Raw genomic sequence first — 243,793 nt, forward strand, 5'->3', positions numbered from 1 at the left:
CCAGTAGTCTGAAATGGGTCTTGCAGGGCTAAAATCAAGGTGTCTGTAGGGCTGGATTCCTTTCTGGAACTTTTAGGAGACACTCTGTTCCTTGTCTTTTCCAATTCATGGAATATTGTCACCACTGGTTCATGCAAGTATCCCTCTTATTGATTTATTCTCTTTTATCTCAATTCCAACTCTCATCCCTTTCTCTGTCCCCTGTATAAACATTCTAATATGTTTAATGTGGATCTTTTTGTGGTCTCACTTTTTTTTTTTTTTAAAGAGACGAGGTCTCATATCACCCAGGCTGGTCTTGAATTCCTGGGCTCAAGCTATTCTCTCATCTCAGCCTCCCAAAGTGCTGGGATTACAGACATGAGCCATCACACCTGGCCATGTTGTTATATATATATATATAACATATATGTATAATCCATATATATATATATGGATTAATTACATAAATCATAGTACAGCTTATATCTTATATCTTACTTTATAAACTCAGCACTTTATTTCTATGATCCATGCATACAGCTAACCTTTTGGTTCTAACCACTGCATAGCATTTCAAGGTGTGAATATACCATGACTTATTTTTCCATTATTTCAGTGATAAAAATCCAGATTTCCTCCAACTCCACCAACAACACAGCAATGAATATCCTCTTACATGACCCCTTGGACATTTATGGAATTTTTAAATTTTTTTTAATTTTTTTTTTGGAGACGGAGTTTCGCTCTCATTACCCAGGCTGGAGTGCAATGGCGCGATCTCGGCTCACCGCAACCTCCACCTCCTGGGTTCAAGCAATTCTCCTGCCTCAGCCTCCTGAGTAGCTGGGATTGCAGGCACGTGCCACCATGCCCAGCTAATTTTTTGTATTTTTAGTAGAGACGGGGTTTCACCATGTTGACCAGGATGGTATCGATCTCTCGACCTCGTGATCCACCCGCCTTGGCCTCCCAAAGTGCTGGGATTACAGGCTTGAGCCACCGCGCCCGGCCTACATTTATGGAATTTTATTTGAGACATACCCAGAGAGGAATTGCTGGATCGCAGCATACATGTGATTTGACTAAGTCATGATTCTCTCCAGAATGGCTGCACTAGTGCCTCAGCCCACCAGCAATTCTAGAGGGTTTCTACAACCCATAGCCCCACAATGCTTGGCATTATTCTACCTTCTAACATCTGCCAATCCATTAGATATAATGTGATATCTTTTTGTTATTTTAATTTGCACTGCTCTGACGACTGAGTTAAGTCCATTTGACTCTTATCTAAGTAACTCAGTTTTTCTGTGTGTCCTCAATTGAAAATGTTTCCCAGGCCCTCTCAGAGCTTCCCACAAGTATCAGTTGGTCTTTTTGCCTTATGTCATCATGATGACAATCAGAGGCAAACTAATTCTTTCCGCCAGTGATTGGCTTACATGGGGAGTGGTATTATGACCATGCTGATGCTGGAATTTCAGACTGAAGCTGCCATCAGCACAATTTGTTATCATGGTGTTTGTTTTCTTTCTAATTGCCATAAATAATTACATAATAATATTTTCAACTGCCATATTTGGGGCTCTGTACTCAAGAGGGAAAACCATTTCTCTCTTAAGGTGTTTGCTGCTAATAAGAGCCTTTGAAACTCACCATTATTCATCTTTCCTACAGAAGGAAGACAGACATGGGTGCATGAATTATCTGTGTTTGTGTCCAAGGCTGTGGCTATGAATGTGTGTAATTGTGTGAGGAGAGTCAGACTTATGCTGTGGAAAAAGTTGGCTCAAAAGTAGAGTTTGGAGGGTGGGCATGGTAGCTCACACCTATAATCTCAGCACTTTGGGAGGCTGAGGCGAGAAATTTGCTTGGGCCCAGGGGCTGGAGACCAGCCTGGGTAACATAGTGAGACTTTGTCTCTACAAATTTAAAAAAAAAAATGTTACCCAGGTGCAGTGGCACACACCTGTGGTTCCAGCTACTTGGGAGGCTGAGGCAGGAGGACCGGCTGAGCCTGGGAGGTTGAGGATGCAGTGAGCTGTAATCGCATCACTGCACTCCATCTTGGTGGACAGAAGAGACCCTGTCTCAAAAGAAAAGTATAATTTGGAAAACAAATAAATAATACCCTCTCCAAATGCTCTGTCAGTAATAAACCAAATAAAAATGATATAAGCTTTCTCTAATTCCTTTAACATGTATATACAATACTTTCAGTGTTATACTTAAATGTCCATGCTTACATCACCTGCACAAGTTAAGTGGGGTCATCATCATACTACGTAAACCCTCTAGGGGTGAATTCTTATAAGGCCAGATGTATGCTAGATATCCCTTTAAGAATTCCTAGTGCTCTTTTTACACAAAGTTCTAGAAACTGCTTTTGCAAGTGTGCATTTTCATCCTGAATGTTTTCTGAGTTCCACCTAGATTTTCACAACAATATCGTCTCCTTTCCTTCTAATCTAGTTTGATCTTTGCACAGGCGTCCAGGTTTGCTACGCAATGAACTATATTTGCATTAAGAAGGGAGAAATATGCCTCCCCATCTCTTATCCGCAGCGATGCATATACCTCAGCTATGGACATGCAGAGAAGAACAGGGCTGTGGTGATTGTTGAAGAACAACTCATTGGTAGCAGCTCCACTGTTTATTGACAGAGGGAGGATTGTGTCCAGGACCGTGGTATGCAGTGATGCAGTTCATGCAATGCACAGAAAGGCCCAGCAGAGCCAGCGAATGGGCCTGAAATGCAAGCTCTGTGTCCTGACCTGGAGATGGGTCTTTACAGAAGAAGGAACAGCAGGAGGTGCCCTGTGAGCTCCCAGAGTTCCCACAGGGCCATGGTTGGCTCTAAAAGGGCCAGACCCAGGGTGTGGGTGAGGATGGGGATGGGCTGTTGCTGGTCTGTCCTCAACCCAGACACACTATTCTCTGATGTGCCCTGTAGAAATTTTATGCTTTGAAAGCTGCTAAAAATTGCAGATGAGTATCTTTAGATCCTGGGAGAAACGGGCTACATTAGTGTTGGAGAGAGGGAGGATTCTGCCCCCAAGGGACATTTGGCAATGTCTGGAGGCATTTTTTTATGTCTTGACTGGGGACTGCTATAGACATCCCTGGCCTCTTGCTGCTCAGCATCTTACAATGCATAGGACATTCTCCCACAATGGAATGATCTAATCTGAAATATCGTTAGTGCCCCTGTTGAGAAACCTTGAGCCACATAAAGGTAAGAAGAATGAGTTTTTTTCATTGGTGGACGTGTGGATAATACTGTGGTTGTTATGTTCATCTTGCATTTATAAGAAAATAGCTGGCTGGGCTCAGTGGCTCATGCCTATAATCCCAGCACTTTGAGAGGCTGAGGCGGGTGGATCACAAGGTCAAGAGATCAAGACCATCCTGGTCAACATGGTGAAACCCCGTCTCTACTAAAATACAAAAAAATTAGCTGGGCATGGTGGTGCGCGCCTGTAGTCCCAGCTACTCAGGAGGCTGAGGCAGGAGAATTGCTTGAACCCAGGAGGCGGAGTTTGCGGCGAGCCAAGATCACGCCATTGCACTCCAGCCCAGGTAACAAGAGTAAAACTCAAAAAAAAAAAAAAAAAAAAAAAAGGAAAGAAAACAGCTACATATTTTTTTTATACTTTAATAAAAGATTTGCCCTCATAGCTCATGATCTTTGCTCCAGCTGTATATTTTAGATTTTCCCTTGAAGTAAAGCCTCCCCCTCCACCCTCATCCCCTTCCCAACTTCTCCCCTCCACCACCATTGCTCTGGGAGATGCTCAGAAGAAATGTTTACATATATTTGTGTTACTTTCCATGTATGTGTCTGTGTGAGAGAGAGAGAGAGAGAGAAAGAAATAGAGACAGAAACAGAAAAAAATGCTCAAAGAGGAGAGAGATCCAAGATGGCTGATCACTAGCAGCTCGGGATTGTAGCTCCCACTGAAAACGCAAAGAACGAGAGGACACCACACCTTCACATGAATTCTTGTTGCTCACGCACCAGGAGATTCCCAGCGGAGGAGCCCCACGGGTCGCCAGCGCGACTCTTGTGACCGGCGAGGCGGTTTTGCCGGCGCCTCGGAGCGTCGGTTCTCGGTGCAGAGTCGGAAAAGCACCATCAATCTTAACGCCGCTGATTTGGTCGGCGCAGTGGGTTGCTCAGATTTCGGCGCTGAGAATCAATAAGTTGGACGTCCACTCAGAAACCTAATTACAAAGACGGTAATTATAAAGACCACAGATGGATAAATCTACAACGAAGGGAAGAAAACAGCCAAAAAAGGCTGAGAATACCCAAGATCAGAATGCCTCTCCCTTAGCAGGGGATCACAGTTCCTCATCAGCAACGGAACAAGGCTTGATGGAGAACGAGTGTGTTCCAATTACAGAAGCAGGCTTCAAAACGTGGATAATAAGAAACTTCTGTGAATTAAAAGAACTTGTTCTAACACAATCTAAAGAAACTAAGAACTTTGAAAAAAGGTTTGACGAAATGTCAACAAGAATACAAAATTTAGAGAGGAAAATAAGTGGATTGATGGAACTGAAAAACACAATACGAGAACTACGTGAAGTATGCACAAGTTTTAACAGCCGAATTGATCAAGCAGAAGAAAGGATATCAGAGGTCGAAGACCAACTCAATGAAATAAAACAAGAAGACAAGATTAGAGAAAAAAGGATAAAAAGGAATGAGCAAAGTCTCCAAGAAATATGGGACTATGTGAAAAGACCTAATCTACGCTTGATAGGTGTACCTGAATGTGACGAAGAGAATGAATCCAAGCTGGAAAATATGCTTCAGGATATTATTCAGGAAAATTTTCCCAACTTAGTAAGGCAGGATAATATTCAACTCCAGGTAATACAGAGAACGCCACAAAGATATTCCTCAAGAAGAGCAACTCCAAGGCACATAATCGTCAGATTCACCAGGGTTGAAATGAAGGAGAAAATACTAAGGGCAGCCAGAGAGAAAGGTCAGGTTACCCACAAAGGGAAGCCTATCAGACTCACAGCAGATCTCTCAGCAGAAACCCTACAAGCCAGAAGAGAGTGGGGACCAATATTCAACATCCTTAAAGAAAAGAACTTTCAACCAAGAATTTCACATCCAGCCAAACTAAGCTTCATAAGTGAAGGAAAAATAACGTTTTTTGTGAACAAGCAAGCACTCAGAGAATTCATCACCACCAGGGCTGCTTTACAAGAGCTTCTGAAAGAACCACTACACATAGAAAGGAACAAACAGTATCAGCCTTTCTAAAAAATACCAAAAAGTAAAGAACATCAATATAATGAAGAATTTACATCAACTAATGGGCAAAAAAGCCAGCTAATATTAAATGACAGTATTAAACTCACATATATCATTATTAATTCTAAATTTAAATTGACTAAATTCCTCAATTCAAAGACAGGCAATTTGGACAAAAAACTAAAACTGTATGCTGCATCCAGACCCATCTCACATTCAAGGATACACAAAGACTCAAAACAAGGGATGGAGAGAGACTTACCAACCAACCAGAGAGCAAAAATAAATAAATAAAAAGCAGAAGTTACAATTTTTGCCTCTGATAAAATAGTATTTAAAGCAACAAAGATCAAAAGAAGCAAAGAAGGACATTATATAATGATAAAAGAATCAATGCAACAACAAGAAGAGTTAAAGGTCCTAAATATACACGCACCCAATACAGGAATACCCAGACATACAAGACTTATAAAGAGACTTAGACTCCCACACAATAATAGTGGGAGACTTCAACATTAATATTAGACAGATCAATGAGACAGAAAATTAACAACGATATCCAGGACTTGAACTCAGATCTGGAACAAGTAAACGTAATTAACATTTATAGAACGCTCCACTTTACACAAAATATACACTCTTATCAGTACCACATCATATTAACTTAGAAGTTCAAACGAAATGTTGGTTGGCTCCTTGTTTGTTACTCTCTTCCCTCATTTTCTTTCATGTTTCCATTATTAAGGACAATTATAGGCATACCCATATTTAGACTGCATTCTAGCCTGGGCAGCAAAGCAATAGCCCCATTCTCTCTCCCTCTTTCTCTTTCTTCCTCTTCTTTATTCTTTTTCTTATTATTCTTTTAAAAAAATTATAGAAATAATTACCATTTTTCTTCTCTGTTAATAATGTATTTTTGAAGACTAAATTTTTTTTTTTTTTTTTTTTTTTTTTTTGAGACGGAGTTTTGCTCTTGTTGCCCGGGCTGGAGTGCGGTGGTGCGATCTCGGCTCACCGCAACCGCAGCCTCCGCCTCCTGGGTTCGGGCGGTTCTCCTGCCTCAGCCTCCTGAGTGGCTGGGATTGCAGGCGTGCGCCACCATGCCCAGCTAATGTTTTGTGTTTTTGGTGGAGACGGGGTTTCGCCATGTTGGCCAGGATGGTCTCGATCTCTTGACCTCGTGGTCCGCCCGCCTCGGCCTCCCAGGGTGCTGGAATTGCAGGTGTGAGCCACCATGCCCAGCCTTGAAGACTAAATTTTTAAAAATAACTAATACTTTATATGAATTAATCCTGATTCTCCCATCACAACATAAGAATTCTAAGAGGAATCAAAAAGTTATGTCAAATTTTTGACCTGGGTCATAGTGAAATATATATCTACAATGCTGAACATACAATGTCCAAACCCAAGTATAAAATATTTCATAGTTCATAATATCTAATTTCTTTTCTTATGCATAGAATTATGACAATCTGTATGCACATAAAAAAGTTTGTGCAAAAAAAAAAATGCTCAAAGATGCAGAAAGAGGTATGCAGAAAAGGGAGGGGCAGAGTGGACAAACAGAAGGAAAGAGAAATACAACCCACAAAGAACTGACATCCAATTAAAACTTTTTGTTTAATGCCACCTTTGATATGCTGGAGTCTGAAAATTCAGCCATAAACAAGCCAAGGACCCTGCCCCCAGTGAGCCCACAATCTCTCCACTAGAGAGACAAAGACAACCAGCATGTCTGGAAAGTGGAAAGCTCGAAGTAAATTCACAATCAAAGCGGGAGGGAACATGGAGGAGGAGGACCAGTGGGGAGGCTTCAGGGGAGGTGTCCATTGAGACAAATGGGGAGGAGAAGCATTTTGTCAGGTGATCAAAATGAGGAAGGCTATTGAGAGGAGTGAGGATGCTTGGTAGGTGGTTTTGGAAAATGGTCTAATGGTGGGAGGTGGGATGCAGGGAAGATGTGGGCTGTGGAGGGGTCACAACGAATGATAAAGTTGAAAAGGACAATTAACCCTTGCCTCCCCCTTCCCCTACTCCTTGAAGTTGTGCTTGAAACTGTATATGTGGACAATGACTGGAGATTCTTGTGTAAAACTTTCCCACCTTCTTCAAGTCTTGCTCACATTTCTTTCTCAGTGATGCCTGCTATGTTTTGTGTCTCCCCTCTAAAATTCTTTTTTTTTTTTTTTTTTTTTTTTTTTGAGACAAGGTCTCTCTCTGTTGTGCAGGCTGGAGTGCACTGGTGCAATCTCTGCTCACTGCAACCTCTACCTCCTGCGTAGATTAAGATAGGAGTAGGAGCCGGACACGTTGGCTCATGCCTGTAATCCCAGCCCTTTGGGAGACTGAGGTGGGTGGATCACCTGAGGTCAGGAGTTCAAGACCAGCCTGGCCAACATGGTGAAACCCCATGCCTACATGGTGGGCACATGGTGGTGAACACCTGTAATCCCAGCTACTTGGGAGCCTGAGGCAGGAGAATCGCTTGAATTCGGGAGGTGGAAGTTGCAGTGAGCCGAGATCACATCACTGCACTCCAGCCTGGGCGACAAAGCAAGACTCCATCTCAACAAAAACACACAAAAAATAGGAGTAGGGTAAAGGGATGGAATGCAGGATGGACCCTGAAAGAGAATACGCCGGATGTGCTTAGGACAAATGACTCAGGTGCGTGTGGGAGTGTGCATGGATGCGAGGATCTGAATGTACATGGTGCAGACTTTTCCCTACACAGAAGACCTACTAGTCTTGCCCGTCCTGGTCGTGTCTCTTACAATATCCTCAACTGCTTGGCCCCAGTCATCTATATGTAGGCAGCAGTGGGTTAGATTGAATTTTTCACAGACGCCTCCTTCAGCCGCTAGCCTATAATCTAAGGCCAACCAGTTCTGATAAATCGCATTTCTCATTTGAGTTTCTTGTTGGACCAAAATGGACAGAGCTTTGCCAGGTTTATTTGTTTACTTTTAATTTAATTTAATCTTTTTTTTTTTTCAAGATGGAGTCTCACCATATTGGTCAGGCTGGTCTCAAACTCCTAACCTCAGGTGATCCACCCGCCTCAGCCTCCCAAAGTGCTGGGATTATAGGCGTGAGCCACCACGCCAGGCTGCCCGTTTTATTAATGAGTATTTCCACAGCAGCCTGCAACTGGATGATCCCATTGAACATTTAGGTAGGAGTCTGGTGTTCCCAGGAGCCATCTTCCGCCCATGTGACCAGCCCATAACACTTAATAATTATTTCCGGTTGCCACTCATTCTCTTCCCATTTACCTGTTTTTAGACTTCTTTTCTCCCAGACAGAACAAACTGTATGTTCTAACAGCCCACCTGTCTCTGGAAGACAATAGGAAAAGGGAAGGCTTAATGGTGCCTACGACACAGCTACCTGTCCATCTTTTAGGCGGTTGTACATATGCTCTTTTGCATAACTTTGTTCCCATCCGAGGGAACCACAGCCCCTCTCCCCCGACTGGAATGATAGGCATTTATGGCTGTACAGACATCATCAAACCTTAGGGTGACCCGTTCTGGGCTGCCCTTCTCCTCTGTTTTAGCTATTAACTTAGTAGGGCTGCTCCATCGTCCTGGATTACACACATTATACTGAGTACCATTATATAAACAGGTTCCCTTTTGTGTCCCTGTGCGTTCATAATAACTGTAGAACAGAAGAATGGCAGTAACTTTATGTCCTACCTCAGTCACTTGGTGCACACACTGACAGCATTCTCTAAAATCAGTTAATGTCCCTACAGTACAAGTCCAAATATGAAGAAGAATAAGTCCCAGGATGAACTTCCTCATGCTTCTGCCATGCGTGGACCAGCCAGCTTCTGGGATGTGGCTGGGGCAGGGCCTGTTGTCCTTCTTAAGGTGATTCTGCAGTTGTGTCTGGGTCTGGGCTAGCTTCCCAAGTTTCAGCTGCTGCTGGTTTCACACAGCTGTGGTGGATCCAGGCTGCGATTCCCTGTACCTTTACAGCTGTAGGAGTGGTCAGGATCATGGTCTGGGGTACTTTCTATCATGGCTTCAGAGGGACTGCATTCCAGTCCTTTATTTATATGTGATTACCTGGTGAGAAAGGGTGAACTGGGGAAAATAAATTTACAGGGAATCTTTTATTTACCCAGGTTGAAATATCCCGAGTGATTTTTCCCCTAGAACTTGTAGCTATGGTCCTAGCTCAATTTCTCTCCACTCCCGAGGAGTTCCCGGGAGTGCCCGCAGTATGGGAGGGGGCTATGACATAAGACTTCATAGGGGGAATATCGGGAGTACATTTAATGTTGAATAACATCAAGGAAAGTGCCTGCACCCACTTTAATTCTGTTTCCTAACACGTTTTCCTTAAGCTCCACCATTTGCTTGGAGAAAGTTCTTTTCCTCCTGAATTTTACAGTCCTTTTTCTTTGTACAGGGCTCCATGTACTTGAAGAGTTAGAAAGGCCTATCAGGAATTAGTATAAAAGTTCACAGTCTTATCTTCACTCAGTTCTAGGGCCCAGGTCAGATCAGTAAGTTCAGCCCTCCGAGCTGAAGTACCCTGAGGCAGCAGCACGGTCCCGATGCTGTGTCCAGAGTTACTACTGCATGGCTTGCACACTTTCTCCTTGTGGATTAACGAAAGTGCCTCCGTTCACACACAACTCCAGTCTACTGCTGCTCATGGTTAATCCTGAAGATCGGGCCTGCTGTAATCAACTGAGTCCAATAATTCAACACACACGTGTTGAATTGGGCTTTATAACACGGGGGGGGGGGGCGGGGGGGGGCAAAGTGTCACAAACCTTAACAGTGCAGGCTCAGGTATTTGATTAACCTAGCATTTGTTAACCAATGATGTCCTTTGGTATTCATTAGAGTTACTACTGCGTGGGGTGCTTTGATATTTAAATTTTGCCCCAGAGTTGATGTTAGAACTTCAACTGTCATTTTTTTCTCTTTCTGACACATACAGTGTGAGAGGCTTTGTTAAGTCAGGTAGCCTCAAAGCCGGGCTGGCAAAAGTTTCGCTTTCAGTTCCTGCTGCTGCTGGGATCCTCGTTCAAAGGGTTCCTTGTCTCCCCCCACCAGCCCCCACTGCCCTTTGTCTCTTTGTGTAGAGGTTTGGCCAGTACTGCAAAGTTTGAAATCCACAGTTTACAAAGACCCACGGCTCCCAGGAACTCTCTTGCCTGCCTTTTAGTTTCAGGCTCTGGCAGGTTGCAAATGACTTGTTTCCTCCCTGCTCCTAGGCTGTGCTCTCCCTGCTGGATGGTGAACCCCAGGTATCACACTTGCTGTTGGCAAATCTGGGCTTTCTTTTTAGACACTTTATACCCACAGTTCTCCAGGTGCCAAAGTAAGGCATCTGTTTCTTTAGCACACCCGACTGCTGTGGGGTATCCCAATAAAAGGTCACCAGCATATTGGAGCAGCATGCAGCCTAAGTCCTTAGCAAGAAACTTCTGGGGGGGTCATAGGTTAGTGCCTCCCCAAAGATGGTGGAGAGTTCTTGAACCCCTGGTGTGAGGAACACTCCCGTGTGAGACCCCTAAAAGGCGTGAGTCTCACTATACGGTGAGTTTGATCCCAAACACTGTTTCCTACTGGAGGCAGTCGAGCTATCCGGAAATATAGGAATTGAAAGATGAATGATCAGTTTCTAATATCAACCACAATATCGTTTGGGTCTAAAACTATGCGTTGCTGCTAGACCGAGTAACCCCCTACCGGCAACCAGTTCCTGCTTTTAACCTTTTTATGACTTTAAGAATAATCCTTAAACCTTACCAGACTGCCTTGTACCCTAGATAATGGTTTAACTGTCAATATTTGCAAAGCAAAATGCCACCATAAGGGATGGCTTTGATTTCTGACTCAGAGATTCCTGAATGGGGAAGTTGAGTTAAGTTGAGTTAGGAGTAGACAAAGGAGAATCTGGTTAAGAGATATTCTGATGAGCAAAACCAGAAAACCTTTTCACATCTCAGTTCTAAAACAAGATCAAACCGGAGATACCTGCAGCCAGGAGGAATGTCTGGATGTAAACAAGCTTTGTGATTACAGGAAATTCTGTTACTTTTTACAACCACTGATTGCATATCTGACTTCTCTATTGTATAGGCCATGTAAGGTATACATTTGCATTTCCTCTTGCAACCATTGTGTATCTGATTTCTCTCTTGTATAGGCCATGTGAGGTGTACAGTTGCATTTCCACTTGCTATGACGTAAACCAGAGCCAAGAAAGTGTGTTTATTCCTGGCCTTTGAAAAATAAAATTTGCTGTTTATGCACAGCCTATCAGCCCTCCAGACGCCTCGCTTTCTCTCTCTCTGTCTTTATTAATTTTCCAGGCGCACTCCCTCTTCCAGGTATTGGGACCCTCTTGCAGGTCGAGAGACCCCCGGGCAGACGTGCCTACCCGTCCCGGATGGTCCACGACACCCTGGGAAGCTGGGTCCAGGGGTACTGGCTGGTCACACCTGTTCCTGGATTTTCCCATTGAAATGCAAATAGTTTCTGACCCTCTGAGGCCAGTTCAATGTTAAAGAAAGCATTATTAGGCCAGGCACAGTGGTTCACGCCTGTAATCCCAAAACTTTGGGAGGCCGAGGCGGGCGGATCATGAGGTCAAGAGATTTAGACCATCCCAGCCAACATGGTGAAAACCCATCTCTACTAAAAATACAAAAATTAGCTGGGTATGGTGGTGGGTGCCTGAAGTCCCAGCTACGAGGGATGCTGAGGCAGGAGAATTGCTTGAACCCAGGAGGCGGAGGTTGCGGTGAGCCGAGATCGTGCCACTGCACTTCAGCCTGGTGCCTGGCAATGGAACGAAACTCTCTCTGAAAAAATTAAAAAAAAAAAAAAAATCTGCTGGCAATAATCCCAACCACGTGCATGTGTTGGGTGCAAGTTGGTGGAAAGTCACTGCTGTCTGATTAACAAAATGCAAGTCCTGCACTGGCCGTCAGTCTTCAGTCCCTGGTTTAGTTAGGAAGAGTCTCCACCCCTCCTCCCAAGGGACTGTGAGAACCTTGATAATCCCTGCCAGAGGCAGTTGTAGCTGCAGCGAACCCTTATCAGTGAAAGTGACAGCAGTAGCTCTTTTGCATAGCAAGTCTCTCACCAAGGGGGTAGGGGCAGTCCAGCAAGTACAGGAACTGATGTATAACTTCATGGCCACTCACCCAACAGGTCCGAGACAAACAGAAAGACTGTTTCTCTAATACCCCAATAGCTCCAACAATATTGGTTGTTTCCTTTGATTGGGGGTTACAGGACTGTCATCTGGACCATGGGCTCTTTGGGGGCAATGAGCCCCGCCCTCCTCCTTCAGTCCAGTGGCCCTTCTTTAGACTAAACAGAGCCCCTTCACTTTCATCTGAAGCTTAAGGTCTCCCTGTTTTCCTGTTGGCTGGGGGCACTTGTCATTCCAGTGTCCCACTTCCCTACAGTGAGCACGTCACGCTGCAGGCACGGGTGAGCAGACTAGGTGGCTTTCCAGGAGTCCCCCTTTCACCGTCATCTTGGGGGCACTCCTTTAATAGCAGCAGCTATCAAGTCGGCATTTCTTCGAGCCTGATGCTGGTTTTCTCTCTTTTTTTTTTTTTTTTTTTTTGAGATGGAGTTTCACTCTTGTTACCCAGGCTGGAGTGCAATGGCGCAATCTCGGCTCACCGCAACCTCGGTCTCCTGGGCTCAGGCAATTCTCCTGCCTCAGCCTCCTGAGTAGCTGGGATTACAGGCACGTGCCACCATGCCCAGCTAATTTTTTGTATTTTTAGTAGAGACGGGGTTTCACCATGTTGACCAGGATGGTCTCGATCTCTCAACCTCGTGATCCACCCGCCTCGGCCTCCCAAAGTGCTGGGATTACAGGCTTGAGCCACCGCGCCCGGCAATGCTGGTTTTCTCTACGACTTTTTCTACGGCTTTCCGCTTCTCAGTTCACGAACGCCTGGTTAGCTATTTCCAATAACTGTGAAGTGTTCGTGCCTGCAAATCCTGCCTGCTTCTGCAATTTTCTCCTAATGTCTTGTGGACACTGACTGACCAATGCCATGTTTACCATGCGTTGGCTTTCGGGACTCTCAGGATGGAAAGGAGCATACATGCGACAGGCCACGTACAGCCTTTCATAGAACTGCGTGGGGCTTTCCTCCTTTCCTTGAGTAACCTCAGAGATGTCACTGATGTTTGTAGCCTTCGGGGCTGCCTTTTTCAACCCTTCCAGTAAGGCCTCCCTGTAGCCGATTAGCCTCTGCATGCCCTCCGGGGTATCCCACTGGGAGTCAGTCTGCGGGAAGTGGACCCTGACATACTCTTGGGGGTTCTGGTAATCTGCAGGAACATACTCCTCCAACCATTTAGAATTGGCTTGGAGTACTCCTCGCCTTTCGTCTGTGTTAAAAAGATACATAAGCAGCTGGTGGCAATCAGCCCAACTGGGTTTATGAGTCTGAATAATAGTTTGCAGTAGGACGGTGAGAACTTACGGCTTCTTGTTGTAAGACAGGTTGTTATTTTTCCAGTTGATAAGATCAGCTGAGGTGAACGGCAGGTTCATGAAAACACGCCTTTCTACCATGTGGCCCTCCTCATCCACTCTGGTATATCTCTGCTCTCTTAAAGGCATCTGCACCCCTGCCTTGGGTCGCAGAGGGGCTGCTAGGGCTGGGGTCAGAGTTCCTACTGGGAATCAAGCAGCTATGGGAGGAGTCTCTCTGCCTTTTCTTTTTTCTACTCTGGGTGATTTAGGGGTGTGCAGTTCTGGTGGAGGTGCTGAGGCTTCAGACCCAGGGCCAGAGAGTCCTTGAGGAGGAGGAGTCATTATTGGCAAAAATTCCTCTGCCAGCGAATCTGCCAGGACCTTAGGAGTCTGTGTCTTAGCCAACTTAATCTACCAGGACCTTGGGAGTCGATGTCTCTCAGTGGGTGGAGCGGGGTTTTTTCCTAGCTGCCTGTCCCTTTGCCATTTGCACAGTTGCTGCACCAACCGAAACTCGAAACTCACTTCCCGGTCAGCAAGGTGGCATAGTTGCCTAACCCCCAAGCTCGTCCAACAAAGGAAACCTCTGCCTTTATATAGGCTTACAGCTCTAAATATTACATGTGAAAGGGTCTTGGGTTTACAGTTTTACAGTTTACATGTGAAAGGGTCTCGGTCGTAGAAGTAGGCATGGGGTATAGTGACTTAGGTGGGGGTTTGATCGTGTTTAAGTAAAAACAGTGCCTTCCAGAAAGATTCCTCCACACTATGGCTGCAATCTATAGAAGGGCAATTAGGGTGGTGCCCGGTCTGCCAGCCTTTACTTCTATTGAAACACAGTGTGGAAGTCAAGGGGGGAATGGTCTTAGATGCTTAAGGGTGATGAAGGGTCTCCCCTCTCAATCCTAGCCAAGGTTATGGTTTGTAAAGCTGCTGGCGTAGGCACTCAGTACTTACTGAATGAATGTTTACATGAATGAATGAATGCACTGAGCCAGCAGCAAGGAGCACTGAGCAATCTGGTCCCACTAGGATGGAAGCTTTGGGAGGGATGGCATTGTTATCTCTTTCATTCACTGCTGGATGGGGATGACCCCATCCCCAACACTGAGAATTATGCATGCGGGTGCTCAATAAGATTTTGGTGGAATTAATTTTGAATGGATCTAGTCTAAGGTCGAAGAAGCCTATGTGGAGTGACTACACGACACAGCTACATGAACATTTTCTTTTGTGCAGTGTCTGGGGAAATGCAGTAAGGAGCCATTTTACACATTTAGCGTTAACAGGGCATAAAACAGAACAAAGGTAAAACGATATTTCCATCTCTCACAACATACCTCAAGGAAACAAGCATGAAACTGTAATAATGGCAGCAGAGCAAATGTCATAAATAAGTCACTCACAGAGAAGCTTGGCTACTGAGAGCCAAGAATCCTGGTAAGGGGAAACAAATGGGGAGAGGAAAAATTACTTAGAAGCGTTTTATTCATGACCTTCCTCAGTGTCCATGTGGAGAGATATGCAGCAGAGGAAACCCTAGAGGAGCTTTGTGACACTAGACAGGCCATGGGTACTCCAGGATCAGAATATCATTAAATGAAAGCCAGGCTGCTTCCTCTAAGATATGCAATAAGACAAGGATGCCCATATTTTTTCTTTTCTTTCTTTTTTTTTTGAGACGGAGTTTCGCTCTTGTTACCCAGGCTGGAGTGCAATGGCGCGATCTCGGCTCACCGCAACCTCCACCTCCTGGGTTCAGGCAATTCTCCTGCCTCAGCCTCCTGAGTAGCTGGGACTACAGGCACGCGCCACCATGCCCAGCTAATGTTTTGTATTTTTAGTAGAGACGGGGTTTCACCAGGATGACCAGGATGGTCTCGATCTCTTGACCTGGTGATCCACCCGCCTCGGCCTCCCAAAGTGCTGGGATTACAGGCGTGAGCCACCGCGCCCGGCCTCTTTTCTTTTTTATTATTTATTTATTTATTTATTTATTTATTTATTTAGACAGAGTCTCACTGTGTTGCCTAGGCTGGAGTGCAGTGGCGTGATCTCAGCTCACTGCAAGCTCCGCCTCCCGGATTCAAGTGATTCTCCTGCCTCAGCCTCCTGAGTAGCTGGGATTATAGGTGTGTGCCACTATGCCTGGCTAATTTTTGTATTTTTAGTAGAGATAGGGCTTCACCATGTTGACCAGGCTGGTCTCAAACTCCTGATCTCAGGCGACCTGCCCACCTTGACCTCCCAAAGTGCTGGGATCCTTGCCCAGCTAAGGATGCCTATTTCCACCACTGTTATTCAATATAGTACTGGAAGTCCTAGCCAGAGCAATCAGATAAGAGAAGGCAGTAAACAGAAGCCACGTTAGAAAGGAAACAGTCACATTATTCTTGTTTGCAGATGATATGATCTTATATTTGAAAAAAGCTCAAGACTACCAAAAAACTATTAGAGTAAACAAATTCAGCAAAGTTGCAGGATACAGAATCAACATGCAAAAATCTCTAGCATTTCTATGTCAACAGCAAAAAATCTGAAAAAGAAATTTAAAAAGTCATCCCGTTTACAATAGCTACAAGTAAAATAAAATACCTAGGATTTTATTTCATCTTTTATTACTTTAAGTTTATCAACAAAAGAAATGAAAGATCTCTATAATTAAAACTATAAAACATTGATGAAAAAGGTTGAAAACCACCCCCCCGACACACACACACACACACACACACACACACACACACTGTAATTAGTTTTGGAATTTGGTGGAAGAATCAATCAGACCATTTGAGTCATGGCATAAATTATTCTGTAGAATCATGGAATGTTCCATGAAATAATGTCGCAGTTATTTCGTGCTAGGGAGGCAGACATTTACATTCAACAAATGTCCTCTAGATTGAGTGCTGAACAAGCTTGTCCGGGTAAGACTGAGAACAATACACAGATGAAATTCTTCTCATGCCAAAACAAACTCTATGAAGACAAGATGCACTTGGAGTTTGACTTCATCTCTTCTGCCCTGTGGTAGGTTACTCCAGTTCATCTGCAAAATGGTTTGGAATTTGCAAAACCTCCAAATCCTGCCTTTGGGACGTCTGTGCCTCTTGGCTTCCTTACAGCTCCTTTGTGACCGTTAAGACAGGTTTAATAATCACATTCTAGGTTACACAACTATTATTATTCCCATCAGAAACACATAGTGCAGAAAAATACAATCTGTGTTTTGCATTTTCTGTCTCAGATAAACAATTTCATCTGAGGAAAATAGCAGATGCTATTTACCCAGGAATGCAGTCTTCCCGGGGTACTAAGGCTAGGGGGCCTGCAGCAGTTTCAAAATAGAATCATCTTCCCCAGCTGCACTCTGCACATGTCCTCCTGCCTCACCCCATGCTCTGTCTCTCTGGCTCTGCTTCCCTGTGGTGGGTACATATGCGGAAAATAAATGGGGACCTGGTCAGTCCTGGTGCTTCCGGGAGGCCCACCGGCCCTGGTGAGAGCTGATGGTTTGGAAGATGGCAAGCAGCCAGTGGACATCAAACATTCGAAGACACAGCAGACTCATCAGGGGGCCCAAGGGCTTTAATGTTTCCCAGGTTAATATGACCCTCCCCATTCTGACTCCATCTCTTCCTTGACCTTGCTAGGGCCCTGTCTTCCTCCTATTCTAGGTACTGCAACGCAGTCACAGGACGTGAAAGTGGCAAGAAAGAGATAAAGCTTGGATCCTGGGAAAATTGCATTACCAAGGCCAGAGGCAAGTTGCTGAGTAAGCTGGGCCTAGAACCCTCGTGTCTCGGTTCACAGACCTGTATTCTTTCCATAAGCCCTGACTTGCAAAGATTCAATCTCTTGGTGTAAATAATGACCTATCAAGATACTGAAAGTGAAATAAGACAAAATAGGCTATATCTTAATTGATTATAACATCAAGAGAAGCCTGCGACCTGCCTCACCCCCAAGAGTCTCAGTGGGATGGGTAGGGTCTCACAACACAGTCCGTGGGTTCTTCCTTCCCCTGCTATCCACCCAGTAACATTCACATCATGATTTGTCTCCCATAGTGTTTAGCTCTGGATCTCTATTAAATCACAGAGGCTCGGAAATGTAAAGGGCCTTAAAGAGCATGTAGTCTACCCAACTATCTGGGTGCAAGTGAGATCCTGTATGTTAGAAGTAGACGCAGACCTCAGGCAGCCTCCTGATATTGAAACCTAAAGCTGCGTCCATGATCCCAGTGAGACCTGGAGATGTGGCAGTTGTCCAGTTGGTGGCTAGGGTTAGAAATTAAGCTGTATGATGTAAGCTGGAGTGTTCACTATGCCGCTTGGGTTAGTCTGCTTATCAGGCAGCATGGCAGGGCTCCTCTATAGAAGTGGAAACCACCCTCTGCTCCTCTGATTTCCAGATCTAAATGCTGTAGTAAACCCTCTGCTCTGCAGGATGTCCTAATGGGGTCATTTATCCCCTGGACCTCTTCCTAGTCCCATGCTGCCCCTGGACCGGAGACCTGTTTCCTCCCACCCCTTTACGAATGCTTTGGGAGGCCTGGTACGGTGACCTGGGTTGGGCTGACCCCACCAGTCCAACTGCTCCCAGGGACAGTGCTTCCTTTGTACCATTGTTTGGGTGTTTCTTTTGTGTGTGTGTATTTTTGGTGGGGTTTGTTTATTTTTTACTTTTCCTCTCCCCTATGTCAAACCCAGTCCCTCAGAGCCTCAGTTGAAGCCAGCCCACCCAAGCACATCCCTGAAACAGAACTTGTAATAATTCCCTAAGCAGCCCACGGATGTCTTCCCAAACAGCCCTCCTACAGCGCAGGGTTCTGGGAAATCTAGTCACTTCCTCTCATATGGATGCACCCACCTCTGGGGACTTCCAATGCCCTGATCCTTGGACAGGAGAATGAAGGCACAGGGCGGGGGTTGGGGAGTGGGTTATGCTGATGCTTAAATCTTCAGGCCACACATCAGCTGGGTCCTTTTGAGTGAGTTAGGGTAACTCTCAAGGAAGTGAAATTCTCAGCCCAGAATTTATAAAAATAGCACCCTCTCCGACCAAATTATAGAGGAAAAGAGTCAAAGTGTGTGTTCACTCCTTAGGGCTGTGAAGGGCCCAGGAGCTGTTCTGCGGATGAAACCCTTGGCCCTTATAATAAAATCATAAGCCTTCTATTCAGGATTGAATTTTTCTTATTTGAAGCACATTCACTGAGCCAAACCTTTCTGTCACGTAGTTTCCTTTTAAAAGTTGAGTTTGTGGCCGGGCGCTGTGGCTCATGCCTGTAATCCTAGCACTTTGGGAGGCCAAGGTGGGTGGATCACAAGGTCAGGAGATCGAGATGATCCTGGCCAAGATGGTGAAACCTCATCTCTACTTTAAACACAAAAAAATTAGCTGGGCATAGTGGTGCATGCCTGTAATCCCAGCTTCTTGTGAGGCTGAGGGAATAGCTTGAACCCAGGATGCGGAGGCTGCAGTGAGCCGAGATCCCGCCACTGCACTCCAGCCCCAGCCTGGTGGAAGAGTGAGACTCTGTCTCCAAAAAAAAAAAAAAAAGGTTAAGTTTGTTTGATTTCCTAATATTTGTTATTTCTAACTATATCAAAGCAGCCCAGTTCGAAGAAATAGAATGTACCAGGGAAGCAGACATGTGATCATTAAAGGCAAAATGAATCTAAGTCACGTGTACTGGAGTGCTCATGACACCAAAAACAAAAAGATCCTGGCCTACCTCCAGTCCGTAGGATCTCTGTCCTGGAGACCAGGGCCCCTCTGTGGTCTCACAGTACCCAGGATGGCACGCTGCATGGCTGAACTGGGCACCTAAGATGCCAAGAGTCCATAAGCTTTGTCCTTTCCTTGAGTGGAGGTGGTTAAATGAGGGGGTACATAAGAGACCACTTACTGCCCCTGGATGGGCAGAACAGAGTTGCTCAGTGCCTGTCAGGACAGGATGCAGAATTCCTGACTCTTACGGGAGTTTGTCTGGTTATGGCCAGTCCAGCTTCTCATATAAAGGCCACTTGGCAATCCCCCCTGCTCCAGGAGAGAGAGGGATCATGACTTAGGCTACAAGCAGGAGACTGGAGTGACTATTCAGAGGGAAAAGGTGCTGGAATAGCAAACGCCACAAGGGCAAGGTGTTATTTTGTACCTCACGTCTTCTGGGTATCTAGCAAAATGCCTGGTCCTTAGGAAGTACTCAGTAAATGTTAAACTAATAAAAGATTAATTTCTACCGGCCGGGCGCTGTGGCTCAAGCCTGTAATCCCAGCACTTTGGGAGGCCGAGGCGGGTAGATTACGAGGTCAAGAGATCGAGACCATCCCAGTCAACATAGTGAAACCCCGTCTCTACTAAAAATACAAAAAATTAGTTGGGCGTGGTGGCACGTGCCTGTAATCCCAGCTACTCAGGAGGCTGAGGCAGGAGAATTGCCTGAACCCAGGAGGCGGAGGTTGCGGTGAGCCAAGATCGCGCCATTGCACTCCAGCCTGGGTAACAAGAGCGAAACTCTGTCTCAAAAAAAAAAAAAAAAAGATTGATTTCTGAGAACAGGTCAAAGGTTTAGGCCTGGGGGTGGGGGATACAGAAAGAAGTCTCCAGAGACTCTCAGTCAGTCTCAAAATCATGGCTCAACAGGGAAATTCCCTTCAAGCCAAGACTCAAGTCCAAATGCAGCTCCCTCAAAGGCTGTGACATGCTTGGTGAGCTTAGTGGTTCTCATACCTGCTCATGTCAAAGTAGATGGTGGCCTGAGCTCAGGCATTACCACTGGGGCAGGAGAGAGGGGACAGAGTAGAAATATTGGGGTCTGGATGGACAGAATGTGGGAACTGACTGTATGTGGGTACTGCAGGAAGTGAATCAGAGGTGAACATAATAGAGGGGTGAGACCTACTTCCCAGGGCTGCTGTATTAAATGAACACACAAAGCCTGGACAGTGCGTCAGTGCCATTCGGCAGGTTCTTTTTTGGGGGGAGAGGGGAGGAGTCTCATTCTGTCACCCAGGCTGGAGTACAATAGAACCATCTCGGCTCACTGCAAACTCTTCCTCCTGGGTCCAAGTGATTCTCCTGTCTTGACCTTCCAAGCAGCTGAGATTACAAGTGCCCACCACCACACCCAGCTAATTTGTGTGTGTGTGTGTGTGAGAGAGAGAGAGAGAGAGAGAGAGAGAAAGAGAGAGAGAGAGAGAGAGAGAGAGAGAGAGATAAAGTCTTACTCTGTTGGCAGGCTGAAGTGCAATGGCACAATCTCGGCTCACTGCAACCTCTGACTCTCTGGTTCAAACGATTCTCCTGCCTTAGCCTCCCGAGTAGCTGGGATTACAGGCATGCACCACCACACCCAGCTTTTTTTTTTCATATGTTTAGTAGAGATGGGGTTTCACCATGTTGGCCAGGATGGTCTCTATCTCCTGATGTCATGATCTGCCCACCTCGGCCTCCCAAAGTGCTAGGATTTCAGGCATGAGCCAGCATGCCCAGCTTGTAGGTTCTTAATGGAAGCTGCTTTCCTTCTCCTCCTCTTCCCTTTCCATTTTTATTAAAGGTCAAACTCTCCCAGATGGAAACCTTAGAGTGCCCATCCAAAGAGACTGTGCCACTGGTGTCTTCATATGACCCTCACCCTTGAAGACTGTGGACATCCCCCTACCTCTCCTGGCCCCCACCAAGCAGATAGAGATCAAAGTGTCTTCTCTCTAGTGCTGCATCCTGAAAACTGTTCTCTCATAGCCAGAATGTTTTCTTTGTCTATCTGAGACAAAATCAACATCTCTCTGGGGGGACAAAGAGGCAGCCTGACTCATAAGCTGAGCAGACACTATGGGCTGGGCCACGTGATGGCTGCACAATGCTAGCTGGGGCTGCAGCCCATGAGGCTTTGATGCTTGTAGCATAGACTGTGACAACACACAAGAGATATTTTTAAAGACCCTCAACAAGGACTGTGACCCAGGGTGCACTGCTCTATTCTAGGGTCTGTAGTGGGTCCACTGTATTTCTTAGCTCTCATCCAAATCTGGAAAACAATGAAATCTGTGGTTCTTAGTCACCTCCTCTCCCTTGTACCCACCCACCTGCCCCTCCAGGAGACGCAGCCCATGAAAAACACTAGCCATTCTTTTTTTTTTTTTTTTTTTTTGAGATGGAGTTTCGCTCTTGTTACCCAGGCTGGAGTGCAATGGCGCGATCTCGGCTCACCGCAACCTCCGCCTCCTGGGTTCAGGCAATTCTCCTGCCTCAGCCTCCTGAGTAGCTGGGATTACAGGCATGTGCCACCATGCCCAGCCAATTTTTTGTATTTTTAGTGGAGACGGGGTTTCACCATGTTGACCAGGATGGTCTCGATCTCTTGACCTCGTGATCCACTCACCTCGGCCTCCCAAAGTGCTGGGATTACAGGCTTGAGCCACCGTGCCCGGCCAACACTAGCCATTCTTAACAGAGTGTGCTGTGATGCTCCAACCCAGTCAGTCATACACTTTATCTAGCGCGGATGAGGATCCACTTGTAAATACTAATTTCAGGGAAACTTAAAAGAAGCCTTCCAGGCCAAACACAAACTCTATACACAGTACAATACCACTTTTGACAAAGTAAATAATGAATACATACATACATACATGCAACATGGTCATTTCCTTTTTTTCTTTTTAAGACAACGTCTCATTCTGTCACCCAGGCTGGAGTGCAGTGGTACGATCTCAGCTCACTGCAACCTCTGCCTCCCAGGTTCAAGCAATTCTTCTGCCTCCTACCTCTCAGGTAGCTGGGATTACAAGTGCTTGCCACCATGCCCAGATAATTTTTGAATTTTTAGTAGAGGCAGGGTTTCACCATGTTGACCACAAGCTGGTCTCAAACTCTTGATCTCAGGTGATCCACCCACCTTGGCCTCCCAAAGTGCTGAGATTACCCCCCCCCAAAAAAGTTAATGTGCCTAAGTTTATCATTTAATGTAATGGGCCACCATGCCCGGGCGATTTTCTTTTTCTTTTTTTTTTTTTTTTTTTTTTTTTGAGACAGAGTTTCCCTCTTGTTACCCAGGCTGGAGTGCAATGGCGCGATCTCGGCTCACCGCAACCTCCGCCTCCTGGGTCCAGGCAATCTCCTGCCTCAGCCTCCTGAGTGGGTGGGATTACAGGCACGCGCCACCATGCCCAGCTAATTTTTTTTTAGTATTTTTAGTAGAGACGGGTTTCACTATGTTGACCAGGACGGTCTCGATCTCTCGACCTCGTGATCCACCCGCCTCGGCCTCCCAAAGTGCTGGGATTACAGGCTTGAGCCACCGCGCCCGGCCTTTTTTTTTTTTTTTTTTTTTTTTAACTAATTTAATACTTCAGGAAACTAAGGAAAACAAAACCGAAATCTTGCTACCTCTGCTTCGAAAAATCCTGAATTTTGTCTATGTGGGAAGGTGTGGAGGAAGGCCCGCTGTCCTCAGTGTATTCATAAGAACTGACCTTGCTTTATCCAGGATTGCGACACCGGACAAAGATTATTTCCTGGTAAACATCTGAAAAAGCTTAAGGTCACAGTAACTTGACCGAGGATTCAGCCAGGGTACCAGTAACTGGTTGCAGATGTCCCACTCCTAAATGTGAGGGACAGCGCTGTTGGATTATGGACTGAATGGATGGGTCAGTTCCTCTGATTTCAGGTGTCAGGGAGTCTGGAACATGGGCCTTTGAGCCTGCTACCGACATCTCGGCCCTCAACCCTTGTTAGAAATTAGTGAGCAGTTGGTACCCCCTTGCTCTGCTAGGAAGACTGGCAGGTTTTTTTTTTTTTTTTTTTTTTTTTTTTTTTTTTTTTGAGGTGGAGTTTCGCTCTTGTTACCCAGGCTGGAGTGCAATGGCGCGATCTCGGCTCACCGCAACCTCCGCCTCCTGGGTTCAGGCAATTCTCCTGCCTCAGCCTCCTGAGTAGCTGGGATTACAGGCACGTGCCACCATGCCCAGCTAATTTTTTGTATTTTTAGTAGAGACAGGGTTTCACCATGTTGACCAGGATGGTCTCGATCTGTTGACCTCGTGATCCACCCGCCTCGGCCTCTCAAAGTGCTGGGATTACAGGCTTGAGCCACCGTGCCCGGCCTGACTGGCAGGTATTTAACCTGAAAGCATTAACCCCTGGCCCATCTCCTAGCCGAGCCCTTTCACTCCTTTGTCTCCCTGCTGGGGTCAGAGAGCATAATGGTTAAAAGCATGAGTTTGGGTCAGGGTTATAAAAATCACACTATCATTTCAGAAAAGTTGCATGGCCATCTCCCTCTCTCCTCTGTGTGTTTTTTCAGGTGGAGTCTTGCTCTGTCACCCAGGCTGGAGCGCAGTGGCACCATTTCAGCTCACTGCAAACTCCACCTCCTGAGTTCAAGCGATTCTCCTGCTTCAGCCTCCTGGGTAGCTGGGATTACAGGCGCCTGCCACCACCCCCAGCTAAGTTTTATATTTTTAGTAAAGACAGGGTTTCACCATGTTGGCCAGCCTGGTCTTGAACTCCTGACCTCAAATGATCTGCCTGCCTTGGTCTCCCAATGTGCTGGGATTACCGGCGTAAGCCACTGTGCCTGGCTTCCTCTGTTTTCATTCCTCTAATGGGAATAGTAGTCATACCTTCCCTTCAGGTTGTGGCGATGATTAGAGCTAAGGTACAGAAAGCACCTACGCAGGACCTGATGTGTACTGTTCTGTGGTTAGAAGCCATTATTCTAGTGAGCTCTGGGTTGAGCTCTGCACCTGCCACACTGTGTCCCTTATGAATAGAGCAGGTCTAAGGCAAGTATTGTTAGCCAAGAAGATGTGTTCAGAGAAGCCCCTCCACGACTATGAGAGCAGGCCTATTTCTCCCACACATCTCAGCAAAGTACGTGACTCGACCACAGTCACACGAAGAGAAAATCCTGCCTCAGCTTCTTCCCGATCTACATGGCTCCTTGCGTCTGGGTGCCTACTCTCTTCTTTCTACAGACATAAAACCTTTGTTTCTCTCAAAAGCTAGCACCTCCACCTGCGCTCTGGATCCCTCCTTTCTCTCCTGCCAGGGCTGCCCTTGCTTCCTCTCCTGCAGATGTCTCCTCTACTATACCACCCCTCTATGCATGCTCTCAGCATCTCCCTTAACCTCCAGGTCTCTGTTCAATTACTATTACTATTTCTTCACTTTCTTTTTTTTTTTCTTTTTTTTTTTTTTTTTTTGAGACGGAGTTTCGCTCTTGTTACCCAGGCTGGAGTGCAATGGCGCGATCTCGGCTCACCGCAACCTCCGCCTCCTGAGTTCAGGCAATTCTCCTGCCTCAGCCTCCTGAGTAGCTGGCATTATAGGCACGCGCCACCATGCCCAGCTAATTTTTTGTATTTTTAGTAGAGACGGGGTTTCACCATGTTGACCAGGTTGGTCTCGATCTCTCGACCTTGTGATCCACCCGCCTCGGCCTCCCAAAGTGCTGGGATTACAGGCTTGAGCCACCGTGCCCGGCCTTCTTCACTTTCTTTCACATGCAAAGAGCATTGCTGCCTCCTCTTTCCCTCCTTCTCCTCTGCTCAGTCTCCGAAGGTTAGAGGGTACCAGGGATCTATCCTGGGCATGCTTTTCTTCCATTTCTGAATGTTCTCCCTTAGGGATCCCATCCAATTTCATGGCTTTGAGACCATCTGTGTTCTGATGACTTCCCAGTCTTTATCTCCAGCCCCGATTTTCCCCCAACTTCACTTGAATATCTAATTGCTTTCTCAACATTTTCACTTAGATGTCTAATGGGGCAACTCAAAACATAGCTTATCCATAAAAAGCTTGAGTTTGGCTGGGTGCAGTGGCTCACACCTGTACTCCTAGCACTTTGGGAGGCCAAGGCTGATGGATTGCCTGCGTTCAGAGGTTTGAGACCAGCCTGGGCAACATGGTGAAACCCCGTCTCTACTAAAATACAAAAAATTAGCCAGGCATGGCAGCATGCACCTGTAATCCCAGCTACCTAGGAGGCTAAGACCGGAGAATTGCTTGAACCTAGGAGGCGGAGTTTGCAGTGAGCTGAGATCACGCCACTGCACTCCAGCCTGGGCAACAGAGCATGATTCCACCTCAAATAAAAAAAAGAGCTTGAGTTCTTTTCTCAGACTTGTCCTCCAGGCTTCCTATTTTTACTAGCTGGCAGGCACATTCACCCATCTGTTCAACCTGTAAATCCAGGAGCCAGTCCCTGCTCGCCTTGTCTTCCACAAGCAACCATCAGCAAATCTTGTCCACTTGATCTCCAAAGCACATTCCATATTTCTCCACCTCTCTCCATTTGCATTCTAATCACTCTAGCCCAAACCACCATTAAACTATTTCCCGGATGACTGCAATGGCTCTTCAGCTGATCCATCTGTAACCATTTTATCATCCATTCTTAACAGGGAAGCCCAAATTACTATGTCATGCTCTTGCCTAAAACTCTCGGATGGCTCCCATTGTACTTGAAATAAAATTCAAACTCCTCGAAGCCGGATATATTCTGGTTTCTGCCTACCTCTCCAAACTCATTTCCTGCTCACCTCTGCTCCAGTCACACTGGTCTCTTCATCCCTTAAAAAACTTAAAGTCTGGGCCAGGCACAGTGGCTCACGCCCGTAATCCCAGCACTTTGGGAGGCCAAGGCAGGTGGATCATGAGGTTAAGAGATTGGGACCATCCTGGTGAACATGGTGAAAACTCATCTCTACTAAAAACACAAAAGTTAGCCGGGCATGGTGGCGGGCGCCTATTGTCCCAGCTACTTGGGAGGCTGAGGCAGGAGAATCGCTTGAACCCGAAAGGCGGAGGGTTGCATTGAACCCACATCGCACCACTACACTCCAGCCTGGTGACAGAGTGAGACTCCATCTCAAAAAAATAAATAAATAAAAACTTAAAGTCTGTTCCCACCTTCAGACTTTTGCAACTGGCTGTTCTTCCTGAAACACTCTTCTCTTTGATCCTTGAATGACTGGTTCCCTGTCATCACTCTCATCTCAGCTGAAATGTCAGTACTCAAAGAGGCTCTTCCTGACCACCAGACTGAAGTAGGCACCCTTCGCTTCCCATCACGTCATCCTATTTTCTTTCCTTACCTCCCAGAGATAAGTCATATAGACAGGAAAAAAGATATTTTCCTTCCTCAACCCACTCAAAGTAGGTCTTTTTCCTGTCTGGCTGGCTCTCCTCTGAGAGGTAAGAGCCATAAGAACTGAGACGCTGTCTTTCTTTACCACTGTATCTGCCGGACTCAGAGCAGGGTCCAGCCCTACAGGGTCCTCCGAGCCTCTCTCTGCTGGTATGGAGACGAGGAACTGTAGAAATAAAAGACACAAGATACAGAGATAGAGAAAAGAGAGTCTGGGCCCAGGGGTCCCCTGCTTCCCAAAGCGCGGAGACCAGCAGTGGCCCCGGGTGCCTGGACACTCTGACGTTTACTGAGTACAAAGCAGGGGGAAGGGCAGGTAGGATGAGGTCATGGTGGTCAGGGATAGGGTCAGATAAGTCACGGGTCTTGGAGATGGGGGGCTCAGGATTTCCAAGAAGGCAAGGCAGAGAGAAAACCTAAGGCGTCAGCACTTATTTCCTATTTGTCAAGAATAGCAAGGACATTAAAATTTAGGGTACTATTACTAATTCTTATCTTAGAAGAAAGAGAGGAACCAGATGCAGAAGTGGAACATTAAAGTAGCCATGGAACGTGACTGCCGAATACTGCACCACATAGAGACAGTTAAGTCCCCGGACGTCTGTGGGCCTCCCTGATGGCCATCAGGCCCACCACAAGAGCTTGGAGAAGTGGAGTTTTCTCCTAACTCCTCCGGGAAGGAGACATCTCCGCCATCTTGGACATCTCCTTCCCTCGCTGGCTAAACAGCGGGCACTTTGACAGCGCTGGCACTGCCACACAGCCAAGGCGCCCTCCGGCAGCCCTTATGTGGGCATGACAGAGGGCTCAGAGCACCTTACCTTAGGGTCACCCCTTTCCCAGTGCCACTTTAGTCTCATACTTCATGACCTGAGACTTATTAGTAAAATTAAAGATGATATGATTGTATATATGTAGATATTTATGATTACATATGAATCGCTATGTGATTATTTATGATTATATATAGGAATAACTATGTAACTATGTCTCTAAGTCTCTTTTAATTCAGTATTTACATGAGAACAGACTGAGGCCTCAGACTCTTGCCTCGGCTCTTGTGGGCTTTCCCCCCACACTGTGCCCTGTGTGTGTGCGTGTATGAGTGTGTGTGTGTGTGTGTGTGTGTGCGTGTGTGTGTGTGTGTGTGTATACATACAGGCACATAGTGTTGCTATATGTTGTTGAATGTGTGAATGAATGGATACATGAATTAGTAACAGAGCTAGGACCAGAACCCAGGCTGTCGTGGACCGTCCGGGACGGGTAGGCACGTCTGCCCGGGGGTCTCTCGACCTGCAAGAGGGTCCCAATACCTGGAAGCGGGAGTGCGCCTGGGAAAATAATAAAGACAGAGAGAAAAAGCAAGGCGTCTGGAGGGCTGATAGGCTGTGCCTAAACAGCAAATTTTATTTTTCTTTTTTTTTTTTTTTTTTTTTTTTTGAGACGGAGTTTCGCTCTTGTTACCCAGGCTGGAGTGCAATGGCGCGATCTCGGCTCACCACAACCTCCGCCTCCTGGGTTCAAGCAATTCTCCTGCCTCAGCCTCCAGAGTAGCTGGGATTACAGGCACGTGCCACCATGCCCAGCTAATTTTTTTTTGTATTTTTAATAGAGACGGGGTTTCACCATGTTGACCAGGATGGTCTCGATCTCTCGACCTCGTGATCCACCCACCTCGGCCTCCCAAAGTGCTGGGATTACAGGCTTGAGCCACCGCGCCCGGCCTCCAAATTTTATTTTTCAAAGGCCAGGAATAAATACACTTTCTTGGCTTTGGTTTACGTCATAGTAAGAGAAATGTAAATGTATGCCTCACATGGCCTATACAATAGAGAAGTCAAATACACAATCAGTGGTTGTAAAAAGTAACAGAATTTCCTGTGATCACAAAGCTTGTTTACATCCAGACATTATTCCTCCTGGCTGCAGGTATCTCTGGTTTGATCTTGTTTTAGAACTGAGATGTGAAAAGGTTTTCTGGTTTTGCTTATCAGAATATCTTTTAACCGGATTCTCCTTTGTCTACTCCTAACTCAACTTAACTCAACTTCCCCATTCAGGAATCTCTGAGTCAGAAATCAAAGCCATCCCTTATGGTGGCATTTTGCTTTGCAAATATTGACAGTTAAACCATTATCTAGGGTACAAGGCAGTCTGGTAAGTAAGGTTTAAGGATTATTCTTAAAGTCATAAAAAGGTTAAAAGCAGGAAGTGGTTGCCAGTAGGGGGTCACTCGGTCTAGCAGCAACGCATAGTTTTAGGCCCAAATGATATTGTGGTTGATATTAGAAACTGATCATTCATCTTTCAGTTCCTATATTTCCGGATAGCTCGACTGCCTCCAGTAGGAAACTGTGTTTGGGATCAAACTCACCGTATAGTGAGACTCACGCCTTTTAGGGGTCTCACACGGGAATGTTCCCCACACCAGGCCTCTGTCCCTGGTTCAGGGTTCTCTCCTGCATGCCATATCAAGCTGCTGTTTTCATCAGTTTGATTGCTTTCTTCCTGTTCACCAGATGCTTGGCACCATATAACTTTCAAATGGTTCCAGTGTCCAGTGAGAAAGGAAATGGCCACAAGGGGGCAGGAGGGAGAGGAAACAGGGCCTCTGAATGAATAATGAGGTCTCCAAAAAGCCCAGCGAGTACTGAGAATCTAACATTCTCTTACTCATTCGATCAGTCACAGAAGGATATTTAGTCAACACTTATGTGTCAGGCATCATGTAGGGTACCAGGGATAAAAAGACAAAGCTACTTGGATGGATCTGACAGTCTCCAGAAGGAGATGGGTCATAAGCACTGTGTGATGAGTGAGGATATGGTGACACGTCCCGTGAAAACACAAAGCAGACTGGAAAGCCCTGCGTGGGGTGGGTCGGAACCGGAAAGATGGCCCAGAGAGGCGGACATTTGAGTCGAGTCTTAAAGAGTGAAGGTGCATTATTGAAACCTCTCACTCTGCATTTTCACATGAAAAGTACATTTGTGGGTCCCCTTTATTCCAACTGACAAAAGAAAAATCACTTTAGAAAGGCATGCAGAACAAACAGTCTCTCAGACCACAGTGCAATCGAGTTAGAACTCAGAATGCAGAAACTAACTCAGAACCGCACAGCTTCATGGAAACTGAACAACTTGCTCTTGAATGTTGACTGGATAAACAATGAAATGAAGGCAGAAATAAAGATGTTCTTCGAAACCAATGAGAACGAAGACACAACATACCAGAATCTCTGGGACACATTTAAAGCAGTCTCTAGAGGAAAATATATAGCAATGAGTGCCCACATGAGAAGAAAGGAGAGATCTAAAATTGACACCCTATCATCAAAATTGAAAGAGCTAGAGGAGCAAGATCAAAAAAACTCAAAACCTAGCAGAAGACAGGAAATAACTAAGATCAGAGCAGAACTGAAGGAAATAGAGACACAAAAAACTCTTCAAAAAATCAATAAATCCAGGAGCTGGTTTTTTGAAAAGATCAACAAAATAGACAGACCACTAGCCAGATTAATAAAAAAGAAAAGAGAGAATAACCAAATTGATGCAATAAAAAACGATAAAGGGGATATCACCACAGATTCCACAGAAATCCAAACTATCATCAGAGATTATTACAAACAACTCTATGCACATAAACTAGTAAACCTGGAAGAAATGGATAAATTCCTGGACACCTGCAACCTCCCAAGCCTAAACCTGGAAGAAGCCGAAACCCTGAATAGACCAATAACATGGTCTGAAGTTGAGGCAGCAATAAAGAGCCTACCACCCAAAAAAAGCCCAGGTCCAGATGGGTTCACAGCTGAATTCTACCAGACATACAAGGAGGAGCTGATACCATTCCTTCTGAAACTATTCCAGACAATCCAAAAAGAGGGAATCCTTCCCAAATCATTTTACGAGACAAACATCATCCTGATACCAAAACCCGGCAGAGACTCAACAAGAAAAGAAAATTTCAGGCCAATATCCATGATGAACATAGATGCAAAAATCTTCAATAAAATACTGGCAAACCGATTGCAACAGCATATCAAAAAGCTCATCCACCATGATCAAGTAGGATTCATCCCGGGGATGCAAGGCTGGTTCAACATACGCAAGTCCATAAACGTAATTCACCACATAAACAGAACCAAAGACAAAAACCACATGATTATCTCGATTGATGCAGAGAAGGCTTTTGACAAAATTCAACAACCCTTTATGCTAAAAACCCTCAATAAACTAGGTATTGACGGAACGTATCTCAAAACAATAAAAGCTATTTATGACAAACCAACAGCCAATATCATACTGAATGGGCAAAAACTGGAAGCATTCCCTTTGAAATCTGGCACTAGACAAGGATGCCCTCTCTCACCACTCCTATTCAATATAGTACTGGAAGTTCTAGCCAGAGCAATCAGGCAAGAAAAAGAAATAAAGGGTATCCAAATTGGAAAGGAGGAAATCAAATTGTCTCTATTTGCAGATGACATGATTGTATATCTGGAAGACCCCATCATCTCAGCCCAAAATCTCCTGAAACTGATAAACAACTTCAGCAAAGTCTCAGGATACAAAATCAACGTGCAAAAATCACAAGCATTCCTATACACCAGTAATAGACTTCAAGAGAGCCAAATCAAGAACGAACTGCCATTCACAATTGCTACAAAGAGAATAAAGTACCTAGGAATACAACTAACAAGGAACGTAAAGGACCTCTTCAAGGAGAACTACAAGCCATTGCTCAACGAAATAAGAGAGGATACAAACAGATGGAGAAACATTCCATGTTCATGGTTAGGAAGAATCAACATCGTGAAAATGGCCATACTGCCCAAAGTAATTTACAGATTCAATGCTATTCCCATTAAGCTACCAATGACCTTCTTCACAGAACTGGAAAAAAACACCTTAAACTTCATATGGAACCAAAAGAGAGCCCGCATAGCCAAGTCAATTCTAAGCAAAAAGAACAAAGCGGGAGGCATCACACTACCGGACTTCAAACTATACTACAAGGCTACAGTAATCAAAACAGCATGGTACTGGTACCAAAACAGAGATATAGACCAATGGAACAGAACAGAGGCCTCACAGGAAATACAACATACCCACAACCATCTGATCTTCGACAAACCTGACAAAAACAAGCAATGGGGAAAGGACTCCCTGTTTAATAAATGGTGTTGGGAAAACTGGCTAGCCATGTGCAGAAAGCAGAAACAGGACCCCTTCCTGACACCTTACACCAAAATTAACTCCAGATGGATTAAAGACTTAAACATCAGACCTAATACCATAAAAACCTTAGAAGAAAATCTAGGCAAAACCATTCAGGACATAGGTGTAGGCAAGGACTTCATGACCAAAACGCCAAAAGCAATGGCAACAAAAGCCAAAATAGACAAATGGGACCTAATCAAACTCCACAGCTTCTGCACGGCAAAAGAAACAGTCAGTAGAGTGAATCGGCAACCAACAGAATGGGAAAAAATTTTTGCAGTCTACCCATCTGACAAGGGGCTGATATCCAGAATTTACAAAGAACTAAAGCAGATCTACAAGAAAAAAACAAACAAGCCCATTCAAAAATGGGCAAAGGATATGAACAGATACTTTACAAAAGAAGACATACAGGAGGCCAACAAACATATGAAAAAATGCTCATCATCACTGGTCATCAGAGAAATGCAAATCAAAACCACATTGAGATACCATCTCACACCAGTTAGAATGGCGATCATTAAAAAATCGGGAAACAACAGATGCTGGAGAGGATGTGGAGAAATAGGAACACTTTTACACTGTTGGTGGGAATGTAAATTAATTCAACCATTGTGGAAGACAGTGTGGCGATTCCTCAAGGACTTAAAAATAGAAATCCCATTTGACCCAGCAATCCCATTACTGGGTATATATCCAAAGGATTATAAATCATTCTACTACAAGGACACGTGCACACGAATGTTCATTGCAGCACTGTTTACAATAGCAAAGACCTGGAACCAACCCAAATGCCCAACGATGATAGACTGGATAGGGAAAATGTGGTACATATACACCATGGAATATTATGCAGCCATCAAAAACGATGAGTTCACGTCCTTTATAGGGACATGGATGAACCTGGAAACCATCATTCTCAGCAAACTGACACAAGAGCAGAAAATCAAACACCGTATATTCTCGCTCATAGGCGGGTGTTGAACAATGAGAACACATGGACACAGGGAGGGGAGCACTACACACTGGGGTCTGTTGGGGGGAAATGGGGGAGGGGCGGGGGGTGGGGAGGTGGGAAGAGATAGCATGGGGAGAAATGACAGATACAGGTGAGGGGACGGAAGGCAGCAAATCACACTGCCATGTGTGTACCTATGCAACAATCTTGCATGTTCATCACATGTACCCCAAAACCTAAAATGCAATAAAAAAAAAAAAAGAAAAAAAAAAAAAAAAAAAGAAAGGCATGCAGGATGACTCTGGTAGTTGAAAGAACCACTTATTAAGAAATAAAGAATTCTTCATCAGGAAACATTTTTTTTTCAGAGATGAGGTAATTCTCTATTTCTTGCCACAAAGAGTCCACTCAAATAACTGCATCTTCCCTGTGGGTCTTAGAGAGAAACCACTGAGACTATCACCTACATGATGAAAATCACCCAGCCAAAGGACTGCTTTCCGGAAAAACCACAGACCACAAACTATCTCCTTAAGAAATGTGCTCTCAGGTAAAAGCAAGATTTTGCAGCTGGTGAAAGAATGAGGTAGATCCATGTGTATTGATATAGAGAGATAGACACATTGTTACATTAAAAAACAAGTTTCACCACTCACGCCTGTAACCTCAGCACTTTGGGAGGCTTAGGTATCTCAGCACTTTAGGAGGCTGAGGCGGATGGATTATCTGAGGTCAGGAGTTCGAGACCAGCCTGACCAACATGGTGAAACCCTGTCTCTACTAAAAATACAAAAAAAAAAAAAAAAGCTTCTTGGCCAGGGGCAGTGGTTCACACCTGTAATCCCAGCACTTTGGAAGGCTGAGGTGGGTGGATCACCTGAGGTCAGAAGTTCAAGACCAGCCTGGCCAATATGGCAAAACCCCATCTTTAGTAAAAATATAAAAATCAGTCGGGTATGGTGGTGTGCACCTGTAATCCCAGCTACTCTGGAGGCAGAGGCAGGAGAATCACTTGAACCTGGAAGGCAGAGGTTGCGGTGAACCGAGATTGCACCACTGCACTCCAACCTGAGCAATGGAGTGAGTGAGAGTCAGTCTCAAAACAAACAAACAAAAATTTAGAGCATTGAATACTGTTATTATTAGCTAGGGATCTGTATAGAAAGACCTAGAGGAATAATGACAAAGAAAACAATGCTTATTCTGAGGTGTGGGACTATGAGGTGCTTAGTCCTGAGTCCTGAGTCCTACATTTCAGTACTATTTTAATTGTTTTGAACAAATGTGTGTTTATTTTTGGACTTAAAAGTAAAGACTTGTTGGCCAGGCGCGGTGGCTCAAGCCTGTAATCCCAGCACTTTGGGAGGCCGAGGTGGGTGGATCACGAGGTCAACAGATCGAGACCATCCTGGTCAACATGGTGAAACCCTGTCTCTACTAAAAATACAAAAAATTAGCTGGGCATGGTGGCACGTGCCTGTAATCCCAGCTACTCAGGAGGCTGAGGCAGGAGAATTGCCTGAACCCAGGAGGCGGAGGTTGCGGTGAGCCGAGATCGTGCCATTGCACTCCAGCCTGGGTAACAAGAGCGAAACACCGTCTCAAAAAAATAAAAAATAATAATAATAAATAAAGACCTGTTTAGAATGTAGGTCTGATTTGTTTTATGATGCTTAAGAATTTGTTACTGGCTATGCATTCCAGAAACATGTGCAGAGAGGATTTCCCTAAGGTATATCACTTACCAATATTTAAGGAAAAAATAAACTGAGACCTGGGAAGATAATGTGGCTTTTCTCCCACTGTGACTGCTAGACCCGGACCTTCAGCTCCGTGTTTATCGACTTCAGTGCTGAGGGCTAAAATACATAGTTATCTCCAACTCCGGCATACACATTTGGAAACGTACGCAAAATTGCTTTGTGGAAAACTTGCAACTGCTTAGAGGAAAGATAATTTTTTGTATTAAGTTGAAAAGAGGCTAATGGTGTATTTCTTCAATGACAGGCAATTCTTGGTAGCAAACGTGACACAGGTGAAAAAGACAGAAACATACAGGCTAGGGCTTTTCCAGAAATACAATTAAAATCAAAATTTCATGAATATTACTTCTGGTGCCTTTTGTATATCTTAGAAACTCATTAAGTTCTTTGGATAGTATCCATTCACATTATAAATATTTACTGAGCACCTAGTATGTGTTTAGCCGCTGGGGTACAACACAGAGTCAATGAGACAAATTCCGGCACTCCTGGAGCTTCTATCCTCCTGGGAAAACATAATAAGCAAAATAATATATAAATAAAGGACAGCATTTAGGGTAAAGATATAATGAAGCAGGGAAAGGGACGGTGACAAAAGTGCTTTTTTTTTTTTTTTTTTTTTGAGACAGAGTCTCACTCTGTCGCCCAGGCTGGAGTGCAGTGGGCGATCTCAGCTCACTGCAACCTCCGCCTCCCAGTTCAAGTGATTCTCCTGCCTCAGCCTCCCGAGCAGCTGGGATTACAAGTACGTGCAACCATGCCCCTTTTTTTTTTTTCAGTAGGGACGGGGTTTCACTGTGTTAGCCAGGATCTTCTGACCTTGTGATCTGCCTGCCTCAGCCTCCCAAAGTGCTGGGATTCCAGGCGTGAGCCACCGTGCCCGGCCAAGTGCTATTTTTGAAAGGTCAGGAAGCCTTTTAGGGAAAAGTGCCATTTGAACAGGGACCTGGAGAGAGGAAGGGAGCTATGCAGAGTTCTGAGGGGAAGGCATTCCATGAGGACAGCAAGAGGCAGGCCCTGGGAAGGAATAAGAATTTCTTGTTGGCTGGGCGCGGTGGCTCACACCTGTAATCCCAGCACTTTGGGAGGCCGAGGCGGGTGGATCACGAGGTCAAGAGATCGAGACCATCCTGGTCAACATGGTGAAACCCCGTCTCTACTACAAATACAAAAATTAGCTGGGCATGGTGGTGCACGCCTGTAGTCCCAGCTACTAGGGAGGCTGAGGCAGGAGAATTGCTTGAACCCAGGAGGCGGAGGTTGCGGTGAGCCGAGATCGCGCCATTGCACTCCAGCCTGGGTAACGAGCAAAACTCTGTCTCAAAAAAAAAAAAAAGAAAGAAAGAAAGAAAGAAAGAAACAAGAAAGGTAATTATGGGCCGGGCGCGGTGGCTCAAGCCTGTAATCCCAGCACTTTGGGAGGCCGAGGCGGGTGGATCACAAGGTCGAGAGATCGAGACCATCCTGGTCAACATGGTGAAACCCCGTCTCTACTAAAAATACAAAAAATCAGCTGGGCATGGTGGTGCGTGCCTGTAATCCCAGCTACTCAGGAGGCTGAGGCAGGAGAATTGCCTGAACCCAGGAGGCGGAGGTTGCGGTGAGCCGAGATCCTGCCATTGCACTCCAGCCTGGGTAACAAGAGCGAAACTCCGTCTCAAAAAAAAAAAAAAAAAAAGAATTTCTTATGTTTCCGAAAAGGTAAAGAACATCTCAAAGCGCTCACAATGTTTGGGATGTCAGGGACCTGCTGCTGCTGTTTGCCTGTATGTAGGCTCAGTGCTGTACATTCATCTCTGCTGCTTACATATTTTAGAATGAATTTTATGTAGGAGTCTAAATCTACTACAAAGGTACTGCCTTATCTAAATGTCTCTAAAAATACCTCCTGCCTATCACAAAGACATAGAATCTCGTTCACAAGAGTCAAAGTTGTTCGTTCCACAAGGAGAGATAAGGCTGGACCAAAAGCATTCCTGGGTTGAAGTTCACACTCCCCACCCCACCCCGACCCCCACTCCCAAGCAGTGACAGACTGCCTTGAACAGGTGGCTGGAAGGGTCCTAAAGGGACAGAGAACAGAGCTGCCGAAGACGTCTTCTGCATTCTCAACTTTTAGCCCCAGTTGTTAGACAACTGGCGTCTCCCCTACACATCCAGCTCTAGTGGAGACAGAAGTGACAGCCCCTGCTTACAACGAGGAGACTATGGCTCAGAGAAGTCAGGGGGCCAACCAGGACCCTGGAGAGAGCCGGCTCTGACTCGTAAGTCATGCTCCATTCCCTGAGCCACATCCGTGTTCCACTTCAGGAAATGAGCTTGTTGATATTTCATTTAAGCAAAAATGAAAAATGAATACCAGATGTTTGAAAACATTGCAACATGTCCTGCTGGAACTTCAAAGTGCATTCTGCACCCAAATAAATAAATAAGTAAATTAGAAAATCCACACAGCAAAAAAGAAATGTTTTGAATGAAAACACACTGTCTCTCACACACATACTCTCTCTCTTTCTCAAACACACACACACACACACAGACACACACGAAAACAATATCTCATTTCTTCTTCAGGGAGCAGCTGTGAAGGAAATTGGGGGAGGAGGATGGACACAAGATCCCATCTTTGTGTTTGTGTTTTATACAGACTAAGCTTTTAGGCCAGCCCTCCAGGCTGTAGGAGGCGTGGCACCCGTGAAAAGTAAACATCAAAGACCCAATGAAGCTTATAAAATAGCTTGGGAGAGGCCAGTCATCAAGACAGGCATCTCAAATCGGATGATTTTGCACGTGGATACTGCCTTCATCTTGATAGAAAAGGTATGTACTGTAGTTTTAACCGTTTCAATTATGATAATAGTGTCTAAAATAGAAACTTCTGTAGGCCCTTTTCAGCTACATATAATTGCCACGGATTGAGGGCTTGTGTCGGTAGCTTTAGACTTGTTCTCATTTTTCCTCCAACAAATGTCCAAGGTAGGTATCATTAGAGCCATTTTTCAGGGGATAAAGCTGAGGTTCAGATATACTAAGCAACAGGCCTAAGATAAAAACGTGGGCGCGGTGGCTCACGCCTGTAATCCCAGCACTTTGGGGGACTGAGGCGGGCGGATCACAAATTCAGGAGATCAAGACCATCCTGGCTAACACAGTGAAACCCTGTCTCTACTAAAAATACAAACCAAACCTCGTTGGACAACAAGGAATTTTTCCATACATAAACACTGTGCTAGGTGAATTCTCAGTGAGTTATCCAACTGTGCATCACAGTAGAATAATCTGGAAACTGGAATTAATTGTTTTACTAGAAAATGCATTTAACAATATGGCATACGATATTGTGTTTGGGAGATATGTTTCTTGTTCTATTTAATGGCTAAATGAGTCTTTGAGACCTAATTACTTATCGGAACATATTTTATCTTATGAGGTGAAATTTCGCAATCTAGTCCTTCATGTTCTGCAGATCTTTGAGATCAGGGGCTCTGTCCACAGTAATACATGGGCACTAAGAACATGGGCTCTTGGGAGACCTAGGCTCACACTCTGGCTTGGGAGTTTATCAGGAAGTAACCAGGACAAATTCATCTCATTGGTACAAAGAGTGTCAGCAGAGGTCACTTGTATAAGGTTAACCGAGAGAAAGGAGAGTAGACCCAATATCAGGCAAGCAAGTTTTATTAACCTGCCGGGCTGTTCCGTAGCAATCAGAAGAGGCAGCCCCGAGCCTACAAGGAGTTTGTATGGGGTGAGAGGGGCATAAGGGAGTTTCAGGACCAAGGTAACTTAACAGCTTGTAACAAACACAAATATAGTTTTTTAGCTTGTGACAGACTTACAATACACCATCCTGTGACTTCTGTGGCGGCAGTTTTTTTAAAAACAGGATTTGCCGGGCACGGTGGCTCAAGCCTGTAATCCCAGCACTTTGGGAGGCCGAGGCGGGTGGATCACGAGGTCAAGAGATCGAGACCATCCTGGTCAACATGGTGAAACCCCGTCTCTACTAAAAATACAAAAAAATTAGCTGGGCATGGTGGCACGTGCCTGTAATCCCAGCTACTCAGGAGGCTGAGGCAGGAGAATTGCCTGAACCCAGGAGGTGGAGGTTGCGGTGAGCCAAGATCGCACCATTGCACTCCAGCCTGGGTAACGAGTGAAACTCCGTCTCAAAAAAAAAAAAAAAAAAAAAAAAAAAAAAAAAAAAAAAAAACCCCAGGATTTTACAGGTATGTGTAAAACAGGAATTTAAACAAAGGTTTGTTTTCCATGACCTCCTCCACACACCCTGCGCTGTCCAGGTGGCTGTAATCACGTGTTGCTCTGTCTTAATCGTAGTATGTCTGGCAGCCTTGCTGTGGCACCAGATAGGAATGCAGCTGCTGAGCAGTCAGAGTGGGAGGTCAGCAGCGTGGAGGGCGTTTTCAGGGGCAGCTTGTCCCTAATAGCTTCCAGAGGAGATGCTGTGGAGACTGAGGGCATAGCGCACTTAACGTCCTGAGACCAGGACTTCTCTGATGGGAAACGTAATGCATGCAGAGCAGTGATTTGCAGTTAGTGCCAGGCCCAAAGTGGATGCCCTGTAACCTTGGTAGGATTGCTTTGAAATTACCTCATATTCAGTTAAAAATTATATTTATTTATTTTATTTTATTTTTTGAGACGGAGTCTTGCTCTGTCACCCAGGCTAGAGTGCAGTGGCACGATCTCAGCTCACTGCAACCTCTGACTCCCAAGTTCAAGCCATTCTCATCCCTCAGCCTCCTGAGAGGCTGGGATTACAGGCCCGCACCACCACACCGGGCTGATTTTTGTGTTTTTTTGTTTGTTTTTGTTTTGTTTTTTGACACGGAGTTTTGCTCTGTTGCCCAGGCTGAGTGCAATGGTGTGATCTCGGCTCACTGCAACCTCCGTCTCCCGGGTTCAAGTGATTCTCCTACTTCAGTCTCCTGAGTAGCTGGGATTACAGGCGTCCACCACCATGCCCAGATAATTTTTTGTATTTTTAATAGAGATCGGGTTTCACCATGTTGGCCGGGCTAGTCTCGAACTCTTGACCTCAGGTGATCCACCCACCTCGGCCTTCCAAAGTGCTAGGATTACAGACATGAGCCACTGTTCCAGGCATAATTTTTGTATTTTTAATAGAGACAGGGTTTTACCATGTTGGCCAGGCTGGTCTCAAACTCCTGACCTCAAGTGATCCACCCGTCTTGGCTTCCCAAAGTGCTGGGATTACAGGCATGAGTCATGCCTGGCCAAAAATAATATTTAACCTGGCGCGGTGGCTCATGCCTGTAATCCCAGCACTTTGGAAGGCTGAGGTGGGTGGATCATGAGATCAGGAAATAGAGACCATCCTGGCTAACATGACGAAACCCTGTCTCTACTAAAAATACAAAAAAAAATAGTTGGGAGTGGTGGCACATGCCTGTAGTCCCAGCTACTCAGGAGGCTGAGACAGGAGAATCCCTTGGACCCGGAAGGTGGAGGTTGCAGTGAGCTGAGATCACGCCACTGCACTCCAGCATGGGCAACAGAGCGAGACTCCTTCTCAAACATAGTAATAATAATAATATTTAAATATGCTTGTTTTGTAAAGTATTTAAACTCCTAATTAGAACAATCTTCCTATTGATAGCAGAAGAAGGAAGATAGCAAAAATATATATCATATGTAATCCATATGTTACCCAAAGTCTTAAGTGTACATTAATAAAATGCCCAATAAGTAATGAGTAAGTTAAAATGAAAGGGCAAGTTAAATTGAAAAATATAATGGATGCCGTCCGCCCTTCTCTCACAAAGAGTTTTAACCACAGGAATAAAACTACCGCAACAAAGAGGCTTCTTTGGAAGAGAGGCAATCAAGGGGGTTTGTTCTGACATCCTCCTACAGAGGTAAAGAATATGTTTCAGCCCACGAGAGAACATTTTGTTAGAGTAAAAGGTAGAAGTGACTTTTGTTATAAGTGTCATGTGGTGGTGAGGCTCATCAGGTCACAGAGGCAGGGGTTTATTGAAAGGCCCCGACAGTGCCCGGGAGAAGCAGGTTCAGGGTGTTGCGGATCAGAGACGGGGAGACAGGACCCAAGTCCCAGCTCTCTGCCCCTTCCAGGCCCCAGCTTCCCCGTCTGTACACCTTGGGAGTAGGGCTAGATAGATGACCTCTAAGGTCCTGTCCGGGGTGGGGGACCTTGTAGAATGTGCATGACGTGTGGCCAGGCCTTTAGCTTGGGCCTACTGAGTAGAACTCAAGATCTCTTGAGAATGGACGCAAATGTGTGGGGGTTTAAGCTGCATTGCTATAAATTTGTTATCCCCCAAAAGGTTAAAAGACAGGTGTTACTTACCCGGTGGTGGAGCTGATGGGAAATGGAGCCTCAAAGACCAGGGAAAGCGGCCCTGCTGCAGACTCGCTCGAAGGGGCCTCAGCAACCCTCTCCCCACCTCTGCAGCCCCAGCTGGCAAGCTGCTGTCATTACATAACTGTTATTTTGAAAACTAGGCAACAAAACCTCCAGGAAAAAAAAAAAAAAAAAAAAAAACTATTGATTATTAAAGGGTATTTGGAGGTTTCAAGACTCATAATAAAGCAGTTATAATTATTCTTGTAATGACACATCCTTTGAAATGCTCAGATCTGAGAACATTCTGCTTGCATTGCATCAGCCATCATCATTACAGGCAGAAATGCAGAGAGCTGGAAATAGCTCATGTGCAAGCTACAGGCAAGGAGTCACCAGAAAAGGAACAAACTGAAACCAAGTCAGTGAAGGAAACAGGGAGGAGCGTCAAATGCCCAGAACCTGCAGAGAGTTCTGCAGCCTCTGTCTCCCTGCCCCGCTGCCCCACTTCAAAGCCAGCTTCTGCTGCTAAAGGACTCGTGGGGTTGAAATGCTTGTTGCACAATTACATACCAGCTGACAGTCCTTCTGTGATTTGATGCACTTCATCTGTGAAAAGTACCCTCAACAGGCCAGGCGCAGTGGCCCATGCTTATAATCTCAGCACTTTGGGAGGTTGAGGTAGGTGGATCATCTGAGGTCAGGAGTTTGAGACCAGCATGGTCAACATGGTGAAACCCCATCTCTACTAAAAATACAAAAATTAGCCAGGAGTTGTGGCAGGCGCCTGTAATCCCAGCTACTTGGGAGGCTGAGGCAGAAGAATTGCTTGAACCAGGGAGACAGAGGTTGCAGTGAGTTGAGATTGTGCCACCACACTCCAGCCTGGGTGACAGAGTGAGACTCCATCTCAAAAACAAAACAAAACCCTCAACAGGATGTCAAAAAAAAAAAAAAAAAAAAAAAAGAAGGAAAGAAAAAAGGAAGGAAGGAAGGAAAAGAAAGAGAGAAAGAAAAGAATTCTAGAAAGTACCATCATTTTTCTGCTTTTCATAGTAACGATAACCAGCATTTACTGCACATTTACTCTGTCAGACACTCCTCGAAGTACCCTTTCTATATTATCTCATTTAATGATCACAAAATTTCATGAGATAAGAATGATTATTATTCCCACTTACTAGTCAAAGAAGCTAAGGCATAAATGAACACAGTTATACCTAGTATGGGGCAGAGTCAGAGTTTGAACCCAGCTAGTGTGACCCAGCACACCACTCCCTTTAAGGTTTCCAAGCGCACTCTTGGTCTGGTACAGCGCCCAGCAAAATGAGGGCAGGGGAAGGGGTGGTGTCAGGGTGGCATCTCCTTGATGAATCTCAGAGGACACTAGGTGCTGGGCAACGTTTGGTTTGGTTTTGTATCTTTCCCAGTTCTTGGAGGTTTTAATCCCCAACTTCGCATAGCCCCTCCACGTTATTTCTGTTCATTCGCTACTTTGAGGTATCGACTTTGATTCTTTGAGCTGACACTTTGAGGCCCATGGGTGATTCTAAGGAGAACCAGACACGGTGCCCATCCTGGGAGATGCACAATTCGGTGAGAGTGGGGTGCAAAATCAATCCAACAAACTGTAATACCAGGCAGAGAGCGCCCTGGTAAAAGTGCAGAGGTTCTGATGAAGGCCTCACAGCAACACGGACAAGCAGGTGACCCTGCAAGATGAGGGGTCCCATGAGCCGAGGAGAGAAGAGGAGGAACCACCTGCAGAGGGACCCTCGGCCACAGGAATCTTGCTTCATGATTGTGTGGCCTTAGAAAGCTCAGAACGGCCAGGCACAGTGGCTCATGCCTGTAATCCCAGCACTTTGGGAGGCTAAGGCAGGCAGATCGCCTGAGGTCTGGAGTTCGACGTCAGCCTGGCCGACATGGTGAAACTCTGTCTCTACTAAAAATACAAAAAAAATTAGCCAGGCGTGGTGGTGCACGCCTGCAATCCCAGCTACTTGGGAGGCTGAGGAAAGGGAATCACTTGAACCTGGGAGGCAGAGGTTGCAGTAAGCTGAGATCGCACCACTGTACTCCAGCCTGGGCAACAAGAGCAAAACTCCGACTCGAAAAAAAAAAAAAGAAGAATGCTCAGCATGGGCCGGGCGCGGTGGCTCAAGCCTGTAATCCCAGCACTTTGGGAGGCCGAGGCGGGTGGATCACAAGGTCGAGAGATCGAGACCAACCTGGTCAACATGGTGAAACCCCGTCTCTACTAAAAATACAAAAAAATCAGCTGGGCATGGTGGCACGTGCCTGTAATCCCAGCTACTCCGGAGGCTGAGGCAGGAGAATTGCCTGAGCCCAGGAGGCGGAGGTTGCGGTGAGCCGAGATCGCGCCATTGCACTCCAGCCTGGGCAACAAGAGCGAAACTCCGTCTCAAAAAAAAAACAAAAAAAAAGAATGCTCAGAATGACAACACCAGCTGCTTTGTGTTCCCCCAACTCCAGGTCCCTTCTCCAGCCACCCAGCCCCAAGATGATGATGCCACTGCTGCTGCTTTTTGCACTGGCTGGCCTCTTCGGTGCCGCGGAGGGACAAACGTTTCATCTTGGGAAATGCCCCATGCCTCCGGTGCAGGAGAATTTTGACGTAAATAAGGTGTGGTAAAAGGCGAACCTCGCTTTGTTTTGCTGCCTCTGATGTAAATAAGCATTCTACAAGGTTCAGTTTAATTATGCTGCTTTAATTTCTACTGCGTACCTTGGGACAGGGATTTCCCTTATTTGAGGTTTCCCCAAAGCAGACGCCTGCTGAGAAAAAGACCGCGGGCAGAGAGGCTTGGGATGATCCCAGGACGCAGGACAGTGGGTGGGAAAGCAGGTCGGTGACAGCACAGAGCAATAAAGAGTGTGTTCCTGAGACGTCACCCTGGACAGTCAGGGTCAGTCACACCGGGCACCTGCTGAGGACAGGTGGAGGATGCCCCTCCGATTGTCCGGCGGCTGCTACCAGCAGGCCATGGGAGCATCCTTGGCTCTAGCTAAGCCCCCTGGCAGAGGAGAGACACAGGGTCTCAGGTGGGAGGCTGGTAGTGTCTGGGAATTGCCTGCCATGGCTGCAGTGAACTCAGAGGTGGGCTGAGGGGACACAGGACCTGAGAACAACAAGAACTGCTACAGACCTGTTATCCCTGCTCTACAGATGGAGCAGCGGAAGCTCCCTCCCCAGCTCACATAGCTGGTAAATGCAAATAGGATTCAAAACCAGGTTTCCCAGCAGCGCAGGGCACCCAAAGGTCACTCAAACGGGGCCCGGGAAAAGCCAGGATTCCCCAGGGGGCTTTCTTGTTACCTGAGCTAAAATGTCATCAATGCAAGCAGCTCCTCCATGGACGGTCTTTCTTCCTGGGGTTTAGGGGGAGGGGGAAAGAAGTGGGCGGCAGAAAGAGGCAGCTACTGGTGGACATGACTCACAGGCTCCCACTGTTGCTACTCAAGCCTAGAATCTCACCCTTAAGACGTCCTCTCCCCAGGAGAAGGTCTGGATCTCCTTTAAGAATGGTGACAGTAAGGCTGGGCGTGGTGGCTCACGCCTGTATTCCCAGCACTTTAGGAGGCCAAGGCAGTTGGATCACGAGGTCAAGAGATCAAGACCATCCTGGCCAACATGGCCCTGTCTCTACTAAAAATACAAAAATTAGCTGGGCGTGGTGGCACATGCCTGTAGTCTCAGCTGCTCAGGAGGCTGAGACATGAGAATCACTTGAACCTGGGAGATGGAGGTTGCAGTGAGCCAAGATCACACCACTGCACTGCAGCCTGTCAACAGAGTGAGACTCCATCTCAGAAAAACCAAAACAACAATAAAAAAAACAACTGGTCAGGCACGGTAGCTCATGCTTCGGAGGCCGAGGCAGGTGGATCATAAGGTCAGGAGTTCAAGACTAGCCTAGCCAAGACAGTGAAATGCTGTCTCTACTAAAAATACAAAAATTAGGCCGGGCGCGGTGGCTCAAGCCTGTAATCCCAGCACTTTGGGAGGCCGAGGCGGGTGGATCACGAGGTCAAGAGATCGAGACCATCCTGGTCAACATGGTGAAACCCCGTCTCTACTAAAAATACAAAAAATTAGCTGGGCATGGTGGCATGTGCCTGTAATCCCAGCTACTCAGGAGGCTGAGGCAGGAGAATTGCCTGAACCCAGGAGGCGGAGGTTGCGGTGAGCCGAGATTGCGCCATTGCACTCCAGCCTGGGCAACCAGAGCGAAACTCGGTCTCAAAAAAAAAAAAAAAAAAAATTAGCCAGGCATGGTGGCAGGCACCTATAATCCCAGCTAGTGGGAGGCTGAGGCAGAGGTTTGCTTGAATCTGTGAGGCAGAGATTGCAGTGAGCCAAAATTGCACCACTGTATTCCAGCCTGGGTGACAGAGCGAGAGTCCGTCGCAAAAAAAAAAAAAAAAAAAAAAAAAGAATGGTAACACTGAAGTTGTTATCATACAGTTGCACCTCAGTGTGAATGAGTGTTGGGACCTCTGAGGGGATGCTGGTGGGGAAGGAGCACAGGTGTGGTAGGAAAAGGTTATCACAGAGCAGACTGGTCTACATTGACTTAAGGGCTGATCCCTTTATTCAGGTAACTCTGATAGACCACAGGGAGGCTTTAAAGAAAAGATCCAAGGAATCTGAGTTATAGTTTAGCTTTTGGATACAAATCCCAAAGCACTTTGGAAATGATAACTGATCTGTATTTATAAAGTCCTTTGAGAATTAAAGCAGGATTTTAAAAAATAGCAGCTTCCTTGAGATGTAATTTGTATACCATGTATTCCCTTGTTTAAAGTAGCTTTTCACTTTCTTTTTTTTTTTTTTTTTTTCTTTTTTGAGACGGAGTTTCGCCCTTGTTACCCAGGCTGGAGTGCAATGGCGCGATCTCGGCTCACCTCAACCTCCGCCTCCTGGGTTCAGGCAATTCTCCTGCCTCAGCCTCCGGAGTAGCTGGGATTACAGGCACGTGCCACCATGCTCAGCTAATTTTTTGCACCATTAGTAGAGACGGGGTTTCACCATGTTGACCAGGATGGTCTCGATCTCTTGACCTCGTGATCCACCGGCCTCGGCCTCCCAAAGTGCTGGGATTACAGGCTTGAGCCACCGAGCCCGGCCTGCTTTTCACTTTCAATTGTTAGCATGTTCACAGAGTTATACAACCATCACCACCACAATCAATTTTAGAACATTTTCAGTGTTCCAAAGAGAAACCCCATACCCTTTCACAGAGGCTCCATCGCCCCTCCAACCCTTACAGCCCCAGGCAACCAATAATCTACTTTTTGTCTCCGAATTTGCCCATTCTGCACATTTGATAAAAATGAAATCATACTATATGTGGTCTTTTGTGACTGATTTACTGAACATTTTCAAGATTCATGCATGTTGTAGCATGTATCAATGCTATATCCCTTTTATGACCAAATAATATTTTTGTAGGAAATCCATATAGGAAATCAATTGACTGTATACGTGAGAGTTTATTTCTGCACTCTCAATTCTATTGATCTATTTGTCTATACTTATGCCAGTACCATCCAATCTTGATTACTATAGCTCTGTAGTAACCGAAGATTTGAGGTAAGTTTTGAAATAAGAGCATATGAGTCCTCCAACTTTGTTCTTCTGGCTATTCTGTGTCCCTTACATTTTCATATGAACTTTAGGATCAGCTTGTCAATTTCTGCAAAGAAACCAGTTGGAATTTGATACAGATTACATTAAATCTGAAGTTCAATTTGGGAAGTATTGCCATCTTAACAATATTCAGTCTTCTCACTTGTGAACATAGTGTATCTTTCCATTGAATTAGTCATTAATTTCTCTCAACAATATTCTGTGGTTTTCAGAGTATAAGTTTTACATTTCTTTGGTTAAATTTATTCGCAAATATTCAATTCCTTATTGTAGATGGAATTTTTAAAATTTCATCTGCAAATTGTTCATTGCAAGTATACATATACACATATACGTATATTTATACATATGCATATATATTCATGTGTGTGTGTGACAAAGTGTCACTGTGTCATCCAGGCTGGAGTGTAGTGACACCATCTCAGCTCGTTCCAACCTCTGCCTCCCAGGTTCAAGAGATTATCTGCCTTAGCCTCCTGAGTAGCTGGGATTAGAGGCACCTGCCACCATGCCTGGGTAATTTTTGTATTTTTTGTGGAGATGGGGTCTCGCCATGTTGGCCAGGTTGGTCTCAAACTCCTGATCCCAAGTGATCCACCCACCTTGGCCTCCCAAAGTGCTGAGATTACACACACGAGCCACTGTGCCAGGCTGAAAAATAGATTAGATTTTTGAATATTAACCTTGTGGCCGGGCGCGGTGGCTCAAGCCTGTAATCCCAGCACTTTGGGAGGCCGAGGCGGGTGGATCACGAGGTCCAGAGATCGAGACCATCCTGGTCAACATGGTGAAACCCCGTCTCTACTAAAAAACACAAAAAACTAGCTGGGCGTGGTGGCGCGTGCCTGTAATCCTGGCTACTTAGGAGGCTGAGGCAGGAGAATTGCCTGAGCCCAGGAGGCGGAGGTTGCGGTGAGCCGAGATCGCGCCATTGCACTCCAGCCTGGGTAACAAGAGCGAAACTCCGTCTCAAAAAAAAAAAAAAAAAAAAAAAAAAAATTAACCTTGTATCTTGTAACCTTGCTAAACTCATTAGATCTAATCGTTTTGGGGTTTGTTTCTGTTTTAGATTTCTTAGGATATTTTATATATTATCAGCAAATAGATAGAGTTTTACCTCTTCTTGTTGGATTCTTTTGAAATACTGACCAGAGATCTGAGAAGATTAAGAAGCCTTTGCAAAAATAATCTGAGATCATGAGGAAGCTCTGAGTTTTCTTTTTCTGAAAAATCATGCTCCCTTGGTTTTTACTGTGGGACGCTAAAGTCACTTTAAGAGTAATATAACACATTTAAATGCACTGTATAAAATGGAGCTTCTTCTGAGAATGTCTATGAAACCAGTTAACCTCTAACCCTATTCTTTGATGCTTTAAATGAATGTTAAGTTCAGCGGCTTTAATTGAAAGCTGTGCTTTAATAAGAGAGTAGAAATTTATGGTCATGAATGTGGTATGTATTTGAGCAGAAAGCATATATCCTAAGAAATCTAAAACAGAAACAAACCCCAAACCCCACGTGGCTGAAGCAATACTGCCACCTGTTTGCAGCATGCTCTCTTTTCAAGTATGCTCTTCAAAGGTGAGCACATCTCTTTTTGCTTTTAAATTTCTAAAATACTTTCCATTCGTATTTTGACTAGGTAAACATATTTACATTGTTCAAAATCCTAAAGGTGTAAAAGAATACACCACATAAAGTTTCCCTTTCACTTCTGTACCTCCGTTTCCCTCCCCAGGAGCAACTAGCAAAAACCATTTATTGTGTAACTTTTACAGATAGTATATACCTATGCAAACAAATATGCAGGCCAGGGCTGTGGAGGGCTGACCGGTTATTACCACATAATAACTGTGGTAAGAATACTGGCTTCCTAAGGTGTCCACGCCCTAACCTTGTAAGTGTTGCTTTTCATGGGAAAAGGGCTTTTGCAAATGTGATCAAAGTTATGATCCTTGAGATGTCCAGATTAGCCTTGATTATCCAGGGGGTTGGGGGGAGGGGAATCAATCTAATCACATAAACCCTTAAAAGCCGAGAATCTTTCCCAGCTGTGGTCAGAGAGAGAGAGGTTTGATGATGGCGTAAGAGTCAGAGGGATGCAATATGAGAAGCATCTGTCTTGCTTTTGCTGGCTTTGAAAATAAAGGAAGGGAGTCCCAAGCCAAGGAATGTAAGCAGCCTGTAGAACTTGGAAAGCCAAGAAAACTGATCCTCCCTTAGAGCTCTCAGAGGGAAATGCAGCCAACATTTTGAGTTCAGCCCAATGAGACCCGTGTCAGCCTTCTGACTTACAGAGCTGCAAAGCAATAAGTCTGTACTGTTTTAAGCTTGTAGTAATTTATTATAGCAGCAACAGAAAACCAACATAACCATTTTTTCCATTTTTAGATAAAAGGTAGCTTAATATATACACTATTTTGTACCTGACTCTTTTGTCATTAAATATTGGAAATCACTGCATACCACTCTTTTGAAAGAGAGGAAATAAAATTCCATTGTCTAGATATGCCATCATTTACTTACCCAGCCCCCTACCAAGGCTCACATAGGCTGTTTCCTATCTTATATCATTACAAACGGTACTGTTATGAATACTTTTTTTTTTTTTTTTTGAGACGGAGTTTCGCTCTTGTTACCCAGGCTGGAGTGCAATGGCGCGATCTCGGCTCACCGCAACCTCCGCCTCCTGGGTTCAGGCAATTCTCCTGCCTCAGCCTCCTGAGTAGCTGGGATTACAGGCACGTGCCACCACGCCCAGCTAATTTTTTGTATTTTTAGTAGAGACGGGGTTTCACCATGTTGACCAGGATGGTCTCGATATCTCGACCTCGTGATCCACCCGCCTCGGCCTCCCAAAGTGCTGGGATTACAGGCTTGAGCCACCGCGCCCGGCCGCATACATCATTTCTTATATCAGGAGGATGCATTCCCAGAAGTGAAATGGCTGGGGCAAAGAGTATAATATGCATTTCTAGCTTTACTAGATACTGCCCTCCGCAGAGGTTGTAAACTGGGATGGTCTTCCTGCAACTGGTGCCAGGCAGCCTGGGAGGGCCTGGTTCCCTCGACCTTCCCCACACATAGGCAGCTTCCTTTCAAGGTGACTCTATCCACCAACGTCTGGATGGAGCACAAGCCCCTAGAGAAAGCATGATACAGGTCTTTCAAATCCCCATCACCTTCCGAAGCCTTGGTGACCAACTCCCTACTCAGGGTCAAATGAGGAAACTTCAATGCACTCTGGTGTCCTAAGCTCCCCACAGCCAACACATCTGACTGCACAAGATTCAAAGATGACTTGTAGAATCATGCACTGTTTCAGATGAAAGGTACCTCCCATCAGCCCCTTTTTTTACAGAGTCTAGATTTTCACAGAGGTTTTGGCTGAAGGGGACACTGAGAAGAGCCATCAGCATTCACCCTGCGCCCGCACATCCTATCCTAGTCACGGATTCTTATTGCAATCAATCTCTTGCCCAGTTGCCACTGGGCACAATGAGGCCCATTTTGTCTGGCTTCCCCAGGACAGGGCTCTGCTTCTGCACGACAGCAATGGGGAAGAGGTTGCAGGTCCCCAGAGAACCACAGGGTTTTGCTCTGCTTCTTGTCTCTGCAGTATCTCGGAAGATGGTACGAAATTGAGAAGATCCCAACGACCTTTGAGAAAGGAAGGTGCATCCAGGCCAACTACTCCCTAATGGACAACGGAAACATCAAAGTGTTAAACCGGGAGTTGAGGTGAGTGGCTGTGGCCTTGCTGACCTGGAGTGACTGGGCGTCCGGCAGCCTGGGTCAGGGACGATGGGGACCTTGCCGAGTCTAGACTGCCTGCTCCTAGCAGGAATTGAGAGGAAAGCTTTCGGCAGGCAAGGATGGCAAGAACAAGGAGCCACTCACGAGTTTCCACAACCACCTGCTGTGTGAGCGGCACAAACTGACAGGGTGTCTGTTCTCACTGCAAAATAGATACTCTGGTAGCAAAGAACATCGAGACCATCTCCTCTGACCTCCAGTCCAGGACAGAAGCCCCTTTGATACCATCTTCTGACAGAGCATCCAGCTTTGTTCGAATACTTCCAGGAACAGGGAGCTCATCACCTTTCAGGACAGTTCATCCCATCTCTAGGCAGCTTAGTCTATTGAAAGCTCCTTTTATTATTAAGCAAGAATCATATACATACATATTGACACTCTATGTTATATAAACAGGATATCCTTTAGAAGTGTACATTTCTATTACCGAGAGCTTCTAACATGTTAAATTTGATTAAACATATCAAATTTAATCCCAAAAGTTATACTTTGGAAAGCAAACATAAACTTAAAAAGAACCCCAGGAAGAAGTCCTTCCTACCCACCCTCCACTCTTGAAAATACAAATGCGGTTTTTTCATGAACATGTTGTGAGTTCATGGTCAGAGACTTGTGTTCTGAAAACGGTTCTGGAGCAAAATGCAATTGACATGAAAAGGGCAGAGTCTGGTGGGAGGAGACTGGTTTGTTGCTAAGTGAGTATATGCAGATAGAAGCAGACCGTCTTGCCCAGCTGTCTGAAATCCAGATGAGAGAGTAAAGGACAGTCTCCAGCCTTACATGGTGATAAACAAAGAACGTAGTTGGGAACATCAGAGTTCATTTCCTAAACTCCCTGGCCTGTTGCTCACTGTCTGGTTTCTAGGACATTCCACCACTAACCATAGCATCAACCTACTGACTTTCTGACACGTATGACTGCTCTAATTTCAGTTGGCCTCCCTGCACTGCCTTGAAGATTGATGAACAGACATTATCTCCTCTGTTGGCTTCCTAGGAAGAGCACCGATGCCTTAGCACCCTCCCTTTGCTAACTCCATCTCCACACCTCTCCCGTTCTCCTAAGTTCATGGGGCCATTAGGAGTCATCTAGAAATGGGGGCAGGCCCATTCAAAGAGGTGAAAGTATCGCATCCACTCTAAGTCCACAGCTTTTAAGACACACCACTGTGTTATATATCACTAAGAAAAACATGACACTGCTAATTATTATTGTCAGGTGGCATTAATTGTAAGATATATATTTATTTACATTTAATGTCTCTGCCAGCTGGGCATACCTGAGAATCACTGAGATAAAGTAAACGTTTCTTCACTGTCTCCTTTTACTTGGCCTACGTCGAAAACCCCACACTCACTTAAAGACCTGCTAAACTAAATGGGGTCTTGGGACTCACGCCTTGATGGGACAGGTGATGTCACATGATATCACTGAGGCCCAAAGAAGGGAAATGCTTTTGTGTCTCCCGGTTTTGCATTATTTTCAGTGATTGAGTCCATCCTCTTCTGTTCCTTCGGTCCTTCTCATTTTAAAAGAAGTGAATCTGGGCCGGGCGCGGTGGCTCAGGCCTGTAATCCCAGCACTTTGGGAGGCCGAGGCGGGTGGATCACGAGGTCAGGAGATCGAGACCATCCTGGCCAACATGGTGAAACCCCGTCTCTACTAAAAATACAAAACATTAGCTGGGCATGGTGGCGCGTGCCTGTAATCCCAGCTACTCAGGAGGCTGAGGCAGGAGAATTGCCTGAACCCAGGAGGCGGAGGTTGCGGTGAGCCGAGATCGCGCCATTGCACTCCAGCCTGGGTAACAAGAGCGAAACTCCGTCTCAAAAAAAAAAAAAAAAAAAATCTACCGGGCATGGTGGCCCACGCCTATGATCCCAGAACTTTAGGAGGCCCAGGCGGGCGGATTGCCTGAGGTCAGGCGTTTGAGACCAGCCTGGCTAATATAGCAAAACCCCATCTCTACTAAAAATACAAAAATTAGCTGGGCATGGTGGCAGGCACCTGTAGTCCCAGCTACTCGGGAGGCTGAGGCAAGATAATTGCTTGAACCTGGGAGGCAAAGGTTGCAGTGAGCTGAGATTTCGCTATTGCACTCCAGCCCGGGCAACAGAAGAGTCTGTCTCAAAAAAAAAAAAAATCTTCCTTGTGCATTGGGTTGTTTTGTTCGTTTTTCCATTCTCTTTTACTCCCTCTCTTTGGAGGCTGGGAGCAGAAAGTTGTCTTTGGGGCCATTGCAGATAATCCAAAAGACAGTGTTGAGGTGCAGGGGCCTAACATACTATCCCATCCTGGAGCATGTCAATTGCTGCTTCTTATCACCCCACTGCTCTCTTCCCCTGCTTGGCCACAGAGACAGTCACAAAGGAAAGAGCAGGGTATAGAGCTGGGGTCTAGCCTGCCTTTGAGAGTCTCTTTTACCAGAAATCACAGTGTTGGCTGCCATGGTCCTTAGTGGCACAAATCTTGCCTTTTTTTGCTTTTTGGCTTTCAATGAGTTGTTTTTCTTTTCTCTTTTCTTTCTTTTTATTTTAATCATTGCAGATACGATGGAACTGTGAATCAAATTGAAGGTGAAGCCACCCAGGTTAACCTCACAGAGCCTGCCAAGCTGGCAGTTAAGTTTTTCTGGTGTAAGTATCCACTTTTCCCAGGAGGATTCAGGGACAGGAAATATGCAAATGAAGGCTAGCACCCTGGCTTGGAGAATTCCTGAGACATCTGAGTGTCATAATTATCTGTTGTGCACTTACTACATGCCATGCGCTAGGGTCGCCATGATGAGCCAGACAGATTTGGCCTTGGTGCTTATGGAACCTCCATCCCAGTGTGGATACTGACACGTGCTCCTGCAATTTACTGTAACTAGCCAGTGTTTCAACAGGTGAAACACAAATGGGTCCACACAGGGATCAGCTGTAGAAGACCCAATCCAGCCTTGTTTCCCAGAGAAAAACTGGACCCGAAAAATTAGCAGGTGTTAGTAGAACAATCTGCACTGTGCAAAATCTTGGAGGCAAGAGATGACAGGAGTGACGGCAAATTTGAATCCTGCTTCTGACACTTTCCAGTCACGTTGTTGGGGAGCCTGTGTGCTATGTAATGACAGGCATCTGGGTTCTGAGCTAACTGAGGAATGGACACAGGCAACAGAGAAAGCCCCAAATATTAGTTTTATTGCCAATGTAGATACACTAGAGAGTTCAACCCAGAACCCGCGAGGCTTTCTAACATGCAGAGTGCTTGAGAGTCCCTTTCCCACCTGCAGGGCAGACACTAACGTCATTAGCGACAAAAACGTCCCCACTTCCCACTTCTCACCCCTGCCACTCCTCCAACCCACATCAGTCAAGTTCCTAGAGTGGGGCAGAGAGAAAGGGTTTTGTTTTGTTTTTTAGACAGTCTCACTCTTATCTCCAGGCTGGAATGCAGTGGTGAAATCTCAGCTCACTGCAACCTCCACCTCCTGGGTTCAAGCAGTTTTCCTGCCTCAGCCTCCCAAGTAGCTGGGACTACAGGCGCGCACCACCACTCGCGGCTAATTTTTGTATTTTAGTAGAGACGGCGTTTCACCATGTTGGCCAGGATGGTCTCGATCTCCTCTCCTGCTGGGCACTTTGAGAGGCCGAGGAGGGAGGATCACAAAGTCAGGAGATCAAGACCATCCTGGCCAACACGATGAAACCTTGTCTCTACTAAAAATACAAAAATTAGCTGGGTGTGGTGGCTGTGCCTGTAGTCCTAGCTACTCAGGAGGCCGAGGCAGGAGAATTGCTTGAACCCAGGAGGCAGAGGTTGCAGTGGGCTGAGGTCGCGCCACTGCACTCCAGCCTGGGCAATAGAGCGAGACTCCATCTTGGGGTAAAAAAAAAAAAAAAAAAAAAAAAGAAGGCCTGAATAAAAAGTCCTAGAACCTGAGAGGGTACATGGAGTGGGGGATGAGGTTAGGAAGGGCCTTGAATGCCACATTAGATGGCTCTAAGTTTCTTCCATAAACAATAGGAGATTGTCAAAGTTTTCAAATCAAGAGAGACACGTGGAATTTTTCCGTATTGTATCTGTGTATATTTATTCTTGAGAGCTGGACCATGAGAGGAAGATAGTACGTGCACACCTGGGTGTGTGCAGGTGGGACATGATGCCGCTGCTCGCAGAGGCTGAAGATATATTTTTCCAAAATCACTCAGTGCTTAAGAGTTCTCAGTCCAGCTGGGAATACACAGAGCAGCTGAAATGTGCAGATAGCAGATGGGTGATGACTATACCACACACACACACACACACACACACACACACACACACACACACACTCTCACTCTCTCTCTCTCTCTCTCTCTCTCTCTCTGGGTGAGGCAGGCAGGCAGGGCACCAACAGTGTAGCAAGGTAAGTTAGAAACACTCAGCCCAGGCTTTCTTCCTAACTTCTTTCACGGGTCTTTCTGTTTCTGGATTGACAAAGTCAGAGGTGGAGGGGCTTGGTGGGTGGTTTTCTGAGGTTTCTCTTGCCTCTCCCTCCTATAACGCTGCCTCCCTCGGGCCCTCAGTGATGCCGTCTGCACCGTACTGGGTCCTGGCCACCGACTATGAGAACTATGCCCTCGTGTACTCCTGTACCGACTTCATCCAGCTTTTTCACGTGGATTTTGCTTGGATCTTGGGAAGAAACTCTTATCTCCCTCCAGAAACAGTGGACTCTCTGAAAAATATCCTGACTTCTAATAACATTCCTGTTGACAAAATGACAGTCACAGATCAGATGAACTGCCCTGAGTTCCCATAACCAGGATCTACAGGGAGGCTGCGTCCACTCCATGTTACTTCTGCTTTGCTTTCGCCCACCCTTGACCAGAAAGACAAACCAGTCAGCCATGACAAGCCTGAACACTTAGCCATGCCCTACCCTGCTACCCAGCTAGCTGCAAAATAAACGTGTTGCTGACCTGCTGTGCTCACAGTAGATTCCAAGTTGTATTACTTATTGTGGGTTTTTCATTATAAGCTTATGCTTAGACATTCTTAAACAGGCTGGTCATGGTGGCTCACGCCTGTAATCCCAGCACTTTGAGAGGCTGAGGCAGGAGGATCACCTGAGGCCAGGAGTTCAAGACCAGTCTGGGCAACATAGCAAGACCTCATAAAAATTAGCTGGGCATGGTGGATCACACCTGTGCTAGCTACTCAGGATGTGGTGGCAGGAGGATCACTTGAACCCAAGAGTTCAAGGGTACAGTGAGCTATGATGGTACCACTGCACTCCAGCCTGGGCAACAGAGCAAGACCTTGCCTCTAAAAAAGAAAAACAAAATCCTTAAGCAGTTATGTTGAAAAAAAACAAGCACTGAATGGTCTTAGTTTAAAGGTAACAATCCTGTTTCTGGAAGGGGAAAGCTGATGGCAAAGGCATATTCTGGGTGGCCTGAATCCAGGTGCCCCCATTCTAGAGTGGATACTCCTTTCAAGAGAAATTATTTGGGGGTTCTGAGTCTCTGCCGGGCAGTTTCCTTGAAAGGTTTACTTTCTCCTCAGGTCTTCAGAGTCAGGCTGAAGAATGAGCCCATTTTGGGCTTTCTGTAAGGAAGAGGAGAATCTATAAGGAAGAAGAGATGGAGTTTTTTTTTAAGGAAAGAAAAGACATATATATGTGTTGTTGTTCATTCAACTGACATTTACAGAAGCCCAATCGCATTCCAGGCGTTGAAAAATACAGAATCTCAGCCAGGCACAGTGGCTCATGCCTGTAATCCCAGCACTTTGGGAGGCCAAAGTGGGCAGATCATGAGGTCAAGAGATTGAGACCATCCTGGCCAACACTGTGAAACCCCGTCTGTACTAAACATACAAAAATTAGCTGGGCATGGTAGTATGTACCTGTAGTCCCAGCTACTCAGGAGGCTGAGGCAGGAGAATTGCTGGAACCTGGGAGGTGGAGGCTGCAGTGAGCTGAGATCGAGCCACTGTACTCCAGCCTGGCAACAGAGTGAGAGTCTGTCTCAAAAAAAGAAAACTACGGAATCCCTGTCCTCCCATAGAACCGTCACAGTCTAGTGAGAGAGAAACAAATAAAGATGCAATTATAATCCAAGGTGAGGAGTGCAAAGGTAGAGGCACACAGAGGGTGCCAGGGAGCCCCAGGAAAGTCCCGACCCCTGCCAGACAGGCAAGCAGTAACGTTGTGCAGCTACGCCTATGAGCATTCCAACTTCCCAATACCAACAGGTCTCAAGAGCCTCATTGTGGCCAGGCACAAGTGGCTCATGTCTATAATCCCAGTACTTTGGGAGGCCAAGGTGGTAGATCACCTGAGGCCAGGAGTTCAAGACCAGCCTGGCCAACACGGTGAAAGCCTGTCTCTACTAAAAATTCAAATATTAGCCAGGTATGGTGGCAGGCACCTGTAAACCCAGCTACTCGGGAGGCTGAGGCAGTAGAATCACTTGAACCCAGAAGGTGGAGGTTGCAGTGAGCCAAGATTGCACCATTGCACTCCAACCTGGGTGACAGAGCAAGACTTCCTCTCAAAAACAAAACAAAACAAAAAAACCTCGCTGAGTTTGTTTTTTTACATCGTGACTTTTAAAACCAGGAAGACCTCAAAATAATAGCCCATTAATTTAACTCAGCTCACATAACATTGATAATTTACTAATGTTTTGGAAAAAGAAAAGAAAATTAAGCCATTTGATTAGATTTTTGCTTTTTGAGGATGAATATGAAATATTAATTTCCTCGACCACTTGAGACTCTTTGATGCTTTAATGATTACAAAAATCCCAAGGATTTTAATATATATCATTTTCATTTAACTAGATAAAAACAGCCTCAAAATGTAGCTTCGAATTTGAAATCCCAAAAGGCTGAAAGCCATTAGCAAAAGGAGGAGGTGGGCATGAAGGGAGGGGGGCCTCTCCCCGTTCTGCCTGCAGCTGCACCCTATACCCTGTCACACTGCCCACCCCCTGCCAGAGGGCATTTGTCTTCTCTGCTGAAAGACAGTTACTCCTGAGTGTTACACTGGAGAGCTGGCTTTTATCTCAGGGTACAAAATAAGTTATGATTTAAAGCTGGCTTTTATATCAGGGTACAAAAGAAGTTATGATTTCGTTCCTCTTTTTTTTTTTTTTTTTTTTTTTTTTGAGACAGTCTCACTCTGTCACCGGGCTGGAGTGCAATGGCACAATCTCAGCTAACTGCAACCTCCAACTCCCTGGTTCAAGCGATTCTCCTGCCTCAGCCTCCAGAGTAGCTGGGATTACAGGCACGCGTGCCACCATGCCCAGCTAATTTTTGTATTTTTAGTAGAGGCAGAGTTTCATGTTGGCCAGGATGGTCTCGATCTCCTAACCTCATGATCCACTTGCCTTGGCCATCCAAAGTGCTGGGATTACAGGTGTGAGCCACCACACCCAGCTGATTTTGTTCATCTTTTTTTTTTTTTTTTTTTTTTTTTTTTTTTGAGAGGGAGTTTCGCTCTTGTTGCCCAGGCTGGAGTGCAATGGCGCGATCTCGGCTCACCGCAACCTCCGCCTCCTGGGTTCAGGCAATTCTCCCGCCTCAGCCTCCTGAGTAGCTGGGACTACAGGCACACGCCACTACGCCCAGCTAATTTTTTTGTATTTTTAGTAGAGACGGGGTTTCATCATGTTGACCAGGATGGTCTCGATCTCTTGACCTCGTGATCCACCCGCCTCGGCCTTCCAAAGTGCTGGGATTACAGGCTTGAGCCACCGCGCCCGGCAATTTTGTTCCTCTTAATACCTGTCTAGTAACATCTAAAACGAAGAAAGTCACTATATTTTGCAACATTTTTCATGTCTTGACCAATATGTAGGCTCACTTTTTTAATGTGAATGAATTACTGAGTAGGTAGATAGATGGACTTGTGTTATTAGGTGAGGAAGGAAACGGAAGCTAGGAGGCAGGAGGCAGGGGTAACTGAACGTGAGAAAAATTTGAGGGAATCATAGGGCTGCATGTGAGTACCAAATGTCTGGAGGAAACATGGGGGCTAACAACCAAAAAATCCAGAGGGGAGAGAAAGAGAAAGGAAGTGGGACAGGAACCACAAACAGAGGCAATAGTATATAATAAATCTCGATGTATCCATCATTAACTCCAGCAGTGATCATCGTTTCATCAATCTTGCTTCAGCTATCATCACCTCCCAGTTTTTTTGTTCCTTGAGTGCTTTGAAGCAGATACCAGATATCACATCCTACTATTTTGCCCATAGCTACTTAAGTAGAAATCTCTAGCAAATACAGACACTTTTTAAACAACAACAAAAAATAGCGAGGTTATATTTTCTGTTCTGGAGGTGCTCAGAGAATGTAATCTCTATGTAATTTAAAAATTATTGGGCCGGGCGCGGTGGCTCAAGCCTGTAATCCCAGCACTTTGGGAGGCCGAGGCGGGTGGATCACGAGGTCAAGAGATCGAGACCATCCTGGTCAACATGGTGAAACCCCGTCTCTACTAAAAATACAAAAAATTAGCTGGGCGTGGTGGCGCGTGCCTGTAATCCCAGCTACTCAGGAGGCTGAGGCAGGAGAATTGCCTGAACCCAGGAGGCGGAGGTTGCGGTGAGCCGAGATCGCGCCATTGCACTCCAGCCTGGGTGACAAGAGCGAAACTCCGTCTCAAAAAAAAAAAAAAAAAAAAAATTATTTTATATCATCTGGAAGATGAAAAGGAAGATGTATCCACAAAAATGTTCATAGTTTTACTTGCAGCAGTCCCCACACTGAAAGGGGCTGTAAACCAAAGCTAACAGCAGAGGAAGGGTCATAAATTATGGAATAGCCACTTTATGGGATGTCAGGCATTCATGAACGTTTTTAGTTGTAAGAACTACAAAGCCGTGGCTGGGCACGGTGGTTCACGCCTGTAATCCCAGCACTTTGGGAGGCCGAGGCAGGCAGATCATGAGGTCACGAGTTCGAGAGCAGCCTGGACAACATGGTGAAACACTGTGTCTACCAAAGATACCAAAAATTAGTTGTGGGTGGTGGTGTGCACTTGGAATTCCAGCTACTCAGGAGGCTGAGGCAGGAGAATCACTTGAACCCCAGAGGAAGAGGTTGCAGTGAGCCGAGATTGTGCCATTGCACTCCAGCCTGGGGGACAGGGTGAGACTCTGTCTCAAAAAAAAAAAAAAAAAAAAAAAAGAACTGTGAAGCTACACCCACTGCTTGCTGGGGGAGTCCCAGCCGATGCCCTTGCTGCCCTGAAGAGCTAGAGTCTAAAACATGTGACTCCACCTCCCCACCCACACCTGATTGGACCAATGTCGGTCCACCTGTGCTGGTGACAGCCAATCCCCAGGCCGAACAGAAACCTCTGACTTTTATGGCCTCACTGGATGGAAAAGATAAATTAGGACAATCAAATCCGGGTTTGACTTTAAGCAGTCTGGAAAGAGGATCATTGAAAGCTCTGGTACTGCAAGGCCATGTAGTTTGTAGTGGCCACTACTGGCCATGCACATCTGAACTGATATGCACAGAGCGGAAGCGCAGGAGAAGCAGAGATTCCCCCTGCCCAACCAAGGCCCCTGACATAGCAGCTTCAATAGCTGTTGGCTTGCCGTGTCCTAGCACCAGTTCCTGGGGAGCTTAGCCATCTTAGGCGCCTGTCCTTGGTTTCTGTAAGATTAGGCACGGACACTATTTTCTGAGATGATTTAACTTCTGAGTAAATGTTCCTTGCAACCAAAATCGTCCTCAAACAAAAGCGTTGACAATATAATGTTGGGTGAAAGAGAGAACGCAGCATTTTAACTACGCTGTATTTATAGCTGCATGAAACGATGGCACAAAATCAAGAACTAAAAGTGAACACAGAAAATGAAGGCAATTAATGAGTTAGAGTGGTGGAATTATGGGTAATTTTTCCCCTTTTATAGTTTTGCTGCTGCTACTTATAGTGGAGGCCCTAAAAATTCAGACCCTAAAATCTCCTTCTAGTTCAGCCTGACGCTCTGGTAAGTCAAGTGTCCAAAGACATAGGCTTCTTCCAGCAACTACCTCAGACTTTGAGACCTTTCTGGACTATTATCCTATCCCACCACATCCACAGGACATCTGAGATGTACTAGTTTGTGAATATAGGATGTGTTGTAGTTTAAAATTTCTCTATTAAAGCAATCTTTATTTACTACCAAAAAGGTTCTCTATACACTTTTCTAGGAGACATTAAGAAAGATATCAAGTCATTTAGAAAGTTCTCATTTTTATTTTTTTTTTTTTTTTAATTTTTATTTTTTTTGAGACGGAGTTTCGCTCTTGTTACCCAGGCTGCTGGAGTGCAATGGCGCGATCTCGGCTCACCTCAACCTCCGCCTCCTGGGTTCAGGCAATTCTCCTGCCTCAGCCTCCTGAGTAGCTGGGATTACAGGCACGCGCCACTATGCCCAGCTAATTTTTTTATTTTTTGTAGAGACAGGGTTTCACCATGTCGACCAGGATGGTCTCGATCTCTTGACCTTGTGATCCACCCGCCTCAGCCTCCCAAAGTGCTGGGATTACAGGCGTGAGCCACCGCGCCCGGCCCTCATTTTTATTTTTTTTTTTTTTTATTTTTTTTTTTTTTTTTTTTTATTTTATTTTTTTTATTTTTTTTTTTTTTGAGACGGAGTTTCGCTCTTGTTACCCAGGCTGGAGTGCAATGGCGCGATCTCGGCTCACCGCAACCTCCGCCTCCTGGGTTCAGGCAATTCTCCTGCCTCAGCCTCCTGAGTAGCTGGGATTACAGGCACGCACCACCATGCTCAGCTATTTTTTTGTATTTTTAGTAGAGACGGGGTTTCACCATGTTGACCAGGATGGTCTCGATCTCTTGACCTTGTGATCCACCCGCCTCGGCCTCCCAAAGTGCTGGGATTACAGGCTTGAGCCACCGCGCCCGGCCCTCATTTTTATTTTTATTCATTTTATTTATTTATTTATTTATTGGAGATGGAGTTTCACTCTTGTTGCCCAGGCTGGAGTACAGTGGCACAATTTTGGCTCACTGCAACCTCTGCCTCCTGGGTTCAAGCAATTCTTCTGCATCAGACTCCCCATTAGCTGGGATTACAGGCACCCACTACCACGCCCAGCTAAGTTTTGTATTTTTAGTAAAGATGGGGTTTCACTATACTGGCCAGGTTGGTCTCGAACTCCTGCCCTCAGGTGATCCACGTGCCTCGGCTTCCCAATGTGCTAAGATTACAAGTATGAGCCACTGCGCCTGGCCAAAAGTTTGTGTTTTTACAGTTGTCTAAACATTGTTTTATTTTATAACAGATTTCTACCCCAAAAGCAATCGTTTTCACCTTGGTATAGTGGGAAACTATTACGATTTTTGATATTTGTTAAATATGGTTAAGCCGGGCGCGGTGGCTCAAGCCTGTAATCCCAGCACTTTGGGAGGCCGAGGCGGGTGGATCACGAGGTCGAGAGATCGAGACCATCCTGGTCAACATGGTGAAACCCCGTGTCTACTAGAAGTGCAAAAAATTAGCTGGACATGGTGGCACGTGCCTGTAATCCCAGCTACTCAGGAGGCTGAGGCAGGAGAATTGCCTGAGCCCGGGAGGCGGAGGTTGCGGTGAGCCGAGATCGCGCCATTGCACTCCAGCCTGGGTAACAAGGACGAAACTCCGTCTCAAAAAAAAAAAAAAATATGGTCAACTTTCCTGCTACAGCCAATGGGTCAAGTAAATATGACATTCAAATAGACTCAAGAGTTTCCTAACATTTTCCAGCAGAGTTAGGCGATCTGAACTAATCAGTGGAAGTGCTAAGGAGCAGTATGGTGGGAGACACTGGCAGTGGGCCCAGCGCTAGTCCTGACCTTATGCATTAACCACTCACTCCAGCAGATCTCTCTAAGAACTCTTCCAGGTCAAACGTATATAGTCTTATGGTTTTCTACATGACAAATAAGGTGAGATTTTGCTGACAAAGAGGGAGTCCTGTACCTTTTCTAGGGACAATAAGCCACAGACTTATCTATAAGACCAACCCTTTAGATTGTTTTGTGTCTTTCTAAACCTGACCAATGTATATGTTATTTTGCAGTCAAATGCTCTATCCCCCAAGCTATGTCCCCACTTAATTATTTTGATGTATATCTAGCTCCTTGGGGATACGTATATTTTACTCATATTCCCTGTTCCAGTCTATAAATACACTGGAAGTACTGTATTTTATTCTCCAGAGTTTTCCTAGTATGCTAATTATAATTAAAATAGAAAAAAGCCTTCAGCATCTTCAGGACACCCAGAGATCCAGGAGGAACAACAGCTCATTGAATTATAAAGTGACTCAGTGAACAAGGTTAAAAGACTTGAGAAAAGAGCTATCAAAGCTAGAGCGTAATACATGTGGTTAAACTCTATCCCAAAGCTCTTAGTCTAAGGATGTGGTAGCCCTAGTGATGCCTCTGAATATCTGTAGAGGGAAGGTGCTCGGCTCCTGCTCAGAGACCTGTGACCCCTGATTGACAGGCACCCACCTGGCCAGGCGTTGCAGCCCTCCCCACCCATCTTGCCTGCCTCTTCTCCCGTGGCTCCTTCTCAGGCAGCCATTTTTGATTCTCAACCAAAGCGTGTTGCAATTACGTGGGGAGATTCCAATCTGCTTCCATGACCTGACTGAGAACCAGCGCTTTTTCAGAGAAAACTAATGACCACTCCCATGTCTCCCATTTCTGTACCTTTAGCACATATCACACATATCACTCCTCTTGTTGAAATGTCCTGCTGCCAAAATCCAGCCCAACCTCTGTTCTTTCGCACAGCAAGTTGGCAAAAACTAGTAAAGCCGAGGATGACCTAGTAATTCTCTTCTCTGGTAAATATCCTAGAAACACTTCTGCACATAAGCACAGGAAGACACATACAAAAATGTTCATTGCAGCAGCCACCAGCACTGTCTGAAAGACAGAAAAAACGAAAACAACCTAAATGTCTATGAACAGAAGAACTGATTTAAAAACTGTGGGCTAGGCATGGCGGTTGATGCCTGTAATCCCAAGCACTTTGGGAGGTTGAGGCGGGTGGATCATGAGGTCAGGAGTTCGAGACTAGCCTGGCCAACATGGTGAAACCCCTTCTCTACTTAAAAAATACAAAAATTAGCCAGATGTGGTGGTGCGCACCTGTAATCCCAGCTACTAGGGAGGCTGAGGCAGGAGAACTGCTTGAACCCGGGAGGTGGAGGTTGCAGTGAGCAGAGAGTGCACCTTTGCACTCCAGCCTGGGTGACAGATCGAGACTCCATCTCAAAAAAATAAATAAATAAATAAGAATCAGTCATAAATGTGAAAATAGGACCCAGATATAAATGTCTTCTATTCGTGTGCCTCCATATATTTGGCTACAATTGCTTCCCAGTTTTCTATATATGGTGTGTCCCCACAACTTACACTGGAATATCATAGGCACATTCCTTCATTTTCCAAATGGGAAACTGAAGCCCACCGAAGTGAAATGACTTAAGTGAATCTATGTGGCCAGTTACACTTATAACTTGGACCCTGATTTCCATCAGAAAAATAACTTACTCACAGGATGATTTGGGTTTTTTTACGTCATTTTGTTCATTTGCCCACAAACAAAACATACTATGAGAAAAATGTTTTTGTCTCCATGAGACGAAAAAACCATGGTATAAAGTCAGTGTTGTATTTTGCAGATCAATAACCACTACCAAAGGGATTCTATTCAAGGACAAATTTTTTTTTTTTTTTGAGACGGAGTTTCGCTCTCGTTACCCAGGCTGGAGTGCAGTGGCGCGATCTCGGCTCACCGCAACCTCCGCCTCCTGGGTTCAGGCAATTCTCCTGCCTCAGCCTCCGGAGTAGCTGGGATTACAGGCACGTGCCACCATGCCCAGCTAATTTTTTGTATTTTTAGTAGAGACGGGGTTTCACCATGTTCATCAGTATGGTCTCGATCTCTTGACCTCGTGATCCACCCACCTTAGCCTCCCAAAGTGCTGGGATTACAGGCTTGAGCCACCGCGCCCGGCTCAAGGACAAATTTTTAAGGAGGCAACTTTGGCCAGGCCTGGTAGGACTCTACGTTATCGGAGATGAGTGAGGTGAGGACATCGTGCTCCCAGGGCTACCAGGTACACGAGACAGTCAGCACACAAGTCCTGGACTCAGACCCTGGCTATTTTTAGCATTAGGGAGATATTGTTTCATATGATTAAGGGGCAGCTCTACCAGGAAGCAGGGAACTGAGTGACTCCATGAGACAACTCCCAGCTCCGAGGGCCCTTCTAGACAAGCACAGCACAGGCAGCAGGAAGAATAGGTGCTCTGAATACCCACATCCCCTCCTCCCATGAGACTATGCTGCCTCCTTGTGATTTAAGAAGCAAATGCTGACTACAAGTACGTCATACATCAATTGGGAAATACTGAAATTTTCTTAATAAGTATTAATAATTTATCTACGTCCAGTTCCCATTTTCCCTTTATATGTTATAGAAAGTGTACTCCAGCTCATTCATTCATTCTCCCTGAAAATGTCATGTGTTCTAAAATCTGTTTTGGCTAGCCAGTAGAGCCAATAATTCAGAGGACGAAGGCATTGATGAGGGTCCTGATTTGGGGTCGAGGATCGGTGTGCATTTATGCCAAGGAAGCCGATTCGGCCAGGTGGCTTCCCGAGAGACTTGTAAAGCAAGTAGATACCAAAAAATCTGAAAAACCAACTCCACCCAGGGACGACATCGAGCCCTGAGGGTCTTCTATCTTTTCCCTTTTTAGGAGTCAACAACATGGTATCATTTATCCTGATTGCTTTCCCTCCTTGTCTTATTGTCTAATCGGTCCTGTTATACTCAGCAAACTCAGGAGCTTCTCAGGATCACAAATTGAGGCCATGAAGATGCAGCCCATTCAGGTCCATTACCACAAGCAGGAGATGGTAGACCTAGAGATGGAGCTTGATACCTTTCCTCTCAGGTCACCCGGCGAGCTGAACCGGTTAGCCAATGACGGGCAACTGAGGAGCATGAGTAAGGACACTCTGCCTAAGATAGGGAGGAAAACGTTTTTCCCCTCCCCATGATGAATAAGGAGTCAATGTTCTCTCATGTGGGGTCCTCTGACCTAAGACAGGCGCGGTTCCCGCGGGCATAACTACCACTCAGCCTAATTCTTTTTTTTTTTTTTTTTTTTTTTTTTTTGAGACAGAGTGTCGCTCTTGTTACCCAGGCTGGAGTGCAATGGCGCGATCTCGGCTCACCGCAACCTCCGCCTCCTGGGTTCAAGCAATTCTCCTGCCTCAGCCTCCTGAGTAGCTGGGACTACAGGCACGTGCCACCATGCCCAGCTAATTTTTTGTATTTTTAGTAGAGACGGGGTTTCACCACATTGACCAGGATGGTCTCGATCTCTCGACCTCGTGATCCACCCGCCTCGGCCTCCCAAAGTGCTGGGATTACAGGCTTGAGCCACCGCGCCCGGCCACTCAGCCTAATTCTAAATAAAATAAAAAAGGGGGAACTGTGGGCAGCAGCACAGGCCAAATCCTGGGGCCAAGAGAGCCCAGGTGCCACTTGTGGGAGGCTTAAGTCCTGATGATTCAGGTCCAGCCCGTGGACGGCACGAGGCGGCACGAGGCTGGTAGCGGCACGAGGCACACCAGGCCGGAATTTTCCAACTGCAAGCTTCCTTTGCCCCGCCTCCTTGCCTGGCCGATTTAAGCTGTGAGCTCAGCAACAATAAACGGGACTTGATCAGAAAAAAAAAAAAAAAATTATAGCAGATAAGTACCACTGTCTGCTATTGAAAGGAGAAAGAATTTTTTTCATTTCAAACAAGTGAAAGGCCTGAAGGATCATATCTTCTCATAAGGTTTATTGTCAACCAACGGCAGATTACCCACAGTAAGCGGTGAGTGTGAAAATGAGTGATTTATTAAAGAATAACCTTGGAGAATCTTTCCTACTTCTCAAACCTCTTTATTAACTAATATTATTCATTAACTATGTCTAGTATTGTAGCAACCACTTCCACCACCATCTTATAGAAAGGCATGTCCTCCAAAATCATAGCAAGAAAATGATAGATGGCTTCCTAAGGAACAATTTTCAATATAGATAATTAAAAAAAAAAAAACTGAAATAAAAGGACAAAGCAAAGCAATTTATAATGAAGAATAATTACTTTAGAATAATAAAAGAAAATTCAAAGGAAACTGCTCAGGTAGTAGAGCAAGTCTCTAGAAACAGAATTCATAGGACACCCCAGAAAATATTGCATGAAAGCCACTAGCAAGAAACAGTGTGGGAGACTTCTGCCTGCAGGACAGTGATTGACAACCTATGCAAACCTATGTCTTCAGTTATCTGCTCTGAGGACTGGTCTGACTCACTGTTTGAATTATGCCTGAGAAGTCCAACCCTCACACGTGAGCTCTGGCAGGAAGGCAGCCAGTTCTTGTTCTTAGGATTACTGCTTCCAAAGATAAATTCGATGTGTCAACTCTAAATCATTTACCTAAATTACCTCCTTCATTAACTGTTGGTTTGCCAGCCTGCCTCTCCCACTAGATGGTGACAGGAACCCTATCTCTTTCATTTTTGTATTCCTCACTTCTAGTACAGAGAAATGAAGTTAACACAACATTGATGTGGAGCCAGGCTTAAAAATCAATTCTTTTTTGAGTATTTCATTGTTCCTACCTTTTCAGCATTTTAAGGAAATTTAAACATATTTTTAAGGCCAGGTGCAGTGGCTCACGTCTGTAATCCCAGTACTTTGGATCACTTGAGGCCAGGTGTTTGAGACCAGCCTGAGCAACATAAGGAGAGCAACCATGTCTACAAAAAATAAAATGAGCCAGGTGTGGTGGTGTGTGCTTACAGTCCCAGGTACTCAGGAGGCTGAGGTGGGAGAATCTCTTGAGCCTGGGGACTTCAGGCTGCAAGGAGCCATGATTGCACCCTGCACTCCAGCCTGGGCAACAGAGCGAGGCTCCTTCCCAAAAAAAAAAAAAAAAAATTTTTTCCAAAAACACCTTAGGCTCCATATTTCAAATTGGCTGATAACACATTCACAACATTTTATTAATAATGGGACTGTTTAGTTCCCTTGGTGTTGTTACTATTCTGCTATTATTAATCAAGATCTCAAAAAGCACAAAATAATATACTGAATTCTGAAATATTAATTATAAAACCTATAAGTTACAAATCCTAATTTGTATCAAATATTACAGATGACTTTAAGCAACTTATTTCAAGTATTTACAACAGGGATCCACCCAGAAACAGTAATCTTTAGAGTCTCCATGTAATCTCAACATCTCATCCTCAGCAACGCTCCCGGCTGCCTGCTAACTGCTCCGCATCCATCCTAGGTACAAACACTATGCCTTTGGAGGGGAGTGCCTTAGAGTCCACAGCTAATGTCTGTAGAAATCCAGCAATTCTATCAAGAAAAAGGAAAATTAAAATACCAAAAATTTACTCCCAAAAAGTGCCAAAAAGAGCAACGATTTAGGCAGTGTTTTTGGGAGAACTGTCCTGGAGCCTGCTGGAGTTGTTCAGAGTCTAGCGGGAAAGATAAAAAAGAAAACCAACCATGTAGATTTAGAGATCACATAAGATTAGAGGCTGTGGGCCGGGCACAGTGGCTCATGCCTATAATCCCAGCACTTTGGGTGGCCAAGGTGGGTGGATCACAAGGTCAGGAGACTGAGACCATCCTGGCCAACATGGTGAAGTCCCGTCTCTACTAAATACAAACAAAATTAACTGGGCATGGTGGTGCGTTCCTATAGTCCCAGCTATGCGGGAGACTGAGGCAGGAGAATCACTTGAACCTGGGAGGCAGAGATGCAGTGAGCTGAGATTGTGCCATTGCACTCGAGCCTGGGCGACAGAGCGAAACTTTGTCTCAAAAAAAAAAAAAAAAAAAAAAGATTAGAGGCCGTAATGGAAGGGAGAATGAGGGATTATGGGACCACCTGATGCTGCCCTGGAAGAGGTAAGGAAAGCTTCATCCAAGAGCAAATCCTGAGCTACATTTGGAAGAACAAACTGGATGTAGTCAGAAACAGAAAGCGAAGAAGGCAGTATCCCAGGCAAAAGAAAGACTGCCACCCAGTAGGAACTCAAATAATTCCGTAGCACCTAGGGTCCAGGATCCTGTAGAGGAGAAGCAATATGGGTGGCCAAGGGTCAGATCACTGACAGCTTTGTAAACCACCACATGGAGCTCAGATTTCAATCTGAAGGTGAAGGGGAGTAATTCAAAGACTGAATTCTAGGAAATAATTTAACTTGCATCTTAAAAATGAAATCAGAATACCAATTTATTAATTCACTGTAGGAAAAAAGTCACTGAAGAGCAAATTGAGGCTGGAGTTCCCTGAAAGCAAACGCTCTATCTTGGCTACAGAGAATGCCAGAGTCTGATGAGGAAGGGGCTGGTGAAGCTCAGGCAGCTGACTAAAGCAGCTTCATTCATGAGACTATGGAGATCCGCTTACCTCCTGCCCTGGGAGGGGTACCGTCCAGAGCATTGAGCAATGGCTCCAGCAGCAGAGGAGAAAGGAGAGGGAATTCGAGGACCTGACAGCAGGAGGACCCATGAGATGACCAGTGCTCCCCTGTGTAATGACGAGGGCCTGAACTAGAAAGCGGGAGCAGGAAGGAGAAGACAGATTTAGGAGATTTTTATTTTAATTATTATTATTATTATTTTTTTTTTAATTGAGACGGAGTTTCGCTCTTGTTACCCAGGCTGGAGTGCAATGGCGCGATCTCGGCTCACCGCAACCTCCGCCTCCTGGGTTCAGGCAATTCTCCTGCCTCAGCCTCCTGAGTAGCTGGGATTACAGGCACGCACCACCATGCCCAGCTAATTTTTTGTATTTTTAGTAGAGACGGGGTTTCACCATGTTGACCAGGTTGGTCTCGATCTCTCGACCTCGTGATCCACCCGCCTCAGCCTCCCAAAGTGCTGGGATTACAGGCTTGAGCCACCGCGCCCGGCTATTTTAATTATTATTACTTTTTTGAGATGGAGTTTAGTTTCACTCTTGTCCAGGCTGGAGTGCAGAGGTGTGATCTCGGCTCACTGCAACCTCTACTGAGTGGTTCAAGCGATTTTCCCTGCCTCAGTCTCTAGAGTAGCTGGGATGACAGGTGGCCACCACCATGCCCGGCTAACTTTTGTTTCTTTTGTTGTTGCTGTTTTTGAGATGGAATCTCTCTCTGTTACCAGGCTAGAGTACAGTGGCACGATCTCGGCTCACTGCAACCTCCACCTCCTGGGTTCAAGCAATTTTCCTGTCTCAGAATCCAAGTAGCTGGGACTACAGGCATGTGCCACCACACCCAAAATATTATTATTATTATTTTGTAATAAAGATTATTACAAAATAATTTTTGTATTTTTTAGTAGAGACAAGGTTTTACCATGTTGGCCAGGATGGTCTCCATCTCTTGACTTCATAATTTGCCTGCCTTGGCCTCCCAAAGTGCTAGGATTATAGGCATGAGCCACCGCGCCCAGCCTAATTTTTGTATTTTTAGTATAGATGGGGTTTCACCACATTGGCCAGGCTGGTCTTGAACTCCTGACCTCAGCTTTGGCTTCCCAAAGTGCTGGGATTACAGGTGTGAGCCACCCACCATGACTGGCCTGACTGAGGAGATTTTTAGGAGGCAGAATCAGGTGGACTGAGGGATAACTGTGCGTGGGAAGTGATGGGGAAGCAGGGGTGTAAGATAACTGGTTGCTGCCTGCCAGAAACGGGGAGTAAAGGAGTCCAGGCACGTTTGTGTGGGGAGACCATGAGATTCGTTACTTGGCTCCTGCCAACTTATAGGATTTTCTTTTGCCACTACCGACCGTAGATCCTTTATGCCTGTCAGGCTTAACAACTTGCAGTTTCCAAAGCTGTCACCCTCTCTGACCCCAGTCTGTTTATGAAAGTTACCCAGACGACACAACTCCCTTCTCCCTCGCCTGCTGACTCCAGATGACCAGCTCACCGAGCCCGTGTAGCCAGCTTCCTCTGGTCTTTCCTCTGCTTTCTTGACTATCCAACTGTTATGGGTTGAATTGTGTCCCCCAAAAAGATACGTTGAGATCCTAATTCCCAGTACCTGGGAATGTGACGTTATTTGGAAATCGGGTATTTTGCATATTGAATTAAGATGAGGTCATTAGGGTAGGCCTTAACACGACTAATGTCCTTGTAAGAAAAGGAAAATGCCAGGTGAAGACAGAAACACATGAGGAGAACGCAGGATGACAGCAGAGACCAGAGTGATGAGGCCGCTGGTTGAGGCATGCCGAAGATCACTGTCCAGCACCAGAAGCTGGGAGAAGGCAGGAAAATATTCTGCCCAGAAGTCTCAGAGGGAGGATGGCCCTGCTGTCACCTTGATTTCAGACGTCTGGCCTCCAGAACTATGGAAGAATACGTTTCTGTTATTTTAAGTCACAGGAAGCTAGGATATCAGCATTTCCATGTGTCCACGTTTCTATGTTTGTGCACACTGTATGTCAGTAAACATACAGTGGCATTTACCACCTAGTCTGGTAACTCTTTGTTTTACATTTCTTTATTAAACTATGGGCTTATGGCCCGGCACGGTAGCTCATGCTTGTAATCCCAGCACTTTGGGAGGCCGAGACAGATGGATCACCTGAGGTCAGGAGTTCAAGACCAGCCTGACCAACATGGTGAAACCCCGTCTCTACTAAAAATACAAATATTAGCCCCGGCATGGTGATGTGTGCCTGTGATCCCAGCTACTCGGGAGGCTGAGGCAGGAGAATTGCTTGAAACAGGGAGTCAGAGGTTGCAGTGAGCTGAGATGCACCAATACACTCCAGCCTGGTGACAGAGCGAGACCCTTCTCAAAAAAAAAAAAAAAAAAAAAAAAAAATTGAGCAGCAGCAGCCTTGGGAGTCAAGGAGAAAACCTAACTCCTGCTGAGCCCTGTGCTCCATAGCACAGAACTGCCAGCCACTGTTTGTGAGTTGCATAGGACAGAAAACCCAGACTTCTGTAAAGGCAAGGAGTACAGACAACATTCTGGGAAGGCATCTGGGGTCTCTGACAGGCTGACGTGACAGGCGGATGTGTACCAACACACAACAGTTCTACTCTGTGCACAGCCACTCTTTTGAGCCTCCAGAATGTTCCCCATTTCGTGACCAACTCTGGGGCTCCCCAGTGAGCCTAGAAACTAAAGAGGTTAACACCTGGTAGCAGACGCCTCTCTGAATGGCATGGAGCCTTGCCTGCCTGATAGCCATTTTCCTTCCTGCTGGGTTGGGGCCTGCCCACGTCATTTCAGTTCTCAAATATCCTGAGTATCACCCTGCGGATAAGCAGTTTGTGAGGAATGGAGGCTGGTGCGCCCAGCGGGGGAGGGCTGCCGAAGAGAAGCTACACTGAAAGGCCTGACGATGGCAGTGGAGGAGGAGGCTGCACTTTCAGGGGCCCAAAGGGTGACCGCGATGGGAGGCCAGGTGAGCAGATTGGCCTTGGGTGTGAAAGGACTTGCCCACCATGCCATTTGACTCCCCGAGAACTGGCTGGGCTCAGTTGGTTGGCTCCTGAAAGCAGCTGTCCCAGGAGGAAAGGGCTTGGCCAAGTCCCAGAGCTGAAAAGACTGAAAGAAGAGTTCAGTACTTGTGAGGGGGAGGAAGAGACATTGTGCTTGGTTCTGCTGAGAGCTATTATAGCATTGACTTAATTGCATTATACTCTAATCCTTCAAGAAGTATACTGTCACATTTAATAAGCCTGCAGACTTGATTCACCGGAAGATTTTGTTCTTGCCCACTCTGTATAAATTTTCTTAATTTCTTTTCTTTCTTTCTTTTTTTTTTTTTTTTTTTTTTTTTGAGATCAAGCCTCACTCTATTGCCAAGGCTAGAGTGCAGAGGCTTGATTTCGGCTCACTGAAACCTCTGTCTCCTGGGTTCAAGCAATTCCCCTCCGTCAGCCTCCCAAGTAGCTGGGGTTACAGGGTCCTCCCACCAGGCCCAGCTAATTTTTGTATTTTCATAGAGACAGGGTTTCACCCTGTTGGCCAGGCTGGTCTTGAACTCTTGACCTCAGGTGATCCACCCGGCTCGGCCTCCCAAAGTGCTGGGATTACAAGTGTGAGCAACCACGCTCGGCAATTTTCTTAAATTTCTGTGTCCCTCTATGGAGGGAGAGTGAACAGGAAACAAAAGCAGTTAATGCTTTTTTTTTTTTTTTTTTTTTGAGACGGAGTTTCGCTCTTGTTACCCAGGCTGGAGTGCAATGGCGCGATCTCAGCTCACCGCAACCTCCGCCTCCTGGGCTCAGGCAATTCTCCTGCCTCGGCCTCCTAAGTAGCTGGGATTACAGGCACGCGCCACCATGCCCAGCTAGTTTTTTGTATTTTTAGTAGAGACAGGGTTTCACCTTTTTGACCAGGATGGTCTCGATCTCTTGACCTTGTGATCCACCCGCCTCGGCCTCCCAAAGTGCTGGGATTACAGGCTTGAGCCACCGCGCCCGGCCAGAACAGGCAGAGAGGTTAAGAGAAGAACCAAGAAAGCTCTCTTTGATCCTTCACTCTTAATTATTTCTGACTTGGCAGCATCTAGCAAGATCAAAGTGAGTTTCAGCTGTGGTCAGTCACAGAGCTCCAGTCTTGTGCTGCAGCCATTCCTAGCACAGAATCAAATGGGCTCTGTCTGGACTCTCTTTGGAATGTGGCAAACGGAACTGCCTTTGACAAGCCCAGCTGAGCAGCATATTTAAAAATGTCAAAATATTAGGGGTGGAATAGATCTTCATAAAATTCAGCTACAATTTGTGTCAGCTAGGGTCCATTTTTGGACAGGGTTGAGCTTCCATGTAGGTAAACCATGAATGACAGGCAGTTAAAAAGAACATTCTAGGCCGGGCACAGTGGCTCAAGCCTGTAATCCCAGCACTTTGGGAGGCAGAGGCGGGTGGATCACGAGGTCGAGAGATCGAGACCATCCTGGTCAACATGGTGAAACCCCGTCTCTACTAAAAATACAAAAAATTAGCTGGGCATGGTGGCGCGTGCCTGTAATCCCAGCTACTCAGGAGGCTGAGGCAGGAGAATTGCCGGAACCCGGGAGGCAGAGGTTGTGGTGAGCCAAGATCGCGCCATTGCACTCCAGCCTGGGTAACAAGAGCAAAACTCCGTCTCAAAGAAAAAAAAAAAAAAAAGAACATTCTAGTTGGTACCTACAAGGTAACAGTATAGGTGGTGCCACCATAAAAAAATGAAAATTTAAAAATCTAGAGACAAAGCTAGTTCTGACTTTCGTTTTATTTTTAATTCAATTCTGTTCAGGATGCTGGTTAGAAAACCTCCATATATGAGAAACAGTGAGAGGCAAATTCTTTTGTGCCCTAGAACGTTCTTGATATCAAAAAAGAGCACTAGAGGCCTTCAGCATTTCCTGTTTATGTGTCACAGATCAGAGGTTCACACAGAAACCGCCGGCCCGCATGGCCCCTCATGCTGGTTTCCTGAGCCCCAGCTTTTCTCCGCAGTTCCTCTTGCACTGCTTTCTTCTGATGAAGTCTGGTGAAGTCCTTGGGGGAGAAATCAGCTAGACTGCAGTTTCTCCCGTGAGAGCCTTGTGCTTCCTACTGAGGGATTCTCCCCACCTGCCTCAGCCACAGGAGAGTGCAGAGAGTCTGGAGTTCTATCAAGAGCACGATTTGATAAGAATACCTGACGATGGCCGGGCACGGTGGCTCAAGCCTGTAATCCCAGCACTTTGGGAGGCCGAGGCGGGTGGATCACAAGGTCGAGAGATCGAGACCATCCTGGTCAACATGGTGAAACCCCGTCTCTACTAAAAATACAAAAAATTAGCTGGGCATGGTGGCACGTGCCTGTAATCCCAGCTACTCAGGAGGCTGAGGCAGGAGAATTGCCTGAACCCAGGAGGCGGAGGTTGCGGTGAGCCGAGATCGCGCCATTGCACTCCAGCCTGGGTAACAAGAACGAAACTCCATCTCAAAAAAAACAAAAAAACAAAAAAACAAAAAAAAAACAAGAATACCTGACGAACACAGGTGCACCTGATGAACACAGGAAGCTATGCCTTTGTGAAAACAGCAATAGCATTCTCCTAGAGCCCAGAGCCAGAGCTAGGAGAGACACACGAAACGAGGGGTGGGCATGTGTGCGTGCATGCATGTGTGTGTTGTGCATGCACATGTGTATGTGTGCATCTAATAACATCATTTTTTTTTTTTTTGAGACGGAGTTTCATTCTTGTTGCCCAGGCTGGAGTGCAATGGCACAATCTCAGCTCACTACAACCTCTACCTCCCAAGTTCAAACAATTCTCCCGCCTCAGCTTCCCGAGTAGCCAGGATTACAGGTGCCTGCCACCACGCCCAGCTAATTTTGGTATTTTTTGTAGAGATGGGGTTTCCACCATGTTGGCCAGGCTGGTCTTGAACTCCTGACCTCAGGTGACGCACCCGCCTCAGCCTCTCAAAGTGCTGGGATTACAGGCGTGAGCCACCGTGCCTGGCCTAATAGCAAATTTCTTAAAGAAAGGGTTCTGAACCTAAAATGAAAAGAGGAGACTGGGCATGGTGGCTCACGCCTGTAATCCCAGCACCTTGGGAGGCCAAGGCTGGTGGGTCACCTGAGGTTAGGAGTTTGAGATGAGCCTGGCCAACATGGCAAAACTTCGTCTACCAAAAATGTAAAAATTGGTCGGGCATGGTGGCAAGTGCCTGTAATCCCAGCTATTCCAGAAGCTGAGGCAAGAAAATCTCTTGAATCCAGGAGGCAGGGATTGCAATGAGCCAAGATCATGCCACTGCACTCTAGCCTGGGCAATAGAGCGAGACTGCAACTCAAAAAAAAAAAAAAAAAAGGAAATAAAAATAAAATGAAAAGAGGAAATAGAGTACCTGCTCTGGTTTATTTATATAATAAACCAAGCAATCGATGATACCTAGAAAAGGGCGTGGCATATAATAGACCTCAATAAAGATTTCTGACTGGTGACAGGACAGTGTCCTCTTTATGATGCATTCCCTACCTACTCTGTAGTCTTTCTTATTTCTATTACTTCCTTTCCAGCATTACAGCTGCTAATACTTCCCTTAGCCATGCAGAACAAGATAGATAGTCAGATTGCTTTCCAAGGAATTGATGTTTTTATGGGCACCATTACTGGGGAAGTAGAATTTAGGAACAGTTTATTCATTTATTCCCTGATTGAACTGTGAAAGGAAAATAAATCTTGAGACTCTAAACTCACAAAGCCAAAACAGAAAAGTCCAGCTGGGAACTGGGCCTTGCAAATCTGTCTCCCATTTTGTTCCTAAATAGATAACTACAAGACAAAAAAGGTACAGACCTCCCTCACAATTTCCCAACAAGGAAATTCTTTGTGGGCTCCCAGATCTTTGCTCTAGAACAGTTCTGTTGAATTTTGCCATGGCAATGTACATTGATAGCCTATCTTTACAGGTATGGGGCCAAGGATGGAACTCAAAGTCACCCCTCTAATATCCTAGGCAATGAGCAGCCGCTGCAGACTGACTGCCTTGAGCAAGAAACAAAAAGTCCGACAACTTTTCTTTGCCCCAAGCCTAACACTGTGTGTGCCAAAGTGGAGTTGAATTTATAAACTAAGGATTATTGCATAGCCCAATTAAAAACGAACAAACAAACACAAGAGCAGTATGAAGATGAATGGACTGTAAGAAAGTGGAGGCCCCCATCTGGAGACAACAGTCAAATAAAATAATAAAATTTCATACTTGAGAAATTTCGAACTAAGGGCTAACTAGCATAAATACATTATTAAAGTAAAAAAAGTCTTCCAGTGGCGACTTCCGACTATGCAGGCTTTAAAAGAGATTTAGGGTTTTCCTTGAAGCATTTATACCAACATCACATATGTTTTGAATCAAAGTCTATACTATACCGCTTATCCCATTATGAGTTCATAGAATAACAAAATGCAAGAGAATTTGGCAAAATTGACACACTGAAATTATAATACATGACAGTGCTCCCTTACTTCTTGCTGTAATTTACAAACCAAGCCAGTTAACACAGAAAATTTATAGTCACAAAAAACTGAGTAATTTCTGGCAGGCACAAGGTAAATTCATACCTTAGCCAAGAAACTAACTCATATTTCCTACTTACCATTCCAAGGTTTGTCGCACTGCATGTCCTGACTTCTTTCGTTTTTGTCTCACAGGTTTTGAAAGAAGTATTTGCCTAGAGTCTCTGAATTTAACCAGTTTTTAAAAGGATCAGAAAATATCTAGGGACTACTGAAGTCTTTGTGTACCCTAGGGAGCCTATGCTCTGAGTTATCTCAGAAAAGTATTTTGGCCACTTAGTAAGGTTAAGACATCCTTTCAGTAGATGTCTTTGAAGGGAAGAGAAATGGTGGAGCATTCCATGATTGCAAATCAAAGTCTTTTTTTTTTCATTTTTTTTTTTGAGATGGAGTTTTGTTCTTGTTGCCCAGGCTGGAGTGTAATGATGCAACCTCGGCTCATCACAACCTCCATCTCCCGGTTCACGCGATTCTTCTGCCTCATCCTCCCGAGTAGCTGGGATTACAGGGGCCTGCCACCATGTCCAGCTAATTTTTTGCATTTTTAGTAGAGAATGGTTTCTACACGTTGATCACACTGGTCTCGAACTCCCGACCTCAGGTGATCTGCCCACCTCGGCCTTCCAAGATGCTGGGATTACAGGCATGAGCCACTGTGCCCAGCCTCAAAGCCATTTTTTTTAAGCAGAAAAGGATTAATCTTTGTCCTTGGCTTTTCCTCTCTATGAGACTTTCTATATTTTGTTTAAATAATCTTGTCCATGCTACCATGAATTTCTACAATGTATTTAATACTACAAAATCAGTGATCTCTTTCCGGGGAGGGATTACCTGAAAAGGAAAATAACAATGTGGTATTCTTGGCAAGAAAAGAGTTGCTGCTGACTCAGTGGTCATGAAGTCACAAGCTTTGAGCATTTTTCCAGATGTCAGGCAGGGGCACTACCTACTTCTCTACTCTGTGGACCTAGTTGATGGCTCAGGCAGGCGGGGTGAGCCAACCATGGAAGCCATTGTTGCTTTGGGATTCTGTTCTTGGTGGGAAACCCCATGGTGTTGGCCATAGTCATCTGTTCCAATGAATGGAGAGCCAAATGACTCAGCCATGTGATAGGGTACAATAAAAGTGTCCCCTCTCCTCCTCCAAATGTGTTGTGTTGGGTCAGTCAACCATGAAAATGAAGTCTTCAAAAAGAGAGCAGAGATAAATGCCAGATTATCCTTGAATCATGTATGTATTTTTAAATATATGATTTGCCTTGAGCTCAATAGCTACTTCCAGAAACTGGAACCAGAATGAAAGATTCCATCTATAATTCACCTCTTGGTAGCCAAACCTTCAACACACAGGAAATGTAAAACAAATACAGCTAAACTCAGGGCCGTGCACGGTGGCTCAAGCCTGTAATCCCAGCACTTTGGGAGGCCGAGGCGGGTGGATCACGAGGTCGAGAGATCGAGACCATCCTGGTCAACATGGTGAAACCCCGTCTCTACTAAAAATACAAAAAATCAGCTGGGCATGGTGGCGCGTGCCTGTAATCCCAGCTACTCAGGAGGCTGAGGCAGGAGAATTGCCTGAACCCAGGAGGCGGAGGTTGCGGTGAGCCGAGATCGCGCCATTGCACTCTAGCCTGGGTAACGAGAGCGAAACTCCGTCTCAAAAAAAAAAAAAAAAACAAATACAGCTAAACTCAGCGCTCCAGCCCTTTGGTCCAGGTAACTTCCTACAGGAGCAAACCTCAGCAGAGGCATGTAAGGAGAGCTCTGTTTAGAGGCATTTGAAAACCTTATTTGGGCCACACTGAGGAATAAGGTGGTTCAACTATTCTGAAATATGAGGAAAAGCAGGCTGGGTGCAGGTGGCTCATGCCTATAATCCCAGCACTTTGGGAGGCCAAGGCGGGTGGATCACCTGAGGTTAGGAGCTCAAGACCAGCTTGGCCAACATGAGGAGACCCCGTCTCTACTAAAAACGCAAAAATTAGCTGAGTGTGGTGGCAGGCACCTGTAATCCCAGCCACTCGGGAGGCTGAGGCAGGAGAATTGCTGGAAAGTGGAGGCTGCAGTGAGCAGAGATCTCACCATTGCACTCCAGTCTGAGCGACAGAGCAAGGCTCTGTCTCAAAAAAGAAAAAAATAATAACAAAATATCTTAGACTACATAGCTTTAGAAAAAGAAAAGAAAAGCAGTACTGGCTCTCATAATTTTACAAACTATTTTCTTTTTTGTCACAATTTTACAAACTATTTTTTTTTTTAAGTGCTATCCAAGTCATCCTCATCTGCATCCTTTTGTTGTGGGTTTGGGAGCGGAAGAACTAGTACAAGAGACAAAAGTTTAACTCTGGATGAGGGAAACATGTTTGCAAGGTTCTTCAGAGAACTCATCACCTCCTGTTCCAATGTTTGTTAGTTTATTAACTGTAATAAAATACATTATGTCATACTACATACTGCAGTAGTCCCTGTCATTAGAGGGCCTGAAAGCAAGCCATTGCTTAATTAAGGGCTCAGTCACTGCTGAGCTCAGGGTGATGCTTCCCAGCCCAAGCAGGAACAAAGCTAATCTGCTCAATACTTTAAAACATACAGGGAAGTTTTGTGTATTTTCTTGAAAACAGGATTGCCACCAGTGACCCAGGCTCCTGCTAGGTCAGGAGACGCACCACAGTTGCGTCTGTGCATATAATGTGCATATATAATATTTTTATATGTAAATATATTATTTTTATATGCACATGTGCAGATATACTACTTTTTTTTTTTTTTTTTTTGAGACGGAGTTTCGCTCTTGTTACCCAGGCTGGAGTGCAATGGCGGGATCTTGGCTCACCGCAACCTCCGCCTCCTGGGTTCAGGCAATTCTCCTGCCTCAGCCTCCGGAGTAGCTGGGATTACAGGCACGTGCCACCATGCCCAGCTAATTTTTTGTATTTGTAGTAGAGACGGGGTTTCACCATTTTGACCGGGATGGTCTCGATCTCTTGACCTTGTGATCCACCCGCCTCAGCCTCCCAAAGTGCTGGGATTACAGGCTTGAGCCACCGCGCCCGGCCTTATACTACTTTTAAACAACCATCATCTTTGAACCTTCTGTAATTGGGAACATCAGATCATGAAATTGAAGCTTCAGATCTTCAACTGTTAAGCTTTTACTATTTCCTTTTTTTTTTTTTTTTTTTTTTTTTTTTTTTTTTTTTTTTTTTGAGACGGAGTTTCACTCTTGTTACCCAGGCTGGAGTGCAATGGCGCGATCTTGGCTCACAGCAACCTCCGCCTCCTGGGTTCAAGCAATTCTCCTGCCTCAGCCTCCTGAGTAGCTGGGATTACAGGCACGCGCCACCATGCCCAGCTACTTTTTTGTGTTTTTAGTAGAGACGGGGTTTCACCATGTTGACCAGGATGGTCTCGATCTGTTGACCTCGTGATCCACCCGCCTCGGCCTCCCAAAGTGCTGGGATTACAGGCTTGAGCCACCGTGCCCGGCCCTAGCTTTTACTATTTCTTAACCTCAACTCTGAGTTATCTAAAATTCCTCAAGAATTACAGTGTATTTTCTTGCCTTGAGGACCCTTGGGAAGATCTAGACTCAAGCTAATAGGCGATCCCTCAAAAAAGAGACCATTTCTCCCATTAGCATCGTGCCACACTCTATTTCTGCACCTGCAACCAGAGTTTTGGGTGTTTTCTAGTTTTTGTTTCTGTTCAAAGATAGAACAGAATGCTGGAGCAGAAAGGACTCAGGAAGGGAAGGGAGGTGGCCATCCTGCTTCCCCTCACTGAGAACCCTCTCTCTGCCCTGCGGGCTGGACAGGACTGTCAGGGTGTAATGTCAGATCCATTGAGCAGTTCTGGCCTGGGAGGGAGAGGGAGAGCACCAGTGCATATTTGACTGAGAACAAAGGTGGGGCCAGTGCCAAGATCGACTGTGCAGGCCCTTGGCTGAGGGGAAATCCCTGGGGAACACATTCCACTCTGCGACCAGCAACCCTGTTTCCCTTCTCCTCTTCTAGCTCACTTCCCCTCCATTATCTCCATTCCACATCCATTCCCTTACTGAGGCCCTGTTCTGTGCCAAGAATTCAGCTAGGAGCTAGGGACCAGACAATAAAAACAGACCAGTTTTCAGAACCCTACAGTCATCCCTGGGGAGCACAGTCCTAAGGACACAGAACAGGGTCGTCCTCAAAAGGCACAGAGCCTGTGTTAAAGGAGATGAGACTGTGGCCCAGAGATGAGCCGTGTAAGTGAGACTGCTGTGATAGGGGTTAGATGGGGGGAAACTCTTGGGTAGATCCGTCTGCTGTGCTTTGACCTGTGGTGAGGATGGTAAAAAGGCCTGATCAAGAAAGAGTGATGGAAAAGAGCCTGGTTATGAGCGAACTGCCGAATGGAGATGGGGGAGGGAAGGGAGGGAGTGTACAGGGGCCATCACAAATACCACAGGCTGGGCGCCATGGCTCACACACTTTGGGAGGCCGAGGTGGGCGGATCACCTGAGGTCAGGAGTTCGAAACCAGCCTGACCAACATGGAGAAACCCCGTCTCTACTAAACATACAAAATTAACCGAGTGTGGTGACGCTTGCCTTTAATCCCAGTACTCAGGAGGCTGAAGCAGGAGAATCGCTTGAACCCGGGAGTTGGAGGTTACAGTGAGCCGAGATCACGCCATTGCACTCCAGCCTGGGTAACAAGAGCGAAACTCCATCTCAAAACAACAACAAATATATATGTATATAATATATATAACCAAATACCACAAACGGGGTGGCTTTAAACAATGGAAATGGGCTGTCTCGGTTCTAGAGACTTTAAGTCCACATCGACGTGCGGCACAGCTGGTTCTCTCTCTGGAGGGAACCTGGCACAGCCTCTGCGGGCCCAGGGGGTCCTTGGCTGGGGGATGCGTCTCTGCCGCCTTCCTGTCTCCTGCGCTCTAGGCCAGGCGGGTTGTGCGACGGCGGGGGTCGCTGCCCTTCTGTCCGTAGGCTTCTCCAACGGTAAAAGGAGGTGAGGCGATGCCAATGCAGACATTCCATGATTTCATAACAGGCCTCCCAAGGACCACTCCAATGTCGGCGGTCCATGCTTTTATAATAGGCACCTCGGCTTTTCACGCGGGCGAAAGGGAAAGAGGAGACATCACTTTTCTTCAAGTCAGCTAACCTCTCTGCGGAGTGACGTCACCTCGAGCCTCAATTTGCTGATCTAAAAAATAAAAATTTTAATAAATTGATTATCAGTTGTTAAAAATAAAAATAACACTATGGCCTCACAAGGTGGTGGGACGAGGGTGATCGAGAGATGCACAGGTCTGGGCAGAAGCAAGCCCGAATGCTCTCCTGCAGGTTCTCGGAAACAGCCACCGCCTCCCAGCGCCGCGCGGGGGCGGGGCGAGCAGCGCGAGCGGGCAGGAGGGGGCGGGGCGAGGAGGTAGTCTTTGTTCTTGTCCCGCCCTCGCCCCGCCTCCGCCGCGCCCCGCCCCCGCACTAGATATCGCGAGAGGGCGGGCCCGCTTGGCTTTGGCTTCGGCTTCGGCGTCGGCGTCGCTCGCGCCTTGTAGCACTAGGCCGGAGTCTGCCCGCGAGTCGCGGGGTCAAGTGCTGGCTTCTAAGGGTGCGCGAGGAACCGCCACCCGTTCGGCGTTGGCTCTGGCGTCGGGGTCGTTGTGTCGTGACAACCGCTCCGGCAGCCGTTTCCGAGGCAGCAGGTGCGGCCGCTTGAGCCCTCAGCGGACCCCGCGGCTGCCTGCGGGTCTCTGCTAGTGCCGACCCTTCTCTTCGCGGATCCCAAGACAACCAGCGACCCTGAGCCGACAGCCGAAGCGCCCGGCAATGGCGGCCTCGACGGCCTCGCACCGGCCCATCAAGGGGATCCTAAAGAACAAGACCTCCACGACTTCCTCTATGGTGGCGTCGGCCGAACAGCCCCGCGGGAGTATAGACGAGGAGCTGAGGTGAGAGCTGGGAGGGACGGCCTGAGAGCCCCTCCTTCCCGCTGGGCGGCCTGGCGCGCCGCCGCCGTTACCCACCCAGACCCCAGGCGCAGGCGGGCGGCGTGGATGTGGCTCGGGTGCCGCTCGGGTCTCTCCACCTGCCCGGCTAGCCGCGGGTGGGACCATCTTTAAGAAGGCTGGGCGATGACGTTTATTATGTTTTCTTACTTTTTTTTTTTTAAAGCATACGTGCATGTATAATTTTTTTAAACATCATCTTTGAACTTTCTGTAATCGGGAACATCAGATCATGAAATTGAAGCTTCCTATCTTCGACTGTTAAGCTTTTACTATTTCTTAACCTCATCTCTGAGTTATCTAAAATTCCTCAAGAATTACAGTGTATTTTCTTGCCTTGAGGACCCTTGGGAAGATCTAGTCTCAAGCTAATAGGCGATCCCTCAAAAAAAGAGACCATTTCTCCCATTAGCATCGTGCCACACTCTATTTCTGTATCTGCAACCAGAGTTTTGGGTGCTTTCTAGTTTTTGTTTCTGTTCAAAGATAGATCTAAGCTCAAAACAGTTCAAAGAGGAGCAACTTGAAATGACCCAGTGGTATTTTAGTTGCTCTTGCATACGCTAAAGATAAACGTATAAAAAGTTGTTGACCTGAGCATTGTACGTATATAACATTGGAAACGACCCAAAGTCCATTAGTAGGAACTGGTGAAATATTAATTACGGTACGTTTGTATAATGGAACAATATACCAGCTTTTAAAAAAAGAAAGAGGTAGGTGTTTATGCACAGGAAATGTTGCAGTACAGTATCTGTAGTGTAAAACACCACTGGGTTAGAGGTGCAAGGGGGCTTGGGCGTTATAAGATAATAAAAATATAAGGACTCTACATTCTGAAAATAAGGCTTAAGAAAAGTTACCTGTGAAATTTGTAGTCATGAAGCTAAAATGAGGATGTTTGTGAAATCTCAGAATATAGGAACTAGGGCATTCCTATATAAAGGATCTTATTTAGGACCATAAAAGGAACTACTGCTTGGTGCTAGTAAATTCATAGGTGATTTGTGTTACCTTGAAGAAAATATTGGGTAGGACCACAACTTAGAATCGTGACCTTTTGGGGTTGGAAAGGATCTTAGTTTTGTCTGGTAACTCCCACGCTCATGGATGCTTGAATCTTTTTTTTTTTTTTTTTTTTTTTGAGACGGAGTTTCACTCTTGTTACCCAGGCTGGAGTGCAATGGCAGGATCTTGGCTCACCGCAACCTCCGCCTCCTGGGTTCAGGCAATTCCCCTGCCTCAACCTCCTGAGTAGCTGGGATTACAGGCACGCGCCACCATGCCCAGCTAATGTTTTTTGTATTTTTAGTAGAGACGGGGTTTCACCGTGTTGACCAGGATGGTCTCGATCTGTTGACCTCGTGATCCACCCGCCTCGGCCTCCCAAAAGTGCTGGGATTACAGGCTTGAGCCACCGGGCCCGGCCCCAATGCTTGACTCTTACATTCCCTCACACACAATTTTCCAACCTCTATTTGGGCTAAGCCACGCTAAATGGAGTGCTGGGGGAGTTTGATGGTTATAGGTCATGCAATTAAGAAAACAGAGTTTGACCAGAACATAACTGAAGCCTGAGAACCAAGTCAGTTAAAAGATAAATAATGGCAAGGCGTGGTGGTCCACGCCTGTAATTCCAGCACTTGGGGAGGCCAAGGTGGGAGGATTGTTTGATCCCAGGAGTTTGAGACCAGCCTGGGCAACATAGTGAAACCTCATCTCTTTGAAAAAAAAAAAAAGAAGAAGAATTAAAAGATAAGTAACACAAGTACAGAAGGCTCGAATGTAGCTTCAGGGTTTTCAGCAGCAGGAATGTGATCCTCACTGGCATTTATGTTATTTAACCATTCTCCAGTATGAGCTTCTTTTGGTAATTTAACCAAGTGACTTATTCTTTATCTCTGCTTCTTTAGTTTCTGTTTATTCTTTTTTTTTTGAGACGGAGTTTCGCCCTTGTTACCCAGGCTGGAGTGCAATGGCGCGATCTCGGCTCACCGCAACCTCCGCCTCCTGGGCTCAGGCAATTCTCCTGCCTCAGCCTCCTGAGTAGCTGGGATTACAGGCACGTGCCACCATGCCCAGCTAATTTTTTGCACTTTTAGTAGAGACGGGGTTTCACCATGTTCACCAGGATGGTCTCGATCTCTCGACCTCGTGATCCACCCGCCTCGGCCTCCCAAAGTGCTGGGATTACAGGCTTGAGCCACCGCGCCCGGCAGTTTCTGTTTATTCTTAACTTGGATCTACCATCATTTCCCTTGGTGCCAATCTATGGATTGGCCTCTCTGTAATTTGTTGGGATTTACATTCAGGTCTTTCTGCCTGAAAAGCCACTATACTAGACTGACTCAGTTACATAGGGCTGACTCTTCTGTAGGAGCTGTGGCAGGATAGATTCACTTAAAAGGGACTGACTTGTGTAGTTAGAGTTACAGTCTTGTCTTTGCAGAGTACTACCAAACCCTAATTCATTGAAGTTCATGATGTTTGGTTCCAAGCGGTAAAAGGGATGGGTTTTTTTAATGATCATTGTTATGTGACTATAAAGCAAATAAACTAATTCTACTAGTAATACAGTACTGTCTTAGTTCACTTTTTGTTGATAGTAACAGATGCCTGAAATGATAATTTATAAGAAACAAAATTTACTTCTTACAGTTCTGGTGGCTTGGAAGTCCAAGGTTGAAAGGGTATATCTGGTGAGAACCTTCTTGCTGGTGGGGACTCTATGCAGTTCCAAGATGATACAGGGCATCACATGGCAAGGGGGCTGAGCGTGGCAGCTCAGGTCTCCCTTCCTCTTATAAAGCACCAGAACCACTCACTTGATAACTAACCATTAATCCAGTCATCAGAGCAGAGCCCTTATGACCCAGTCACCTCTTAAAAGCTTCACCTGTCAACACTGCTACATTGGCGATCAAGTTTCAGCGTGGCTTTAGAGAGGACAGATGTTCAAACCATAGCAAATATACGTTATTATTTATGTCACAACTCCTGCAATATCAGTAACTTTATGAGACCCTCTTTGAACAGAAACAATAAAAGTATACAGTTGGCCCACTGTATCCCTGTATCCATGGGTTTCACACCCATGAATTCAGCCAACACCAGATAGCCCTTTACATTTGGCAGTCGTTTTACACCCCAAATTCACCAACAGAAATGCAAGAAAGTTAGCACAAAATAGACCACGAAAAGGATACTTTTTATGGCACAAGAGCAGAAACAAGAAAGCATAGCATTGCCTTGTTTGACCCCATTGGGGAACATGCTCCCTCTGTTGTGAAGCTGTGAACGTGTGCAATGGGCAACTCAAAATTTGCTCTGCTCTGTGTCTGTCTGTGAGCAACTGCTAAAAGACCTCAAAAGCTGGTTTTGTCATTACAAATTTTGCAAGTAGGTAAACTTAGAAAGAATCAGAGAATAATGAGGATGAACTCTACCTTTTATCAGTGTCTTTGTTGTGCAAAATGCAATGATAGTTTGACCACTATCCACCCCTCAGTTGTGAGAGGATGTTATTTTACATAAATATCACCAAGGAATTTTTAAAAATAAAATTCAAACATATTTCAAATGTATGTTTATAATTCATGTATGTATGTACTACATATGAATTATATATATCAGATGATTCTCAAAACTCAGTGTACACTTAAAGTGACATTTATATAAAACCATATTCAAATAGTATTTAACATTTCTATTTTTTTTTTTTTTTTTTTGAGACGGAGTTTCGCCCTTGTTACCCAGGCTGGAGTGCAATGGCGCGATCTCGGCTCACCGCAACCTCCGCCTCCTGGGCTCAGGCAATTCTCCTGCCTCAGCCTCCTGAGTAGCTGGGATTACAGGCACGCGCCACCATGCCCAGCTAATTTTTTGCACTTTTAGTAGAGACGGGGTTTCACCATGTTGACCAGGATGGTCTCGATCTCTCGACCTCGTGATCCACCCGCCTCGGCCTCCCAAAGTGCTGGGATTACAGGCTTGAGCCACCGCGCCCGGCGCAACATTTCTATTTTTTTATCCATTTGTCAGGACTGATCAAACCATAATTGAGGGAGGTGGTTATTTTTTTAGACGACTCAGTGCTGTTATTATTGTTTATACTTTGCAGTAGTGCATATATATATATATATATATATATATATATATATATATATCTTTTTTTTTTTTTTTGTCTGTTTTTGAGACAAGATCTCACACTGTCACCCAGGCTGGAGTGCAGTGGCGTGATCACAGCTCACTGTAGCCTCTACCTCCTGGGCTCAAATGATCCTCCCACCTTAGCCCACCACACCCAGCTAACTTTTGTATTTTTTGTAGAGATGGGGTTTTACGATATTGCCCAGGCTGGTCTCAAACTGCTGGGCTCAAGTCATCTGCCTGCCTCCCAGAGTACTGGGGTTATTGGTGGGAGCCACCATGCCCCACCAATACATACGTCTTTAATGAGTGGTTTCTACAGGTACCATTTGTCAGATACCAATTTTTGAAGGTTAAATTAAAACTGGATAGAATCCATAAATCCACGTAACTAAGTATAGGTAAATCTCAGCACATTGCAACACAGCATTCAACTAGTTTAAACACCACTGTTACCTTCTATGATTGTGGGATTCCCATACTTTCAGGATACCTTGAATATAGAATACAACTTATTATGAAGGAGTAATTTTCCAGGCCTAGTGAATACATATGTGTATCTTATTGAAAACAAGACACTGGTTTCTTTTTTTTTTTTTTGAGACAGAGTTTCACTCTTGTTACCCAGGCTGGAGTACAATGGCACAATCTCGGCTCATTGCAACCTCCGCCTCCTGGGTTCAGGCAATTCTCCTGCCTCAGCCTCCTGAGTAGCTGGGATTACAGGCACGCGCCACCATGCCCAGCTGATTTTTTTGTATTTTTAGTAGAGACGGGGTTTCACCATGTTCACCAGGATGGTCTCGATCTCTTGACCTCGTGATCCACCCGCCTCGGCCTCCCAAGTGCTGGGATTACAGGCTTGAGCCACCGCGCCCGGCCTGACACTGGTTTCTAAGACGTACCATCAAGAAAGAAAAAATACTGACAATTGTGATTATAAGATGCCATCCTTGGCTGGGCACGGTGGCCCACGCCTGTAATCCCAGCACTTTGGGAGGCCTAGGCAGGTGAATTGCTTGAGGTCAGGAGTTTAAGACGAGTCTGGCCAACATGGTGAAACCCTGTCTTTACTAAAAATACAAAAAACAAACAAACAAACAAACAATCAATTAATCAGGCATGGTAGCACATGCCTGTAATCCCAGCTACTTGGGATAATGAGGCAGGGGAATTGCTTGAAGGGAGGTGGAGGTTGCAGTGAACCGAGATCATGCTACTGCACTCCAGCCTGGGCGACAGAACAAGACTCTGCCTCAAAAAAAGAAAATTAAAAAGATGCCATTCTCGTAAGACATACTCCTTTTCAGAGATACGAAAATGTAAAAAATGTCTTTTGGGAATTATTGAAAATATGATAGTAAATACTGCTAAAGCCTATCATTTGAGAAGGATTATAGTTTAGCAGTTAATCTGGTGCCAGATTGCCTGGGTTTGGATCTTGTCTGCTGCTTGTTAACAAACTTCGTGATATTTCAGTGAATTATTTATTATGTCTGTGCCTTAGTTTAAATATTAAATGAATTAATAAATGTAAAATGTTTAACCTAGTGCCTCACCCTTAAATGTTAGTCTTATTGTAATAGAAATAAATATAGAAATTCATTTTTTCTACATCTCAGTGGGTTTTTTTTACACAATCTGCTTTCAAGTTCACTATTATGTTCAATTCAAATTATATAGTAGTCTTAGATACTGCAGGCAAATTCTGCTTGAAAAAAATATGCTTTAATTAATTTCCTTTGATATAATTTAAGATATACACATGCTTCAACTTTGTCTTTTTCTGCCTGTAAAGGGATGTGGAATATTATCGTCAAAGGTTTGCTGAGTAAAATAAAAAGTTTGTTTTCTGAAAGTTACTTTTTGAATGCTTCTAATTGCTTTTATTGTTAAGTCTTACTTTTATTGTTCAGTGATGATACCAGGCTTCCAGGTCTTATATTTTGTCAATCTATATAAGTTGAATCTTCATTTAAAGAAAGGACCATTTCTTGAAACGTGCAATTAAAGTTAAAACACCTGCCGGGCGCGGTGGCTCACGCCTGTAATCCCAGCACTTTCGGAGGCTGAGGCGGCTGGATCACGAGGTCAAGAGATCAAGACCATCCTGGTCAACATGGTGAAACCCCGCCTCTACTACAAATACAAAAAAAATAGCTGGGCATGGTGGCGCGTGCCTGTAATCCCAGCTACTCAGGAGGCTGAGGCAGGAGAATTGCCTGAACCCAGGAGGCGGAGGTTGCGGTGAGCTGAGATCGCGCCATTGCACTCCAGCCTGGGTAACAAGAGCGAAACTCCGTCTCAAAAAAAAAAAAAAAAAAAGTTAAAACACCTTGAAGCAAAATCTTGCCTCCCATTCCAGACACAGTCAGAACTATCAAATGAGCAAATCACAAGCAACAAGAAGTACCAGTAGGTCTTTGAGGTGGCACCATATGAGCTAGCAACGTAAAAGTGAGAAGTGGTGACTCTTTCAGCACCAAATTTAGGCTGTAGGAAAACCAGTCACCACAAGGGAGGGGAAAACTGAAACCAGCAGGTGCTTTCACCATCATGGCAGATCTGCCATGTAAATGGTGGTACCCCATTTTTGTCTGCAGAGATACTGATCCCACGTGAGGTCATATAGTTCATGATGGTATTGGGATTAAGCTTAGGCTCTCTCCTTGGGTTTTGTTCTTTCACAACTAATGTTAATTCTGCCATAACTTTAGAGATGCCAACTTTCATACCCAGTGTCCTCTACTGACAGTTTCTTCTACTTCACTAACTTTCTAAGATTTCCTAGCATTTTTGGGGAGTCTGCTTTGTAATACCCTTATTTAAATGCTTGTTTTGTAAGATATTTTTATCTTTTGTTTTATCTGAATAATTGTACTAATCTCTTTTTCTCTTAGTATTGTGTTGAGGAAACAAGTGAGGCTTTGAATATGTAGGACTTAATTTTATTTACAATAGAAAGTAAACTAAATGGCAAACACTGGGAAAATTGAAGTTATATAAAATGTTTATATACATCTAAAGAGCTCAAATTTGTGAGAAGATTTCTTTTCTTTCTTTTTTTTTTTTTTTTTTTTTTTTTTTTTTTTTTGAGATGGAGTTTCGCTCTTGTTACCCAGGCTGGAGTGCAATGGTGAGATCTCAGCTCACCGCAACCTCCGCCTCCTGGGTTCAGGCAATTCTCCTGCATCAGCCTCCTGAGTAGCTGGGATTACAGCCACACGCCACCATGCCCGGCTAATGTTTTTTGTATTTTTAGTAGAGACGGGGTTTCCCCATGTTGACCAGGATGGTCTCTATCTCTTGACCTCGTGATCTACCCACCTCAGCCTCCCAAAGTGCTGGGATTACAGGCGTGAGCCACTGCGCCCGGCGAGAAGATTTCTAATAGGCAAAGGACATAAACGTAATGCACAACGAGGAAAGTAAAATACTATTAGCCAAAGAAACGCAACAGTTTTTTGTTTTTTGGTTTTTTTTTTTTGAGACGGAGTTTCGCTCTGGTTACCCAGGCTGGAGTGCAATGGCGCGATCTCGGCTCACCGCAACCTCCGCCTCCTGGGTTCAGGCAATTCTCCTGCCTCAGCCTCCTGAGTAGCTGGGATTACAGGCACGCGCCACTACGCCCAGCTAATGTTTTGTATTTTTAGTAGAGACGGGGTTTCACCATGTTGACCAGGATGGTCTCGATCTCTTGACCTAGTGATCCACCTGCCTCGGCCTCCCAAAGTGCTGGGATTAGAGGCTTGAGCCACCGCGCCTGGCCAACAGTTTTTAAATACAATTTTACACCTGCCGAAATGGAAAAACAATCCCCAATCCTAGCAATAGTTTGTTAATTTGCTAGGGGCATTACAAACAGTCTTCTTTTTTAATTTTTTTATTTAATTTTTATTTTTTTTTAGAGATGGGGTTTCACCATGATGGCCAGGCTGGTCTTGAACTCCTGACCTCAGGTGATCCACCCACCTTGGCCTCCCAAAGTGCTAGGATTACAGGCATGAGCCACTGTACCCGGCCTCGGTCTTCTTTTTTTAAAAAGAAATTGGGCTGGGTGCGGTGGCTTATGCATGTAATCGCAACACTTTGGGAGGCCAAGGCAGGCAGATCACAAGGTCAGGAGTTTGAGATGGTGAAACTCTGTCTCTACTAAAAATACAAAAATTAGTCAGTCATGGTGGCGCATGCCTGTGATACCAGCTACTTGGAACCCTGGAGGCAGAGGTTGCAGTGAACTGAGATCATGCCACTGCACTCCAGCCTGGGTGATAGAACAAGACTGTCTCAAAAAAAAAAAAAAAAAAAAACCAAAAACTATATGGCAACATGGAGTGAACTATGAAGTTCATTTTTTTTTTTTTTTTTTGAGACGGAGGAGTTTTCGCTGTTGTTACCCAGGCTGGAGTGCAATGGCACGATCTCGGCACACCGCAACCTCCGCCTCCTGGGTTCAGGCAATTCTGCCTCAGCCTCCTGAGTAGCTGGGATTACAGGCATGCGCCACCATGCCCAGCTAATGTTTTGGTATTTTTAGTAGAGGTGGGGTTTCACCATGTTGACCAGGATGGTCTCGATCTCCTGACCTCGTGATCCATCCACCTCGGCCTCCCAAAGTGCTGGGATTACAGGCGAGCCACCGCGCCCGGCTAACTATGGAGTTCTTAAAGTTTAATTCAGACACTTAGACTAGCAAATTTTCTTTAAAACATAACTGAGAATAGCATATGTACAAATATGTTCATGTCTGCCTTATTTTAAGTAGGATTTAGGTTATCAATCTAAATGAATCTTATACAGTTATTAAAAAAGTAAAAAGAAAACACAAGCAACTTACACTACATATACTTACAACTTATATATCAGTATGTGTATTTTATATGTACTGTAGGTACTGTTTTATGTGTATAGTTTTACATATATATATATATATATTTTTTTTTTTTTTTTTTTTTTTCTTCTTTTTTTTTTGAGACGGAGTCTTGCTCTGTCACCAGGCTGGAGTGTAGTGGTGAAATATCAGCTCACTGCAACCTCCACCTCCTGGGTTCAAGCGATTCTTCTGCTTCAGCCTCCCAAGTAGCTGAGACCACAGGCACGTACCACCACGGCGCCCAGCTAATTTTTTGTATTTTCAGTAGAGGCGGGGTTTCACAATGTTAGCCAGGGTGGTCTCAATTTCTTGACCTCGTGATCCGCCCACCTCGGCCTCCTAAAGTGCTGGGATTACATATATATATATTTTAATGTTTTGATAGCTTATATATATTTATATGTATTATACAAAGAAAAGAATATGCAGAAATCAAAATTATGAATGGTTGAGGGTGTTGGGATTATATTCAATTTTATTTTTAATTTCAAGAAAACATAATTTTTCCTTGTGTTCTGTAGTTCTTTTTCTTCTATTCTGTCTTGCAAAAAATATTTACAGGGTGTGGAGTTCTCTTCCCCATAGAGATACTTTTCACACTCCAAAAGTCTGCCCTCATTCTTTTTTTATCCTAAGCCAGGATGATCAATTGTCTTTTTTTTTTTTGAAACTGAGTTTTGCTCTTGTCACCCAAGCTGGGGAGCAGTGGTGTGATCTCAGCTCACCACTGCAACCTCTGCCTCCTGGGTGCAAGTGATTCTCCAGCCTCAACCTCCCAAGTAGGTGGGATTACAGGCACAGGCCACCACACCCAGCTAATTTTTATTTTATTTTATTTTATTTTATTTTTGAGATGGAATTTCGCTCTTGTTATCCAAGCTGGAGTGCAATAGCACGATCTCGGTTCACCGCAACCTCCGCCTCCTGGGTTCAGGCAATTTTCCTGCCTCAGCCTCCTGAGTAGCTGGGATTACAGGCATACACCACCATGCCCAGCTAATTTTTTGTATTTTTAGTTGAGACGGGTTTCACCATGTTGACCAGGATGGTCTCGATCTCTTGACCTCGTAATCCACCCGCCTTGGCCTCCCAAAGTGCTGGGATTACAGGCGTGAGCCACCGCGCCTGGCCAGTTTTTATATTTTATTAGAAGGGAGGTTTCATGGTGTTGGCTGGGCTGGTCTCGAACTCTTGACCTCAGGTGATCTGCCCACCTCCTAAATTGTCCTTTTTAATTCAATATTGTTAACATTGTTTAGGAAATAACTTGTTTTACTCTGCGATTAGGATGCATGCAGAAACAACATTATTAATATGTGTTTATTTCGAAAATATTTAATTATAATGTAATACAGAAAAGCATATTAAGTATAAATTTAAAGTGTTAGAAATTATTACTAAAGCAGACACTGGCTGGGTGGTGTCTCACACCTATAATCCCCAAACTTTTGTATTTTTTTATTTTTTTTAAGAGATAAGGTCTCCCTGTGTTGCCCAGGTCGATCTCAAACTCCTGGGCTCAAGTGGTCCTCCCATCTTGGCCTCCCAAAGTGTTGGGATTTATAGGTATGAGCCACTGTGCCCAGCCTCCTCAAAGCTTAACTACTAGTAGCCTCCTGTTGACTGGAAACCTTACAGATAACATAAACAATTGATTAAGAACAATGTTTTGTATTATGTGCTGTGCTACTGTATTCTTAGAATACAGTAAGCTAGAGAAAATAAAATGTCAAGAAAATCATAAGGAAAATACATTTACTGTTCAGTAAGTGGAAGTGTATCATCATAAAGATCTTTATCCTGGTGGTCTTCACAATGAGTAGTAGGCTGAGGAGGAAGAAGAGGGATTGGTTGCATTGTCTCAGGGGTGCTAGAGGAGATCGAAGTAGAGGCAGCCTCACTTGGTGTAGCTTTACGAAAATGTATCATAATTTCTGCATAACTTTTGTGCTTTTCATTTCTCTTAAAATGTTGCTATGTGGTACTAATAATCTTCCTTCTACTGTTTAGTTTCAGTGTCTATATCGTAAAAGGGTCCCTGTGTAAAATAAGTAAAGCATTCTCAAATAGTCAGAACTCTTTGTCAGACTGTCTAATGTCAATTTGTTTCCTGGTTTTGCTTCTTCTACATATTATTCCTTATCATCTGGTACTGATTCAGAACACTCATCTCTATCAAGTCATCTGTCAATTCCTCTGGTGTAATGTCAGTTAGCTCTTGAATTTCAAGATCCATATCTAGAAACCCTTTACCCCACCAAATAATTCACAATCTCATGATTTCCTTAATCGGCCCTGTCTTAAATCTTGTGGAGTCATGCATAATATCTGGATACAGTTTTCTCCAACAGGAATTCATTGTTTCAGGCTTGACAGCTTTCATAGCTTTTTCTGTAACAACAATGGCATATGCGGTGGTGTAATCGTTCCAGACTTTCATGGTGTTCTTTGTGAGAGTTGGCAGTCTTTTCCATAGAGCAGGGATCCCCAAACCTCAGGCCATGTGGCAGGTGCCTGAGCTCCGCCTCCTGTCAGATCAGTGGTGGCATTAGATTCTCATAGGAGTGCAAACCCTATTGTGAACTGTGCATGTAAGGGATCTAGGCTGCCCACTCCTTATGAAAATCTAATGCCTGATGATCTGAGGTGGAACAGTTTCAACCTGAAACCACCCTGCCATGCAAAAATTGTCTTCCACGAAACTGCTCCTTAGTGCCGAAAAGTTTGGATACCACTGAATAGACTACCGTGTGTACTGAGCCTTAAAGGTCCTCTGTGACCTCCTGATCTAGAAGTTAAATTAGAGATGTTGTGTTTGGGGACAAGTAAACCACCTTGACACCTTGTGTGTTGAAATCATAGGGTTCATAGGGTTCTGGGTGACCAGAGAGAGACATTGTCCAGAATCAAAACAGCTTTAAAAGACAGTTTACTGCCAAGCACGTGGCTTGTGCCTACAGCACTAGCTGCTCAGGTGAGCTCAGATGCAGCCAGATCACTTAAGCCCAGGAGATCGAGGCTGCATTGAGCTATGATTATGCCACTTTACCCCAGCTTGGGGTGACAGAGTTGAGACCCAGTCTATTAAAAAAAAGAGGGAGAGAAATTCTGACACATGCTACAACATGAATAAACGTTGAAGACATTATGCTTAGTGAAATAAGCCAGTTACAAAAGGACAAATACTTTGATTTTGTTTATGTGAGGTATCTGGAGTAGTCACATTTAGAGAGACAGGAAGTAGAATGGTGGTTGCCAGGTCTGGGGGCTGGGGACAGTGGGGAGTTAGTACTTAATGAGTATAGTTGCAGTTGAGGAAGATGGAAAAAGTTCTGGAGGTGGATGGTGGTGATGCTTGCACAATGATGTGAATGTTCTTAACTCCATAGCATTGTACACTTCATAATGACTAGTGCTTCAGCAGCATATACACTAAAATTGGAATGATACAGAAAAGATTGACATAAAAGCAAAAAGGTTTTAAGGTGAATTTTATGTATAACCACAATTTTTTTTTTTTTTTTTTTTTTTTTGAGACAGAGTTTCTCTCTTGTTACCCAGGCTGGAGTGCAATGGCGTGATCTCGGCTCACTGCAACCTGCGCCTCCTGGGTTCAGGTAATTCTCCTGCCTCAGCCTCCTGAGTAGCTGGGATTACAAGCACGCGCCACCATGCCCAGCTAATGTTTTGTATTTTTAGTAGAGACGGGGTTTCACCATGTTGGCCAGGATGGTCTCGATCTCTGGACCTCGTGATCCACCCGCCTCGGCCTCCCAAAGTGCTGAGATTACAGGCGTGAGCCACAGCACCCGGCCACCACAATTTTTAAAAATAAAATAAATTTAAAAATGCTTAATCTGAAATGGGGACACTGTGGGTATGTTAGGGTAGAAAGCAAAAGAATATGAAGTCACCTGCCCGGAGTAGGCCTGTGGTTTTTTGTTTGTTTGTTTGTTTGAGACGGAGTTTCGCTCTTGTTACCCAGGCTGGAGTGCAATGGCGCGATCTCGGCTCACTGCAACCTCCGCCTCCTGGGTTTAGGCAATTCTCCTGCCTCAGCCTCCTGAGTAGCTGGGATTACAGGCACATGCCACCATGCCCAGCTAATTTTTTGTATTTTTAGTAGAGATGGGGTTTCACCATGTTGACCAGGATGGTCTCGATCTCTTGACCTCGTGATCCACCTGCCTCAGCCTCCCAAAGTGCTGGGATTACAGGCCTGAGCCACCGCGCCCAGCCTGTCCTGTGTAATTTTTAAGGTAACTCATCAAACTTTTTTAGAGAATATAGAGAAGGGAATATGATACTGAAATGTTAAGTATGTTATTCTTAAAGGATATTTCAGGATCTGAGAAATTGAAAATATCTACAGTGAAACCACCAGTTTAGACCAAATGTAGAAAGGATGATTTAAATCAGTGTAACATTTACATTGATTCTTTTTAAAGCAGGTTTTTCCAAGTATATACTAAATCACAAACTGTACAGGTAACAAAATAATGTTGGCTTATGGAAGGGTCTTTGAGATCTTTTTTAATGAGTATATAAGAATTATTTAATTATTGAGCCCTTAATAGTTGTGCAAATACTTCATGGAATGAAATTTAACAGATGTTTCCAAAGTACTTATAGGGCAGGCACGGTAGCTCACGCCTGTAGTCCCAGCATTTTGGGAGACCGACATGGGCAGATCACATAAGGTCAGGAGTTTGAGACTAGCCTTACCAACATGGTGAAACCCCCGTCTCTACTAAAATTACAAAAATGAGCAGGGCGTGGTGTCAGGCGCCTGTAATCCCAGCTACCAGGGAGTCTGAGGCAAGAGAACTGCTTGAATCCAGGGGTCGGAGGTTGCGGGTGAGCCAAGATTGCACCGTTGCAGTCCAGCCTGGGTGACAAGAGCAAAACTCTGTCTCAGAAAACAAAAATAATGGCCATGCCTGGTGGCTCATATCTGTAATCTCAGCACTTTGGGAGGCCAAGGTGGGCGGATGACGAGGTCAGGAGTTCGAGACCAGCTTGGCCAACATGAAGAAACCCCATCTCTACTAAAAATACAAAAATTAGCTAGATGTGGTAGTATGCGCCTGTAATCCCAGCTACTCAGGAGCTGAGGCAGAAGAATTACTTGAACCCAGGAAGTGGAGGTTGCAGTGAGCCGAGACCATGCCACTGCACTCCAGCCTGGGCAACACAGTGAAAAATAGTAATAATAAAGTGAGACTCTATCCTAAAAATAATAATAGAGTGAGACTCTGTCTCAAAATAATAATGAATAAATAAAATACTTATAGAGAACTTCTATTGCTTTGCAAGTAAATCTGAGTACACTATTTCTGAGCAAACCTTTATTTTTCTAGATCAGAAATAAACAGTTGTAATTTATTTGCAATCTAATGATTTAGTGGTATCTGAATTTGATGAAGTTTTCTCTGTAGTTTTATGCTTTGAATCTTTTTTTTTTTTGAGACGGAGTTTTGCTCTTGTTACCCAGGCTGGAGTGCAATGGCGCGATCTCGGCTCACCGCAACCTCCGCCTCCTGGGTTCAGGCAATTCTCCTGCCTCAGCCTCCTGAGAGGCTGGGATTACAGGCATGCGCCACCATGCCCAGCTAATTTTTTGTATTTTGAGTAGAGACGGGGTTTCACCACGTTGACCAGGATGGTCTCGATCTCTTGACCTCGTGATCCACCTGCCTCGGCCTCCCAAAGTGTTGGGATTACAGGCGTGAGTCACCGCGCCCGGCCTATGCTTTGAATCTTTATGTTTTAATTAACATATCCCAAAAACAAATTATTCCAAGGAAATTTTACTGTTGTGTTTTTTACCAGTTACTGGTATATAGATGAAAAATGCCTGTTGACATCAGGGAATGTATGGATTTTGATTTGTTTTGTTTTGTTTTGTTTTGTTTTTTGAGATGGAGTTTCACTTTTGTTACCCAGGCTAGAGTGCAACAGCGTGATCTCAGCTCACCGCAACCTCTGCTTCCCGGGTTCAGGCAATTCTCCTGTCTCAGCCTCCTGAGTAGCTGGGATTTACAGGCACGCATCACCATGCCTAGCTAATTTTTTTTTTTTTTTTGTATTTTTAGTAGAGACGGGGTTTCACCTTGTTTACCAGGATGTTCTCGATCTCTTGACCTTGTGATCCACCCGCCTCGGCCTCCCAAAGTGCTGGGATTACAGGCTTGAGCCACCGTGCCCGGCATTGATTTGTATTAATTCTATAGGCCAAGTATAGTAATGTTTTGAATGCCTGATATAGATACTAAATACTGTGTTTCAAATATGTGGTCATTAATTGTTGTGCATTTACTGACATTTTATTGTAGTTTCTTAATGGTTTTTACCCTGAGTCAGCTTCTATTCCAAGAAATTACATGTGAAAATAGAGGTTAGCCATCAAATAGAAGTTGAAATGTGAAATTTGGACATTTGTGAATTTTGATGTTCAAGTTTTCTTTTTTCCACATTGGGAAAAATGTTTTTTCTTTTTAATTTTAGCAAAAAATCCCAGAAGTGGGATGAAATGAACATCTTGGCAACGTATCATCCAGCAGACAAAGACTATGGTTTAATGAAAATAGATGAACCAAGCACTCCTTACCATAGGTAATGTTGCATAGGCATCATTCCTCTTGTGACTTACTTCCATTTCGCATTTAATACGAGCTTCTGTGTAACGGCCTATTTGAAATTGCTTTATTCTAGATTTGTTACTAGAGCACTAGTCAATTCAATAACCTAACTGCAGTTTTTTTAGTAATAGTATAAGTGATGTGTAACTATGTAACCCATTTCATATAATTATAGTAGTAAATGTTTATTTGTTGCACCTCAGTGGTTGCTAGTTACTAATGGTGCACATAGACTAGTTTAACTTCCTTGAAATGCCGATGAGATAGGGGCTTGTTTGCTTCCCAAATGGAAATCTGGGGTTTACCCAGTCTCTTTGCAGAGAAGCATAACTGCGTGGATGGTAACTCTTTTGTAACCCACTGAAAGATAGGTGTTTATGTCTTTATTTTTTAACTTAATGTAATATTGTTGTTCAGATAATTATGTGTAATTTTTGGCTATTTCAAATCTCAGAATTTTCCAAATGAATTGTGAAATTACATTATGCAGCAGTAACCAGTATGAAGACAAAAACAATGTAGTAAGCATTATGAGAAGATGAAGATTCTAAATAAGTATAGATATCTAATTAAGATAATACCTTGGGCTGGGTGCTGTGGCTCACGCCTCTAATCCCAGCACTTTGGGAGGCCAAGGCAGGCAGATCACCTGAGGTCAGGAGTTCAAGACCAGCCTGGCCAACATGGTGAAACTAAAAAAAAAGAAAAAAAAAAAATTAGCTGGGCATGGTGGCAGCACCTGTAATCCCAGCTACTCAGGAGACTGAGGTAGGAGAATGTCTTGAACCCAGGAGGCGGAAGTTGTAGTGAGCCAAGATCGCACCATTTTACTCCAGCCTGGGCAACAAGAACAAAACTCTGCCTCAAAAAGAAAAAATAAAAGAACATACCTTGGCTGGGCATGGTGGCGCATGCCTGTAATCTCAGCACTTTGAGGTTACAGAGGCAGAAGTGGGAGAATTGCTGCAGGCCAGGAAATCAAGACCGGCCTAAGCAACATAGCAAAACTCTCTCTCTACCAAAAATAAAATAAAATAAGTTATTCCTTACCTAATTTGCATTGAAAAAATAAAACATTTCCAGGATTAAAATATTTTGTTATTGAAATAAGATAACATAAATTCAGAAGTTACTGTTAAAATAGAGTTAACTGCAGTTTCCATTTGTTCTGTAATGAAAGAATAAAGAGTTAAGAACTATATTTTAAATCAGTGGGTGAAAAATTTAGAAGATAATTTGAAACAATTTGTTACTAACAAAAATAAAGAGTAAAAATAAACATGAAAATATTAAAGATTATGACGAGGGTAACAAAAAAATAATGAAATAGGTACAGATGCTAAAACTCAATACTAATGATATTTGAGTGAAGAAATACACATTTTTTGTGGTATATTTGTATATACCATGGAATAATATATATAAAAAGGAACAAAATAATGGCATTCACAACAACCTGGTTGGAGTTGGAGACCATTATTCTAAGTGAAGTAACCCAGGAATGGAAAACCAGACATCATATTTTTTCACTTATTAGCGGGAGCTAAGCTATGAGGACACAAAGGCATTAGAATGATATGGTGGAGTTTGGGGCTAGGGGTAGGAGGGTGGAGAGGGCTAAAAGACTATACATTGGGTATAGTGTACACTGCTCTGGTGATGGGTGCACCAAAACCTCAGAAATTAGCACTAAAGAGCTTATCCATGTAATCAGACATCACTTGTTCCCCCAAAAAACTATTGAAATAAAAATAAATAAGTCGAGGGGAAGAAAAACAATAAAATTACAATCAGTTAAAATAAATACACATGTTAAAAACAGGTTTATATTCTTATTTTTCTCCTAAATTGCAGGTATATACTTTAAGACATATCTTTTTTTTTTTTTTTTTTTTTTTTTGAGACGGAGTTTCGCTCTTGTTACCCAGGCTGGAGTGCAATGGCGTGATCTCGGCTCACCGCAACCTCCGCCTCCTGGGTTCAGGCAATTCTCCTGCCTCAGCCTCCTGAGTAGCTGGGATTACAGGCACGCACCACCATGCCTAGCTAATTTTTTGTATTTTTAGTAGAGACGGGGTTTCACCATGTTGACCAGGATGGTCTCAATCTCTTGACCTCGTGATCCACCCGCCTCGGCCTCCCAAAGTGCTGGGATTACAGGCTTGAGCCACCGCGCCCGGCCAGAGCTTTTTTTTTTTTTTTTTTTTTTGAGACAGAGTCTCACTGTGTCACCCAGGCTGTAGTACAGAGTAGCATGACCTTGGCTTACTGCAATCTCCACCTCCCAGGCTCAAGAGATTCTTGTGCCTCAGCCTCCTGAGTAGCTGGGATTATAGGCACCCACTACCACGCCTGGCTAAATTTTGTATTTTTAGTAGAGATGGTTTTGCTGCGATAGCCAAGCTGGTCTGGAACTCCTGACCCCAAGTCAACCACCCACCTCAGCCTTCCAATGTGCTGGGATTACAGGCAAGAGCCATCATGCCCATCCCCTAAGAACTCTTGCCTGGGAGTTCAAGACCAGTCTGGACAGCAGAGTGGGACTCCATCTCTACAAAAAAAAATTAAAACAAAAACAAAACTGGCCAGGCACAGTGGCTCATGCCAGTAATCCCAGCGCTTAGAGATGCTGAGGTGGGCTGTTCAACTGAGGTCAGGAGTTCAAGACCAGCCTGGCCAACATGGTGAAACCCCATCTCTACTGAAAATACAAAAATATATTCAGGCATGGTGGTGGGAACCTGTAATCCCAGCTGCTCGAGAGGCTGACGCAGGAGAATCGCTTGAACCTGGTAGGTGGAGGTTGCAGTGAGCCGAGATCACACCATTGCACTCCAGCCTGGGCAACCAGAGTAAAACTCTGTCTCAGAAAAAAAAAATTATCCAGAGGTGGTGGTGTGTACTTGTAGTCCCAGCTCCCTAGGAGCCTGAGGCAGGAGGTTGTTTGAGCCCAGGAAGTTGAAGCTGCAGTTAGCCATGATCACAGCATTGCACTCAAGCCTGGTTGACAGAGGGAGACTTGTCTCTAAAGAAAAAGAAAAAAAAAAGATTTTTCTTTTTCTTTTTTTTTTTTTTTTTTTTTTTTTTGAGACGGAGTTTCGCTCTTGTTACCCAGGCTGGAGTGCAATGGCACGATCTCGGCTCACTGCAACCTCCGCCTCCTGGCAATTCTCCTGCCTCAGCCTCCTCAGTAGCTGGGATTACAGGCACGTGCCACCATGCCCAGCTAATTTTTTTTGTATTTTTTAGTAGAGACGGGGTTTCACCATGTTGACGAGGATGGTCTCGATCTCTCTTTTTTTTTTTTTTTTTTTTTTTTGAGACTGAGTTTCGCCCTTGTTACCCAGGCTGGAGTGCAATGGCGCGATCTTGGCTCACCGCAACCTCCGCCTCCTGGGCTCAGGCAATTCTCCTGCCTCAGCCTCCTGAGTAGCTGGGATTACAGGCACGTGCCACCATGCCCAGCTAATTTTTTGCACTTTTAGTAGAGACGGGGTTTCACCATGTTGACCAGGATGGTCTCGATCTCTTGACCTTGTGATCCACCCGCCTCGGCCTCCCAAAGTGCTGGGATTACAGGCTTGAGCCACCGCGCCCGGCTCTTTTTCTTTTTTTTTGAAATGGAATCTTGCTCTGTTGCCCAGGCTGGAGTGCAGTGGCACAATCTCCACCCTAGGGGTTTACCCTCTGCCCCAGGGGTTCTCCTGCCTCAGCCTCCGAGTAGCTGGGATTACAGGTGCCCACCACCACATCCAGCTAATTTTTGTATTTTTAGTAGAGACAGGATTTCACCATGTTGGTCAGGCTGGTCTCGAACTCCTGACCTTGTGATTTGCCTGCCTGGGCCTCCCAAAGTGCCGGGATTACAGGCATGAGCCACCGTGCCTGGCCAGAAAAAAAGATTTTCAAAATAGCAATAGTCATTATTTTTTGACTTTTTTTTTTTTGAGACGGAGTTTTGCTCTTGTTACCCAGGCCGGAGTGCAATAGCGCGATCTCGGCTCACCGCAACCTCCGCCTCCTGGGTTCAGGCAATTCTCCTGCCTCAGCCTCCTGAGTAGCTGGGATTACAGGCACGTGCCACCATGCCCAGCTAATTTTTTGTATTTTTAGAAGAGACGGGGTTTCACTATGTTGACCAGGATGGTCTCGATCTCTTGACCTCGTGATCCACCCGCCTCGGCCTCCCAAAGTGCTGGGATTACAGGCTTGAGCCACCGCGCCCGGCGTATTTTTTGACTTTTATAAATATAATTTGAATGGTAGATGTTTGCCATTCGAACAACCAGAAAAGTTATTTGGTCCCTAAGTAACTGAGGCTATGTGTATGCAGAGATACATGTGCTCTGCTTTTATCAATTTGGTGCTTGGTTTTATCATTTCCTTCCATGACTTTTTTTTTTCTTTTTCTTTTGGAGAGTTTTATTTGGCCAGGCACAGTGACTCATACTTGTAATCCCAGCACGTTAGGAGGCTGAGGCAGGAGGATTGCTTGAGCTCAGGAATTGGAGACAAGCCTGGGAAACATAAAGAGTCCCCTTCTCTGTGAAAAATAAAAAGAGTTAAGCCAGCAATGGTAACACATGCCTGTATTCCCAGCTACGCAAGAGGCTTAGGTGGGAGTATCACTTGAGTCTGGGAAACTGAGACTGTAGTTAGCCATGATGGTGCCACTGCACTGCTGGGTGACAGAGTAAGACCCTATCTCAAAGAAAAAAAAAGTTTTATTTAGCTGAAGATGCTTTTTATAGAAACACGTCTTATTACCTAAGAATCTCACAGTTAGTATATAAGAAATTATTGTTTTAGATACATGTACATATATAAACATAATTCATCAGTAAATTTTATAACTAGAATTTTCTGTAGAACAGTTCCATAAATTAACAAAAGGTTTATTTTACCCTTCTCTGCTTAATTAAACTCAATAACATAGATCAGTTTATTTCAACTTCCCTTAGAAAAAAGAACATCATCTAAACTGTAGGACTTAATTTATCACCTTAATTAACCAGGAAATGTATAAACTGGCAGTATTTTATAAGTAGCTGAGTTCTGCTTTACATACTTTGGCTAAGAGTTAAGGATGCCCATTTTTGCACAGAAGTGGGGAGCAAATGTTCATTAGAGGGTAGAGTGAGAAAGCTAAATAGCTTTTAAACTTCTGAATTAGGTCCTTAGGATCTAATTTTGTTATTTTACCCAGTCTCGTATCTGCATAGATCATCTGTCTGTATCTTAAGACTGATGTAGAAATGCATGTTCTAAAACCAGACAGAATTTACTTTGCATTACTTGTTCCCTCCCACTGGATGGAATAATTGGAACTTTGAAATTTTCCCCCCAGGTCATTTGTATTTTCAATACAGTTGTTCCTCATTATCCATGGAGGTTTCAGGACCTCCCTCAGATACCAAAATCCTCAGATACTCAAGTCTCTCTGATATAAAATGGCATTATAGATGTATATCATCTATGCACATCCTTCTGTATACTTTAAATCATCTCTACGTTACTTATATTACCTAATAAAATGTAAATACTATGCAAACAGGTATTACACACTGTATTGTTTAGGGAATAATGATAAGAAAAAAGTCCGGCCGGGCGCGGTGGCTCAAGCCTGTAATCCTAGCACTTTGGGAGGCTGAGGCGGGTGGATCACAAGGTCAAGAGATCGAGACCAACTTTGGTCAACAAGGTGAAACCCCGTCTCTACTAAAAATACAAAAAATTAGCTGGGCATGGTGGTGCATGCCTGTAATCCCAGCTACTCAGAAGGCTGAGACAGGAGAATTGCCTGAACCCAGGAGGCGGAGCTTGCTGTGAGCCGAGATCGTGCCATTGCACTCCAGCCTGGGTAACAAGAGCGAAACTCCGTCTCAAAAAAAAAAAAAAAAAAAAGTCTACATGTTTAGTATGGATGAAATTTTTCTTTTCTCCAGCTATTTTATTTTCTTTTTCTTTTTCTTTTTTTTTTTGAGACGAGTTTCGCTCTTGTTACCCAGGCTGGAGTGCAATGGTGAGATCTCGGCTCACCGTAACCCCTGCCTCCTGGGTTCAAGCAATTCTCCTGCCTCAGCCTCCTAAGTAGCTGGGACTACAGGCGTGTGCCACAATGCCCAGCTAATTTTTTGTATTTTTAGTAGAGACAGGGTTTTACCATGTTGACCAGGATGGTCTCGTTCTCTTGACCTCGTGATCCACCCGCCTCAGCCTCCCAAAGTGCTAGGATTATAGGCGTGAGCCACTGTGCCCAGCCCTCTCTGGCTATTTTCAATCCACAATTGGTTGAATTCATGAATGTGGATCCCATGGATATGGCAGGCAGACTGTATGTTTTTCTCTTAATCATTTGGAGTCTTTTCTTGATTGGGTGCTGTCTTTTTTTTTTTTTTTTTTTTTTTTTGAGATGGAGTTTCACTCTTGTTACCCAGGTTGGAGTGCAATGGCGCGATCTCAGCTCACTGTAACCTCTGCCTCCTGGGTTCAGGCAATTCTGCCTCAGCCTCCTGAGTAGCTGGAACTACAGGCACGCGCCACCATGCCCAGCTAATTTTTTGTATTTTTAGTAGAGACGGGGTTTCACCATGTTGACCAGGATGGTCTCGATCTCTTGACCTTGTGATCCACCTGCCTCGGCCTCCCAAAGTGCTGGGATTATAGGCTTGAGCCACTGCACCCCACGTGGGTGCTGTACTTTTAAGTATTTGTATTGAATAGGAATGATTTAAGTTTAAACCTCAAAGATTTAATAACAGAGCTGTAAATATACTGATATGTTAAGTAGGTTGATAGAATTGTTTTTCTACCTTGTTTTTGTGGCTGAAAATTTATGTTTCAGGTATTAATTACAATGTGCTTGTCATACTAGTATGATGGGTGATGATGAAGATGCATGTAGTGATACAGAGACCACTGAAGCCATGGCACCAGATGTCTTAGCCAAGAAGTAAGTGCTAATGACTGTAACACATTTCACTTATGCGTTTTTTAATTGTGCAGAGTTAGAAGCATTTTACATCGCTTTCCCTATGTAAGTGTAAATAAAAGGCTGTTTATCAAAATGTTTTATGCCAACTTCTTTTCCTTTTTTTCCCCTTTTTTCACCCTCTGAGTCTCCAACTTTTTTATACTCTTGTCTCTTAATTAAAATAAAGGTATGTAGGTGGCAAGAACACCAGAGTACATGAACACAGGATTCCCTGTGGGTATTTTTCTTTGTTTTTTGAGACAGAGTCTCATGCTGTCATTCAGGCTGGAGTTCAGTGGTATGATCTTGACTCACTGCAACCTTCACTTCCCAGGCTGAAGCAATTCTCATGCCTCAGCCTCCCCAGTAGTAGCTGGGATTACAGGTGCATGCCACCATGCCTGGCTAATTTTTGTCTTTTTAGTAGAGATGACGTTTTGCCATATTGGCCACGCTGGTCTCGAACTCCTGACCTCAAGAGGTCCGCTGGCCTCAGTTTCCCAAAGTTCTGAGATTACAGGTGTGGACCACTGAGGCTGGCCCCTGCCTTCTGTTTTTAAAGGTAGCAGTGAGAAAGGCAAAAATAAGTTAATTCATAAAAGCTCTCTTCCTTTGCTACTTACTGACTTCTAGCACCCATTCCACTGTTCTTTTTTTTTTTTTTTTTTTTTTTTTTTGAGACGGAGTTTCGCTCTTGTTACCCAGGCTGGAGTACAATGGCGCGATCTCGGCTCACCGCAACCTCCGCCTCTTGGGTTCAGGCAATTCTCCTGCCTCAGCCTCCTGCGTAGCTGGGATTACAGGCACGCGCCACCATGCCCAGCTAATTTTTTGTATTTTTAGTAGAGACGGGGTTTCACTATGTTGACCAGGATGGTCTCGATCTCTTGACCTCGTGATCCACCCGCCTCGGCCTCCCAAAGTGCTGGGATTACAGGCTTGAGCCACTGCGCCTGACCTATTCCACTGTTCTTGTTGCTTACTGGTTTCTATGCCCATTTCTACTTTTTTTGTTGTTGAGATGGTCTTGTTCTGTCACTCAGATTGGAGTGTGGAGGCACAATTACAACCTCAAACTACTGGGCTTAACCAGTCCTCCCACCTCGGCCTTCTGAGTATCTAGGACTACAGGTGTGCACTACCATGCCCAGCCCATTGCTGCTCTCTTGCTTTTGATTTTCCTCATCAGGTTATAGCTAGCACATAAATGATCTTTAAATGTTCAATAATATCAGAACATCACTTAATTTATTTGTACATGATTGTTGCATAGATTAGCTGCTGCTGAAGGCTTGGAGCCTAAGTATCGGATTCAGGAACAAGAAAGCAGTGGAGACGAGGATAGTGACCTCTCACCTGAAGAACAAGGTCCGTTGATTTCCTTTACTGCTTTCAGTGGGATGCTAATAGTTTTTGCTAAGATAAATCTGTTATTTGGAAGATTGGCAAATGGTTTTCATTTTGGGGTCACAGAGGGGAGGAAAATGAAAGCAATCTTTATAATTCAGATACTGCTTGTGTGTTTTGTTGTATAGTAGTTTCTTACCCGATTTCGAGAATGTGGGGAAGTATTACCATCTTTAAAGTAATTATAAGTATTATTTTCTTTGTCCTTTTTAGTGCAGAGTAGATAGTAAATACTTTTTAAATCAGTGCTTTTTAAGTCATTGAGTGTTTGGATGGTCTTAAAGTACGTAGCTGAAAGAGCTAATTTCCCAATTGCTTATACTTTTTCTGTTGTTAGATGGTGGTGCAACATACCAAATGAACCAAGATGATCAGATGCAGAGTGAAGGTCTTTATTAGGTCTTATCAATGAAAAGGAGCAGTAGTGTCCTAGGAAAGAAGATGGAGACAGCCCTCCCCTTAACAGTGATGGAAGAGGGTCTTTTAGGCCATTCAGCACATACACATTTAAGGCATTGCTGCCTACTCTTGTTTTCTGTTTTCACAAGTAAAGGTACTTATTTATGGAGGCTGGAAGAGAAGGAATGTATCTTATCTTGTTGCCTTTTAATACTTTTTGATTCATGTGAATGTAGAATGTAACTTTTTGTTTTTGTTTTTGAGATGGAATCTTGCTGTGTTGTCCAGGCCAGAATGCAGTGGCCCCATCTTGGGTCACTGCAGCCTCTGCCTCCTGGGTTCAAGTGATTCTCCTGCCTTAGCCTCCCAAGTAGCTGGGATTACAGGTGCCCGCTACCGTGCCCAGCTATTTTTTTTGTAGTTTTAGTGGAGGTGGGGTTTCACCATCTTGACCAGGCTGGTCTCGAACTCCTGACCTCGTGCTCCACCCGCCTCCAGCTTCCCAAGTGTTAGGATTACAGGCGTGAGCCAGCACTCCCAGCATGTATAATCTTTTTAAGAATTTAAAAATTGTGTATAGCTTATTTGCAACTATTTTTAAAGGAAAGATATAAGAAAAGCACATATAAAAAAGGAAGAAGGAAAATACAGTAGAAACCTACTTGAAGTTTTGCAGTGTGGGGACTACCTATACTATACCTATACAGTGAAGAAGTTGAGAAACTTTAGAATGAAGGCTCCAGGATCTTTGTCATGTGTAGCTGCTAAGGTATCATTTGCTAGTCTTTCCTATTATTTTCAAAATATAGCCAGTTAACAGAACATTGATGATCTGAGCCTAACACTTATACGAGAGAAATTTTACTTGCAGCATATTCTCAAGTTGTATTGTATTTCTTCTACTTTCAGAGACTTCCAGTTGATTTTTCCAAAATATATTCCAAAAGATCCTTGAAAAGTATTTCAAATAGAAATAGTTTCTGCAGTTTGTTTCCTTGTTACTCAAAAAACATGATCTATTGAGAATAAGGAATTTTTCATTAATATATACTGTCAGTTTTAACTGAGGGATGTTTCTCAAGTTGTAATTCCATGAGTCAACCAGCAGGGGGAGCCATTTGACTAATTATAATTTCATTAATTTCCATTGGTGGGGTTGTTATTGAATTATATAGATATTACATGGCTGGAAATTTGTTGTCTATTGACATTGGACAGCTTAGGGAGAAAAATTGTAACTCACAGCATAGCAATTAAGATTATTGTCTATGGAGACAGGCAAACCTAAGTTTGTGCTCCAGGTATGCCACTTGGCTAATTTGCTTAATTTCTCTGAGACTCAGTTTTCTGATTTCTAAATTGGGAGCCGTAAAAATATTTTGGTGACTATTAAATGAGTTAAAGCATTTAAAGCACTTAGCACTGATCTTGGTATATTGTGAGCACTCACTAAATATTAACTTTTAACAACTTAAGATATTCCCCCATAAAAAGTAAAAGTAGGTATAAAAAGTAATTCACTTGTGTTCACGTAAATAGTCTACCTTAACCTTTTTTTTTTTAAGATGGAGTTTTGCTCTTGTTACCCAGGCTGGAGTGCAATGGCGCGATCTCGGCTCACCGCAACCTCCACCTCCTGGGTTCAAGCAATTCTCCTGCCTCAGCCTCCTGAGTAGCTGGGATTACAGGCACGCACCACCATGCCCAGCTAATTTTTTGTATTTTTAGTAGAGATGGGGTTTCACCATGTTGACCAGGATGGTCTCTATCTCTTGACCTCATGATCCACCCACCTTGGCCTCCCAAAGTGCTGGGATTACAGGCTTGAGCCACCGCACCCGGCCTTACCTTAACCTTTTTGAATGTTAGTTGTAACTTAATAAAGAATCCTGTTGGTTGGATGGTTGGGTGTGGTGGCTGACACCTGTAATCCCAGCACTTTCGGATGCTGATGTGGGAGGATCGCTTGGGATCTCTTGGGGCCAGTAGTTTGAACCACTTAGTAGAGATGGCAAAACCCTGTCTCTACTAAAAATACAAAAATCAACCAGGTGTGGTGGTGCACGCCTGTAATCCCAGCTAGTCAGGAGGTTGGGGCACAAGAATTGTTTGAACCTGGGAGGTGAAGGTTGCAGTGAGCTGGCATCACACCACTGTACTCCAGCCTGGGTGACAGAGGGAGACTTTGTCTCAAAAAAAAAAAAAAAGAAAGTATCATGATGCATAGTTTGAAAAACACCGTCTGATACTGAGAAAATAATAGAACAAATGTGCAATATCTTACATGTCTTAAAAACGTTGAAAGTTGCTGGTGTGCCTTCAGAAAATAAAAACAAACCACAAAGAAATATTGAAAACATAAAGGAGGAAAATCAGAAATTTTTAACCAGGAACAGGAAATTCAGTTATAACTCAATTCCTTGTAACCATTTAAAAATGATATAAATAGGCTGGGCGTGGTGGATCATGCCTGTAATTCAAGCACTTTGGAGGCCAAGGCGGGCGGATCACCTGAGATCGGGAGTTCAAGACCAACCTGACCAACATGGTGAAACCCCGTCTTTAAAAAAAAAAAAAAATGATATAAATAGTTGTGTACATAGCAGAATGTTTCCTGGATGTTCATAGACTTTACTTTTTAAACTGTGTAATTATAATTGTAGTTCTGTCAAACAATAGACATAAACTGAGACTGTTGCCCTGGGTAAAATGGGATATATAATCATCCTAACAACATCTTAAGTGAAAAAAACAGCCTGTACTTCAATGTGTGATTCATTTTTAGGAAATACATTTTTTAGAAAAAGTCTAGAGTTAATCTGGTTTTCAAAATCTAAAATTTGTTTAATTCGCCGGGCGCGGTGGCTCACGCCTGTCATCCCAGCACTTTGGGAGGCTGAGGTGGGCGGATCACCTGAGGTCAGGAGTTTGAGACCAGCCTGACCAATATGGTGAAACCCCATCTTTAAAAAAAAAAAATAAAATGTATTTAATTCAACAGGTATTACACACCCATTTTACGTTAAAATATTGGAATTGTGATTTCCAAATGAGGAAATTGAGTGCTTTTTTTTTTTAAGTTTCTGCTATGAATATGTATTATTTTGTAATGAGGAAAAGTGTTACCTTCTTTGTAAATTTACCTGTGGTAGTCAAGGCAATTAGAATCTGTTTTTTGTTTTTTGTATTTTTTTGAGACAGTTTTGCTCTCGTTTCCCGAGAAACAGCTCATTGCAACCTCCGCCTCCCAGGTTCAAGCGATTCTGCTGCCTCAGCCTCCAAAGTAGTTGGGATTACAGGCACCTGCCACCATGCCCAGCTAATGTTTTATATTTTTAGTAAAGACAGGGTTTCACCATGTCGGCCAGGCTGGTCTCGAACTCTTGACCTCAGGTGATCCACCCGCCTTGGCCTCCCAAAGTGCTGGGATTACAGGGGTGAGCAACTGCACCCAGCCTCATTTTTATTTTTTTTTTATTTTTTATTTTTTATTTTTTATTTTTTGAGACGGAGTTTCGCTCTTGTTACCCAGGCTGGAGTGCAATGGCGCGATCTCGGCTCACCGCAACCTCCGCCTCCTGGGTTCAGGCAATTCTCCTGCCTCAGCCTCCTGAGTAGCTGGGATTACAGGCACGCGCCACCACGCCCAGCTAGTTTTTTTTTTTTTTTTTTTTGTATTTTTAGTAGAGACGGGGTTTCACCATGTTGACCAGGATGGTCTCGATCTCTCGACCTCGTGATCCACCCGCCTCGGCCTCCCAAAGTGCTGGGATTACAGGCTTGAGCCACCGCGCCCGGCTCATTTTTATTTTTTAATATTGCTTTTACATTATCTGAATACTTGAACTGTATCACTGAAAATGAGTCATGATCATGATGGCTGGTTCAAGTATGACAGTGTTTACAACTAATTGATCACAGCTAGTTACAGATTTCTTTGTTCCTTTTCCACTCCCCCTACTTTACTTGACTAGCCTAAAGATATATATATATATATATATTTTTTTTTTTTTTTTTCTTTAGAGACGGGGTTTCACCGTATTGGCCAAGCTGATCTGGAACTCCTGACCTTGTGATCCGCCCGCCTCGGCCTCCCAAAGTGCTGGGATTACAGGCGTGAGCCACCACACCCGGCTAAGATATTTTTTTTAGTTAGTAGAATTTGGTCTTTTTTTTGGTCTCTCTCCCCCTCCCTGCCCACCCCCCCAGTTTTACTTCTCTCTGTAACATGTCATCCCTCAAGAGCAAAACAAATCACAGAAGTTATTTATAAGTAGGAAAGAGAGATGCCTGGCAAGACCCTGGTAATTTGAAAGAAGTGTTTATAGATTAACGAAATGGATGTTAGTTTCACAACTCTCTCTCTCTCAACCTAAGTAGAGGATGTAAAATAATCAATGAGTCATGACACAAACTTTTTTTTTTAAATGTAAGTTTTAAAAATATAAGTACAGCCGGGCGCGGTGGCTCAAGCCTGTAATCCCAGCACTTTGGGAGGCCAAGGCGGGTGGATCACGAGGTCAAGACATCGAGACCATCCTGGTCAACATGGTGAAACCCTGTCTCTACTAAAAATACAAAAAATTAGCTGGGCATGGTGGCACGTGCCTGTAATCCCAGCTACTCAGGAGGCTGAGGCAGTAGAATTGCCTGAACCCAGGAGACGGAGGTTGCGGTGAGCCAAGATTGCACTGTTGCACTCTAGCCTGGGTAACAAGAGTGAAACTCCGTCTCAAAAATATATATATATATATAAGTATAAATGTTGTTTAAAACTTTTATGGAATTAGAGGACATTAAGAAAGTACTGGCCAGGTGCAGTGGCTCACATCTGTAACCCTAGCACTTTGGGAGACCAAGGCAGGCCAACTCCTGACTTGAGGTCAGGAGGTCAAGACCAGCCTGACCAACATGGTGAAACCCCATCTCTACTAAAAAACAAAAAAGAAAGTACTTTGGAGGCCAGGTGTGGTGGCACACACCTGTAGTTCCAGCTACTTGGGAGGCTAAGGCAGGGGGATTGCTTTTTTTTTTTGAGGAGGAGTTTCACTCTTGTTACCCAGGCTGGAGTGCAGTGGCGCGATCTCGGCTCACCACAACCTCCGCCTCCTGGGTTCAGGCAATTCTCCTGCCTCAGCCTCCTGAGTAGCTGGGATTACAGGCACGTGCCACCATGCCCAGCTAATTTTTTGTATTTTTAGTAGCGACGGGGTTTCACCATGTTGACCAGGATGGTCTCTATCTCTTGACCTCGCGATCCACCCGCCTCGGCCTCCCAAAGTGCTGGGATTACAGGCTTGAGCCACTGCACCCGGCCAGGAGGATTGCTTAAGCCCAGAAGTTGGAAGTGAGCCCGGGAAACGGTGAGATCTCATCTCTAAAAATTAAAATTAAAATAAAAGAAGAAAGTCCTTTAAATAGCCTTATGGAGTGATATCTCTGCTTTTTAAAACAATAAATAAATACATTTTTGAGATAGGATCTCGCTGTGTCAACCCGGGCTGGAGTGCAGTGGCAGAATCTTTGCTCACTGCAGCCTCAGTATTCTAAGCTCAGCCAATCCTTCCATCTCAGCCTCCCCAGTAACCAGGACCGCAGTCGCATACCACCATGCCCAGCTAATTTTTAAAATTTTTTGAAGAGATAGGGTCTTGCCATGTTGCCCGGGCTGTTCTTGAACTCCTGAGATTAGAGGCATGAGCCCCAGCATCCAACCTCTGTGCTTTTTTGTCATTGAAATATTTTAATGAAATTTTTAATTAAACAGTGGTGAAGCCAGGCACAGTTGCTTACGCCTGTAATCCCAGCTCTTTTGGAGGCCTCGGTGGGCTGTTCAGCTGAGGTCAGGAGTTCAAGACCAGCCTGGCCAACGTGGTGAAACCCCATCTCTACTAAAAATACAAAAATTAGCTGGGAGTGGTGGCACACGCCTATAATCCCAGCTACTCAGGAGGCTGAGGCAGGAGAATCGCTTGAACCCAGGAGGCTAAGTTTTCAGTGAGCCAAGATTGTGATATTGTACTCCAGTCTGAGCAACAAGAGTAAAACTCCATCTCAAAAAGAAAAAAAAGATATATATATAAAACAATGGTGAATGATTTCAATGCTGTTCATTGATTAAATAGCTGGCAATTTTATATTGATCCCCTCCCCCCCCCATTTTTTTTTTTTTAATTTTCTGGTCTAAGAAAGTTAAAAACCTTCAAATTATTTATTCATAAGTAGTTACTCTTTAAGGAGCAACTACTAATCAAATGTGATCAGTTTTGTTGAGTTGCTGCCAGCCTTAATGTTTCTATGGTAAAGACTAAAATGAAAGAATAATTTGGAGTCACTTCACCATTCCTTTATAATAGTTTTTCTTAAAATTACTGTGAAAATTAGGTTTTGTTTTTAGCCAGCAGTGTCTTAAATCCTGGCAGTTTCTTAACAGATAAGAATTGTTTTAAAGGAATTTTTTCTTAATTATAAAAATAGAAAATAATAAAACTACTTCATCGTTCTTGACTCAGAATTAACCACTGTTAATTGCTGAGTCTTATTTTTCTGTGTGTGTGTGTGTGTATGTGACAGGCATTGTACATAATAAATATAGTATATTTATTATGTTGTAACTCACTTTTTTTTCACCATTCAACTATTTCTGGATAATTTTCCCATATCTTTAAACTTTTTTCACAAATATAATTTCTAATGGCTGCATGTATTTCTGTTCTTCCATCGAGATGACCTTGAGATGAATGCCAAATAGTAAATATTTTAAATTCTACAGGCCCAGTGGTCTCTATTACAAACTACTCAACTCTGCCATTGAACACAGAAGCAGCCTTAAGCATGACAAAAACAAATGAGCATGACTGTTTTAATAAAATTTTATTTATAAAATGGGCATGGGCCAATCCTTGACATAAAACTTCCTAAGCTTATGTTTTGCATCTTATAGAAAAAAAGCGACAATTTGAAATGAAAAGGAAGCTTCACTACAATGAAGGACTTAATATCAAACTAGCTAGACAATTAATTTCAAAAGACCTACATGATGATGATGAAGATGAAGAAATGTTAGAGACTGCAGATGGAGAAAGCATGAATACGGAAGAATCAAATCAAGGTTAGATGTTTTCAAAATGTCACTGAGACTTTTGTAATGCTGTGCCTAGGATCATATACTTTATTTTGCTTTAAACTTGTTAAAAAAAAAAAAAAAGCAGAAAATTTTGCTGAGGTTCACTTTGTAATATCAAATGTTTCTAAAATGTTAACCCCCATGGCCAATTTCAGAATAATAAAGTTGTTACACCCAGAGTTGATTTGATTTTAGACCTTACGTTTTGTTATATGGCTTTTTTTTTATGGTTTACTTGCCTTTAGGTAAGGATGTTTGTCTTCATATTAAGCTATATTTTGTTTTGAATGTTTCAGGTCCTGTTGTATTTGTCATAACGATCTAAAGTTTAAAAAGTTTTAAAGGAAACACATTTTTAGTATGGAAGATTTGTTTTTACATCCCTTTAGTTACAAAATATGTCATATCTTTCCAATGCTGTTTCTTTTGACTGTTGGAATAACAAGTTGTTTGGCTGTTTTTATTTTGTTTTGTTTTAAAGTCTTGGACACCCAGTCCCTGCAGCCTAGCAACTCCTGATCTGTCACAGGAGATAGGTTTTATTTTTTAGGAACTGTTACTCTGGTATCTATTGAAGGTGAATCTTCTGCACCACTAATGAAGATTTTTTTTGTGCCCACTACCTACTCCTTGCACTTACAAACTTCATGCTTTTTAATGGAGGTGTAACTATTTTATTTATGGTGCCTAGAATGGTTAAGTGTTAGGAAAGTATATAATTATTACGATTTTGGTAAGCATAGGATGAAACATGAATAATTCTATGATACAGCTTGATGAATCACTGTCTCATAGTGTCAGGATTACAATACTTTGTTATTCTATAATATGTTTTAGCCTTTTAGTCTATTTCGTATAGCCTTTCATTTCCATTATATATTCTACTGTCTTTTGAACTTATGTTTAACTTGAGCAAACTTCATCTTAAGTAGTAGTGGTTACATGTTTCTCTTCTTTATTTAAAATCTGTTACCTACTTTTATTTTTATTTTTTATTTGTTAAAGAGGCAGAGTGTCACTGTGTTGGCCAGGCTGGTCTTGAACTCCTGGCCTCAAGCATTTCTCCTGCCTCAGTCTCCCAAAGTTCTGATATTACAGCTGTGAGCCACCATGCCCAGCCTGGTTCACCATTTGTAGATTACCTAGCTCCTAATTGCCCTGAGGTCTATGTTTCCCATTTCAGCTATATGTTGATGGTTTCTTTAGTATTGAACTAAATGATTCTTTGATTATAGCTTTTCAGCAACTTTAACTCAAATTTTCAGTATCAGCTCTTTGGAACTAGGAATGCATTTCATTTGCTGCTGGAAATTTGCACCAGTACTGCTATCACTATGCCAGTTTAAAGGTTTTTCGTTGTTGTTGTTTTTTTCTTTTTTTTAAAATAACTAGCATTTTGACCATCTCTGCTTATAAGGTATTACATTTCACACATTTAGTACATAAATATATTTCTTTGTTTAATAGAAAATTAAAATTTTATATTCACTCAGTGCCTGATTTTTCTTCATTGGAGATGAAGTACACCTTTCAAAGGAGTATATCCTGCTTAGCATTATAAAACCCAGAAGAATAGGATAAGACTTAGGGAAATGAGCACCTTATTTATCCCCTACCCTTTTTGGGCCCTTAACATTTTAACAGCTTTTAAAATCTGCAAGTTCTGTAGAACCCATTTGTTTTTGGGCAATCTCAGCCTCTTCCCTTCCCCCTTTTCCCCCCCATTTACACATTTCATTGGAGAAAAATGACATGATGGACTCTGAGGTAATATTTTATAGCTTTGAGGTAATAAATGTAAATCTTTTTATAGCTCTGGATATTTGAGTTGTCATAAACAATTACCTTTCCACTTGTGACTTATAGACATGCTCAGTCTAAAACCTGTTTGTTTTATCAGCAAGTAGACACTTCTGTTCTTTAGAATATTTAGGGGAGTATACAGATTCTTCCATTTCGGTCTAAATCGGCCTACATGAAATATACCTTATTTGTTTTAAATTTTTATATTTGCTTATCATCCATGCTAGTAGAAGAGAACTTCAGCCAGGGTTGACGATATATGACAAATTATGTTGACTTTTCTTTTATCTTTGCAGGGTCTACTGCAGGTGACCAACAGCAAAACAAATCACAAAGTTCATAGAAGAGATCATTCAACACTGCAATTGTTTGTTAGATATAAACCCTGTGACTATAATACATTGCTTCTTGTTCTCCACAATTCATGACCTTAAGTACCAAAATGCATACCAGTTATTATATATTGCCAAGAATTAAATGATAACCCTAGAGACTGATTAGACTGAAAATGCCTAATTGATATATATATTCTTGTGCCTAGTACTTTACCACAAATACAGTGTAATATCGTCAGTCCAAAACTGCATTACTTTTGTAAAAACACTGGTTAATTTGTAAAAGATATTATATAGCTTTTTATGCTTTAGAGGTTAAACAATATCTTTTGGGGGGGAACTAATTTATTTTCATCATTCTTAATGTGGTGGTAGCTCTTAGAAAGTTTGATGATTTGTTGGTTTGGGTTTTTTTTTTTTTTTTTTTTTAATCAAAAGCCAGTTGAACAACAGGATATATAGACTGATAAATATTCAGGCTGAATAATATTTTAACACTTGTCTTCAACTTGATTTGTCTGTTGAAAAGGATTATAAGAGTTACTGTTGCATTTTCTGACCTAATACCTTTAAAATTCCTGTTGCGTTTCTTTGTATTTATAGGGAAAGGACTGAACTTTTTCTCATTGAAACTAGCTTTTTTCCCCCACAAATAAATTATCAGGTTAAACTTGCACTAATGTCTGCTCTGTTTTTTGTTTTTTTTAATGTTTTTGGTACAGTGGGCAGACTTCAGAGCAGTTTTTTTTAAATAAATATTCTAGTAGCTGTCTTAGCATTCCCTTTTTATACCTGTCTTAACCTCCTGTTTTTATTTCCTACTCCCTTCCACGCGTACACACACAATCCTTTACCTGTTAAAGGATCATTAAGGTTGTCAACGCCATTAGGAACCCTTTCTCTTACTCTTCTGTCATTTGCTGCAATGTTGAAATTCTTATTTTGACCATCAATGCCTATTAATTATTTAATACATGAACAAAATAGATTGAGGAGCAGCAGTACTGTAGGTGGGAAATGCAGTTTGATGAATTCCTAACCTCTCTGATTTGCAGCTTGCTAATTAAATTGCTATTTGTTTGGCTTAATTAGACTTAAGAAAACAACTAACTGAGGGGTGTTTTTGTTTTTTGAGGGTTTTTTTTTTTTTTTTTTTTTTTGCATGAGGAGAGAATTATATGTAACCAGTGATATGTTTATTCCTGAATGTACAGACAGAAGTAAGCCTGGACATTTTTAATTAAAAAAACTTCAGTCCCTGCTTTAAGGGAATATGATAATGTATGCTCTGACAAATGTACTTTATTCTTCTAACACAGTAAGAATTACTTGGAATTTTTTTCTGAAACGAAGTTCAGGAAAGCCTGTGTTTCTTGTTTTAGTGATGGTTTCATTTCTAGCCATACAATTCATGGATTGTATACAATTTTTGTTAGTACCAAAATAATCTGTTATATGAACAGACTTCTAAAATAATTTCTGTATATTGTATATATAAGAAGGCTTTTATCGAACAGCTTATCTTCCACTTGCGAGTTTATGGAAATATCAATATGTCAAAATAAATAAAAAGTGGGAGAATTCTTTGCTGTTAGAAGAATGTGCTTATATTTTGATTTTTTAAAATGGGATATAATCAGAGTACTGCTGAACTATAGGTGCAGTATTCTAAACATTTCAGCTAGTATACCACTGATTTAGAAACAAAACTGTTTATCTCTGCTTTCTGAATTTAGAATGTTGGGATTGCCTGTTTAAATCTGTTTTGGGGGATGTAGAGATTGTCTATACATATATGTGCACATGTATTCATACACCCTCTGATTTTGGCTTTCTTGATTTTGAGTTCTTAGAAAGCATCCACATACTCTTTTTTTTTTTTTTTTTTTTTTTTTTTGGTAGAAGTGGCTGTTGTAGAGTGAAGAAAAGGATAAGACTTTAAACAGTTGATTCTTTTTGTGTTTTCTACAAACTATTTTTTGAAATTTAAATCACAAGCAAACTCACTTTGTGGTTTTTAGAAAGTAGATGATAATTTCAGAGGAGTAAGCCATGCCGTTTGCCAAACAGCATGCTCAGTGGGATTTTACGTAGTCAAATGCAGCTGAGAAAAGGAATTTTTAAGTAGTAAGTTGCTAATTGACATGGTATGAACTAGTCAAAATATGAACCATTATGATTCAAGTTAGATATTCTTCTAGAGAGATGGAACTGAATGTTCAGTTCTAGCCAAGGTGGATTTTACTTTCAACTTTTTTGTTTTTATTTTTTGGGGGGGAGGAGGTTTGTTTATTTTGAGATGAAGTTTCACTTTGTCATGCAGGCTGGAGTGCAGTGGTTTGATCTCGGGCTCACTGCAACCTCTGCCGCCCTGGTTCAAGTGATTCTCCTGCCTTAGCTTCCCACATAGCTGGGATTACAGGCTCCTGCCACCATGCCCAGGTAATTTTTGTATTTTTAGTAGAGATGGGGTTTCACCATCTTGGCCAGGCTGGTCTTGAACTCCTGACCTTGTGATCCACCCACCTTGGCCTTCCAAAGTGCTGGGATTCTGAGCCACTGCACCCGGCTTACTTTCAACTTTTTAATCAATATCACTTTCTGTGCTTAACTCTTTGGTGTTAACTTGTCCGTTTTCATTTGTCTAAAATTCTGCAGGGATGACTAAAATTTGACATAATGATATAAATGGATTGTTAAGAGTAACTTTAAGTTGAAGGTTAAAACAAGATCCCGTTTTCCCCATGACTTTCATTTTGTTTACATTTTTCCCTTTAAGTTAGTATACACTACACATACTATAATAAAATGTAATATGACAATTGCCTATGTGTGGATTTTATTTTATTGCTACTCAGCTATCTCAAGACCATAATCCATTGACCAAGTGTTCCGGATACCAGGAGTGGATCTTGGATTACGTTGTGGCAGAGCAATTTGTTTAGTCATAGTAGAAATGATAAGAGCTACCATTTATTGAGGACTTATTACTTGCTGTTGCCCAGCTCTGTGCTCAGTCCCTTACATCTAATCCCCAAAACTGCCTCACAAAGCAAACATTCGTATCTACACTTTATAAGTGAGGAAAATGCTCTTAGCCAACTTACTTATTAATAGTTTTAGTGCCTCACACTTGCTAAATGACAGAATTCAAATCCAAATCTAACAAAATTTCATGGTCTTTATTCATGCTTTTTTAAATGTAGAAAACATTTTAGAAATTGTACCTTGCAAATAAGCTTATATGAATTATTGATACATAACTATGCTTTAGGAATATCATTTTTCAGGTGTTTGAGTTTCTGGGTTTTTTTTTTTTTTAATCTGAAAAATCGGAACTAATTTTGTTTGCCGTTTGTGTGCCTTCTAGGAAAATTGCTCAAAAGCACAAATAGTGGCTGGAGATGAATGCGTGTCATTTGGTTGTGCTCTGCAAGTTTGTTAGCAGGCTGTCAAGCCCAGAAAACTATTTTTTTCATAGAATCCATGTTAGCAAGTCAAGGACCATGCCAGCCTATAAAAACCAACATGAACCTAAACAAGAATTTCCCAGTGTGTTCCATGAAACCCTTATCACTCAAGATGTTCCATGAAAATGATACGATAAATAAGCTTTGCACATACTGTGTACTTTATTCCCCAACCCCCTTGGAGACTTATATACATTATTATCATAATAAAGAGTCTGAGCAGTCCTGCTTATAGGCACCTATTTAAAACTTAGCTTTACCTTTTTCAAACATATTTCACTATAACCACCCCACTTTGTCCCTCAAATAACATCTCAAGTAGGGCAATAGGCTAGGGTCTCTAATATATCAAACTTGGACTTGTTTTTTAAAAAGGAAGAGAATGGTTTATCAGTGAAAGAAGGAAGATGGTAGCAGTAACTGCAGAGTACTGATGGTCTCTATACAGTTTGCCAAACATAAGATTTTAGTTTTTGTAACTTATGCAAGAAACTGCAAAACATATATTTAGGACAGATGAAGGTGTAGTTGTGGTTGGTTACAAGTTGCAGTGGTTTGTACTGATAGAACTATTATTCCAAATACTTGCTGCTCTAAGCCCTTTTCTGGAATGTCTTGTACTCACTATCAACTCTGCATAGCTGGTTGGCAAGAGCACATCCGCTACTCATTAGGAAAATAGAAGAGCAGAAAACACGTGTCTCTGGTCTATGGCTCATACCCACAAACTTGGTTACTCCAGCAAAGTGGTTTTGGGATTTGACTCATCTGGTTTTTTATTTGAGGAATTATTTGGAGGAGGTAATGCTGAGAGTAGGTAAGTGAGGGTGGATTTGGCAAGTGTTTAGTCATGATTTTATCTCAACTGCCCAACCTGAAATTTTCAGTAAAGTCTGCCAAGTGTTTAGCATTTCAGTTCTATTTCCAATGAAAATTGTTGCAATTGGAAGATGACTCCTGTGAATTGTTTCTATCTGTTTAATTGTGTGTGGATTGTGGATTGATGACAGTGTTGACTAGAAATAGAAGAGGAAAGTGCAGGCTGAAACCTTAATATTTGACCTAACTTCTTAAGCAAAGAGGGTTATAAGCAGTTTTTCAGTATGCCTTGTTCTAATAAAATGGTTCAGTCTGAAAAAGTGTTACCGATAGTAGAGCTAGTGAATGTAGGAAGAAAAGTTTAGTTACATTCTTGTTTAGTTAGACTCCTTGGTCTCAGAAGTATCCCTACATGAGCAATTACATGGAGTCAGAATACTATATTTTTATCTCCATATGTAAAAGACACTCCCAATTGAAAAATAAGCAGGCACTTTATTGTAGGGGACTGTGCCAAGCTAAATTGGGAAATATTAACATAAGATTCTTTCCCTGCCTTTAAAGAGTTTCAAGCTTAGGTGTGTAGAGCAGAGAGGGAGAGCGCTGCTTTGCAAGAACAAGGAAGGAATAAGAATACACCCATCCTGGCTGGGCACAGTGGCTAATTCCTGTAATCCCAGCACTTTGGGAGGCCAAAGCCGGTGGATCACGAGGTCAGGAGTTTGAAACCAGCCTGGCCAAGATGGTGAAATCCCGTCTCTACTACAAATACAAAAAAAAAAAAAAAAAAAAATTAGGCACAGTGGCAGGTACCTGTAGTACCAACTACTTGGGAGGGGAGAATCCCTCAAACCCGGGAGGCGGAGTTTGCAGTGAGTCAAGATCACGCCACTGCACTCTAGTCTGGGTGACAGAGCAAGACTCCATCTCAAAAAAAAAAAAAAAAAGAACACACTCATCCTCTGCAGCCATTCTCAGGAGGCCTTTCTGGTAGGTGAGACTGAGAAAAGTAGGTCAGCAAGACATTGCTATTAAGAGTTTTATATGGATTTTTTTAATACCAAATTAAGATCTCTGATATGGTTTGGCTCTGTCCCCACCGAAATCTCACACTGTATTGTAATCCCACGTTGGGGGAGGGACCCAATGGGAGGTGATTGGATCATGGGGGTGGATTTACCCTTGCTGTTGTTGTGATAATGAGTGAGTTCTCAGGAGAGTTGGTTCAAAAGTGTGTAGCACTTAACCCTTTTCTCTCTCTCCAGCCACCATGTGAAGAAGGTGTTTGCTTTCCCTTTGCCTTCCACCATGATTGTAAGTCTCCTGAGGCCGCCCAGTCATGCATGTTAAGCCTGTGGAAATGTGAGTCAATTCAACCTCTTTTCTTCATAAATTGCCCAGTCTCTGATAGTTCTTTATAGCAGTGTGAGAACAGACCAATACAATCTCTATAGTCACCTACCTCAAAATTTTTTCTAAGCAAGATAGAAAGATCTCATGAAAACCAGAAATGTCAGATGATTTTTTTTTAACACCAAAAGATTACTACAAATGTTAGATTTCAGAAGTTAAAGCAGATTTGTGGATTGTTGCCGTCTAAGCTGCTACTGTTTGAATAATCCCTAAATCGATTTACTGGGGGACAAGGGACTGGAGAAGGAAGGGCTGGGTCAAAATCACAATACGGGAGTCCTGCTTTAGCTTGAAACTATCTTAGGAAATGTGCTTTGCTTCACTGATAACATTGAAAAGCAAACTGGTCTGTGCTTCCCCAAATAGGAATGTCTGAGTCTTTGGGTGTATTTTAGAGACAAAGGCTCAGCGTGTTGCCCCAGTTGGACTCAAATCCTGGTTTCAAGTGATCCTCCCACCTCAAGCCTCCCAAGGAGCTGGGACTACAACTACACACAGCTATGCCTAGCTTTTCTTTTTTTTTTTTTTTTTTTTTTTTAGAACAGAGTCTTGCTCTGTTGCCCAGGCTGGAATGCAGTGGTGTGATCTTGGCTCACTGAAACCTCTGCCTCCCACGTTCAAGTGATCCTTCAACCTCAAGCCTCCTGAGTAGCTGGGACTACAGGCACACACAACCACCGTGCCCAGCTAAATTTTTGTATTCTTAGTAGAGATGGAATTTCACCATGTTGGCCAGGCTGGTCTTGAACTCCTGGCCTCAAGTGATCAGCCCACCTCAGCCTCCCAAAGTGCTGGGACTACAGGCATGAACCATTGCACCTGGCCAATGCCCAGCTTTTGAGTGTTAAGTTTCTCGTGGTATATCACAAACTATATAATCCAATTCAGGAACCCAGAATAATATTCTCTATTATTCTAAGCTTCAAGCATTGTTCTGTAGACCTAGAATTTGATATTGTGTAGACTGGATGATTTCTGGATGTATCATAGTTTATCCATTAATCCACTGGAGGACATCTTGTTTGCTTACAAGTTTTGGAATTATGAATAAAGCTGCTATAAACATCTGTGTACAAGTTTTAATGTGTACAGCTTCTTTGGATAAATACCAAGGAGTGCAATTGCTAGATCATATGGTAAGAGTACATTTAGTTTTGTAAGAATCAGCCTGGCGCAGTGGCTCATGCCTATAATCCCAACACTTTTGGAGGCCTAGGTGGGTGGATCGCGAGGTCAAGAGATGGACACCATCCTGGCCAACATGGTTAAACCCCGTCTCTACTAAAAATACAAAAAAACAATTAAGGGGGCGTGCTAGCATGTGGCTGTAGTCCCAGCTACTCGGGAGGCTGAGGTAGGAGAATCTCTTGAACCCAGGAGGCAGAGGTTGCAGTGAGCCAAGATCCCACCACTGCATTCCAGCCTGGAGACAGAATGAGACTCTGTCTCAAAAAAAAGAACCTGGGCCGGGCGCGGTGACTCAAGCCTGTAATCCCAGCACTTTGGGAGGCCGAGGCGGGTGGATCACCTGAGGTCAGGAGTTCAAGACCAGCCTGGCCAACATGGAGAAACCCCGTCTCTACGAAAATACAAAATTAGCCAGGCGTGGTGGTGCGTGCCTGTAATCCCAGCAACTCGGGAGGCTGAGAAAGGAGAATCACTTGAACTCAGGAGGCAGAGGTGGTGGTGAGCTGAGATTGTGCCATTCCACTCCAGCCTGGACAACAAGAGCAAAACTGTCTCAAAAAAAAAAAAAAAGAGTTCTTTGGATAACAGTCCTTTATCACATAAATCTTTTGCAAATATATTCTCCCAGTCTGTGGCTTGTTTTCTTTCTCTTGAATGAATTTTGAGAAACATACTTTGAACACAGCTTTCTTTGTTGCCCAGATACCAGAAAAATAATATTACATATGTTGATGAGATTTTTCTGAAGATTTAAAAATAAGAGAGAAATGTTGATGAGGATGTGGAGAAAAGAAAACCCTTGTAAACTGTTTTTGGGACTATAAATTGGTACAACCATTATGAGAAACCATGTGAAGGTTCTTCAAATAATTAAAAATAGAACTACTATATGATCCAGCAGTTCCATTGCTGGGTATATCCAAAGCAAATGAAACTGGTACGTGGAGGAGATGTAAGTCTCCATCAACAGTCAAATGTATAAAGAAAATGTGGTATATATACACAATTGAATATTATATTCAGCCTTAAAAAGGAAATGCCGTCATTTGCAAGAACATGGGTGAACCTGGAGGACATTATGTTAAGTGAAATAAGTCAGGCACAGAAATACAAATACTCCATGACCTCACTTATGTGTGGAATCTAAAAAAGCCTAACTCAGAAGTAAAGAGTAGAATGGTGGTTACCAGTGGCTGGGGTTTGGGGTTGGAAAGATGTTGATCAAAGGACATAAAATTTCAGTTAGATGAAGGAATAACTTGAGGCAATCCATTGTTAAACATGTTGACTATAGTTAATAATAGTGTTTTGACTGGAGGCAGTGGCTCACCCCTATAATCCCAGTACTCTGGGAGGCTGAGGCAGGAGGATCACTTGAGGCCAGGAGTTCAAGACCAGCCTACGTAACACGGCAAGACCCAGTCTCTAAAACAAAAAATAAAATGAGCTGGGTATGGTGGTTCATGCCTGTAGTTCCAGCTACCCGGGAGGCTGAAGCAGGAGGATTACTTGAGCCTAGGAGGTCAGAGCTGAAGTGGGCTATGATCACGCCACTGCACTGCAGCCTGGGAGACAAAGTGAGACCCTGTCCCTGAAAAAAATAATAATTACTAACAGTGTTTTGTATATTTGAAAATTGCTGAAAAATCAGGTTTTAAATGTTCTTAGGACAAAAAAATAAGTATATGAGGTGATGAATAGTTTGATTTAACTATTCCACAATGTATACACATAAATCAAGAACATGTTATACACCATAAATATATAATTTTTATTTGTTAATTTAAAAAATTAAAATAGAAGGTATACTCTTCTTTTAGATATCTTCTGCATTTTTTATATAAATGCAAGTGAGTAAAAATATAATGACTTTTCTTTCTTTCTTTGTTTTTTTGAGATGGAGTCTTACTCTGTTGCCCAGCATGGAGTGTGGTGGCACAATCTCGGTTCAGTGCAACTTGCACCTCCTGGGTTCAAGTAATTCTCCTGCCTCAGCCTCCCAAGTAGCTGGGATTACAGGCATGCACCACGATGCCTGGCTAATTTTTGTATTTTTAGTAGAGACGGGGTTTCGCCATGTTGATCGAACTCCTGACCTTAAGTGATCCACCCACCTCTGCCTTACAAAGTGTTGGGATTACAGACGTGCGCCACTACACCCAGCTAACTTTTCTTTTTTCTTTTTTTTGAAATGGGCTCACTCTATTACCCAGTCTAGAATGCAGTGGCGCAATCATGGCTCATTGTAGCCTTAATCTCCCAGGCTCAAGTGATCCTCCTGCCTCAATCTCCAGAGTAGCTGGGACCACATGTGCATGCCTAGCTAATTTCTAAAATTTTTTGTAGAGAACTCCTGGCCTCAAGTGATCCTCCTGCCTCAACCTCCCAAAATGCTGATATTATAGGTATGAACTACCATGGTCAACCTACTTCAGTTCTTTTAAATGAAAAGATTCACTTGCTGGATTTACCTATAGTCAGAAGATGTGAATCAACCAATACAAGATATAAGTTTAGAAAATATCTTGAACATTTCAGATACTCTACTAAGTGTATTACATGAATTAGCTCATTTAATCCCCAAAACAATCGGGCTAACATGACAAAGACTTGGTTATATTTAGGGTCCTCTAGATCATTGGTGATCATAGTGAGAGTGTCTTTATTGGCCTTGTGAGGGTGGAAAGCCACATTGCAAGGGCTGAGGAATGAATGGAAGGTGTGGAAAGGGATACTGAATGTATAGGTAGCTTCTTTAAAAAGTTTGGTTGTGAAAGTGAAGACTGAGGCTGGGCACTGTGGCTCATGCCTGTAATCGCAGCACTTTGGAAGGCTGAGGGGGGCAGATCACATGAGGCCAGGAGTTCAAGACTAGCTACTCGGGAAGCTAAGCCGCAAGAATTGCTTGAACCCAGGAGGCGGAGGTTGCAGTGAGCCGACATTGTGCCACTGCACTCCAGCCTGGGTGAAAGAGTGAGACTCTATCACAATTAAAAGTAATAATAATAAATAAAAGGAAAAAATAGAATGAAGACAGAGATAAAATAGACAAGATAGGGCAGGGATTTATATGTTTATAATTGTATTTCAGAAATTCTTTAGTATCAGATATTGGAAGAGAAGGTCCATCTCTTCTATGGAGGACGAGTGCTCCATAGATGATGTTTAAAAATTAATCACCAGTAATGGTTTGAAAAAAGAACCATGAAAGTACCTAACCAATAATCCTGCCTTCTTATTCTTTGAATCAGCTACCTTCTTTTCTGTGCGTTATTCTTTTTCCTATGCTTCTGTAGGCACTAAAGCTCTGCATCTTATACTATGCACATATTAAGTATTTCTTTTTCTTTTTCTTTTTCTTTTTTTTCCAAGATGGAGTCTTGCTCTGTTGCACAGGCTAGAGTGTAGTGGCGTGATCTCAGCTCACTGCAACCTCTGCCTCCCAGGTACAAGCAATTCTCCTGCCTCAGCCTCCCAAGTTGCTGGAATTACAGGTGTGTGCCACCACACCCAGCTAATTTTTGTATTTTTGTAGAGACAGGGTTTCTCCATGTTAGCCAGGCTGGTCTTGAACTCCTGACCTCGTGATCTGTCTGCCTCTGCCTCCCAAAGTGCTGGGATTACAGGTGTGAGCCACCAAGCCTGGCCCTAATGTTAAGTATTTCATAGTGGCATCTTCTCAGCCTGTTTTTTTCCTTAATCCAATGCCTAAAACACATCACTGGTTTATATACTGTAGGTTTAAGAGATCTATATTAATATTTTCCATTATTTTCATGTTATTTGCCTTCAAAAGTTCATCTATTTTTAAACCATTAATTCGTTTCCAAGCAGGTGGCACAACAACTGAAATCTTTTTCAGAGTCAGAGGCTTTGGTATATATTGTTAGAACCGCAAAGTTAATGGTTCTTTGTTCAGACACCTTATTAGCAACAGGCATCGCATCCAAATTTTAGTTATAATACAAATTAAAATAACTACTGATGGCAAAAAAAAAAAAAAAAAGAGCTACTAAAACATTTTAAATCACCACCTCCTATTTTTTGTTAAATGAAATTTTGGACAGTAAAATGGCAGGTCTTGTAGGAAGGTGATATTCCAACGCCCCATTAACAAAACACTTGAGCTCAGAGCTAGACAGCTCAGAGCTAATTTTGGAGCTCAGCAGTCAAAGCAAAAATTTTCAAAGGGATATCTGAGAAAAGGCAAGTCTTAAGTTTATATTATTTTGTTTAAACTCCATGTGTACAAAACTAAACTTAAACTTTTCCCACCTCATTATGCCAGAATTGCAGAGGGGTATCTTTTGTCACCCACACTGTGCACCAAGTCATCTTTGCTGTTCTTCTTGCCCTCATGCCTACCTCTTATAGGCTACTAAGCTCTGTCAATATTACCGTCAAAATGACCCTTGAATCTGTCCTTTGCTAGTCTCTCAGTATCTGCTCTTTCTTTGATCCTTTATTACCTACCCCTCAATTTGTGTTTTTCAGTTCCTTCTCTGTCACCCTTGCTAATCTATATCCAGCCCATTCCTGGATATTATTATCCTTTTAAAGCAAATGTAGGGCCGGGCACAGTGGCTCACGCCTATAATCCCAGCACTTTGGGAGGCTGAGGCGGCTGGATCACGAGGTCAAGAGATCAAGACCATCCTGGTCAACATGGTGAAACCCCGTCTTTACTAAAAATACAAAAAATTAGCTGGGCATGGTGGCGCATGCCTGTAATCCCAGCTACTCAGGAGATTGAGGCAGGAGAATCGCCTGAACCCAGGAGGCGGAGGTTGCGGTGAGCCGAGATCGCGCCATTGCACTCCAGCCTGGGTAACAAGAGTGAAAGTCTGTCTCAAAAAAAAAAAAAAAAAAAAATGTAATCATACACTAAAATATTCCCAGTTTTACCACTTGTGGCTCCTTATAGCTCGCAGGATAAAAATCAAAACTTCATCTACCCTTAGGTCCTTTACGCTGTGGCTCTGGTCCACCTTCCAAGTCATACTCTTTCTGCCCTCTATATGCCCCCTGGGTTTGAGTGAAGCTCAGCTGTTTTTTTTGTCTAATACAGCTCTTGCTTTCTTTCTTTTTCTTTACTCTGAATGCCAACTCTCTAACATTCTGGTACTTTCTGCCTTGCCTTGTAGGTCAAATTCCACCTCCTGCATTATTTTTCACAAGCGATTTTTTCCTTAGAATCACTATTATTTTATGCTTATTCCTCCTGTATCGCATCTGCCACTCTGTGTTGTAATTATGTATACCTGTCCTCTCTTTCCCTGGACTAATCACATCTTGCTCATATATTTTCTAACTCACAGGAAGGTACATGATGAATGTTTAATTATTCTCGGGTCTTGAGATTTAGTAACTAGTGAAGCATTCGTATGTGATTCCAGTCTGTAATGACGGAGCCCTATTGCTCCTCTACCCGGATAATTTTTGTATTTTTGGTAGAGACAGGCTTTGCCGTGTTGCCCAGGCTGGTCTCAAGCTCCTGAGCTCAAGCAATCCACCACCTTGGCCTTCCAAAGTGCTGGAATTACAGGTGTGAGCCACCGCACCCAGCCCCCATTTTTCTACATCTTGTTGACTCTGCCCGCCTGACCCTAAGAGGATTTGTGTTCCTGTCTGATGTAATAATGCCCATTGATTGAGCATCACCTCTGTACCAGAGTCTGTGCATAAGACTTTATTATCTCATGCAATTCTCAACATAACACTGTGAGGTGGGCACTGTTATGCTCCCATTGTACAGATGAGGACACTGAGCCTGGGAGAGGGGAGGACTTGACCAAAACCACAGCCAGTGCTGGGTGCAGTGACTCAAGCCTGTAATACCAGCACTTTGGGAGGCCGAGGCAGGTGGATCACCTGAGGTTAGGAGTTTGAGACCAGCCTGGTCAACATAGTGAAAACCCGTCTCTACTGAAAATACAAAAATTAGCCGGGCATGGTGGTGGGCACCTATAGTTCCAGCTACTTAGGAGGCTGAGGCAGGAGAATCACTTGAACGTGGGAGGTGGAGGTTGCAGTAAGCCAAGATCTCACCACTTTACTCCAGCCTGGGCGAAACAGGAAAACTCTTCAAAAAAAAAAAAGTTACAGCCAGGCAGTGGCAGAGCTGGCCACAGGGACCCATCATTCCCGTAAAATGAGGCTAACCACATTGTTCTCAAGTCAGGGAGTTCATACTTCTATTGTGAAAACTGTTTTATTTATACATTTAATAAATATTTGATCTGTGTACTCTGGGCTCCCTTTAAAGTAGGTTACAAACAAGAACTTGAAATCAAAACCTCAAAAGTTACCTTTCTGAGTTTTGAGGACAGCACAGCTGTGACCATCAAATACTCAGTCCAAGTTCAGGAGATCTGTCGTATAGCATGGTGACCATAATTAATAACAATGTATTGTACACTTGCAAAACAGTAAAAACAAGTGGGTTTTTATACTTGCAAGTATCTAATACATTGCAAATATACAGAAGATCATAAAAAGGATATGTGAGGTGATACATATGTTAATTAGCTTGATTTAGCCATTCCACATACTTCAAAACATGTACACTCTAAGTATACACAATTTTTATTTGTCAATTTTTTTTTTGAGGTGGAGTTTCACTCCTGTTGCCCAGGCTGGAGTGCAATAGTTCAATCTTGGCTCACCGCAATCTCTGCCTCCTGGGTTCAAGCGATTCTCCTGCCTCAGCCTCCAGAGTAGCTGGGATTATAGGCATGCACCACCACACCTATTTTGTATTTGTAGTAGAGATGAGGGTTCTCCATGTTGGTCAGGCTGTTCTTAAACTCCTGACCTCAGGTGATCTGCCCACCTCAGCCTCCCAAAGTACTGGGATTACAGGCATGAGCCACCACACCCGGCCAGCCTGGCCCTTTTATAAACAAATTTATTTTAGAGAGAAAGGGTCTTGCTCTGTCACCCAGGCTGGAGTGCAGTGGCTTGATCATACCTCACTGCAGCCCTGAACTCCTGGGCTCAAGCAGTCCTCCTGCCTCAGCCTCTTGAGTAGCTGGAACTACAGGTATGTACAGGTATGTGCCACCACATCTGGTCATTAAAAAAAAATTGTAAAGCCGGGCGCGGTGGCTCAAGCCTGTAATCCCAGCACTTTGGGAGGCCGAGGCGGGTGGATCACGAGGTCAAGAGATCGAGACCATCCTGGTCAACATGGTGAAACCCCATCTCTACTAAAAATACAAAAATTAGCTGGGCATGGTGGCGCGTGCCTGTAATCCCAGCTACTCAGGAAGCTGAGGCAGGAGAATTGCCTGAACCCAGGAGACGGAGGTTGCGGTGAGCCGAGATCGCGCCATTGCACTCCAGCCTGGGTAACAAGAGCGAAATTCCGTCTCAAAAAAAAAAAAAAAAAATTGTAAAGATTGTGGGGGGAGCGGGGGAGTCTCACTATGTTGCCCAGGCTGGTCTTGAACTCAGCTTCAAGTGACCCTTTGCCTGAGCCTTCCAAAGTGCTAGGATAACAGGTGTGAGCCCCCATGCCTGGCTGCCATTTTGTTTATGATGATCATTTTCCTGCCTTTTTATTGGGTGCAAAAAAAAAATGGTTTTAGTCCCCAGCATCTTACCTGCATCAGGTTCACCAGGGGGCCCCAGCCTGGTGGCTCCCTGCCTCAGGGCAGTGGACTATTCGTCCCTCCCAGATTTCTCTGTAGCACCTGAGAGCACACCCGTATAGTCTGGGATTTCAGAAAAACCATGAGCCCAGGGCTGGGTGTGGTGGCTCATGCCTATAATACCAGCACTTTGGGAGGCTGAGGTGGGTGGATCACGAGATCAAGAGATCAAGATCATCCTGCCAACATGGTAAAACCCCATCTCTACTAAAAATGCAAACATTAGCCAGGCGTGGTGGTGCATGCCTGTAGTCTCAAGATGCTGAGGCAGGAGAATTGCTTGAACCTAGGAGGCAGAGGTTTCAGTGAACCAGTATCATGCCACTGCATCCCAGCCTGGTGACTCCATCTCAAAAAAAAAAAAAAGAACCCAAACAGATTGATCACAGCTTGCAGAGCCCAGGGTCTCCTGCTGTCCTCTGAGAGCAGTGAACTTCCAGAATCTCCCTGCTGGTCCAGGTACTGTGAAGGCTCAGGCCCCACACCCACCCTCTGCCTTCCATCCTGGCAGCTGGGTTGCATAGCAGTACTGCCCAAATGATGCCCCTGCCAGGGCTGATGCTAACGTTCAGACTTCATGGAAGGAAAGGTGTTCTCTTTATTGGTCTGGCTTGGTCTCCTGCACGTCTCTCAGAATACTTCTCTGTGCTTGTGGGCTCAGGGGTTGCATTGGTGGTCACACTGGAGCCTGCCTCTGCTGCCCACCTGGCAGTGGCCTCAGTCAGTCTTCCTGAATCCTGGAAGGCAAAGGCCACAGGATGGGATGAGATTCTGAAAGCAGTCAGGCTTCATCCCCACCATCACCTCAGATGCCCAAGTACCCCTCACAGCTGGCATGATGTAATCATCCCAGAAGCCATGGGTCTCAGTGACCCACAGTCATAGCAGCTACTTTTGTTTTTCTTCGTTACATGGATTAAAGGAGACAGATATTTCCCAGCACAGCCACACAGCCGCTTGGCTTCTCTATTCGGAGGCATAAGGTGTGCACAGAGCTGTCAGTCAAGAAAGACAACATGCTTTCACCCAGCCAAGCCACTCAAGCTGTGTGACTGTGGGCAAGTCACTCCACCTCTCTGAGTAGGCAAGTACAGCCATGGAGAAGATCGCGTTTGGGGAAGTGCCAAGTTCTTTTTTTTTTTTTTTTTTTGAAACGGAGTTTCGCTCTTGTTACCCAGGCTGGAGTGCAATGGCGCGATCTCGGCTCACCGCAACCTCCGCCTCTGGGCTCAGGCAATTCTCCTGCCTCAGCCTACTGAGTAGCTGGGATTACAGGCATGCGCCACCATGCCCAGCTAGTTTTTTGTATTTTTAGTAGAGACGGGGTTTCACCATGTTGACCAGGATGGTCTCGATCTCTCGACCTCGTGATCCACCCGCCTCGGCCTCCCAAAGTGCTGGGATTACAGGCTTGAGCCACCGCGCCCGGCCGGGAAGTGCCAAGTTCTATAAGAGAATGAAGACTAACCAGACCCCTCTTACTTTTCTACTGTTTCACACTTCAGGCCTTTGCATCCATTCCCCACTTGATCTTCACAACACCCTGAAACATCATTGAAAAAAACTGTACCCTTGTGCAGCAGGAAAGTATTACACCCATTTTCCAGAGGGAGGAAACTGAGGCTACACGGCTCATCCAGGGTCACAGAACTAGTAAATTGGCAGAGGTAGGACTAGAACCAGGGTCCTCTGCCTCCAGGCTGTGTTTTTTCCTGTATGCTAAGCCTCTTTCTAAATGAAGACCCTGCTAGGGAGAAAAAGAGTGAACAAAGGAAAACTTTAAAAGTTACCTGTCAGCCTGAACTTCTGGAAGAGAGGGATGAAGCCTTGCAGGACGCTGTGGATACGGTACACTGCTCAGAAGCAAAGAAAAAAGTGAGTTAAGTTTGTGCCCCACAAGGGACACCTGGCCACCACTGGACAAGGGCTAACTCACGAAAACAAAGCTCTCATGGTGGAATTCCAGGCAGCAGCTTAAGCTTAGATAATGGCACTACAGTTATTATTACTAAAAACAACCACCGTGAACAGCAGGAAGAGTGGCAGGAAACTCACTTGCCAAATTCAGTTCCCAACTCCATTAACTAACTCGTTTTCAGTATCTGGCTAGTTCTATTTTACTTGCCACTTTTATATATTTATTTTATAGGCAGAGTCTTACTATGTTGCCCGGGCTGGATGAACTGTGGGCTGAAGCGATCCTCTTGCCCCAATCTCCTGATTAGCTGGAATTACAGATGTGTGCTCTGGGCCCAGCCTGTTTGCCACTGTTACTGTTGCATTGTATGGAGCTGCCCATTTTTCCTACAGGGTTTTGACAGTGACCTCACATTGACCTTGAAAGTGGTCAGGAAGAAAACATAAGCATAAGGAAAAAAAAATTTTTTTTTTTTTTTTTTGAGGCATAGTCTCACTCTGGTTCAGGCTGGAGTGCATGGCACAATCTAGGTTCACTGCAACCTCCGCCTCCCGGGTTCAAGTGATTCTCCTGCCTCAGCCCCAGTAGCTGGGACTACAGGTGCCTGCTACCATGCCCAGCTAATTTATTTTATATTTTTAGTAGAGACGGGGTTTCACCATGTTAGCCAGGATGGTCTTAATCTCCTGACCTTGTGATCCACCCGCCTTGGCCTCCCAAAGTGCCGGGATTACAGGCGTGAGCCACTGCGCCCAGCTGGAAATTTTTTTTTGAAAAGTCTAGATTGTGACTCTCTGGTCCATACTTGATTGAGTATGAAAATGAATATTTCTACCCACCACCTCTCCAAGAGACTCTGTGTGTGTGTGTGTGTGTGTGTGTGTGTGTGTGTGTGTGTGTATGTGTCAGGGGCTCACCTAGTCCGAAGTAGATGCCAACGGTTTCCAGGGAGGCGAAGGTGAGCAGGCCGACCCCAAGAGACATGAACCAGTCTGGAAGGGTAGTGAGGGAGGGAACGGTCAGCCTCCAGGTCATGATGCCTCTGCCCCTCCCCGCCATGTCACCCCCCTGCGTATTCCCCAGGGTGCCTCCCCTCACCTGTGTAAAAGTGATAACACACCAGCAAGGCCCCGATGGCAAAGCACAGGAGGACGAAATGGAAAAACTCATCTGTGAAGGCAGGAGGGGGAATCACTGTCTGCTGCTTTCTCTGTCTTTTTTTTTGGCAGGGCAGACAAGCTCTTGCTCTGTCACCCTGGGTTGGAGTGCAGTTGTGGGATCAGAGCTCATTGCAGCCTTGACGTCCTGAGCTGAAGCAATTCTCCTGCTTCAGCCTCACAAGTAGTGAGGCCTACAGGTGCATGCCATCACACCCAGCTAAGTTTTTAAATTTTTAGTAGAGACAAGGTCTCTCTATGTTGCCCAGGCTGGTCTCAAACTCCTGGCCTCAAGTAATCCTCTCATCTCAGCCTCCCAAAGTATTGGGATTACAGCTGTGAGTCACCATGCCTTGCCCCTCCCCTGCCTTTTTTTTCTATTTTTTAAATACAAAAAGTCTCTGTGTCAAGTACCAGTCTTTCCTTTTGCCACCCCCCCCATCCCCCAACTTCCTCCTGGAAGTCCCCATGGATTCCAGAGCAGGAGGGAGGTCCCTCCTGCTCTCGCTGCTCCTTTCCCAGAAAGGAGCTCAGCTGACCTGTAGCTCCCCATCCTGGCCACAAGGCCTGGAAGCCATTTACCATCTTAGTGACTGTGCATAGGAGAAAGAGCAGAGGACCAGGCCTCAAGCTCAGGCCACGCCACTCAAAAGATGTAAGGGCACTCCCCAAACCTGAACCTCGGTTTTCATATCTGCAAAATGAGAATGATTGTCCCACCCTCTGGAGGTGATGCTGAGCTGAGTAATGTGTAAACTGCAGGGCACACGACAGAGGTGGGCGATGATTACTGCTGTGCTAGGCCACCAGCCACATTTTACCCCCGGAAATCTAGCCAGACAGGAAAAAGCAGCTATGTTTTTGACCAAATTCCTTACCGTCTTTCTTTATATTCAGTCTTCTTAACTGAGAGGCCTCCACTTCTCCTTAGGAACAAGAGAGAGACGAGTGTTTAACTTTGATGCAAGATGGCAGGCGGCATTTCCTCTTCCCTGCCTCACTGAGAATTAATATCCTGGGTATTTCTTCCTGGGTCAGAGGGCACTCACTGCAGGACCTGTCAAGCCAAACTGTGAAGATGGGGATGCTGTCCTTGGAACCCCCACTGACCCCCTCCTCCTTCCTCAGGCCTGAGTCTGCCTTCCATTCCATTTCCCCTGCACTGGAGATCCCCCTTCTGAATCATAGTGACACTGGCTGGTGACAGCATTCCTGCTGGGAATAACCCACCCTCTCAGGCTGTCTGAGGTCCCAACCCATCGTCTGGAATCCAGACCCACTCTGGCTCTCCTATTTGGGCTTGTATATTTACCACTTGGTGGGTCAGAACCTCTCCTTCGGAGTCCTGGAAACAAGAAACTCAACATTAGTGCCCAACCCAGCTTGGGGTACTTAACAGGGGCCTCTACTCTGGGGAAGGCTATAGGTGACCTAAAAATATATCCCCATGGAATTCTGCAGCCCCCAAGGGATCCTTCTCTCTATTGATGACTGGTTGTAATCTCCTTGCGTCTTGCTGGGACACCTTTCCAGGCTCCCCAGGCTCCCTGCTTCATGACGCAGCTTGCCCAGGCTGCTTGACGAGCCTACGCTCAGTGGACCCTGGGCTCCTGCTGCTCACAGCCAGGTACCCCAACAGGAGCTGGCTTTCTTGGGGGAGACTTGATGCCTAGACCAGGCTCAACATGAGCTCCAAAGACCTCGCTCCCCTAACTGGACACTCACCTGATTCCCCAGAGGGTACCACCTCTCCAGGAGCATCTGCGCAGAAAGGAAATCAGTGATCATAAACCCATGATCCTCTGGGGAGGGAGAAGTCACGCTTCAGGGAAGGTGGATTCTGCTCCGAGACTTTCCACTTAATCTAGAGTGGGCCAGGTGGGGAATGGAGCTGGCTGGAAGGTTCCTGTTCCAACTAAAGGGACAACCACGACCCACCAGCCCCAGAAAGCTGCTGTAGGAATGCCTGCCCACTCTGACAAGTCTGTCAATTCCCCATGAAAAGCCAGGTTTTCAGGTAAACTTCCTGAGTATAATGAAGTTTGGCAACTCTTATATTCCATGAATGAAAATGCTATTGCTGTGAGACATGACATTATTTTATGTGCAACTATGTAAGAAAAATCCCTGCCAGGTATAAGTAAGTTGCCAGTGATTTTTTTTAAAAAAATAGAGATAGGGTCTTGCTATGTTGCCCCACCTGGTCTTGAAGTCCTGGGCTCAAGCAATCTGCCCACCTTGACTTCCCAAAGTGCTGGGATTATAGTCACGAACTATGGCGCTTAGCTCTGCCAGTGATTTTTAAGATGCATCTTGGGCTGGGTGCAGTGGCTCACGCCTGTAATCCAGGTGGAGGCCAAGGTGGGCAGATCAGCTGAGGTCAGGAGTTCAAGACCAGCCTGACCAACATGGTGAAACCCCGTCTTTTTAAAATAAATAAATAAAAATAAAAATAAAAGATGCATCTTGATTTCAGAAATATTCAAATGTGAAAAAAAATGTGATATAGAATTGAAGAAATATATTCACATTCATAATTTTATTTTAAAAATTTATTTATTTAGAGACGGGTTCTCTCCCTGTCACCCAGGTTGCAGTCAATGGTGCAATCATGACTCACTGCAGTCTCAAACTCTTGTGCTCAAGTGATCTTCCTGCCTCAGCCACCCAAGTAGCTGGGATTACAGGCGTGAGCCACCATGTCTGACTCTCACAATCATAATTTTATTTATTTACTTATTTATTTATTGGAGACACAGTCTTACTCTGTCACCCAGGCTGGAGTGTAGTGGTGTGATCTCAGCTCACTGTAACCTCCACCTCCCTAGTTCAAGTGATTCTCCTGCCTCAGACTCCTAAGTAGCTGGGATTACAGATGTGTGCCACAACGCCCAGCTAATTTGTATATTTTTAGTAGAGACAGGGTTTTGTCATGTTGGCCAGGCTAGTCTTGAACTCCCAACCTCATGATCTGCCTGTCTTGGCCTTCCAAAGTGCTGGGATTACAGGTGTGAGCCACCGTGCCCAGCCACACAATCATAATTTTAAAAAAGCATTCTGTGTGGGCCAGGTGCAGTGGCTCACACTTGTAATCCCAGCACTTTAGGAGGCCAGGGTGGGTAGATCACTTGAGGCCAGGAGTTTGAGATCAGCCTGAGCAACATGGTAAAACCCTGTCTCTACCAAAAATATAAAAATTAGCTGGGCATGGTGGTACACGCCTGTCGTCCCAGCTTCTCAGGAGGCTAAAGTAGGAGAATCACTTGAGCCCGGGCAGTGGAGGTTGCTGCAAGCTGAGATGGCACCATTTATACTCCAGCCTGAGCAACAGAGGGAGACCTCATCTCAAAACACAAAAAATAAAAAACAAATCTCCCCACTCCGCCAAAAAAAAAAAAAAAATTCTGTGAGCCAGATAGAAAGCATGTGCCCACATGGGCCACCCATTTGCATGTACCTGCTCCAGGCTATCCAGATGCAGGTGATGATACCTGCTGCCTTTTACCCACAGAACTCTGGACTAGACTGGCAACTCCAAGCTCATGCCATCTTGGTGGCTTCCAGACCTACCAGGCTCCGAGCATGTGGTAGCCAAGCTGGCTTGCACACCTTGCTTGATCCATGGCTCCCAGCCTGATTGCTGAGCCACTTGTCTGGGCTGCCGAGGGTGAGTTGAACCCTAAAGACCTGAGCTGCCATCTCTGCATTAATCCAGTCCTGAGTGTCCTTCCCATACCATTCACCATGTGGTTTTTGGTGCCTGTTCTAGTTCCCCGGTGGCCCTCTTATCTTCTTCCCCTCAAGGGCAGACAGGCAATTCCATGATCTTTCTACCATCAGGCCCCAACTTCCGTACGTTTCCTATCCCTCAGGGCAGCCCCAGGACACAAACACCACAAGGGGCACTTAGCATGGGACGATAGGCACTCAGCACACTGAACACCATCTGCAAAGGGACCAGAGGGGCCAATACGGAGATGCAGAGAACACACCAAGGACAACATGAAATGAGACTCAAGCAATGCGATTTACTAAGCACCTCTAATGTCTGGGGGAAAGAAGTCATTCATGAATAAGTGACAGTATCTACATTTCCTACGGTGAATATGAATTAGGTAATAAGAAAAATATTTTATAATATGCATAAATCTCACAGTTTATCTTATTTTATAGCCAGTAGAACCTTTCTTAAATTACTTATGTGATGAACAACTTTTCTAAACCAAGTTATACTTGTTGTTTTTTTTTTAACAAAAAAAGGAAGAAAGGAAAGAAAGAAAGAAAAGGAAGGAAGGAGAAAGAAAGGAAGGACCAGGTGCAGTGACTCACATCTGTAATTCTAGCACTTTGGGAGGCCAGGGTAGGAGGATCACTTGAGCTCAGTAGTTGGAGACCAGCCTGGGCAACATGGCAAAACTTTGTCTCTGTTAAAAACTACAAAAAACTAGCCAGATGTGGTGGCACACACCTATAGTCCCGGCTACTGGGAGATTGAGGTGGCAGGATCACCTGAGCCCAGGAGGCTGAGGCTACAGTGAGTCGTGATCACGCCACTGCACTGTAGCCTGAACAACAGAGAGAGATTCTGTCGCCAAAAAAATAAAAAAATACCCACAATACAGATTACCCAGAGGCAGCCATTGGTTGTATTGGATACACAACAAATGAAGTCTTTTCTTTAGCATATACATAAGGGTTTTCCAGTTTTACTTAGGTTATTACCCGGCATTAGGAGACTATGTAGATTTTGGAAACACTGGATTAAACATAGATATAAAGGCTTTCTTTTTTGGGGGGGGACGAAGTTTTGGTCTTGTTACCCAGGCTGGAGTGCAATGGCGCGATCTCGGCTCACCGCAACCTCCGCCTCCTGGGTTCAGGCAATTCTCCCGCCTCAGCCTCCTGAGTAGCTGGGATTACAGGCATGCGCCACCATGCCCAGCTAATGTTTTTGTATTTTTAGTAGAGACGGGGTTTCACCATGTTGACCAGGATGGTCTCGATCTTTCGACCTCGCGATCCACCCGCCTCAGCCTCCCAAAGTGTTGGGATTGCAGGCGTGAGCCACCGCGCCCGGCCGATATAAAGGCTTTCTTATCTGATAGTGTGCATTTGTCATATTTTTTTTTTTTTTTTTTTTTTTTTGAGACGGAGTTTCGCTCTTGTTACCCAGGCTGGAGTGCAATGGCACGATCTCGGCTCACCGCAGCCTCCGCCTCCTGGGTTCAGGCAATTCTCCTGCCTCAGCCTCCTGAGTAGCTGGGATTATAGGCACGCGCCACCACGCCCCGCTAATTTTTTGTATTTTTAGTAGAGATGGGGTTTCACCTTGTTGACCAGGATGGTCTCGATCTCTTGACCTCGTGATCCACCCGCCTCGGCCTCCCAAAGTGCTGGGATTACAGGCTTGAGCCACCGCGCCCGGCGCATTTGTCATATTCTTTGGCAAAAGAGTTCATTCTACAAGTTCTATTTCACCCTAGTGCCAGGTTGACGCCTCCTCATTGTAGTAATCAGGGCATTGGAAATAATTATACTGTAAAACGGGTATTGTGGAGATCAGATCCTTAATTTTTCATTGTATGTTGAAACAGCTCAGTATTCCAAGAGAGGGGGTACCAAGCATGTCCCATTCTGCTGGTTGAGGAGCTGAGGCCCAGAAAGGTGGGTGACTCTTCATGGTCACCCCGTAAGTCAAGGTTATAGCTCAGAAGGAAATGCAGGATTTCCTCAAGACAGTCTCATGGCGGAAAGTACCCCCACCCCTACCTGCCAATGTTATAACCACCCAACTCGCCACATCCTCTGTATTTGCCTGGGACTTTTCAGCTCATGAAACATCCTCATGACCTGGTTTCTGCCCAGCAAAGCCCTCCTTTCCTTCATCTCTTTTCTCCAAAGCCACTGGGCATCTGATTACCTCCATAGAGTTGAAGCTCATTCTTCAAAATGTCATGCTCCCCATGGCTAGGACCTGGATGGAGACAAACCCCTTAATCAGCACACCCCAAACACAGTGACCCAGGCCTCTTCCATCTCCCATGACTTTGAAGCTTAAGAAGTACCACAGTCCTCGTGCAGGAGGTGAGGTGGGGGGTGGCCTTCAAGAGGCAAGACAGCACAAGTACCTTTCCTTTGCACTCCCTGATGCCCCCAGAACTTCCAGAGGTGACCACATTCAGAAAGCACTCAAGACCTGAGAGGACCCGGACCTTGCTCAAGGTTAATAGAGGGTATCTATTGGGTGCTAGCATGCACCAACACTGTACAAAAAGTGATTTATATTTAATACTTCATTTGCTCCTCACGGACACCCTATGAAGAAGATAGTAGTACCTACTCCACCCATTATACAGATGAGGACACTGAGGCTCAAAAAGATAAATTATTCCTATAATCCAAGCAATTTGGAGGCCAAGGCAGGTGGATCACCTGAGGTCGAGAGTTCAAGACCAGCCTGACCAACATGGTGAAACCCTGTCTTTGTTAAAAAAAAAAAAAAAAAAAAAAAAAAAAAAAAGTTAAATTATTTTCCCAAAGTCACATAGCCAGTAAGTGGCAACACCACCAGGTCTATTGCCTAAGCCTGCATTTCTGATCTCGTTTATGAAATAGAACCCAGAGAAATAGAACCCGGAGCTCAGCTCTAGCCTTATGGGCAGCACTTATTAAACACCTTCTGTGTGCCAGGTTCTATACTAGGCAATTCAGCCCTTTTCCGTGTGTTCTTTCCTTCCTACGAAATTCGTCTTCTTTTGCAAAAATTATTTCCTTCTGGTTGTAAAAATAGAACGTGCTCGGCCGGGCGAGGTGGCTCATGCCTATAATCCCAGCACTTTGGGAGCCTGAGGCAGGTGGATCACCTGAGGTCAAGATCAGCCTGACCAACATGGAGAAACCCCATCTCTACTAAAAATACAAAATTAGCCAGGTGTGGTGGCATATGCCTGTAATCCCAGCTATCGGGAGATTGAGGCAGGAGAATGGCTTGAACCCGGGAGGTAGAGGTTGCGGTGAGCCGAGATTGTGCCGTTGCACTCCAGCCTGGGCAACGAGCAAAACTCTGTCTCAAAAAAATAAAATAAAATAGGCCGGGCGCGGTGGCTCAAGCCTGTAATCCTAGCACTTTGGGAGGCCGAGGCGGGTGGATCACGAGGTCAAGAGATCGAGACCATCCCGGTCAACATGGTGAAACCCCGTCTCTACTAAAAATACAAAAAATTAGCTGGGCATGGTGGCGCGTGCCTGTAATCCCAGCTACTCAGGAGGCTGAGGCAGGAGAATTGCCTGAGCCCAGGAGGCGGAGGTTGCGGTGAGCCGAGATCGCACCATTGCACTCCAACCTGGGTAACAAGAGTGAAACTCCGTCTCAAAAATAAATAAATAAATAAAATAAAATAAAATAAAATAAAATAAAATAAAACATGATCATTGTAAATTATTTGTAGTATTGGACAGTTCAAAAAAGAGAAAATAAAAATCACAATTCTACTACCCTGAGATAACCACTATTAACATTTTGGCATTTTTCCTTTCACTCTTGATTATAACCATATATGTCTGAATTTTTATGAAGCATATATGAGATGGAATTAATTCTATGATTTGGCATCTTTCTTTTTCACTTCAGCGATAGATGAAGAGCAGAGTTGTCACCAGGACAGAGTAAAGCATCATTTATCTAGTCTGCTGCTGTCAGGCTACTTCCTATTTTATCCTGCCGTAAACAATGCTGTGAAGAACATCTTCACACAGGCAGGCTCAGTCCCACTGAGAAACTCAACAGTGAGCAAGTGGGCAAGAGAAAAATGGTAAGGCCAATTGCCTACCGGGTGAGCCGTTCCCGTTGGGGTGTCCAGCCCCCCGTCTCCATCGACGTTTTCCATTTGCTCTGGGGTGCTCATCCTCATCACTGCTGTCTGCAGGGAACAAACACAAGCTGTAGGAGAAGCTCAGCCTGGACTGAGCTGGGAATGCATTTATTCTCATGGCCATTCTCAGAATTTACTTTATGCGAAGAGTGTGGTTTGGTGGGAGGAACTCTGATTTGGGGACTGAGACCCACCACTCACTTTCTTTTTTTTTGTGAGACGGAGTTTCGCCCTTGTTACCCAGGCTGGAGTGCAATGGCGTGATCTCGGCTCACCACAACCTCCACCTCCTGGGCTCAGGCAATTCTCCTGCCTCAGCCTCCTGAGTAGCTGGGATTACAGGCACGTGCCACCATGCCCAGCTAATTTTTGTATTTGTAGTAGAGACGGGGTTTCACCATGTTGACCAGGATGGTCTCGATCTCTTGACCTCGTGATCCACCCGCCTCGGCCTCCCAAAGTGCTGGGATTACAAGCTTGAACCACCATGCCCGGCCTCTCTTTTCTTTATAAATTAAAAAAAAAAAATAGCCATGGCAGAAAGACTCACTGTTCATTGCTATTGTCCCTAGTACCTACCACAAAGACTGGCACATACTTGGTGCTCCGTAAATATTTGTTAAATAAACGTAAGGAATAGATTAATATGTTTTGGGTGGTTATTTCTGGGTAAGAGAGCAAAGGGTGATTTATTTTCCCCTATTTCTTTCCCCTGTATGCTGTGTGTTTTCCACAATGTGCCTATGTATAATCTTTTACAGTTGAAAACAAAACTTCATCTAAAAACAACCGGATTACAACAGGTTACGTGGGAGAGAGGCGCTGGGTGTGACTATGAGCGAGGGTCCTGCATGTGAGGACGGCAGGGCTGCAGTGAGGTGCCCAGGCGTGGGCCCCTGTTGTAACGGGTCACTGTCCAGGCCTGAAAAACAGGCAGTCATGTTCTGGCAGTGTTCCATTTGGCTAATTTCAGCTGGTCCCATGTGTGAGGTAGAGACTCCAGGGCGCCTGGGTGCCAGGGATTATGATCACATGGGAGGCATTTTGGGAGGAGCAGCACTCCTCGAGGGACAACCAGAACCAGAGGACAGAACACTCCTTCCTGCCCAGGGAGGAGAAACAAAGGGACAGGCAGCAGCCCTCTCCCCTGCGCCTGGAAGCCCTTCTTCCAGAGCCAAACCTGGTCTGTGGTGGGCTTTCGTGTTTTCGCATTTTTTTTTTTGTTTGTTTGTTTTTAAATGGGGAGGTAGCTTCCTTTCCAGTGCCACGAGGAGACTCGCTACAAACAGACCCGCGGGGCCATCGACCACTCTCCCGCCTCTGCTGAAATGATCATTGATTCTGTGGCTTTGGGCCTCGGTCTCGGCATTTGCAACATGAGGGCCTAAGACCAGGGCTTTTTTTTTTTTTTTTTTTTTCCTTCCAGCCCAGAGAAACTTTCATCAAATGAAATCTTAAGGCCAAGCCCACGGCATAACATATATCATAGTCCAGGAGCTCTGGCTGAGGAGGGTAGCCTCCCAGATCCCACAAAGACCTGCCATGTTGGCTACTAAGCTCTCATACAGCAGGTCAGTTGGCCTCTGTGCCTCAGTTTTCTTACCTGCAAAATGGGAATGTTATTTGTACCTTCCTTTACGGGTTGCTGTGAGAATTGAGTTATTATAGGCAAATGCTTAGAATAGTTCCCAGCACAGCGTAAGCACTCAATAAATGTGACTGCTTCTACTCCTATAAATTCAGCCTTACATTTTGAATTTAAAAAATACAAATGAAAGAACATTGTACTGTTTCTTGGAGAATAATGTGGTTATTTGTAATCAAGAAGCTATTGGAGGTCAGGTGCAGTGGCTCATGCCTGTAATTCCAGCACTTTGGGAGGCCAAGGCGGGCAGATCACCTGAGGTCAGGAGTTCAAGACCAGCCTGGCCCACATGGAGAAACCCTGTCTCCACTAAAAATACAAAAATCAGTCAGGCACGGTGGCAGGTGCCTATAATCCCAGCTAATTGGGAGGCTGAGGCAGGAGAATCACTTGAGCCCAGGAGGCAGAGGTTGCAGTGAACTGAGATTGCCCCACTGCTGTACTTCAGCCAGTGATAGGGCAAGACTCTGTTAAAAAAAAAAAAAAGGCTTGGCATGGTGGCTCATGCCTGTAATCCCAGCACTTTGGGAGGCTGAGGCAGGCAGATCACGAGGTCAAGAGATTGAGACCATCCTGGCCAACATGGTGAAACCTTGTCTCTACTAAAAAAAAATACAAAAATGAGCTAGGCCTGGTGGCCGGCGCCTGTAGTCCCAGCTACTCAGGAGGCTGAGGCAGGAGAATTGCTTGAACCCAGGGGGCAGAGGTTGCAGTAAGCCAAGACCGTGCCACTGCACTCCAGCCTGGCACCTGGCGACAGAATGAGACTCTGTCTCAAAAAAGAAAAAAGATGATTTTGAAGATGTCATTCCTTTAAACCTACTAAAGTACTTATTTGTAGGGAATCAATACTTAGGACCTGATTTGTACAAAAATCCAAAAGACAAAAGCTTTCGTACAAGGACACTCATGAGCATGATCAAGCTGGGAGGGGAAAGATCGTAACACGACAATTATTTTCAGAGCTTTTAGGCCGGGCACGGTGGCTCACGCCTGTAATCCCAGCACTTTGGGAGGCCGAGGCGGGTGGATCACGAGGTCAAGAGATCGAGACCATCCTGGTCAACATGGTGAAACCCTGTCTCTACTAAAAAAAAATACAAAACATTAGCTGGGCATGGTGGCACGTGCCTGTAATCCCAGCTACTCAGGAGGCTGAGGCAGGAGAATTGCTTGAACCCAGGAGGCGGAGGTTGCGGTGAGCCAAGATCGCGCCATTGCACTCCAGCCTGGGTAACGAGTGAAACTCTGTCTCAAAAAAAAAAAAAAAAAAATTAGCTGGGCATGGTGGCGCGTGCCTGTAATCCCAGCTACTCAGGAGGCTGAGGCAGGAGAATTGCCTGAACCCAGGAGGCAGAGGTTGAGGTGAGCCGAGATCGCGCCATTGCACTCCAGCCTGGGTAACAAGAGCGAAACTCTGTCTCAAAAAAAACAAAAAAACAAAAAAACAGAGCTTTTACTATGGTCTGTGTGCTAAGACTTCACCTGTATAACAAATTCAATCCTAACAAGAATCCCATGAGGTATTAAGTATTGCTATCATCCCCATCTTATAGAAGAGGGTACTGAGGCAGCCAGGGGTCGAGCAGTTGACCCAAGGACATGTAGCTAGTTAGTGGCAAAGACAGGATTTGAACCTGTAACACATGCTTTGACTATGGCACTGGGGTGTGCCTAATAAACCTAAGTTACTTTACAGGAGATGCAGCTACTCGAGGGGCTGTTTGGTAAACATTAAAAATAGCTACAGAGGTATTCCAGGATAACGTGACAGAAAGCTTGGGATAAGATGGAGAAAATTTTAAATGGAGAACAAATTGCCTGTATGATCAATTATAACTGTGTACATGGAAGCACGTGTAGACAGATGGGCTCTAGAAGAGAATGTGAAGGAACAGTATTGGCGTTTCAAGTACTTCAATGATCTGAAGTATGGGGGGTTGTTTCCCCATGTAAATGTTTTTCTTTTTTCTTTTTTTCTTTTTTTTTTTTGAGACAGAGTTTCGCTCTTGTTACCCAGGCTGGAGTGCAGTGGCGCGATCTCGGCTCACCGCAACCTCCGCCTCCTGGGTTCAGGCAATTCTCCTGCCTCAGCCTCCTGAGTAGCTGGGATTACAGGCACGCGCCACCATGCCCAGCTAATTTTTTGTATTTTTAGTAGAGACGGGGTTTCACCATGTTGACCAGGATGGTCTCGATCTCTGGACCTCGTGATCCACCTGCCTCGGCCTCCCAAAGTGCTGGGATTACAGGCTTGAGCCACCGCGCCCGGCCAATGTTTTTCTTGAATAATATACATATATTTAAATATTTGCTATACCTGAAGAAGAGGAGGAGGAAGAGGAAGAGGAAGATGAGGAGGAAGAGGAAGAAGAGGAAGAAGACTTGTCTCTCTCATACTGTTCTTGGGAAAAGAGTCCAGCCTTCCCATCTTGCTTGTGGAAATCTGTCTCTCCATCTGCAAGGCACACAGAGGCCAGGGGATGAGTGTTTCCCATCCTTCCCACCCCAGGGACCACCCAGCCCTCTCCAGGGTTCTACTTGGACTTGGGGAGCCAAGAAGGACTGGATTATCTTCCCAGACATCTAGGGCCAATGCAACAAGGAGACCAAGGCTCTCAGAGATGCTGGGGCTCAAGGAAGGCTCAGTACAGAGATTTATCTGAATATGGATTCCAGAAAAGGGGTTTCTTTTTTTTTTTTTTTTTTTTTTTTTTTGAGACGGAGTTTCGCTCTTGTTACCCAGGCTGGAGTGCAATGGCACAATCTCGGCTCACCGCAACCTCCGCCTCCTGGGCTCAGGCAATTCTCCTGCCTCAGCCTCCTGAGTAGCTGGGATTACAGGCACGTGCCACCATGCCCAGCTAATTTTTTGCACTTTTAGTAGAGACGGGGTTTCACCATGTTGACCAGGATGGTCTCGATCTCTCGACCTCGTGATCCACCCGCCTCGGCCTCCCAAAGCTGGGATTACAGGCTTGAGCCACCGCGCCCGGCCAGAAAAGGGGTTTATAAGCTTCCTACCCTGCCCCAGAGACAGCTAGACTCTGTAGTTGTCAATTTAGGATCCTCTGTAAATTACAGTCAAGATGGTGTGTTATCAAGCCCTAAACCTTCCCATTCCCCATTCTGGGGTCACACAAGACCCTCTCCACCTTCTGGGGGTGCTCCCTAGTGTCAGCCCAAGCCCCAGAGTCTTCTTGAGATTTGGTGAGCAGCTGAGGGTCCCCATCACTAGACAGCACAGGAGGACAGACTGGACCATGCACATGTGTGTGTGGATGTGTGTAAAATGACCACTTCTCCATTTCGACTGTGATTTGAGGCCCTGTGCAACGTGAGCTGAGCAGGGTCTTCTTCTGTCCCTTCTACTTTTGGACTCTACCTCCCATTTGGCTTTGCCCAGAGGATCAGAGAAGGCAAACATACAGTCTAGATCTTCCGTTTCTCCGTGGACTCGACTGTTGTCTTGAGGCTGGGAGGAGGATCCTGAAGTCTCCATGGCTTTCCTTGGAGGAATAACAATAGTCAGTAGTTAATATTACCTTAGTTAGTATCTTAATATATAAAGAGCTTAGCAATTGAATCAGAAAAAGACAAACACTCAACATTCAAAAGAATAAGAAAAATAATTAACAAAAAAATGGTAGTTCTGTTAGCAAACAAGAAGGCCAGGGGCAGTGGAGGGAGGAGAGTCAACGAAGTGGGGAATCAGGGTGGTAGGTATTGACCAGACAACTAGCGGGGGGCAGGGGGCTTCAGGAAGTCAGTTTTTATCTGTGTCTGGAAAGTCAGGTGCAAATCTTTTTCTTTTCTTTTCTTTCTTTCTTTTCTTTTCTTTTTTTTTTTTTTTGTTGTTGTTGTAAAGAGGGTGTCGCTATGTTGCCCAGGCTGGTCTTAAACTCCTGGTCTCAAGCAATTCTCCCACCTTGGCCTCCCAAAGTACCGGGATTACAGGTGTGAGCCACCATGACTAGCCTCGGTACAATTTTGACAGGAATGCATTTGAAGTTGGTGAACCGACTTCAATCACACAAAAAAGGCCAACATCCAGGAATGACCAAGCAAAAAGGCAAGGGAGCCCTGGGCCCCAGCGGGCCTCACACACAGAGAGCCACCTGCCACCTCTGGACAGCTACATGCACAGGAAAGAAGTTTGTTTGTTTGTTTGTTTGTTTTTGAGATGGAGTCTCACTCTGTCACCCAGGCTGGAGTGCAGTGGCACAATCTCGGTTCACAGTAGCCTCCACCTCCTGGTTCAAGTGATTCCCCTGCCTCAGCCTCCCGAGTAGCTGGGACTACAGGCACGCATCACCACACCTGGCTAATTTTTGTATTTTTAGTAGAGATGGGGTTTCACCGTGTTGGCCAGGCTGGTCTCGAACTCCTGACTTCATGACCCGCCCACCTTGGCCTCCCAAAGTGCTAGGATTACAGGTGTGAGCCACTGTGCCTGGCCTACCCTTTTCTAGAAGAAAAATTCCCATTTCTCAAAGCAGAATTCAGCTAGGCATTAGGAAGTCACTAGCCATTAAAATGCATTGATAGCAAGGTGGAATGACTGATAACCAGAAGCCTCCAGGGCAGATTTCTATTTTGAACAGGGCTCTTTGCACACAGCAGGTGACTAGTACATATTCATTGGCTGAGATCATCTCTGATGAAGGCATTTCAGCTAGAGTGGAGGAAGCGTTGTAGACCCATATGGGGGAAAGAGAGCTGCTGGCTGATGTCAGACAGACCGAGGTTCACAAAGTGATGAGCTCTTTTTCCAGTCTCATCTCCATCCTGCTCTGTGTCCTGGCTACACACAGCACTTTTGGCCCGGTCTATTCTTTCCTAATGTCAACATTGCATCTGACCTTCCAGGCACAGGTCAAAACCCACTTCCCTCATGAAGCTCTCTTTCGGTTGCCTAAACAATACCCACCGACTGTATTCCCCACTCCCCTAACCTTCCTCCCTCCACTATCCCTAGGTTTTTTTTTCTTTTTTTGACAAGGTCTCTCTCTATCACCCAGGCTAAAGTGCAGTGGTGTTATCACAGCTCACTGCAGCCTTGAACTCCTGAACTCAAGCAATCCTCCGGCCTCGACCTTGTGAGTAGGTAGGACTACAAGCAGGTACCTCCATCCAGGGTTTGTCTCCTTCACGATATCATGAATGCAGCCCAAGTAGGGACTAAGGCTGATTCATTTCTCTGTCACTCATACCCTGTATAGAGCCAAGAACAAAGGAAAAATGATGATAACAAGCAGCTATAAGTGCCTACTATCTGATAGGCAAGGTTTGAACAGTTAACTTGTGTTAACTAATGTATTCCTCACCACAAACCTAGGAAGGCTCACTAGGCTTGTGCCCATTCTATAGCTCAGAATATTGAGGCACAAAGAACATAAGAATCTTGCCCAGGACCGGCAGGGCATGGTGGCTCATGCCTGTAATGCCAAGACTTTGGGAGGCCGAGGTGGGCAGATCACAAGGTCAGGAGATCGAGACCAGACTGGCCAACATGGCAAAACCCCGTCTCTACTAAAAGTACAAAAAAATAGCTGGGCATGGTGGTGCACCCCTGTAATCCCAGCTACTTGGGAGGCTGAGGCAGGAGAATTGCTTGAACCTGAGAGGCAGAGGTTGCAGTGAGCCGAGATCACGCTACAGCACTCCAGTCTGGTGACAGAGCAAGACTGTCTCAATAGAAAAAGAAAAGGAAACTTGCCCAGGACCACATAGTAAGGGGTTAAGCAAGGGTCGTTGTTGAGCCCATGTTGGGAGACTACAGGAGTAATGCTGGCTGCTCTTCTCAGGACCCCGTCATTGGCACCAGGAAAGACTAACAGTCATCAGAGTGTTATGTAAATATGCTGACTTGGCTTATATTTAGCTACTGCTGGAGCCCTGAGTCATTGTTCTCATAGCCAAGGGAAGTCCCTTGGCTGGTGTTGAGCACAGCGAAGGGGAGGAATGGAACCATCACAGAGGGAGGACCTGACGTGGCTCTGCGTCTCCGTCGAACGTCCTTGTCCATTCCTCCCCCGCCCATTTTTCTTTTTTGCCTTTTTTCTTTCTTCCTTTTCTTTTTCCTTTTTTTTTTTTTTTTTTTTTTTTGACAGGGTCTCACTCTATTACCCAGCTGGAGTGCAGTGGCACGATCACAGCTCTGGGTTCTAGTGATCCTCCCGCCTTAGCCTCCCAAAGAGTTGAGACTATAGGCATTTGCCACCATACCCAGCTAATTTTTTCGTTTTTACATTTTTGTAGAGATGGGTTCTCACTCTGTTGCCCAGGCTGCTCTTGAAATCCTGGGCTCAGATGATCCGCCTCCTTGGCCTTTCAAAGTGCTGAGATGATAGGCATGAGCCACTACACCCGGCCTCCACACAGGTCTTATTTAACACTGGGAGAAACTGAGGCTCAGGTAGAGGAAGAGACTTGTTCAAGGTCTCCCAGCTTATAGATGGACTCAAATCCGACCTCTACCCCAACAGAGAAGCTCATGCCCCAGTTGCCCCCTGGTTAGAGGCCTCTAGCCCCACCTCAAGTGGCCCCCACATCCAAGGCTGATCCTACAAGGAAATGGAATACCTGACTTTCTGGCACTTTTCTCCAAAAAGCCCAGCCCTGCTGAGTCATGGGTGGTGCCAGGGCCTCTGCACCCACCTGTCTTGCTAAACTGGATTTTCCCTTCAGTTGAGCCCAGATTTCCTGAGCTCCTGCTGTCACAGGGCCTGGGCCCAGGGCAGGAAGGCTGTACACTAAGCCATCGCAGCCTCACAGCACTCTTCCCTCCCAGCTCTCCTGACTTTCATACCGCCAGGAGAGAGGCAGGGTGGAGATGACTGTCCTGTTTTACAGACGAGGAAATTGAGGCCCTGAAACGGAGAGGAACTTGCGCGAGGTCAGGAGCCACACAGGAGCAAGGCTGCCTCTTTTACCACATCAGACCAATTCGGTTCAACTTTTATATAACAAATTGTGAGTTGTTTTTCAGTTGCCATGGACCCCCAGATTGACAGTCACCTAACCTGAGCATGCCCAGATGAACCATATATGCAACCACAGGGGGATCCTAAGTGCTCAGACTGAGAAGCAGGGACTGAATTAAGAAGCAGATAGCACATGCCAGGTTCTAGCATCCAATTGGATCAAGCTCTGGCATCACCCCATGGCAGGAGCCAATCAGATCATGTCCCCCACATCATTATGCTTATAAAACCTGCCCAGCTCCCAGCGTGGTGAGACAGATTTGAGTGTTTCCTCCTGTCTCCTTGCTAGCGGACTTGTCATAAAACTTTTCTCAGAAGCCAGTGCCATGGTATTGGCCTCTATGTGCAGTACGTGGTGAGCCCATTGATTGCGTGGTAACAGCTCCAGAACGCTGCCTCTTGGTTCAAGGGTTGCTTGTCTTCCTGGTGTCCCATGTTGGATGAGGGGGCTGAGGCGACTGAAACTGAGTTGGATTTCAACAGGAAGCGAAAGGCATAGTAGGATAAAAGTTTCAGTGGAGAGGATTGGGGGCAGCAGGCAGTTGAAAGGGTAAGAGCTGGAGAGGTTGGAGAAGATCGGCCTGGGCCTTGAATGCCAAGCTAAAGGCGGCCACCTTTTCCTAAGGCATAGACTGTGAGGAACGTGTCTGTGGGCCAGAAAAGCAGGGCAAGCTCAGCTAAACCAGCCCAGTTTGGGAAATGGAGTGGGGGCGCTGGAAGCAGAAACAGCCACTGGAAGGGGAACAGAGTGGACAGAGGGTGGACATTTGCCCAGTTGGCATTAAAGCCCTGTCTTCTGGTGATTAGACAGGATTTTGCTTTAAAGAAATCCAACCCCCACTGGACAATATCTTGGGGGTGGCCCTCAATGTGTCAAGCCCTCCCTGGCTGAGGGGTGGGGACAAGGCCAAGGGCAGAGCCAAGGGGACAATAGTGCTCTCAGTAATCTCCTTCAGCTTCCCAAGCCACCCCAAACAAGCACACGCTCTCATTTCAAACAGACCCTTTCTTGTTTCTGTTTTGTTTTTTGAGACGGGGTGTTGAGATTACAGGCATGAGCCACCGCGCCCAGCCTCAAGCAGATCCTTGTTATGCAATCACAACTCCAAAACAAGTACTCCCCAAAATAATTGCACCCCGTCCCTAAGCCCCTTTGACATGGAATCTGTGGAGTGGTCACTCCCGTCACCCAGGTCAGAACATCAGCCTCTCTTTCCCTGGGAATCTGACTTGTGACATGAGTGACCCAGAGCCCTAATGGCTGGCATGGGTGGTTTGCCCTGAGACAGAGCCCTGAAGAGGCTGATGCTCTCGATCGTGCCCCCTGGTCACAGTCTCTTCCACAATCTGTATTTTTTTTAACCTATTCCCTCTATTCTGTGAGACCCACCCCCACCTCCTTATCTTCCCAGGAAAGTCTTTTTTTGGTAGCCTGAGGTGGCTTTGTGACTTGTAACCAAAGCACTACAGTTGAGACAAACGTCTGGGGAGGGCTCCAGCTTCCTGCAGAGTTCAACAGGGATCATGGCAGAACGGGTCCACAGACTTCACTCCTGCTTCCAGGTTGAGGCTTGGCAGGGTCATTGAGGCCCCCATATGAGGGGCTGGGACTGAACTTCAGGCGGGGTTGGGGACCTCCCGGGTTTCCCCAGCCCCCATCTTTCCCGCATCCTCCGGCACTGTAATCACCCAAAGCAGCAGCTCCCTGATGATCCTGCCCTAGAGACTTGTGCACCTGCTGAGGGTGCGCCTCTTGGACCTGGTTCAGCACCTTACTAGTTTTCTATCACTGTGATAACAAGTACCACCAACTTAGTGGCTTAAACCCACACAAATGATCTCACAGTTCTGCAGGTCAGTGACAGTACAAGACATGGTCTCACGTCCTTAGCCAGGGCGCGATACCGAGAGCTGCCCTGATGAAGCCACCGGAGTCTGGTAGCACCTGCTTCAAGTTAGGCTTTACCACTTCACTTCCCGGCTCCATGAGTTTGGAAAATCCCTTTATCTCTCTAGGCCTCTTATCTCATCTGTAAATTGGGGATAGTGTCTCTGCCTTGCAGGGTTGCTGTGAGGATTGAGATTAAAAGGACTTAGATTCTGAGCTCCCTGGAAGCCAAAACCATGCTTTTCTGGCTTCTGGCTATATTCTAGCCCCTGGCTTGGACAAAATGCTTAATTTTTTTTTTGAGATGGAGTCTCATTCTGCCACCCAGGCTGGAGTGCAGTGGCACAATCTCGACTCACTGTAACCTCCGCCTCCCAGATTCAAGCAATTCTCCCGCCTCAGCCACCAGAGTAGCTGGGACTACAGGCATGCACACCACGCCCAGCTAAGTTTTGTATTTTTAAGAGAGATGGGGTTTGACCATGTTGGCCAGGGTGGTCTCAATCTCTTGACCTCATGATCCACCCGCCTCGGCCTCCCAAAGTGCTGGGATTACAGGTGTGAGCCACCGCACCCGGCCTGACAAAATACTTAATTAAAAGAAGTCACAAAATACTGAACTTCAGAGCTGAAAGGAATAATGTTAGGACCGCGAAGAGCCTTAGTGTCTCCCTGTCACTTTAGAGCATCTTTCACTTTTTTACACCCCTTCTTCTTTCTCACTACTCTCCCCCGGGCCCCCCCCCACCTCCCCACGGATCTTCGGGCTTGGCGGTCTCTCTCCCTCCCCAAGTTGGAAGTCTACAGCGTTGTATCCAGGAGATCAAAACTGAGGCCCAGAAAGGGAAAAGAACTTGCTCAAGACCACGCAGTGAGGAGTGTGGATATGAACTCAGATCTGAGGACAACATCAGAGTGTGAGGGGAACCGTGCAGAGGGAAAGAAAGAAGATGCCCTGGTTTACACCGCCACCGTTTCGTCTAAGTCAGACAGGCGGTTGAACGGTGGGATAACAACTTGCGTTGGCCAGCCAGCTGACTGTATTAGAGGAACTCTCATGAGTCTAGGGGAATCTTATGGCCACTGCATACCCAGGGATGCAGCCAGGACCTGGGGTTGCCCCTGATGAATGTGGAATGGCGCCTAGGCTGAAACAAGCAGGTGAAAAGGGACAAAATCAAGTGTGATACCCAAGTGTCCAAACAGCAGCTGTGCAGGAAGAGGATGGGTGGGCCCTGCTTGATTACATGGAAAGATCTGGGATTTTAAAAGAATAATCTGGAAGGAAAGAAAATAGTACAAGCATCTAGGTTGTTGTCTAGCATATAGTACGTGCACAACCAATGTTTGTTAAAGTGGCAGTATGAACCAACAAGGTGATACAGCTGCAGAGCAAAGCTAGCATAGCCTTAGGTCATATTAACAGAAGCACAGAGTCTACAGTGAAGAAGGTGACCCACATCCCACCATCCCCAATTCTCCATCCCAGGTTTACTCCTGGGTCCTGCACAGAATAAGTTCTGGACAGACCGAGAGAATCTAGAAGATGTAGGATGTCATCAGCACCAGGAAAGAGGACACACTAACAGTCGTCAGAGTGTTATGCAAATATGCTGACTTGGCTTATATTTAGCTACTGCTGGAGCCCTGAGTCATTGTTCTCATAGCCAAGGGAAGTCCCTTGGCTGGTGTTGAGCACAGCGAAGGGGAGGAATGGAACCATCACAGAGGGAGGACCTGACGTGGCTCTGCGTCTCCGTCGAACGTCCTTGTCCATTCCTCCCCCGCCCATTTTTCTTTTTTGCCTTTTTCCTTCCGTCCCTCCCTCCTTCCGTTTTTCCTTCCTTCCTTCCTTCTTTTTGGTTTCTTTCCTTCTTCTTTTCTGGAGACAGGATCGCACTTTGTCAACCAGGCTCAAGTGCCGTGGAGCAAACATGGCTCCCTGGAGCCTTGAAATCTTGGCCTTGGGCAATTCTCCCGCCTCAGCCTCCCAGAGTGTTGGGATTGGCCTTCCAGAGTGTTGTGCTGAGCCAGTGCACCCGGCCTCAACGTATAAAATAACACTCTAAAAGTGACGACAGCGTTGGGGTTGTCCTGAGCACCCTGCCGTCTGAGGTGGCAAGTTGAGGAGCGGCAGGGATTGGTTTAGATGTTCTTAGCTCGGAAACTATTAGTCTCTTAAGCAATTCTCTCCAAAGTGCAGGAGGAAAATACTAGTTTATCTATTTCTGTGTAATTTTTAACTAAAAATAGTTAATAGTATATAGTTTAATCCTGATGTGCATCCTTGGCTCATATGCCAGACACCATGTCATGTCCATTAAGTGGGGCCCCGAGAGGCCAGTGGGGAGCCCCATGAGGCAGACAGGTTGACTGTGGCTATGTCTTCCTGTTCTCTACATTCAGACTATTGCCATACATTGTAGTGTGCAGGTTAATTTGAGGCTCAAGTGATACAGCTTTCACTGAATCAGCCCCCTTATTGTTGACAAATGACTTCAAAGAGTCCCTGCAAAGAAACCACGGATGGAGATAACCCTAATCGTGATAGTACAGACAAGCAACAGGAAGCCTGTGGCCAGACTCATCCCTGCTCTTAGTTTAGCTGGATTAGCGCTTTGGAAAAGGCAGTGGAAAGGAGTCTTACTCATGAAACAATCGTTTCCTGTGTATTCGAGTACCAGAAATAGAAACAAACCCAAACCCAAAATACAAAACAATAACGAGAAACAAATACAAACACAAACACGTTCCTGAAATAATAATGAGATACAATTTGAGAGGTGGCTTTCTATCCACTATCACTGTTGATGAAATTCATTCTGAGACATCAGCTAATGGCCACCACCCTTGTATATACATTTACATATGTATGCGTAGGTATATGCTGGGGGTGCCTGGAGCACTTTTCTTGAGAAGATTATGCAATGAAAAAGTTAGAGAAGCACTGCTCTAGATCCTCAGACCTAGCTAGACACTAGGGGATGCTATTCCTGGTTTGGGGTTTTTGGGGCCTCATCAGAGAATTTGTTTCACTTTTAGGTACAAGGAAAGCTACTAGAGAGGGAGTATGCTCTCCACAAAACTTTTTTGAGGCTCCAGTGACACATTTGAAGATTAATAGGAAGAAACATAAAACTCATAAAAGGCTTTCCCTGGCTCTGATCGGCCTAACTTGGTGTAGTGTCGAGTTAAACACCAAGGCACAGAGGTGGATGCTCAGCTAGACAGAGCCAGCTGGGTCCCTTCTCCCACAGCTGGAATCTCAGTCTCTGTTTCTCTCTCTTTCCCATCTTTCTCCCTCTGTTTCTCCCCACCTCTCTCTCTCTCTGTCTCTCTCTCCCTCTCTCTCTCTCTATCTCTCTCTGTCTCTCTCTCTCTCTCTCACACACACACACACACACAACTGACAATAAGAAACAGAAAGGTGGCATCCAGTACAAGAGCTTGTCAGTTCTCTTGAACATCAGACAGACCTAGATATTCAGTTCCCACCTCTACCCCTCGCTGACTCTGAGACCTGGAGCATGCCACATCCATTCCCAGAGCTTCAGAACCCTTAGTTAGAAAATGGGCATGCCTACAACTCAACAATACGATGACAAATAATCCAGTTTAAAAAGGGACAGAGGATTTGAATAGACATTTCTTGAAAGAAGACACAGAAATAGTCAACAGCACATAGAAAGTTGCTCCCCATCATTAGTCATTAAGGAGGTGTGAATCAAAACCACCATGAGATACCCCTTTCTACCTGCTAGGGGTGCTTACAGTGAGACATACAGACAGTGACAAGTGTTGGTGAGGGCGCAAAGAAACCAGAGCCCTCCGACGTTGCTGGTCAGATTATAAAATGGTGGTCACTTTGGAAAACAGTTTGGCAGCTCCTCAAAAGGTTAAGAAAGATTTGCTACGTGACCCAGCAATTCCAATCCCAAGTATATTCCCAAGAGAATTGAAAACCTCCATCCGTACAAAGACGTGTAATGAATGTTTATAGCAGCATTACACATAACAGCCACAAAGTAGAAACAACCCAGGCCGGGCGCGGTGGCTCACGCCTGTAATCCCAGCACTTTGGGAGGCCGAGGCGGGTGGATCACGAGGTCAAGAGATCGAGACCATCCTGGTCAACATGGTGAAACCCCGTCTCTACTAAAAATACAAAAAAATTAGCTGGGCATGGTGGCGCGTGCCTGTAATCCCAGCTACTCAGGAGGCTGAGGCAGGAGAATTGCCTGAACCCAGGAGGCAGAGGTTGCGGTGAGCCGAGGTCGCGCCATTGCACTCCAGCCTGGGTAACAAGAGCGAAACTCCGTCTCAAAAAAATAAAATAAAAAAATAAAAAAATAAAAAAAGGAAACTAGGTTGACCTGAGGTCTGAAAACCAGGGTGCTCTGAGCAGAGACAGCTGCAGGAGGAGGATGACAGCCTAGGGTTGGGTCATCCCACCTAGGGGGTGGGTGGGGGAGCTCTGAGAGCTCTGCCAAGCCCCCCTCCCCTTGGGCCACACCACCTGCCCCTGAGGCTCTGACTGGCAGCAGGACCCCTCCTCATGGCCCAGCTCTCTCTTTGGCATATCCTCCCCAGGGGCGCCTTTGAGCTGAAGGCAGGGGACAACTAGCTTCTTCCTCCCAAGTCTCCTAGGCCTGGCTGGCAGCCCAGGGCAGCTTCCTCCAGGAGGGGCGGAGAGAGGGGCGGCTGCCTGCAGTCACTGATCGTGGTGCAGAGGCTGAGACATTTGGAGGAACACACCTCTAATCCTAAGCTGTTAGGTTCCGTAATAGCGAGAGTGTGAGGAACCTTCAGAGATCTAGTTGGACCCTTCATTTCACAAGTAGGGAAACTGAGGCTGAGAGAGGTCAAGGATTTTTCTGAAAGTCTTACAGCAAGTTGGTGACAGAATTGGAGCTGGTCACCCACCACAGCCAGGTATAGGCTGGTGGAAGCCTCAAAACCACGCAGGGAGGTGAATATTTGTCATTCATCATCCCCTGAGGTAGAGACAGGTTCTCACCCAGCTAGGAAGATGCGGAGGTGGGATTCAAACCCAGGTCCACCAAGGAATCACACAGTATCAAGCCTATTGAGGACACTCTTTCGATTCCCTTAAAAGCTGACCCTCCACCCCACTGCTCACCCAGCCCCATGTCCCATTACCTGTGGTCCTTCAGCTTGTCTGGGCAGCAAGGGGAGCTCTGTGTAGACTGTGTGGATCCCGGGCTGGTCAGGGGAAGGAGAGGGCACAGGCTGCACCCGTGACAGTGAGGAGGGCGGGATTATCGTGACGTTGCCCCTGGGACCCACTTGCTCACTGGGGTGGCATTCCTTCCTGCTGGTGCTATCAGCCCCAGGCCTTCCTGTCTGACTTGACTCTTCCCTGCAAGGCTGCAGGAGGGGCAGGTGGGGCAGCTACATGCCTGGCCCGCCCCAGGGCCACAGCCATGCCCTCGGACTCCAAGAGGCAGTGAAATGAGGGCAGCTGTGCCACCCTTGGCTGTACCAAGCTCTGGGAAGGAAGGAGGGGGCGTGTCCCAGGTACCCCCTCCACCCACATTGGTGAGCCTGACTCAGGCCCCAGCCATGTGTCCCAACCTGCCCCGTGGGTCCCAGAGGTGAAGGAAGATACTACAATACTCCCAGGAGGCTGAGGTTGGGCAGGGAGCAGGAGAGAAGGCCTGGGGCTCAGGAGGCTGGCAGTGCCTGCTCCTAGGGAAGAAACTATGCTACAGCTAGAGGCGCTTTTGGGGAGCACCCACTTGCCTTTCACAAGTGGGAAAACACAGGCCCCCAGAGAGGCAAGAGGAGCAGTGTCAGACCTCGCACAGCCAAGGGCAGGGCTCCAGCTCAGCCTGCCTCTCACCTCTCATTTATCCAACACCGTGGCAGCAGGACAGGAAACAAGTCCTACCACCGGAGCCCCCAGCCTTGGAGGGAAACAGGCAAGGACCAGGGAGTCGTGGGCTCCCCGGGAGGACTTTCTGGAAGAGGAGTCATCCATACCCTAAGCTCAGGCCCCAAATCTTAGAGGCACTCTTAACACTTTGCTCTCTCACACTCTGTATCTGACCCATCTGGAAAATCCTGTTGGTTCCACCTTCAGGATAGCCTGAATCCAGCCCCTCCTCTCCACTCCTTAACTGTCACCTTGATCCAGCCAGCGTCATCACTGGGTCCCTGCTCCCGCCCTCTCCCCTGAGTATTCCCATCAGCCCGGCAGCCAGGGGGTCCTCTTCAAATCCAGCTCATGTCCCTCCCCACCGAGCACTGCCACGTTCCTACCACACTCAGGGTAAAACCCAAGGTCTTACAAGTTCCCGTGAGATCTGCCCCACACCTCTGGCCCTCTCTGGCCTTGGTTCCTATAACTTCCTCCCTCACTCTGCTCCAGTACCACTGGAACAGCTCCAGTCACCACAGATAGGCTCCCTCCTCAGGGTCTTTGCCTGGGCTGTTCCCTCTGCCTGGAGTCCTCTCCCCCTAGAAAGCCACCTGGCCCCTCCCTCACTTCGGCTCTCTGCTCAAAGCTCACCTTCTGCATGAAGCCTTCTCTGACCACCCTGCTTAAAGTAGTAACTCCGCACCAACCTTCCCTCTCGCTTGCTTCACTGCTCCCCATCTGCTGTACTGTGTATTTTCTTGTTAAGCCTATTCCTCAGTATGTATTGCTTTGCTGCAGGACCTAGGATCATGTCTGACACATAGTAGGTGCTCACTAGAGTCAGGGTCTCTGTTGCCCAGGCTGGAGTGTAGTGGCATGATCATTGCTCCAAACTCCTGGGCTCAAGCCATCCTCCTACCTCTGCCTGCTGAGTAGCTGGGACTACAGGTATACACCACCACACCTGGCTGATTTTTATAATTTTTGTGGAGATAAGGTCTTGCTATATTAGGCTGGTCTTGAACTCCTAGGCTCAAGCGACCCTCCGGTCTCGGTCCCCTAAAGCTCTGGATTACGGGTGTAAGCCCCTGCCTCTGGCCTTCATAAATGTGTTGAATGAATGAGTAACCTGAAAGGTTAGTCCAAGAAGTGTTCCAAAACATTCCATGCAGGGGGAGCCATGTGTATGAGGGCTGAGGGGGGGGAGCACTATCATGTTGAGGAGCTGCAAATAATTCTGCACAGCTAGAGAGTGGGGGCTTTGGGAATGGAGAGGGCAGAAGGGGAAGCAAAAGATGCAGGGCCTCAGCAGCCAGACATCCTGAGAGTGACGGGGAGCCACCTGAGAGGGACGTGACCAAACCTGCGTTTAAGATAACGATTTTGCCTGGGTGCCGTGGCTTATGCCTATAATCCCAGCACTTTGGGAGGCCGAGGCGGGTGAATCACTTGAGTCCAGGAGTTCGAGACCAGCCTGGCCAACGTGGCCAAACTCCATCTCTATTGAATATACAAAAAAATGAGTCTGGTGTGGTGGTGCCTGCCTGTGGTTCCCACTACTTGGGAGGCTGAGGTGTGAGGATCACTTGAGCCTGGGAGATGGAGGTTGCAATAAGCCGAGATCACACCACTGCACTCCAGCCAGGGCAACAGAGTGAGATCTCATCTCAAAAAAAAAAAAAAAAAAAAAAAAAGGTGGAGGGGTGGGGATTTGGCTGCTGCGCTGTGGACTGGTGGGGAAGCTGTGATGATCCAGCATCTGCGTGAGCATGAGCCATGCAGAGGCGATGCGGACTAGGGACAGGGTCATGGGAAGTTTACAGAGCTGCACCATCCAGAACAGTAGCCACCAGCCACATGTGGTTATGGAGCCCTTGACACATGGCTGGTCAGGACTGAGATGTGCTGTGAGTGTAAAATAACACTAAATTTAAAGACTTGGTATGAAAAACGTATGTGTATATATATACACACACTATATATGTATAATAGTTCATTAATAATTTCTGTACTGATTATCTATTAAAATGATATTTGGATATATTATTTTGTAGAGACAGGATCTCGCTCTGTTGCCCAGGCTGGAGTACAGTGGCACAATCATAGCTCCCTGAAACCTTGAACTTGGGTTGAGCGATCCTCCTGCCTCAGCCTCCCATGTAGCTGGGACTACAGGTGTGCACCACCACATCCACTAACTTTTATTTTTTTAAACTTTTTGTAGAGACAGGTTCTGCTGTGTTGTCTAGGCTGGTCTTGAACTCCTGGCTCAAGCAATTCTCCAGCCTCGGGCTCCCAAAGTGCTGGGATTATAGGCATGAGCCACTGCACCTGGTCTGGGTGTATTATTAAAATTAGTTTCACTTGCTTCATTTTACTGTTTTTAACGTAGTTACTGAAACCTTTTTTTGAATTTTAAATTTTCAGTAGCTACAGAATTTCTATATTGAATAATGCCGATTTAAAGGTAGAACTGGCAGGGTTTGGAGCCTGAAGTACTGTGAAGGTGAGGGGGACTCCGGGTCTAATTATTAGTCTCTCTTCTCCAATCGTTCCTTTCCTTTTTTTTTTTTTTTTTTTTTGAGGTGGAGTCTCGCTCTGTCACCAGGTTGGAATGCAGTGGCACAATCTCGGCTCACTGCAACCTCTGCCTTCCAGGTTCAAGCAATTCTCCTACCTCAGCCTCCCAAGTAGCTGGGACTACAGGCGCGTGCCACCACACCCAGCTAATTTTTGTATTTTTAGTAGAGACGGGGTTTTACCAAGTTGGCCAGGATGGTCTCGATCTCTTGACCTCGTGATCTGCCTGCCTCAGCCTCCTAAAGTGCTGAGATTACAGGCATGAACCATCACGACTGGCCATTGCTCCTTTCTAATGAGACCATTGTGGTCCAGAGGGCACAGGGTGAGTGTTCAGCTCAGCATGAGCACACACACTCACACTCATATGTTCAAAGTAAGAACTATCTCGACATAAAATAGGCTGACTGAATAGACAACAAGTTCTCTGTCTCTGAAGGTATGTAAGAAGAAAATTAAGAACCACCATTAAGCAGAGGAAAGGAGGTTGAAATAGATATTTTCAAAATATAGTCCCTGGACCAGCTGCTACAGCATCACCTGGAAATCTTTTAGAAATGCAAATTCTCAGACCCCATCCTAGTCCTGAATCAGAAACTCCAGGAGACGGACCTAGAATCTGTATTTAAACAAGTCCCACTGGACTGGGTAATGTTTCCTGCCACTTAAAGGTATAAATGCCTGGCACAGGCTGGGCATGGTGGCTCACGCCTGTAATCCCAGCACTTTGGAGGCCTGGAAGGCAGGCGGATCACCTGAGGTCAGGAGTTCAAGACCAGTCTGACCTACATGGTGAAACCCTGTCTTAAAAAAAATGCCTGTCACATAGTAGGTGCTCCGAAGAAGCTATTCACTACCTTCTGTTTGCCTCCTATTCTGAAGTTCAGGTACTTCCCTCTATGAGCCTTAGTTTCAAACCTCTCTCAACCTCCTACAGCATCTGGTTGTATGTGAGCTGGTACAGGATGGATGAGCCTCAGGGAGTTTCCGACCTCTTTGCCATAGGCAGATCTCGAGGAAATGACAGAGCTGCTGGAAGCGTAAGGCAGGCCCCAGTTCAGCTACATCCTGAGGTGACCTCATTGTCCTCTGTGTAGGGGGTGATTCATGGGACAACCTCCTACTGTCCTGTGAGCACAGCTGACAGGATGAGGGAGCCAGCTCAGCAGCTGAGCATGGCATCCAGCTTCCCTGCGTTCCAGAACTGCCAGCGGGAGCCTGCCTGACTCAGCAGGCACATGTGCTCTGGAGACAAACAGACAGCTCAGCCTCAGTCTCCCCATCCACAAAAATGGGGAGACACAGCCCCTATCCATGGTGAGAATATTTGCAAAAAGTGGCCAAGGCAGCACCTGGCACACATCAGCCCTTGTTATACCTTGGTGTTCTTGTGATGAGGCCATGGGATCCCTCAGGCTGATCAGAGCTCCCTAGTGACTTCTTGGGTCTGAGAATGATGCCCTGTAGGTGTATGGGGAAAAGAATGTTCACCTACTATGAGCACCCAGGAGCCTGGTTCCTGACATGAGTTTTGTTTGTTTGTTTGTTTGTTTTTTGAGACAAAGTTTCACTGTCGCCCAGGCTGGAGTGCAGTGGCATGATTTCAGCTCACTGTAGCCTCTGTCTCCCGGGTTCAAGTGAATCTCCTGCCTCAGCCTCCCAAGTAGCAAGGATTACAGGTGCCCACCATGCCCAGCTAATTTCTGTGTTTTTAGTAGAGATGGGGGGTCTCACCATGTTAGCCAGGCTGGTCTCAAACTCCTGACTTCAAATGATCCACCCGCCTCAGCCTCCCAAAGTGCTGGAATTACAGGCGTGAGCCACTGCACCCGGCTACATGAGTTTTTATTTAGTCACCAGAAAGATGTCTGTGAGGGCAGCACCTGTCTTAGTCATCTTAAAGCATCTATTAAATGAACTCTAAATCAGAGAGCATTGTGCCCATTTCATGGATGAGAAAAATGAGGTTCAGAAATGTTAAGTGATTTGCTCATGGTCATATGGCTGGGAAGTGGCTGAGTCAGGATTTTCACCCAAGTCTCCCTGACTTGAAACCTGGGAACTTTTTCCATCCCTCCATGGATAAACTCCAAGTTAACTCACAGATTTGGAAGCTCCCACATGTGCCATTTAAATCCATGTTTGAAGTGTTAGCTTCTGGTCCATGTTAGAATCGTTGCAATCTACGGTCTTAGAGAAACAGTGGCTATAGCTGATGCCATTTGAGATGGAGCTTAAAATATTCCTAAATCTAGACTAAGCCTTACTTACTCTGGGTCTCCAGGCCTCAGTTGTTTCACCTGTAAAATGCCCATAATGAAAGCTTGCCAATTAGTCGGGCGTGGCGGCAGGCACCTGTTATCCCAGCTACTTGGGAGGCCGAGGCAGAGAATTGCTTGAACCTGGGAGGCAGAGTTTGCAGTGAGCTAAGATCGTGCCACTGTGCTCCAGCCTAGAGACAGAGAGAGACTCTGTCCAAAAAAAAAAGCAAGCAAGCAAGCTTGCCTTGGCTGAAGGCAGAAAGTTGGATCTGGCGATCCTGAGGGCTCTCCTAACCCTCAGATGCCTGTGTCCCTGCGCCTACTTTGAAAGGCAAGGACTACAGTTAACTTGAAAGGTAAAGTTAATTTAAAGTTAAACTCAGGAGGTGAGTTTACATAGTTTAATATTTATGGGTTTTGTTGTTGTTGTTTTTGAGACGGATTCTCACTGGGTCGCCCAGGCTGGAGTGCAGTGGTGTGACCTCGGTTCACTGCAACCTTAACCTTCCAGTTTCAAGCAATTCTCCTGCCTCAGCTTCTGAGTAGCTGTGATTACAGGCACCTGCCACTATGCCTGACTAATTTTTATATTTTTAGTAGAGACGGGGTATTGCCATGTTGGCCAGTCTGGTCTCAGACTCCTGACCTCAAGTGATCCACCTGCCTTGGCCTCCTAAAGTGCTGGGATTACAGACACGAGCCACTGTACCCGGCCTGAAGTTAAATTTAAAAATAAATATAAAGAGGGAGTGGAGGAAAAGTCAATCCTAGCTTCTTCTGATAAGTGCAAAACTAGTGATTTGTCCTCAACAATCTTCCTATTGCTTTAAGCAGAAAAGTCCTTTTGACAAATATAATTTAAGAAATCTTATCTGGGCTGGGTGTGGTGGCTCACGCCTGTAATCCCAGCATTTTGGGAGGCCGAGGTGGGTGGATCACCAGGTCAGAAGATCGAGACTATCCTGGCCAATATGGTGAAACCCCACCTCTACTAAAAATACAAAAATTACCTGGGCGTGGTGACACATGCCTATAGTCCCAGCTACTCTGGAGGCTGAGACAGAAGAATCGCTTGAACCGAGGAGGCAGCGGTGGGCAGTGAGCTGAGATCAGGACAGTGCACTCCAGCCTGAACAACAAGAGAGAAACTCTGTCCCCACCTCCAAAAAAAAAAAAAAGAGAGACTGCCACACTGTTTTTCTACAGTGTCTGTCCTCTTTTATATTCTCACCAGCAATGTATGAGTGATCTAATTTCTCCACATCCTGTCCAGCGTTTGTCATTGTCACTTTTTATTTTAATCATTCTGATTGGTCTCATTGTGCATTTTGCTAATGGCTAATTATGTTGGCTATCTTTTCATGTTCTTATTCACCATCTATATATATCCTCTTCGATGAAATGTCTGCATATGTCTTTTGCCCATTTTCTAATTGGATTGCTTGTATTTTTGCCAATGAGTGTTGAGTTATTTATGTAAGTCAGATAGTAATCTTTTGTCACTATGTGGTTTGCAAATATTTTCTCCAGTCCGCGGACCACCCTTTGACTATGCTCAACAGTTATTCTCTCGTCTAGTTCACAGGACTCTGAGAGGTCAGCGGAACAGACATTCTTGAGGACAGTTCACAGATGCAGAAACACAGGTCTAGAGGGTAAAAGGACTTTCCCACAGATGCACAAGGAGTTTCGGGGCAGAAGTGGGCTCAGAATCCAGATCTCCTGACCCTTGGCTGAATGATCAGACCACCTTGTGGAAAAAGAGGTCCACCCTTTCCCTCCCTTCTCATCCTAGATACATGCTTACCTCACAGCCACAGCTCTGGTTGAGCTTGCTGAAGCCAGACAAAGGAGAGGAATGTCTGCTCCTGGAAAAGGGCCAGTCTCCAAACAGGACCCTATGTCCAGAAAATAGGCACTTTCCTCCAGGTGAGGGAAGAGCTGACCCTGGAGCAGCTACTACAGAATGAGTTGTGTGGGACACCTTGAAGCCGGGTAGGTTAAGTAACTTGCTTGAGGTCATAGTGATTAAGTAATAAAAGTTGGGGTCAGTTACCAAATATTTGCAATGCCTTCCTGTCAGCCTTGATACTAGCTTCTATATGGGAAGGAAAATAGAGTCATCAGATGTATTCAGTGGGTCCCAGAGGAATAAAAATTTGGCCTCTAGGAAAGCGGGGGGGAAAAGGCTTTCCTTGGAGAAGCAAGTGGGGACAATCATGGTGAGGGAGATGTCCTCTTTCCCTGGGGACTGTGGCATCATTAGAAGAGACAGGAGGAAGTAGCGGGTTGGGAGCTTTGGTCCACTTCTCTATGGTCAAGTATGAGCTCTGAGGTCCTTAGGGTTTGTTTTACCTGCAGATTAGAGTATTGGGGTGAAGAGAGAAATGAAGTAACGTCCCTATCAGATGGGAGTTTATCTGGGCCCTGGGTCTCTACCGGCCTGGCTAGATAGAAATGTTCTCCATTCACAGGGCAAAAGCAGCACAGGCAAGACTCCTCTGAACTCCACTGCTCTGAACAGGGGCCCCAGAAGGTGGTCTCTAAGAGGACGGGAAAACGGGACGAGTAGGGCTGATACCCTGCCCAGCGCTGTTGGTTTTAACAGAGGCGAGGAGGGTCAAAAGCCTGGTCTCATCTTGAGGACCTACTGTGAGCTAGTTTGTGTCCAATATACAGCTGGAACTTTTAGGAAGGAATATGGTGCAGCTCCTGTCTCCATGCCCCTTGTAGCTTGTCCAGGAGGTGTCACAATGACAGACTCAGAGCCAAATGGAACACTAAGGACCATCATTGCCCTTCAGCCAGAGACCACCAGGAGCCACCTATCGTTAAACGAGTTAAAAGAGCTGCACTTTCTGGAGCAGGAGGTGAGAGTGGAGGGATAATAAAATGAGGCTGAGGCTGGGGCAGGGGGCAGGGGCTCACACCTGTAATCCCAACGCTTTGGGAGGCCAAAGCAGAGGAATTAATTCTGGCTAAGAGTTCAAGACCATCCTGGGCAATATAGCGAGACCCTGCCTCTACAAACAATGCAAAAAACAGTAGCATAGAGTGGTGGTGTGTACCTGTAGTCCTAGCTGAGGTGGGAGGCTGAGGCGGGAGGAGTTGGTTATGAAAGGGACTTAGAGGTTACCCCATAGGAGTGGGTGTCCCCAGATCAGCCCCTCTAATTTCTGGTGGTTCATGAGATCATCATACCTGATATTAATAATACTGAATCACCCCTTTCCTGTTGCGAGGCCAGAGCTGCACGAGGCGAGTGTCTCGGACGCCATTTCTGGTTTTCGTCATAAAGACAGACCAGCCCTTCTGCAAAGATGGTCAACGTACCTAAAACCCGAAGAAGCTTCTGTAAGAAGTGTGGCAAGCATCAGCCTCACAAAGTGACACAGTATAAGAAGGGCAAGGATTCCTTGTATGCCCAGGGAAAGAGGCGCTATGATCGGAAGCAGAGTGGCTATGGTGGGCAGACAGAGCCAATTTTCTGGAAGAAGGCTAAGACCACAAAGAAGATTGTGCTCCAGCTGGAATGTGTTGAGCCTAACTGCAGATCCAAGAGGATGCTGGCCATTAAGAGATGCAAGCATTTTGAACTGGGAGGAGATAAGAAGAAAAAGGGCCAAGTGATCCAGTTCTAAACTTTGGGATTTTTTCTTTTAATATTGGAAAGAAAATGTTGAAGCCGTAGAAAAATTACCTGTTAGAAAATAAATACAGTGATATTCTTACAAGAAAAAAATAATAATAATACTGAATCATATAGTCAGAAAGAATTTCCATTTTCTACGTGTCTGGGCCCTTCTGATTAAGAATAACATGGTGTTTATGACTCTAGAGCCAGACAACATTGGTCTGGATCCTGACTCTGTGACTTATCAGCTGTTTGACCTCAGGAAAGTTACTCAGCCTCTCTGAGCTCGAGTTTCCTCATCCATAAAACGGGGATAACAATTGTACCTACCTTATTGGGTTGTTATATTAACTTAGTTCATTTAAACGATATATTGATGACTATTACATCTAAGAGAAGGTCTCCATGTACTGTTAATGTGGTTTTAACATGTCTTGCCCATTTTGAGCCTATACTCAATTTTAATAACGTGAATATGATATCTCAGTGGAGATACATTCTAATTTCCAGCAGACAGTGATATCTGATTAGAATGTAATAATAACTTCTTCCACTTTCCTGGTATTTTGTCTTTTTTTTAATAGTTCAATTTATGGCAGATAATACTGGGTTTCCATCTTGGGTAGTAACAAAGTTTTCTTTAAAAATACATTTTCTGCCGGGCGCGGTGGCTCAAGCCTGTAATCCCAGCACTTTGGGAGGCCAAGGCGGGTGGATCACGAGGTCCAGAGATCGAGACCATCCTGGTCAACATGGTGAAACCCCGTCTCTACTAAAAATACAAAAAATTAGCTGGGCATGGTGGCGTGTGCCTGTAATCCCAGCTACTCAGGAGGCTGAGGCAGGAGAATTGCCTGAACCCAGGAGGCGGAGGTTGCGGTGAGCCGAGATCGCGCCATTTCACTTCAGCCTGGGTAACAAGAGCGAAACTCCGTCTCAAAAAAAAAAAAAAAATACATTTTCTTTAAAAATAAAAAAAATAACAATAATAAAACTAACCACTTTGGAGGCCGAGGTGGGCGGATCACCTGAGGTCGGGAGTTCAAGACCAGCCTGACCAACATGGTGAAACCCCGTCTTAATAAATAAATAAATAAATAAATAAATAAATAATGTTTCCTGTTGGCAGGGGGAGGGAGAGCATCAGGAAGGATAGCTAATGCATGCTGGTCTTCATACCTAGGTGATGGGATTATCTGTGTAGCAAACCACCATGGCACACGTTTACCTACGTAATAGACCTGCACATCCTGCACAGGTACCCCTGAACTGAAAATAAAAGTTGAAGATAAAATAATATTTAAAAAGAAAATAAATTATTTTAAGTAAAGATGTGAATTAAAAATAAAAGTTATAATGTAATATTAAATCTTAAATATTGCTGGGTGTGGTGGCTCACGCCTGTAAATCCCAGCACTTTGGGAGGCTGAGGTAGCAGGATCACCCGAAGTCAGGAGTTTGGGAGACCAGCCTGGCCAACATGGTGAAACCTTATCTCTACTAATAATACAAAATTAGCTGGGCATGGTGGTACGTGCTTGTAATCCCAGCTACTCAGGAGGCTGAAGCAGGAGAATCATTTGAACCTGGCGGGTGGAGGTTGCAGCGAGCCGAGATCACACCACTGCCCTCCAGCCTGGGTGACAGAGCAAGACTGTCTCAAAAACGAAAAACTTAAATATTAAAATATGCAATAAATAATGCAGGTGGTTATAGATGTGGCAAAATTTCTGGAAGTGGTGTAAAATGAAGTTCACGAGCTTCATTGTTGAGAGAAATCCTGTAGAATCCCTGGAGAGGTTTGAGCAGGAACATTCAGACAAGAGCTGCAGTGTAGGAGGCCTGACTTGTGTGGGCCCCAGGCTACTCTAAAACAGACAGGAGGCAGAGAGTCCTCTGTCCTGCCTGGGGCTGAGCAGGGTCAGGGACGGGAGGGAGGGTGAAATTCGGGAAATTTTGTCAATACTCATCTTTCAAACAAATTGCAAATAGACATCTGTGACACAGTCTGAACACTTCGAACATTGAACATTAAGTTATTTAAGGAATTATTTTTAGTTTTGTTAGGTATGACAATGGTCATATGGTGGTATGTGAAAAACAGGTCAGGTGCGGTGGCTCAGGCCTGTAATTCCCACCATCCAGAAATAACCAGTCGATACAGGTGTATATATCTTTCATCTTTTTTCTATCCACAAATACTTACTTTGCTACAAATGTGAGCTTGGTGGTACAGCTGCTTTATGAGGTTCTAGTGCAGGCTTCTCCCAGAAAGATGGGAGGCTGATCCTTCTTGCAGTTTCTCCCTAAGAGAGGAGGGAGCATCTGATGTAGCGGGAGGGTGTAAAGGAACCACACATACTCAGACCATTCACTTAGGTGGGGATTGCTTTCTGCCCTCAGACATCTGGTAGACCAGACATGTCCTCCAATACAGGAGTGCTGAATCAGTAAGACTCGAAGGGCGGGTGTTAAAACCATTTTCTCTAATCACCCTCCTGTCTGCCCTCTGTGTTTCTCAATTGGTTCCACATTGTGGAATGGAAAGGGGCTGTTGTTTATTAACACCCTAAATTGAAATCACCAAATAGTATGAAAAATTTGACATTTTGGCCAGTGTTCTTCTTGACAACTTTTTAAAGGGCTGTATATGTATAAAATTTGTAACATCACCAACATCATCATAAAAAGAAATACTTAAGAATAAGCCTAACAGAATATGTATAAGATCTGTATTTGAAAAACACCCTGAGGAAAGAAATCGAAGATCTAGATGAATGGAAAGATACTGTCTTCATAGGTTGTAAGACTCAATATTGTTAAGATGGCAGTTCTTCCCAATTTGACCTATTGGTTCAACACGATCCCAGTAAAATCCCAGCAATGTATTTTGTAGATTTCCACAAACTGATTCTAAAACTTCCATGGAAAGGCAAAAACCGGAGTGTAGTGGTGTCATCTTGGCTCACTGCAGCCTCTACCTCCCAGGTTCAAGTGATTCTCCTGCCACAGCCTCTCTCGTAGCTGGGATTACAGGCACCTGCCACTGTGCGTGGCCAGTTTTTATATTTTCCGTACAGACAGGGTTTCGCCGTGTCCATGGAAAGGCAAAAGCTAGCACAACACCGAAGAAGAGCAAAGTTAGAGAACTTACACTCGCTGATTACAAGGCTTGCTATAAAGTTATGGTAATCAAGACAGTGTGATATTGACAAAACAAATGACTAGATCAGTGGGACAGAATAGAGAGTCCAGAAACAGATCTATAAAAATATAGTCAAGGCTGGGCATGGTGGCTCACTCCTATAATCCCAACACTTTGGGAGGCCGAGGCAGGAAGATTGCTTGAGGCCAGGAGTTCAAGACCAGCCTTGGCAACAAAATGAGAGCCTCTCATTTCTAAAAGTATTAGAAAAAAAGTATAGTTAACTGATCTTTGACAAAGGAGCAAAGGCAATTCAATGGAGAAATGATAGTCTTTCAACAAATGGTACTAGAAAAATTGTACATTCATATGCAAAAAAAAACAAAAAACAAAAAAACAAAAACCTACGCACAGACCCTATGCCTTCCAAAAAATTAACTCAAAATAAATCGTAGTGCCTGGCATAGTGGCTCACGCCTGTAATGCCAGCATTTTGGGAAGGTGGAAGTGGGTGGATCACTTGAATCTAGGAGTTCAAGACCAGCCTGGCCAATATGGTGAAACCCTGCCTCTACTAAAAACACAAAAATGCCTGAGCCTGTGGTCCCAGCTACTCTGGAAGGTGCAGGTTGCAGTGAGCTGAGGTCATACCACTGCATTCCAGCCCAAGTGACAGAGTGAGAGTCTATCTCAAAAAAAAAAAAAAAAAAAAAAAAAAGAATCATAGACCTAAATGCAAAACGTAAAACTATAAAATGTGTAGAGGAAAATGTAAGAGAAAATCAGTGTGAGCTTGGATTTAGCAATGAGTTTTTAGATATAACATTAAAAGCATGATTCATGAAAGAAAAAAATAAGTTGGACTTTATTAAAAGTAACACGGCCGGGCGCGGTGGCTCAAGCCTGTAATCCCAGCACTTTGGGAGGCGGAGACGGGTGGATCACGAGGTCAAAAGATCGAGACCATCCGGGTCAACATGGTGAAACCCTGTCTCTACTAAAAATACAAAAAATTAGCTGGGCAGGGTGGTGTGTGCCTGTAATCCCAGCTACTCAGGAGGCTGAGGCAGGAGAATTGCCTGAATCCAGGAGGCGGAGGTTGCGGTGAGCTGAGATCGCGCCATTGCACTCCAGCCTGGGTAACGAGAGCGAAACTCCGTCTCAAAAAAAAAAAAAAAAAAAAGTAACACATACTGCTATACCAAGACACTGCTAAGAGAATAGAAAGACAAACCACAGGCTGAGAAGAAATCATTGCAAGTTACATTTCTGGTAAAGGACTTATTTCAAAAAATACATAAATAACTCTTAAAATTCAACAGTAAGAAAACAACCCATTTAATAATGGACAAAGATCTGAACAAATATCTCACCAAAGAAGATATACAGATAGCAAATATGTACATAATAATGTTTAACCTCATTTTTTTTTTTTTTGAGATGGAGTCTCACTATGTCACCCAGGCTAGAGTGCAATGGTGTGATCTCAACTCACTGTAACCTCTGCCAACCTCTGCCTCCTGGGTTTAAGTGATTCTCCTGTCTCAGCTTCAGCTGAGAGTACAGGCACATGCAACCATGCCCATCTAATTTTCATATTTTTATTAGAGGTGGGGTTTCACCATATTGGTCAGGCTGGTCACAAACTCCTGACCTCAGGGGATCCACCTGCCTCAGCCTCCCAAAGTGCTGGGATTACAGGCATGAGCCACCACACCAGGCCAACCTCATTTGTTTTTAGGGAATTGCAAATTAAAACAACAATGAGCAATCACTACACACTTGTTCCAATAGCTAACATCCAAAAGACTGACACCACCAAATGCTGGTAAGGATGTGAAGCAACTGGATTCATTGTTAGTGAGAATGCAAAATGGTACAGTCACTTTGGAATACAGTTTGGCAGTTTCTTATAAGCTTACCATACATATATAAAGCTTACCACACCTTCCAGCCAGCAATCATACTCCTAGGTATTTATGCAACTGATCTGAAACTTACCTCCACCGCAAAAGCCTGCACCTGAATGTTTATAGGAGCTTTATTCAAAATAGCCAAAAACTGGAAGCAACCAAGATGTCTTTGATTGGTGAATGGGTAAACAAACCACAGTACACCCATAAAATGGAATATTCTTCAGCAATAAAAAGAAATGCACTATTGCTGATGATAAACACAGGCAGACATTAGAGCAGTGAAAACAGATTTTATTCAGTAACTACTAACAGCGGGGGGAAAGAGTTAAGCTCCATTCCGATTTGTGCAAAGTTGATTTGGATGTTTAAAGGAGGAATGAGGGAGCCAGGAGAACGGGCCTCTATAGAATCAGAGAAGTGAAAAATTACAAAGGGTTGGTCCGTGCAATTAGGCCAGCTGTGTTTGCTAGCTGGCAGTTACAGAAGTTAGAATTCTATCCTCCCTCAGAGAGTGGGAGACAGAGGCTCTGACATCATGAAATATTCCTGATGATTTTATTTCAAAGGAATGGCTCTCAGGTCCTTGAGAGAAATGCTTCTGAGTTATAAGAGATACATATTCACAATTTTAAGCTGTTTCTAGTAACTACTTTAAGAAAGGGAGGTCAGAGGCTTATCATGAGTTATTGGCGAGAACAGACAGTAAGTTCTTTGGGCAGCTTGAGCTTTCTCAGACAGGCATTTTAATAAGGTCTGGAGTTTTTTCTAGGGAGATATTCTTATGCTTCTAAAAGCCATACTCGAGTTTGGTCAAATCTCTTAGTGCAGGGGTTTGGATGGGCTGTTATATGTCAAGAGTTCTGCGGGTTTGTTTTGTTTTGTTTTTTGAGACAGAGTCTCACTCTGTTGCCCAGGCTGGAGTGCAGTGGCACGATCTCGGCTCACTGCAACCTCTACCTCCCAGGTTCAAGCAATTATCCTGCCTCAGTCTCCCAAGTAACTGGGATTACAGGTGTCCACCACCATGCTTAGCTAATTTTTGTAATTTAGGAGAGATGGGATTTCACCATGTTGGTCAGGCCGGTTTGAACTCTTGACCTCAGGTGATCCACCAGCCTCAGCTTCCCAAAGTGCTAGGATTATAGGTATGAGCCACTGAGCCTGGCCGAGCTCTGCACTTCTCATGGAAAGACATAGATGAATCTTGAATGCATATTACTAAGTAAAAATGTCAGTCTGAAAAGGCTATATACCGTATACTTCTAACTGTATGACATTCTGTAAAAGGCAAAATTGTAGAGACAGCAAAAAGATCAGTTGTTACCAGGGGTTCCAGAAGAAGGCGGGAGAGGTGAATAGATACAGCATAAGGATTTTTTTAGGCTAATGAAGCTATATACAGCAAATATATATGATACTGTAAAAGTGAATTCATAACACTATGCATTTGTCAAAACCCATACAGCATAATGGGTGAATCTTAACGTGCAAAGTTTCTAAAATGTAGGCGGTCAGGGGGTTTCAGGATGGAATGCAGAGTGTGATGAAACAATGCAACTGTATAATAAATGTATGCAACAACCCCACTGAAGGCAGGGTCAGGGAGAAAGATGCCAACCTAAGTAATACAGGCAGACCCCAAAACTGGGGCTCAGCCTAGGAGGGTTCTTGGCTTCATTCAGGAAAGGTTTCAAGAGGAAACCAACAGTGAAAAAAAGCAAGTTTATGAGAGCAACACTGTACAGCAAAATGGTAGCTCCATAGACAGAACAAGGCTGTCTTATAGGCAGAGTGGCCCAGAGTCGTACTCCTGCATTGCTGGCTAGCTCTATTTATACCCACACTCAATTATATGCTGAATAAGGAGTGGGTTATTCACAAAGTTTCTGGAAAAGGGGCAGGGAGTTCCCAGAATCATATAAGGTAACCTCTGGGTCGTTGCCAAGGCAGCATTTGTAAACCATCATGGCACTGGTGGGAGAGCCATGCCAATACAAATAAGCAGTGAGGGTAACTAGAGGCTGCTTTTGTGGCCATCTTGGTCCTAACAAGTTTGGGCTGGCTTCTCTGTAAATCCTATTTAGATAAGCAGGTTTGTGGCAAGAAGTCTTGTTGATCTCCTACCTCAAAAGTAACTTTGGAAATGAATGGAAGCTGCAAAACTAAAGGCACAAGAAGATACACGTAAGCACCATCCGCTAGTCTGTGAAGTTTTTTCTTGTGGGGTACAGGTTAATCATTGTGATATCACTAAGCATATATACCAGAATTGAAGAATAAGTAAATGAATGGCCAGGATTCTCATTGTTGGAGTAGGAGTTATATTGAAACAAGGGAGGAGGCTAGAATCATTCATTGGATAATAGATTCAAGTTGGAGACATCAGTATAAGTTTGTGTTTAGCTTAATAGAGATTCAAATGTTTACATATAGAAATACATATAGAAAAAAAGAAAAAAAAAGAAATACATATAGATATGTGGATATGCATGAATTAGTATACATACATCTATCCCCTTGTCTATCAGCTGAGAGAGTCTACAAGCAATGCCACCCCAGTAGGAACCATTATATCTAACAGCCAGATCTTGATTTCTAATACCATTCTCCAGTGAAAGGAACCAGGCATCCTTGGAGAAATGGCTGATTTTCAGGAAATACGCAAGATGAGCCTGAAGCATCTGGTAATGCCAGCAAATAAGGAAGTGCTCAAACACACACACACGATCAGGGTATGGCAAAGGCACACAGGAACCAACTGAAATGGTTCCTAATGGCCAAAGCTGGAACAATTTGAGAGAAAAAAAAAAGTAAAGGAGTATTGGATCAGAGCTCAAAGTATAAAATATCCATAATTCCATACTTATATAAATATATGATTGAATAAATAAATGGGGGAGAATAGATGAATATCTAGTGCAGAACAATTTCAAGTAATTTATATAGAAAATCTGCTCATAAGGAAGTGGAGCATAACACCCCCCTCCTTAAGTGTGGACTGCACATAGTGACTTTCTTTTGAAAAGTAGACTATGGAAAGCAAGGGAGGGAAAAGGAATAACTTTATAGTGAAGAAACCTGACAAACACTACCCCAGCTAGGTGGGGAAGATTAACACAACAGTGATAATTCATGCTGATAGTATGCATCTCAGTCACGAGATAAGAATGATGCTTTACCTCTGTGGTCTTCCTTGCAGGAGCTCATTATCCTGGTCTAACTATAATAAAAACATCAGACATATCCCAGCTGAAGGTTATTCTATAAAATACCTGAACAGTACTTCTCAAAACGATTAGCATCATCAAGAACAAGAAGGGTCTGAGAAACCGTGATAGGTTTGGTTTTGTGCCCACCTAAATCTCATCTCGAATTGTAATCCCCGTAATCCCCACTTGTCAAGGGCAGGACCAGGTGGAGATAATTGAATCACGGGCGAGGTTTCCACGATGCTGTTCTCGTGATAGTGAGTGAGTTCTCATGAGATCTGATGGTTTTATGAGCGTCCGGCATTTTCCCAGCTTGCACCCACTCTAGCCTGCCATCTTGTGAAGAGGGTGCTTGCTTCTCTTTTGCCCTCCACCACGCTTGTGAGTTTCCTGAGGCCTTCCCAACAACGCAGAACTGTGAGTCAACTAAATCTGCTTCCTTTATAAATTACCCAGTCTCGGGTGTTTCTTCATAGCAGTGTGAGAACAGTCTAATACAAACTCATAACCAAAATGAGCGTAAGGAGACATGACAAGCAAATGTATCCTGGGACCAAAAAAGGATATTAAGTAGCCGGGCACGGTGGTTTATGCCTGTAATCCCAGTATTTTGGGAGGCTGAGGAGGGTGGATCACTTGAGGTCAGGAGTCTGAGACCAGCCTGGCCAACAAGGCAAAACCCCATCTCTACTAAAAAATACAAAAATTAGCCAGGCATGGTGGCACACACCTGTAATCCTAGCTACTTGGGAGACTGAGGCAGGAGAATTGCTTGAACCTAGGAGGCAGAAGTTGCAGTGAGCCAAGATTGTGACGCTGCAGTTCAGCTCGGGTGACAGAGTAAGACTCTGTCTCAAAAACAAACAGAAAAAAGATATGAGGTAAAAACCAAGGCAGCCTGAAAAAAATTTAGTCTTTAGTTAATAATAATGTATCAACAATGGTTCATTAATTGTGACAAATATACCATGTCAACGTAAAATTTTTTTTTTTTTTTTTTTTTAGTAGAGACAGGTGATCCGCCTGCTTTGGACTCCCAAATTCTGGTATTACAGGCATGAGCCACTGCACCTGGCAGAGGAAACTTTTTTTTTTTTTTTTTGAGAAAAAGAATAATAAGAAAAATAAAGAAGAGGAAGAAAGAGAAAGAGGAAGAGGGAGAGAGAATGGGGGTATTGCTTTCCTGCCTGGGCTAGAATGCAGTCTAAATATGGGTATGCCTACAATTGTCCTTAATAATGGAGACACAAAAGAAAATGAGGGAAGAGAGTAACAAACAAGGAGCCAACCAACATTTTCGTTTAAACTTCTAAGTTGATATGATGTGGTACTGATAAGAGTGTATATTTTGTGTAAAGTGGAGAGTTCTATAAATGTCAATTACGTTTACTTGTTCCAGATCTGAGTTCAAGTCCTGGATATCGTTGTTAATTTTCTGTCTCATTGATCTGTCTAATATTAATGTTGAAGTCTCCCACTATTATTGTGTGGGAGTCTAAGTCTCTTTATAAGTCTTGTATGTCTGGGTATTCCTGTATTGGGTGCGTGTATATTTAGGACCTTTAACTCTTCTTGTTGTTGCATTGATTCTTTTATCATTATATAATGTCCTTCTTTGCTTCTTTTGATCTTTGTTGCTTTAAATACTATTTTATCAGAGGCAAAAATTGTAACTTCTGCTTTTTATTTATTTATTTTTGCTCTCTGGTTGGTTGGTAAGTCTCTCTCCATCCTTTGTTTTGAGTCTTTGTGTATCCTTGAATGTGAGATGGGTCTGGATGCAGCATACAGTTTTAGTTTTTTGTCCAAATTGCCTGTCTTTGAATTGAGGAATTTAGTCAATTTAAATTTAGAATTAATAATATATGTGAGTTTAATACTGTCATTTAATATTGGCTGGCTATTTTGCCCATTAGTTGATGTAAATTCTTCATTATATTGATGTTCTTTGCTTTTTGGTATTTTTTAGAAAGGCTGATACTGTTTGTTCCTTTCTATGTGTAGTGGTTCTTTCAGAAGCTCTTGTAAAGCAGGCCTGGTGGTGATGAATTCTCTGAGTGCTTGCTTGTTCACAAAAAACGTTATTTTTCCTTCACTTACGAAGTTTAGTTTGGTTGGATGTGAAATTCTTGGTTGAAAGTTCTTTTCTTTAAGGATGTTGAATATTGGTCCCCACTCTCTTCTGGCTTGTAGGGTTTCTGCTGAGAGATCTGCTGTAAGTCTGATAGGCTTCCCTTTGTGGGTAACCTGACCTTTCTCTCTGGCTGCCCTTAGTATTTTCTCCTTCATTTCAACCCTGGTGAATCTGACGATTATGTGCCTTGGAGTTGCTCTTCTTGAGGAATATCTTTGTGGTGTTCGCTGTATTACCTGGAGCTGAATATTATCCTGCCTTACTAAGTTGGGAAAATTTTCCTGAATAATATCCTGAAGCATATTTTCCAGCTTGGATTCATTCTCTTCGTCACATTCAGGTACACCTATCAAGCGTAGATTAGGTCTTTTCACATAGTCCCATATTTCTTGGAGACTTTGCTCATTCCTTTTTATCCTTTTTTCTCTAATCTTGTCTTCTTGTTTTATTTCATTGAGTTGGTCTTCGACCTCTGATATCCTTTCTTCTGCTTGATCAATTCGGCTGTTAAAACTGGTGCATACTTCACGTAGTTCTTGTATTGTGTTTTTCAGTTCCATCAATTCACTTATATTCCTCTCTAAATTGTGTATTCTTGTTGACATTTCGTCAAACCTTTTTTCAAAGTTCTTAGTTTCTTTAGATTGTGTTAGAACAAGTTCTTTTAATTCACAGAAGTTTCTTATTATCCACATTTTGAAGCCTGCTTCTGTAATTGGAACCCACTCGTTCTCCATCAGGCCTTGTTCCGTTGCTGATGAGGAACTGGGATCCCCCGCTGAGGGAGAGGCGTTCTGATCTTGGGTATTCTCAGCCTTTTTTGACTGTTTTCTTCCCTTCGTTGTAGATTTATCCATCTGTGGCCTTTATAATTACCGTCTTTGTAATTGGGTTTCTGAGTGGACGTCCAACTTATTGATTCTCAGCGCCGAAATCTGAGCAACCCACTGCGCCGACCAAATCAGCGGCGTTAAGATTGATGGTGCTTTTCTGACTCTGTACCAAGAACCGACGCTCTGAGGCGCCGGCAAAGCCGCCTCGCCGGTCACAAGAGTCGCGCTGGTGACCCGTGGGGCTCCTCCGCTGGGAATCTCCTGGTGCGTGAGCAATAAGAATTCATGTGAAGGTATGGCGTCCTCTCGTTCTTTGCGTTTTCAGTGGGAGCTACAATCCCGAGCTGCTAGTGACAGCCATCTTGGATCTCTCTCCGTAAAATTGTTAATATGGGGAACTAGATGTGGAGATACAGGACTCTTTCTACTGTGTTCACAATTTTTCCATAATTCTAAAACTGTTCTAAAATTAAAAGATTATTTTAAGAAATGTGAGGAACAAAGAACTAAAAACTGGATAGAAAAATGGGAGAAGGATGAATAGATCATTCACAAAAAGATAAAAAGGGCCCTCATATATTTGAAAAAAAAAATCAAACTCATAATTAGAGAAATACAAATTAAAACACTGACATACCGTTTCTTACCCATAAGATTGGCAAAGACTAAAATGCATGACAACACATGCATTTGCATAACACACAGGCTGTGGGGAAACACATTTTCCTATATTGCTGGCGAGACTGCAGACTGGTACAGCCCTTCTGGAGGAGAATTTGGCAGTAGCTGAGAGAGCTACAAATGCGTTTACCTTTTGACTTGGCAATCCCTCCCCTTGAAATCTACCTGAAGATAAATAAAAAATATGAGTCCGGGTGTGGTGGCTCACACCTGTAATCCCAGCACTTTGGGAGGCTGAGGTGGGAGGATTGCTTGAGAGGTCAAGTGTGTAGTGAGCTATGATCATGCCACTGCACTCCAGCCTGGGTGACAAAATGAGACCCTGTCTCACAAGAAAAGAAAGAAAATACATATTTATAAGGTTATTCATTGCAGCATTACTTATAACTGCAAAATTTTGGCGAAAACTTAAGTGTCCATAGATAGGAGAGTGGTTGAATAAACTGTGGTATCTCCGACAATGGAGTACCATATGGCTGTAAAAGTGGATGAGATCGAGCCGGGCGCGGTGGCTCAAGCGTGTAATCCCAGCACTTTGGGAGGCCGAGGCGGGTGGATCACGAGGTCGAGAGATCGAGACCATCCTGGTCAACATGGTGAAACCCCGTCTCTACTAAAAATACAAAAAATTAGCTGGGCATGGTGGTGCGTGCCTGTGATCCCAGCTAGGCTAAGGCAGGAGAATTGCCTGAACCCAGGAGGCAGAGGTTGTGGTGAGCCGAGATCGCGCCATTGCACTCCAGCCTGGGTAACAAGAGCGAAACTCCGTCTCAAAAAAAAAAAGAAAAAAAAAGTGGATGAGATCTCTATGAGCTGATACGGGGTGATTTCCATATGCACAGTTAAGGGGAAAGAGGCAAAGTGCCAAAAAGCATCCATGGCATGCTACTGGTCATGTAAGACAGGAGTTATAGGAAAATGCACATTTCTGCTCATTTGTGCAAAAGAAATCTAGGAAAGGTAAATCAGAAATTAAAGAGATTGGCTACCTACAGGGGGTATGTAGGAATGGGGTGACAAGGGAGACATGGGAGCGACATTTCACTGAGTATACCTTTTTGGTTAGCCCTGACTCCAGGAACAATAGTAATGTTTCACATACTCCCCAAATAAATAAACAAACAAACCAAAATACTAGGGAAACCCAAGCGGGTTTATTTGGAATTTTGTTATTTATTTGGAATACAAACACTAGCAAATAAACCTAACTGTATTCCAAATGAATAACAGACCATGCCAAAGGGTCAGAAAAGACAAGGCCTAACTTAACTGGAATACAGAATTTGAACTGGATTCTGTAAGGCAACAGACAGAAAGAACTACATATCAATACTGTACTCTAGTTAGTAAATTTGTTTCTCACTGGAGTATGGGTTAGCAATTCTGCAAGTAGTGTATATTAATACTAGGACTGAACAAAGAAGTAAACATATTGTAGCTAATGAGGACAAGATTTATCACTGTCAAAGAAAGCAGTTACAAATAAGGAAAGATAGAAGGATAGAATGGCCCCTTTGATGTTGGGCCCATTGAAATCAATATAAACTTGTGGTTTTTATAATAGAGATGTATGTGTGTGAGAGTTAGTACACACATGCATGTTTCATAGCTTTGTCTTCTGAGAGGGCCTAGAAGAAATGGTATCTCAGTAGCAGTCAGCATAGCCAGAACCCAGATCTTGGTTTCTAAGTACCACTTTTCAATAAAAGAAACCAGTGTTCCTTAGAAAAGTGGATGGTGATTACAGGGTTGGAAAAGGGCTTATACGATAAGCCTAGAACATCTTTGGTTATAAAAAGAAAAAATGCTCCAAAAAGAATGGGGGCTTATTATTTTTTATTATTATTTATTTATTTATTTATTTTTAGACGGAGTTTCGCTCTTGTTACCCAGGCTGGAGTGCAATGGCGCAATCTTGGCTCACCGCAACCTCCGCTTCCTGGGTTCAGGCAATTCTCCTGCCTCAGCCTCCTGAGTAGCTGGGATTACAGGCACACGCCACCATGCCCAGCTGATTTTTTGTATTTTTAGTAGAGACGGGGTTTCACCATGTCGACCAGGATGGTCTCGATCTCTCGACCTCGTGATCCACCCGCCTCGGCCTCCCAAAGTGCTGGGATTACAGGCTTGAGCCACCGCGCCCGGCTTAATGGGGGCTTATTAAAGGAACACAGGAGCCAAACTGAAGGAGCTCTCAATGGCCAAACCAAGAGCAATCTGAGCAACAAAATAAATAGTAATATTATTGGGTTATAACCCAAAACACAGAATGAATATACATGAAATCACATGTTTACTTATTGATTTTATATTTATTATTTTGAGCTGGAGTCTTGCTCTGTTGCCCAAGCTGGAGTCTTGCTCTGTTGCCCAAGCTGGAGTGCAGTGGAGCAATCTTGGCTCACTGTAACCTCCTCCTTCTGGGTTCAAGCAGTTCTCTTGCCTCAGCCTCCCAAGTAGCTGGGACTAGAGGCACATGCCACCATGCCTGCTAACTTTTTGTATTTTTTTTACTAGAGATGGAGTTTCACCGTGTTGCCTAGGCTGGTTGCGAACTCCTGAGCTTAGGCAATCCACCTACCTTGGCCTCCCAAAGTGCCGGGACTACAGGCGTGAGCAGCTGTGCCTGGTCTATTTATTATTATTATTATTAATTATTATTATTATTATTATTATTATTGGAGATGGAGTTTCGCTCTTGTTACCCAGGCTGGAGTGCAATGGCGCGATCTCGGCTCACCACAACCTCCGCCTGCTGGGTTCAGGCGATTTTCCTGCCTCAGCCTCCTGAGTAGCTGGGACTACAGGCACGCGCCACCATGCCCAGCTAATCTTTTGTATTTTTAGTAGAGATGGGGTTTCACCATATTGACCAGGATGGTCTCAATCTCTTGATCTCATGATCCACCCGCCTCGGCCTCCCAAAGTGCTGGGATTACAAGCTTGAGCCACCGCGCCCGACCCTTATTATTTTTTAATGGAGATGGGGTTTTACCATGTTGCCTAGGCTGGTCTCAAACTCTTGAGCTCAAGTGATCCTCTCGCCTCGACCTCCCAAAGTGCTAGGACTACCGGTATCAGCCACTGTGCCTGGCCAGAGACCACAGATTTAAATAAATAATTGAAAAATAAATAAATGGGGGAGAAATAACCATATCTTCTTTTCAGAAGAATTTCAATTAATAAATGTAGAAGGAAGTTGGGCGCAATGGTGTACTCCTGTAATCCCAGCCATTTGGAAGGCTGAGATGGGAGGATGGCTTAAGCTCAGGAGTTTGAGACCAGCTTGGTCAACACCGCAAAACCCTATCTCTACAAAAAATACAAAAATTAGCTGAGTATGGTGGCACAAGCCTGTAGTCCCAGCTACTTTGGAGTCTGAGGTGGGAGGATCACTTTAAGCCCAGGAGGTTGAGGCTACAGTAAGCGGAGATCTCATTACTGCACTCTAACCTGGCAAAAGCAAGACACCGTCTCAGGAAAAAAAATTTAAAAAGGGAGAGAGAGAAAGAAACAGGGAAATAGAAAAGCACCATTAAGCAGTAATAATCATAAAAGAAAGATACACCAATGGATGCTGAAATTAGTAGGTGGAGTTTTGAGGAGAAATAGAATATTTTGGTCATGTCGAAAGATCTCCAAGATATTTATTTGACACAATTTCTCAGTTTATAAAATGTAAATGCAAATTTACAAAATGTATAAAATTATCAATTACAAAGAGACACATAGCAACTTTATAGTAAACTCAACCAAGACACAGTTTAGCTAAGTGATCAAGATTCATACCAGCAGTAAGAAGACTGAGCGACATCACAAAGCCCTTGCTCTATGCACTGAAGAAAGCATAACACTGTTTATGCCGTGTTCTTGCCAAAAGCTGTAACTTCAATCTAATCACGAGAAAAACCTTAGACAAACCCAGACTGAGGGACATTCTGTAAAACAGCTTTTTAAAAGTGTCAAGGTCATGAAAAACAAGGGAAGGTGGAGGAACAGTCACAGATTGGAAGAGACCTGGAAACTAAATGTAATGAGTAACCCTGGATTGGATCTTTCAACAGAAAAAGGACATGGATGGGAAAATTGAAATCTGAAGAAGGTCCATGGTTTGGTTAATAATAGTGTCATACCGGCCGGGCGCGGTGGCTCAAGCCTGTAATCCCAGCACTTTGGGAGGCCGAGGCGGGTGGATCACGAGGTCCAGAGATCGAGACCATCCTGGTCAACATGGTGAAACCCCGTCTCTACTAAAAAACTACAAAAAATTAGCTGGGCATGGTGGCGCGTGCCTGTAATTCCAGCTACTCAGGAGGCTGAGGCAGGAGAATTGCTTGAACCCAGGAGGTGGAGGTTGCAGTGAGCCGAGATCGCGCCATTGCACTCCAGCCTGGGTAACAAGAGCTAAACTCCGTCTCAAAAAAAAAAAAAATAATAATAATAATAATAGTGTCATACCAATATTAGTGTCCTGGTTTTGATCAGTGTAACGCAGTAATGTAAGGTGTTAACATTAGAAGAAGCAGCTGGGTGAAGGGTATGAGGAAACTCTCTATACTGCTTTGCAACTTTTCAGTAAGTCCAAAAGTATTTCAAAATAAAATGTTTTCTAAAAATCAAGGTATAGGCTGTGTGTGGTGGCTCACACCTGTAATCCCAGCATTTTGGGAGGCCAAGGTGGGTGGATTACTTGAGGCCAGGAGTTCCAGACCAGGCTGGCCAACACGGCAAAACCCTGTCTCTACTAAAAATACAAAAATTAACTAGGTGTGGTGGCACACACCTGTGATCCCAGCTACTCAGGAGGCCGAGGCATGAGAATTGCTTGAACCCGGGAGTGGAGGTTGCAGTGAGCCGAGATCACACCACTGCACTCCAGCCTGGGCGACAGAGTAAGACTCTGTCTTAGAAAAAGAAGAAGAAAAAAAATCAGTGTATGTAGTTTACAGGCAATATACCAAAAACATTAGCATTAAGAAAGACTTAAAAATATGAAGAAAAAAAGCCAGGTAGAGCCTGTTGTGATAGTTTGCACCTGTAATCCCAGCTACCCAGGAGGCTGAGGTGGGAGGATTCCTTGAACCCAGGAGTTTTGAGTCCATCCTGGGGGTAACACAGTGAGACCCCATCCAAAACAAACAAAAAAAAGCCAGTTATATTCTGAACAAGAGAAAGTAGATGTAGCTGTATTTATAATAGAAAAGATAGGCTATCATATTAGATACTGCAGATGTAGAACATTTTCCAAATTGCATAGTGTTCTGTTAGTGCTGGTCTAGAACCCAGGTACCTTCAGAATAACCGGAGTTCAAGCGGCGATGGGGGAGGGGGGCCAATTTAATAAAGATTTCTTTTTTCTTTCTTTCTTTTTTTTTTTTTTTTTTTTGAGGTGGAGTTTCGCTCTTGTTACCCAGGCTGGAGTGCAATGGCGCAATCTCGGCTCACCACAACCTCCGCCTCCTGGGTTCAGGCAATTCTCCTGCCTCAGCCTCCTGAGTAGCTGGGATCACAGGCACGCGCCACCACGCCCAGCTAGTTTTTTGTATTTTTTAGTAGAGACGGGGTTTCACCATGTTGACCAGGATGGTCTCGATCTCTGGACCTCGTGATCCACCCGCCTCGGCCTCCCAAAGTGCTGGGATTACAGGCTTGAGCCACGGTGGCCGGCCTAATAAAGATTTCTTTTATCCTCATCTTATGAGTGAGAAAAGCATAGCACAGAGAGGTTGTTTCATTATCCCAAGGTCACACAGCCAGGAAGCAGCCTAGCAGAGATTTGAAGCCAGGCTTGTCTGGCTCTGAAGCACTGGTTACTCCCTTTCCCATCCAGCAGCCTCCTGGCTGTTTATGGAAGGATTGTTGCCCAGGATATTAAGGGATCTGTGGTCAATCCTGACCCATCCCAGAATCACTGGCTGTGTGACCCTCAGAAAATCCTTTTGCTTCTCAGCCTCAGCTGCATTGCTTAAAAAAAAAAAAAAAAAAAAAAAAAAAAAAAGAAGAAATTGACCCTGATGTCCTGAGGGTTGGGGATGGCAGGCAAGGGGCTTGGTGTGACTGAGTTCATTCCCCAGATCCTGTCTGGCTCAGGGACCGGCAAGCATGGGGGGTGAGGGGTCCTTTGGTTGGGTTGACCAGCTTTGGTTGACAGCTCCTGTTTCTTGAATGCCCATAGATGAGAAAGCCGAGGCTCAGAGAGGTAAAGTAACTTGGCCAAGGCTACACAGCAGAGGAGGCAAAACTGGGATTCGAACCCGAGACTCTGTGGTATCATGTCCCTGTTGCAAAACAGAACCGGCACCTGCAGAAATCTCAAAGAGATGGTGGCCTGGTCGTGAGCTCCCCGTCTCTCGGGGGCGTGCAAGCCGGTGCTGGGCTGTCAGCAGGGCAGGGGCAGGGGCTGGGGCCAGGGCCAAGACCACCGAGCCAGGCCCAGGCCCAGGCCCGCCTGCCTCCCGCGGTAACCAAGTCCAAGGCGTGAGCACGGGGCGGGGCGGGGCGGGAGCTGCTATTTCTGTCTGGTGAGCGCAGTTCGTGCAGCTGGCGAGGGAGGGGGCGCCCGCGCCGCCATATTCCCTCCCGCCGGCCCGCACCGCGGCGCGCAGCCACCATGAGCACCGCCGCCTTCCACATCTCCAGCCTCCTGGAGAAGATGACGTCCAGCGACAAGGACTTCAGGTGCGCCCCGCCGCTGGCCCCCGCCTCTCCTTCCAGTTCTGAAGCCGGGGGTCTTCTTCCCCTCCCGAAGCGCCAGCCCATCCCCCATGACCGTGCAGCCCCTGCCCTCCTCCCCGCATTAAGCTGCGCCGGGGACCGAGCCGGCCCTGCCTGGTGGTCCCCACTGAAGCTCAGGCTGTGCTCTCCTAGTGGCCGTCCCGCCCCTCGGTGACTCCAGTCCCTGCTTTGTCTCCCACCGTCCAGGCTTCAGCCCTGCCTGTCATCCCCCATCAGAGCCCCAGCGCCGCCCCTCTGCACCCTGCCTGGGCTTCTCCCTCGTGGATGTCTGGCCGCCTGTTCCCCGCATCTGATGCCCCAGGCCCCCCTCTTTAGGGAGCCCACAGTGGAGCCCTCCACCTCGCCCTGAGGACCCCAGTGCCTGCCTCTCCTACCCCACATTGAACCCGGGCCCTTCCAGGCAACCACCTGCTGACAACCACCTGCTGACGTTCTCACTAGCACCTGAGTGATGCCCCTTCTCAGCATCACCTGTGCTCCTCCCTCGAGCTCTTCCTCCCCCTCTTGGGATTGTTCAGACCCGGCCTAAAGGAGGGGGCGGGGCCGAGGCTGGCTTTCCAGGCACAGGTTAGGTGATGGTTGAGGTGCGGCCTTCTAGGTTTTGTGTGCCACTCCCCTTCCCCACCCCCTTTTCCTTCTTCCCCCCATCACAGCATCACAGTACCACAGGAACAGGGCTGAAAAGAACGGTGGAAACATCGGGTCCAATGAGTTTCCACCCGCATTCTCGGGGGAAACTGAGGCCCGGGGAGGAAACGGGATTGGCCTGCGGTCTCAGCTGGCCCTTCCAGCCGAAAGAAGACCTTGGAGACTCACTCGCTGAACATTTGTTCACTCAGATAGGGAAACTGAGTCTCAGAGGCATGAAGGGCATAGGTTCAGTCACAAAGCCAGGAAGAGGGAGACAGTCCAAATCCGAGCCAGTTTAATACGGAGGCCCTCTGACTCCAGCCCCCTGACAGGTGAGGAGGCTGAGACCTGCACTGGTAGTCTGACTCCTACTCTCTCCTGCAGTCCGTTCCTCAGAACCCCTCAAGAGCCCCCCACATTAATAGAGCCTGGGATCCAAGGTCTTGGCTTCAGATCCCAGCTGCCATTGCTCACTGGCCGTGTGACCATGGCCAAGTTACTTAACTCCTGTGAGTCTCCCTCTGCTTCTGCTTCTATAACATGGGGATAACAGAACGCACCTCTGAGGATTGGGGTAAGGATGAAATAAGACAGTACATGTGAAATGCTCAGATTTGTGGCAGGCACCAGGTTGGCGTTTAATACATGGACACATGATTCGGTGCACATCCAAAACATGCCACGCCCTGTCCCTTCTCCAGACCTTCACTAGGGGGATTGATTCTTTGCTCTCCCTTGACCTACTCCCTTCATCTGACAGCTCCTAGAACCCTTCGGGATGCCTGTTGACCCCAGGCAGGGTTAGGCAGCTCCCATCATGCCTCCCCTCCACATTGCTGCTAGATCACTTTTCAGCCCTGGGAGACCCTGAGCTCCTGGGCCACTGGGACTATGCACTTCTTAGTGCCCCAGCACCTGTGCTGGGTACACAGTAGGGGCTTAATCAATGTTCCCTGGGTCCCAGGCTCCCCACTACGCACTCCACGTGTAATCTCAGTCCACTCATGGGTGGTCGTGATTGTTCTTCCTGTTTTCTGGAGGCTTGGAGGAGTGCAGTGACTTGCCCAAGGTCACATAGCTGGCTAATGGCCTAGGGGATTGGTGCTGCTGTCTCTCAGGCCTCGGGTCTAGTCTCTAGGAGAGGGAGTCGGCCCTGCCAGCTAGAGCCCGAGAAGCCCTTTCAGCTCATCTCTGCCAGCAGCCGGGAGAACACTTAAAACCACCCCCAAGCATGTGAGAATGGTGTCTATTTTTAAAGTTCAAATACCAGGGTGCTCGGTCCTGCAGACCAGCTGTCCAGGCGTCCATGTGGCCAAGGCTTTCAGCCGAGTTGCCTCTAGGGTTTCTCTGGTATGAAAATGAGACTGTGTCCTCTGGTTCCTGAAAGGGGGGCAGTGACTGCAAATGGGGGTCCCAGGTGAGGTGGAAGAGACCTTTGGATCCTGTTCTTCCTGGGCACTGGCTCTATGGGCAGGAGGCACTCCGTTACCACTGAGGCTCCAATAGTCAAAACGAGTACACTTGTGGGTCTTGCAGGAATTCCCAAGTCATTTCTTAAGAACACAGTAGTAGTCTCAAGAAATGACTTGGCAATAGTTTGCTGTTACCTTCGGCAGTTCGTGCAGCCTCTCTGAGCCGAGTTTTCTCACTACGTCATGCTAAGAGCTGGTTGTCCTATTAAAACCTCCCAAGGATACTATGAGGTAGGGGCAAAGCAAAGTTCCCATTTTATGTATAGAAAATCTGAGGCCCAGGGAGAAGGAGGTAGTTGCCCAGTGTCACCTAGTTGATAAATGGCAACACCAGTATACTCAAAGCCAAACTGGTGCTCAAGCTCTTATCCACCAAATTACATCCTTTTCCTCCTCCCTCCCATCCCTGCACACACACGTGTATAAAACATGGCTTGTTTTCTCTGAGAGCTGGTATCTGCCCACCAGGGGTGTGTAAAATGCTGAGGCGTACTTCAGAGGAGTTGGTTTCTGAGTTTGGGCAGTTTGGTGGTAAGCTCTCTTCAGGGCTAGCTCTCTCCCTACCTCTCCTCCTGCGCTCACCCTCCCTGACAAGGCCCTCCGCAGACCTGTTCTTTGTTGAGCCTGGGGTCCCAGAGATAAACCTGTTGGGCCTCTGCCCTCAGTGAGTGTACAGGCCAATGGAGAAGATGCTCTGGTGGCCGGACTTGCACTGCAGTGTGAGAAGTGCTGTAATGGATGGGTGCAGAGTGCTCTGAAAGGATCCTGTCCCGGGACCATTGTGTTTAGGGTCTGTGGATGTGGGGGTAGGGCAGGGCGGTCCGACATCCCTGAGCTGGGACATTTGAGCTGGGCTCTTGATGGGAATAGGAGCGCAACAGGTGGAGAAGAAAAGTGGGGTAGGAGGTCTATCTTGGGCAACGAGGCACATCGCCTGGGTTGCCAGGCTGAGCTGGACCCCCATGGACTGCAGCAGAAACACAGCTTGGAGACCCTGCATGGCATCTCAGAATGTCCCCTCAGCTGAGCAGACATAGGGGTGCATGAGCCTTGGCCTGGCTCAAATCCAAACCTCCTCCTTTGCTTTACTTCTGCCCAGAGGTGGGCACAGTCAGTCCTGTCATCCTGCCTCTGCTGCCAGCCCAGCCTCCTCCCTCTCCTAGCAGCTTGAGGCTAATCTACCTGTTAAAAATAAACAGGACATCGGCCAGTCCACCCTGGTAACAGGGCACTGTGTGCTGTGGTGACATCCAGCAGTAGGGCTGAGTCCGCACAGATGAGGGCCAGAATCCCAGCTGTGACAGGTTTTGCCACAGGAGGCTGGGAGAAGGGCTCTTGGTTGATTTGCTCAACCATGCTGGAAAGCGGGGCGGGTGTGGGGAGGGGAGTGGTTCAGCAGGCTCAGCAAAAGCTGGAGGCATCTTTCCTCGCCGCTCTGTCCTGTTTTCTCCTGAGTCTCTGCTCTCGAGTGCCTGCAGGAGCCAGTCAGTGGGTGAAGTAGGCCTAGTGGGGACCAGGTAAACTAGGAAGAGGGCAGCCATGACCTGACTCTAGCCAGGTATTGTCACCAGGAATTATAGGTCCTGTCGTATTCAAATATTCTGTTTTCAAGATAATCTGGAAGTCAGTTTTTTCTTCGGGTCTCACTCTGTCACCCAGCCTGGAGTGCAGTGGTGCAATCTTGGCTCGCTGCAACCTCCGCTTCCTGGGTTCAAGCGATTCTCCTGCCTCAGCCTCCTGAAAAGCTGGGACAACAGGTGTGTGCCACCACACCTGGCTAATTTTCATATTTTTAGTAGAGATGGGGTTTCACCATGTTGGCCAGGCTGATCTCGAATTCCTGACCTTAAGTGATCCACCCACCTTGGCCTCCCAAAGTGCTGGGATTACAGGCATGAGCCACTGCACCTGGTCTGGAAGTCAGTTGTGGTTTGTTGTTGTTGTTTTGTTTTTAGATGGAGTCTTGCTCTGTCACCCAGGCTGGATTGCAGTGGCATGATCTTGGCTCACTGCAACCTCTGTCCCTGGGTTCAAGCGATTCTACCTCAGCCTTGCGAGTAGCTAGGATTACAGGTGGCCACCACCATGCCCGGCTAATTTTTGTATTTTTAGTAGAGACAGGGTTTCACCATGTTGGCCAGGCTGGTCTCAAACTCCCAGCCTCAGGTGATCCACCTACCTCTGCCTCCCAAAGTGCTGGGATTACAGTCATGAGCCACTGCACCCGGCCCGGTCTCAATCTTTTGACCTCAGGTGATCCACTCGACTTGGCCTTGTAAAGTTTTGGGATTACAGGCATGAGCCACCATGCCAGGCCAAAGTCAACTCTCCCAATGCTCAAATGTTGACAAGTAATTAAAATTTTTAAAAATACGTTTGCAAGCTGGACACAGCTGAGAGCTACTAGTTTCAGACCTTTGCTCTACCCTGTTAATTCTGGCAGGAATGGTGCCCCGTAATGGCCCCAGCCTCAACTTCCCATGGCTTCCAGCTCAGACTCCCACTGCAATTTGAAATGCCTGGGAGGGTATCAGGCTTTTGGTGTCAGGCCCCATGGATCCCCCACCTCTGGGTGGGTAGCCCTTGCCTCTGTTGCCCACTCCAGGTCAGTGAGCCAGTCCACTATTGGCACTGGTCTCCAAAATATGCCCATGCCCATCCTCATGGTGCAGGGCAGTGGTTTTCAAAGTGTGGTCCCTGAACCTCATCGTCATCCAGGAATGTGTTAGAAATGCGGATTCTTGGACCCCAACCCAGACCTGCGGATTCAGAAACTCTGGGAATGGGGCCTCGTGTTGTTTAACAAGCCCTGCTGGTGATTCAGATGCTGGTTATAGCTGGAGATCCACCGTTCTAGGGCAGGAAACAAGTGGGTTCTCTGAGATGGGAGTGGACAGGGCTCGCCTTCCTCCGTCTGTCTGGTAGACAGGCTTCTAGCTGATCCTGACTCGGATGCAGGGTATCTGTTCAACCTTCTGGCATTCTTTTCTCAGCTGTTGTGAGATGTGGATGATGTCATAGGCCATTATAATAATGGCAGTGCCATTTACTGAGTATGCACCATGTGGACTTAACAACCCTATAAGGCAGATAACTAGTCTCATTCCCATCTTCTGACAGGTAAACTAATGCTTGGAGAGGTGAAATGACTTGCCCAAGATCACACTGCATAAATAGCAGAGGTGGGAGCCACTGACCCTGAAGCATTACGCATTAGCCAGCATGCTGGGCTGTTCCTAGTCTGCCACCCTGTGGCAGCTGGTGTTACACATATGTGGATCTCCTTGTAACCCAACCAAGCCCACTGCCCAAATAATCCATGATCAGGTGGCACTTAACGACAGGGAGACATTCTGAGAAGTGCATCCTTAGGTGATTTCATCCTTGTGTGAACCTGATAGGGTGTGCTTACACAACTTAGTAGTGCCTCCTGCACACCCAGGCTATATGGTGTGGCCTGTTGCTCCTAGGCTACAAACCTGTACTGAGTACTGTAGGCAGTTGTAGCAGAGTGGTATTTGTGTGTCTAAACATAAAAAAGGTACAGTAAGGCCAGGCGCCGTGGCTCAAGCCTGTAATCCCAGCACTTTGGGAAGCCGAGGCGGGTGGATCATGAGGTCAAGAGATTGAGACCATCCTGGTCAACATGGTGAAACCCCGTCTCTACTGAAAAATCCAAAAAAATTAGCTGGGCATGGTGGCGCGTGCCTGTAATCCCAGCTACTCAGGTGGCTGAGGCAGGAGAATTGCCTGAACCCAGGAGGCGGAGGTTGCGGTGAGCCGAGATCGCGCCATTGCACTCCAGCCTGGGTAACAAGAGCGAAACTCCGTCTCAAAAAAAAAAAAAAAAGGTACAGTAGAAATAGGTAGAAAAGGGGTGTGGTGACCCATACCTGGAATCCCAGCACTTTGGGATGCCAAGGCGGGCAAATCACGAGGTCACGAGATGGAGACCATCCGGGCGAACACGGTAAAACTCCGTCTCTACTAAAAATACAAAAAATTAGCCAGGCGTGGTGGCATGTGCCTGTAGTCCCAGCTACTCAGGAGGCTGAGGCAGGAGAATTGCTTGAAACTGGAAGGTGGAGGTTGCAGTAAGAGATGGCACCACTGCACTCCAGCTTGGGTAACAGAGTGAGACTCTGTTTCCAAATAAATTAATTAAATAAATAAAATAAGAACAGACTTAAATGGCATGCCTGTATAGGGCAGCTCCATGATAATCTTATGGGATAGGCCGGGTGTGGTGACCCATTCCTGTAATCCCAGCACTTTGGGAGGCCGAGGCGGGTGGATCACGAGGTCAAGAGATCAAGACCATCCAGGTCAACATGGTGAAACCCCATCTCTACTAAAAATACAAAAAATTAGCTGGGCATGGTGGCGCATGCCTGTAATCCCAGCTATTCGGGAGGCTGAGGCAGCAGAATTGCCTGAACCCAGGAGGCGGAGGTTGCGGTGCACCGAGATCGTGCCATTGCACTCCAGCCTGGGTAACAAGAGCGAAACTCCGTCTCAAAAAAAAAAAAAAAAAAAAAAAAAAAATCTTACGGAATAACCATTGTATATGTTGCCTGACGTTTACCAAAACATCATTATGTGGCACACAACTGCATTTGACCTTGAATCTTTGTATTAAGATCTACTTCTAGGGGAACCCCGAGGTACTGCCCAAATCTACCAGGGCCCAGGAGCTGCTCAACAATCCTCCTCTGCCCTCCCTGCCCAGGTTCATGGCCACCAGCGACCTGATGTCAGAGTTGCAGAAGGACTCCATTCAGCTGGACGAGGACAGTGAGCGCAAGGTGGTGAAGATGCTGCTCCGGCTCTTAGAGGACAAGAACGGTGAGGTGCAGAACCTGGCTGTCAAGTGGTGAGTGTCAGTGTCAGCCTCTGTGGAGCAGGAGAAGGGGCCCTGCCTGGTGTGGGAGCATCCTGGGGACTCCTGCCCCTTTGGGGTACAGCCTTGCAGAGGAGACCTGCTTAGCAGCTCTTGTTGGATGGTCTGGGTTCCCCCAGAAGGAGATGCTGAGACAAGGATTCATATCTTAAGTTTGTTTGGGAAGTGATCCCAGGAAACGTGGTGGAGGAGTGGGGAAGTGAGGCCGGAAAAGGAAGAGGACCAATCAAGGATATGGTGTGAAGCAAGTGACCACAGTGGGCCTGATGAGCTTAACTCCATGGTGACCTCCGGGGCATAGTACAGGATATGCCCCTTGGACTTTTCCCACCCAACGGGTGAGTGAGCTGGGGTATTAATCTACCAGCTCCCTGGTAGTCATTGGTTCAGGGCTGCTTTTAGGGGTAGGACAGAGGGTTGTTCACTTCCTGCCACCGCCAGCCAGAGAAATCCCTCAGACATAGGTAAATACTAGGAAGGTCAGGCTCACACACACCAAGGTGGTAAAGGCTTAAAGGCCAGGCACGCTGGCTCACACCTATAATCCCAGCACGTTGGGAGGCCAAGGTGGGTGGATCACCTGAGGCCAGGAGTTTGAGACCAGCCTGACCAACATGGTGAAACTCTGTCTCTACTATATACACACATAAAAAATTAGCTGGGTGTGGTGGTGCATGCCTGTAATCCCAGCTACTTGGGAGGCTGAGAGGCAGGATAATCACTTGAACCCGGGAGGCGGAGATTGCAGTAAGTCAAGATTGTACCATTGCATTCCAGCTTGGGCAACAAGAATGAAAACTCCATCTTAAAAAAAAAAAAAAAAAGCTTAGGGCGCATGGGATTGGGGGAGGTCCTAAAAGCCCCAGTCTTAGGTCACTGTGAGGCTGTGATCCTGAGACCTTCTTGGCCAGTTACCTCCAGAGTAGAAAAAATAAGACAAGGGTGTGTGCAGAGCGCGTGGAGATGCTTGTGTGGTGGGGTCGTTCTCACACTCATATCTGAGAACCACTCATGTAGGGCAGAGGTTGTCAACCTGACTGCAGGTTAGCATCACCTGGGTAATTTTTAAATAGAATTCCAGGGATCAAGAGTGAGAGAACTGGGCACTGCCTCTCTGTGAGCTGGGTCCCCGCATTCTTCTGGGGCATGTTCATGAATTGCGATGTGATCCCAAGAGCAGAGGAAATTCAGAAAAGGGTTTTATGTGGGAAAGTAACATGGTCAAGTTTATGGGCTGGGAGTGTCTTTCTGGCCTTCTGGCCATGGAGTAGACTTAGGATGGAGTTGTGGTTTCTCACCAGCAGAACCAATACCATTTTTTTTTTTTTTTTTTTTTTTTGAGACAGAGTCTCACACTGTCGCCCAGGCTGTAGTGCAGTGGAGTGATCTTGGCTCATTGTGATCTTCGCCTCCTGGGTTCAAGCAGTTCTCCTGCCTCACCCTCCCAAGCAGCTGGGACTATAGGCATGTGCCACCACGCCCAGCTATTTTTTTTGTATGTTTTAAAGACAGCGTTTCACTATGTTGGCCAGGATGGTCTCGATCTCCTGACCTCGCAATCTGCCTGCCTCGGCCTCCCAAAGTACTGGGATTACAGGCGTGAGCCACCACGCCCAGCCCCCCAATACCTTTTTATAACAAATAGTTTGTAATACCATTTTCCTATTAGGAAAGGAAATTCATACATTATAAAACTTACCTCTACACATAATGCCTGAACCTTAAGGGAAAGTTAGAAGGAATGTAGATTATAGTAAAGTCGTGTGTGTTTCCGTGTATATGTGCTTGGGCACTGTGCTCGTAGAAGTGAAGTCACAAGAAGCCTGTACCTATATGTGAACTCATCGTGAGTACAGATACAAACAGGTGGTGTTGGGGACTCAGGTATCAGAATTGGAGGCATTGCTCTTAACGGCAAGATTTTCTTTTTCTTTTTTTTTTTTTTTTTTTGAGAGAGAGAGTCTCGCTCTGTCACCCAGGCTGGAGTACAGTGGTGCAATCTCGGCTCACTGTGATCTCCTCCTCCCAGGTCCAAGTGATTCTCATGTCTCAACCTCCTGAGAAGCTGGGGCTACAGGCATACACCACCACACCCGGCTAATTTTTGTATTTTTAGTAGAGATTGGGTTTCACCATGTTGGCCAGGCTGGTCTTGAATTCCTGACCTCAAGTGATCTTCCTACCTTGGCCTCCCAAAGTGCTAGGATTACAGGCGTGAGCCTCCTCGCCCTGCCAGCATTTTCTTTTTTTTTTTTTTTTTTTTTTTTTTTTTTTTTTTTTTTTGAGACGGAGTTTCGCTCTTGCTACCCAGGCTGGAGTGCAATGGCGCGATCTCGGCTCACCGCAACCTCCGCCTCCTGGGTTCAGGCAATTCTCCTGCCTCAGCCTCCTGAGTAGCTGGGATTACAGGCACACGCCACCATGCCCAGCTAATTTTTTGTATTTTTAGTAGAGACGGGGTTTCACCATGTTGACCAGGATGGTCTCGATCTCTTGACCTTGTGATCCACCCGCCTCGGCCTCCCAAAGTGCTGGGATTACAGGCTTGAGCCACCGTGCCCGGCCCTGCCAGCATTTTCTAAAGTGAGTGACCGTCTCCCAATACAGTTTCTCAGGAAACAAAGTATAATTTTCCTTCAATTTATCCCAATACAGTTTCCCAGAAAACAAAGTATAATTTTCCTTCAATTTATCCCAATACAGTTTCCCAGAAAACAAAGTATAATTTTCCTTCAATTTATCTGGTAATTGTATGCTTGGAAAATCTAGAATGTGATATATTAAAACAATGCAGAAATTATTTTATGTCTATGTCCAAAATGAAATTTTAGACTCAGATAATTATAGAAAGGCCTTTTGCCTATACAAATGCCCACTGGGATGTTAGAAACCCTCGTAGGGCATGGACAGTGCTTTGTTTTGCATTATTTTTCTGCTGTTCTTGACCTTGCCAGAGTACTAACTCAATAGTTACGATGACTGGCCAGGTGCGGTGGGGCACGCCTGTAATCGCAGCACTTTGGGAGGCTGAGGTGGGCAGACCACAAGGTCAAGAGTTCGAGACCAGCCTGGCCAACATGGTGAAACCCCGTCTCTACTAAAAACACAAAAATTAGCTGGGTGTGGTGGTGCACACCTGTAGTCCCAGCCACTCGGGATGCTGAGGCAGGAGAATTGCTTGAACCTGGCAGGCAGAGGTTGCAGTGAGCTGAGATTGCACTATTGCACTCTAGCCTGGCGACAGAGCAAGACTGTCTCAGAAAAGGTTATGATGACCAAGGACCCCCATAAATTGACAAGGTGGTATTACTCCTACTGGGAACTAGTGCTACAGGAGGTAGGATGGAGGAGCTGCGGAGAAGGAAGTTGAGAGAGCCAAAGTTTGAAAACCACGGTGTGCATGCCTGTAGTCCTAGCTATTCTGGAGGCTGAGGCAAGAGGAACCCTTCAAGCCAGCAGTTTGAAACCAGGCTAGGCAACATAGCAAGACACTAAAAAAGAGAAATTACCCAAGCATGGTGGCTTGAATATGTAATCCCATTTTTGTAGGAGGATCACTTGAGCCCAGGAGTTTGAGGCTGCAGTGGGCTATGATCATGCCACTGTATTCCAGCCTGGGCAACAGAGCGAGATCTCATCTAAAAAAGGGGGGTGAAAAAAAAAAGAAAGAAAAAAGAAAACCATTGTGCACTGCAGTCACCTAAAGCCCTTGTTGAAACTATGTATCCCCTGCCCAGGGATTCAAATCCAGGTGATGGAGCAGGGAGGGGGCTGGGGCAGAGGATGAGAATATAGCACCCTGGAATCTACTGATGCACACCAACGTCTGAGGTTGTTAGCCTTGACTGCATGTTAGAATCACCTGGGGATACTCCAGCTCTCTCCTGAAAAAGAAATTAAAAAAAAAAATCACCTGGGGAATTTTTAAATTCCCCTCCCCCACCCCCCGCCACGCTCCCGCCCTACCCACCATCCAGGCCACACCTGAAACCAATTAACTCAGACTCTCTGAGGGCAGTGCCCAGGTAGGGGTTTTTCAGAGGCCCAGGTGATGGCAGCTAAGGCTGAGAACGGGGTAGTTTAGTGCAGCTGTTTTGAAACTTCCCTGTGCATTGGAATCACCTGGGAACCTCGTGGAGCTACAGATCCTGGCTCAATAGATTTAGGGCAGGGCTTGAGACGCCACATACTGAACAAGCTCCCACGTGCCGCTGCTGATGCTAGCCCACCAGCGAACTTTGAGAAGCAAGGCTCCAAGGCGGAGGTTCTACAAGTGTGCTCCCTGGACCACGGGGTATCAGTCTCAACTGGGAGCTCGCTAGAAATGCACATCCTCGGGCCCCACCTAGATAGCCCTCCTGACTTACAGACTCTGGGGGTGGGGCCCAGCAATCTGTTTTAACAAGCCCTCCCTGGGATTCAGATGCACGCTCAAGTTTGAGAACCCTTGTTCTGGGCCACTATTTGGCTATTTCCTGAGACGGAAAACACAAGAAGAAATGTACGTTTGGGAGGTGCCGGGAACACTGTTGGCACAGCCAGACAGTGCCTCTTTCTGGCCAAACGGGCTCCCCTGTTGATCTGAGGCCTTTGCCTCAGCGGTGTGGCCCCAGGCGCATGAGCAGACATAAGGGGGCAGCCTGACTCAGGCTGAGCCTTGGGCCCTTGGACTCACCTCCCCATTCTCTGCTCAGCCTGGGTCCTCTGGTGGGCAAAGTGAAGGAGTACCAGGTGGAGACCATCGTGGACACCCTGTGTGCCAACATGCGGTCGGACAAGGAGCAGCTACGAGACATCGCCGGCATTGGCCTCAAGACTGTCCTCTCGGAGCTCCCCCCTGCAGCCACAGGTACCCAGGTCCCCAGGGCTAGGTACTGTTAGTATTTGTCCTAGTTTATGGTTAAAAACAAACAAACAAAAAAAAACACTGGGGCTCAGAGAGTTGAAGAGACTTACCTGAGGTCATTCAGCTAGTAAGCAGGGCAGAGAATTCAGACCCAGCTCTGTTTAAGTTCATGGCTCTGTGTCAGGAACGCTTTTAGCTCAAGTGATGAAATCTAACCACTGGCAGTTTAAAGAAATCACGGTGGTTTTTCTCACATGGCAATCCTGTAGCAGTCGATTTACTGGCTCAGTATTGACAGGGTTCAGGTCTCGCCCCATGTCCCCACCCTTTATAGAGAAAGCACACGTGTTCCCAGAAGCCCGCAGAAGACTTCTACTAATATCTCACCGGCAAGAGCTGGACTACCCAGCCACTGCCAGCAGCAAGGGAGTCGGGAAAGGAAGTGTTTGTTAGCTTTCCCTGCCTCCCTAGTGGAAGAGGGAAAGGAAGAAGGGCTTGCGTGTGTGTGTGAGCCACCTCGCAACTTGGCCATCGGCTCTCTGCAGCTCCCGTCTCCTTTACTTTGGCCAGACTCTGGGTCAAACCTGGGACCTCTGGAGACCCGGCTCCTGTGGATCAGCAAGATTCCCAGGGCTGTGGGCTCAGGAACACAGCCAGAGCAGAGGCAGACTAGTGGTGGAGGCTGCCTTTTCCCCAGGCCAGGCCTCACCGTGCCCACCTTGTGCCCTGTGCAGGCTCCGGGCTGGCCACCAACGTGTGCCGGAAGATCACAGGCCAGCTCACCAGTGCCATTGCCCAGCAGGAGGATGTGGCTGTGCAGCTGGAAGCCCTGGACATCCTCTCTGACATGCTGAGCAGGTGTGGGAGGCCACTCTGGGGATTGAGGAAGAGTGGTGGGTAAAGGGTACAGGGAGTCACTCATACCCACGGAGGTAGCATTTACTGCACACCTGTGCTCGGGGCTCCTTAATCATCCCTGCAGCCTCACAAAGGAGAACTCAATTGTCACAAGGTCTGAGGGGTGATGTGGCCTGCCCAAGGTCACGGGGTCACTAAAACCTCTCAATACTTGAACAGCTGCTCTATAGAAAAATATCAGGTGCTGGCCTAGTGTTGGGAATATGGAGTTAGGTCAGTCTTGTTTGTTCCTAGGGAGGAGTTCACAGACATATATAAAGCTGGGACTGTAGCAAGCACAGCAACGGATAGGAGGAGGGTTGATGGGAACCCAGAGGAGCTCCCAGCCCAGCTGGGAGTGAGGAGCCTTCCAAAAGAGGGTGCTGCTAGGGCCAAGCCTTCCAGGAGGGGCAGGACTTAGCTGAGTTTGGGCAGGTATAAGCGGGATGCTGGAGGGGAGACTGCCCCCAGTCCAGAAGGCAGAGACACGGGAAGACGTGGGGTCCCAGAGTCTGCCAGGGGGTTGTGGGGTGGGCTGTAATGTGGAGAGGTGGGTATGGAGAGGTGAGGTGGAGGGCTGGCCAGGAGCCATGGGGTGGGGTTGAGCATTTGTGTGTTCTACTCTGATCTTTCTCTCTGCAGTGGAGAGTAGATGGGAGGGAACGGAACAGGCAGGGGACTGGTTAAGAAGCTGCTATAGGGAAAGCAGTTTGGGTTGTATTCATGAGGTAGACTCCACAGGACTTGGAGTGGGCAAGAGAGGCAGGGACTGGAGGCTGATCCCTAGGTTCTGGCTTTAGTAACTGGGGGGACAGAGGTGCTGTGGTGGGGTGCACTGCAGGAGCCAGGAGCAGGTGTGTGGGGAGGAAGGTGATCGATTCAGGCTGGGGCCTGTGGAACTTGAGGCTCCTGGGAGGCGCCTACACAATCACATATTCCATGAGGGCAGGTCCTGGGGTCAGTCTGTCTTATTCACCCTGGCTGCCAGCACAGTCCCTGTCACCTAGCTGGTGAACAAACAAACCCAGGAGAACGGGGCTGGGTTGGACATAGAAATAAGGGAAGGTGAGGTCAGTGAGTTTGTATAAAGTGAGAAGAGAAAAGGTCTCAGGATGTTTATGGGACACAAAATGCATGGGCCTGGTTGGAAGGTGTGGTTAGAAGCTGCTGAGGCAGGCAGGGGCTGTGCTGTGTGTGCAGAAACCATTCGCGGTGTTGCCTCTTGTCTTGAGCCCAGAGCTCATGATCTCCAAAGGCACTAGGGAGCCATGGAAGGAGTTAAGCAGAGGAGTGACCAGGTGAGAGGTAGATTTTATGCTGCTCTGGTCTCAGCGAGGAGGATGGACAGAGGGGTGATGGTGTTGAGGCAAGTCCTAGACTTCCAAGAAATAGGAACAGCCTTACTTAGATCCCCCACACTTCCCCCTGTCAGGTCCTTCTTCCTAGCCTGGGAGCCTGGCTTTGCACTCCTGGCTAAGTGGCCATGAGAAGTCCCTTTCTCTCTCCACTTTCTCTCATGTAACAATAAAAAGTAATTTAAATAATTCCTCCTCAGTTGCAGGGCACCTGTTTTGCAAGGGCCATTGAGTTGCCATAATCCTGGGAAGGAGGACGGGAGAGAATGGGGAGAGGGGCGGAGCCTGGCCCAGGCTGCCCACGGGGTGCGACCGGCCTGATGCCCTCTCGTGCTCCCCAGGCTGGGCGCCCCTCTGGGCGCCTTCCACGCCAGCCTCCTGCACTGCCTGCTGCCACAGCTGAGCAGCCCGCGCCTGGCGGTGCGCAAGCGGGCGGTCGGGGCGCTGGGCCACCTGGCGGCCGCCTGCAGCACTGAACTCTTCGTCGAGCTCGCTGACCACCTACTGGAACAGCTGCCCGGCCCGCGGGCGCCCACCAGCCCGGCAGCCATTCGCACCCTGATTCAATGTTTGGGCAGCGTCGGCCGCCAGGCCGGCCACCGCCTAGGTAAGGGAGCAGGGCGGGCCTCGGCTGGCATGGTGGGCGGGGCTGAGGGGCAGGCCAATGGCTCAGTAATGGGGTGGGGCTTGGGCCGCCGTGTGGGCAGGGCCTAAGGGTGGGCAGCTTCCTTGGTAGGGGGGATGGGGCGGGGCCTGGGCTAATACGGTGGGTGGGGCCTGGGGCGGGCCGCTTCCTCGGTTAGCTAGCATGGGGCTGAAGCCTCTGGAATGAGGAGGTTGAGGCTGGACTGGGCTTGAGAGGCGCAGGGCGCGCTGGACAAACCAACCCGGCCGAGTGCAGATGCTGCAGAGAAAGGGATTGGATCGCCGGGCGCGGTGGCTCAAGCCTGTAATCCCAGCACTTTGGGAGGCCGAGGCGGGTGGATCACAAGGTCGAGAGATCGAGACCATCCTGGTCAACATGGTGAAACCCCGTCTCTACTAAAAATACAAAAAATCAGCTGGGCATGGTGGCGTGTGCCTGTAATCCCAGCTACTCAGGAGGCTGAGGCAGGAGAATTGCCTGAACCCAGGAGGCGGAGGTTGCGGTGAGCCAAGATTGTGCCATTGCACTCCAGCCTGGGTAACAAGAGTGAAACTCCGTCTCAAAAAAAAAAAAGAAAAGAAAGAAAGGGATTGGATCAATCACTTCTAAGACCTGGAGGCTGGCTGGTAATTATAATTTTTTTTGGTGGGGGCATAGAGTCTTGCTCTGTCACCCAGGCTGGAGTACAGTGGCTCAATCTTGGCTCACTGCAACCTCCACCTCCTGGGTTCAAGTGATTATCCTGCCTCAGCCTCCCGAGTAGCTGGCATTACAGGCATGCACCACCACACCTGGCTGAGTTTTTTTGTATTTTTAGTAGAGATTGGTTTTCACCGTGTTGGTCAAACTGGTCTTGAACTCCTGACCTCGTGATCCAGCCACCTCAGCCTCCCAAAGTGTTTGGATTACAGGCGTGAGCCACTGCACCCGGCCTATATTTATAATTTTAGCAGTCATGCTGCTAAACTGTTAGACTATTCTGTTCTCCCACTTTGACAATGATATCTTAATCACAGCCTGTGAGCCAGGTTTGAATTTTTAATAAACAATTGGGGGAAAATGTGCGTACAATAAACCGCACTATGTAAAGTGTACAATTCAGTGTGTTTTGACCTTTGTGTACACCAGTGAAACTTTTCCATCACCCACATAAGCTTCCTTGTGTCTGTTTACAGTCCAGCACTCTCTCTCTCTGCCTTGTCTGGGCAGCTACCGATCTGCTTTCTGTCACTATATATTTGGTTTTTAGAAATGGAAAGCTGCAATCAGGTTTGAATGTATCTTCAGACACCTTGGAGTTCTGGCTATACCAAAGCAGTTTCGATAGAGATGGCCTATGGTCAGCCCTTCCAAACTCCTGGCTCTCTCACTGCAAAGGGGCCTTGCAGGCACACGTGGAAACAACCCCAGCTGACATGGCCACACCCTGTCCCATCCCTCCTCAATAGCAGCCAGCCCTCAGCCATCCTTGGTTGCATAGACCTGGGAAAGAGGTCTGTGGAGGCTCGGACAAGGACTTGGGGTCCATTGGGTGGAAAACTCTGGGGTTCCCAGGTACCCAGACAGTGGCGTCTAGGAGTGTTGGGGGTCTCCAGGTCAGCATGTCCCTTGTCCCATGGGGAAGGGTGTGGCTGGAGAAGGACATGAGTCGGGTGCTCTAAAGCCTGGACACCAGCCAGGAACCCTGCTTTCCTGGTCTATTAGGGCAGTACCTGCCTCCTGCTTCTCTCATCCAGGGGCTTACAACCAAGTGAAGGAAATAAGGCCCAGGACATGAATAAAGGTTTTGACAACAGTTGCTACTTATTGAGTGCCTGCTCATGCAGAACCTGGACTAAGCTTTTTTGACTTTTTTTTCCTCCTCTTTTTGAGATGGAGTCTCGTGTTTCCTCTGTCGGCTAGGCCAGAGTGCAGTGGCACGATCTGTGCTCACTGCAACCTCCACCTCCCAGGCTCTAGCGATTCTCCTGCCTCAGCCTCCCAGGTAGCTGGGATCAAAGGGGCACACCACCATGCACAGCTAATTTTTGGTTTTTTAGTAGACAGGGGGTTTCACCATGTTGCCCAGGTTGGTCTTGAACTCCTGACCTCAGGTGATCCACCTGCCTCAGCCTCCCAAAGTGCTGGGATTACAGGCATGAGCCACCGCGCCCAGCCCAAGCTGCTTATCTTTATCATATAATTCATCTTCACAAAATCTCTGCCCAGGAGGCATTGTTCTCCTTATTGTGAAGATCAGCCAGCTAAGGTCAGAGAAGTGTTGTGACCTGCCCATGGTCCCATAGCAGTTGGGTGGCAGAGTTAGGGCTAGAACCCACATCTGCTTGACACCGAAGCCTCTGAGTTGAATCTGTAGGGGTCAGAGCTGCAGGTACAGGGACAGGCTGAGTGCTGTGGGCTGCGGGAACTCTGGGAGAGTGTCTGGCTTGACTTCAGTGACTTACCTGGCCCTGCAGGGGCTCACCTGGACCGCCTGGTGCCCCTGGTAGAGGATTTCTGCAACCTGGATGATGATGAGCTCCGAGAGTCCTGCCTCCAGGCCTTTGAGGCCTTCTTGAGGAGGTATGTATGGTGGGGATGCCTGGAGATTCCTTTGGGAACTTGGTGGGGATGCTGGCCTCAAAGCAGTGAAATTTCGGGACTCCCATTGGGCTCTGACCCCCCACTCCCATTCTGCCTGGATCCAGCAAAACCTTCCTCATCCTGCCCTACAGGTGCCCCAAGGAAATGGGCCCTCACGTGCCAAACGTAACCAGCCTCTGCCTCCAGTACGTAAAACACGACCCCAACTACAACTACGACAGTGATGAAGATGAGGAGCAGATGGAGACGGAGGACAGTGAATTCAGTGAGCAAGGTTGGTGGATAGCCCATCATTGGGGTTGTAAGGTGGCGGTGAGCACAGCCTTCCCGAGATCCCCCAGCTAAAAATAGCAGTGACATTTGGTGTCCCCGTCCTGATGCCAGCCAGCTCTTCCTCAAGCTCCAGTCCCACCCGCTGTGACTGCACAGACCACAGTGATGATAGTAGTCATTGCTGTCGTTTATTGAGCATCTACTGGTCATGTTTACCCCCGTATTTCAGACAAGGATACAGACTGAGAAGAGAAGTGGCATAGCTGGGCCTTGGAGCCAGGTCCGTCAGACTCCCCCACCTCTGCACTGCCACTGTGTACCCTTTTATGAATAGCTTTCAGGAGATAGCTTTCGGGGTCTTTAACCCAGCAGAGGAAAGCTCTGATGGTGCAATGGCAGGTACTCACAGAGGAGCAAGATGTCTCAATGGGGGTGGACTCGACAGCTTCCTTCTTCCTGTGCCTGTGGTCCTGTCTGTCACTCAGACAGATTTCCAGGGCAGAGATGGAGACGATGGATTTAGAGCCTGATGGGGTACTTGGAATAAGAGGGGATGGTAGATGAGATTGGACAGGCTTGTGTGGGCCTTGAATGCCATGCCAGGGAGGTGGGACACTTGTCAGTAATAGGGAGCTAAGGATATGTATTCGTGGGTGGCCTCCTGTAGGGGTGACAGTGGTCCATCAGAGGGGATGGCTGCTGAGCTGCCCAGTGGCCGTGGCCCACTGTGGCTGTCCAGACACCGAAGTGGTCCTCAGAGCAGTATGGGCAGGGCTGTGTTGGGCTCTGAGCTTGTGCCTCGGGGCACTGCCAGGCAGGACTGTGCCCCTCTGAGCCTCCTGTGTGTCTCCACAGGTGATAGGGCTGGGCCTCGTGGGCCTGAATCTCAGTGCTGCCGTTCCTGGCTGTGTGGCCTGAGAGTCACCCCCTCTGAGCCTTAGTCTTGTCGTCTGTAAAATGGGGCTTGGCAGTACCTTCACTTCTGAGGTGATAGTAAAGACTGCACAAGCTCTTGACTTTCGGGGAGATTTTGGGGTAGAAAGTCACACAAACCCAGCATTTCCTCTTTATTAGTCCTGCCTGGAAGTCTTTGGAATTAGGACCTTCGAGAGGCGGGGATCAGGGGAGAGAAGAGGCCAAAGGGAGGCTCTGTCCCTTCTCCCTTCTGCAATCCCAGTAAATGAAATATCACATATCCAGACCTGATGCCAAAAGATGAGTTTTGTGCCCCAAATGGATTCTCCAAGTCTACACTGAAGACTTGGAAGTCCGTTTTTTCCCTGGTATGGTCCAGACAATTAAGGGTCTGGAGGCAGAGGAGGACCCTAGTCCAAGTATTTCCTTAACTTGGGGCAAGCCACTTCCTCTCTCTAAACCCGTTTCCTCGTCTCTATAATGGGGGAATAATCCTTGTCTCAAAAGGTGGTCAGAAAGCTAGAATGAGATTATGGGTTTGACGTGCTTAGCCCCATCCCTAGCACACAGTAGATGTCCATTAAAAGGTAGGGAATGGGCCGGGCGCGGTGGCTCACGCCTGTAATCCCAGCACTTTGGGAGGCCGAGGTGGGTGGATCACGAGGTCAAGAGATCGAGACCATCCTGGTCAACATGGCGAAACCCCGTCTCTACTAAAAATACAAAAAATTAGCTGGGCATGGTGGCGCGTGCCTGTAATCCCAGCTACTCAGGAGGCTGAGGCAGGAGAATTGCCTGAACCCAAGAGGCGGAGGTTGCGGTGAGCTGAGATCGCGCCATTGCACTCCAGCCTGGGTAAGAGCAAAACTCCATCTCAAAAAAAAAAAAAAAAAAAAAAAAAAGGTAGGGAATGTACCGCATAGGGTTTATGTAAATGCTGAGTATCAAAGGGTAAAGCACAGTGCCCAGCTCCCTGTCCTCCCCATCCCTTCTCCCCTGAGCCACAGACCTGTCCTGGGAGATGAGGGCTCCGCGTGTGTCTTGTTCCTGCTCCAGAAAGTGAGGACGAGTACAGCGATGACGATGACATGAGCTGGAAGGTGCGCCGGGCAGCGGCCAAGTGCATCACAGCCTTGATCGGCTCGAGGCCTGACCTGCTGCCCGATTTCCACTGCAACCTGGCGCCTGTGCTCATCCGCCGCTTCAAAGAACGCGAGGAGAATGTCAAGGCCGACGTCTTCACTGCTTATATTGTGCTGCTGCGGCAAACACGGCCCCCAAAGGGATGGCTGGAGGCCGTGGAGGAACCCACCCAGACCAGCAGCAACCTCCACATGCTACGTGGACAGGTGGGTGTGCCTTCACCTCCACCCCTACCCCTACGCCTGATTTGCCCACCCAGCCGCTCACGGTTCGTGTCTCTGGACTTGGAAACTCACCTGGGGAGAACGTCCAGCTGTGGAAGGGAAGGGGTCCCCGGGGTGGGGGGCGGGGACAGCCAAGCTTCTGGAGTGTAGTGACAGCCAGTCTGCCTGGGTGACCTTGAGCAAGTTGCTTGGTCTCTATGTACCTGTAAATGGATGCAGGAAATTTGCCTACCCCTCAAGGGTCTGTGTGTGGTCACAAACGCCCATCACAGAGGGAGGAACGAGTGCTTGGGAGATACAGTCTCAGTGCCAACATCCTCCCCGGGGATGTGGCAAAGCCTCCTGGGAGTGGGCAAGTGGGGAGGTTTCCTGGGTGGTCCCTGACCTTGACCACCCCTCCTACCCACAGGTGCCCCTTGTGGTCAAGGCTCTGCAGCGGCAGCTTAAAGATCGGAGCACCAGAGCACGCCAGGGCTGCTTTAGCCTCCTCACCGAGCTGGCGGGCGTCCTCCCCGGCAGCCTGGCCGAGCACATGCCAGTGCTGGTATCAGGTAGGCTGGACCGACCACAACCAGGTATCTCCTGTTCTGGGCCACTTCCAGAACCCAGACCCCACCTCTGAGTTGAGCCCCTAATTCCTGCGAGTCTGGGACCCAGTCCCAGGCTCAGTCCCTGATCAGGAGTCTCCGTTGGCCTCCCACTACCAGCAGTGAGAACAAGGCTGGTTCCGGTGAGTTCCCTGGCCATGTTTCCCTCAGCCCTGGCCACTGGTCGGTGCTGACTTCTTGGCAACTTCTGCAGAAGATTTAGGCGCTTCAGTTCAGCTCAGGCACCTGTAGGTACTCCAGCCTTGCTTCCAGGGAGGGCCATGTTGTATCAGAGTTGGTGGCCTCGTAACCCTTGCACTCACACTGCAGGCATCGTCTTCTCACTGGCCGACCGCTCCAGCTCCTCCACCATCCGGATGGACGGCCTGGCCTTCCTGCAAGGGCTGCTGGGCACCGAGCCAGCTGAGGCCTTCCACTCACACCTGCCCACCCTCCTGCCACCTGTGATAGCCTGCGTGGCCGACCCTTTCTACAAGATTGCAGCTGAGGCCCTGCTGGTGCTACAGGAGCTGGTGCGGGCCCTGTGGCCTCTGGACAGGCCTCGGACACTGGATCCTAAGCCATATATTGGAGAGATGTCTGCGGCCACCCTGGCAAGACTCCGTGCCACTGACCTGGACCAGGAGGTGAAGGAGCGGGCCATCTTCTGCATGGGCCATCTTGTAGGCCACCTGGGTGACTGGCTCGAGGGCGACCTGGAGCCCACGTTACTGCTCCTCCTGGACCGCCTGCGGAATGAGATCACCCGGCTGCCCGCCGTCAAGGCGCTGACGCTGGTGGCCATATCCCCACTGCGGCTTGACCTGAAGCCCATCCTGGCGGAGGCACTGCCCATTCTGGCCTCATTCCTGCGTAAGAACCAGCGGGCTTTGCGGCTGGCCACGCTGGCAGCCCTGGATGCCCTGGCCCAGAGCCAGGGCCTCAGCCTCCCGCCATCTGCCATGCAGGCCGTGCTGGCTGAGCTGCCTGCCCTGGTCAATGAGAGTGACATGCATGTGGCCCAGCTGGCTGTGGACTTCCTTGCCACGGTGACCCAGGCCCAGCCGGCCTCTTTGGTGAAGGTCAGCGGCCCTGTGCTCTCAGAGCTGCTGCGGCTGCTGCGTTCGCCCCTGTTGCCAGCTGGGGTACTGGCAGCCGCTGAAGGTTTCCTGCAGGCCTTGGTGGGGACCCGTCCCCCGTGTGTGGACTATGCCAAACTCATCAGCCTGCTCACTGCACCTGTTTATGACCAGGCTGTGGACGGTGGGCCGGGCCTGCACAAACAGGTATTCCACTCACTCGCCCGGTGTGTGGCAGCCCTCTCAGCTGCCTGTCCCCAAGAGGCGGCAAGCACAGCCAGCCGCCTGGTCTGTGATGCCAGGTCGCCCCACTCCAGCACGGGGGTTAAGGTCCTGGCTTTCCTGTCGCTGGCCGAGGTGGGTCAGGTGGCCGGGCCAGGCCCCCAGCGGGAGCTGAAGGCAGTGCTCCTAGAAGCCTTGGGGTCGCCCAGTGAGGACGTGAGGGCTGCAGCCTCCTATGCACTGGGCCGCGTGGGTGCTGGCAACCTGCCTGACTTCCTGCCCTTCCTGCTGGAGCAGATTGAGGCTGAGCCCCGACGACAGTACCTGCTGCTGCACTCACTCAGAGAGGCCCTGGGGGCCGCCCAACCTGACAGCCTGAAGCCCTACGTCGAGGACATCTGGGCCCTGCTGTTCCAGCGCTGCGAGGGTGCCGAGGAAGGCACCCGGGGGGTGGTAGCCGAGTGCATTGGGAAGCTGGTCCTTGTGAACCCTCCGTTCCTTCTGCCCCGTTTCCGGAAGCAGCTTGCTGCAGGTAGGCACACACATGTGGGCAAGGCGGCCCAGCTGGGAGGTGGGCAGTTTGCCCCTGAGCATCTAAGCAGCTGGGGAAGAGTGAGCTATTTCAAGTCATTGGGTACAATAGTCACAGTATCTATGTGACAGAGGCAAGGAAGCCACAGAGGAACACACAGCGATACCTGAGACTTAACAGCTTTCTCCTGTGGGAACCTGTGGTATAGAAGGGACAGAGTTCTTGATAAGTCCCTACAACAAATACACTTAAAAATGTCATGATATTGGCTGGGCATGGTGGCTTATGTCTGTAATCCCAGCACTTAAGGAGGCTGAAGTGGGTGGATCACTGGAGCCCAGGAGTTTGAGATCAGCCTTGGCAATACGGTGAGATCCTACCTCTACCAAAAAAAAAAAGTCTCATGATCACAACTTTGTAATCATTGATGTGGACAGTAGCTTAGTGCTCCACACAGAGGTCAACAAAAGCAGTCTTCTGAGCAGCCATAGACTGCAGCCTGCAGAGGGTCAGCTCTTTGGGGCTAGCTTGAGCCAAGAGCAGATATCAGTATAGAGTGGGACAGGCTGAAATGCCCCTGGGGCTTGGAGAGGGCTAGGCAAGAACCAGGAGAGGCAGGTGTTCTGGCTTGTCATGTTTTGGCATACCAGGTACCCAGGAGGTAGAAAGCAGGCAGGTGGGGTCGTGGGATTCCTGGGAAAGTGAGAGCCCCCAGAATGAAAGGCCAATGGGCTTTGAGCTGGGCAGATGGCCCCTTATAGGACCAGTAAATGTTCTGGTTGACAGAACACAGGTACAGTGCTTGGTACGCTGTGTGGTACCTACAGTAATTAATATTGAGTAAATCGAGAGCTGCTGTTGTTACTAGGTATATTAGTGATTTCAGTTAAGGCCTTCTTGGGTGCTAGGTTCATAAGAAGCAGTTGTCTGGCCCATGATGGTGGATGGAAAAACTTTTTTTTTTTTTTTTTTTTTTTTGAGACAGAGTTTCGCTCTTGCTACCCAGGCTGGAGTGCAATGGCGCGATCTCGGCTCACCGCAACCTCCGCCTCCTGGGTTCAGGCAATTCTCCTGCCTCAGCCTCCTGAGTAGCTGGGATTACAGGCACGCGCCACCATGCCCAGCTAATTTTTTGTATTTTTAGTAGAGACGGGGTTTCACCATGTTGACCAGGATGGTCTCGATCTCTCGACCTCGTGATCCACCCACCTCGGCCTCCCAAAGTGCTGGGATTACAGGCTTGAGCCACCGCGCCCGGCCTGAGAGACGAGTCTTAAGATACGGGGGAGCCCTGCTTTGCCTAAACACCGATTTGTTTCTGTCCCGCGCACTCTGTTGAATCAGCTACCCGGTCGCGTTTCCTTTTTACCACCAGCTGTTCGGCATCTGAGAGCCAGATGTGTGGCCTGCTTCTAGCAGGTTCCTGAGGCTTCCTCGGTGATGCTCTCTGGGTCCTCCTAGTCTCACCTCCCTGCCTTCAGTGGTCCTTGGCCTTGTTCTTGCTTCCAGTTCACTTAATCTTTTTCTATTGTGTCTTCATCAGCACCCCCCACATCCTCCTGGGAGCCAGTCAGTCTGGCGAGTGAAAGAGGGAAAAAGACTAAAATTCTGAATTCAGTAACCCTGCCCTTCATTCATGCCTTAGCACCCAACTGTAAACTTTCCCTCGAGGCTGAACCTAAGGCCTGTGTGGTGGAAACACCTTAGCCCCTTCAGGCAGTGTGCTGGGGGTTGGGTGGGGGCACCAGGGGTGAGCCACTGAGGAGAGATTCAGAGGCAGGTGGGGGCATCGGCCCATTTGTTTCCTTCATAAAGGGAATGTTACTCCCCTTCTTTATTCTGCTCCTCTACCCAGAAAGGAAACTAGTAAGTGAGCTCTCCATGACCGAGCTCAGAGATGATCTTAGTTCTGTTGGGTCCCCCTGGCTGCCAACTAAAACACAGGCCCAGGAAGAGGGGCCTGGCCAGGAATTCTGGATCTGCTGTGTGGCCTGAGAAATGAAGTTACCCTCTCTGAGACTCTTTCCTCATGTGACAAAGAGATGATTTTTATTGGTGATTTTAATGGCATGTTCTCACTATTTTTATTTATTAATTAATAGGATCAGTATTAGGACTAATTGAGATAACGTGTCTGAAAAATCTCATGCAGTCCCAAGGCCTGAGGGAGGGTCTCTGTTGGAGCAGTTCCTGTCCCGGTTATTGGCTCCGTTTGCAGCCTGCGGTGTGGTTACCTGAGCACTGGCACCCTGACTGTTTGAGCTGCCTCGGGAAGAATTGAGGGGAGATTCAAGGCTGCCAAGGGAAATGGTAGAATCTGCTTTCCCAGCGTTGGGGAGAGGGTACAGTTCTGTCTTCCAGGGAGGCAGGGGGAGGAACCTCAGCGCCTTCTGACGTGTGGGCATCCAGGATTGGACCCCGCCCCTCACCGTGTCACTTCTTCTTGTATTGCAGGTCGGCCCCACACCCGGAGCACCGTCATCACAGCCCTCAAGTTCCTTATTTCGGACCAGCCCCATCCCATTGACCCCCTGCTGAAGAGCTTCATCGGTGAGCACCTCCCTCCTGCCCCTCCGCCTCGTTGAGTTGCCCCCACCCAGTCCTTGAGCTTGGGCTGATGATTCCTACCCAAAAGCCAAGGGCAGTGGGAGACATGCCCAAGATGGACAGTGGGGCCTGGCCTCCAGTGAAAAGGCCTGGGTTCATATCCCTGCCTTTCTACTGCCACTGAATCACAGGTGGGCCTGGCATGCCCCATCGAAGCTCTAAGCCTCACTTTCCTCATCTGCCAAATGGGCATGAGAAACTTTTATTATCTGCATCTTCTAGAGTTGTCCTGGAGGCCCATGGGCTACTGAGCAAGAAGATGCTTCATAAACGCACAGATTCTTGGGAATGGAAAACCACTATCCTCTCACATGCCTTAGCTTTTGTGGGCCCCAAAGTGGGGCAGGGAAGAGCAGCCCCCCCCCCCCCCCCCCCCAGATGGCCTTCCGTCTGAGGAGCCTTCTGGCCTGAGGAGCCTTCACTGGCAGAAGAGGAACTGAGACCTCCCTCTGGGGCTCAGCAGGACTACCGGGTTTTTCCTAGGAAGGCTTAGCCCTCACCCCTTCAGAGCTTGAAGTCTGCAGCCTGGGCCGCACTGGGGTCTAGGCCCACATCTAGGCGGGCAGCCCAGTAGAGCTCACCAGCCCCAGGTTCAAATCCTGGCCCTGCCATTCCCTGGGTATGTGAGTGTGAACACGTCTTCTCATCCTCAGTTATAAAATGAGGGTACTGGTCCAGGTAGGGTGGCTCACGCCTGTAATCCAGCACTTTGGGAGGCCAAGGCAGGTGGATTGCCTTAGGAGTTCAGGACCAGCCTGACCAACATGGTGAAAACCCGTCTTTACTAAAAATATAAAAATTAGCTGGGCATGGTGGCAGGTGCCTATAATCCCAGCTACTCTAGAGGCTTAGCCACGAGAATCACTTGAACCCCAGAGGCAGAGGTTGCAGTGAGCTGCGATTGCATCATTGTACTCTACTCTGGGCGACAAGAGTGAAGCTCCGTCTCAAAAAAAAAATGGGGGTGCTGATCCCCGTCTGCTAGGGGCCTGTTATTTGGGACCAAGGGGTCAGACCACATTCTGCACTGGAGAACATGTCATCAGCAGCAACTTCGTCCCTTGCCCTAATGCAGTGGGCAGTGCCTACCCCCCCGGCCTCATTTCCTCCACTGTGATGGAGCTGCCCTTGGCTGACACCACCGGTGACCTTCACCTAGGGGTTCTGGTTTACGTTAGAACGTTTGAACTGGTTTTTGAGCTCTCGCTGTGTATCAGGCACACTTGGCCCTTTAATAAACCTCCTCACAGTGGATCCTCACAGCCCCCTGAATGGTAGGTAGCACTGGCCCATTTTACAGATGAGGAAACTAACTCTCAGAGTAGGGATGTGAACTTGGGTCTTGCCAGTGCCCCACAGCTGTGTTCTCACAGAGAACATGGAACCTCGGAGCCCATGCAGCACCATCAAAAGGGGCCTAGAGCCGGGCGCGGTGGCTCAAGCCTGTAATCCCAGCACTTTGGGAGGCCGAGGCGGGTGGATCACAAGGTCAAGAGATCAAGACCGTCATGGTCAATATGGTGAAACCCCGTCTCTACTAAAAATACAAAAAAAAAAGTAGCTGGGCATGGTGGCATATGCCTGTAATCCGAGCTACTCAGGAGGCTGAGGCAGGAGAATTGCCTGAACCCAGGAGGCGGAGGTTGCAGTGAACCAAGATCGTGCCATTGCACTCCAGCCTGGGTAACAAGAGCGAAACTCCGTCTCAAAAAAAAAAAAAAAAAAAAAAAAAAAAGGGGCCTAGAAGTCGCACTGGCTCTGAGCTTGCATCCTGCTCTGCTGGGAGCCTTCCTGCCCTTCCCAGTGCATCGCACCAGGGGCACGTGGAGGCAGCTTCTTCCCTGGCTGGCGATGGTGACTTTCATCACTCAGTTCAGGTCGATACTGCCAGGGTTTCTCCCCACTCTAAAGTCACTTTTTTCCTTTGAAACGAATATGAAGTGTTTTTTTTTTTTTTTTTTTTTTTTTTGAGACGGAGTTTCGCTCTTGTTGCCCAGGCTGGAGTGCAATGGCGCGATCTCGGCTCACTGCAACCTCCGCCTCCTGGGTTCAGGCAATTCTCCTGCCTCAGCCTCCTGAGTAGCTGGGATTACAGGCACGTGCCACCATGCCCAGCTAATTTTTTGCACCTTTAGTAGAGACGGGGTTTCACCATGTTGACCAGGATGGTCTCGGATCTCTCAACCTCGTGATCCACCCGCCTCGGCCTCCCAAAGTGCTGGGATTACAGGCTTGAGCCACCGCGCCCGGCCATATGAAGTTTTGAGTACGTAAAATAAGTGTTTTATATAAACATGCTTGTTCTCATCCATTTTTTTGCCCATTAGGTTTAACATCATGGCTGTTTCTTGTCTGAGTCAATGATTACTGTGATATTTGCCAAGTGGCGACTTTCTAGTTCCATTGTTCTTTCCATAGTTATAAGCTTGCTTCTACTGTCGGGAAGAACTTTTTCTTCTCTCCCATTTATTTATTCATCAATTTATTTGTCATTAGAGACTCATGGCTTCTTCCCACTTCATTCCATGGGTTATAACCTATTGCTCTTTAATTTTGATGCTCAAGATTATCTCAGATTTAGCCATTGGGAGCCCTTCAAGCTGGTTTCTATTTTCTAGTGACATGTTTCCATCATTTTTTTTTTTTTTTTTTTTTTTTTTTTTTTTTTTGAGAGACAGTCTCACTCTGTCACCCAGGCTGAAAGGCAGTGGCACAATCATACCTAACTGCAACCCTTGCCTCCCAGGCTCAAGCAATCCTCCCACCTGAGCCTCCCAAGTAGCTGGGACTACAGGTGTGCGCCACCTCACCTGGCTGATTTTTAAAATTGTTTACAGAAACAAGGTTTTGCCGTGTTGCCCAGGCTGGTCTCGAACTCCTGGGCTTAACTGATCCACCCACCTTGGCCTCCCAAAATGCTGGGATTCCAGGCATGCGCCCCCGCACCCAGCCTCCATTATTCTCTGTGTATCTTGCTTTTGGCATAATGAGATGCTCCAGATTCATCCCGAACCTTTCCTGCCCAAGTCCTGGAATCAGCCATTTCTCCAAGGAGTCCTGCTTCCTTTTAGTGGAGAATGGTATTTAGAATCCAAGATCTGGACACAGTAGATGTGCCTGTTGCTATTGGGGCATCATTGCTTCTAGGCCCTCTGAGCAGACAGAACTAGGAAATATATGTCGATACGCAGACACAAATGCCATGTGTACATGTGCTTCCAGATGCACATTCATGTACATCTTTCTCCCGCGCTCCTTCCCCACTGCCTCTTTCTCTTCCCTCTTTTCTCCCTACCTACCCACCTATCTTGAAAACCTTGAGTTCATAGCTGCTTCCTGTTGCTCTCCAGCCCCCTTCCATACCTGTAACTCCCTTCCCTCACAGTGAGAAACCCAGCTCCCATTATCTACAAGACATTTTTTTTTTTTTTTTTGAGACGGAGTTTCGCTCTTGTTACCCAGGCTGGAGTGCAATGGCATGATCTCGGCTCACCGCAACCTCTGCCTCCTGGGTTCAGGCAATTCTCCTGCCTCAGCCTCCTGAGTAGCAGGGATTACAGGCATGTGCCACCATGCCCAGCTAATTTTTTGTATTTTTAGTAGCGACGGGGTTTCACCATGTTGACCAGGATGGTCTCGATCTCTTGACCTTGTGATCCACCCGCCTCGGCCTCCCAAAGTGCTGGGATTACAGGCTTGAGCCACCATGCCTGGCCAAGACATTTATTTTCTTAATCCTGAAATACACAGAAAGTAGTCAGAATTGCTGACTCTTATCTCTGTGAAAATTAACATTCATGTGTGTTTTTTGTCATTCTCTAGAGGGCATCCAGTCAAAATACTCTGGAAGTGGCTGGGGTTGTTTTCTCCTTCATAACCTGGGTGGTTATGTGGATCATTATAGTTTTTGTGTTTTTTTGAGGACAGGCATAGTGGTTCATGCCTGCAATCACAGCACTTTGGGAGGCTGAGGTGGGAGGATCACTTGAGGTCAGGAGTTTGAGACCACCTTGGCAAAACCCCATCTCTACCAAAAAATACAAAAATTAGCTGGGCGTGGTGGCACACACCTGTAATCCCAGCTACCTGGGAGGCTGCATCGCTTAAACCCGGGAGGCGGAGGTTGCAGTGAGCTGAGATTGTGCCACTGCACTCCAGCCTGGGCGACAAAGCGAGACTGTCTCAAAACACAAAACAGATAAATACAGTTTTTTGCGTTTCGGTTTTATTTTCAGGGATTCCCTATCCTTGATTATATTTCTTTATTAAGTTTATAAAACATTAACAATTCTAAAATGTTTAAACTATGATGGCCAGGCATAGTGGCTCATGCCTATAATCCCAGCATTTCGTGAGGCTGAGGCAGGAGGATCACTTGAGTCCAGGAATTTGAGACCAGCCTGGGCAACATAGTGAGACTCCATCTGTTATTTTATTTTATTTTTTTTAAGTTTAAACTCTATATCATAGTCTCTTTTCTGCTACTATAACAGAATACTACAGATTGGGTAATTAATAAAGAGGAGAAATTCATTCCTCACAGTTTTGGAGTCTGGGAGGTCTGAGAACACGGCACCAGCATCTGGTGAGGGGCCACCCCATGGTGGAAGGGCAGAGTGAACATGGGAGACAGAGATGAGATGGGGGCTGAGCTTCTCCTTAACAGGAGCTTCCTCCCCTAATCCCTGACCCACTCCTGCAGTGTCGGCATTAATCCATGCTTTGAGGCTTCACCCTCATGACCTAGTCACCTCTCAATACGATTACCATGGCAACTGAGTTTCAGCATGAGTTTTGGTGGGGACATTCAAATCACAGCACTGTACAAGTCTGGGCACGGTGGCTCACGCCTGTAATCCCAGCATTTTGGGTGGCCAAGGTGGGTGGATCACTTAAAGTCAGGAGTTTGAGACCAGCCTGGCCAACAATGGTGAAACCCCATCTCTATTAAAAATACAAAAATTACCCGGGCATGGTGGCGCACACCTGTAATCCCAGGTACTTGGGAGGAGAATCGCTTGAACCTGAGAGGTAGAAGTTGCAGTGAGCCGAGGTTGTGCCACTGCACTACAGCCTGGGCAACAGAGAGAGACTCCATCTCAAAAACAAACCATAGCACTGTACAAAAAGGAGCATCCTGAGAAGTGCTGGTGACTGTAAGTTTCTCAATCTCTCTGCTCTTCAGGAGCCTCACCGGTAATATCAAGTTAACATTCACGGAGTCCGTGCTCTATGTGCCAGGGACTCTGCTGTGTACTTTTAATACATTATCACGTTAATTTTTTTTTTCAAGATAATGCTGAGGCACCACTTTTTTTTTTTTTTTTTTTTTCTTTTTTTTTTTTTTGAGACAGAGTTTCACTCTCGTTACCCAGGCTGGAGTGCAATGGCGTGATCTCGGCTCACTGCAACCTCCGCCCCCTGGGTTCAGGCAATTCTCCTGCCTCAGCCTCCTGAGTAGCTGGGATTACAGGCACGCACCACCATGCCCAGCTAATTTTTTGTATTTTTAGTAGAGACGGGGTTTCACCATGTTGACCAGGATGGTCTCGATCTCTTGACCTTGTGATCCGCCCGCCCCGGCCTCCCAAAGTGCTGGGATTACAGGCTTGAGCCACCGCGCCCAGCAGCACCACATTTTTAATTCTAAAAGCAGTCCTATAGCACAGGTTCTCTTATGACTACCATTTTACAGATGAGGACATTGAGGCGTTCAGGGTCCCACAATTAGTTGGTAGAGCTGGGATGGAAGCCAGGTCAGCCTCAAACCCACATTCTTATCTGGCCTTTCAAGGGTTGTTTGTACCTGGTATAAAGTAGACGCTCACCACACCCAGCTTACCCCCATTCAGCCAGTTCTGCACATGCATAGTAACCAGATGGCCGGGGTGGTGGGGGAGGTGACTTTGTGCTTTGGCTGTACGTCCCCACACCCCTCATGTCCTCCTGCCAGGAGAGTTCATGGAGAGCCTGCAGGACCCAGACCTGAACGTGCGCCGTGCAACTCTGGCTTTCTTCAACTCGGCCGTGCACAACAAGCCCTCGCTAGTCCGAGACCTGCTGAATGACATCCTGCCCCTCCTCTACCAGGAGACAAAGATCCGCCGGGACCTCATCCGAGAGGTGCGGAGCAGAACCGGGGTCCCTGGGGAAGCGGGGGGTGATGCCACCTCTCATGCCTCACTGGTATGGCAGTATTATCTCATCAGAGCAGGTGCTGGGGCCACATGGCCTGGATCAAGTCTTGTCCCCAGTCCCAGCTGCGTGACCCCAGCCAGGGCAACCTGATCCTCTCGGAGCCTCGGTTTCTCCTCATGAGCACATGAGGGTGCTAATTGTATCTGCTTCGTAGAGTTGCTGCAACGATTCGATGAGTGAGGTCCTGTGAGTGTTCAGAACCACCACAGGCACATAGCCAATGCTCAGTAAATGTTGGCATCCGGCAGGTGCTCATTGAGCAGCTGTGCTGAGCCCAAGTGCCAGGACTCAGAGTTGGACTGGATTTGGTTTCCACCACCACGGAGCTCATCATGGCCCTTAAAGGAGAGAGAGGCCCACTCTACTGATTACAGACAGCCCCTGCCTTATAACGGTTCAACTTTATGATGGTGCAAAAGCAGTAGCGTTCAGCAGGCTCTTCACCTTATGATGGGGTTGCCTCTGGAAACTGACTTACCATATCTTCAATGTGACAATCCCATCATACACCAAGGAGCAGCTGCATTTAACTTGGAGCCCACATAGTAAAGTAAGGATTCAAGGGGCAGAGGTTAAAGGTGATTTAATAAGCTGAGTCATCACACAGTGTACTAGAAAGATCTGAACCATTTGGTAGCACTGAACTGGCAACACTTAAGCAACTCTGTTTACAGGGACTGCAAAGGTTTCCCTACAGAGGGCCCCCACCATTTTTCTTTTTTTTTTTTTTCTTTTGAGACAAGAGTCTCACTGTATCCCCAGGCTGGAGTGTAGTGGCGCACAATCTCGGCTCACTGCAGCCTCTGCCTCCCGGGTTCAAGCAATTCTCATGCCTCAGCCTCCCAAGTAGCTAGGATTATAGGCACCTCCCACCATGCCTGGCTCATTTTTGTATTATTAGTAGACATGGAGTTTCACCATCTTGGCCAGGCTGGTCTTGAACTCCTGACCTCAGGTGATCCACCTGCCTCAGTCTCCCAGAGTGCTGGGACTACAGGTGTGAGCCACCATGCCCAGCCCAGAAGGGCCCTTTAAGCCGGGCTTTGAAGGGTAAAAAGGCATTTACCATTAAAACAGGGATTCATGGTTGAAAGCTTCAGAAAGAGCTGGGTGTTGTTTTGTTTGTTTTTTGAGACAGGGTCTTGCTGTGTCACCCAGGCTGGAGTGCAGTGGCACAATCACAGCTCACTGTAGCCTCAACCTCCTGGGCTCAGCAAACCTCCCACCTCAGCCTCTTTAGTAGCGGGGACTACAGGCGTGTACCACCATGCCCAGCTAATTTTTTGTATTTTTTTTTTTTTGTAGAGGTGGGGTTTCGCCACGTTGCCCAGGCTGGTCTCAAATTCCTGGGTGCAAGCGATCCTCCTGCCTCAGCCTCCCAAATTACCGGGAGTACAGTTTCCATGTCTAACCTACCTGGGTTTTAAATTCCAGTTCAGCCACTTGCAAGCAGTGTATCTTTAGTTAACCTGTCCAACTCAGTTATTAACCTGCCCGACTCAGTTTCCTCACCTATTAAATGAGATCAATAAGATTTACTTTTTTTTTTTTTTTTTTGAGACAGAGTCTTGCTCTGTCACCCAGGCTGGAGTGCAGTGGCGAGATGTCAGCTCACTGCAAGCTCTGCCTCCCGGGTTCAAGTGATTCTTCTGTCTCAGCCTCCTGAGGACCTCCTGGGACTGCAGGCACACGCCACCATGCCTGGCTAATTTTTTGTATTTTTAGTGACAGGGTTTCACTGTGTTAGCCAGGATGGTCTTGATCTCCTGACCTTGTGATCCACCTGCCCAGGCCTCCCAAAGTGCTGAGATTATAGGCATGAGCCACCGTGCCTGGCCAATAACATTTACTTCTGACGGCATTTGTGATGCTTGAATGAAGTGTCATCCATCAAGCACTCAGCACAGTGCCTGCTCAGTAGATGATAACGATAATGACTCTTACTGCCCCTGTGATCACCTGGGGGAAAGGAGACTGCAGGCTGAGCAAAGGCATGGAGACTTGAGAGTCTGAGGCATGATGTGGGCCAGCAGGCAGTATGGAATAGAGATGTGGGGTTTGTAGCAGAAACTGCAAGAGGTGTTGCACCGTGGGGCCATATCTACAACTTTCAGTTGTCCTTCCCTCCTGCAGGTGGAGATGGGGCCCTTTAAACATACAGTGGACGATGGGCTGGATGTGCGGAAGGCAGCCTTTGAGTGCATGTACTCACTGCTTGAGAGCTGCCTGGGCCAGCTGGACATCTGTGAGTTCCTGAACCATGTGGAAGACGGGCTGAAGGATCATTACGACATTCGGGTAGGACCAAGCCCCCTGCCAGATCTCTGTGCCCCTGTACCAAGGGACAGTCAGGCACCACTGGGCCCATGCTCATTTGTCCTTGCTCCCTACTCCAGGCACCCAATGAAAAGAGCTGCATTGTTGTTTTCTGATAAGAAAAGGAAACAGTGCCTCAAACACCTTTGGTGGGAGTCTACACTGGGCAAGCTCTTTGGAGGATGGTTTGGCAGCAATTGGAAAAAAAAAATTGTCCAGGTGCAGTGGCTCATACCTATAATCCCAGCACTTTGGGATGCCAAGGCAGGAGGATGGCTTGAGCCCAGTAGCTTGAGGCTGCAGTGAGCTGAGATTGCACCACTATACTCCAACCTGGGCAACAAAGTGAGACTATCTTAAAAAAAAAAGGAGTCACCCAGTGACTCCATCTCATCCCATTTGACCCATACACAAAACCTCTGAGCTGACTCCTACACATGTTCTGAGTTTTATGTACAAAATCGTTCCTCACAGCCTCTGGGAGTTGGGGAAGCTGGCAGCTGCCGAATTGTCTATCTGTAGATAACCGGCTCCATCAGCTGGGCACCTCCAGCTGTGGAATGCTAGCGACATTGAGGAGCAAGCTGCATCTCTTCATGTTGTGACCTGAAAGAGCTCCAAGCCCCACTATTTTTTTTTTTTTTTTTTTTTTTTTTTTTTTTTTTTTTTTTGAGACGGAGTTTCGTTCTTGTTACCCAGGCTGGAGTGCAATGGCGCGATCTCGGCTCACCACAACCTCCGCTTCCTGGGTTCAGGTGATTCTCCTGCCTCAGCCTCCCGAGTAGCTGGGACTACAGGCACGTGCCACCATGCCCAGCTAAATTTTGTATTTTTAGTAGAGACGGGGTTTCACCTTGTTGACCAGGATGGTCTCGATCTCTTGACCTCGTGATCCACCCATCTCAGCCTCCCAAAGTGCTGGGATTACAGGCTTGAGCCACCGCGCCCGGCCCCAAGCCCCACTATTGAGTGGCAAGAGCTAGTTCCAGAAGTTAGGGCCATTTTCTTACCTGAGGGAGTGAGTCTGGGGCCGGTGGGGCAGTTAGGAGACTTTGGTTTCTTCATTTTATATCTTTCTTTTTTGAAATTTTAAAGTTTATTCACATATACAATAGAAATCATTTCTTTTTAATTGTGGCAAAATAATAACACAAGTTACCATCTTCACTATTTTTTTCTTTTTTTTTGAAACAGGGTCTTGCTCTGTCACACAGGCTGGAGTACAGTGGCATAATCTTGGCTCACTGCAACCTCTAACTCCCAGGTTCAAGGGATTCGCATGCCTCAGCCTCCCTAGTAGCTGGGACTAAAGGCACCCACCACAATGTCTGGCTAATTATTTTTGTATTTTTAGTAGAGATGGGGTTTCACCATGTTGGCCAGGCTTGTCTCGAACTCCTGACCTCAAGTAATCTGCCTGCCTTGGCCTCCCAGTGCTGGGATTACAGGTGTGAGCCACTGCAACAGACCCCATCTTCACTTTTTCTTTGGCACCCAGCCTGGAGTGCAGTGGTGTGATCTTGGCTCACTGCAACCTCCGCCTCCTGGGGTCAAGCAATTTTCCTGCTTCTGCCTCAGCCTTCTGAGTAGCTAGGACTATAGGCACATGCCATGATGCCTGGCTGATTCTTTTGTGTTTTCAGTAGAGACAGCATTTCACCGTGTTAGCCAGGATGGTCTCGATCTCCTGACCTTGTGCTCCACCCACCTCGGCCTCCCAAAGTGCTGGGATTACAGGTGTGAGCCACCGCACTCGTCCTCCATCCTCACTATGCTTAAGTGCACAGCGCAGTGGCATTAAGCACATTCACACTGCTGCGCAGCTGTCACCACTGTCCATCTTAGAACTTTCTCCTTCCCAAATTGAAACTCTGCACCCATTAAACACCATTCTCCATGAATTTGACTACTCTAGGATTCTGCCTTTGTAAGTAGAATCATATGGTATTTGTGCTTTTGTGACACACTTGTTTCACTTAGTGTGATGTCCTCACGGTTCACCCATGTTGCAGCATGTGTCAGAATTTCCCTCTGTTGTATGTACAGACCATAGTTTGTTTACCCATTCATCCATCGGTGGACATTTGGGTGTTCCCAGTCTCTGGCTATTATGAGTAATGCTGCTGTGAACATAGGTATTCCAGTATCCTTTGGAATCTTGCCTTCAGTTCTTTTTGCTTTACCCAGAAGTGAAATTTTGGATCATGTGGTAATTCTGTGTTTAATATCTTAAGGAACTGTCATGCTACAACTTTATTTAAAAATTTTTTTATTTTGAGATGGAGTCTCAAGCCTAGGCTGGCTGGAGTGCATTGGTGCGAACTCGGTTCACTGCAACCTCCGCCTCCTGGGTTCAAGTGATTGTCCTGCCTCAGCATGTTGAGTAGCTGGGATTACAGATGTGCACCACCACGCCTGGCTAATTTTTGTATTTTTGTAGAGATGGGGTTTCACCATGTTGGCCAGGCTGGTCTTGAACTCCTGACCTCAGGTGATCCACCTACCTCGGCCTGCCAAAGTGTTGAGATTAATAGGTGTGAGCCACTGCGCCTGACCCCATACTACAACTTAAAAATATATATATACTGTAAGCCTGAGTCACCTTTTATAATGAAAAACTAATACAAAGTAATCAAAAGCAATATACTCGTTTCCAAAAGCGCCAGGCACGGTGGCTCATGCCTGTAATCCCAGCACTTTGAGAGGCTGAGGCAGGTGGATCACGAGGTCAGGAGTTTAAGACCAGCCTGGCCAACATGGTGAAACCCCATCTGTACTAAAAATAACAAAAGTTATCTGGGTGTGGTAGTGGGTGCCTGTAATCCCACATACTGAGGAGATTGAGGCAGGGAATTCCTTGAACCTGGGAGGCAGAGGTTGCAGTGAGCCAAGATTGTGCTACTGCACTTCAGCTTGGGCAACAGAGCAAGACTCTGTCTTCAACAACAACAACAACAAAAACACCCAAAAGCTTCCCCTACCCAGAGAGGCCTGCTGTAAGACTCAGTGTGTTTCTTGGGATGATGCACATAGACCCTCGTTCGTTAGTCAACCAATGCTGAGTGGTGCCAACACACCATGGTCAGTGCAAGAGGTGGGTTCCTGCTCTCAAAGCTGTGGAGACTAGTGTATGAAATCTCTTTTCTAGAAATGGGATCACATCACACATGCTGTTTTTTCCCCAATCTTTTTTTTTTTGAGAGGGAGTTTCACTCTTGTTACCCAGGCTGGAGTGCAATGGCACAATCTCAGCTCACCGCAACCTCCGCCTCCTGGGTTCAGGCAATTCTCCTGCCTCAGCCTCCTGAGCAGCTGGGATTACAGGCACGCGCCACCATGCCCAGCTAATGTTTTGTATTTTTAGTAGAGACGAGGTTTCACCATATTGACCAGGATGGTCTCGACCCCTTGACCTCGTGATCCACCCGCCTCAGCCTCCCAAAGTGCTGGGATTACAGGCTTGAGCCACCGCGCCCGGCCTTTTCCCCAGTGTTTTAACTTACATTTACTGTATGTAGTTGTTTGCTTTGCTTTTCAATACATATCAGACTTCGCCGTCTTATTTCATAGCTGCAGGAGTTCCCATTTCTGTTGCACTCACCGCTACACATGTAGCTTATTCGCACACTTTCACTATTAGAGACAATGCTGCTGTGAACACCTTGGGGCATCACTGTGACCCATGCTAGGGTGGAGTGCGTGTTCCTGTTAAGGTATCTGATGCGCGTGGTCAGGCTGCGCCTCCTGCAGCGGGCGTGCCTCTGACCACTCCGAACTCCTTCCTGCACTTCCAGTCTGCCTGTCTCTTCCTTGGCTTTATTACTGCTTTAAACCCTTGCTTCCTGCCCACTCCCAAGAAAGAGAAAAGAAACGACGTAAGTTCTACATAACTTTTCCGGGGTTCCAGCCCCAAGGTCTTTGTTGAGAAAGGGGGTTGGGTTTTCCAGTGTAGGCCGTGAGAACTAGTAGGAAATGATGGGGCACACAAAGCTGAACAGGACTTTCCACCACAGGGCTCCCAGGAGGCTCCAGGTCGGAAGGGTATATTCAGCTTCTCTCATTTAGGTGTGCCTGGTATTAGGCATCTTGGGGCGCTAGTGACCCCAGAACACAGACTGAGGAGTTCTGGGCTCGTCCAACACGCCAGCTTGTGGGGATTTTTCCCAGGCTCAAGCAAGTCTCTTCCTTCTGTCCACTCTGGCCATATCCTCGTGCCTGCCCTCCAGGAGCGCAGGACAGGGTCTAGGCACCAGTGCAGCCTTGGAGCCCACTCTGCCGCCACCCTCTGGGGTGAGGAGGGTGGGTGTGGCAGTTCTAGAGCCCATAGCTTTGTGTTATCTTCAGGTGAGCCTTTGGAGAGGGGGTGAACGCCACCCAGTTCAAAGGGGAGACAGGGAGTCTTGTCTGGTTCGAGGACACAGGGTGGTGGAGGAGCCAAGAGTCATAGCTCATGAAGTCTGGCACTGCTGCTTCTCACTGCTGTGGGCTGGGCCTCCTCTTTTGCTGTGGGGTGTAGGAGGGTCAGGGTGTGGGGATGGGTAGGGTGTGGGGATTTCAGATAGCCATTCTTTATACTGTGCAAGGCTTCTTTGTGAAGACTTGACCATTTTCAAGAGATGACAATTTTTCTCCTATAGGCTGAGTCCAGGCCTGCAGCCATGTTTAGTTAGTGTCAAAGTTTTTGTTTGGTTTTGAAATCAGGTGCCAACTTTCAAAAATCCAGATTTTTGTTTTTTACTTGAAAATTGGGGTTTCTTTTGAAAACCATCCAGTGGCCCCAAGCCACATGTCTGCATTCCCACCTGGCCACAGTCGGCCAGAGCCGAGCAGTCCCTGTGGCTGCAGCAAGGGCTCCCTGCTCAGTCCCAGGCCCCAGCGGCCCCCTTCCCTCATCCCCAGCATCTGCCTGACCCGTGGGCATCTGAGCTTGACAACCACTCCCTCCCTGGTGCTTCTTATCTGATCCTCTTCAGGTCAGCCAAGTATAATTGGCAAAGAAAGTGTCACCATTCAAGGAAACAGACCCAGAGAGGGAGACTCTGGCAGGACTTCATGGTGGTCTGGACTTGGTCTTCAGGTTTCGGGTGTGGGGCCTCTGCTCTTTCCCAGGGCTGGCTGCTGCACCATCTCACTAAGAATTCTGTCTCCTTCCTTCTGGGCAGATGCTGACCTTCATTATGCTTGCCCGGCTGGCCACCCTGTGTCCTGCACCTGTCCTACAGAGGGTGGACCGACTAATTGAGCCACTTAGGGCCACCTGCACTGCCAAGGTAAGTCTCTGACCTAGCCCTAGCCCAGGCCCTGGAGCACCCGAGTCCTCAGCCGGTTGTTCATTTACCCCTCACTAAGCACTTGGGCAGTGCAGGTGATGCTGTGAAAGTGCTTCAGTCATTATCATTGCCCTACAAAGTGCTTCTTATCATATCACTGTATACACAGGGGAACAGAAGCTTTGAGAGATTGCGGTTGGCCAAGGCTACACAGCTAGTAAATTGCAGAGCTGGATTCAGATCCACCTGTCTCCTCTTCCGTTCATTAAATACTTCTGGGTGCTGAGCCTCATGGGAGATACTAAAGATGTAACATTGAGCCTGATAGATTCCCTATTGTCAATCTCTCACCTCTTTGTTGGGAAGCTGGGTTAGATGATTCATCTAGAGCAAAGTTGATGCTAGACTAGAGTGCCTGAAGGGTCTGGAGGAGGGATCTGGGGTGGAAGCTCCCATGGAAAGCTGGTGTTGGGAGCAGAGCCTGGTGTACCTAGCTGGTACCTATTAAGTACCTGTTGAATGAGAGAGTACATTTGAGTTTTCTGAGGATGGGAATCATTGTCAAAAGGAGGGCAGTGTTTTAGATTGGCGCTTAAAGAGGAGACATACCCATAGAGTGATTTTCAAAAATGAAATCTGTGGATAAAACATTAAAATTTATAGTTTATTCATAGAAACTTGCCTTGTAAGTTTACATTTTTAACATATGCTCACTGTTGAGTCAATCCAAAAAAAAGCTTCTGCAAGACCAGGGCAGTTTTGACAATCTCTGGCCAAATCCTATCTAGTTTTCTCTGAGCTCTATTGCACCAAGAAAAGCCCCAGTTCTTAAGAGGGGAGGTATACATGGTACTGCTATGAGAACATTCTTGCAGTGGGCCAAGGTGGCAAGAGAAGCTCTGCTCTGAGTTCCCACAAGAGCCACTCACCTGGCCATGCAGAAGATGCTGTCTGTTGGGCACTGGGATGAGCGTGGACACATCCACACCCACAGTCCTTACCCATGACTCTAAAATCTACCAAGCTCTGACAACCAAAAGCTTTTTAGGAACCTGTCAACAGGACTTGAAGTGATATGAGGCTATGATCTTTAATTTTCTTTTGTTAAACAGTCAGCCCTCTGTATCTGCAGGTTCCACACAGATGAGAATCAGAAAATAGGCTGGGCGCGGTGGCTTACGCCTGTAATTCCAGTAAGGCGAATGGATCACAAGGTCAGGAGATTGAGACCATCCCGGCCAATGTGGTGAAACCTTGTCTCTACTTAAAATACAAAAAACTAGCCGGGTATGGTGGCGCACGCCTGTAGTCCCAGCTACTGGGGAGGCTGAGGCAGGGGAATCGCTTGAACCTGGGCGACAGAGGTGGCAGTGAGCTGAGATCACACCACTGCACTCCAGCCTGGTGACAGAGCAAGACTCCATCTAAAAAAAAAAAAAAAAAAAAAAAAAAATACAAATATAGGCCAGGCGTGGTGGCTAACACCTGTTATCCTAACACTTTGGGAGGCAGAGGCAGGTGGATCACCTGAAGTCAAGAGTTCAGGACCAGCCTGGCCAACATGCGTCTCTACTAAAAATACCAAAATTGGCCGGGCGCGGCCGCTCAAGCCTGTAATCCCAGCACTTTGGGAGGCCGAGGCGGGCGGATCACGAGGTCAAGAGATCGAGACCATCCTGGTCAACATGGTGAAACCCCGTCTCTACTAAAAATACAAAAAATTAGCTGGGCATGGTGGCGCGTGCCTGTAATCCCAGCTACTCAGGAGGCTGAGGCAGGAGAATTGCCCGAACCCAGGAGGCGGAGGTTGCGGTGAGCCGAGATCGCGCCATTGCACTCCAGCCTGGGTAACAATGAGCGAAACTCCGTCTCAAAAAAAAAAAAAAAAAAAAAAAAAATACCAAAATTAGCTGGGCGTGGTGGCACGTACCTGTAATCCCAGCTACTTGGGAGGCTGAGGCAAAAGAATCGTTGAACCTGGAGGGGTGGAGGTTGCAGTGAGCCGAGATTATACCACTGCACTCCAGCCTGGGCAAAAGAGCGAAACTGTGTCTCAAAAATAATAATAAAAAATTTTAAAATGTAGGAGCCAGGCACGGTGGCTCACACTTGTAATTCCGGCACTTTGGGAGGCCAAGGTGGGCAGATCTTCTGAGGTCAGAAGTTCAAAACCAGCCGGGCGCGGCGGCTCAAGCCTGTAATCCCAGCACTTTGGGAGGCTGAGGCAGGTGGATCACAAGGTCAAGAGATCGAGACCATCCTGGTCAACACGGTGAAACCCTGTCTCTACTAAAAATATAAAAAATTAGCTGGGCATGGTGGCGCATGCCTGTAATCCCAGCTACTCAGGAGGCTGAGGCAGGAGAATTGCCTGAACCCAGGAGGCGGAGGTTGTGGTGAGCCGAGATTGTGCCATTGCACTCCAGCCTGGGTTACAAGAGCAAAACTGTCTCAAAAAAAAAAAAAGTTCAAGACCAGCCTGGCCAACATGGTGAAACCCTGTCTCTTAATTAAAAATACAAAAATTAGCTGGGTGTGGTGGTGCACACCTGTGATCCATGTACAGAGGCTGAGGCAGGAGAACTGCTTGAAGCTGAGAGGCAGAGGTTGCAGTAAGCCAAGATTACACCACTGCACTCCAGCCTGAGTGACAGAGTGAGACTCCATCTCAAAAAAAAAAAAAAAAAGGGCTGGGCGCGGTGGCTTACACCTGTAATCCCAGTACTTTGAGGCAGTTAGTCACTTGAGGTTGAGACCAGCCTGGCCAACACAGTGAAACCCCATCTCAAAAAAAAAAAAAAAAAAAAATATAGCAGCTGCTTACACAGCATTTATATTGCATTAGGTATCAAAAGGAATCTAGAGATGATTTAGAGTGTATAGGAAGATGCATCTAGGTTCTATGCCAATGTACCACTTTTATATGAGACTTGAGCATCTGAGGATTTTGACATCCCCTGGGATCTTGGAACCAATCTTCCATGGATACTTCGGGATTCCTGTACCCCACAATACTCATACATTTTTCATAAATGTAGTGGCGTATTCATGTATTTGATTACAAGGAATTGTACCAGATCCTCAAGAATGTTATCTACATAGTATTACCTTTCTAAAACCCCTAATGTCCTGGATTCCAAAGCACATCTGGCTCCAGGGATCTCAAAGAAGGGGGTGTAGAGTTGTGTTATTTAATTATCTGGGCAACTCATTTTTTTTCCCCGACAGTCTTGCTGTTGCCAGGCCGTACTGCAGTGGTTCGATCTCGGCTCACTGCAATCTCTGCCTCCCAGGTTCAAGTGATTCTCCTACATCAAGGAGATTCAAGCCTCCCGACAGTAGCTGAGACTACAGGTGCATGCCACCACACCCAGCTAATGTTAGTAGAGATGGAGTTTCACCATGTTGGCCAGGATGGTCTTGATATCTTGACTTCATGATCTGCCCATCTCGGCCTCCCAAAGTGCTGAGATTACAGGCAGCTTTTATTTCTAGATGGGGAAATGAGGCTCAAAGATGTAGCTACCTGGAGTCACAGCTCTTGAGGGCAGAGCCATTTGAACGCAGGACTGTGCAACTCCAATGTCAAGCTGTTTTGGATTCTTTCAGTAGAGCCCAGCATAAGGAGGAATTTGAACTTTAGTCCATAAGCAGTGGAGGAATTACTGAGCTCCTTTGTCTAAGTGGGAGATGGTGGGGAAGTCAACAGAAACTACAGGAGGTAGTCTGAGGTGCTTACTCTCCAGCTGCAGCTATAGAACGGATTTCCAGGCAGGGGCTTGAATAGGGGAAGAGGCTGCTACAAGACCACAGCAGTGATTCATTCATTCAGTTTAATCATAAGGTGCTAAGAGCTGATTTTAAGCACTTTAGGCTGGATCCCTGCAGTCTGTGGGAGGAGGTTAAGTATGGGAACACAGTACTTGCCGCTGTCAATTAAAAAGTGGGCATGTTAGATTGGCTGCTCAGAGACCCCTCAGGCTGTACTCAAGCTGATTTGAATGACAAAGAACCTCTGTGGGAAACAAGTCAGTGTTAAAGCCCAGAGGTGGAGTTAGGAAATTGCCTTAGGAGACCTTGCAGCAGGAATGTACCTTAGGGATTATGGGGCAGAGAGGAGGCCAAAGACCAGTGAGGCAGTGGTGGCAGCCAGGCGCAATAAAGGATGGCTTCTTCTGCTGTTTCCTACTTTAGGTCAAAGCTGGTTCTGTGAAACAGGAGTTTGAAAAGCAAGATGAACTGAAGCGCTCTGCAATGAGGGCAGTGGCGGCCCTGCTGACCATCCCTGAGGTGGGGAAAAGCCCCATCATGGCCGACTTCTCTTCCCAGATCAGATCCAACCCTGAACTTGATGCCCTCTTTGAAAGCATCCAGAAAGATTCCGCTTCAGCCCCCAGCACAGACTCAATGGAGCTCAGCTAGTCTCCCCAGCACACAGGTGGGCCCTCACCCACCTTTCTCTTGAGAGAAAGGAGCCCACCCAACCATGAGGCCTCCCCAATCCACTACCACAAGCCTCTACTTTCACCCTTCCACCACCTCACTGGGGACCCTGCTGCTCCGTCAGGGCTTACAGTGCCTTCTCCAGGGACCCAACTTCAAGGCTCTGAGCCCGAGCTGCAAGGCTGCCAACAGTTGGGCCCCATCCTTAACTCAGGACAGTCATCCAAAGAAATAGGGTAAGTTTTCCAGTGACTTCACACTCTACCCCTCCATAGTCTGCCTGGTTCCTTCAGAGAGTGTCTCTACCTCACAAACTAGTAGTATTTAGAAATAGGCTGTGCTTGTCAGCTGTGAATGGTAAGGAGGCAGCAGACACCTCTCCGGTTTCTTCACTGCACTCAGCAATGCCTCTAAGTCAGTGCTCAGGCTGGGCATCTCAAAAAGAAAACTTGAGTTACGTTTTAAAATTCAAAATGGTTCATTTCTAAGTGGCAGTGATGAATCCGAAATTTGGATGGTACATGTTTCCTTTTCCCAGGAAGAATGAATGCTTTGGGTGGGGAACAGGTTCGGACCTCATGTTTCATTTCTAATTTCACATGCCAACAACACCCAGGCAAACCAGTTGGTGTTTCTGAGGAAGGTTTCAAATGTGTCTAGTGTTACTATTGAGGACAAAGAAATACAAGTGGCAGGCCAAAGTATTTTCTGTGATATCCCAGGTTAATAAAGATTAGATCCTAAGTTGCTTATTTTCTCTACACAAATTGTCTCCAATTGTTAGACCAGTATCTTGAACGTACTTGTCAATGTTAGAAATCCCCCAGATTAGGCTGGGTGAAATGGCTCATGCCTATAATCCCAGCACTTTGGGAGGCTGAGGCAGGCAAGATCACCCAAGGTCAGGAGTTTGAGACCAGCTTGGCCAACATGGCAAACCCCTGACCCTACTAAAAACATAAAAATTAGCCAGGTATGGTGGCACACCTGTAGTCCCAGCTATTAAGGAGACTGGTGGGGGTGTGGGGGGGTGCGCGGGGTCGTCGAGAGAAATCAAATTGCCTGAACTCAGGAGGCGGAATTTGCAGTGAGCTAAGACTATGCCACTGCACTCCAGCCTGGGTGACAGCATGACAATCTCAAAAAATGAAAATAAATCCCCAAAATGACCAATTTACATCATAAATATTTATGACCAAGTTTTTTTTTTTGAGAGTCTTGCTGTCGCCCAGGCTGGAATGCAATAGTGTAATCTTGGTTCACTGCAACGTCCGCCTCCCAGGTTCATCTGATTGTCCTGCCTCAGCCTCCCAAGTAGCTAGGATTACAGGTGCATGCCACTGTGTAGCTAATTTTATATATTTTTAGTAACGACAGGGTTTCACCATGTTAGCCCGCCTGGTCTCCAACTCCCAACCTCAGGTGATCTGTCCGCCTCAGCCTCCCAAAGTGCTGGGATTATAGGTGTGAGCCACTGCGCCCAGCGTTATGACTAGGTTTTGTACAGGAGACAATCTGTAAGATGCCTGTTTACTAGAATGAGACTAGACCTAGAAAAGCTTTTTTTTTTTTTGTGAGACGGAGTTTCACTCTTGTTACCCAGGCTGGAGTGCAATGGCGCGATCTCGGCTCACCGCAACCTCCGCCTCCTGGGTTCAGGCAATTCTCCTGCCTCAGCCTCCTGAGTAGCTGGGATTACAGGCACGTGCCACCACGCCCAGCTAATTTTTTGTATTTTTAGTAGAGACGGGGTTTCACCGTGTTGACCAGGATGGTCTCAATCTTCTGACCTCGTGATCCACCCGCCTCAGCCTCCCAAAGTGCTGGGATTACAGGCTTGAGCCACCGCGCCCAGCAGAAAAGCTTTTTTATAACCAGCACAGCATTTCTGCTAAGATGATCAAGATGGTTACAGAACAGGATCCGGTAAGCATTTCTGTCTCTTACCTAGTGAGTACCACATTCCATATGCCTCATGACCTATATATTACCATGTTTAGATGCCTGTAATCCCAGTATTTTGGGGGGCCAAAGCAGGTTTGCTTGAGCTTAGGAGTTTGAGACAGCCTAGGCAACATGACTACTCTCAATGAAATTTTTTAAAAAAAACTAGCCAGGTGGGGAGGTGCACATCTATAGTCCCAGTCACTTGGGAGGCTGAGGTGGAAGGATCACCTGAGCCCAGGGAGGTCGAGGCTGCAGTGAGTGCACCATTGCATTCCCAGCCTGGATGAGAAAACCCCATCTTTTTTTTTTTTTTTTTTTTTTTTTTTTTGAGACAGAGTTTGACTCGTTACCCAGGCTGGAGTGCAATGGCGTGATCTCGGCTCACCGCAGCCTCCTGCGTTCAAGCAATTCTCCTGCCTCGCTGATATTACAGGCACGTGCCACCATGCCCAGCTAATTTTTTGTATTTTTAGTAGAGACGGGGTTTCACCATGTTGACCAGGATGGTCTCGATCTCTCGACCTCGTGATCCACCCGCCTCGGCCTCCCAAAGTGCTGGCATTACAGGCTTGAGCCACCGCGCCCGGCCGAAAACCCCATCTCTTAAAAAAAAAAAAAATCAGGGCCATGCATCACAAGAGGCCCAACTGTCACCAGTTAGCTCCCTGCTTTGGGAAACTTGTGTAACATTGTACCTGAAGCAGCAGCTGGTAGGGAGGTTATGAGAGACTGAAAGTGCTTTTCCAGTAACCATGGTGGATTACCTGGAAGAGCAATTTGTACATCATCCTATTTTTGGAGAGAAGTTATAGGATGCAATTTAGGTATCCCATAACAATATGTGTAAGAAATTCAGCTGGATTTTTCCATGCAGATTTTCTCAATTCTCACAAGCATCACATGGAGTAACTGTCACCTAAGTTTACAAAGCGAGGCTAAGAATGACTGCTTGTGGCTTGGGAGCTGTAAGCTTCAAGTGTGTCAGAACCGACCTAGTGTCAGAGCCAAGTCGGTGCCCCTCATCCCCAGCCTTAAGTGGAGATGATTAAGGCTAGTCTGTTGGCCGGGCGCGGTGGCTCAAGCCTGTAATCCCAGCACTTTGGGAGGCCGAGGCGGGTGGATCACGAGGTCGAGAGATCGAGACCAACCATGGTCAACATGGTGAAACCCCGTCTCTAATAAAAATACAAAAAATTAGCTGGGCATGGTGGTGCGTGCCTATAATCCCAGCTACTCAGGAGGCTGAGGCAGGAGAATTGCCTGAACCCAGGAGGCGGAGGTTGCGGTGAGCCGAGATCGCACCATTGCACTCCAGCCTGGGTAACAAGAGCGAAACTCCGTCTCAAAAAAAAAAAAAAAAAAAAAAAAAAGGCTAGTCTGTGCACTTGAGACCATGTTCCCCTGTTCAAGGACCAAATGTCCTTTACAAATCCCCTCCAAATGGGAGATTCCAAAGGGCTTAACAAGCAAAAGAACCATCTCTGACAAACTTAGCCAAGAAGCTGAAGACTTAAAACTAAGGAAGATGCCAGTTTTATTTAAACACAGAACGTGCACATAAGCTGTCTACTCATTTTCTTCGCTGCGCAGCCTGGCATTGGGGTTGGTGACTCTGATGGCCAGCTGGGCAGCTCTTTCCACGATGGCTTTGCGGTTCTTGGAGGAAACATTGTGAGCAATCTCAGCACAGTAAGATCTGTAAGAGAATCAAGTGGGTAAGAAGCAAGACAGCCCTGAACACGACTGGAAAATTGTATTGCGGAGGCAATGAGTCCTAGCACCAAGCCAAGGGAAGGCTGCTTGGTAAGTGGCTGTGGAATGACATCTATAGGCCCTCAAATCCTGACTCCCCTGATCCTACAGTTCCCTGGTGGTGACAAGAATGCTTTCATTTATTATCCTCTTTCCTCTAATCTTCATAGTAGCCTTGGAATCCAGGCATTATCTCCATTTAACAGGTAAGGAAACCAAGGCCCACAGCAAACAATGGACAGGGATCTGGGGTGAACCCAGGCCCATACTCCAGGTTCAAAGGTTCTCCCCAGTTGTAGGGTGCTTGACCTTGCCCAGAAGTTTCAGAACTCTCTGCAAAGTGGTCAAGAGCAGAACCCAGAGTCTGAATGGAGCCAAAAGCACCTGGTTTGACTGCTGAGGATACAAAGCAAGCTGAGAAACAGCGATGCTTAAAGTCACCCTGTCATAGTCATACCTAATACCTGAGGACCTGGTGTGCCAGATTTGGTTCTAACTCATTCCTTAAAACTTTTTTTTCTGAGACAGTCTCGCTCTATTGCTCAGGCTAGAGTGCAGTGGTGCCATCTCAGTTCGCTGCAACCTCAGCCTCCCAAGTAGCTGGGATTACAGGTGCCCACCACCATGCCTGGCTAATTTTTGAATTTTTAGTAGAGACGGGGTTTCACTATCTTGGCCAGGCCAATCCTGAACTCCTGACGTCGTGATCCACCTGCCTCAGTCTCCCAAAATGCTGGGGTTACAGGCATGAGCCACCACACCTGGCCGCCTCACAAACTTTTTAAAAGGCAGCTACGCTGTGCCCTATTTAATAACCAATTGGCCTAATGAGCACATTTCAGTAAGGAGGTGATTTATGAAGCCACCCATAGTGGATTTAAGTACAGACATTCCACCCCTGAAGCATTTTCAGCAAAGAAAGCAGCAGGACTTAAAAATGAGGCAATGGACACACAGCTCTTTTCAAGAAGCGCACCTGAACAGCAAGACAGCAAATATAGGAGTCCACTCAAATTCAAAGCAACTGTATGTTAAAATGTTTCTAAGTTTTCAAGACTCAGGTTATATTACAGTTCTCATTTGTCTTTACTGTTCAAAAACCCCTCCTGTCCTTGTCCCCCACATACTTGATAATCACAATCAGAGTGCACCCACCATTTGAAATGCGTCCCCCTGGCTTTGGCACTTTCCAGACTGTAACACTCCAGTCATCTGGAATGGACGCACAACATTCCATCCAGCACTTTCCAAGTCACTAATGACATGTTCAGTTGTTGGCAGTGGACTGTTGCGACAGTGACTAGTTTGTTTCCCCACTTTTCCATTCCTTAAGGACAAATGCCCAGAAATGGAACTTAGAGATTAAAGGTCAGAGATAAAGTACTTCTACCGCTCTTAGACTGCCAAGCTGTGCTTAGAGAATGGCAAGCAGCTACCATGTGCGCTGCAACTGAGTAATCATGTTCGCTATACAACAGCTATTGCCTGTTACAGCTCAACTACAGCCAACTGTGGTTTCCATGTCCACTGTTAAGTCCTACACCCATCTTTTCAAACAGAAGTTTTCAGCATTTCAAAGCCTGCACTTCCAACCTTGGAAGGTAATCACATCAGAATACTGCTCTTGTTCATTTTTATTACTTGTATCTACAACCACTGTCGATAAAAGATCTTTGCAAACAAATACAAACATCCTAGTTAGTCACACTCCACGTTCTTTCTAGTTTAGGAAAACTCAGCTTTTTGGCTTCCATTTACCAATAAGTGAAGACAAACTGTCACTTCCCATGAGAATTTTTCATTCCACTGCCCTAGTTTTTTGGTCTAAGCAGATCACTGAATCTGTTATACACAGAGCTCACCAAGTGTCTAACTTACTTAAAACACCTAGAACTAGCTGGGTGTGGTACAGCGTGCCAGTGGTCCTAGCTACCAGGAAGGCTGAGATGGGAAGATGGCTTGAGCCCACCTTGAGTTTGGAGCTGAAGTGTGCTGTGATCACAGCTGTGAATAGCCACTACACTGCAGTCAGGGCAACATAGAGCCTGTCCATCCCTAAAATCAAACCAGGCCAGGTGCAGTAGCTCATGCCTGTAATCCTGGCACTGGGAAGCTGAGGTGGGCGGATTGCTTGAGATCAAGAGTTCAAAACCAGTCTGGCCAACATGGTGAAACTCCATCTCTACTAAAACCACAAAAATGAGCCAGGCGTGGTGGTGGTACATGACTGTAATCCCAGCTACTTGGGAGGCTGAGGCAGGTGAACACTTGAAACTGGGTGGCAGAGGTTGCAGTGAGCTGAATCAAGACACTGTACTCCAGCCCAGGAAAGAGAGCTAGACTCCATCTTAAAAAAACAAAACTGGCCAGGCGCGGTGGCTCACGCCTATAATCCCAGCACTTTGGGAGACCAAGGCGGGTGGATCAGGAGGTCAAGAGATCAAGACCATCCCGGTCAACATGGTGAAACCCCATCTCTACTAAAAATACAAAAAATTAGCTGGGCATGGTGGCGCGTGCCTGTAATCCCAGCTACTCAGGAGGCTGAGGCAGGAGAATTGCCTGAACCCAGGAGGCAGAGGTTGCGGTAAGCCGAGATTGCGCCATTGCACTCCAGCCTGGGTAACAAGAGCGAAACTCCTTCTCAAAAAAAAAAACAGGCCGGGCGCGGTGGCTCAAGCCTGTAATCTCAGCACTTTGGGAGGCCGAGGCGGGTGGATCACGAGGTCGAGAGATCGAGACCAACCTGGTCAACATGGTGAAACCCCGTCTCTACTAAAAATACAAAAAATTAGCTGGGCATGGTGGTGCGTGCCTATAATCCCAGCTACTCAGGAGGCTGAGGCAGGAGAATTGACTGAACCCAGGAGGCGGAGGTTGCGGTGAGCTGAGATCGTGCCATTGCACTCCAGGATAACAAGTGCGAAACTCTGTCTCAAAAATGAAAAAAAAAAAAAAAAAAAAAAAACCAAAAAACCAATAAACTCACCGGAACCAATGCCCTGTAAACCCTCCATGCTCTCTTTCACCTCTACACTTTTGTGTAAGCACTCTCTGCCAAGTTTTCTTCCTGTTCTCCACCTAATCCAAACTTGGTTCTAAAGCCCTCCCACCCCTGAAGAGATCCCTTACCATAGAGCAAAGACTTAAGGGCCCCTTAATGTCTGAGGTCCATGTTTGATCTTCTCTCTACCCTCCTTGTAAACCAAAAATAAAATTCAGAGCCCCCAGCAACCATCTGAATACACTCCCCACTTGAACAGGGCACTCTTGGTTTCCATAACCTCTATCATGGCCAAGATATTCCCTTCTAGTGATAACTAATTCCGAATCAGAAACAAAATCTATTCAAAACCTCGAAGTGCCACCTTTCTGGACCAAACCAACAGACGCCTTAAATTTATTTGATCTCTCATGTCTCCCTAAAACATGTAAACCCAAGTGGTTCCCAATCCACCTTGGGCACACGTTCTTAGGGTCGCTCAAGGGCTGTGTCACGGGCCATGGCCAACTCACATTTGGGTCAGAATTATCTCTTCAAATATTTCAGAGTTCAACTCTTGGTTGACACCCTCATAAAGAAAGCAATGTTCTGGAAACAGCCAAAGGATAGTGCAGTAGTGGAAAGTGGTTGTTACTGCAGTGTTTACTGCAGTGTTCATAAAGCAGTCTCTTCCTGGACTTGGGTCACTACACTTAGCGGACCAAGTCTCCTCCCTCTCCAGCAAAGGAAACACTGAACTCCCCAACAAGCATTCTCTAAAAATCCTGCAGGGAACAACTTCAGATTCCCTCAGAATGTACAACTCCCCAGAATGCATCCCAAGAGTTTCTAGAGTTCCTGCCAGAAGTGCTCACACAGATACAAACTTCTGATTCCTGAAAACAAGAGGTGGGACCCAACTCACTTGTTGCACATCAGCAGCACTTCCAGCTCCTTAACGTTGTGGACCAGGAACTTCCGGAAGCCACTGGGCAGCATGTGCTTTGTTTTCTTGTTGCTCCCATAACCAATGTTAGGCATCAAGATCTGGCCCTTGAACCTTCTACGAACCCTGTTGTCAATACCTCTGGGTTTCCGCCAGTTACGCTGAAGGAAGTAACACACAGGTGGGTTAGTGTCTGTGCAGAGTGCCAATTCTTCCCTTTGGGGAGGGAAAAAAAGGACCAAATGAAAAGGAAGTATGCCACGCAGTAACTGCCTTTGGTAACAGGACTTCATTATTTCCTTATATACTTTTTTTGGTGGGTGGCTTTAGCAACTAGGAATGCAGGCACCCCCACCATTCCCACTCCCAAGCAATGGAAGAGACACCAACAGGATGTCAAGGGACTGTGTAGATACCGAGATGATGAGCACAGGTGTAGACACGACTCTCAGCACCTGAGTTTTCTTGTCTATATAAAATAGGGATCCTGCTGTCATAAGGCAACCCGAAATACATGACACAAATGCAAAGCCTTCTAAAACACATCCAAACTGACTGTCCCTTTTCATTTAAATGTCACTTAACACATCAAGAGACTCAAGTACCAGCACTAAGGCACACTGGGGGAGACCGACCTTTTCTGGAAGAAAGCTCTTCCACAAACCAGTTCATGGGCCAAAGGTGAGCCTGACTAGGTGCTGTCAGAAACTGACAGCCTGTCATTAACTTTCTTCACCCACACCCATTTCCATCCCAGGACCACATACCTTAATTTTGACGTATCGGTCCGACTGGTGCCGGATGAACTTCTTGGTTCTCTTTTTGACGATCTTGGGTTTCACAAGGGGTCTAAGGGCGGCCATGATGCCTTTTGGGAAAGAAGCAGCCCCAGGTGAAGAAGAATTCTGGAAGGAGGCTTTCCCGCCCTGGGACTGAACACTGTTGCAGAGTATCTTCCAATCGCCAGCTACGGAGCAAGCTGGGAATGGAATGGGTGCCTCTGCCACGCTTGCTTTCCCTCCCTTTCCGAAGCTGGCAGAATACTAGGCACTCTCCAGACGCGATCCCAGGAGGTCAGGAGTCACCCCACCCTCTGAGCCCAAATAATGCCAACAGTTGAGCAAACCAAAACTGACCCCAAGACACACTCAACTTGCAAGGGGCGGCAGATCCCACCCCACCAGCGTCCGAACCCCCAGATGGTCCTTCCGGTAGTACTAGCCTTGATTATCTACGTGAACAGGAGCATCAGTTTCCTCACCTGTAAAATGGAGATGACACTGCTCGCTGAATGCCTGCAGTGCCCGTCACGGAGTAAACGTTCAATGAAGAGAACCTTCTAATTGCCTAAGGGAGCTGCTGCACTACCACACCCACGACACACACAAAACCGTCACGGCCTTCCCCTCTAAGCCGCCTCGACTACGGAGATCTTCCAGTATCAACGCACACCTTCCTCAGTGTGGTCTTCCGAGTCATGATTTCCTACAACACCCTTTCTGTTCTATTCGCAGCCATCAACTGGCACAGAGTGGGTACTCGATGAACCACGTCTGCAAAACGACTTTGCCTTCCAGCCCATGATATTCTCGAAGACAAAGTGGGGGCAGCTGCATCTTCATCTTCCCAGAGATACTACAGAATTTGGGCCAGCAACGGAACCAGCTGACCTACACCTGGTTTCTCCCTGGCGGTCCCGCCGCAGCAGCCCGAGGGCGAGACTGCCGGGGAAGAAGCCGATCATGGCAACGAACGAATACACGTGAGCGCTGGGATCCACGGGACTCAGCTGAAGACTGTTAAGCTGGGCCTGTTCGTCCCGCGGCCCCCAGGAGACCCCGCAGTCTGGCCTCAACTAGCACCCTCCACTGCCAAGGAACAAACAAGCAGCCCGCAGCTGTGACTACAGGCTGAGGGCAGGAGGCCCTGGGGACGCAAAGCCCCATCACCCAGAGCTCCTTCACTCTGTGCCTGTACACGCCCCAGTAAGCCGACAATAACAATAGCCACAGACAATACCGAGCCGAAGGGGAGACCTCCGCACCACTGGGCGAGGGGGCCAGATGAACGCAGCAGGAATGCGGATGGCCACGGATTTTAAGACTCACCGAGGAATTCGCTGCTACCTCCGTAGGCAGCGCCGAGGAAGAGAGAAGGGACGTTGGCGCGCAAGGGCTGATGGGACGTAACCCCCTAGGTCCTGGCAGGGGAAAGGCGAGCACTTCCGGATCCGGCTCTTTCAACGAAAAAGACACGTCGAAAAATGTGCCGCAAAAAATTCTGAGTATAACTGTTTTAATAGACATTAATATCTATGACTGTAACTGAAAACGTATCCTACTTGTCCTTGGGACTACGTAGAAATTTGGAATTATTTCTGAGCTAAGACCTGGTGGAGGGAGGAATTTACTTCCGCCAGAAGTTGAAGCCTCTCCGCTTTGGGGCTATTTCCGCCCGCATTTCTTCTATTCCGAAGTGCGCCTCTTAGTGGTCAGGAGAGAACAAGACAGACTTCCTAATAATTTCCTCACCGAATTTACACAGTAAAAAATAATGAGACTGTAACAGCTAACATGCGATGGGGTTCACTAAGCCTACCACAATTCTATAATGTACCCCTATTATTGTCTCAATTTTGCATATGTGGAAGGTGAATTTTGGAGAGTTGACTCCAAACTCTATGCTTCTAACCATTAAACTAAACTGCTTAGTTTTTGTTTGTTCATTTTTCAGAGATGGGGTCTCACTGTGTTGCTCAGGCTGGTCTCGAACTTCTGGGCGCAAACTATCCTCCTGCCTCAGCCTCCTGAGTAGCTGGGATTGCAGACACGAGCTCCTGGGCCCAGTAGCTACTGCCTAGTTTTTGTTTGTTTGTTTGTTTTTTGTATGTTTTTGAGACACGGTCTCCCTCTGTCGCCTAGGCTGGAATGCAAAGGCACCATCTCACAGCTCACTGCAGCCCCTACCTCCCAGACTGCCTAGTTTTTAAAGTTGGTCTTGATTTACTTTACTTAGCTTTTGTATTTAAGATTATTGTGAAAATTGGCTGAGCACTATGGTTCACACCTATAATTCCAACACTTTGAGAGTCCGTGGTGGAAAGATTTGCTTGAGCCCAGGAGTTCAAGACCAGCCTAGGCAACATAGTAAGACCCTGTCTCTACAAAAACTAAAATAATTAGCTGGGCCTGGTGGTGCATGCCTGTAGCCCCAGTTACTCGAGAGGCTGAGCTGGAACGATCACGTGAGCCCAGGAGTTCAAGACTGCAGTGAGCCATCATGATGCCTCTGCACTCCAGCCTGGGTGACAGAACAAGACTCTGTCACAACAACAACAACAAACCTATAAAAACCACCCCACTGAAAAATGGGTAAAGAAGCCAAACACATTTCTCTGTGGCCAGTAAGCACATGAAATGATGATCCACATTATTAGCCATGAAGAAAATGCAAACTGGCACTGCAGTGAGATGCCACTTTACACTAAGCAGGACGGAGAAATGGGACTCCTCGTACAGCGCTAGTGCAGATATGAAATGGTGCAGTCACTTTGGAAAAGAGGAGCAGTTCCTCAAAATGTTAAACATAGAGATACTATATGACCCAGCAATTCCACTTTTAGGTATATGCTCAAGAGAAATGAAAACATATGTCCACACAAAAACTTGTACATGAATAATCACAGCAGCTTTACTCATCATAGCCAAAAAGTAGAGGCAACCCAAATGGCCATCAACTAATCAACAGATAAATAAAATGTCAGCTCTCATTCAATGAAGTATTATTCAGTGAAAAACAATGAACCAGTACATGCTACAGCATGGATGAACCAGACACAAGAGGTCACATATCGTATGACTCCATTTATATCAATTGTCCAGAATAGGCAAATCCAGAGAGTCAGAAAGTATGTTAGCTGTTGCCAGGGCTGAAGAGAGGGAGGAATTGAGATAGTCTACTAATGGGGTTTACTTTGGGGTGATGGAAATGTTCTAGAATTAGATGGTAATGTTGATTGCACAACTCAATGACTATATGTTGAAAGCCACTTAATTGTACACTTTTTTTTTTTTTGAGGTGGAATTTTGCTTTTGTCACCCAGGCTGCATTGCAATGTTGTGATCTCAGCTCACTGCAAACTCCGCCTCCTGGGTTCAAGCGATACTCCTGCCTCAGTCTCCCGAGTAGCTGGGATTACAGGTGCCCATCACCACACCCAGCTAATTTTTGTATTTTTAGTAGAGAAGAGATTTCACCATGTTGCCCAGGCTGGTCTCAAACTCCTGACCTCAAGTGGTCCACCCACCTCAGCCTCCCACAGTGGCGTGAGCCACTGCGCCCAGCAACTGTACATTTTAAACGGATGAATTGTACAGGATATGAACTACATCTCAAAAAGTTGTAATAAAGAGCAATAATATAGGCATAGTTGCCGGAAAAAAGGACAATCTTTCAACTGAATAAATTCAGCTTTGCAAAATACTTTAAAAAAAAAAAAAGAAAAGGAAAAAAGAAGCCAAGGGGACCCATTGAACCACAGCAAGAACTATACGTGCAGCCGGGCGCGGTGGCTCAAGCCTGTAATCCCAGCACTTTGGGAGGCCGAGGCGGGTGGATCACGAGGTCGAGAGATCGAGACCATCCTGGTCAACAAGGTGAAACCCCGTCTCTACTAAAAATACAAAAAGTTAGCTGGGCATGGTGGCACGTGCCTGTAATCCCAGCTACTTAGGAGGCTGAGGCAGGAGAATTGCCTGAGCCCAGGAGGCGGAGGTTGCGGTGAGCCGAGATCGCGCCATTGCACTCCAGCCTGGGTAACGAGAGCGAAACTCCGTCTCAAAAAAAAAAAAAAAAAAAAAAAAAAGAACTATACGTGCAGAGGAGGGGGGCCTTTGGGAGCAAAACCACCCGCAGCCTCCAGCTTGGCTGAGGAGCCCCTCACACTCCTGCACTCCTGGAGCACTTGGGACTGGGGGAGGTGCCACTGACGCTAGGAGCTGAGGATTGGGCTGTGTGGAGGGGGAGGAGGGAGAAGCCGAGGTAGAGAGGCCCGTGTTCACCATATCTTTTTGAAGATTCTGGCCTGAGACTCCATCTCAGGTTCTAGATGGAAACACAGCTCAGGAACACACCTGGGCTTTTCCTCATGTGCAGAAAGGGGTCAGATGTTTTCCGCCATCTCTCTAGTTTTCATACACTAGGCCAGGAAAGGACACAACGAATCAAGTCCATGAATCCCGCCATGAGGGTACGTGGGAAGTGCCCATACTGCCGTCAGAATCGGAGACCTTGCCATCTCTCCTACCTTGGCTGGCGGATGCTAAGGAAAGCGGCATTGTGTAATACATGGCCAGTGATTACACCAATAATAAAAGTCGCCATTTACGGAGTGTCTCTGATGTGCCAGGGTACTAGCCAGGTCCTTCCCATAGGTAATAGCTAATAAGAGTGACAGCCAGAGGCCGGGCGCGGTGGCTCAAGCCTGTAATCCCAGCACTTTGGGAGGCCGAGGTGAGTGGATCACAAGGTCAAGAGATCGAGACCATCCTGGTCAACATGGTGAAACCCCGTCTCTACTAAAAATACAAAAAACTAGCTGGGCGTGGTGGCGCGTGCCTGTAATCCCAGCTACTCAGGAGGCTGAGGCAGGAGAATTGCCTGAACCCAGGAGGCGGAGGTTGCGGTGAGCCGAGATCGCGCCATTGCACTCCAGCCTGGGTAACAAGAGCGAAACTCCGTCTCAAACAAACAAACAAACAAACAAAAAAAAAAAAAAAAAGAGTGACAGCCAGAATCTATGAGCTGCTGCTCCTGAGTCAGGCTTTACAGGCATTTTCCCATTCGATCCTCACGGCTTCGTCCAGCTGTGCAACAACTGAGTTACAGATGCCTGCAGAGCAGCCTCTAACCAGAAGCCTCCTGCAGGCTGAAAGGTTGAAGTCACACTGTTGTCATCTTCGAGGCAGCCAGGGGCCAGGGGCTCGCTTGTCTCCTCAGGTCTTTTTAGGAGGGAGGATGCCGTACAGCCGAGCAGAGCTGCAAGTGGCCAGGGCTCCAGAGCTGCCACTTCCTCTAGGTGCAGGTCAGCCATTTCAACTGGGACGATCCATGTGGGCACTGTTCTAGATCCTCACGCCAACTTAATGAGGCAGGTACATTGCTCTCCCTATTCCATGCAGGAGGAAACTAAGGCTCAGCGAGGCTATGCCACGTTTCCATGAGTCCACAGCCAAAAGCTCGGTGGAGTTCAAGCCGAGTCTGTTTCCTAAGCTCATGCTCTTTTGGCCATGTACCCTTCCCACCTGCATGCTGTAAGGAACATCTGTATGTTCTGGGGTTTACCTACTTGCATGGTAAAGGGCTTATTCAGAGCTATTGGCCGACGCACCGTGCTGCTGATTCTCACTTGTACATCAGCTGGCCTGGATCTATGGGTCTTCACTCGAAGGCAAGGACCATACTTTTCCTCTCCACAAAAGTAACTGGTTGCTGTGGGGTCCCACTATTGTCATTTGTCACGTCCTACTGAGGTCAAAATGTCTGCCCCTCCTCATGTGCTATGAGCTGGGAAGTGGGTTAAACTCCTGAGTGTCTCCTGAAAAAAAGTAAAGTGCCTTCGAGTGCGCTCCATGTTGACTGCCTGCGGCCTTGGCTGCACACATCTGGGTGCTCGGCACAATTCCAGAGAACTGTGGAGCCTCGGGAGGTGACTTTGGATAGGGGAGATGTTCCTGTCCTGCTGACGGGGGACAGAACCTGCCCATGGTGACAGGCACCTGCTGAGTGCCACAGATGGTTTTCACTGGTCATAGTGATATCCTGGGGCCTAGAACAGATGTGGACGGAATTTCATGTCTGGTAAATTCTTTCTGGAAGTTTATAGTGATAGAGTTTTGTTATATTGACCAGACTGGTCTGGAACTCCTGGGCTCCAGCGATCCTCCTGCCTTGGCTTCCCAAAGTGCAGGATTTACAGATGTGAGCACCTATGCCCAGCCAAAACCATTTTTTTTTTCAGCCCAGTGCAAGATTTTAATTCATTTCCAACTACTCGGAGTTAGTTTGTCTGGTGAGCCTAAGCTATGTGCAGGATTTTTAAAAGATGATTTCTGTCTGTTGTGAAGCATGTCAAAATGCCCTGAGAACCCCATCTGCAATAGGGTCACCCCCATTTCCACCATCACTTTTCCTGGTTTCCTTCCTAGCTCCTATCCCTATTGGGAGTTTTCTGCACTGATAGACTAGTCTCTCTTGCTCAGTTAGTGCCCTCTCCCCACCCTGAGGGTCAGCCCCGGGAAGGCCAGGCCATTGTGCCTTGGGGCACCTGTTGCATGTGCCCTTGATGGGTGGCCCACAGGGGACACAGCCACACTCGGGAAGCTGTGGTCCTGGGGCAGCTATGTCCAGGTAGGCAGCACTTAGGAAGGTCAAGCTCCAAAACCCAGGGCTCCAAAACACCCATGGGAAGGTTGGGGGGCTCAGGGGAGTGACCCTATGCCGGGTCCA

At 46.2% G+C, this 243,793-nt stretch overlaps 6 protein-coding genes, 1 non-coding gene and 1 pseudogene across 12 annotated transcripts; 5 read left to right on the forward strand and 3 right to left on the reverse strand.

Annotated features, from left to right (window-relative positions):
- Positions 1–37,560: 37,560 nt before the first annotated feature.
- APOD (apolipoprotein D) lies at positions 37,561–55,644 on the forward strand. Its single transcript, XM_003926188.4, has 5 exons — positions 37,561–37,667; positions 43,690–43,840; positions 50,487–50,608; positions 53,232–53,320; positions 55,232–55,644. Exons 2-5 carry the CDS (start codon positions 43,718–43,720, stop codon positions 55,465–55,467), a joined length of 570 nt encoding a protein of 189 aa, XP_003926237.1. The 5' UTR covers positions 37,561–37,667; positions 43,690–43,717; the 3' UTR covers positions 55,468–55,644.
- A 26,640-nt stretch (positions 55,645–82,284) lies between these two features.
- On the forward strand, positions 82,285–117,181 carry PPP1R2 (protein phosphatase 1 regulatory inhibitor subunit 2). The gene is made up of 6 exons (XM_003926187.4): positions 82,285–82,742; positions 98,329–98,436; positions 105,337–105,414; positions 106,709–106,803; positions 114,185–114,352; positions 116,467–117,181. The coding sequence occupies exons 1-6, from the start codon at positions 82,621–82,623 to the stop codon at positions 116,511–116,513; spliced, it is 618 nt and encodes a 205-aa protein (XP_003926236.1). The 5' UTR covers positions 82,285–82,620; the 3' UTR covers positions 116,514–117,181.
- On the forward strand, positions 107,267–107,407 carry LOC120367270 (U6atac minor spliceosomal RNA; annotated as a pseudogene).
- Positions 117,182–125,255: 8,074 nt separating the features above from the next.
- On the reverse strand, positions 125,256–165,210 carry TMEM40 (transmembrane protein 40). 5 transcript variants are annotated; one of them, XM_074404067.1, is made up of 12 exons: positions 165,042–165,210; positions 147,068–147,147; positions 145,959–146,096; positions 141,952–142,041; positions 140,043–140,096; positions 135,848–135,883; positions 135,435–135,467; positions 135,001–135,048; positions 134,064–134,135; positions 133,883–133,957; positions 132,838–132,900; positions 125,256–131,784 (listed from the first exon to the last, which is right to left on the reverse strand). In XM_074404067.1, exons 2-12 carry the CDS (start codon positions 147,138–147,140, stop codon positions 131,765–131,767), a joined length of 702 nt encoding a protein of 233 aa, XP_074260168.1. In that variant the 5' UTR covers positions 147,141–147,147; positions 165,042–165,210; the 3' UTR covers positions 125,256–131,764. The 5 variants fall into 5 exon arrangements, with proteins under 5 accessions (XP_074260168.1, XP_039333037.1, XP_039333036.1 ...); XM_039477103.2 differs by lacking the exon at positions 165,042–165,210 and adding an exon at positions 157,673–157,995 and having other exon boundaries at positions 135,001–135,045; XM_039477102.2 differs by lacking the exon at positions 165,042–165,210 and adding an exon at positions 157,673–157,995.
- Positions 165,211–166,536: 1,326 nt separating this feature from the next.
- Positions 166,537–166,950, forward strand: LOC101030608 (large ribosomal subunit protein eL42-like). The gene has a single exon (XM_010336938.3). The coding sequence runs from the start codon at positions 166,555–166,557 to the stop codon at positions 166,873–166,875; it is 321 nt and encodes a 106-aa protein (XP_010335240.1). The 5' UTR covers positions 166,537–166,554; the 3' UTR covers positions 166,876–166,950.
- Positions 166,951–185,321: 18,371 nt separating this feature from the next.
- On the forward strand, positions 185,322–229,406 carry CAND2 (cullin associated and neddylation dissociated 2 (putative)). Its single transcript, XM_039477278.2, has 15 exons — positions 185,322–185,464; positions 192,353–192,496; positions 197,218–197,372; positions 198,104–198,227; positions 199,963–200,228; positions 202,724–202,829; positions 202,982–203,124; positions 205,095–205,387; positions 205,815–205,956; positions 206,323–207,825; positions 210,280–210,375; positions 216,386–216,555; positions 218,764–218,928; positions 224,109–224,216; positions 228,411–229,406. Exons 1-15 carry the CDS (start codon positions 185,397–185,399, stop codon positions 228,636–228,638), a joined length of 3,711 nt encoding a protein of 1,236 aa, XP_039333212.2. The 5' UTR covers positions 185,322–185,396; the 3' UTR covers positions 228,639–229,406.
- A 2,710-nt stretch (positions 229,407–232,116) lies between these two features.
- On the reverse strand, positions 232,117–238,483 carry RPL32 (ribosomal protein L32). Of its 2 annotated transcripts, XM_074404069.1 has the most exons (5): positions 238,396–238,483; positions 237,055–237,155; positions 236,267–236,448; positions 233,514–233,685; positions 232,117–232,302 (listed from the first exon to the last, which is right to left on the reverse strand). In XM_074404069.1, exons 2-5 carry the CDS (start codon positions 237,148–237,150, stop codon positions 232,288–232,290), a joined length of 465 nt encoding a protein of 154 aa, XP_074260170.1. In that variant the 5' UTR covers positions 237,151–237,155; positions 238,396–238,483; the 3' UTR covers positions 232,117–232,287. The 2 variants fall into 2 exon arrangements, with proteins under 2 accessions (XP_074260170.1, XP_003926233.1); XM_003926184.4 differs by lacking the exon at positions 233,514–233,685.
- LOC120367261 (small nucleolar RNA SNORA7) lies at positions 237,225–237,363 on the reverse strand. The gene has a single exon (XR_005581679.1). It is a non-coding gene; the product is annotated as a small nucleolar RNA SNORA7 (small nucleolar RNA).
- Positions 238,484–243,793: the final 5,310 nt, after the last annotated feature.

The sequence above is a fragment of the Saimiri boliviensis genome, chromosome 8 (assembly GCF_048565385.1).
Source record: "Saimiri boliviensis isolate mSaiBol1 chromosome 8, mSaiBol1.pri, whole genome shotgun sequence".
NCBI lineage: Eukaryota > Metazoa > Chordata > Mammalia > Primates > Cebidae > Saimiri > Saimiri boliviensis.

Bases quoted from the DNA above. Each gene is read 5' to 3' on its own strand.
- PPP1R2 (XM_003926187.4), top strand. From the start codon at position 82,621: ATGGCGGCCTCGACGGCCTCGCACCGGCCCATCAAGGGGATCCTAAAG. The intron at 106,804-114,184 runs GTCCGTTGATTT...TGCATCTTATAG, and splicing joins CCTCTCACCTGAAGAACAAG to AAAAAAAGCGACAATTTGAA. The intron at 114,353-116,466 runs GTTAGATGTTTT...TTATCTTTGCAG, and splicing joins TACGGAAGAATCAAATCAAG to GGTCTACTGCAGGTGACCAA.
- TMEM40 (XM_074404067.1), bottom strand. From the start codon at position 147,140: ATGGAGACTTCAGGATCCTCCTCCCAGCCTCAAGACAACAGTCGAGTC. The intron at 134,136-135,000 runs GTAAGGAATTTG...CTGCCTTCACAG, and splicing joins ACTGAATATAAAGAAAGACG to ATGAGTTTTTCCATTTCGTC. The intron at 131,785-132,837 runs GTAACTTTTAAA...TTTGCCTTCCAG, and splicing joins CCAGAAGTTCAGGCTGACAG to GATTCAGGAAGACTGACTGA.
- APOD (XM_003926188.4), top strand. From the start codon at position 43,718: ATGATGATGCCACTGCTGCTGCTTTTTGCACTGGCTGGCCTCTTCGGT. The intron at 43,841-50,486 runs GTGTGGTAAAAG...TTGTCTCTGCAG, and splicing joins AGAATTTTGACGTAAATAAG to TATCTCGGAAGATGGTACGA. The intron at 53,321-55,231 runs GTAAGTATCCAC...TCGGGCCCTCAG, and splicing joins GGCAGTTAAGTTTTTCTGGT to TGATGCCGTCTGCACCGTAC.
- RPL32 (XM_074404069.1), bottom strand. From the start codon at position 237,150: ATGGCCGCCCTTAGACCCCTTGTGAAACCCAAGATCGTCAAAAAGAGA. The intron at 236,449-237,054 runs GTATGTGGTCCT...TACTTCCTTCAG, and splicing joins ACCGATACGTCAAAATTAAG to CGTAACTGGCGGAAACCCAG. The intron at 233,686-236,266 runs GTGAGTTGGGTC...TTTGTCCTTAAG, and splicing joins GTGCTGCTGATGTGCAACAA to GAATGGAAAAGTGGGGAAAC.
- CAND2 (XM_039477278.2), top strand. From the start codon at position 185,397: ATGAGCACCGCCGCCTTCCACATCTCCAGCCTCCTGGAGAAGATGACG. The intron at 200,229-202,723 runs GTAAGGGAGCAG...CTGGCCCTGCAG, and splicing joins CCAGGCCGGCCACCGCCTAG to GGGCTCACCTGGACCGCCTG. The intron at 205,388-205,814 runs GTGGGTGTGCCT...TCCTACCCACAG, and splicing joins TCCACATGCTACGTGGACAG to GTGCCCCTTGTGGTCAAGGC.
- LOC101030608 (XM_010336938.3), top strand. From the start codon at position 166,555: ATGGTCAACGTACCTAAAACCCGAAGAAGCTTCTGTAAGAAGTGTGGC.